Raw genomic sequence first — 288358 nt, forward strand, 5'->3', positions numbered from 1 at the left:
GCAAAGAGTCCTGTGGCACCTTATAGACTAACAGACTTATTGGAGCATGAGCTTTCATGGGTGAGGACCCAATTCGTTGGATGCATGCATCTGATGAATTGGGTACTCCCCCACGAAAGCTCATGCTCCAATATGTCTGTTAATCTATAAGGTGTCACAGGACACTCTGCTGCTTTTACAGATCCAGACTAACATGGCTACCTCTCTAATACTTGATTATTGATGTCAGTGGAGTTACATGGAGGTGTAGGATGGCCGTGGTGAGCTCTTTGTTGGATGGGAAATGTGTGTAATTCAGTTGCTATCTTGCATGACCAATTACTGGGATGCTAAAGGATACACGTAGCCTGTTACTTCAGTAAATTATTATTAAACAAGAAAAAGAAAACCCCAGACCCTGCATTTTAAAATGTGTCTTTTCGTATATAGGGATGTTTATGGACTGAAAGTTATGGCTGAAGGTTGGAAGCCAGATGTTTCCTTTAGCAGTCAGAGCTTGACAAATCAAAGCACATGTAAAGAATTTAACAGCCATATTCACTGACAATGTAGAAATTCAAGTCTTGGTATTATATCTTACACTGTATTTCTTTCAAGGTGTTAGTAAAGAGAAGGCAAGTATAGTTCATTTTTTATTTTTATAGTCATATCAGAACTAGTGCTTCATTTCTTGGGCTGGAGTACTTGTGGCACCTTAGAAACTAACAAATTTATTTGTGCATAAGCTTTTGTGGGCTACAGCCACCATCAGATGCATAGAATGGAAAATATAGTGAGGAGATGTGCATATATACACAGAGAATATGAAAAGGTGGGAGTTTCCCTACCAAGTCTAAGAGGCTAATTAATTAAGATGAGCTATTGTCAGCAGGAGAAAAAAAACTTTTGTAGTGATAATCAAGATGGCCCATTTAAAGATACTTACCCTGGCGAAATAGATTCAATGTGTGTAATGTCTCAGCCATTCCCAGTTTCTATTTAAGCCTAAATTGATAGTATCTAGTTTGCATATTATTTCAAATTCAGCAGTTTCTCATTGGAGTCTGTTTTTGAAGCTTTTCTGTTGCAAAATTGCCACCTTTAAATCTGTTACTGAGTGGCCAGAGAGGCTGAAGTGTTCTCCTACTGGTTTTTGAATGTTATGATTCCTGATGTCAGATTTGTGTCATTTATTCTTTTGCGTAGAGTAAAAGTACTCCTGTTCGTTTTTGTGATATAGACTAACACAGCTGTGACTCTGAAACATTTTTTGGGCTGTAGCCCCAAGTCTCAGCTGTCTCATCTCAAAATGTGTTGCATTTTGTAGTTCCTTTTGGATTTCATTCAGCACTTCTGCTTCCATATAGAGATTATTAATTGCTTAACATCCCTGCTAGTCAGAACCACAGAAAAGAGGTGACATTATGGGAACACTTTATGCTGTAGTTTTTGCAATAATTTTGTAACATTTCTTTAACATGCTGTGTAATTTTGGAGTACATTTCTGCCTGCTGCATGGAGAACTTGGGTCCTGTCTACGTTAAGAAAATTGGCACAACCTGGTGTAATTACATTGATCTGTTAATCTGGTTACATACAAAAATAAACTGCGCCAATATACGCCCTACTTGGCACTGGGGCAGCATGCCTTCATTAAAGATTTTCACTGGTATAACTACATCAATGTAGCTACACTAGCGTGAATTTTCTGTGTGTGGATAGGACCTAGATATGTAGTTCTTATTCACAATAAGGGTTGTATATCTAATTCCTTAAAGACCTGCACTTAAGATACCCTTTTAATAAGCACATTTTCTTTATGCTTTTACAGTTATGAAAATACACTTGAAAATGACAGTGAGTGCATAGAAGACTGAACAGAAAACGTGAGTAGACATTGGATGTGGATGAAAGAAAGGGGGACACATTCTGGTATTGAAAAAGGCTGTGAGAACAAGTTTATGACTTAATAGTACTGTTTTCCAAAATGCAAGGACATTTCTCCTACTTTGCCTTGAAATGTATAATTGTAAAACAAACACAATTCAACTGTGGCTTACAACTTGTCAGTGCCTGTAGGAAAGTTCACAAAAAGTGTTACATAGTTCTAATCATGCAATAAAACACCATATCGGAACAAAGGCTTTGGAAATGTCAAAGATTCCAGCAAAGAAGCCTGTTGTTAATAGCTTTAATGAGACAGAAAAATACTAAATGCCATTCCAAAGGTCCTGGGGACAAACTCACCAAAATTACCAATGAAACCGTGGTCTAACTCCCTCTTTTTATCCTCAACATAAAGTTGTCATGGAGCCAGTCAGGCAAACCACCCACTGACTTGTTGCTGTATTAAAGACTCATTTGGCCAAACTAATCCTTGGTGTAATTCTACTGACTTTGTTGTGTTTACATTAGGAGTGCATATGGACAGTGTTTACAAGATCACCCACTAATTTTTGAGGTGACAAAGAACTATATCAATTGTATCTACCTGTATTGAGGTGAGGGAAGTACTGAGATTCAGCCTGTAGTATGGCACAGTTGTCTTTGCTGGGATTAACCCAGATCTATTACCCTATTCTAGCACAGGTGGAGTTTTAAAACATTTTCATTAGGGACATATTTTGCTTTTAAATACAAGTTTATAACTCCCCACAAAGTCAGCGGAGGAAGCATGTTAAGATCAAAAAGATCTTCTCTGTCCAGAAAGCCAAAAGGAATCCTAATCGTCCCATTCCCTAGCTTCTTCAGACAATAGGACAGATCCATATTTGCTTCTTGGCAGCTGATCCATCTTGGAATTCTGTTTGTTCCTTTCTGATGCACATGGCCTGATTCTCAACGTTTATAACTAAGGGTTATAACTCCATAGAGGTTACCACTGTTAAAAATGAAATTCGCCTATTAGTAAATAGTTACTTTGACTATGGTTCTAGGTAGGGCAGAGGTAATAGCCTGTCAGCCTGCTTCTGATATGGAGGCTGTAGCCAAGGACTTCAATGGGCTCCATTTACCATGAATAAATCATGGCTATCCTATTTAGTTTTTTTTCCCTGTTTGCCTCTGAACAATATACTTGACACTAAGATTATTTCTTTATTAAAATGCAAACTCAAAATAAAGCACTAAGAATCCACCCCCTCCCACAACCCCAAGGGAGCTTAGTAAAAGCACATCTTTTCTACTCTGCTTGCTTCTGTAATCTCTCTGCTGCCTGCCTAGAGCATTTTTGCTTGACTGTTATCATCATGGGACATGTCTAACGAAAAGATACTCTCACATTCACAGTGCTTTTATCAACAAAAGCCTAGTACACTGCAGGTTCACTGATGCTAAACTATTCATAAATGTCTCAGCAAAGAATATAGGCCTGTGGTTTCTTCATTTGCTTGAAAAGAATTGTTGCATGCTTTATTTTAATTATTTTTAATGGCATGTTTAGTTTTCCTGAATAGTGCCAAGTGCAGCCTGGAAGATGAGCTTTCTGTCTCTAGCCACAGGATAAAGAATGCACTGGTTGCCTCAATACCAGGCTTCCCGCACTGTTTCACCAATTTCTTTTACACCTATTGTGGACAGATAACCTCTCAGGGGCAGAAGATAGCTTAATCTCTATGTTCATTTGCGCCTTGATTTCTCTGCTAGTTATCATAGTCCATCATAATGGACTATGATGGATTTATGAAGGACTGCTAACCAGAGATGGGGTCCACCTATCATGGAAGGGGAAGAGCATATTTGGCTACAGACTGGCTAACCAGGAGAGCATTAAACTAGGTTCTACAAGGGCAGGTGACCAAAGGTTTAAACTAGGTTCGATGGGGGCAGGTGATCAAAGCCCACAGGATAAGGACCAGAATCTGAGGGGAGCATGGGCTATTATAGCAGAAATAAGGCAAAGACAAGACAGAACTGAAGGGGGGGAAATCAAATCAGTATCTTAGATGTCTGTATACTAATGCGAGAAGTATGATGAATAAGCAGGAAGAACTTGAAATTCTAGTAAATAAACACAACTATGACATAGTTGGCATCATGGAGACTTGGTGGAATAATACTTGGTGGGATAAGACTGGAACATTGGTGCAGAAGGGTACAGTTTTCTCAGGAAGGACAGGCAGGGAGAAAAGAGTGGAGGTGTTGCCTTATATATTAAAAATGTATACCCTTGGATTGAGGTTTAGATAGAAATAAGAGACAAACTTCTTGAAAGTCTCTGGGTAAAGATAAAAGGGGTAAAAAAGAAGGGTGATGTCATGGGAGTGGTCTAATACAGACCACCTAACCAGGAAGAAGAGGTGGATGAGGTTTTTTTTTAAACAGCTAACAAAATCGTCCAAAGCACAGGACTTGGTGGTGATGGGGGATTTCAATTACCCAGACATCTGCTGAGAAAATAACACAGCAGGATACAGATTATCCAACAAGTTCTTGGAATGTATTGGAGACAGTTTATTTCAGAAGGTGGACAAAACTACTAGAAGGGAGGCTGTTATAGATTTGATTTTGACAAATAGGGAAGAACTGGATGAGAATTTGAAAGTGGAAGGTAACTTGGGTGAAAGTGATCATGAAATAGTAGAGTTCACAGTTCTAAGGAATGATAAGAGGGAGAACAGCAAAATAAAGACAATAGATTTCAAGGCGGCAGACTTTAGCAAACTCAGGGAGTTGGTAGGTAAAATCCCATGGGAAGCAAGTCTAAGGGGAAAAACAATTGAAGATAGTTGGCAGTTTTTCAAAGAGACGTTATTAAGGACACAAGAGCAAACTATCCCACTGCATGGGAAGTATGGCAAGAGACCACCCTGGCTTACTCAGGAGATCTTCAATGATCTAAAATTAAAAAAAAACAGTCCTACAAAACTTGGTCAAACTACAAAGGATGAATATAAACAAATAACATAAGTATGTAGGGACAAAATTAGAAAAGTGAAGGCACAAAATGAGATCAAAGTAGCTAGGGACATAAAAGGAAACAAGAAAACATTCTACAAACACGTTAGAAGCAAGAGGAAGACCAAGGACAGAGTAGGCCCATTACTCAACAAGGGGAAAAGACAACATAAAACATGGAAATGGCAGAGGTGCTTAGTGACTTCTTTGTTTTGGTTTTTACTAAGAAAGTTGGTGGCAATGGACTGTCTAAAATAGTGAATGCAAGTGAAAATGAGGTGCCTAAAACAGGGAAAGAGCAAGTCAAAAATTATTTAGACGACTTAGACGTTTTCAAATCACCAGGGCCTGATGAAATGCATCCTAGGATACTCAAGGAGCTGACTGAGGAGATATCTGAGCCATTAGCCATTATCTGTGAAAAGTCATGAAAGATTGGAGACATTCCAGAAGACTGGAAAAAGGCAAATATAGTGCCCATCTATAAAAAGTGAAATAAGGACAACCCAGGGAATTAAAGACCAGTCACCTTAACTTCTGTACCCTGAAAGATAATGGAGCAAACAATTAAGCCATCAATTTGCATAACATCTACAAGATAATGAGGTGATAAATAACAGTCAGAATGGATTTGTCAAGAACAAATTGTGTCAAACCAACGTGATAGCTTTCTTTGACAGGGTAACAAGCCTTGTGGGGAATCTCCTTGAGTAGATTTCTTCCTTCCAAAAAACTCTTCCCACAGGTTTTAACCAGGAGGAATTGATGTGGTCTTAAGCCTTTAAGCAGCCATATGTTCAATCTCATCATTAAATACAGTATGGCACTCACTTGGGTTTGGAGAAAAGGATCCGAGAGCAATTGCAGATGGTCACAGGTTGCTAACTCTCAAGAGATATTGGAATCATTTTCAAACAAGGTTATAAAAGAAAGGAAAGCATCATTATAAATTCAAATGTGGAAAAATGTCCATTCTAATATATCACTAATATTGCCTGGTTATCATTGCAGAGCTGAAAGGATTCAGTTTCAGCTTGCCTCTGGATCTTCATCAAATTCACCCTCCTCCCTGGTATTAGCAACTTTATTCTTCTACTTTAACCTCCAAAATATCTGGTTAATTGAATTAATGCCTCCAGTCCCAAAGAAAAAGACGTAAAAGGCCCATAATTGGAAAGGAGCAAGAAAAATGCATCCATGCCTTCATCCAACCACTGCTTTCCTGGGTAGAAATTCCTTTCCACTCTTTTTCATGACTGGACTCAAAGTCCAGAAAAACACATCTTTTCTTACTCTCACATAGTATGTCCTGTATCTTTAACCTTGTTGCCCTCAGAATCCAGTCTTGAAATCTGAGAGAGATGCTATAAATGGAGCTCTAGATTATCCAGCAGTAGCTCAATAGCGTTTTGTGTAAAGAACTCGGGTGCTCTTAAGGGTTCAGTTTTATTCCATACAAGCATGAGGGCTAAGAGCTTTGTACAGAGTGCCTGCCTCCTGCAGATATGGAATTGGTTCTCAAATTTCTTAACTTGAGTTCCCAGCAATAGGTTGAACTTCAGTGTTTTGCTATGAGAGGAATTTTCTTCAATGGGTGCTAAATGTTTGTGAACCCATTTCTCTGTCCTTGTTGCGGCTTCAGTACACCTGTGGGGAGCAATAAACTTGGAATATAGAGCTTGAGATAGTATGGCCTATCCTACCACTGTTGCTTGAAATAGATTTCTTCTGGCCACTATTAATCCCAACATGCCTTTCACTCATCTGTTCTGGTAAAAAAATGTCTCATGTTACATGTGGCTTGAAGTCCTGGCAATTGCCACACACCCGAAGCCATGAAAGCTTGTGGTTTAAAGAAGTTTTCTGTTCCAGCCTTATTTTTACTTTAATTTGACCAAATGATCACTGTTTGGATCTATGATCTCTCCCACACAAGAAGATTGCTCTTCTGAACAAATGATATTTGACAAAATATCCAAGTTTTAGATTAAAACCAGTGGGCTCTGGGAGCAAACAGAAAACAGAGCCTTCATGTATTCATTACAGCTGCAAACTTGGCAGCTTGTCCCAAGCAGCCCTGCAGCATAGGGTTTTGAATACGTTCTATGGGGTTTGTAGTTTAGTTGACGTGTGTTGCAGGTGTACTTTCCAGCATTTGGGTATTATTTATTATTATTATTATTTATTATTTGGTAACCAAATGCTGGAGAAAGAGAACACTACTTAATATCTAAACCCAGACAACAACATCATTTAGATATCGCCCCATGTGCATGTTTAGTCCTACCCAATTTGGGGTTGCGAGTGGTACATTGAACAGATCATATTACAGAAGAAGTGCTCAAGCCCTTTTTATGTGGAGCCATCCCTCCCCACATCAAGCGGATACACATCAGTGAATATGACTTTAACATTAGGATACAGAGTAGAGTTCAGGCTTATGACTATTCATAGGATTTTTCTAGCCTGTGTAAGAGTACGGGATCAGGTCCTTGTACAGAGATAAAATGGAATTGCTGTAGGCTCTGCAAAGAGGTGTTACCTTTGCTGTCAAACTAATGTTCCCTTGGCAAAGAGTCGTAGCAGCAAGTTTGAGAAAACTAACCAATCTTTTTTCTATATAAGGAGATATAAAACCTGAACCAGAAATTAATGAAGAGACATCTATCTTCTCAGAGGGAGGGCCAGCTAAGCCTAAAATTTATTAACTGAGAAATAAAATTTCAGCAACCTTCAATATCTTACTGTTTGAAGTGTCAAGGTTCTGATTTCCATTTCAATAGATCTTGTACTCACAAAATACTATGTACTGTATGCAGTTGCCTCACATTCCTTCCATTCTTTTTTCTGTGTGAGTCAGAGCACAGAGATTCTTGGAGAGACTGAAAAGAAAGAAAACTGTCTAATTTCCATGGGCCCATAGAGTACTAGCATCTGGACAGAGTTAGAGCGAGCAGAAATTATATGCACTATTCAAACATGGGCATGTGGATTCTCTTTTTCTTGACCATATGAGGCAATCACATCATTCTATAAGAGCAAAACATTAAAGTTCAACTTATTAAAAGGCGCTCCAGTGCAATTCTCACAAAAACTGAGAGAAGAATAAAGACTGAGGCTGACAACTAAAACATGTAATCAGTTCTATCAACGTCACCACTACACAGAGTTAAATTTACTGTGCCTGGGGTGAAGGGGTATGCCAAGATACTTATGCAAATACCAAGATGTGCACATAATATCAGAAATTTCTGCACTAGCTCTAGGGATTGTAGTGAAAGATACAGAGCATAATTTTGGTGACAAAATGAGAGAGATGGAAAACATTCTAAGTACGAGGATGTTAGCCAGATGTAGTTTGTGCATGTTAAATAATACCTTGGACATGGGAGGGATTTCCAGTACAAATGGAGACTGAAGATTCTGTAGGCCTTATGCACTTAAGACTCTCATTGATTTCACTGGGACTTCTGCCTGCATAGAAACTGCAAAACTGGGCCTAAAATGTGGATAAAGATACTACTGTATTAACACCAGTTAAACAAAAGAGAAGATGAATTCCTGTCTTCTGAAACACAGTGGAAGTCAATATCTAATTCAGCTGCATGTGGAAGAAAGATATGTAGATCAAAAAACAGAATGCTTTTGGTGAGATACGGGAGCTTTAGAAGCTCCACTGATACATAGTCATATGATAAGAAATAAGATCTTACCAATTATACGCTCTTTGCTTTGTCTGGGGAAGGAAGGGTTAGGTTAAAGTATTCTATAAACCAAATAGTGGCAGTGCAATGCACTGTCTTGTGGAGCCTCTAAATGTGAGGTTGGGTTCAGTCTTGCACTCCCACACTGGAAATGCTACAGGTAGGTATGTCAGTACAGAATTTGTTGCTGATATAGGGATTTATTTCAGTGGCAGCTGTTTAATAGCTCTGCATCACTGTAGAAGTGGAAGGTGGTGAGACTTCACCTAGAATGCCTTTGACATCCCAACAAGTTCCTTGGGAAAGCTGGTCATCTTTCAAAATCTCCTTTGACTCAGTTGTTCAGCAAATAGATGGATTTTTATTTTGGTTGGATTATCTTCCTTTTGGACTATACAGTTGTTCTCCATGGGCCTGGTCTCCTGTCCACTGAAGTTAATGGGATGCTTGCCATTGTCTTCAATAGGCTTTGGATTCGACCCAGTATAATTTATGTATTTTGTTTACCAATATTGACCTGTATAGTTTGTGTCACTGGGTAAAGTCTATCATGACTAGAATAGCCCACTGTTTCAAACTCTTCAGTATTTGATCATGAATTAGGATCAGCAGGCACTGGTGAGCTAACACACTCTGTCTACTCCAAAACTAACCTTTTCCTGAGTGGCCTTTTTATTTCCATTTCCAACTTCCTATAGTCCTGCAGGTCTATAAATGATTCCCCTTCAGTTTTTGCCTTTGTTCATCACAGCACTTCTGTATTGCCTAGTTTTTAAAAATGCCATGCAAGCTCTGGTAGCTTCAATCTAAATAGTTTGTATCTATCAGAAAGCATCCCAAAGCCCCATGAGTCTAAAGCCCTCCTATTTTCATTGTTGGCACATGCGTTCATTGATCTCCAATGTCAATGTTCTCTTTCGTGCAAGGACTACCAACTTTCCTCATGTATGCAACTGGTGGTGTTGCCTTTTTTTTTCCAGGATATTCTTTAAGCTTCTTGTCACATTACTTGTTCTGGCATTCAGGAAACTTCACCTTATCTTGTTTTCCATAAATATAAATATAGTTTCAGTCCAGGATGTGCTCAAAAGGGATGTCTGATGAATTAAGAAATTGCCTTTGATAGCTTGAACTCAGGACCCCTCTAGAATTAAATGATATCTTCTGGATGTTCTAACCACAAGCCAGTTATATGTCAGTGAGAATGCAACATACAAAAGAGAATCTTGGATTTCATGACCATAAAACAAGAGTAATTGCTGATGAAAAACACATTTCCTTTAGTAAAGTACGGAAGAATCACATGGAAATAAGTCAAATGATTTTTATGAATTGGACCAGCTGAAATAAACTCAGGAAGACTTTTGTATACAATGTGTTCTTAGTGAAAACACACAGTTGGAACTTAGAATAAACTGTCAAAGTGAGAGCCTACATACAGGAGTCACATAAGCTCTGTTTCATTTATGCAGCTCATTGCTCTGTTTATAATAATTTGTAAATAAAAAAAGTTTTGCTAGTATTTTATTGCAAACACATTAACTTTTTCAGCATGTGAAATTTAGTATAGGGACAAAGTTAACAGGAATATCGGGCTAGATTTCTAGTTTCACTTCAGCTCTTTTGCACTGGTCCAGTGCTTTGAAGATTCCCACTGTGTTGTGGATTCCTCAGCTGGCATAGAGCCATGCTCCTGTGCTTTCCCTTTCCAGCCTCTGACAAAGGGGATGTGACTGGGGTATGGCTAAGCCAACTAAGGATTCTACAACACAGCGGGAATCCTTAAGGAGCTGGTTAAACCAGCTGTAGAGATGCTTTGTACCAATGGAGTGGTGCAAAATAGCTGAACTGAAGCCAGGAATCTGGCTGGAATTGCTCCATGGGGCAGGTGTTACAAGTTAGAGCAGCCCTCAGTATCTTTAATGTGTGGTGGAGTCTAGGCATGCACACACTGGCTTCAAGATCAAAGGATCACAAAGGTGGATTAAAGGCATCTATATCCCACAATCAAGTTTTGCAATAAGCTCTCTTCAGCTGGATTGGCTGATTTCTCCCATTATAAAGAACACTACATGATAGAGTGAAGTCAGGTTGCAGTGACATTTGGCTTCACTTAAATTAGGAAAGAGGTATACATCACATTCAGGTATATTTGTGTTTGATTAGATTAGGCCAAGGGCAAGTTTCCTTGATTTTTTTTTTCAATTTATTTAGAGATCTCTAAAAGTGGAGTTGCTCTCAGACAGCCTCAGCCCTGTCACTTGCACAGCAATGAGACTTTTAGTTGACAAGCAGTATTTTCATTCTGGAAGCTGCTTCTGGCCCCTCTAGCTTTTTGAATGATGTTTTCTGTGCAGGGAAAGGGGAGATTTTCTGTAAGGATGTGCACCTCATTTATGTATGTGATTGGTAAAAATTTCAAGTAAGATGCTGAAGAGCATTTATGTTGACGCTGGAAGCTTGAGTAATCAAGCCTTGTGGATATTAAAATCTTCAAGTCCTCCCACCCTACTCCAATCCTCAGGTTTGTTTTTCAGTGAACTGAAATTTGGTTTCCAAATGTTGTAGCACCTTTCAAAAGTGGGTATTCTCAGCACTTCAGTCCACATTGTTCCAAATCAATGTAAAACCATGTGTCATTTGTCATCCTATTTCCACAATTTCTTTTTTCTCTCTGAGCTGTCATTGTAACAACTTGTCACTATCCTTTTCATGAAATCTTTCCCACCTCCCCGACCAGAACTGAACTTAAAAACTGAACAATGTTTGTAGTCAGGGGACACATTCCAGTGCCCTTAGGCTTTTACCGTTACAGCCACCATACTAGGGTCCCAGGTCCAGGACATTTTACTTCGCCATGTTCTATGTTGTATGTAATAATGTGCTTTAATTGCATTTCTACTGTTCTATATAACCACGTAAATCCAGATGTGCGTGCACAAACATAATGCTATTTTATTTGCAGAGATTCTAGTAGAATGCATGCTGAATACACTCACATTCTTCATTAGCCTACATTCATAGATTTTTAAGCACAGAAGGTCCCATTAGATCAGTGTTTCTCAAACTGGGGTTGCTGCTTGTGTAGGGGAAGCCCCTGGCGAGCTGGATTGGTTTGTTCACCTGCCCCATCTGCAGGTCCGGCCAATCGCAACTCCCACTGGCCGCGGTTCAGTGCTCCAGGTCAATGGGAGCTGCTGGAAGCGGTGCAAGCCGAGGCCAGTGGGGGCCACAATCAGCCGGATCTGCAGACTGGGCAGGTGAATGAACCGGCCTGGCCCTCCAGGGGCTTTCCCTACACAAGCAGCGACCCCGGTTTGAGAAACACTGCGTTAGATCCTCTACTCTGGCCTTCTGTTTAACAGAGGCCAGAGAATCTCACTGAGTTACTCATGTATTGAGCCCAATAACTTGTTTGACTAAAATGTGCTTTCCAGAATGGCATCAAGAGATGGAGAATCCACTCTCATTCTTAAAAAATTGTGCCTTATTTCTAATTTGAATATTTCTGTTTTTAAATCCTAGCCATTGGTTCTTGCTATGTCTTTCTCTGCTAGATTAAACAGCTTTTTGATAGCTAGGATTTTCTCCCCATGAAGGTACTTATACCTTTTGATCTTTTTGATAAATTAAACAGATTAAGCCCCTTAAATCTTCATGGGAAGATGCCTTTTCTAGGTCTTAAATTATTTTTGTGGCTCTTCCTTGCACCCTCTTCAGTTTTTGAATGTCCTTTTACAAATTTGGACACCAGAACTATATGCAGTATTGATCTCACCAAAGTCATATATAGAGATAAAAATCACCTCCCTAATCCTATTCATTAAGACTCTGTTTATACATCCAAGGATCACATTACCCTTTCTTGCCCCTATGATTTTTAAATCCCTGTCAAAATCACTGTTTTCCAGGGTACAATTTGCCATTTTGTAAGTATGGCCTGCATTCTTTTTTCCTAGATGTCTGACCTTATATTCTGCCATATCATAATACGTTTTGTTTGAATGGGCCCAGCTTATCAAGCAATCCAGATCGCTCTGTATGACAACTCTGTCTTTAACATTATTTCCCACAATGTCAGTCTGTCTCATCGTCCTCTAATTTTATCAGCAAAGATTTTATTTTTACTTCCAGATCATTGATACAAATATTGAATAGTATCGGGCCTAGAACTGATCCCTGTGAAACCCCACTAGAAACATGCCCATTTAATAGTGATCCTTATTGACACCTACTTTTGGAGATTTGTCAGCTAGCCAGGTCTCGATCCATTTAATATGTGCTTTATTAATGTTGCATAGTGCTATTTTTAAAATCAGAATATTGTACAGTTCTAAGTCAAATGCCTTACAAAAATCTAAGGGCTTGTCTCTATGAACAATTAGTTCCTAGCAAGCTGGGATGTGAACCTACTGCACGTCAGCCACTTTGTTAATGCGCTTTGATCTAGTCCCATTTCAAAGAGGAATAGATCAAAGCACATTGAGGCACTGTGAATGTGTGTCAGCAGAGTCTGCAGAGACCGTCCCTGGCAGGCTAGTGTGGGGTAGATACACACCCAGCTTGCTGCACACTAAATGTTTATATAGACAAGCCCTAAGTATATTACATATAGGGATCACCTTTATCAGCCAAATTTGTAATCTCATCAAATAATAAAGTTAGTTTTTTCTAAAAAGACCTGTTTTCCATAAAACCCCATTGACTGGCACTTAATTATATATCTATCCTTTAATTCTTTATTGATTTAATCAGCAGGCCCAGCATATGCTATTCAAAGTGGTTATTTCTAATAGATATTTATTGCTAATGGAAAGGAAAATAGATCATCATCCTTGTGAACCTCTAGCAAGGGCATTTAGTCAACAAAAGTGACATACCATGACTAGGCTTAGGTTATGTTTCCATTTATTGTCATTTAAAATTTTATCGGATGATTATGTTGGCTAAATGTAACACTTTTTGCATGATTTCCCATGACACACTAGTATTCTTCTGGAGGTAAAGTCACAGTTTTGGGGAACCCTGCTCTTATACTCAGATAACACACAAAATCATTCACAAAATATATCTGCTATTTTATGACCTTGATCTTGTTAATCAGTTTTATCAGCAAAACATTTTCTCACAGAGAGGTGGTTAACATTTCTAGGAAACAGCTCATAAAACTTCTGGAAAGTATTGCTCAATTCTCCATCTTTAACATAGACATAGTGCAAATCATACAAAGAACACAGGAGATAAGAAACTAACTGCAAAGTCTTCCAAGAAAGTCAGCTGATGAAATGTGAGAATATAGTGGCAGAAGAATCTAACCATGGAATTCAAGATGTACAGTTCTGCAATAACCCTTTCTGTCCCTGCCTCAGTGAAATGTGACACCGTAAATAGTGACACTGAAAAACACTGGAGTAGAAATGTCTTTTGTTATTTATTATTCTTATAATGTTGATTTTGTTGTGCTATTTTTAAAAACATTTACATGGTGAGGGTCAGATAATCAGCTGGTGTAAATAAGCATAACTCATTGAAGACCTACACCAATTTACAGCAAGTGAGCATCTGGGCCAGAATATTTTATATTCTTCCTTGGCTCAGATTTGTCATGGCTAAGCGGTTCTGTAGTCTGTTATTTGACAAGGGCAGACATGAACATCTGTGGAGTTGAAAACTTATTATTGTATTATTATTTATTCGTGTTCTGGTAGTGCCTACAAACCTCAGGCCATCATATTAAAATAAACAAGAACTTTTCCTGGGCCTAAAAAAGGAGTTGTGGAGTTGTACCTCAGGGAAATTTGACCCAATCTTTTTTTAAAGCATACACCATTCATACTTTAAAAGTATTTACTGTACAAAATCTATCCTCAGGAAGATACCAGCTGTAGCAGTTGAAAAAGAAATAGAACTACCACACTGAAAGAGCTGAACTGTCTCATGAGTTTAAGAAATTAGATAGGCCAAGTGGATGATAAGATACACATTTTAGCCCAGTATATATTACTAGTGTGAAGCACTCCTTATGTCTGTTGGAGTTAAACTTTTGTACAGAATATGCTAAATAGCTCCTGAAATTAATCTTTACAAAAATGGAGGAGTACAACTGTTGTCATCTGTGTCAATATTAATGTTGTGCCCTGTTTAGTATGTACATATGAATGTATGTATATACAGTATGCAAATGTGTGCAAAAAGAAGACAATGTTAAATTTCTCTTGCTAAGACACGAAGGCAGTTCAAAGGTGTGGCCTAGGAATCCTGCCATTGAAGGGAAGGATTGTGCAGAGCCAATCAGTGCTACATGTTATACAACACCTTTTGCTCCTCTTCTCAGCAGGGGTAGTGCATGCACTGTAGGTACATAGGGTGCATTCAATTGTCAGCCCTGCAAGTTTCTGAAAACCTATGACAAATCTCTCCGGATCTCTGGCAGGAACCTGCTTCACGTCACAGTGTGGTAAGAAAGAGCTACCATATACTTTTGCCCTGTTTACACATCAGCTCACACTATGACAGGGCGTATTATCTCAAAGATACATTCTGGAAATGTTAAACTTCTCATATACAATGAGAATCTTTTGGGTGTTTCATTTGCTTCCTCACACCTACAGTCCTGTATGAGAGAGCTGTAGGGATGGATTTTCAGGGGTTTTATCTCTTACCGCAGCCATTGAAATCCACTAGAGTTGTGGATGCTCAGCACTTCTGAAATGAGGCCAGACGTGTCTGAAGTTGGCCATCCAATAACAGACACTTAAAAATGTTGGTTTATGTCTACATGCAAACAGCGTATCTATCAGCTAAAGGTAACCCGGACACAGGAAATTAAGTGTGTCATTTTTCAGGGAAATGATGTTTTGGGGGCAGGAGAAGGCAGGTTCCAGACGTGGGTTAGTCTGGAAATCAACACTCTTTGAAAGATAGGTTGTAAGTTAAGTAAAGAAGTTGCTGCCAGATCTTCAATCATTTATATCAATATCATGCTAAACACTTTAATATGTTGCATTGGAAGGCCAAATTTGGTCCTGGCTATTTGATTCCCTCTGTACATGGCAGCTGTAGCTTGGAGCCTGTTTTACAGCTGGGCAGAACTGTCCTGTGCAGTAACTGAAAGCGGAAGATTGCACTTTCTACTGCCACTTCTGTTACTCTCTAAAGTCTCTGCTATGTCTTTTATGTAACTCTGTAGGGTTGCAGATTTTTTTAATTTCAGTCTGGCTTCCAAACAAGAGTTTACAAGCCTTAAAAGTTTGGAAGCTGCAGCATAGAAGCTAAAGAAAGCTTTGTTTAATCTTAGGTAAGTTTCACTCACATATGGCCTTTCCCTCCCAAAAATCAGCTTCATCTCCAGCAAACTTTGTTCTTTACCTTTTATTATAAAATTCAGCCCTCATACTGTATCTTTAAAAATATTTGTATATACTACAACAACAGAGATTCTCTTTTCAAATCTGCTAAGTCTAACACCTTCACTAATCATCAGAGGGGTAGCCGTGTTAGTCTGGATCTGTAGAAGCAGCAAAGAATCCTGTGGCACCTCATAGACTAACAGACGTTTTGGAGCATGAGCTTTCGTGGGTGAATACCCACTTCATCAGATGCATGCATGGGTGAATATCCACATCTGACGAAGTGGATATTCACCCGCGAAAGCTCATGCTCCAAAACATCTGTTAGTCTATAAGGTGCCACAGGATTCTTTGCTGCTTTTACCTTCACTAATGTCAGTTCTATCACATCTTCACAAATGAGGTAATATCTTAATGATATGCATTGCTACAAATGTAAATTATGACATCATAACCAAAGAGTCAGGATTCCAAAATATAATTGTGAGGTATTATAGAAATATAGTCATTCTAATCACTAGAAGCAGCAAAGAATTCTGTGGCGCCTTATAGACTAACAGACATTTTGGAGCATGAGCTTTCGCGGGTGAATACCCACTTCGTTGGATGCATGTAGTGGAAATTTCCAGGGGCAGGTATATATGTGCAAGTAAGAAGCAAGCTAGAGATAACAAAGTTAGTTCAATCAGGGAGGATGAGGCCCTGTTCTAGCAGTTGAGGTGTGAAAACCAAGGGAGGAGAAACTGGTTTTGTAGTTGGCAAGCCATTCACAGTCTTTGTTTAATCCTGAGAAGATGGTGTCAAATTTGCAGATGAACTGCAGCTCAGCAGTTTCTCTTTGAAGTCTAGTCCTGAAGTTTTTTTGCTGCAGTATGGCCACCTTAAGATCTGCTATTGTGTGGCCAGGAAAGTTGAAGTGTTCTCCTCAGGTTTTTGTATATTGCCATTCCTAATATCTGATTTGTGTCCATTTATCCTTTTCCGTAGAGACTGTCCAGTTTGGCCGATGTACATAGCAGAGGGGCATTGCTGGCATGTGATGGCATATATTACATTGGTGAACATGCAGGTGAATGAACCGGTGATGGTGTGGCTGATCTGGTTAGGTCCTGTGATGGTGTCCCTGGTGTAGATATGTGGGCAGAGTTGGCATCGAAGTTTGTTGCATGGATTGGTTCCTGAGCTAGAGTTACTATGGTGCAGTGTGCAGTTACTGGTGAGAAAATGTTTCAGGTTGGCAGGTTGTCTGTGGGTGAGGACTGGCCTGCCACCCAAGGCCTGTGAAAGTGTGGGATCATTGTCCAGGATGGGTTGTAGATCCCTGATGATGCGTTGGGGGGGTTTTAGCTGGGGACTGTATGTGATGGCCAGTGGAGTCCTGTTGGTTTCTTTCTTGGGTTTGTCTTGCAGTAGGAGGCTTCTGGGTACACGTCTAACTCTGTTGATCTGTTTCCTTATTTCTTCGTGTGGGTATTGTAGTTTTGAGAATGCTTGGTGGAGATTTTGCAGGTGTTGGTCTCTGTCTGAGGGGTTAGAGCAGATGTGGTTGTACCTTAGCGCTTGGCTGTAGACAATGGATCGTGTGGTGTGCCCGGGATGGAAGCTGGAGGCATGAAGGTAGGCATAGCAGTCAGTATGTTTTCAGTATAGGGTGGTGTTAATGTGACCATCACTTATTTGCACCGTGGTGTCTAGGAAGTGGACCTCCCGTGTAGATTGGTCCAGGCTGAGGTTGATGGTGGGGTGGAAGCTGTTGAAATCGTGGTGGAATTTTTCCAGAGTCTCCTTCCCATGGGTCCAGATGATGAAGATAATCACTAGAACAATTTTGAATTCTGAAAGAGCTAAATAAGAAATAGCTATTTCATTTACTGTGAAAATCAAAACAAATGGCAGTAAAATGCATTAAACACCTTCTGAAGTTAGTGACAAAATTCGTATTCAATGAGAAAAAATTAGCCCCTCTGTAAACAATCAAGTAAAAAAAAAATCCCTTATTTTCCTCTTTTTGCAATTGTCATGTACTTTCCTCAGGAAATAAATAGCAGAATATTGATTGTGAGCTATAAACTAGACTTTATCTACATGCAAACCATGGGCAACATGTTATGGCCTCATGGGTTTAATGTTGCTGTCTTTATTCATAGGGAACTGGGTTGACACCCTGCAATTCAGCCAAAGTATGAGGCAGCCTGTGGCAGTGCTGTCCAAGTATCAAGGCAGAAATCATATTGTGACTCTGATCCCTGCTTCCTCCATGTGAGAGGTAACTTGCACCATCCTTCTTCCTTGCAAAGCTCACTTCGCTCCTCCATTCTGGCTCAGCTGTAATAGCTGGGGCACTGAAGGAGGGGGATAAGACAGAGCCCCCTACCTACTCTTGCTTCCCACTGGTGCAGATTGGGGAGTATCAGCCCAATGACTGAGTTCCGTACCGCACAGGGTCTGGGTAATGCAGGTAGTCCACACAGGGGAGTAAAGGGGCTCCTTATTGCCTTACTCCCCTACACATGTGCACAGCTAGGCTCAAACGAAAACCCATAAGTTCTACTAAGGCCTACTAAGTACACAGGGCTACTTGTTGGACCCTACAGTTAATGGTATGTTTTTGGAATTTGGACACTATTTCAGTGAGTGTTCAAGTTTCATTTCTCCTGGAACAAGGGAGGAGAACAGTTGAAGGATCTTTGAGGTCTGGGCAAACATTGGAAGAACTGTGCTAACTCTTTCCTTTCTCACAGGCAGGTGGTTAAGGTACAATCCCCTTCTAATAACCCAACAGGTTCCAGGGGAACAGGTTTAGGACTATGTATTTTCAGATGAGTGGGATAAAGCCCCAAGCTCCCCTGTATATTTTCCTCTGTGCTTTCTAGATCCAGAGTGTACACAGGTATATCAGCTAAATGGAAAGACAACCAGGCATTAACAAATAGGGATATTCTCTGATTGACACAAAATATACTTGCCACAGGAGACATTTCAGAAAGGGAATGATCAAAGTGTTACTTAAAACAATAAAGCATTGTAGATGTTTGTCTGGCTTTATTATATGTATTTAAAATAACAAAGTATATACCTGATAACCACACCACTCTGTTTAGGTGAATCTGCAAACATTGTACCTTAATAAAATTCTTTGTTGAGTGATGTATGTTATGGGATTCTCTCTGTATGGGACAGTATTTTAACAGGAATGGAATATAAGGAAAGGGCTAATGCATTAACTAAGACTGACAGTTTTCAGTACAAGACAAATTTATGTGTTCAGAGTTGTTTACTTTGAAGAAGAAACTTCAGAAAAAACGTATTGACATAGGCCCAAATCCAGCAAAGCACTTAAGCACATGCTTATTTTTAAGCACCTGTCACATATGCTTGCTGGGTTGGGGCTGACAAACATGAAACCCACAAATTACTTCCGACATTGTACAAAGAATTCACTCTTGATATGCATTAATATGAAAAGGAAGGAAGTTTAAATGTTATCTCAGGAAAGAACAACAAAGACAATACCACATATAATATCCAAAAAAGCTTGACCAGAATCTGAGGATGAATCATCAAAAACATAATATATTATCTTCTTTCAGTCTGAATAATATAACACTGACATCTTAAATACCACCAGAGATAATATTCAAGAAGCCCAATGAAGCAGAAAGAGAATATGAAAGTGACTCATTAGAAACCTCTACAATATCTCCATTCTGCGGTTTGGGTGTTTTGTTTTTTTTGGTAGCAAATGGATAACTCAAAACTGCATAATCTGAAAGTTAAATTACATATAATTTGTCTTATTTTAGGAGATTTTGCAGCACTGGGAACATATGCATTTTTATCACAAAATTTAAATCATCTATCTCCAAGTTTCTCTCATGACATTTTCTTTATCAAGCAGAGATGCAAAGGTCATGATAAAAGTTGAACAGAGCTGCTAAGAGTTGTATGAAACTGTGACGAAGCAAAATGAAGGGCCTGAGAAAAGATTGGGGGGGAAAAAAAGCTGAAATATAATAGAATATGTAAAGGTGGTTCAAATGTCTGACCTGTTTTTTCCTAAGACTTAAGAAAAGTTATTGAAGGGCCAGTTTCTACTACCCTTGCTCAAATTGATCAGCACTATACTATAGTCCCAGTCCTTTAAATGACTCCACATAAGCTGGTCTTTGTGCCAGTACAGCCTCCCACCAAACCCATTAGGCCTTTGCACGGCTACAGGCTCTGTGCAGACCTGAGGGCCTTAATGACTAATCCCCTTCATGGCAATACTCATATAGTGACATACTGCTGAATATGAGCAAGGGCAGCAGAACCAGGGCCTAAATGAGTCAGGGCTGTCAACATTTTCTGGCAGGCCCAATATCCTAACATTGCATGATTGAATAATGTTTCTCCAGAGTTTTTGTTTTAGGGTGGCCTCAAACAATTACTTTGTAAGAACTCTAGTAAGAGATTTTTCATTTTCACCATCATATAGCAAATATTTATCTTACCATCCATTCTTCTCAAACATCAATTTTGATAGTTATTAAAGCTTGCTTTAGCTCAGATAAGTCGCTGTGCCTCCGTTCCCATAAGTAAAATGGGATAATAATACTTCCCTATTTCACAGGGGCATTTGTGTTGATAAATACGTTAAAGCTTGTGAATGACTAATATAAAGAGCTATATAGGAGCTAGGTAGTGTTATAAGTGAGTGTGAATGAAGGGCCTGAAATGGAGGCAGTATTGTCTCAGGTAGGCTGTGAAACATCGTTAGCAAGGATGAAGCAAATAGAGTTTTTTTTCCCCCACCAAAATAGTAGCATTGTGAATAGCAAAAGGAAATGAGGGATTGGGGAGAGGTAGGAGACAGACCAATAAGAGCCACTTAGTGCTCTCCTCCTTTAGAAATCTTAGAAGTGAAATACTTGACTGTATCTAACTGTTTTTATATAAAGATTAATTCTCTGAAAATAGTAGAAAAGGAATAAGGCATAAAAGCATTGTCCAGCAGAAGCTCACAACGAGTGTTCCAAACTCTCACAATATTTGGTGTTATTTTGAAAACCCCAGCTCCTAGAGTCATGTGATTACTTGGGAATCTCAACTTATATTTAAATCAGAGTAAGTTTCTAGCCCTTGTGAAGCTTGAAAATGTGACCCCCAATGACTCAAAACAAAGAGGGCAAATAAAAAAGTACTTTTTAAAAAAAAACTTCTTTTATCCAATATTATAAGCCTTTTGGTGGTGGGATGGGGGGAGGCTGACTCATGATTTTTGAAAATGTGGGGTTAGCAATATTGAATGTCTAAAGAATACTAGGCATTGGTGGAGATAAATGATGGCTTGCTATGCTGTGAACTGCCTCACAGAAGGATAAAAATCCATTTAACTTACAGCATGTGTAGAACTAGCACAATTATCCGCTCTAGCGTTTTACTTCTAAAAGTGACATATGACATTCAAAGTGACATTAAAAATTTAGCTTCTCAATCCCTCTCCCCTTGCCCACTTAGCTGCTGCCTAATCCTGCAGCTACTTAAATTCACAAGGTACCTAAATTTCTCCCAGTGGGCATGCCCAAAGCTGCCTAAATTCTGATACCACCAAACTGCTCTGAACCTAAATGTCTGTGGTATGTTCAAATTAGGCATTTCCCTTCCTATCTTGCCTGATGCACTAGGTGTTCTCAGAGGCTGCCTAAAATGGAAGGTGGTACCATTCCTTTATGCTACTAGTTTGAACACTCACCTAGCATATAGGAAACAGATGTTTGAGTCCCTAGTATCAGGGGGTAGCTGTATTAGACTATATCCACAAAAACAACAAGGAGTCCAGTGGCACCTTAAAGACTAACAGATTTATTTGGGCATAAGCTTTTATGGGTAAAAAACCTGCAACATCTGAAGAAGTGAGGTTTTTTACTCATGAAAGCTTATGCCCAAACAACCGGACTCCTTGTTGTTTTTGTTTGAGTCCTTGCTCTGCCTGATTAAAGCAGTGACTTGAAGCCAGGTCTCCCACTTCCCAGATAAGTGCCCTAACCACTGGGCTATATGGTATTCTGAGGCAAGGTCCTCTCAATCTCTCCTGTAGAAGCTGCTCTGTTTTGTGTACTTAAATATTCAGTGGGCCAGCAAGAGAGAGGGAGTGGCTCTCTAGTCTAGCATTTAGTGCATTCACCTGGGATCCTATTCTTAGCCTCTAGCTCTCAGCATGCATTGTATAAGGAGTCTGTGTGCCTAACTCAGGTTCTGAGGATTGGACTGGACATTGAGATGCCTAAAGTTAGGCCTTGCAATGCTGAACCCCATTCCCTTTGTGAATCTAGCCCATGGTGAGGAAACAGATATGCTAAGGCTCAGAGAGGTGCAGCTCCAGGAGGTGGAGGGGTTAACCCCGAGGGTGAGTGGATCCCTGGGAGATGGGCTGTCTCACTGAAAGGGGCATCCCCCACAGACCACACAAGGCCAAGAGTGGTCATGACTTGTGAGTCCGTGACATAGGGCCAGGATTGTAACTGGTTTTTTTCATCCATGAAGCCATGTTGCCGATAAATCTATCAACAGAGATGCCAGCTTTTGTGATATTTATTAAATCTCATCATTTTAGGTGTGCCTTTGTTCAAACCATTCACGATAGCAGGGAAAGTTTGGATTGCTCATAATTTTTGCCCTTACTAAAAAATGGACAACTTCTCCTATTTTTTTCAAAAGGACTTTCTTTGCCTGGGAATTAAAGAAGACTGTTGGAAAATTAAATTAAATTGTCCTTGATTAAGCATGAAGTGGTGGAAATATATCCTGATGATGATAAATCTTATCTATCTCAAGATGCTCTTCTAGAAATGCAGCACAAGACTTTAGAGCTTCCCAACTGAAATTAAGCCGTTATCAGTGGAAAATGACAGAAAACGTAGAGCAGCTAATAAATTTTAAAAAAGCATGATTACAGTTTCTGTTTGCAGTACTACAGCATACTCCCAGGCGATCTTCCAAGAAGCGCAATAACAGAGCTTCTAAACCAATGTAATATAGTGTAAATATTGCAGTCCATTAATTGATTCTAAAACTCATCCACATTGCAATATGAGCTGTATATTATGGGCCCCGTCTCACTGAATTGATGTTTCCTCAGTTTTGTAGTCCCATCAGTCCTTTATGGGAGGCTGTCTAAACTGTGTTTGAGAGTAATATATATAGTTGTTGTACCAAGCAGGGACACTATGAACCCTATTTGGCTTTTAATTTGTTCCCATGTTTTAAAGACTTAAGGTAAAATCCTGAGCCCCATTGACTTCTGTAGGGCCAGGATTTCACCTTTAGTTTCAACATTTATGGTGAAGTAAAACTAGACGGCTTCTTTTAAAATCATATGCTAGTTACCCTTTAAAAAAATCTGCTTTCTTTTAGGAGAGGGATAGCTCAGTGGTTTGAGCATTGGCCTGTTAAACCCAAGGTTGTGAGTTCAATCTTTGAGGGGGTCATTTTAGGGATCTGGGGCAAAAATCTGTCTGGGGATTAGTCCTGCTCTGAGCAAGGGGTTGGACTAGATGACTTCCTGAGGTCCCTTCCAACCCTGATATTCTAGGATTCTACTTGCAGTATGGCAGCTACAGTAGCAAGCTGATGCAGCGGGGATGAGATGTTAGTAAATAGGGCTCTAGTCCTGCAATCAGATCTGCTAGAGTGGACCCCTCAGAGCAGGCACAGTCCTAATGACTTCAGCAGGGCTCTTCAGAAGGACAGGGCTCTGAACTGGTAGATTCAGTTGCAGGATTGGGGCTTTAGGACATAAGAGAAACCATAGCTCAGATCTTATGTGATGCAAACACAAAGCCCATGCACTTTTCTGTGGCTGGTGGCTTAAACCAGACTCAGTATATTCTGGGCAATGTCCTCTGCAAGATCCATTAGGGCAGCAGGTTCTCCATCTATAATATGAGCATTCAGCATTGCCAGCTCTGACTGTATCATGTCTCTCGCAGTTCCTGGTGCTTTGGCCCTAAGGCCCAGGTCCTGGAATCAGGTGAGTGTGTGAGAATTTGCGGGGTTTTTCTAAAGTGAATGTCTAACCCTCACAGTTGCAGAGAAGCAAACATGAATCTGCAGGCTCAGAAACCAGAAGACAAGCAAAGAAGAAGTCACCAATTTATTATTTTTGAAATCTCATGATTTTTGAATTCCTGGACTTGGCAATACTGATTCTTCCACTTTAGGGGCTGCTGGAAGGCTAACCTAATTACCGTTGGTGAAGTGCTCAGATATTATGCTGATGGGGCTGACAGAGCCCCTTTAAGAAAGAAGGTCTCAGAGCTCCCGTGACTGAACAGGTGCACTCTGGTTAGGGGTGGGGTAGCACCTGGGTTCAGGAGATAATGAAGCTTGGGAATCAGGAAGGAGGAATGTTACTTAGCCCAAACTGAGACACCTGGAGCTGGGGTAAATTTCCAGGGGTGGGGGGCTTAAAAGGAAGAGCCCTGCTCAGTTAGAGCAAAACTGTGTAAAGTTTTGTAGTGCCTTCCTAGGAGAGGAGAGAGGTCTGACTAGCTGGAAGTGGAAATGCTGGATCCAGAGGAAGGCCTGTATGCATACCCTTATGATCCCTGTCCTGAGTAACTGGCAGGGAGCTGGCAGGAACCCAGGAGGCCTCTGAGACTCTTATTAAGCCTAGGGTAGGTGGCTGGCCATTGTTTATGTTGTTGCTTCTCAAGTTTTGAAGTCTAGTGGGGGACTGTGGAGGGAAGCTTGAGAGCGCTCCAATGTGAAGGAAGATTGAGACTAATGGGGAAGCGGCACTCACAGAAGCTGGTGGAGCTAGAACCTTTTGAGTTATGGTATTTAACACTTGTGATTCAAAGTATCCATATTAACAAGTATCTCTGTGCTATGGATATTAGCCTATGAGAGTGTTGGAGAAATATTTGTGAGGAGCCCTGAGAAAGGGAACTGAAGGTGGGCTGCATTACAGGGCCATTCTTTGCATGAGGAAGTGTTCCAAGATGGTGATGGTAGGCTAGAGACCATGTAAATCCCAAGGTTTTACAAATTAAAAAAAACCTACCTCACTGAGTCATGGTATATTTCTTTTGGAAGGTTTAGGAAACAAGCCAAAGCCTGTGCATATGGTTCTAGCCTGATACCCTGAAGAAAAGTCACTAATGTGAGCATTTTGGACCAGGGGCTAGTTACTCAAGAGCTCAGTACCCACTTCCCATTTTACGCACTCAAATTACACATTTGTCCCCAACCTGGCTACTCTGAGGCATGGAAAGACTTTTCTGTAGGCCCTCTACTATGTGAATCACAGAGGAGCATTATTGGGTCTGGAAAGGGGTTAGGAGTATGGTTTTATGTCAATATACCCTCTCCATGAGGTGGTGCTGCATAAATGATTTCCTAATATTAACAAGAACAGGATGTACAGGGGGTGGGGAAGAGGTGCTGGCCAGGCATGGAGATGTTTAAAAGTCAGAACAAAAATACAGGTTCATACTGCTTCTGCAGTGTATAGATTTCCTTACAAAGGTGCTTTATACCACTTCCTCCTCCTATGCCCTTTCATAGACTCATAGACTCATAGGTGAGAAGGGACCAATAAGATCATCTAGTCTGACCTCCTGCACAAGGCAGGCCACAGAACCCTACCCATCCACTTTTATAACAACCCCTAACCCAGGACTGAGTTATTGAAATCCTCAAAATTGGTTTGAAGACCTCAAGCTGCAGAGAATCCACCAGCAAGCGACCCATGCCCCACGCTGCAGGGGAAGGCGAAAAACCTCCAAGGCCCTTGCCAATCTGCCCAGGAGGAAAATTCCTTCCCGACCCCAAATATGGCGATCAGCTAAACCCTGAGCATGTGGGCAAGACTCAGCAGCCAGCACCCAAGAAGGAATTCTCTGCAGTAACTCAGTTCCCATCCCATCCAACATCTCCCCGCAGACCATTGAGCAGACTTATCTAGTGATAATCCAAGATCAATTGCCCAAATTAAACTATCCTATCATAACATCCCCTCCATATACTTATCAAGCTTAGTCTTAAAGCCAGAAAAGTCTTTTGCCCCCACTACTTCCCTCGGAAGGCTGTTCTAGAACTTCACTCTCCTAATGGTTAGAAACCTTCGTCTAATTTCAAGTCTAAACTTCCTTATATCCAGTTTGTACCCATTCGTCCTCGTGCCTACATTAGTAGTAAACTTAAATAATTCCTCTCCCTCCCTAACATTAACCCCCCTGATATATTTATATAGAGCAAGCATATCCCCTTGCAGCCTTCTTTTGGCCAGGCTAAACAAGCCAAGCTCTTTGAGTCTCCTTTCATAAGGCAGGTTTTCCATTCCTCGGATCATCCTAGTAGCCCGTCTCTGGACCTGTTCCAGTTTGAATTCATCCTTCTTGAACATGGGACACCAGAGCTGCACACAATATTCCAGATGGGGTCTCACCAGCGCCTTATATAACGGTACTAACACCTCCTTATCCTTGCTGGAAATACCTCGCCTGATGCATCCCAAAATCGCATTTGCTTTTTTAACAGCCGTATCACATTGGCGGCTCATAGTCATCCTGCTATCAACCAATACCCCAAGGTCCTTCTCCTCCTCTGTCGCTTCCAACTGATGCGCCCCCAACGTATATCTAAAATTCTTATTATTAATCCCTAAGTGCATGACCTTGCACTTTTCACTATTGTATTTCATCCTATTACTATTACTCCAGTTTACAAGGTGGTCCAGATCTTCCTGAATAGTATCCCTGTCCTTCTCCGTGTTAGCAATACCCCCCAGCTTTGTGTCATCCGCAAACTTTATTAGCACATTTCCGCTCTTTGTGCCAAGGTCAGTAATAAAAAGGTTAAATAAGATCGGTCCCAAAACCGATCCTTGAGGGACTCCACTGGTGACCTCCTTCCAGCCTGACAGTTCACCCTTCAGTACGACCCGCTGGAGTCTCCCCTTTAACCAGTTCCTTATCCACCTTACAACTTTCATATTCATCCCCATCTTTTCCAATTTAACTAACAGTTCCCCATGCGGAACCGTGTCAAATGCCTTACTGAAATCTAGGTAAATTATATCTACCGCATTTCCTTTATCTAAGTAATCTGTCACCTTCTCAAAGAAGGAGATCAGATTGGTTTGGCACGATCTACCTTTAGTAAATCCATGTTGCAATTCGTCCCAATTACCATTGACCTCTATGTCCTTAACTACTTTCTCCCTTAAAATTTTTTCCAAGACCTTACATACTACAGACGTTAAGCTAACAGGCCTATAATTACCCGGATCACTTTTATTCCCTTTCTTAAAAATAGGAACTACGTTAGCAATCTTCCAGTCGTACGGCACAACCCCCGAGTTTATCGATTGCTTAAAAATTCTCGCTAATGGGCTCGCAATTTCACGCACCAGTTCCTTTAATATCCTCGGATGGAGATTGTCCGGGCCCTCCGATTTTGTCCCATGAAGCTGTTCAAGTTTGGCCTCTACCTCAGTTGCGGTAATATCCACCTCCCTATCCACATTCCCGTTTATCATCCCTCCATCATCGCTAAACTCCTCACTAGTCTTATTAAAAACTGAGGCAAAGTACTTATTTAGATATTGGGCCATGCCTAGGTTATCCTTAACCTCCATTCCATCCTCAGTGTATAGCGGCCCCACTTCTTCTTTCTTTGTTTTCTTCTTATTTATGTGGCTGTAAAACCTTTTACTATTGGTTTTGATTCCCTTTGCAAGGTCCAGTTCAATGCGGCTTTTAGCCTTCCTCACTTTATCCCTACATGTTCTGACCTCACCAAGGTAGCTTCCCTTGCTAATCCCGCCTTTCTTCCACTCCCTGTAAGCTTTCTGCTTTTTTCTAATCCCCTCTCTGAGTTGCTTGCTCATCCAGCTTGGCCTACAACTCCTGCCCATGTTTTTTTTCCCCTTTCATGGGATGCAGGCTTCCGACAATTTCCGCAGCTGCGACTTAAAGTAATTCCAGGCCTCCTCCGCATTTAAATCCACAAGTTCCTCCGTCCAATCCACTTCCCTAACTAATTTCCTTAACTCTTTAAAATTAGCCCTCGAGAAGTCGAAAACCCTAATCCCAGATCTACATTTGTTTATCCTTCCATCTAGTTTGAACTGAATCAGCTCATGATCACTCGAACCAAGGTTATCCCCTACCACCATTTCTTCTACGAGGTCCTCACTGCTCACCAAAACCAAATCTAAAATGGCATCCCCTCTCGTAGGTACTTCAACTACTTGATGAAGAAATCCATCCGCTATCACATCCAGAAAAATCTGACCCCTATTATTCTTGCAAGCACTCGTCCTCCAGTCTATATCCGGGAAGTTGAAGTCTTCCATAATCACACATTTCCCCTTTGTGTTTACTTCATTAAAGACATTAAAGAGGTCTCTATCCATATCCCAATCAGATCCCGGCGGTCTATAGCACACCCCAAGCACTATCTCAGGGGAAGCTCTAGTTGCTTTTTTACCCAGTGTGATTTTTGCCCAAACAGACTCTGTCTTATCCATTCCATCGCTTCTTATTTCATTACAGTTAATCTCATGATTGATATACAAGGCTACTCCACCACCTTTGCCTTTCTTCCTGTCTTTTCTAAACAGCACATAGCCTTCAATACCTGTACTCCAGTCATGAGTACTATTCCACCAGGTTTTGGTTATCCCTATAATATCCAGTTTCATTTCCTGCACCAGTAGCTCCAGTTCCTCCATCTTGTTACCTAGGCTCCTCGCATTAGTGTACAGACATTTTAATTTTTGGCATTTGGCGTCAGTGACATTCTTTCCCCTGTCGTGCACAGACCTTCTACCACCAGCATCACCCGTTACTCTGGTTTCTACTCCACTATTCCTCCTTGGATCAATTCTTTGGTCCGCAAGGGTATCCCCTCTCACTTTGTTTACTTCCCTTTCCAGGTTATATTCCGGCGTGGAGATCTCCTGAACATCTCCCAACCATCTCCCCCAACTTCCTAGTTTAAAGCTCTCTTGATGAGGTCGGCGAGCCTCCATCCTAGAATTCTATTTCCCTCCTTACTTAGATGAAGTCCATCCTGAGCGAACAGTCATCTATCCGTAAACGCTTCCCAATGACCGTACATCCCAAAGCCCTCCTTATAATACCAATGCCTGAGCCATCTGTTGATCGCCATAATCTTGTCACTCCTTCGTCGCCCTGCTCTAGGAACCGGCAGAATCCCACTGAAGATCACCTGAGCCTCGATTTCTTTGAGCGTCTTCCCCAGTCTGGCATAGTCCTCCTTGATACAGTCCAGCGAGTAACTAGCCGTATCATTCGTTCCCACATGAAGGACAATCAACGGATTCTTTCCCGCTCCCGCTAGGATCCTATTCAGCCTCAGGTCCACATCCTGTATCTTAGCCCCTGGCAGACAGCACACCCTTCTGTTCTCCTGATCAGGTCTAGTTACAGGCCTGTCTATTCTTCTCAGTATAGAGTCTCCAATCACGTAGACTTGCCTTTTCCTGGCGACAGTGTGATTCACCGGTCTATCCCTCACACCAGCTGGTCACAATTCCTCTCGATTTGTATTCGCCCTTACAATCCTCCTAGGGCTCATACTTGGTGTCGCCTCCATTGACTCCTCCTCTCCTTCTGCAGGACTAGCTGCTTGTCTCTTTTTCCTTGCCCTCTCTCCTTCAGCAGCCTGCTGTGCTCCATCTTCATTTTCCAACTCAGCAAACCTGTTCCTGAGTTCTATTTCTCCATCGCTGGCCCGTCTTTTCCTCTGTCTGGTTCTCCGAGTCACATGCTTCCACCGTCCACTTTCCTCACCCAGCAGCTCCTCCTCAGAGTTCTTTGGTCCTGCTTCTATCCGCTCGTCTGAGCTTATCCCCTGTGTCTCATCATGTCTGTGTTCCATCATCTGCTCAAACCCCCTTCTAAACTCAGCCAGAGTTTCCACCTGCATCTCCAGTCCTCTTATCTTTTCCTCCAGCAGCTCTATCAGGCGGCACTTCATGCAGACGAAACTCCTGTCAGGTGCCCCCTCCAGGACCATATACATGCCACAGCTACCGCATCTGGTCATCCTCAGTGCGTCTGTACCTGCTGCCTCTGCCTCCATCATACCCTTCCACCTCTGTGCCTGGCAATCCACGCCTCACACCGCACCGCAGGCCACCAACAAGCGCTGGGCTGCTGGTAGACCCCTGATTCTTCCCTTGTCTGGCTTCCTGGTTTCTCTGCCTTGGTCTCCCCTGTAACCTCCCCACTGAAACTCCCCTGTTAGCAGCTCTGTTTGCTGGCTCCTGTGCCGCTGCAGCTGTCTGTGCCTGGCTTCTTATATAGGACCCCTAATCAGGTAAGCCCTGCCCCCCTCAACCCCAAAAAACCCTGAATAATTCATGCTACTGTGGTAGCACTTAGAAGCACACCATGGCAGGGCTACATTCTGCTAAGCACTCTACAAACAAGTAAGAGAGAGACAAACCCTGCCCCGCAAAGATTACAATGTTGTAATTATTTTATGTAATAGTTTAAACCCTTACATTTCAGCAGCTAAACAAATTGTTCTAGTAAGCAGTCATTTTAACACTTGGCCATTAATAAAAATAAAGTGGACATTTTGGTTCATTTAAAGTCAATGGCATAACTCCCACTGATTGAGAGGGATAGGATTTTGCTCTCTAAGAATGTGCTTCTTAAGCTTCTGTGTTTTCAGGTAACCTTCAAAAAGAGAGAGCCAAACTTTAGCCTGGAGGGGAAAAAGAAAAAATGTTCAGTGATGAAACTAGGCTTCTGTAGCCCATATACAAGCCCTACTTGCTTTAAACTATTTCACTATAATACTATTGATGAAACTCAAAGTTCAGAGTGGGACAGGTTGAAAACTGGGTAAGTGAAACTCTTGTAAACAGAAGAAGGCCTTGAATAAATAACACATTCACAAATATTTTTTCCAATCACTGAGCTGAAAAACCTGAGGTGACAGCCTAAATAGCAAACAGCTGAAACAGTAGTAATCTACAAGCTGAAATTTGCTCACATAAAAATGTGTTAAATAATTCTGAATACTGAACAAATGTGTAAATCATGACCTATCTGCTGATGATTCTCTACAGAAAAGGATTCTGTTTGTTGAATAAATTGCTTACTGAAAATGGCCTGTCTAGCTCCAGTGCAGAGCTAACATCCAAACCTATTTGTCTAGAAATAGTTGTAAATCTTGTGGTGGTAGTCTCTTGCATGATATCTGAGTATGGCTGCTGCCTGTCCCTGCTGAACCCAGAGAGTATAGAGACGTATGAAGTTTTAAAAATGAAAGCTGAAAACATTTTCAAACCTCAAAAGTTCAGGTTTGGTTCAAGTTTTGTGCTAGATCTTATTTTATCCAAACATGTTCACACATTTCTAATACACAACAAAAATAGTTTCTGCACTGTACTTTAAAGTTTTAACTGGGTTTTTATTGCTGCCAATGTAAATATATATTGGGCTACATTCTCCAATCTGCTAAGGCCACTCTGTATCACTGAAGTAGCTTAAAATGGCCTTAAAGCTTCTGGTGAGAGCCAGTAGAGAATTTCTCTTGTATGTTTTGCCAGAACCACCTGTTTCCTCACTCCAGAGTGTAAGGATAAGGAGTGGGGTATGTTGGGGGTGTTCTAGAACGGGTGTGGGTGGGATAGGGAGGTGAGGGGATGTGGTGCGGAGCTAAGTTAAATCTCTAGGGGACCTTTTGACAAGGCTGCACAGGGGCATCCCTCACCTATGCTATTAACTTGTACCAGGCTCAGGCAGCCCTGAATGAGGGACCAGAAACAGATCCCAGCACTGCCATGCTCTACTGTGTTTGAGCAATCAGGGCCTATGCTACTATGCTAAGCTACTGTTCCACTCTCAAACTTCCACCTATTCAAAGGAGAAAATGTTAATATATCCAGTAGCTCTAACTGTATAGAGATTTGTTCCGCTGTACATTTTCACTCTTTCTAATCATTTTTATGAGCCTGTGACATCTGTAGCTGCTCTGACTGGAAGCTAGCTTCAATGTGAATGTTCCGTTTATTCTGAAAATTGCTTTTCCTCATCCATAAATACAATGCTTTTGCTGAAATTAGAACTCGAGAGAACACCATACACCTAAAATATTTCTAAAGGAAATAATTAGACAGCCAGGCAAAATTATTGGGAGGGTTTCTGCCTAACTCCACTATCTTGAAAGCCCCAGGCTCAGCTCCTCAGAGGTATTTAGGCACCTAACTCTTATTGAGGAAATCCCTTCCTCAGAATATTTTGGGATTTTAAAAAATTTACATTTGACTCCTACATCAAGTAACACATTTGACTCCTACAGCAATTGGGCCATGAGTGGGGCTCCTAGGCACCCTGATGATGTGCAGAGAACCCAGCATGCACTGTGCTGCACATCACAAAGATTCAGTGAAATCTGTGAGAACAAGGAAGAGTTTTGTAAAATACATAAAATATATCCCAGGTCAGCTCCCAGACAGAAGCTAACTCTCACAGTTGGGGCATCTTAGCAGATGGCCAGGAAGATGGAAGGAGGGATGTTAATCACATGCTAATAAATTGAGTAGGTTGGCTTGTTATCTGAACCAGATTCCTGGAGAGAATTCATTCTTTAGAAGGCTTATGAAATGGGCTGCTCCAGAAAACTACTAGTAGAGCTCTGCACTGCCTTCCAGGAGGCCTGAGTTTGCTTCCTCATCATTTACATTTGCTACCTGGATGGCTGTTTTCTGTCCCCTGCCTTCTCTCTTTTCTCCATTCATTTTTCTCCCCTACAGATCAATCCATTTCTCCCTTCTACCCTTACTTTTCCTTTCTGACCTCTCTCCCTTGCCTTTCATTCTCTGACTCCTGCTTCCCCAACACCACAACACACACACCATATACTTACTAAGCCTTTCCTGAACTACTCTATGCACACACAGCACTCTGATCTGCCCCTGAGGCTGATGTGGGAGTGTGCTGGGGAAGAAGGAGCAGCCTGGCCTGCCTGCTTCAGAAGGGGATGGGGAGCTGCCATGGGCATGGACGGGTGAAGCAACAGAGATGGCTCAGGGCTGAGCTGCTCTCCAATTCAATCTGTTTACAAAGATCAAAGGGTTACTTTATTCCAAGAGCTCTGCAATGTTGTTAGTAGCTGAGGAGAAGGTCCAGTCTTCATTTTCCAAGCCTGTTGAATCTTAGAACTGGCCAGCTTTTGTTAAGCATCCTTTATGCCACTTGGTCTCCTGTTTGCTTAATTTATCAGTGGATTCCCTCTGTGACATTGCACTCCATATGCTTTATGAAAATATGCTTATGAATGCGAATATAATGTAACTGGAGCATGCTTTATGCAAAAGGTCTCTTGTAAGGTGTCATTACAAAGCTTATAATCTACTGAGTGTGTTCATCCTATTTTTATGCGTGTATCATTCTTGTATCTGAAGCTTGAAATATGAAGTATAACTCTGAGGGCCTATTGTAATTATGCAAAGTGTGGGCCATTAATGGTGGTTTAGAGTCTTGATGGCTCCCATTGACTAGGACCATTGGTTGTAAATGGTTTATTTACCTGCAAGCCTTCCTGTATACATGTGGGCCAGCCCATGGGTAATGAAGAATGAGGTCCCACAGGGACATGTGACCATGTCACCTGGTAATGAAATCTATCTTAAATCTGGTACTTTTCCATTCAGAAGGAGGGGTGGAGACCCGGAGAGACAAAATATTCCCACCTTGTGCCAAAGCTATAAAAGGGAGTGGAGCAGGTCAAAGAGGGATTCCAGTCATGAGAAGCCCCTGCTTACCACCTAAGTTGTCTTCTGGAACTAAGAAGGGCTGTACCAGGGGAAAGGATTGGGTCTAGACTAGGAAGGAGTCTAGTCTGTGAAAGAAGCTTCTTGGAACATCTCTGAGGGTGAGATGTTACCTGTAATCAGTTTCATAGGATCATAGAGTATCAGGGTTGGAAGGGACATCAGGAGGTCATCTAGTCCGACCCCCTGCTCAAAGCAGGACCAATCCCCAACGAAATCATCCCAGCCAGGGCTTTGTCAAGCCTGACCTTAAAAACCTCTAAGGAAGGAGATTCCACCTAAGGAACCCATTCCAGTGCTTCACCACCTTCTTAGTGAAAAAGTTTTTCCTAATATCCAACCTAAACCTCCCCCACTGCAACTTGAGACCTTACTCCTTGTTCTGTCATCTGCTACCACTGAGAACAGTCTAGGTCCATCCTCTTTGGAACCCCCTTTCAGGTAGTTGAAAGCAGCTATCAAATCCCCCCATCATTCTTCTCTTTTGCAGACTAAATAATCCCAGTTCCCTCAATGTCTCCTCATAAGTCATGTGCTCCAGCCCCCTAATCATTTTTGTTGCCCTCTGCTGGACTTTTTCCAGTTTTTCCACCTCCTTCTTGTAGTGTGGGGCCCAAAACTGGACACAGTACTCCAGATGAGGCCTCACCAATGTCGAATAGAGAGGAATGATCACAACCCTCAATCTGTTGGCAATGCCCCTACTTATACAAGTCTTAATGTATCAGGCTTAGACTTGCGTGTTTTTTTCTTTATTTTGCTTGGTGATGTACTTGGTTTGGTCTGTTATTACTTGATACTACTTAAATCCTACTTTTTATACTTCATAAAAACACTTTTGTTAATGAACCCAGAGTAAGTGATTAATACTGGGGGACCAAACAGCTGTGCATATCTCTGTGTTATAGAGGGCAGACAATTTGAGTTTACCCTGTATAAGTTTATACAGGGGAAAACAGATTTATTTGGGACTTGCTTCCCACTGGGAACTGGGTGTTTGGGTGCTGGAGAGGTAACCTGCAAAGCTCTTTTCAGTTAAGTCTGCAGCTTTGGGAGTGTGGACCAGACCTGGGTCTGGGTTGCAGAAAACTAGCATATCTGGCTCAACAAGGCAGGGTTCTGGAGTCCCAAACTGGCAGGGAAAATGGGCTCAGAGGTAATTCCAACATGTCAGGTGACAGTCCCAAGGGGGTCTCTGACCGAACCCGTCACAACCTCCATCTCCATCTCAAGGCTGGACTCAACAGCCTGGTCAATACTAGCATTTTTCTCACCATTCTGCTGGTGCCAGACAAACACAGTGGGTAAAAATGCCACTGTAGGTGCCCTTGAAGTATGTGAGTTACTTCAGCATTGTTGTTACTTTAGCTGAAACTCCTCCCTGGAACCTCATAGTCAGCGCTAGCAGCAACTAAAGCAACAGCTCACCTAAGTGAGCCAAGGTCATGAAGTTGTGCTAAACTTATTTTTGCTGGAAGTTGCTCTTTTCATATCAATATATGAAGAGAAGACATTGCAAGGGAGTGTTTTCTCTCAATATCTTCTGGATGTTTGAGGAACCTCACTTCCTCTTTGAGTTCATAAGGCCTGGATGACTCAAGTCCTGTGTTTGTTCGCTTCTCAACCAGGTACCATTTTCCCCTGCTGAAGATATTTTGTTTTCTTAACTCAAGTTACAACAAATATAAACAGGTATAGAGTTATAACTACAGGCTCAGCAATGATTATTTTGAACTTAGTTTCCATTGACAACAGGAAAGTAAATTTCTGGAGAGACTTAACACTAACTTCATTCAGGACTATTCAAGGACATGAGAGAAACACAGTCAGATTTAAAGCTAGTGAAACTGGCAGTCACACTACAAACTGATGACAATTTGGAAATGATTGTATCTTGTGAAAGTGTCCCTGCATTTACCTTATGTGTAGATAAGAATTTGATTACAACTTCTCTACCCAAAGTTATGGAATCGGAAAATTAGGAAAAGTAATGTTAGCCATATAAAATTATATGTAAAGTTAACTTAAAACACATTTCTTCCCTCCTGATTTAAGTGTATGTTATGGGTCAGACTTTCAACTGAGCTCAGCAACCAACAGCTCCCATTTAGGAATGTAAATAATGGGCTAGACTTTCAGAAGAGCCCAGCTCCTGGGCAGGCGCTGAAACAAAGTATCCTGAGTTTCAAAATGCTCTGCTTCTAGCATTGACTCAATGGAAGCTGCTAATTGTGGACACTCTTGAAAACCTGGCCACTTATTTTGTTGCTGAAATGGGAGCTGAGCACTTTTGACAAGCTGGCCCCATGGTTTTCCAAGATTTCAAGTAAAAATAATGATGTTTGCAAGTTAGTCCATCAGTTTATTCATGGTTAAGTAACACAGTATCAGCATTGTGAGAGAGTATTGGGCTGGATTCCGAACTGCCCTCAGCCCTACCCCAACATGTTCCCACAGCAGGGTGTGGCATAAGGCTGTTAGTCTACCATGGGAACTGTTTTGTACCATAAGAATTCCCTGCTGGGGAAGCTGCCTGGGTTTTGGACCATTTATACCACTGGAATTGCATAAAGAGCCTGGACTGAATTGCACAATCAGAATCACTATCTCAGTTTTAACTTGCTATGATTGTTTGGGCTTTACTAATGCACTGGAATCATATCCCAAGGATCAGTGTGTAGACCCCCCATTTTGATCATTCTAGCCAGATGATCAATCTATGCAGAGCCACAAAACAATGAAACCCTTTCTAACTATAAGGGTAGATAAGTACTGGATTAGGCTTCCAAGGGAGGTTGTGGAATCCCATCATTTGAGCTTTTAAAGAACAGGTTAGACAAATACCTGCCAGAGACGTTTTAAGTTGACTTGGTCCTGCCTCATCTGGCATACGTGACCTCTTGAGGTCCCTTCCAGCCCTACATTTCTATGATTCTATAAATTTCTTAAGAAAAGGAGCAAAACTTCTATCTTGCCAGGACAAAATGAGATCATCGAGAAATTGTAGTGCCATAACCAATAAATCAAATTATAATGGACAGTGACTAGCATTCATCCATATAATGTATTCTTTAGAACCAAATGGGATTCTGAAAGGTTGAAGATGCACTTCTGATTTAGAAAGAAAAGCCAAGATCATCCTAATGCTGCAGAGACTTATGCATGTGTTGTCCTTTAAGAACGTGAGTAGTCCTGTTGGAGTTAGATGTGATTTCTCATATGTTGAAAGTTTATTCATGATGTAAACCTTTGCAAGATGGGGCCCAAATCCTCACTGTGAATGAGTGGGCAAATACATCAGCACCAAAAGGAAAATGGCTTTAAGAAAACCAGACTACAACTCTGGATTGAGAAATCATCTGGGCTCCATAGAGGAACAGTGATCTGATATGGGAATTTGCAATGCAAGATTGGAGCCTAATATTTGGTCCATATAGAGAAATGAGAAAAGATGATCATTAAAACTGAATCCCACTGTACTTATCCTCCAAAGAACTGGAATAGAATTAGATTAAATTATGATTGTTTGTTTCTCAAATCTGACCTATTCTCTGAATGACTTCAATAGACAATACTGAAAAATTCCAGTGAACTCTTAAAAAGAGAAATAATTTCAGTCCAAAAGTATGTTTAAAAAAACAAACCCCTTCCTCCCTCCCCTCAAAAAACTGGTAATTGACAGTTTTACAACAGAGATTAAAAGGTAAGACAGTGCCTATATAAACATATAAAGGCAGCCGCAGATCTGGTCATTAACACTATCTTATTCATAACTGCAATTATTTTGTAACTGTTCTGGGTTCTGTTAACCACAAAAGTCTTTTGCCTAGTGTATTGTGTAAACTCACAGAAGGCTGTGGTCCTGGCTTCTGCTCCCCATCAAGCTGAGCAGCCGCCAGTTTGTCTCTATATTTTAGGACCACTTTCACCCAGTTCTGTAAGTGAGATGTGGACAATCATGAGTGGGTTGGAGAATTAATGGGTTGGGGGGGAGAATTGGATCTATGTTCCAGCATAATGAAATTTTGGAGGCTGAACCAAAGACTCCCAAGCTGAACATATGTCCTTGTCTAGATGACTGCAAAATACTCCTTAAAAACAAACAAAATCATTGGCATTATCCAAGTGTGGGACAATGAAACCTCTCCTCTGTTCTAATTCAACAATCCTCGGTTGAAGTTTGCTTTTGTAACAATCGGTGCTGTTTTAACTTTCTGCCTGACCAACAAATCGGAGACTTTGAAGTGTTCTCCCGCCATTTGGTGAAAGTCCGAATTTTTGCATTTCACAATTTTTTCCCAGTGTGTGAAGTGCAATTTTCATTGACTGTCACACATGATCCAGAAACTGCAATTCTCTCCCCTCCGCCACCCCTCCCCATGCACGCACACTGTTTCAGTAGCAGGGAACAACTTTTTTGTTCGGTTTGTACAGAGCCTAGCGCAATGGTATTCTGATTCATGCCTGGTGCCCTTAGGAACAATGGTAATAAAAATAACAATTAATTGCATGGTAAAAATGTTGACATTCCAAACATAACTCCATTCCTTTTGTCAGCTAGAAAAGCAAAAACTACACTGAGACGAGGCTTAATAGTTCAGACCTAGGTGCACAAAACCTAAGTTGGAAAAGCCTTTTTTGGATTCTACCTTGTCAATGAATCTCTGGTCTAGTGGAGTGAAAGACAATATTTTTTGTGGAATAAGATCCAAGCTGGGAGTGCAACTGTAATATGTTTGGTATATATGTGCAAATCCAGTGCAGGAATTTTCATAAGGGGAAATAGATTGGGGACATCACGGCAGGAGATGCCTTCCATTTGTGCAGTCCTGTCTTGCAAAGGCTTCTTGTTTGGCCACCTGTAGTGAGGCAGATATGCAGAGAGGCAGGGCAGGAGGAGCTCCTTTTCTGAGGATCATCTGATCTCTTCCCCACTCTGGAAGCTACTCTAACCTTAGCCTGGAGTAATAGACATTGAATGGCCTGCTGCTATTCCAACACCTGCAGGGAGAGTGCAGAATTTCCCAGCGTCCAGTGGAGTTACTTGTGCTGGAAGCTGGAGACAGGATTTGTGCTTTAGTAAAAGTGGCGAAAGGTTGTGTTTTTTTAATCTCTTCTTTCCCCCTCCCCCAACCAATTTTTATATATGGTAGGCATTTTTTTGCACAGCTTTATTCTCCTGAGATTATTGGGGCAGGAGGAATTAGAGGATCAGTCTAAGCAATAAAGGAGAAGAAGGAATAGCTTAGAGATGTTATTTGGTAGACATGGTATAGCCAAGGGGCAATTCTGCCTTTGGAATCAGGAGTAGGTTCAGTGGGAGGGAAGGGATTATTTTCCATCACCACTTGCTGAAAGTTTGATCTGGGGAAAATTGAGCCCTAAAACTTCATTATCTAAATTAGCCAATCTGAATGGGTCATATTGTCTCTCACTTACACCTTAGCCATCCTACTGAAACCTGTCAATAGGACTGCACTCCGAGTTCTCAAAATGCAGGAATTTGTTGTCTTTTCAATGCTTCACTGATCAGTGTCTCTTAAATGAATTAAGCCAAATGTAACATCATGTCAGAATCATCTTCAGTGCTTGACAAGAAAACTTGGGTAATGGTTTGGACAATAAGGATCAAATTCTGACCTAACACATGATACTCATATTGTTTTATCCACTGCTGAAAGACACATTGATGTATGCAGTATAGAAACTGAATAGACTAGTACAGAAAAGATGTAGACCCACTGAAACCACATTAATGGTCCTAGGTGTTTTTAATGGAAGCTTTGTAGAGCTTTCTGCTGCAGTGCTCACAAATGCACACTTGGCATCAGCCAGCAAGAGACAGAAGTCAGAGTATCATGAAAGGGGGGCAGCGCATGCTTCCAAAATGGGTTGAATTGGAATGAAAAAAGTGAGATTCTTTCAAGTCCCAGCCCTAAAATAAACTCTGCCCATCTGAAAGTGAAATGCTGCTGCCTGTAGCTTAGCTTCCCTGGGTGGGACTCAAATACACCTGGCACTCCCCTAGGCTCCTGGAATTAGGATCACCTTGACTAACAAAACTAAGTATCAGTATCTTCGAGAGGTAGGCAAGAAACAGTTTCCTCATTCCAGGAAATTTTTTGAGATTTTTGTAAATCTTTTTTCCCCATTCTGAATTTGGTCAAAAACTGAACATGTTCATGAACCAGCAGTCAAAAAAGACATTTCAGTTCAGACAAACCAAATGTGTCATTTCAATTTTTTTAAACAGTTTTTTCATTTTGGCCTTTTTATTTATTTATTTATTTTTACTATAATTTGCTTACATTTTGAAGCAAACTCATTTCCAAATTGGTGGGGGGAAGGAGGGGCCAGAATTTTTCATGTGGAAAATGTCAAAACAGAACATTTCAACCATTTAAAAAAAATTCCAAACTTTTAAAACCAAATATCTTGTGGAAACTGACCCTTTCTTGTGAACAGTTTAGTTTTGACAAATTAGGATGTTCCGGGGGAAGGGGGGGAAGTTTGTCTAAAGATTCCCCAGCTACAGTATCTAATAACTGCTACTGACTAGTGACAGCAAAATGAGACACCACTCATTGAAAACTACAAATCTGCGACCCTCCTGCTGCTTTCATACATGAAGAATAAAATAATTAACAATGTTGACATTTAAATGATAATCACTGGGCATCTGAGTTAACCCTCAGCTGAGCTGTGTATATATAGGGCGGTTTACACCTCTGAGTTATTGTTCCAGACTCAGGCAGTCACTTTGTTAACCTCAAAAAATGTGATGCAAGTTTCTTCTCGAGAGTTGATTTAAAAAAAAAAAAAAAAAAAGAAAAGAAAGTTGAGATTCTAGTAAAGAAGACAGCAATTTTAGAGACATACTGGCTCAATCTGAGCCAGGTTTTAAAATAAAAACAGTTGCTAAAATTTCATTTGTAATGAGAGAGAGAGGCTAGTGAGATCTAAAAATGACACACAGTTACATTCAGAGCCAATTCACAGCACTAGATATGGATAATGGGACAGATTCTGTGCTTTGCTTTACTTTACTCACTTTGCTACAAATGTCTCGACTCAGCACAATGTTTAGTTTCAGTATATTAGTATCCTACACTTAATGTAAATTGCCTGAGAAACAGCAGGAAAATTATATATTTTGTGGAATCTCTAAAAATAAAAAATTAAAAAGAAAACATACAGAATCTGTACTAGAAAAATACATATACATGTGCGTATAAATCAAGGGAAGCTTTTCATATCTGACAATGTCAGAATGATCTTTTTCAGTGACTGATGAAAAGTCACAATCCTTCCAGAGGCAGAGCTGGTGCGATTTTCATGTTCAGAGAATGATACATCTTCTGGGGAATTTAATCAGAGACGTAACAATAGTTAAGCTGGTTGTAGACGCACATTTTTTGGGAGGTCATTGGGGACCCAGAGAACTTTCTTTTCATGGAATCCTTAATCCTTAATATTAGGAATGGGTCCAAAGTCCCCATTCCTTTAGGAAGTTAGATCTGGATACAAACTTTCTGGCTTGAGCACTTGTTGGCTGGAAGACAGTGTTTTACTAAAATATCTACCAACTATATTTCTGGCTTAGAGTTTTTACTTGGGTGTTCTTGGTTACCTTTAAATAAGTTATTGAATAATGGAATGACTGCACGGTCTGGTGTACCATTACTGATATTAGCTATGGCTGAGCAGAGACCAAGTAAAGTTCATGTTACTTTTGAGATTTTTGTTGATCTTTCCTTCTGGGCTCAATGGAAACCTAGACCACACTCACTAAAGACAAACCATGATTTATTTAATCCACATGAATTTGCATTCTGCTGACAAGGTTTTCTCATCTCAGGAACATATTCCGATCTCTTCAAAGAGCACATCATCTGCATGTAAAACCTTTGTGTTCCTTTATTGTGTCTTTATGATGTGAACCGTTACCTGCTATGAAAAAGAGAGCTTGGAAAACCATTGGATGTGTGCTGTGGTTAGTAATACACAAAATTTAGGAGTTCAGGATTGTTTATTTCCTAACCCTTTATGTTCAATTAATATTTTATATTTTGCTTTTTTGTACCAACACAATCATCTTCAAGTATTTGCTATGTCTCATTAACTGTAGAGCTGTGCAAAAGTTTCAAGGATCTGTTTATTTACTTATGTAATCTCTGGAAGACACTTAGGGACAGATTTTTGAACCTATTTAGGTGCCTAACGATGCAGATAAGAGCCAAGTGGCTTTTTTCAAAAGCACACACTAATGGGAGTTGTACAGCTAAGCACATTTGAAAATTCCATAAGGTACCTATCTGCATGTTTAGATGCTTAAATACCTTTAAAAATCTCGCTCGTAGAGTGATGTGTGTGGTAGAAATACCTAGGCAGATAAAGAAAGCTGGAATCCCTGAGAGTGTGGTTTCCCCAGTAGCCCACTGGCAGCTTTGCAGTAACACTGTTTTATAGCGTAGCAGAGTGCAGCAGGACTGGAAAAGCTTTTGTGGCAGTCTCCCCAGGAAGATTTAAGGAGGGGGGGCAGCTTACTTCCTCCATGTGAGGAAGAAGGCTGAGGGAAGTGAGTCAAATGGCTGCTTTGTGAAGAGCTGATGGAGAGGAAGTAGGGGTGCCAAGCTGTTAACCCTAAAGATCCTGGAAGGCAGAAGGTGTAGAATGCAAACAAGTGTAATGTCCTCCAGAAGGCAACTGAAGGCTAGTGGGGAGCTGGCCTGTTTTTATTTGGTTACGTTTAGAAGAGAAGGGCTGGTTGGAGGAAGGCAGCAGCAAAACTTGATTTCTCAGTGAAACCATCCATTGAATTAGATTTGCTTTACGTCATTTCTGTGCTCTGGGTTTAGAGCAAACCCAGATTTAGCATGAACTTCCTTATGAGTGAAAAGGGAATATGCTGAGAAGGTTTGCAGAAATCTGAGTGAATTTAAACCAGCAGATTTTGCAGGAGCTCTTCCCCTTCCTCCTCCTGCTATTAGGGGGGCCTAAGGGAACTGGCTCCCACAGCTCCTTGGAAGCAGCAGCTGGAATAAATGGCCAAGGGACATGTTTACTTGGCAGCACTTATCAGGGAGCCTATTAGGAGGCTCCTGAAAGGAGAAGAACCCTTATGAACACCAAAGTCTGTCTAACGTAAGTGCTGTGAGCCTCTGGGGGCCAGGCCTGGGTATGGGAGAAGTTGTTACTAGGTCAGGAACCTGGTTAACATAGCATGGCAGCCAACTGCCATGCAGGCCCAGGATAGCTTGCCTGTGGCTGGGACTTCCCACACTCGTGTACACAGAACATAGACAGGCACAGTGTTTGGGGTGAGTGACTCAACTGCAGGGGCCTTGTTCCAGCCATAGGAGAAGTGGACCCATTATTGCTGCAGATGGAAGGATGGCCAGGACCCACTGGTCTTTTGGTGGGTCACAGAACCATTTAGGAGGGAGGAATCTATCATGCATGGAGGCCAGGGGTGCCCCAGAAAGAAGCTGCATGTAATTATCAGGATCATTTAAAAACAGTTGGATAAGGGTATAACTAATGAGTCTCCCCGCTGAAGACACAGAATGAGCACCATCAATGTAAACAGCCCCTAAAGCTGGCATAACTAGCCCAGGGCAGATAACCCTGGCACTGGGATAATCTTCAGGTGCTGCTGAGGGGGCAGAGGGTTTCTTTTGCTTATCATTGTTGGTGGGGTGTGGCCAGGATACTTCTCCCCAAAACCTATCCCTGCTTATGTACCTCAAACTGCTGTAACCCAGTGCAGCAGGAACTGGGGAGTGCAAAGGTGAGCGTTACACCACATGTCAAATACACCCGACTTGCACTATGTGCAGACAAGTTCATAGCATTGCTCTGATTTTAACAGATCTATCCTATCCTTTAAATTCACATGACTTTCTCTTCTGCTTTTCAGATATACTTAGAATTGCCATCTTAAGTGCATCTAGAAGCCACAGAGTGTACATGTGAAACATTGCAATGGAGTATGTGGAAGCCATAGCTGATGTTTAAGGTGAGTCTGACATACACATTGGATACTTATGAGTGTACAGCTACAATTCTGCAAGAAAAATATTTTCAATAAATTGCCCTTTGGCTTCTATGAGTACAAAGTTTGGATACTTGTCCAACCTTATCTAAATTTCAATTGTCTGGAAATCTGGGCCCTCATGCAAGATTTCCATCCCTTCCTGGTTTCATCTGGACCAAAACCAACAAGAACAGTCCCTCTTGTGGGGCACCAGGAAATGCAGAGGTAAAAACAGTTGAGAGTTGCAGGTTTGGGGTTTGACTGGAATTTTGGGAAAAGGCTTAAATCATTTTTAATTTGATCTCAACCTGTTTTCATATTGCCAAGGATTTTATTACTTTCTTCTGTGGGATTTTTTCAGTGCAGTCCCCAATGCTTGGAACCCCTCATTGAACCAATATGCTGAGACTCTACCTTTTCTTCTTTCAAGTCTCTCCTTAAAACACAGCTTTTCCAAAAGCTTATGAACTCTAATTCCTTCTCCCAGAAAAGTATTGTGCTTGGTTCTCTGCTGCTTTGCATCATGGGTGGTTTAGATATGTGCAAAGCAGGTCCAAAAGTGAGTGAAGAATTCTCATCAATTAGCATTTTCAGTTCAGGGGTAAATAACTCCATGTTGTGTAAGTTAGTGGGGGGAAAACAGGCTCTTTTGTTCATAACTGATATAATATTTTCTAACTAATTAATAAAAATAATTATCATCAATTACCTTGGGGTCAAAGAGTGAGAAGTGCTATTTTCACTTTATAATCATCACTATGAACAAGATATAGAATCTATGTCTCAGTTCAATGTTCTAATCTAAACTATATGTAAGTAATCATTGGGACAAGTCATTAAAACTTTTAATTCCTGATATACTCTAAGAATTATGGCAGCTGGCCATACCACTTTGACCTTTCAGTATTTGCAAACTGGCTGGCTATTCTGTCCCTCCCCCTCAGGCTGGCACAGCTGTAAACACACACACAATAATAGAACAATTGTAATATTCTGTTTGTTTTCCAGTGAGAACCCCAGATCAGCACTGACATTAGGTGGCATGAGGATCTAGCTTGATGTTGTGTGACTCCCACAAATAGCATGATTTCTGGATTTTGGAAGCCTGTCCCTTTTCATTTTACTGTAAAGTTTCCTTTATGCTCCTTATAGGTATCAGAGAATATGGCCTACCACATATGGAAACAATTATTTACAAACTGTCAATGTGACCTTCAGAGCCCTAGTTCCCTTGTGTGTGTAAGAGAAATATGCTGCTAGAGCAGCATAGAAGAGAGCAGGGAATCAGTGCTGTGTGTGGCTCTTAGACTAGACCTAGGTTTGAGCCTAATAAAAAAAAAATCCCCAAATATTAGTAAATAGTAAAAGAAGCATTTCTGTATTTAATGATACTGCAGCTTCTATTTCTCTCAGCTTCAAACCATTTTTGCTATTAAAGACTAAACTCTGCTAATGTAGCAAGCATCAGTGGCTTTTATATGATAGGATGGGAACCAGTGGCTTATATTCTTTTCACTTGTGGTGGTGGTGGTGTACTTAGTTACTAATTTAAGCCTTTAAAATGATGTTCTCTTCTATGTCTTGTGTGTTTCAGAACATCATTCGATTATACACAGAGTAATCAAATGCCATTGTAGTGAGCCAAAACAGCTCTTCTTCCAAATACACTGTACCTAACTTCACTATTCCTAAATAAGGATAAGGTACTAAAACAGTTTCATCTGTTTCCCAGGTGGAATTGTTGCCCTTCTAGGTTTGGCAGGCTCATTGCACCAGGGAACCAAACCACTGATACTATAATGTGTAGTGGGCTGAGTTAATCCCATAAAGTTTTTTAAACAGTTCCTGATGTTTATCCTGTAGAAGCAGAACTAACCAGTGCCAGAGATGCTTGGGGACAAAGTCTGCTTTGTTACATTGGTGTGAATTTGGAAAAACTCCATTGCCTTCAATATAGATACTGAAGATAGACACTGGTGTAACTGAGAGCAGATGATAGCCCATAACGTACAAATCAGAAGAATATAAAAGTCCTCAATGCAAAATTCAGCTACTGCAAAGAAGTGTCTGGCTTCCACCCTCAAGTATTCCAGGATAAACAGAACTGGACTGTCACTCTGTTTACTTTATCAAAAAGAAGTTTGGGAGGTAACTCGGTTACAGTGTATATATACCTTCATGGGGAGAAAATAGTGCTTCATCTAGCAGAGAAAGCTGTAGTAAGAACCAATGAATGGAAGTTGAAGCCAGACAAATTCCATGGCCCATGTTAAGGGGAAAAGGGGATCATCTCATCAAAAGTGATTATGCAATACACATATTTTGCTGCATATTTTTAAATACAAAAACTGCCATTTTACCATTATTTCACATAATGGAAAATTTGTGGAGTAGGGTTGGGAGTTGGAGGAGAAAATCATGTCAAATAGAATGGTAAAAGTTTGTGTTAAATTATGTGAAACACCAACTTTGAATTTCATCCAGCTCTGAAATAAATAGCTGCATAGCTACTGAGGTGTTGTGTGCAATGACTGACTTCCCAGGTTGTCTCGCAGATGCTCACATAATTCGAGCACAGTTTAGCTAGCTCATGACACTAAAACCCTGCTGCTCACTGATGCCTTTGAAAGTCAGTCTAAGGGTCAGAGAGATAATGCTGTGAGATACAAGCAATCTGCTGATCCTGTCTGTCCATGACAATCATATGGGTGAACAAGTACAGAGAGGACATCTGAGGAAAAGGAAAAATGTCATTCCCACACAGCACGCATCAACTGCCAGCTGGTAAAGGCCTGATCAGAGCCCACCAAACCATAGGAGACTTTCTACTGACTTTAGTGGGCTTTGGATCAGGCAGCTCCTAATGAAAAAGCTGCATAGGTCCATTGACCACAAACTCTGTAACTGCCTGAAGAGCATGAGAGGCTGGGAGGGAGGAGTGGAGAATGTAGACCAAAAGCCCATGACTACTATGACAACACATTTGTTGCTGCTGCACATATGCCCCAGGCCCTGTCTGGGCTGAAGAAAACGATTTCATTTCTCCATGTCAGTGATTTTTCCCCTCCCAAAATCTCTTTACTTGGGCATTACCCAGAAGACATGCATGAAACCTAATGGCACAAAATAGCCTTAAATAAATAATGTGAGTAACGTATATTTATAGTACGTACAAATAGAAAACTAGCTCTTGACATACTGATAACTGATACAGGTAGAAAAAAATCTTTAAGATTAAAAAGACAATGGATTTTTGGTGTATAATTTAAAATCTCCCCGCTCCCTGCCTATCCCCCCTTTCCATCTGGATAGCATACTGATGTGCTGCTATTGTATAGTCTTACTCCTGACTGCTGGGTTGTTGGCATTTCATTTTCCAGGCGGCAGGGTGAAACATTGAAGTTATTTCCAGGATAAAGAATTATAGGTACTAAATAAAGAAACAGTACATCAAATATGGGTCCTAGTTCTCGTCATTCATCTCAGTATGCAAACTTACACTGTACATAATACATACATTCCCTATGCGTGTTACAGATAATATACATGCCCCCACTGATATGGAAACCCTTTGATGTCATAGCCAAAACTAGTAAGATATGTATAGTGTGTTCAGATGGAACATCCAAAATTACCTTAAAACAGCTGAAAAATGACCTAGTATCTAGACAGAAACTAGGATAACTAATAAGATTTCTTAGAGTAAATGAGTACCACCACTGGCTTTCACAGCTAGGTCCTATTCCCTCATTTTACCCTGTAGGCCCCAGAAACATTCTTGACTGAACAATTTTTAAACTTCTAGGACTTCTGAGTTGAGAGAAGTAGCTTATAAAAGCAGCCAAAAAAACTCTCTGTAGCTGCTTTAAAAAAAATCCTGCAATTGCCTTAAAAATGCTTTGCCAAGCCACAGGCGACCCATAGACCTAGCTGCACAGCAATCAGTGTGTCAGCCCCCGTTAGGAGTTTCATGGCTTTGGGTAGGTTTTGTTGCTCCTAGGTGTAATCAAATATAGTTTTGCGTATGTTAAGTTCCTTTGTTTTTTAACCACAGCACATACATAGCAAAATGTGTAGCATCTGAAGACTCAGTAGTGTCTAAGTGGTGATCATCAGCATAACAACACTGTTCACGTGGTTTTGTTATAGCAGTCTGTGTAACCATCTATCATCATACTGCTACTTGAGGTGGTAGTATATAAATTGCTATAATAAAATCTGTTTAAAATAACAGCAGAGGCCTCTCCCTCCATATCCCCAGATACATTTTCTGTGCCCAATCTGGAGAGCTCTTGGGTCTCTCTGAGATCCCTCATCTGCTTGCAGTGCCAAGTGTTGTGCCTCCATTGTCATAGCAGATACTGGGTTTAGTCTAAGTAATAGACATTATTCAGTCGTCTAGTGCCTTTTCAGTTTATATTGCTGGCTATGACCCAAACAGCCCTCACTTCTGCTGTGTAAATAACTATTGTATTAGTACCATTGTATAGTAATACTGTGGTAATTTAATTTCATAAAAAAAATTTCAATTATGTGAGCCACCAAAAGTTTGTAAAGTAACAAATGTCAGTATTTGTTCCTGACTTTATGTTGTGATAAACATGTTCTAATGTTTCTGAAAATATCAAATGCATTTCATTATGGGCAAAAATTGAAAAAAGCCCAATTTATCTAGTACATATCTCACTCCAACTAGACACATACTCATTGTCTTTACCTTGTATAGGCACTGATCCTGAAATTCTTACTTACAAAATTAGTGCCATTGAATTCCTGGGACTGTTTGCATAATTAAGTACTACCCATAGGAGTAAGCGTTGCAAGGATCAGATGGACCCTTAATGTCCACTCTGTGACACTTAACAACTCTTGTAAGTATTTTAGACCTACAAAGTGTTTTGCTGTGGGTGCTATATGTTAATTTCATTCAGCAGTGGGATGGAGTTATAGCTAGTAGATGACCAGACTCTGAATATGCTCACTCCCATCCGTCTCAACCACCGGCTTCAGAAATTTGGGGACTTAGGAGAGCTAATGAGGAATATATCAGCAACCCTAAACCTTATCATGAGGTTAAATCTATATCTGAGATTGTCTTCTGGCACCATGAGTTACAAAGATCAATGTGATTAAAGCACAGAGTAATATTTATCTAAAATATTTTACCAGGCAGTCCACTAAGGCAAACATCTTGTTTGCAAAGACAACCTAGTGAGCTGAGGCATTTTTGCTGCCAGTTAGAGGGGGTTTTGCAGAACCCATCAAATATGAATTTAACCTCTGATTTTTTGAACACAGGCCATGGAATCAGGTTTTCTATAAATCACTTATAATCAGCTCAGAGTATGTGTAAATCAGTTTGAGAGAGAGAGAAGTGCTATTTGCAGATAAGCGGCTCTATCTCATTCAAACTCTTGTGCTTAACCCTCTCTTCTCCCTCTCCATCATTTCATTTAATCAAAGTTCAGGGGAGAACATTTGAAAGGAGCCAGAAAAATCAGAGCTCAGAAGGGAAAAGTTTATTCACTAAAGATGGATTGTTATCAATAATTTTCAGCAATCACTTCACTCAGACCTTTCAGGTTAATTCATACAGAAAAGAAAAATTGCCCAAGGAAATTCCTAGTTCAGTCTCATTTACGCTTCTGTGGCTGTGAGTTAGGAGTTAAAAAACAAAAAGAGGATTATGCTGTTAATACACTATATATTAGTCAAATATTCACCACCTTTTGTAAAATAGAGCTTTTGCTTTCATTCACCAAATGGAAATAATAAAACTTGAGGGTGCTGTAGCAGGGTGGATCCCTGCTCTTGCCCTGCAGGGGTTAAAAGCAGCCCTGGGAAGAGGACTGGGGCCTGAAGCCTGGGCTGATTGGGGAAAGTGGGCTCAGCTGAGCCCACTTTCCCCCATCAGGCCCAGCAGACCCCTATAAGAGGCAGTGAAGCCAGAAGACCAGGACAGTCTCTCTCTGACTGGAGAGGGAGATAGGCCTGGCTGCTCGGGAACTCATTTAGGGGACCTAGAGGAAGGCAGGGCTCGGGAAAGGCCTTAGGAGCCGGGAAGCCCTAGGCCAGCAACTCCCCAGGCTGCAGGGCCTAATTCTAGGCCTCTGAGGTACTGGGCTTGCAGAGGGGCAGCCGGAGGGTGGGTAAAGGCAGCCAGGCCAAAACTCCTTTGCCTATGATGAGTGGCTGATACTGCAGTCTGCCCGAGGGTGTAGGGGCTAGACCATGACTGGGCAGTAGCCAATACTGAGGCAAAGTGGGGATAGTGGGGTGGGGGTTTTCCTGGGGGGGAGACCCAGTTAAAGGGGCACCGGGGTCCAGGGAGGGACACAGGGGGCCAGCAGAGGACAGGTGGATCACCGGCCTGCAGAGGGCGCTCCAGGCTGGGACCAAGCTAATTCCCAGAAGTCACCAGCAGGAGGCGCCGCAGGGGTGAGTCCGCTTGTCTACAGGTGCATTTTAATAAGGTGTATAAATAGTAACCACCAATCTATTATACCTGTAAGGCTGAAGTATATCTAATAAAAATATGCTAAAGCATGGATGAACTCTGCATCTTCTGCTAGTAATGGTCAACTGGGAATAAGAGTTACTTCTCTGTAGCAGATGTGTAGCTCAAAGTTCACCATAAGTGCATTCACATAGAGAGCACAGCATGTATTGTTCTGTAAGAAGACCGAGCTTGGCCCTTCAAGTGACTACGGAACAACTAATTTCATTATTCTAAAAAAAGAAAAAGAAAAAAAAAAAGGAGGAGGGCGGGGGATAACATTAACCCTGTGTGAGCATTCCTTGTAGGGATTTCTTTTTGTCCTCTTGGTATTTAAATGTGTACTATTTTCATCAGAAGAAACAGTGTTGTATGCACATGGCCATGCAAGAAAGCTGCATGCGTGTAATACACAGTATTGCTCTCCAGCTTTTGTGATCGGTGTAGACACTCATTTTAAACAATGTCCCTTTCTAAAATTACTGGTTTTACTAGGCACAAACTTGGCTGGCTAAAATGGAGTCCTTTGAGTTGACAGTAAATCTGTGAATGCCACTTCAGGTTTTTGTCTGTAAACAATTAACACCAAAGAAATTCAGCTCTCTAGAACATACAGCATGCAACAGAATATAAAAAGTTTATTGGCTTTTCTCTTACTCTGTGGACTAAGAGGGAACCACCAGTTGCAGAAGAACAAGGGAGGAATGGATGGATAAATCCTATAAGAAAGCTCTTTTCCCCAGTTGCTTTTAGATGATACTGAGTAGATGCCTCAGAGAAAACTCAAGGTTTGCATTTATACATAGTCCAAGTTTATGACTATAAAGAAGCTTTGGTTGGTGGACCTTTGCATACAGTACTTACTCATTCAACTCCATGGTACCTGAGCTTCATTTACAGGCCTGAAACATGAGGATGGACCAAAAGGGTGTTGAACATAACAGTATTCAAAAGTCAAAGCTAATGGTTCTGGAAAATCTACTCATCTTTTCAACCTCTTCTCCCTTCAACAATCTCTGTTACGTTGTGCACTTTATCAATCAATTAGAGCCATGCAAAAAATGTACTCCACACCTAACATTCTTATGGAGAATAAAACACCACCCACCCTCCATGAACTATGCTTTATTTCTGTTACAGGAAAAATATAAAATATTATGAGTGAAATGCCTGCTCTTTTGAAGTCAATGACAAAACTCCTATTGATATCAGTGAGGCCAAGACTTCACTCTCTGAGTGTTGCTAATGTTTCTTTCTCACATGCCCTACAATATTGCTTAAGTAAAAGTTTCAATAAGGTTTATTTTCAATATAAAGAACAAAACTTTAGTGAAATTGGTCTTACAAACTTCAGTCTCAAAGACCAGCATAACTTGTTATGACTGAGTCATAGCAGCAGGGACTTAGGCCCACACCCTCAAAGGTATTGTTAGTCACTAAGTCCCCTTGCTTTCAGAGGGGTTTAAGCACCTAAATACCTTTGAGAATCTGAGCCTTAGAGCCTTACAGGACTATATTGTCATCCTATACTAGTAGGGCAGTCCAGCAGTTGAGAGTACAGTGAAGTAGAAGATATTGGGAAAGATGGCAAAAGAGCTCCAAAGGGGTTTAGAAATGCTCCCCAAGACAAATCAAGGTTCTTAGCTTATGGGTAGTTTGTGTTTGGCCTTCCATGGGTGGTTGAGAGGATGCAAGGTGGACTACTGCCCGTTTCCCACTATGCACAGTGTCTAGAAACCATCCCACTGGGGAATGCAAGATCTGCTCTTGACTAGGCCTGTTGGTGGCATTAAGTTAACCTTTTGGGAAGAAGGAAAGACAGCTGGAGCAACAGTTGGGCTATGATCTTATTCCTTCTCCATAGACCCTGATTGAGTTTGCCTGGTATGGTAGGGAGTACACATGGGACCATTTCCAAAAGCAAATAAAATCACAGAAGGGTGGCATGCTCCTGCAGGAGGAATTCTGACTGAGTCAGCAGCAGGAATCCTTCCTGGGGCTTCTGTTGCAGCATGCCTCCAGCTTATCCCTCTGGTGCCAGCTGTGGCTAAAAAGCTACGAGCTGGTCTTTCATGTCTCCCAGTTTTTTAACAGTATGAATTGGGACTAAATTCCCTTTGCTTGATTTTACACTGTGAGTGAAATGGCTCAGAATTTGTCAAAAATATCCTAACTTTGTATTTAAAAAATTGTGCCTAGTGGAATTCAGAAGGTTGGCTTAGCTCTAAATACAGACATCTTAGCAGGCAGAAGCAATTTCTTAAGTAGTCTAAGCATCAGAATCAAAAAGAAAAGACAAGTGGTGCTGGCATCCAGAGGAGAACGGGCTATAACCCCATACACAGAAAAGGGCACATTTTGCTATTATTTGTATTACTGTAGCACCTAGCGTCCCACTGTACTAGGTGTTGTAGAAACAGAACAAAGAGACAGTCATTGAGAGCTCACATTCTTGTATGTGTGCACCAGGCCCATGAAGCCATCCAGCCAAGAATAGTATTTGGCTCTAGAATTTCATCACTCAGTGATTTTTGTTTAAAGTCTTCAAGACAGGAGGAAGCAGTCTGGGGGCTGGGACTGCCATTTATTATGTGTGCATAGTCCAATGCGATGGGACTCTAACCTGGTCACAGCCCTTAGATACTACAGCAATATACATGTTAAATACTACGACTACAACCATAACATGGGCAATTAAAGTAGAGATTAGGGAGTCAGGCTATACTGAGCTATACTCCTGGGTCTACCATAGGCTTGTTATGTAATTTTGTTAATATCTCTGCCTCCATTTCCCCATCTGCCAAAAGAGAATAATAGTACTTACCTCACAGGGATGCTGTGAGCTGTCATTTATTAATGTTTGGGGCATCTGCAGTTAGAAGGCCTGGTGGGAGCATTATTACTTAAGTATTAAGAGGTACATATTTAACTTTATTCAGAGTGTTAGTAGGTAACTCCTGAAATGGGGGTATTCCTAGAGCTACCTAGTGAGTTCCATATCAGAACAGTTTGAGTCAAGAAAATGTCAGCAGTAATAGCAGAACAGGAGAGCTTCAGAGCACCAGAGAATATAGATTTAGGCTAATACAGGTTTGCCAGCTGTATAAAAGGTTTAACAAATAGCTGTAGACAGTTTTTAATGTCTTATCAATAATATTCTTTGTTGAGATTCTTTGTTGACCTTTTACATGTAAGAAAAGAGCCAGCTGGCTGTCAAGTACTTGTAATAAGCCACAGACAGTCTCTTTCTGGTTGGCTTGGTTGAGGAGCTGCTTCTCCTTAGAGTATGGCCCTGCTCTGTAAAGGATCTGGAAATGGTCTCATGAGTGTCTTTATTTCCCTCAGTGACTTCCAAAGTGAATTTCAGGATGTTGGGCCTGAGTCTCCATTTCTTCTTTATGCTGCTCCAGTAATGTAAAAGGGCTGAAACAAGACCTCTAGCATAGGCACTTCCTTGGAGCATGTGAAGCTAGCATCCTTGGCTCTATGCTAAACACCTTGTAACCACCAGAATAAGAGGCATGTCAAGGCATGGCTGTGGGGAGAGAGGCATCTTAGGGGTGGCTACTGCAACAGCCTCTACAGACCAGTGCCAGTCCTTAGGCTGCATTAACTTATGCCAGGGGCGAGGTGGAACCCAGAATGACCACACAGTAGGAAGAGGGGCAAAGTAAACCCAGCTTGTATCTGCATTCCTTTCCTTTGCTGACTGTAGCTTGGCTGGAATAGAAAATAAGGGCTCATTATGGGATGCGATAGTCTATGGGGTGTGCTCATGCATCATAATAAAGGTGTCATAACAAATCTAGGTGTCCAACTCTGCCCTCAGTTATACTTGTGAAAAGTCCTTGTTTGTAGGTAGAAGCTGGCCCTGGAACTTAACGTACAAGTTTGTCAACAGTGTGAGAGCCAGAAAGTACTCCAGCTCACTCTCCCAGGGTTATTTCAGTCTGTAATGCTAAACTGGAGGAAAAAGAAGCAACAATGTACTTTTGTCACTAAAGTAAGCAGAAATGATCCTGAATACACCGTGAAAAGTAGATCTATTGAGTAAGAAGGTGCCATTTTTATATAGCCCTTTGTCAGCATAGAGCTGCTCTCTAAGGATCTTACAAATCAACTAGATAAATTAATACTTTGACATAAAGCATTTTAAAATCAAATCAGTGAGGCATAATAGCTCTCCAAGCTCATTAATATTTGGTATAAAATACTTTTGCCATATATAAAACTAAAAGGGGAAAAAAAGAATTGCTAAATTAGTGTCAGAAGGTTACTTTTTTTAAGTCTCTGTGGCCTCCTGAAATCTTTTCATATCTGTTCATTATGAATCTGTTCCCCAAATGGCCAGCACATGTTGAATCTTGCTGTCCTCTGAGCTACAGGAAAAGGCCTCTGATGGGTTAACCACAGTAGAACTAAAATCTTTTCAAGTCACTTGAGAAAAATTTTCTGCCCTACAGTGGATACTGTCATTGTCACTGAAGCAGCAGGCAATCTCTTCTGACTAATAAAGGGATCTAGTCTCATCCTCCTTTGCCCTGGCTGTTTTCATAACTCTGTACTTCTATTCTAAACTGAATAAAATGTAGACTTTAGTGTAAACACTGCAGCAGAATTACATAACACAGATCTGAAGGAGCTCCTAAAATTGCAGCTGTAGAGCAGACATCTCGGCAGTACACTCTGCTCCTGCGTGTATTACTCCAACTGCAGTTGGGTGATGTCATCCCTTCTCTTAGCCCTCTCAATTATTGCTATTCTTGTTGTTTTCATAATGTCTGGAAAGTTCTCTCTTACTCAAGTTAAGCATTAGCTTTCTGTGAATTCCCACCACTTTCTGAGCAATTCACTGTACTGTTGATGCACTCCATTTATAGCCAGGTTTGCTCCTTCTTCTTTAGACAGGAATTGGACTGTTTCTTCCATTGCAAGGACAATGAAGGCAAAGCTTTCACTGGAGAGAGATGACTATTCCCCCTTTTCCTCTGCAGAAGGAAAAACAGCTCCTCTACTCTCCATGTTTTCCCACCACACTGAAGAATACCCAGAGCGCATTATAAACTCAGAGTATAAACCCGTCTGAAAAAGACTCCCGTTTGCTGCAATGCAAAAGAACAATTTGTTCATACACCTGCTTTTTTTAATCTGACCTTTCATGTGCAGAAAATAATTTACTTATATGCTGTTCAAAGGAGGCAAGTTTTATGTAACTAATCTGTACACCTAGGGCAAACTTCAGAGGTGATGGATATGGCAGTATGTATTAAGCTTCCTGACATCTACCTGCACCCACTTACTAATGTGCAAGTAATGCCAGCTTGTAAGTAACATGTCAGTAAATGGGTGCTGTCTGAGCAACATAAAGGTAGATTATTAAAACGTTCTCCGCTGGCTACAGAGGGAGCCCTGTGGCATAGGAGAATCCTTGGCTGGCATACAGCTGGGATAGGCAACTGGCTCCAATGTAGGAAGTGTGTTGGGGACATGCCCATGGAGAAGGAGCATGACTGGAATGCCCTTGCACTCTGGTTATCTCTTGCAGTGGACTGTTGCCTTTGGGGCCATATCAGCAAAATCCAGTATAGAACAGCCCTGTGTCTGCTCTCCAGGGAGTGGAATGGCTCTCAGCTGGCCCCAGATCAGTGAGAGGGAGGTGGACAATCCCTACCTTCTCTGTGTGTGGTGGATGGGGGAATTAATTTCATAGGGGCAGGCAGGTGGGTATTTGCACTGCTCCCATCCTTGAGTGTTCTCTTTGGGAGAGTAGCTTTAAAGGATAACAAAGCACAGGTGCCTTTCCAATGGCTGCTGTCTAGTGGTGTGCAGATAACAAGTGCATCACTTAGATGCTTGAGCTATGCCTTCTCCCCAGCCAGCACCAACCATTCACAACCAACTCTCCAAAGGAGACATTAAGCTACTGAAAATCATTTCCATGTGTAATTTCTTCTACCAGGGTCCTCAGCTATGGGTTATACTAGTGGAATCTGTGATATCCAAGGGCTGCATGAATCCCAGTTTGGGACAAGTGGTAGTTTGTTTCTCATGAGAGAGGACCATAGAAGTGCCCTAATGCTCATGGAATGAAATACTGTGTATTTGGCTCCTCCCACTTAGGAAAGAAGACAGAGCTGGGCAAATGCAAGGAAACTTTCAATTCAAACTTAAAAATGAAACACAATTCATTGTTCTTATAGGACACACTAGCTTAGGGGTCAGCAACCTTTCAGAAGTGGTGTGCTGAGTCTTCATTTATTCACTCTAATTTAAGGCTTTGCGTGCCAGTCATACATTTTAATATTTTTAGAAGGTCTCTTTCTATGAGTCTATAATATATAACTAAACTATTGTTGTATGTAAAGTAAATAAGGTTTTTAAAATTTTTAAGAAGTGTCATTTAAAATTAAATTAAAATGCAGAGCTCCCTGGACGGGTGGCCAGGACCCAGCCAGTGTGAGTGCCACTGATGATCAGCTTGCGTGCTGCATTCGGCACGCGTGCCATAGGCTGCCTACCCCTGCCCTAGCTATTGAACTACAGTGCTAAAGGAACACAAAGCAGGCTGGTCAGTTTAGTTTTCTGTTTCACTTTCTGGTTCCAACTCACTACCCAAGCCCTGTCAGGGTGGGGTCGGAAACACCATGGGGAAAACAAATGATTTTGACTGACAAAATACCCTGAAAATATTTCCATTCCTATTAAGTTTTATAAAACCTGTGTGTTTTTGTTTTGGAAGGGGTGGGGTGGGAGTATCATGCTTACTTAACTTTTGCTAAACCCAGTACTGCCAAGAGCAGGTATCAAAAAAAATCCTGACTCAGGCTTCCCAAAGATGAGAGAGTGGCTTAAAAATCAAGAGATTAAAAATGTAATCAATTTGTGATTCTTTTTATTTGCCTTCTGGTTTTTGAGCCTGTAGGGTGTATGTTTCAAGTCTTTCTCCCAAATCATGAGGACTGAAAATTTCCTAAAAAAGAAAGAGAGCTGATATTTGCACATAACAACATGACTCCAGGAACTGGGACTTTAAAGAAAGCACTAAATAGAAAATGGCAAAAGTTGTCAATACTGAAAACCTGAGTTTTGAACTTAAACTGCCACACAGTGTCCCAATAAAGAGGTGGTAATTTTACAAGGCCAGTAGCTATTACGGTAACACATCACTAACCTGCTGGAAAAAGAACATCTGCAGGTCCATCTCTTTGTATCTGAACTGTTCAGTAATTGAAAGTCATTTGTTTTCTCCAATGATCTGAGACAGCTACACACATTATCCACTCACTTCAGTAGTGGAATCAAGTGTTAAGGAAAAGTCATTGCCTATAGCAAAAATAATTGGCAGCTGTGTTCTGCCTTGCATGCTGACTGTCAGCCTGCTGGCCTGGCTGCAGGACTGAGGCATTTTATTTAGCTTGGTGACTGAGGAAAAAGGTCAAGAAAGTTGGGGAATCTAAATTAAATGTGCTAAACAGAAAATGATGAAGAATTATCCTCTCTCCTTCTATCTTATTGTTTTCCCTTCCTAATCTGTCCCTGTCCCCTTTTTAGTTGTCTCTCTCTTTGAGCTAAAAAAATGTGCTGGGAATAGGCTGTGACCCAAGTGACCCATGCTTGCTTGTAGTAGAGGCCAGTAAAAGCTGACCTATAATCTAGTGACATGCACTAGAATTGAGCAGTGTCAGTGCATTATTGGCCAGAGCCCTTTCCAGCCAGACTGGAAATTGAAGGGTACAGCCAGCTGTGTGCACTGGGCCCCTAGATGGCCAACATTTCAGTACTCTGGAGCGGGGTGTATGAAGCACTACCGGGGCAATGCTGTAAGGCAGCTCACAAGGGGGTTAGAACCCTCTGGATAAAACTCAGCAACAATGTATATATATTCCCTAACAGAAGGAAGGTAAGAAACAAGGTGGCATTTGTTTACAGTAGAAACTCAGAGTTACAAAGACCTTGGGAATAGAGGTTTTTTGTAACTCTGAAATGTTCGTGACTCTGAACAAAAATTATGGTTCTTTCAAAAGTTAACAGCTGAACATTTACTTAATACAGCATTGAAACATCATTATGCAGAAGGAAAAATGCTGTTTTCACTTTATTTTTTAAGTAGTTTATGTTTAACACAATACTGTACTGTATTAGCTATTTCCCGCCCCATCTCTGCTGCTGCCTGATTGCATACTGTTGGTTCCAAATGAGGTGTGTGGTTGACTGGTCAGTTTGTAACTCTGGTGCTCATAACTCTGAGGATCTACTGTACTTACAATGGTTTCCTCCCAGATTTTCACTTTAAGTACATATGTCTGCCCTTACTTAAGCATAAAGTAAGATACTATAACTGTCAAAGGGTGTTACAACAGCAGGAATATTGTATATACACAGTCTTGCTTGATCTCTCTTCTGGGGAACATTCAAAAGATGTTTGTTTTGGCTTGCGGGTTCCTTAATGCTTCCATACATCACATTTTAAAATCAAGCTCAAATTGCAAAATGAGTGCCATGTGTACTTTTTTCCAACACTCTTTAAATGTCTTTTGCCTATTTTGGGCAAAATTCTGGCACCCTTACTCATGCTGAATTGCACTTAATCACACAGGTAGTCCCAGTGGGCTGCAGAATTTGGCTCTTAAAGATTGATTCATTTTGCTTTTAAAGATTTTGAAATGCACAATCTCTATCAATACAGATTTGAGCAAAAGATTGAGTTTAAGAAAGGAAGGGCTTTTCAGCTGAAGAGCAGGTGATGCAGGAGGTGCCATCCAATTCGACAGGAACTGTGTTCTAAAAAAGATAATTTCAAGTTGAGCTGTGGTTTACCACAATGTTCTCGTGATCAGCTGAGCGGTCAGATGTCAGGGGTGACTGAAAAAAAGTTCATTTTCCCACAGTAGAGAGACACTCACACAAACCCTGTGCATAAAGAAGGAAATCACGTTTACATTTCAGATCTTGGCTGCAACAAAGCTTAGAATTTTTTTCTCACCCTTGTGACTTATACCTCAACAGACATGTTGAAAAACACTGTGTTTAATTTCATTGGCATAACTCTTTCTCTCATTCTATTTTTTTATAACCATATGCAGCCCTTTAGTATGTTCATTCTATGCACACTCCCATAGAGCAGTAAGGCACACGAGCTTTAAACGCTCTCCTTACCGCCACAAAGCTGGGCTCAGAGAAAAAGAAAGGTCCCGCAGAACGCAAGGATATTCACATACTTGTCACTTAATGCTCTGTGCTCCCTAGATATTTAACACTCCTCAACGGGTCCATCATTTGACTTTTGACTGACCTACGCTGTATTTCAGTGGAAACAACAGGGCAGCGATAAAAGGCTTAGCATGATGTGTGGAACTGAAAGGGTTAAAGCGTCATCTGTGATGGCAGAAATAGCTTTTACCACTAATTCTTCCTGTGCTGGGGTGGGTAAGTAGTTTTAATACACTTCAGTTCTCTTTTATGATTAAGTAGACTTCATTTCTAACTGAGTGAGATCACTGTGTATCAAATGGGACGTTAACTCTCTCTTTATGTTTTTAGATGATAAATATAGTTAAATACAGAAATGAAGTCAAGACCAAGAAAAGCACATCATTAGAAGGTTTCACTGAAATATTTTACAAAAGGCATAAGACAGACTGCACCAATCCTCCTGTAAAAAGCCATGCCGAGAGCTCCACTTTACTGATACATTTTCCTGAAAATTGACACTGACGTCTTGTTTTTAGTGCTGTGCGTTTTTCATAACAGCCCAGTCTCAGGAAGCTTCAGTCACGTTTCAAAATGGTGCAGTTATATCATTTCTGATCCATGTTGTTTTGGCTGAAACCGTAACCCAAATGATAGAATTAACAAAATTATAACAGAGCTGATACTGAGTCTGTGCAGTAGCATATATAGAACAGCAGCAGAAGGTGACATCATTGATATTTCAGGATTTCAGCTGCAGTACAAAGCAGCTTACAAACTGAACATCAGAGTCAGAACCTGGATTAAAGACAAAAACAACCCTCACTTCTCATAAATATCTTCTCAGTGTCTCAAAATATTCAGAGTGCAACAGCTCAGAAATATTCCTTCTTCCCTTAGAGATCATTTGAATTGCCAAACCCAATCTCAAACTCTTAATAACATGTTATGAGCCTCACAGCTCATTATTTCACTTCAAAGTCATTTAGTATACGTTAAATCCTGAAAAAAAAAATGTTGCTCAGTGATGTGATGCTTAAAAATAATTGCACAGTTCATGCTATGTCGATTCAGCTACTATTTCTGCATTTTTCAAACAGGAACTTGTCTGTCACAGTGATTTGCAATTTTGGTGCAATTGCTCAGAAATGTGTGTGTGTCTTCAAACTGTTGCTCTATCATTTATAACAGAAGCATGGAGGTATAAACTAACTCTCTCTCTCAGCTGATGCAGCAGATCCACACACTGGAAAAAGACAAACTTAACAGTTTGGCCCACTGAACTGACATTTGTGGTTTTCATCACAGAATTGTCTTTCTACAGGGAATCAAACGCATAGAATCACTGAAATGCAGCTCTAAAACTGATCTTGTGCAATTAGGAATAACAATGGCAGAGAATTTTTGCTCATTAATGAAGAAAGGCATTAGTGAAGAAAGATGGGAGAGGAAAATTAGGGGGTTGAATGCCCTCCAGGATGTTTTAGGTCTTCACCAGAGGGCTTCTTGTAACATATATGACATGTAACTAGCACCATTAGAATAAATGGGAGAGTACAACTATGGAGAGATTTTGTAAAGCAACTAGAATACATATGGAAACAGTTAACGGGAAAGGCTACCAGACGAAGAGTGGAGACATTCTTTAATAACATGCAAAGTTATTCCATTCTAGAGACTGATATAGTTGACATAGGGACTGGTCCTAAGAGGTGCCGAACACCCTCTTTTCCTAATATTGGGCCCCAGATGTTTGATCCAAGCAATATTTAATTTCAATCCAACTCTAGGAAGCTAAAGGGAACAGAGACTGGGAAGCAAGCACGTTCAGAATTATAGAATCATAGAATATCAGAGTTAGAAGGGCTCTCAGGAGATCACCTAGTCCACCCCCATGCACAAAGCATGACCAATCCCCAACTAAATCATCCCAGCTAGGGCTTTGTCAAGCCTGACCTTAAAAACCTCTAAGAAAGGAGATTCCACCACCTCCCTAGGTAACCCATTCCAGTGCTTCACCACCTTCCTAGTGAAAAAGTTTTTCCTAATATCCAACCTAAACCTCCCCCACTGCAACTTGAGACCATTGCTCCTTGTTCTGTCATCTGCCACCACTGAGAACAGCCTAGCTCCATCCTCTCTGGAACCTCCCTTCAGGTAGTTGGAGGCTGCTATCAAATCCTCCCCCACTTCTGCAGACTAAATAATCCCAGTTCCCCCAGTCTCTTCTCATAAGTCATGTGTTCCAGCCTCCTAATCATTTTTGTTGCCCTCTGTTGGACTCTTTCCAATTTTTTCAACATCCCTCTTGTATTGTGAGGCCCAAAACAGGACACACTACTCCAGATGAGGCTTCACCAATGCTGAATAAAGAGGAATGATCATGTCCCTCAATCTGCTGGCAATGCTCCTACTTATACAGCCAAAAATGCTGTTAGCCTTCTTGGCAACAAGGGCACACTGTTGACTCACATCCAGCTTCTCGTCCTTTTCTGCAGAACTGCTGCCTAGCCACTCAGTCCCTAGTCTGTAACAGTGCATGGAATTCTTCTGGCCTAAGTGCAGGACTCTGCACTTGTCCTTGTTGAACCTCATCAGGTTTCTTTTGGCCCAATCCTCTAATTTGTCTAGGTCCCTCTGTATCCTATCCCTACCTCCCAGAGTATTTGCCACTCCTTCCAGCTTAGTGTCATCTGCAAACTTGCTGAGGGTGCAATCCATGCCCTCCTCCAGATCATTAATGAAGATATTGAACAAAACTGGGCCCAGGACCGACCCTTGGGGAACTCCACTTGATACCGGCTGCCAACTAGACATGGAGCCATTGCTCACTATCTGTTGAGCCCAATGATCTAGCCAGCTTTCTATCCACCTTATTCATCCAGTCCATACTACTTTAATTTGCTGGCAAGAATACTGTGGGACACCGTATCAAAAGCTTTACTAAAGTCAAGGAATAACAAGTCCACTGCTTTCCCCTCATCCACTGAGCCAGTTATCTCATCATAGAAGGCAATTAGGTTAGTCAGGCATGACTTGCCCTTGGTGAATCCATGCTGAGTGTTCCTAATCACTTTCCTCTTCTCAAAGTGCTTCAAAATTGATTCCTTGAGGACCTGCTCCATGATTTTTCCAGGGACTGAGGTGAGTCTGACTGGTCTGTAGTTCCCTGGCTGCTCCTCCTTCCCTAGCCAGAGACTGTTCTTCCTTTGTAGTTATTTTGTTGTTGTTGTTTCTGTTTTAAAATAGCTTAAATTCAATCTGGCTAAGAGGGAAATTAATCTGATTGGCAGGGTGGGGCAGGTGAAGGAAGGCCCAAAGGCTGTGTCTGCCCCTCAGCTGAAATATATGTCCAGTTTTTACCATAATGAGTTCCACTGGATCCACTGCTGCTCCTTGATTCAAATAGTAGTAGAGGTCCATAGTACCTGTCGTCATTCTTGTCTAATGCAGGTACTGTAAAGGTACCTCACCTTTGTCACCTTTCACTCATCTGCCGTAAGGTGAGCTAGAAGCTCCAGCAGGCCCAGAGTGTGGCTACATGCCTCCCGAGTGGGTGAGCTGCTGTGAACCAAAATCAGCTATGTTCAAGTCTCCCAGCCCAGGGCAATTAGAAATACCTACCAGCTATGTGAGAGCGATTTCAGACAGACAAGGCCAGGGCAAAGCAATCCAGATCTCTATGCATACCTCACATGGAAACCTTTGTGGTACTGCTCCAGCACTGCAGCCTCACACTGCACTAAGGCCCTGCCTCTGCTTGGGTTGGAGGTGACAGGGCCTCCTTGTGACATTTCACTCCATATTCTTTATGAAAATATGCTTATGATATGGATATGACATAATGGAGATATGCTTTTTGCAAGATGGCTCATGTAAGATATCATTGGAAAGGTTATGATTTACTGAATGTGATTATCCAATCTGTATGCCTGTACCATTTCTGTATTTGAAGTTAGGAATATTGACTATGTATCTGTATTTAAAATGTGTTACTTTGGGTGTCACCCCCAACTAGCCCTTCAGGTACGACAGTGGAAAATCCAGACAGGGCTAATGGCCCATTAGCAAAGACAATGGACCATGAAAGAGGTTAATCTTCCTGTGGGTGTTCCAGACAGCCTACAAGTAATGGCTGCCCCAGCCTGACAGAGACATGGGTCTGCGTCACCTGGTACTGGCCCCACCTTTTGGAATGCCAGTGTTCTTCCACTGGGAGACAAAGGGTTCCCGCCTTACACAAGAGTTATATAAGACATGGGAGTGACATCATTGTGCTTCTCCTCTGCCTTCCTGCCCAAAGGGACATTGGAAAACACCTGGGAGCAAGAACTGAACTGAGGGGAGAAGAGTTGAACCCAGGCTGGGAGGGCATCCAGTCTAAGAGTGGAAATACCTGGAGTCTCAAGCTGCAGGCCAGTGCAGCTGCCTTTCAAGACTTCTGTAATCGACCTGTGACAATATTTAGGGTGAGAAATTACTATTTGTAACCAATTTCTTTAGTGAAACAAACTTAGTTTGTGTATTTTGTTTTATTTGCTCAGTAATCTGCTTTGTTCTGTTTGTGACCCCTTTAACCACTTAAAATTCACCTTTTGTAGTTTGTTAAATTTTATTTCTTGTTTATAATATAACCCCATTTGTGCAATTCACAATTCGGAGTTGGAGGTAAAGAGGCTGCGCATACCTTCCTCCACATTGAGGAAGGAGGCGCATTTCATAATATATGTTTGGGTCTCCACTCCGAGGGAAGTGGACATCTGAGTGCTGGGGCAAGTCCCTTAAACTGAGGCTTCCCAGAGCTAATCTCAGTGTCTGTGTTGTTCTGCAGTTGTGTGTGTGCTGGAGGAGGCTTAATAGCCTGGCTCATCAAGCCAGGTAAAAAGGGGGCCCTGGATGGCACAACAGGCAAGCTCAGTGGTATCTCAGCACATCAGGTGCACCTTAGGGGGTCCAACCTATCACACTCCCCACAAGAGCTACCAGCTGAAACACAGGAATAGACAGACTGGATCAGGCCAGTGGTCGGTCTAGACCAGTATTTTTTCTCTGACAGCAGCCAGTAAGAGATTCTTCAGAGGAAGGTGCAAAAAGCTCTGCAGAAGGCATTTATAGAATAATTTGCCCTCAGGGCAGTTTTTTCAACCCCACATTAATTGGAGTCTTAAACCCTGAAGCCCGAGTGTTTATATCTCTTCCAAAACTCTTGTATTTTCAGTCCTTACTATTGTAACTCTGTATGTTATTGTCTCAGTCATGGGCTGTGCTCATGGGAGCTGCCCTACCACTCCTGTTTGGGTAGGCTAAGGGCTCCCCTTTCTTCACGACATTGCTCCCTGCCTTCCTTTGGGGTGGGGTCTAGCCTAGAAAACTTCACCCGCCTGACGCAGGGTTCTATGTTTGGGACACTTCTGCTGACTACCCCGTGATGGAGTGGCATCAGCAAGGATCTTTCCCACAGAGTCCTCTGTGGTGCTGTTATTTGGGGTATCCTCAGAGAGCAACCAGTCTCAGAGTTAACCGCCCAATAACCATGGTGTATGCTTTATTTTCGCACTGATGTAACTGTATTGGTTCTAAACCAACATTATTGAATTGGTGCAACCCCTTAGTGTGGACACAGTTTGATAGAAAAGTGCTTAGATCAGTGTAGCTTGTTTAGCTCAGTAAATGGGTTTAGAAATATAGTTCAATTGTAGGAAATACTGTATGTAAACAAGTCCTGAGATAGACGGAGCAGTTCATGCCACTCAGACTTATTGTTCTAGGCTGTCCTCAGACTCGGGAAGACACTACTGACTCAATCACTGGGCTAGGCCTGGGGACACTGGAAAGAAGGTCTGAGGCAGGAGTAAAATAAATGGGCGGGCTCTGAGAGGGACAGATGAGATACGGGCAGGTCCTTTTGATCTTTGATCATCTCTGGGATGCTACTAAAGTGGGATGTTTGTGTAATAAGGCATATTTAAGCTTTGCCATGTCATTGTGCTGATCTCAGCAGAATGGGCAGAGTTTTCCTTTGCATAAACTGAGTCCTATTGTAGCAAAATTAACATTAACCAAATTCCTATGTCTCTGTCTGGTTGATATATTAGTTTATGGATCCATAGTCCTCCAGGGAGCATAACAAATCCACATGATGTTTCTGAGTGCTATGCTTTGCACTGGGTCACTGACTCAGCTGATGGATGTATAAATACACTTGTAACCAAGCAGTCCACTAGTGACTAAACAGATGTAGATGCCGAAGAGTGCAAGTTATTTCAGATAAGGTTGACATTAAGTTGAACTGAACATTTTCTCCTCAGATCTGCCTCTTTTTCAATTTGTATTTAGTGCTGCCTGCTCAAACCACATCCCCTTCTTGGGGGAGTAGGGACGATCTGCCAGCTCACACTAAGTAGACATGCAGATCTGCCCTTTTGGAGCTACAGGTCTTCAAGTGGGTGTCGAAGAAGCTGTGAACTCTTTAAACACATCATTAAAGCCACATTTTGGAGACAGGCATTGTGGCTCTGATGAAATCCTATAGGCCCAAATTATTAAGCTTCGTATTAAACTTTAAAAAAGCAACACATCTAAATTCTTTTATTTGAATGAGCTTTTGGACAAGCACAGTGATCTGCTAACAATGCCCCCATCAAATGCCGGAGCCAGGGACAGCACAAGCAGCACTACTGCAGTCATCCCTCACACACAACCAGTGTGGCACAGCCCAGAGCTGGAGAGGAACCTCCTCGTGGGAAGAGTGCTGCGCAGTCTCCCAGGAGCTCAAACCCATGAAAGAACTAGTTGTGATGGTGGAAAGTTGCTTATTAGGAATAGGTGTAAGCATGAAAGGCCTTTCATGCTTATGTGGGATACAGCAATTTACAACAAAATTGCCATCTGATGGGAACAATTTCTGGTTGCTTTTGACCCCAACTGGAATCAAACTGGTGATTTGCCATGCAGGTGACTGATCCCCGATTACATGGGGGTGGAGATAGGCACATACAGAAGGCCCTCTCTATATGTGTACCCTGGTGGGGAGAGGCTCTGCCAATTAATTTACCTTGGCACTGTCCTTTTAAGAACTGGTCTATTTGTTGTACATCACTTTTATTCAAACTGCCTATCAGCAGGGTCGGCTCCAGGCACCAGCTAAGGAAGCAGGTGCTTGGGGCGGCCAATACAAAGAGGCGGCCCTCCAGCCGCTATTGGGGCAGCGGGTCCCTCTCTTCCTCTTTGAGCTGCTGCCGAAGTGCCGCCAAAGAGGAAGAGAGAGAGCGAAGAACCCGCCGCCGAAGAATGGAGCGGCGCGATTGAGCTACCGCTGATGGGCGTGTTTTGGGTTTTTTTTCGCCACTTGGGGCAGCAGAAAACTTGGAGCCGGCCCTATCAGTTCATCCTTTAACCCCTTTGATGCTGGGCAGTGGCCATTATGCTCCTCTTTGCCCAGAATGAGATGAGCACCAGCATACCCTAACTTGCTGTCCAGGAGACTACAGTGATTTGGTCCTTCTGAGGGAATGGTGTGGGGGGAGTTCTCTTCAATGTGATTAAAAAGAACCAAGTTAATCAGCTGCCACTCTCCTGTGAATTTGTGGGAACCTGGTGTAACCCATGCCTGCTTGGTATGGTGCTTTTAGCTCATGCAGCCGAGGCTCGTGCATTTAGCTCCGGGGTTCCATGTTTGAGTCTGCCAGCCAACAACTGAGGTCTGTCAGTGTTACCACTGGCACGTTTGCAGCAGCAAGCAATTGACTTTTCAGCTCTAGCACTGATATATAGTGCTTGATCCTATAGGCTGGGCCATAGAGAGGTGTTGACACTGATTTTGTGTCTGGTTTTGAGATCGCTGGTGGAACTTGGCTGACTTCAGCAGCGCTATACCAGATTTGCTTTAGTGTGAATGAGATCAGAATAAGGTTCCATATTTTGGCAAGGTCATATGTTCTGGTTGCCTCATAGCAGCTGAACAGTATGGAAGGGGGTTGTGGGAGAAGACATTAGAGAAAAATTAAGTGTGAAAGATGGATGCTAAAGGAAGGAGCACACTTTCCAATGAGTGAGCCGTTAAGTGTTGTCTCCAAAAATACCTCTCCTGCTTTTCTGGCAAAACTAAGGCCTTTTCCCCTTCCTGGTTAGCACAGCATGATGGATGCACACAAAGTCCCTGAGTACTTTGTGTGCAAGTTCCTCTCTCTAATTTTGTTTCTTTTAAAACCAGGTTTATAGAACAGAAGTTAGTCCCCACAAAGAAAAATATGATTTGTCTCCTTTTTGCCTTTATTTTATCATCAATGGCGTAGTTTAAAGTCTGGTCTTTTTTCCCCTTCTCCCCGCTCTCCTCCTTGCCAGTTTTTGCTTCTTCCCCCGATCCCTGAACATTTCTTATGGATGAGCAGATTTATGGTGACATGTTGATGCAACGCTGATACAAAATTTAGAAGCATTACTTTAAAGACCTAAGGCGTGTTTTTTAAACCCATCTGAAAACATTATGATGTATTTAGCCTTTAATAGAAAAATTGTGCAGCCTATAAATTTCAGAAATGGTACCTGTCCACTGAACAGCGACTCAACTCAGTCTAAGATCTGGTCTTAGGGTTGGTTTGTTTTTTTTAAGTAAAGTGAAAAAGCATGCACAAGACCATGTTGCTGAAATTTTACAAGCAGACAATGAGTGTAATGAAGGGATGGGCAAAGTTTTTGGCCTGAAGGCCACATCTAGGTATGGAAATTGTATGGTGGGCCATGAATGTTCACAAAATTAACAATTCAGAGACATTCAAATATTATTTTTTAAGAGATACATTTTAGTGGAAATAAACATTCAACCTTTCTTCTTATAAATATACATATATACGTACATAACATATTACAATAATTACACCAAACTTACCCTCTTTGATTAACGTAAACAGTGCCGCTGGCACTCCCTGGCTGACTACTCTTTGTTTTATCCTCAACAATGGAAAATTAACTCTGCTAAAACAGCAGTCACCTAAGCCAACAAGTAGCAGGCATGTGAGCTTGCACATTCCAGGCTCTCATGGCGTGTAAGGCACATTTGGGTTGTGCAGCCGCAGTAACATGCATGTTGTCACACAGGTCCTGAAGACATGGGAGCACTGGAGTGGGGCAAGCCCCAAGTCTCGCTCCTCGGGGGCCAGATTAAAAGGTCTGAGGGGCTGGATGCGGTCTGCGGGCCGTAGTTTGCCCACCCCTGGTATAGTGAGTAGGGGTTGTAAGATGTAGAAATTAACCTCCAAGATCTACCAGATGATATGAGCTTCAGCAAATTTAGAGGGTGTGTATGGACTAGAAGCAGATTGATTGAGTTCACGCCTTGGTGCTAAGTTACAATCACATGCCACTCCCCAGTGAAAACTCCTAACCATTCTCCTCTCCAAATTTTCCCTCACCTCCATATCATGGCCTCAAGCCATTCCCCCTTACAAGGAAGATATCTGACCCCATTCCTGGCAGGCAACCAACTAATCTTCTTTCCTTCTACTCTAGCCAGTGCAGGTAGACACCCACTCCATTGTCCCCATCTGTCTATGTACAGTACTTACGTGGCACCATTGCCTAGTATCTGAGCAACTCACAAACACCAGAGAGTTTATGCTGAGAGAGTATTATTCCCAATTAAGCAGTGGGTGCTGAGGTACAAATAGATTAAGTGACTTATCTCAGGTCACATAGCTAGTCTGAGGTAGAACCAGCAGCTGAACCCACATCTCCTGATTTCCCAGCCCATGTCCTGACACTGAGCCATTTTTCTCATGCCTTAAGTACTGTTTTTGAGAGCTCAGTGTGAGTGTTGGTTGTGCTCCTCTTCCTATGTGAGGAGACTGGTAGAGGTGGTTGTTGTTGGGTTGGGGGTGCTGATACTTCAAAGAGGAAGTAGCTATTCACTGTCAAAGTAGGTGGCTGTAGCTGAGAGGAGAATGGGGAATTCTCAGAGGGAACATAAGCTTGTCTGTTATGTAGCCTGTACTTTTGCCTAGCTTATCAGCTAGTCACAAGTTTTTATTTATGACTCAGACCAGGAAGCTTTCAGCATCCACAGGTTCCTGATCAGGATGCCCTGATACTGGTGCACACAGTGATCAGAAAGAAATAAGTGGAGTATAACCCTGCAGCAGGCAGGAAGGGGTTAAAGAGTTGCTATGGGCTTGAGTGGTCCTGCGCCACCACACCGGCAGGCATGTCAGGACTGGAGGAAGAGTTCAAAGGGGGGAGATGCCCAACCCACCAGTGGGTAGCTCTGAGAGGACAGTAAATTTCTGATCATTCCAGCTCATGAGGGAGGGTATGGAGAGAGGGTAGAGTCTGCTGCCATGCCTATGGGCTGTCTGAGCTCCCTCAGAGGAAGGTGAGCTGCACTATAAACAACTACCACCAGATGCTCCCTAATGATTGATGAGAGAATGTTAAGCTGGAATGTGGCTTGCCCTGGGCTCCCTGGAAGGAAAAATGAAGTCTTTAAGACTTTTTGTTGTTGTTACCTCTTAACTCTGGAGAAGATAACCCCCCAAGAAACTCAGCTGAAAAGCTGCATTTCTGATCTTAGGCTGATAACGCTAACTTCCCAAACCTGGATCGCTGTGGCCTGAGTAAGTACATAGCCCTGCCATGACCTGAGGGGGTGCCACAGAGGGACTAGGCCCTTGACATGTTTACCCATACTCTATCTGTGATGCCAAAAAGAGACATTGCTCAGAGTAGATTGTGAAGATGTTCATAATGTGATCATCCTCCTAACAATGATAATATTTAAATCAGCACCATTGGGTTCCAGAGTCGTCATGCTGTGAGATTAAATGGGTCAGTACACTCGTCTCTGAGCTATCATTTCAGGATGTCTGCAGACTAGGCAGACATCACTTCTTCTGAAGGTTTTTTTTGCAGGCATAAGGACCTTTAAAGTGAAAGGTTATATTCTGGAGCACAAAATGGCAGACTCCAGGAAAAAGTACCTGCCTATCAGGCAAGTGTGATGTCACCCAATCCAGCTCCTGAGCTCACACAGCTATCTAACCAAATGGTATGCTAGGCCCACTCTGAATGCCATGATCTTGTGCTAACAATACAGAGTAATATCTGTTTCTTAAGTCTCTAAGTCCTCTGGAGTTTCTGCATTGGAGGCATATGTTGTTGGGGGAAGGGGGAGATGCAAAGGCTGCATCTTAACTGCTGCATTTAGTGAGGAAGAGTAGCCTTGAGGTACCATAATGGGAGCCAGGAGATACAGGTTATACCTGATTTACCTGTCTCATGAACTGAAGGTTATGCCTAACCAGGCAAAAGTGCAGGAAATTTATCTGACTAGTTTCTTTAGCACCTTTTAAAGACCCTGCCACTCTCCTTTCAACTACAGCTAGTGGCCTCTGAAGTATCAGCACCAACTACTGGCCTTCCTGTGGGGAAATCAATCTCTTTGTGACTCGTTTTTTCTCCTCTGTAGAGTGAGGATAATAATGATGTGAGACTAGAGTACAAAATATTGAGGATTCAAATCCTGTCATGTCCCTCTCAGCTACAGACAATCTAGGAAGCAAAGAAAAAAGAAGAACCCTTCAGAAAGGTTTCCAATTTCCTCTAAACTTAATGGTTAAATTGATCAAAGGAGACTGAGTCTTGGTGTTTGGTTTATTTGAGAGACAAGGTGGGTGAGATAATATCTTTTATGGGACCTTTTGTCTCAAGGAATAATGAGTTAAAATATTAAAAAGATGTATTAAATATTTTGTCCACTTTTCCATTCCTGTGACTTCATTTTTTGTGTTAAAAAAAATGGATTTATTCCAGTTCTAGAGTGGGCATTTGCTGGTGAACAGTCATGAGATTGCAAGTCAGAACATGGGACCAGTCATGACGCAAGGTCAGACTAGATGATTAGAATAATCCCTTCTGGCCTTAAAAAATCTGTCTTTTATATTATCAGATATTTTGAGGTCTAACAATGACATAGTCATTGGATTGCTGGAAGGATGGGGTCATACTCATTTCCCCTTATCTGTCTTTGGCTTGCAGTATTCTAGTCTGTCTCTGATACAAGGCATTGCTACCACAATTAGTAATCTTAATCTTAATTATTTACTCTTTATAGTTGAGATTTTCAAAATACTAGGTCTCACTCTCACAAAGGAAAAACCACAGTAGTTGCAGTCAGAGCTGTATTATCTTCTCAGTTTCTGGTTTCCAGGATTTTGTACAAAATGTTCTGCATTTAACCATTTCAGATTTGGCTTTAGTTGTAGTTTCAATGAGATGGCTCTTTTCCAATCAAAAATAAATGAAAAAGCAAATGCTAGCCTGTCTCTTCAAATCCATTCTCACTTGGACAAAGGGTCCCATTTGTAAAAGGAAGCACTTCCCTTTTTGCTAAGAAATGTGCCTATCATAGCAAAATTTTCCACCAAAATAAGCCTGTTTTACAGTTCTTAACAACATGCAAAAATGTTGAGTTTCAGGATTTTCAATTTTATTGAAAAGATTTTGCACCCTGCCACTCATACCTTTGAGTCCCTGAAGTCAACAGGAGTTGTGAATGGTTGTATGACATCAGAATTTGGTTTTTAGCTTCTTAAAAATGTATTTACTAAATGATAGCCATCTGCTCCTCTCCATTGCAGAGTGGGGATGGAAGCAGACATCATCAGAAAGGGGCTAAGGGTTACAAAGAGGAGAGAGACAACTATGTGGTAGTATCCTTCCCCTATAGTGTAGCCACACTTACTCTTTGTGGTACAATTGTTGTGGGTGCAATGTACCCACAACAATAGCTGCATTATTGTGGGTACATTGCAAGAAACAAGGTAGAGGTGTCTAAGCAACATGTGACTTTACATGGTATTCCCTACATGCAGCAGTAAAACTTACCATGTAAGAAGGCATGGTCAACCAATGGCTATGTAGCAGAGACAAGAAATAAGAAGCAAGTGCAGTCAGTGTAGGATCTAGAGAGGAGGGAAGTGCAGACAGGTCCAGCTGTCTGAATTGCCCCTGATGTTCCTGCCAATCTCAGCCTTCTATTAGAAGTATCTCTCATGATGCCTGGCTGTTCTGCTTCGGCACTGGCCCTGTCTCCCAAAGAGGCCAAAAACAATGACTCGGAAAGGGGAGAGCAGTTTTGTGGCTCTGTGCTTCCTCAGTTTTACATGTGCAGAGGAGTACAAGATTCAAAGACATGCTGTATATTCAAAATTCATGTTCAGGACTGTTTTCAGGTTGTGATTGTTTTCAATATGCCTGTAACAGTACATGTTGTTGACTCTTGGTAAGAGCAACCATCTTACTGCAATGTGGTATGATCATGTAATTTGAGACACCACTAAGCAGATGCTGCAATACAGACTACTTGAACAGCCTGAGTGGTAACATAGGTCACAGTCCCATGAAGACCTGTACGTGTGACTAGATTCACTGATGTCTACACACATGTAAAGTTAAGCATGTATGTCTCTGCATGATTGAGACTTTGATTTACACATTGTGATAAAAGCTACCTGAGCTTTAGGATCTTAGATGGGCCAAAGACTTCAAATTTCATTAACTGACTAGAATGAACACTACCATTAATGACAATTATCTATAGATACAACTACTTTGTTTCTTTTTGTTTATACATAAAAATAAAAAATACCTTTCCCCACCAAAATAGACTTCCCCCCCTCTCCAAAACTATGACAACTACACTTTATCCAGTCCCGGAAGTATGTGGCCTTGTCATACAACACACTAGAGGTATGCAGTTATCAGAGTTCAACCCAACCCTCACCATGCATCATTGCTTACCTGGCAATTCCACACAATATTATTGTCTGAGGACAGTCCTGTTCTCTGCACTTTCTCTGTGGCTTAATTTCTAAGAACAGCTTTACACAGCAACCATCTTCCTTCAACAGTGCAAAATTTTTGCTTGCCAGCTACATGTAACTGATATATGTACAGCTGATCCTAGTCAGAAGTGACTGCTGAGTCTCACAAGAATTCTAGGGCAAACAATTTTATAAAGGAAGGGAAAATACCTACATTTGTTCATGGTGATACAAAGTAAATATAGCGCTCTCTCTCTATTTCTTCCAAGCATCAGAGCCTGGATTTTGGTATTTTACTGGAGATTTAATGACACAGCTGGTTCTAAATATATAAATGTATAAATGTGGTTTACTCAATCAAATTCTGAGTAACTGCATTCACTCCATAACATTCTTCACAAAGATTCCTTTAAAAAGGGGCTTGCCTAAAATGAAATTGAAAGGACAGCATAGTTGAGTGAGAACAGGCTTACAGGTACATGAGGCATCCTGCATTCTTTGCTCACTCAAGCCTCTTATAAATTCAACTGGGTGCTCAAGGAACACAGAGTGGGGCACTTACTTTTCCTGTATTCCTTTTACTACTATGAAAGATGTGCTTTCTAATTAGGGCATTTCCCCTTGCAGGCTGGTTTTTCTTTCTGCTTGAATCTGCAGTGAAGTCATTATCTTGTGTTTATGACTCCGTGGTCTGTTGCAGAGGAAACTATTGACAGGTCACAAATTCAGCATTATGTGGCTTCAATACAGGATGAGAAAGGAGATGGGCTGTGAGGGATAAAAGCCCTTGTTAAAACAAATGGCTTTGGTAATTAAAGTTGATATGACAAATTATGTTTAAAAAAAAGTGAAGGGTGAATGGATTTATATTCCTCCTTGAGATAGTGATTTTCTTCCTCAGTTAAAACCATCCAATTCAAAATCTCTCCGCTTTTAAAGAAATTGGACTTCAAATAAGCCATTCATATAGTTCAATCAAAGTCAATTTTAACAACCATGTTATATTGCTCTTGATTTCTAGTGATATCATAGTCTAATGGAGAAAATAAATTCTAAGGAATTCCTGTTCTGAAGAGAGAATGTACCCTGACTGAATTGCAGAACAGTATTTCCAGGCTGGGATCATTGCCCTGCAGGGCATAGTTGCTTGTCACAGTATTTGCCCCATGAGAAGGACAAAGAACTGGAAGGGTGTAAATTACAGAAATCTGAATCACAGCTCTGAGAGACTTTGTTCCAGGCAAGTCTGCAGAAAGACACCCCATTAAGTTTGTGAATTCTCAGAAGTCAATATGAGGAGCATGGATGAATGAAGTAAGAATACTGATTTTTGTGTCTTTTTCTGATTCACTGAATCCATGGCTGTTGAATTGCAGCTTTTATTCTGACAAGAGGCAGCTGTTTAAGTTGAAAGTCTACCACTAACTCCAACAGACAGAATGTGAAGCCTGGCTGCACTGTTCATAAGAGACAGCAGGACAGATTTTGATATGAGAAACATGAGCGTAAATCTTGAGTCAATTTAATTGATTTTGATATCCCCCATTGCATTTAGTTAAGTTAATCTGGATTTACACTGAGGTATCAGAATAAGGATCAGTAGTATCTCAATGATGAACTATTTTTCAGTAGACACAATATATTGGTAAAATTCTTCCTATTTTTTCCAAGACTTCTTTCTCCCTTCAGAAATATCAAAGGTAAAATATACTACTCAATTACTATGATTTGTCATCCTCTGCCCCTGAGCAGGACCTGTGAGGAGATGGTTTATTAATAAAGCTTCTTCAATGCTGCATCACAAAGGTTCATTTCAACTAAGACTGTGCTTATTAGCCAGTGTGTATTAAATCAAGCAACAACTAAATCCATTTCTCACTTGAATACATTTTATTTCAAACGTGATCAGTGTTTTGCAGCTGCTCTGATTATTTTTTTTTATGGTTCTTGTTTGGAATTGGAAGAATTGTGTCCATGCATTGCTCCTCCAAGAGTGACATGGGTACATTTATAACACTTTCCACTATTCCCGGCAATGGTTTTACTAGGAGAGTTCCACAGCTTGGTCTCAATGGTCTTTTAAGCAACATGGACCATTTGAAGTCTGGCTTCCTTTGTGATTTGTACAGTGCTGCACGTGTTTGTTTAAATAGATATACAGAATAGAAAGGATTTGACATTAAAAGCAGAAGTGCTATGACGCATACTTAGGTACTTCATAAAAGCTAACGTTTAAGAAAATGTTTGTTTAGTGTAACTTCAAATGTAACATTAATAATGGACATCGTTGTATTAGATTTTGGCTTCTTGTCAGAGCTTTCAGATACCCCCAAAAGATGCAGGGTTTTATTAAAAAGCAGTCTGAATGGTAGTAACTTCTTGGACACATGGCTAATATGTGAGATATGTAATATCTGAGGGCAGGTCTACACCTAAAACACAGCAGTGGCACAGCTGTGCCTGTGCTGCTGCAGTGCTTCAGTGTAGACACTACTACGCTGATGGGAGAGCTGCTTCTGTCGGTGTAGATAATCCACCTCTCTGAGAGGCAGTAGCTAGGTCAACAGCAGAAGACCTCCTGTTGACATAGCACTGTCTACACCTGGCTTTAGGTCAGTATAACTGTGTCACTCAGAGATGTGGAGTTTTCACACCCTGAGCAACATCATTATACTGATGTAAATTTATATTATAGTATAGGCTTGGCTTGAGAGTATGCAGTGCAACTGTAGTGGTGTCAGGCCCAGGATATTTGAGAGACAAGGTGCGTGAGGTAATAACAGTAGGAAGAGTGGCCTCTTAAAATATATACTAACTACTCATATATAGATGTGCACTCTCCATCCCCCAACTGTTCTATGACTGCAGAGGTGTTAAAAGGCCACTCTACTTTGAATTGTCCCTTACAATATGCTAAACAATCTATTCCACTTTGCCGTGACACTGGGAGTGCCTTTCCTAGACTTGAAGAAGAGCTCTATGTGGCTCAAAAACTTGTCTGTATCACCAACAGAAGTTGGTGCAGTAAACGATATTACCTCACCCACTTTGTCTGCTCTGAGAGTGACATTTTTTTCCTGGCTGCAAACCAGAAGAATACCTAATACTTCCAAATTGCTAAATATGACTTATGCTATATCTACACTGCGCACCTTACAGCCCAAACCACTCCCACCAAGAGGTGGTAACTTTGTCAGCAGGACAGTGTCAAGTGCTCTAGCTATCTTAAGAAATCTCACATTGGTACCTTCTTTGCATTTTGTCAAATCTGCAGTGAAAGCGTTCTTAAAACGAACAACGTGCTGGGTCATCATCAAAGACTGTTATAACATGAAATATATTGCAGAATGTGGGTAAAACAGAGATGGGGACATACAATTCTCCCCCATGGAGTTCAATCACAAATGTAATTAATTAACGCATAATTTTTTTAACGAGCATCATCAGCATGGAAGCATTTCCTCTGAAATGGTGGCTGAAGCATGAAGGGGCATATGAATGTTTAGAATATCTGGCACGTAAATATCTTGCAATGCCTGCTACAAAAGTGCCATGCAAATACCTGTTCTCACTTTCTGGTAACATTGTAAATAAGAAGAGGGCAGCTGCATCTTCTGCAAATGTAAACAAACGTGTTTGTCTGAGTGATTGGCTGAACAAGAAGTATGACTGAGTGGACTTTCAGGTTCTAAAACAGGGGCGGGCAAACTTTTTGACTTGAGGGCCACATCAGGTTTTGGAAGTTGTATGGAGGGTTGGTTAGGGGAGGGGGGTGTGGCCCGCCCCCGCCATCTGCTCCCCCCCGCTTCTAGCCCCCTGATGGCCCACCCCTGGGACTCCTGTCCCATCCAAACCTCCCTGTTCCCTGACGGTCCCCCGGGACCGCTGCCCCATCCACCCCCCCCACTCCCTGTCCCTTGACCGCCCCCAGAAGCCCTGCCTCTGACTGCCCCCCACCACCCCATCCAACTCCCCCTACTTCCTGGGACCCTTGCTGCCATTCAACTCCCCTGTTCCCTGCCCTATGACTGCCCAGGGCTGGCTCCAGGCGCCAGCATTCCAAGCTGGTGCTTGGGGCAGCAGTCCCTGTTGTTTTGCCCCCAGCAGCACGCCAATTTGCTGCCGCAGGCGGCGGGGGCAGTCCGTGTGCCCTTAGGGTGGCACGTGCGTTTCCGTAGTGGCGGCAATTCGGCAGCAGCTTCTATATTTAGCTGTCTGCAGTGGCTTCAGCTAAATATAGAAGTTGCCACTGAATTGCCGCCGCTGCGTAAACGTGCCTGCCGCCCTAAAGGCACACGGACTGCCCCCGCCGCCCGCTGCGGCAATTCAGTGTGTTGCTTGGGGCAGAGAAAACTGTAGAGCCAGTCCTGTGACCGCCCTGACCCCTATCGATACCACCACCCCGAAATTCCGTTCCCCCTTACTGTGCTGCCTGGAGCACCGGCGGCTGGTGGTGCTACAGCCATGCACTGCGCTGCACAGACCACCGGGTCAGGCCGGGCACTGCCCCAGGAGCTCGCAGCCCTGCCGCCCTGAGCATCGCTTTGGTGGCGGGGCAAGCTGAGGCTGCGGGGGAGGGCGAACCGCAGGGGAGGGGCTGGGGGCTAGCCTCCCAGGCCAGGTGCGCAGGAGGGTCCTGCGAGCCATATGTAGTTTGCCCACCTCTGCTCTAAAATATTACATTGTTTTATTTTTGAATGCAGGTTTTTTTTTTTTACATAATTCTACATTTGTAAGTTCAACTTTCATGATAAAGAGATTTCACTACAGTATTAGGTGAATTGAAAAATACAATTTCTTTTGTTTTTTTACAGTTCAAATACTTGTAATCAAAAATAAATATAAAGCGAGCACTGTACACTTTGTATTCTGTAATTGAAATCAATATATTTGAAAATGTAGAAAACATCCAAAAATATTTAAATAAATGGTATTCTATTATTGTTTAAAAGAGCAATGCATCACATGATTAATTTTTTAATCGTGCAATTAATCGCGATTAATTTTTTTAATCGCTTGACAGCCCTAGATTTAATGTTTTTGGTCTAGCTACTGTAAATCTGAACCTGGAAAGCCATCACAGTTTTATTCCTGTTATTCCACTGTTATGTAATTATGCTCATGTGAAGTCCTTTTATACACTTTTTCTTTGCATTTGTTATCCACTAAAGCAATGGCAAATTCTTCTAGAGTTGCTTCTCCTGTACCTTTTCTATAGTCACTAGAGTGCACCCTGTTTAAGAGGTGAAGGATCAATTTCTCTTCAGGCAGCAAAGGGTCAAAGAACTGAGGCATGATGCATTATTCGCTGAACCACTAATCTGGTAAATATTGAACTATTTTAAGTGCATCTATTTTCTGGTCCAGCAATGGGATAGGTGTGTTAGTTAAATTCACTGATGTTAACTTTGTGTTACAACTCAGTGTTACAGCCCAGATGCAAAAGTATATATTAGAAAATACTATGAGATAACAAATCTAGTGACATGAGAAATATACATTCGTATGTCCACCTATTCTTTCTAGCACTCTCTCTTCTTTCTTCCTTTCAGAGGTACAGGCTGTTTATTTCTGGTTGCACCACTTTTAGGATAGACAACACATTTTATTGGTACTTCAGCTCTAGAAGCAAATAAATAAATCTTTCTCTGAGCTTGCAGAAAGCTGTCAGTAACATCTTCTGAATTTAAAGCCAGTGTTACTTGACTAGTAATAAAGATAAATATACCTCCTAAGAAACACAAAAAACAGATAACCCCAGAGCACAGATTATGATCTAATTAAGTAAATAATGTTACCAGTCATCTTGCACTGTATATTGGATTTTCTATTACATTTGGGCCCAACCCTGTGCTGCACAAGTGTGGTAGTGAGGGGAGAGGGAGCCACTGTTTGCTTGCATGGTAGGACTGCAACGTAAGACAGTGTGGGGGACAGGGACGGGAACAGTGGTGGGGACGTGCAGGCAGTAACTATCCTGGCTGGCACACTGTAGCCCCACAGACGTGATCTTTTGCCTTGGAGACGCAGTCAGACCCTCGACTAGCCCAGTGGGTAATGCAGCTGGCTCTGGGCAGTGAGTACATTCTGCTGCTTTTTAGAAAAGCAGTAAGATGTGTCCCACCCCACGTTCTCCAGAGCCCCAATGATCAACCTTACCCACTCTGCACCAGGAGGACCTATCAAATGTATGTTGGATGGTTTGGGGCAGTGCTGGGTGAACAAACTTCGGGGCCCTATGCAGTATGGCAACTGGAGCTGTGTGTGTTCCCCCAGTGGGGTGTGGGATGTCAGGTCCTGCCCCTAGGGGTGTTGGAGAGTGAGCCTCCTCCATGTTCACCCCACAGCAGCTCCTGTCCTGCAGGGCTGGCCTGGGTCCCAATCTAATGTGTTGGCTCTTGCCACAGCATGCAGGCCGGGCCATCCCCCCGTGATGCCCCACCAGCTTCTTGGTGCTGGATGGTTTGTAATTGTTGTTGTAGGGTGTGTGTTCCCTCCCTCCCCTGATGGTGGTAGGGTCCCTCTGAGAGGTGGGGGAGGGGGCCTGGTTCACATTAGTTAATCTGGGGGACATACTAGGTGGTGATATTACTCTATTCTGTCATCTCCATGATCTCAGAGAGTAAGGACAGGATTTTACTCTGAATATGTACTATATAGCTCCTGAAGAACTTGATGTAGGCCAAGATTTTCAAACACGGGTGCCTAAAGTTAGGCTCCCAAGACAGCTTAGGCACTTAAATAAATGGTCTGATTTTTCAAAAATACTAAGCATCTAGGAGTCTTGCTGACTTCACTGGGGGCTGCTGGGTACTCAGTACCTCTGGGGAAAAAGGACACTTATTTAGGTATCTAATTATGGATTTAACAGGCCAACTTTTGGCAACCACATCTGAAAAGTGTACTTGTAACTGTTACAGCCACTTATTATACTGGTTCTGTGTGTTGGGTTCCCAGTGAGAGGGGTGCTGGAACAATTTCTATAGAGGGGGTGCTGAGAGCCACTGGACCAAATTGTAAACCCTGTTTATAATGGAAATCATGTCATGCCAGGGGTTCTGCAGCACCCCCAGTTCCAGCACCTGTGCTCACGGGTCTCATTGAGAGTTTTGGGCAAAGATCAAGAGCTGACAATAGTGTGCATTCCTAGGGTAAAATTCCTAGGGGACTTCTTAAAGGTACTGCATTGCCCAATATGACATTTCAAAAGCATCTTTTACCCTTTCAGCTTGTAATACCAGATGAAATCAATGGGCAAAAAGATAGTGGAATCAGGCCATCAGAAGAGTTTCCTTTATAGTAGAACAGCAAAATACGCACCAGGGTCCTCAAAATTTATTTCCATTCAAACAGATATAAGCAATTTTTGATGTTTTTTTTCTAATGCAAAATGTAGGCCAATCAGGTCAACAATACACTGAAATTTAACATCATGGTAAAATTCACCATAGAACTAAAACTATATGTAGACCGCTTTATAAATTAGTCTTTAAAGCCTCGACAATACATATGGCAGAATCTATGCACCCGTCAAAGTTGGAATGAGTAAATCCATCGCCCCCACACACCAGGAGAGGTTTGATGTGAAGAGTCATTTGTCCTGGACAACTGGGGATGGCTTTTGTAACCTGCAAAAGAAAAATATATGGGAAGAAGGATAAGCAAATATTTATTACTCTGCATGCTGTATCAGTTTCTGGCAACAAGGCCCAAAATATCACATAAAATGTCGACATTTTGATTTTGCTCATGAAAATACTTTATAGCCAAACTATAAGATCACCTTACTCTCATAAGTAGTGCCACTGACCATTTGGCCCTTAGGAAGCACTTAGCTATGACCTTAGGTCATTCACATACACCTCCCCACATTATAATAATATTAATGATTTATGGTTATGCTTATTATGTGCTATGGGGTTTCCAAATAATCAAGAGGGATGGTCCCGGCTCAGAGGAGCTCAAAGGACAGAGACAATTAGAGACAAGTTAGGGTTATGACAGTGAGCAATTTACATAGATGTCAACTTGAGTCACTGTTAGGAAGTGCAGCTGAAGTGGGTCTACAAGAGGGATTTAAATATGGACAGGCTAGAGGCCTTGTGCATGATCCAGGGAGGCTGTATCATGTATGAAAAAGACAAATAATTGATTGTCAGAAACAAACAAACTACATTTTCTCTTCAACTACAAAAATCGACCATTTCTTTGTAAAGCGCTTTGAGATCTACAAGTGAAAAACAAGAGCTAAGGATTGTTATGATTTGTAGACTAATGGGTAAATATGCTAAAGATTATTCTGTAATTTGACTCCAAAAGGCATAAACATTCACTTAATTTTTTTAAAGTAAGAGATTCTTACAGGCCTCTTTAAAAAAGAAAAATAAAAAGAGAGTAAACTGTATATTTCAAAACCCATAAACAATTCCACTCTAATTAGGCTGAATCCTTGCAGGCTAGTTTCCTACTTGCAGCAAATTTTCATGGCCACTTACTCACACCACTACAAATAGAAATTGGACTTTTGTGTCCTCAGCATGAGCAGGTACTGCTATAATTCCATACAAGCCCTTTATTTAGAAAATGCCAATGTACTTTCAGCCAAATAAATACTATACTTAGGAGGGTGCGTGTGTGTGTCTGTGGTCCTCAAAAACAGAACTGCACTAAGTATCAAAAATAGAAATATCTCGCTCTTCAAAGAACTGTAAAATCAATTCAAGAGAAAAGGAAGACCTTCTGAATTGTACAGACTAATTTTCTGAAAACTGCAAAGAGAATACTAGGCAACTAGTTAGATGTGTGCGTAATTTGAGGCTGAGCAAGTTTTTAAATAAACAAGGAATAAAATTTTAAGAAAAAAACTATTTACTTTGCTTCATTGGCTTCCTAGTCTTTTGCTGTCCTTTTTAATTCAGTAGGACAATACACATACTGGGCCAGGCTCACTGGTTTGTTCTGGCTGCTTTCCCCTGCTCCAGAAATGCAAAGCAGCCATAAGCCTCATATAACTAGTCAGTTAAACTCAGTTTACAGCTGCTTCACCTTACTAAACCAGCGCAAAGAAGCTGGAGTGTGACAGAGTTTTGTATCTGTAATCTTCTATATTTTAAAACAAAATGATTTCTTCATAGCTCTAAAAGAATACAAAAGAATTAAAGCATCTTTTTGCTATTTGTATAGCACGTCAAAGAGTCTAATCACATTTCTAAAACCTAAGGTCAGAATTGCCCTTTGGGAAGAACGAATGTTTGTGGTATAAGCCATTTCAGCACCGGGGCTGATGTAGGCTTCTTTACACACTGCCAACCCAGAACCTACCAATTTGACATAAATGGGCAAAATACTCTATGTCAGAGACAAGCATGAATCTCCCTTTAACTCCCCATGTGTATCCGAGATATAAAATTGGTTCCATAGTTGTGTACTTTAACCTGGGCAAGTCAGGATGGACCTAAGAACTTTGTATATAGTGAGGAGTCATGTGCATGTAATGTAGGGTGGAATGTGGCTCACATGTGTTTCTAACTTGTTCATTGTGTGTTCTTTTTTGGGAAAAGGCTGCTCTATGGAATTCCCAAGGTACTTATTTTAGCATCTATAGCCTGTTTACAGAAACACAGAGTAAGAGAAACAAACAGAGCAGAGATCGGCACAAACACAGATGCAAATGGCAATAATTGTTTACATGTTTATAGATATGGAATTTGTCCAGTCTCTTGAAAAGGCTAGAACCACAGATCTATGTCAACAGTTCAAACATTCTGTCTGGCATTGAACAAACTTCCAGCACAGATAAAAGAAACAACACTGAATTATTAAAAGGGCATCTTCATCTCACTTTCTCATGTCCAACTAGTTTACTTTTTCTGCCTCAGAAACCTTAGACATGCTTATGTACAATCTTTATCTGCATCATTAAGTGTTGTGCATTTTTATGGTACTGAGCAATAAATAATAATATAAATGAGGATCTCCATGGCACTTTCAACTTTTTTACGTCCCTCATCTGCATTGGACTAAACTCTCTTCTAACTGAGGAGAGTTGGATGCAAACTCCTTCTGGAGTATACAAAACCATTCCTGAGGTAAGCAGAGATGTCACTTATAAGTGACAGCAGCTTCAAACAACCATGAAGTTGTACTGTACATAATGTAAACCACAGACTGCTATTCTGGCAACAGGTGAAAAATGGGATACCAGACAAGGATGCTTTTGGGAAAACATACAGATCTCATAGGACACAGTTTTCTTAACATCCGTTACAGATGAAGATACTACTTATCACTTGTGATGCTGCATTATTTTATATTTTCTTATCACAAAGACTGGCAAAGATTAAAAAAACCTCTACACCTATGTTTGTAAAAAATGTATGTAATATGACAGATTAAGAATTAATACCAGCATTTGTATCATATATGTAAAAATGATGCACAACTGAAGTGTCACACATTGGAAAATACTGGGGATGAAGTAGTGGGGGAGGGGAATGCCCTGAGTACAGATAGATTCCATCCTCTCCTTATTTTCTGACTATGAAAATTTGTTTCAATTTTTCACTGAAATTTTTTTTTCATCACAATTTTCTGATCAATGCTATCCATGAGAGAGATGGCACATTCCTTCATAATGATCCATCTGATATTTGCATGTCTGATACAGCAATGTAATTCTAATTTAAGAATGACACTTCTATATACACTTTCCGGCAAAATTAGAGAGCAGTAGTTTTGCATATTAAAAGAAATGCATCAGTGACAAAAAACTGAATAAGCTTTATAGATCTCTCTATCACACTGAATATATTTTACTATAATTCATAATGCTTCAAAATAATGTTAACATATGGCATTGTTTTTACCTGTTTTATAGAATTTGCTCTCAATTCCCATCTCCCACGTTCCTTCTCTTTTTGTTTGCACGCGCCTCAATCATCACAATTTGTAAAAATGTCATATTACAATCCTGCACAGGATTCTAAATGTTCAATGTCTTGTCATAGACAGTGAATGTTGTTCTTTTTTGTCTATATAGTGTCTCTGTCTCTCTCTCTCTCTCTCTCTCTCTCTCTAGTGTTTCATTACCTTTAAATATTTTTTATTATAAAACTGGTGGTGGTGGGGGAATGATCATTTGCAGTATAGGCACATGGACACAAAGTATTGGTAATAGTTATTTGCTGTGAAAATGCCTGTGAAGTCTGTAGGCCTGAGTCAAAGCCCATTGAAATCTATGGGAATCTTTCAATGGGATTAGGATCAAGCCCTATAATAGTATTTGTCTCCTACATGTGTTGGACAGTAAAATACGTACGGAGGAGTGATTGATTGGATGGATCAGAGATAATAGGGGGTGGCTGTAAGGAAAGCTGGGTTGAGGTGCTAATGGGAGCTGCATACAGGAGTACTAATCTCTCTCCCTGTGTTCTGGTTGGAGAGGTAGCACTATTTAAGGATGGTGTGGAGCCAACTAATTATGTGCATCAGCTTCTCTGGTGCCCAGGCAGCCTATACTATCCTTAAATGGTACCTGAAGCCTGCTCTCTTCCTGGAGCTCCTCATGGCATGGATTGGGAGGAGTGATGAGAGCAGCAGTAGGAGGAGGGTGTGATTTTTCACATTCCATGTCTCTCAGCATAATATGAAGCAGCCTGACATTTGTTTTAAACTTGAGAATTTTGACTGGAATCCCTTGCCAGATTCTAGTAATCCACCTTGTAATGGTGACCCACAGCTGAGAACTGGTGATGTGGTAAATTGATGAATTCTCAGTAGGGCTTTCTTCTGCATTAGTATGGGTTATTTTCCTTTCATGGGCTATGGTTCAAACAAACCATGGTGTACAGTACACTACAAATCACTTACAGAATATGGGCCATGCAGCAGCTTTAGCTTTGTAATAATGGAAGGAATCTGCTTTTATGAAAGCGTTTTAAGCCACAACATCCTGCAGCCAGTTGATTTCACTCCATTCCATCTCTTAACCAACCCCCTCAACCTACAGAAAACAAGCCCATATAAAAGTAGCCTCTCTGGATGGCAAAGAATACAGCAGATAATGAATCATGCACTGTATTATAGTGACATCTGCTACTGCCAGTGTAGTTAGGGATCTGTAAGACTGTTAAAAAAACCCATCTTGATGGGCTAACTTGGTTGAAAAAAATTGCTTTGCCCTGAACCGTAATGTAAGGCCAGATTGTTGCTTTTAAAGCCACAGCTGCTCAAGGGATATGCAGAGGAGTGCTGCATTAATGACAGTCTCTGCAGGCAGAGAAGCAGAATGTTCCCAGGGATGCTGGGGACTGCACACAAGGTGCCGTGGGTTGCACTCCCATAATAATAATCACCAAGCTAAGTTATTCCCTCCTCTGGTCTGCACAGTGCATCTTTCCTTCCTTGTGTTTGTATTTCAGATGCACAGCATACCAGGACAGCAATGGTCTTTAGCTTTGTGCCCTGTTCAGTGCTGAGCATGTTGCCAGGATTAAGTAAATAAAAAGTCTGTGCCCAGACCACCAGTCAGCGCAGAAAGCCTGCCTCACCTGTACCTTTTTGGGTTGCCTCCACCAATCAATGCATCAACATTTTTCTCCTTTAGTCCAGCAATTTCTCCGGCAATACAAGGTGTGGGATTTACGGAGTGTGAAGATAGGGTGGGCTCACCTAGTCTCTTCTCTACAGTCCCTGCTTTATGTATCCCATGAGTGGCTAGAATCTGTCACCATTTTGAGAAAGAAAATTATGATTTTGTGCTCATATATGTAATACTTTCAATTCAGAACTGTGGCCTGGGGCCCTATCTGGGACATATTATAAAATCCTTCTTGTTGCCATTATCAATAGGATGGCATCTACCCAAATGGGCTGAGTCAGGTTTGTTTGCAGTCCCCTGAGAGCAAAGATGGGAGCTGGACTCCTAGGAACCACTCGTGTTCCCACAGAATCTCTCCTTTCTCTGTTCAGTCCTTCCTCGTTTTTAGTCCCTCTCTCAGAAACTGTGCATTACAATAGCCAATCCTCTCATGGAACAGGGCTAGGCATGGCTTCTTCCATTAGCAAGAAGGGTCACTCTCACACAGTTGGATGTCTGATAGGCATATTATTCAGGAAAAATGACTTGCTTGCAATCTCTTTAATATATAGCCCAGTACAGCAGATTATGACAGCATGGCAGCCTTAATTCTTCATTGCCTGAGGTTTAGAGGGCAGATCCTTAATAAATGTCCGGTGTATGTTTTTGTCATGTGCTTTAGAATATATCTGAATTACCTTTCTCATTTCCCATAGTACACTGCAAATCAAATGAGACACTTCTATGAAGTTTCATCTCTGCTGCCTGCAGTCTTGGAGTCCAAGCATATTCTTGAACCTAGGTTTCCTAAATTGCATCTCACTGTATCACCCCACACCAATAAGATGGCTCCATGCTTGTCATTCTATTGGAGCATTTCTACATATAATAGTTTCTGTTGGCATTATAGTACTGTTCCTAAAGCTCTGTGTACTCTTATCAATATCTTCTTACAAAAAGTAGATTAATGAACCTGCTCAGTCTCCCACTAGGCAAATATTAAACTAAAATAAGCCGAACTGTTATTTTCACCGAGCAGGTTCGGTTAACTGTCATTGAGGAAAGAGGAGCAAGAAAGAGAGATTGTTAATTATATATTTATAATCCACATGATGGGCTCCAATCTGTTGGAAGTCCACTCTAGGTAGAGATATTAGATGCAGATTTTCCACTATCCCTATAGAGTGCCTGCAACAATCTTTACCATCTGTCACTATACTGTATTCATCACACTGGGGACTCATGACTGACAATGCTGGTACTATGTATTGTTTTTAATTAAAAATTAATAAAAATGTAAACTTCAACAAATACCATAAGGCAAAACAAGCCACAAACTACTGCAGCACACTTAAATGCTTTAAAATAAGGATCATGCCAGGTTATGCAAACAAAGAAGGATAAAATCTCATCTATGTCCTAATAACCTGTCTCCTCTCACAAAGCAGAAATCCAAAATAGAATATAAATTCCAGAAGATATTTATATATATATGGTAACCATCTATCACTGGAACATATGGTAACTTTCTCTAGCCGAGAGGTACTGAAGGTCTTCAGGATAATAGGAAAAGAACAATATAAGGAGTGAAGAGGTCAAGGAAACTGACAGAATTTATATGTAATAAATATAATAATATGTAGCTCATATGCAGTACTTTTCATCAGTAGGTCTCAAAGACCTTTACAAAGGAGTGCAGTGTCATTATCCCATTTTATAGATGGGAAAACTGAGGCAACCCAAGGTGATGTGACTTGCCTATAGTTACTCAGCAGCACTAGGAATAGAACTCAAGTCACCTGAGTCCCAGTCTAATCCTCTAGTCACACAGATCATTCCTAGCCATATAAAAGTGGCTTGTTACAATTTATTTTGATTAGCAACTGCTTTGAAGGGTAAATAACTGTCCATACAAAGGATCCATACACTTTTTGCATTGATTTAACTAAATCAGTAAAATACCTGCATTTGTTAAATAGGTGCAACCTCCTAGTGAGGGCAGTTATATCAGCATAAAGATGTTTATGCCGGTATAGTGTGTCTTGGTACAGTTATCAAAGTAAGGAGGGAAAATTCTGACACAAAAGGGCTTCTGAAAGCTTTATTCGTAAAGCCACAATTTCAGCCCCTTAATTTACTGTCCATGAAATAAGTATAGCTTCGCTAGTGGAAATTGTGGTTCTACTCTGAAAAGTGACTATAAAAATGGCATTATGAGATTCCAGATTCATTGTGTCTCAGTGACTTTCAGCTCAAATAAAAAGATGGTTTTTTTTCTAAATACCAAATTTTGCCTACTCAATCTGCAGTCTTTAAATCTAGATTGGCTTATTTGTTTTTTTTTTTTTTTTTAAAGCATCCTTTTATAGTAAAACACATCTGCCTTCTTTAACACTGGGATGACTACTTTTTTCTAAATGTGTATTACAGTACTTCTGTCATTTAACTATCAGAACATTATTAAAAGAGCACATACTTAATTGCAGAAGTGAATGCTTTGGTAAAAAAATCATCTAATAAGTTTCTCACTAAAGCCCCAATTCTACCTGTCTGTGCAGAACTACAACTCCCTTTGATTTCAGTGTCTCAGCATACCACCATGCTGATGTACAAAAGGCTAGGAATTGTAGGGATCAATTCTGCCCTTACATACACAGGTTACTCCAGTTAATTCTAGTGGAAATTCTAGTACATGGAGAGAAGAGTAGGCATCTTAGTTTCTTCTATAATGAAAACACAAGGAAGAAGACATAACTATTCACTGAGATGCAGTAGAGTATATTCAAGGGAGCAGTTTAAAAAAAAATTCCCATGCATAGCCAATACTCTCAGCTTTTAAAAAGGTTCCAATAGCACAAATGTTTAAATGATGTCAGTGATACCACAAAATGTCTTTGGGGAAAACTTTCAAAGGCACAAAGGGCAGTGAGGTGTCCAATTCCCATTCCGTATAGACTATAGTTAGTACCCATAGGCATCTAAACATCCGTATACTTCTCCCAAGGCTTCACTGTAGAAGATAAGAGGAAATCCCTTCAAAAGATGAGATGCGGTGCATGATGGGAGATGTGCCACAAAAAGCATTAACTAAAAAATGACTTAATCAGTCTTCACATAAACGTACTATAACATTTAAGTGTTCATGTGGCAAATCTTGCGAAACAGGAAATGTCTGTAATGTTGAAACCCCAAATAGGGTGCAGCTGCAGAGCATTGGTTCAATCACTGCCCAGTTTCCTCCACTGATAATATCATATCTATGCAGCTGCTCCTCAGTATCCTAGTAATAGAAACCTATAAACCTCTTGACCCAATCCTATATAATATACCAATTGTTAAAAAAATAACTCAATAGAATTTTTTGGGAGTTTAAAATTGGCAACCTTGCAGAGAAAATCCAATTTAAAATTAACATCTCAATGGGAGAATCCAGATGATGCCAACCCTTAAAATGTTTTTAAAATTTCATTTAGTCAGTGTCTATTAGTTTCAAGGTACTTGGAATTCATGTGGGGTGGGGAGGGTTTATTTTTGGTAATGTGTTTTATGCTAGGAAAACCTGACTAATGGTATTAGTGTGTTAAACAACATAGTAAAAGACCATGAGGGTTTTTTAACCATGCTTCACATTTTCACATCTTGTTCTAACACATTTCCACTGTATGTGACAAGATTGAATGTCCGTATTGTATGAAATCATTACTTCTCAAAGCAGCTGATAGCAGTTATTCAGCACTGTAAAAGCTAATGCAGGAGTGGCAGCGTGGACTTAAAATAAGTGAAATCAAGCCAGAGGAGACGGGAGAGGGGATAAAGAAGGTAAGAACTATGTTGGAAGTTGATGACAGAAACAGACAGAGGAGGAGCGTGGGAAAAAAAGTAGCCAGAGAAAGGAGGGAGGGAAGGAAAAATAAGACTGGAAAACTTGAAAAAGAAAATAATCCAGAGACAGAAAAATAAAATAAAAACAAAGAACAATAGAGGTTTGGGAGAGAACAGGGTAGAAATGAGGAAAATAATGCTGGAGATTAAGGAGAAAAAAAATTGAAGATGCAATTTTCCCCTCCATCATTCCTTGACTGTCTAGACTCTCTTGGATCAAAAATGTGTTTTGGCTGATCCAGGGTACCTTGGAGTACAATTGTAAGCTCCAGTCTATTAGTGAAATCCTGGCCCCACTGAAATCAATGGGATCTTGCTCTTTGACTGCAGTGTGACCAGAACCTCACCCCTTATGTTTTTTTATTTGCCACTAACAACAGAAGGTCATATATACTAGCTCAGTAATTAACAGGAAGAGAAATGACTACTCTGCAGAAAATAATTTTCATTGGACATGTCTTAACTGAGCAAACAGAAAAAGGGGGAGGGGAGAGAAAATGTACATAGTAATTACGCCTATGTAGAATGGTATGGGTCAAATTAAGGATCAAAGTTGGATGACCAAATTATGGGCTTCCTGGGGACCAACAATATTAAGTAATATCAACAGTATTAACATGCCCTTAACACAAAAAGAATATAAAAGTAAAATATCTAAACAATTAAAAAAAGTAAAGATCATCTCACTATTGGGTAACCTTTTTTCCCCCATTGCAACCAAGGCTGCATCACTTTTACACTTTTGACCAGTCAGGAGCTATTTAAGAAAGCACTAACAAGCTCAATCATTCATAGATACTGAAAAGAATATGATGATGGGTATGGGCTGCATTTAGAATGCATCCATCCGACACTGTGTTATCTAAACACCTTATGGCATAGAATACCTCCAGTATTTTTCAGTCTGGACCAACTACAAAAGAAAACCCCATCCTTTTGTGTTTTACATTATTAGCAGGTTAGAAATGCACCTTCCTCTCAGGAGGCAACTCTTTGAGGGGAATTTGCAGCAAATTATAATCCATCATCTAATATTAAACACGAGAAATAATTTAGTCTATCAATGTACTGTATATCCTGCCAGAGATCATACTTCTATTCAGGTCAGTAGACAATTTATTTCTAAGTTTTTCTTATTGGTCAATGTCATTGAGCTTAAACAATGGAGGAAGGGCTAGTAGGGGAACTGTCTTTGTATGTTGCTCATTCAATCTTTCATTTTCCCCTTCTGAATTTTTTTAGACTTATCAGCAGTTTACAGTATCATTAGTGAGCAGTCAACCTTAAATATGACTTTGCATTGATCAAATGAGACAAGATCATGTTTGAATCTGTATATTTTAATCAAAACAGTGTATTTGAGGTCCATATTTGTAAGCCACCCCATTCTGCATGTAACAATGGGGAGTCAATACTGGACCTTTCTAGTCTTTTTTAAAAGATACTGCCCAGAAAGTAGTCATCAAAGCCATCCTCTAGCCATACTGCCTAGGCTAGTGGTTCCCATTGGCCCAGAGCAGCGAACCGTGGCCACTGGGAGCCGCGATTGGCCGAACCTGCTGACGCAGCAGATACACAAACCGGCCCGGCCCACCAGGGGCTTTCCCTCCACAAGCCGTGGAACAAGTTTGAGAACCACTGGCCTAGGCTATTCTCCCCGCCCCCATCATATAAAGCAACTCTATCAAAGAGACATCCTGGATAGAGAAGTCTTTGATTCTAGATGCTAATATAGTCTTATCATAATTAAACCATGGGATACAGAAGCGCAGCTGTGTTGCGAAGTAGTATCAGTCAAAGTTTGGAAGCACTAATCCCTCATCCTCTATGGGTAATTGTAATGTCTTCACTTTAATCCTGGATTGTATTTGGCCCATATAAAAGACATAACTGCTATATTTAATTAACAACCAGTACAAATCCTGCCTGAAAGAGTCAGGGGGAAGACCCATACATCTTTCTATTTCCTTTTGCTTAGGTGCCAACAGCTTATCATAATTTAAAATAAAGATAATTTTAAGGGAATTAGTGAGTTCTGTACTCAGGTATTTAATTTGGGTAGTGCTTATTTGTGTGGGGCCCTCCTTCTGATATAGGTATGGATCTTTATCAAGATAATAGCTGAGTTTTATGCCAACATTATTTTCAAATCGGAGAGTTCTCTACATTCTCCTAGTATGTTAAAGTCTAATGATAATTCTTCCTGTGGAATGACTGTTGAAATAAATGAGTTTGGTACTGGTCCTGTTTATATCTTCTCTGAAACTTATCTTGAGTATTTCAGTTGCCAAGGTCAAAAGCATGCCTGAAAGTGGGTATGCTTGATATAGTCCTTTAGTTTTAATGACATAACTTTTGTTTTATAGAAGATTAAAATGCTGGTCTCATCCAGAAGATCCAACCCAGTGAGCTTTTTTCATTTAAAAAAATTATTTTTGTCACTCTGCAGAATTTACAAGAACAAAACATGTACACCTCTACCTTGATATTACACTGTCCTTGGGAGCCAAAAAATCTTACTGCGCTATAGGTGAAACCGTGTTATACTGAACTTGCTTTGATCCACCGGAGTGTGCAGCCCCTCCCCTCCCGAGCACTGCTTTACCGCGTTATACCCAAATTCGTGTTATATCGGGTGGCGTTATATCGAGGTAGCGATGTATTTTAAAAAAAATTGATACCAGCAACACTAGGCTCCAATTTCAGCATAAGAATGCAAACTTAACTATTCTAGAAAGCTAAAGGAGAAGTCATGAGAATATCAGAGTTCTTGTTATATCTATTAAACTTACAGGGAAACAATACAAAAATTATTGAACTGTATAAAATGAGAAAGGGAATGGCTGAAATCATTGGTGACTGGAGAGAAGGCTGTGGCTACTGAGTGAAACCATCTGTCACTGGATGTTGAGAGGGGAGTGGGTAGAGCTGTAAATTGTTTAGGGACTTGGTATCTTAGAATCTAGCAACTTCTAAAAAAAATGGGCAGAGCATTCAGTAGCATATATATTGCGCTTTAATTTTGTAATTACTGAAGAATGGACAATTTCCAGGACATAGTAAAGATAATGGCAAAATACAGTATTTTAGAAAGATGAAAAAAATAACCTATTATGCAACATAAGGTCTATTATTATAAAGTAACAGTTATTGTTTCATTCTATTTAAAATATTTATTGATGTGCATGGATTTACCAATAAAATAAATAAATAAAAAATTCTGACCATCAGGGAAAACTCATTTTGCAAGGGCTCACAAGGTATAAATTATCTTGGAGAATGTACTTTAATTCTATTCAGTACCATGAAATTAACTGCCTTTTTAAAGTCCTTTAATTAATACACATTCTCATAGTGAAATAAACCAAAATTATACCATATACAATACATATGGATCTATACCACCAACAGCCCCATGATAAAACTCCATCATATAGCAGTTAAATGGAATACTAGAGCACTGTGATGTATAAACACAATTAAATGAAGTTTGCAAAATATGCTCCACTAGCATTCTATTGTAATAATGCAATGGAAGATGGATTTATTTTGTTTAGCTCAACAGCTGGTTTTGTTTTGTGAGCTCTTCCTTGATCCAGTCACCATGTCTCCACCTGCCTCTCTTTAAAGCAACCTAATCTAAATAGTCCCCCAAACCATACCCCTCCACTTGAAGTGTGAACTAGATAGACATCAGATAATGTAGAAGAGAAGAATCTAAATAAAATTAGATTATTAAAATGTTATCTAATTTATTATACTTATCTAAAATAAATTATTAATTATATTAAGGATTATCGCGGACAAGCAACTCAATGTGAGCTCCCAGTGTGATGCTATGGGGAAAATGCTAATGAGGATGTATAAACAGGAGAAGAGGACATAGGAGCATGGAGATGATTTTACCTCTGTGTACAGCATTTGTGAGACCGATGCTGGAATACTGTACCCAGTTCTTGTGTTTATATTTTAAAAAAGATGTTGAAAACTGGAGAGAGTGAAGAAAAGAGCCCAAAAAATGATTCCAGGGCTTAAGAAAATGCCTTAGAGAGAGAGACTTAAAGAGCTTAATCTTTATCAAAAAGACGATGGAAAGGGAACAATGAAAATCTATAAGTATCATCACGGGGAGAAAATACCAGGCAGTAGAAAGCTATTTAATCTAGCAGAGAAAGGCTGAACAAGAACCAATGGCTGGACATTAAAGCTAGACAAATTCAATTGAGAAATAAGGCATGAATTTTAACTGTGAGGGTGACTAGCCATTGGCCAAAACTACCAAGAGAAGTGGTAGATTCTCCGTGTCTTGATGTTTTCAAATCAAGACTGGATGTCTTTCTGGAGTTAGTCAAACAAAAGTTACTCGACTCAATGCAGGGACAAAGGAGTGAAACCGAATGGCCCATGTTATACAAGAGGTCAGACTAGATGCTCTAATAGTCCCTTTTGTCTTAAAAATCTATGAATCTATTAACAACACAAGTGCTAAAGTCAGTCCTCAAGCCCTGTTTTTAGTGCCTCTGTCCAGGCACTCTCTCTTCTGGTCTTGATTCTGTAGTGGGATTCATATGAGCAGGATCCAGAAGCCTGCACTGTGCTTACTGCACAATCAAGGTCTCTCTGGGACAGGGATCCTGCTTCTGACTTAGAGCATGTAGCACGCTATTGGCATGTTGGGTGCTATTGTAATAGGAATGATCAACTATAAGAATAAACATGGTGTTACCTTGTAATTAAATTACTTAGCTGCCATAATGACAGGCTCTATGGGAATTAATAAAATAATATTAAATTATTATTAATCAAAGAATTACATGAGTATTTTCAGTGTAAATGGTTTTTCAGGAATTTGAATCCATGTAACAAAGATTTTCCTAGGGTTTGGATATCCTGAATGTTTTTATTTAAAAAATATCGAGAGATTTTTATTAACACAAAAAAGCAAACAAAAAGGAATAAAATACGTTTCTAAATAAAAATAACAAATGATTTTCAAGTAAAATATGAAACTATGTTAAGTTCCTAGTTACAAAATTTATTTTTAAAAATACTGTGAACTGGGAGCTGATTTGGAAAATATATATATATGTATATATTGCTTAAAGCAAATGAAAAGACTTTACCAACTAGGCTAGATTCTTAAACTTGGTTGTAAGCCAATGGAACATGAACAGAATTTACAACCAATCCTTTACAGTCACTTTTGCAGATTTAAAAAACAACAACAAGAAACAAACAAAAAATCCTTTGAAGTGACTAACTACTTTAAGTAAACATTTTGCATGAATGTCCATGTTTAATTTTGCCAATGTAATTTAACTTAAGAGGTTCTGAGTAAACATCAACATATATTTCAGTGCTTTAGGAAATAACTAACCATTTCCTTTGATTTTTTTTGAGACATTTAAAATATCCAAATTTTGCTGTGATTTCCCCTAGGGTAACTTACTTTAAGTTTAATTTTCATGTACTGGCAAACGGAACTGGGCCAAATACACTGAGAACAATCAGTATCTCTGACTATGGGAGTATTTGCTTCTCAGCAGTAGGTTGGGAATTTTGCTAATACTATCACCTATTCACCAACACCTGGAAAAGGCAGGTTGAGTTACTATATTAAATAGTATCAGAGGTGTAGCCGTGTTAGTCTGGATCTGTAAAAGCAGCAAAGAGTCCTGTGGCACCTTATAGACTAACAGACATATTGGAGCATGAGCTTTTGTGGGTGAATACCCACTTTGTTGGATGCATATATTAAATAATACAGCAAAAATCTTGTTGAAATGCATGGATCCATGAGAAAAGGGCTGCTGAATTATTTCCTTGCTGTACCCCTTACAACACGCCCTACTTTCAAGTATAGCGAAATCTGGGTAACTTTTATTCTTTGTACAAAAGGGATAAAAAATGCTAAAAATGTTCAATAGTTCACCCACCCACAGCTAGTGAAAATTATTTTGTTGTATTCTTTACGTAGAAGTTTAACTAGGGATGAATGCATTATAGATACAGATTATCCTTCATAATCAGATTTTCACTTACTTATTGTCTGTAAACCTGTGGATAGTTGATAATACACTTAGCTTTCTGCGTCCTGCATACATTGGATATAGTATACCTGTAAAATGGCTCTGCCTATATATCCATATAGTAGCTTTCATCCAGACTGACTGATTGTAAAGCATTCTACAAATTGATTGTACAGATATACAAGAGCTCAATATTATTACACTGTTTTCTTCAGAGTAAGCTGTAATATGATGGCCTCTCTATTACTCAGAGATCATTGTTTTTTGATAGATAATTACCTGAGAGTATCTCCACTTCTGGCACTTGATGCTAGTTGGTTTAGGCAGACCTGGCATAATATTTTCCAGATGATCCAGGATTATCGGCTGCACCTTTTCCTTATCCCATTCTAGATGTGCAGTTCCAAATGGTACACTGGTGTGTACAACAACAGATGGCCCAAATTCGGAAGACTCTGTGTGGGTGACATAGAAGGAAAGACAACTGCTTTCAAAAATAACCCCCAAACTTTCACTGAATCAACTGAACTAAGGATTGGTTATGCTGCTCCTAAATTTAAAAACTTAGTTGTGGAAATTGATAGTGGATGTCACAGATGTCAGTCTGCCTTAAATGAAACTAAACAGAATACCTTACAGGTACCAGCCATCATCCTTACTATTAAAAGTTACTCAGTGTATTTTAGGAGAGATGCAGACACGTAAGGCTACATTTTCAAAATGATTTCGGTTGTTCCCTCAAGTTATTGGATGCACTCTCTTGTTCACACAAGGTTTTTTGTGACCCCCTGCAAAGATTTTGTGACTATATTGAGCAGATATACGTAGGTAAAGTACCATTTATGATGTAGATATCCATTTACTACAGAGTGAATTGAAACAGAGCTCTTTATGTTAAGCGGACCATGTACTAAATCAGGACAGCAATACTAACAACTTCACTACTTAGTGCAGAATGTTCTTCTTTATTAGGGTTTAACACCATGGCTTAGTTTGACATATATACAATTTGAGCCTGGGTTCTTATCTCTGCAGCAATGTTAAGTTATTTGCTGCTCATTCTGAATTACGCACAAATGTGTATCAGAAAATGAAAAATGGATGTGAGTAAATAAGAAGTTGGATGTTTTGTTCTACAGGAGAATGTGAAGCTCTTGGGGAACCTATCACATTCCATAGTGGATGTAATTTGGGACTGGCTAATTTCCAGGGATTTGATCAGGCCCCTTAGAGATTGCTGTTGTGGGGAGGAAGGAGGATGGGAGCCCACTGGGAGGGAGGAGTGGGTCAGGAATCCTACATGCAGTGAATCTTGACTGAGTCCAACTCCCCTGCCCAGCAATACCCCTCTCCCTTGCAAGACTACTCACTGAGATCAGCTTTCCACTGATGCTGGGTCTTATTTTATTTCAGCCTAAGAAATAATAGGAGAGAGGCAGCAAGTGTCTGCAATAGAGGTTGATGGTAGGGCCTGTAACAACCTGCTACAGTCCTGCTCCCTTGACAGATACCAGCCTGTTGAGATCTGGGTCTCACAGGTGTATTGCCCCAAGTGCAGAACCATGTCTGACATCACTCTTGGCTACAGTTTGCCTGGTCCACAGAATCAGTGTCACAGAGCTCCTGAGGCCCCCAGTTGCTTGGACACATCCCTTCAGAGTCCCCATAGCTGGAGAGTTCTGGTTCCCCTAGTTACAGCAGTCAGGGTCCATGTGGCAGTAAAGCAAGGAAAACATAGGCTTAGCAAATGAATTTACACACACACACACACTTTACTCTTGAAAAGCACAAGAGCATTACAGATCTATGTAAAACAAAACAAATCTCTTGAATGAACTATCCCTCCCCCCGTCTACTTCCCTTCTCCCCTTTGTGAATCCCTGGATTTGGTTCCAATCCACAGAAGCAGTGCTGCCCCTGAGCTGTGGGCCCTGGGGTCCCTGCCTCAGAGATGGGTGGCTTGGTGGGCTGCCCCAGAGCCATAGACCCTGGAAGCCAGGGATCCGCACCTCAGAGGCTGTCTGGCAGGCAGCTGCCATAAAATCATGCAGAAAAACTAGAAGGAAATCAGAGAGGATTCTTTCAGAACACAGATATGTTCCCTAACTGTCACCGTGACTTCCTTGTATGGAGCATATTTGTGGGAGGACAGCCCTTTTCATAAGACTTTAAAAGCAGAAACTGGGAAGCTAGAGGAGGATTTATTGTATAAAGGGAACGAAAAGGGATGGAACTGTGCTATAAAGGAGAGCATGCCACATTTTGGGGACATGAGAAGCAAGTTGCCTGAGAAGCATACGCACCCTCAGCACAGCATAGTAAATATACTCACCTTAGGTGCTAAGAGTTGAGTGGTATGGGCTTTGAGGCAGCCTATTTCCAGCGATCTATGTGTTTACACTGACCACCAAATACAAAGAATAAATCATGAAGCTTCTGAGGCAGAAAAGGAGAATAATAAAAAGGGAAAGGCTCCTATTAGCTAAAGTGAGAAGACTGAGCATGTCACTGTATCACAAAGCAATGAGGAACAGCAATGAGGAGATGTGTTATTGTTGGGAACAGCAGAAGAGAACTTCCTGTAATTTTGGCTGAAACCTGAACAGCCATAAACTTAAAACAGTGGTTATTGGATGAAGGGCATTTTTTAAAATTAAGGGTTTTTCTTGGATGCTAAAGTTCAAAAACACAAACAGAGCAAATCAGAGTCTTAAAAAATGGCCAAGATCTTGGCCAACTTCATTGTAGTTCTGTAAACACAGTAGTGTGGTAGAGCATGTTAGCTCGCAAAAGTAAAATTATAATCTCAGATAAGTTTGTCTGTTACAGCTCTTCCAGTATGTGTTGGATCCAGTGCTGCTTTTTTGCTCAAGTTAACTTTAGCTGATTGCAATCACACAATTCATTTTTCACTATGAAATTTCAAATTTGCCTATGTTCTAGCTCCACTCTGCTGCCAAAATATAAACAAGTACCAACCATTTGGCATGACCCCACATTTATTCTGTATGACTATTCTAATGTTCTGGAGGGCAGGTCATAGTAAAATATAAAACACACTGGCCTACTGTAGCTCAAGGGGATTGTGATTATCTGTCAACATCCAGAACTCCTATTGCCGCTTTCATCGTTTTAGAACTCTCTGAAACACAGCAGCAAATGCCAAGTGTAATTTAAACAAATAACATCCAAAACTGACACAGACAAGCAGCCACATACAAAACTGACACAGACAAGCAGCCACACCCATGACAGCTAGAGTATGAAAGTATGAGTCAACAGGAGGAAGCACTTCCTCTTTCAGATCTGAACTGTTAAAGAACTGCATGATGTATAACCACAAGTGATGTGATGTGATGTACTACCAAGTGTTCTAAAAGCCTGAGGATCATAACTAATTTGTTTACATATTTATATAAATATATATATGAATTTCTGTCAATTTATATTCACCCTTTGGTGCATTTAAAAACACAACCTACAAACCTTAAAATTGACTTTTTTTCTTTTTCATCTTTTTCATTCTCTCATGTTACTGTCCTTTTCTCATACAACTTTCTCTCTCTTCCTTTCATGATGTTCTCTTTCCTCTTCCTGTTTCTACCACAGACTATTTTCTTCTCTGGTTTGCCTTCCTCTCCCTTCATTTCACCTGCTGCCCTTTTCCTCTTCCCATGTCCAGCAGTGGGTAGTGAGTCAGAGAAAGGGGGACTGGGAAGGAGGTGCTGTTAGTTGGCAAAGGATGGAGAGGTGTAGGAGCTGCTGGCAAGTGGAAGGGAAAGGGAAGTGTTGCTTGTGACTGGGTGGGAGAGAAGTGCCATGGCCTTCCAGGGAAGCACACAGCCTGCACCTGCTGTTCGATGTTCAGAGACTGGGGAAGATGTCACTCAGCTGGGCTGCATGTGTTATTGTGCAAAATTCCGTTCTGTCGGCAGGCATTTCATTTCCACAGCCGCTCCTTTACGGTTATGAACTGCTAACCAAAGGTCTGAAACTCCATCTTGCGATGGGATGTGTCTGCTGCAGGTTTAGTTTTATTATAACCTATCTTTCCTCTTATACATCTTGCAATGCAAATTGATATATGTCATGTCCCAAGACATAAAGAGAAAACAAACACAGAAATTGCAAACATGTATACTGATAACATCAGAACCAATGTAAAAGTTCAAGGAGTGGCACAGAGTTTTCTATAAAAATTAATCATAGACACATGTAGGTTTAGGTACACACAAGAAATAATCCTTCATAAACAACAGAAAATTCTACCTGGCACACAGCAATCATATTTCAGGTTGCTCCAAAAGAACAACCTCTGGAGCAATATGAGACTTGAATTATCACAAGAATAGTAAGAATCAGAAAATTAATTTTAAGGTAAATATAATTTTCAGACCAAAACCTGTTTTTTTTGTTTGGGTTTTATTAAATTATCTTTGGAATAACTCAATTGATCTTCATAGTTTTGACTGACCATACACTTGGCATCCAAATATTATTTGCATAGTTGAAGTGCTGGAATAAAGCAAATACTTAAATTCTCTTTGCTTTAATAATATAATGATACAAAAAGCAGATGTAGTTAGTGGGATAAAGCACTCCTGCCTGGGAATTCATCTCTTATAAAATGCATGTTCTTAACAAGCAGTATCACCTCTCTCTTGTCTGGGTTGAGTCTCAGCCAGCTCAATTCCATCCATCCCAACCCCTATCCCATCTATAAAATGGCATATTAGACCAATTGAGATGAAACGACTTAGAAGTGTGTGCCATCCAAATGCTGATGGCAGCACAGCACAGCACAGCACAGCCCGTTGCACTTATCATCTCACTATCTCCCCCCAGTGGCTTTTTACATATATGTTGAACAGAAGTGGCATTAGCATACAGCCGTGTTGGATCAGACAAGAGATCCTTTGAGGCACCCCTTGGATTCTCCTGTTCTGAAAAAACTGAATGAATAAAATTGAACTAGTCTGCCCAAGCCCAGGTCCACACCTGAGCCACCAAAAGCTCATGATCAATGATACTGTAAACTGCTGATAAGTCTAAAAAAATTGCCATGGACATGGAGAAGGAAAGAGTGAAGAGGAGAAAGTCCCAGCAGGAAAATGAGAGAGAGAGGCAGCAGGCCCAAATGGTTCAGACCCTGCTTGACTGAAGGTCCAAAAATTCTGGACTCCCCACTCTCTGCAGTCCTTTGAGAACTCCATGGTAGCAACTCTCTATGTCCTGCAACGTACTATGTGGCATCATGGGCCACATCCTTACCCCTACCATTCCACGCCAGAAGACAGCAAGGAAAACCACAGCTGATGTATGTGTAGCCACAACGAACTACATTTGTACACTGAAATGGACAGAAATGTGTAGTGCCTTTCCAATTTTAACTTTTAATCTATATTAAAATATTCTATTGCATTGCCTAGCTTTTTGCACACTAATTTTCTGCACTGTTTTTGTCACTCAGAAAATTTCTATATTTTTGAAAATAAAATATATTTACTATTTCACAACACATATTGCAGGCAGCATAGCCGTACTCAAAGAATCCAGTGCTTGTAAATGTACAGCATTACAGAACTCATAGGTTCAGGAAAAGTCTCATATTTATAAATATTCAGCAAGCCTGACACAATTCCTAACAACTCTCAAAGCTCTAGGCCCCCAGAAAACATTCCAGCACAGAGCACTACTATGGCTGACTTTTGGGGTGCTCTTTCAAAGCCTCTCTCAACCACATAGCTCCATGCCGAGCTCTTGTAACGGCCCTTGTGCCTGGCTCTACAGTGTCAGTAGACAGCTACTCCACCTCCACCTTGGCGGCAGCTTTTCCCCCTTTCCCTCACAGATATTATGCAGGACACAAGAGGCAGCTATAGCCATTGGGATATTTTTCTCACTGAGATCCAGTTTGGTGAGTAAACATCACCAGCGTCCCTTCAATCTACCAAAAGCACACTTTGCTGTCATTCTGCATGTGCAGAGCTGGTAGTTGAATCTTTACTTTGGGCTGAGCTGGAGGCGGGAAAGGGATAGACTTAGTCCCCCAGAATCACTACTGACATTTCTATATTGCCAGTGGTAATCCACTGGTTGTGAAAGAAACCGGGTCTGCAAATACAGGAGAATCATGCAGCCTGTATTTGCAATGTTCATGAGAATAGTGCAGAGCTCTGTGGGCTCGATACTTCTGTCAGAGATGGCAGATGTTGAAAAGTGTCAAGTGGGCTTGTGGGATTTAAAAAAACATGAAAATTATGGGATAGGGATGGCATTATGGTATGGAGAAAGCTGCATTCTGAGAATTTGACCTTTAACTTCCAGAGATCCCTGAGTGACTCACTTCTATCCCATAACACATTGCAAAAATTCCCCAAAGGCATTGCCCTTGACAGCCATGCATAGCACACTGGGATACCTACTCTTGGTGGGCCACACTTTGCATCAACACAAGAACTCCTGGTGAGTACATGCAGTGCTGATGCAAACAGCTAAGCATGCATGCGCCTGAGCACTATACAAACTTTGTTGGCTGTGCACCGAGGTAACTTGTGTTGACCAAAGTTTGTAGTGTAGACATGGTCTTAGAGTGAGTGGCAGGGTAAGTGTCTATTTGTATTAATGAAAAAGTTTCTCTCTCTCTCAAAGAAGTTCACAGGTAGTACTTGAGATTCTTGGTCACATCTGGATTCTTGTATCATGTCAGTACCCAGTCATCTGTCTGGTTAATGCCTGTAATCTTTTTTCTCAGATGTGGACCAGGCCACCAATGAGCTAGTGCAGAATTATGGCTGCCAGTGAATGAAAAGTACTACTGTTAGACAGCATATTGCCCCTGCAATAGAACCTCAGAATTATGAAGACCTTGGGAATGGAGGTTGTTCATAAGTTTGACATGTTATAACTCTAAACAAAATGTTATGGTTCTTTCAAAAGTTTACAACTGAATATTGACTTAATACAGCTTTTAAACCTTACTATGCAGAAGAAAAATGCTTTTAACCATCTTAATTTAAATGAAACAAGCACAGAAAATGTCCTTACCTTGTTAAATCTTTTTTCAAACTTTCCCTTTTTTAGTAGTTTATGTTTAACATAGTACTGTGCTTTACAGTATTTGCTTATTTTGCCTGATTGCATACTTTTGGTTCTAAATGAAGTGTGTGGTTGGCCAGTCAGTTTATAACTCTGGTGTTCGTAACTTTGAGGTTCTACTATATTTCTAAAGTCTGCGGTAGCTTCCAGTTTGCTCTCTATTGCAATTCAAGATGTTGATTTTGATCTAGAATGCTTGATTGACTTGGGACCCAGGTAACTAAAAGACCACCTTTTCCCCTGAGCTTGAACTGAGGTTAGCCATATAGATTTTGCTCACAGTTCCCCAAAATATCTGGGGGACTAGGGACAGGGTTTTGCCAATGGCTTTTCCTCTTGATTTGACAGAGACTTCATTTGTCAACCTTTGGAGTTTGCCTGTTTTCTTAGGGCTCAGTTATGGCTTAATACTCCCAAGCCCCTGGGTGTGCTACACCCATTTCACCAACATTTAGGAGGATGCAGCATGCTCCCCTCTGCACATCAACTAGCTCTACTGGCCAGTAAGGAGTCAGAGCCTAGCATGTCGTCCTCACTTTGGGGTTGATCATGCATGTTGGGACACAAGCAATGCACTGTCCCTGCACCAGAGGCACAAAGGGGAAAGACTCCTTTTGCTTTCCCCATCAGCACAGTAGTCATTCATAAGCTGACTTTTGCTTGGGGGTGGGGGCTATAAGAAGAATTTTTTTTAAAAGTGGAAGAATATTTTTGTTACTTTGGGTTTTGTTGTTGCATGTATCATATCTTTACAAATTCTTGCACATGCATACAGAGAGGGGGCTTAGCTGAAAGATCACTAAATATTTTAATGAAATAAATATTCCTAACCTGCTGTGACTTGTTGCTGTGCTTAGTAGCCAGAGATTTTGAGATTGGGGCTGGTTTACAATCTCTCATCTCCTCTATAGCATGTACATACCAAACTTCAGAAAACAGTCAGTTGAGTTTTCAATTCCTCCTGCATACTACTCAGTCTGGAGATTTTCCAGAGTCTATTGAGTCAGAGTCTTGTAGTTTTGAAATATGCAAACTGTAAGGATCCAGTTTAGCCTCAAGCCTTTACTCCACAGAAGTACTGGCCAAGAGAATAGTTCTAGAGAGATTTTCCCAAAAGCTCTAGGGGGCGGTGGGGAGGAATAGCTCAGCCACCACACCTAACTACCTTAACGCTGATGCAAGGGGGTATGAGTGACAGCTCAGTTGTCATGGAAGTAATACTTGCAGTTTCCTCTCCCAATTTGCTTAGATCAGACTAGAGCATCTAATCCAAGTAGCAGTGCTTCTTGTCATAGGACTTTCTTTTTTTTTGGTGGTGGTGTGATGCAACCAACCAACCAACACACACAGCACTGTGAGAGACTATAGAAAAGTCAGTTAAAGAACTTAGTAATGGACAGTAATGTAAGGGACAGCATATTTAGACAAGTAGAAATAGAATGAAAGCATGAGTCTGCTCACAATTCCCCTCTCCATCCCTGAACCTGTGCGTTTAATGAATCCAAACAACGGACACAACCATGGTGAAAGTCATAGGTAAATTGGTGGATGACAGTTGGTTACAGCTATGACTACTTTAATGGGTAAGCAGCTGCTTTGACTGTTAACGCACATTGCCAGAATTCTTAGCATTCAGCACTCAGCTATTATTCTGGCAGGTGCACACTCACCTAAGAAAGACTTTTCTGCACCTGGATTTTCTTTCAGGTTTCCAGGCTTGCAGCAAACAAGGAAGTCCCATTTGCCATCATGACTAGAGACAGAAGAACAAAACATGCTCCAATGCTTTGCAGGTATCAGGAAGTTAAGTCTGGAGCTGGTTTTACTAGTTATAGGGTATGCCTACTCTGCAGTGTAAACCCTAGCTCAAACTCAAGCTCAAGCCCAAATCCCGCTTCCATCCTTACAGAATCTGTCTGACTCGGGCCAGTAAGCCCTCAAGATCCAGGCAGTAAGACCTGGCAAAGGGGTGGATCTGAGCCTGAGTCCCACTGGGACTCGCATCTAAACTACATAATTTTGCAGTGTGGGTGCAGATCAGGCCCATGTCCCCGGACTCGTGTCCTGAGAGTTCACCAACTTTATCCCACAATCCCTTGGGCCAGTGTTCCTTGGACTTTCTATCCCAATACTAGCCAATGGACTCCTAGGAAATGAAAGTAAACTTTCCTGTTTCAAATATAGCTGCTTGATGTTAAACCCTTCCATTTTACTCTGGCTGCTGAATTGCCAATACAGTGAACTGTCTCCTGAATTAACGGCCACAAGCATGATGAAGTCCTCTGCCAAGTGCACTGCTACCTGGTCACGGCACCTCACTGGGACTGTTAAATTTGTGGTGCCATGCAAGCAAGGCATTCAACTTCAGTAAGAGAAATGTCCCAAGAAATTAAAGACAAGCTGGCAGTGTTGGGGATTAAGCAGACCAGGGAGCAGATGAAGCCGCTCAAGAGTGACAACTGGAAATCCAGGGATGAGAACTGCACCTCTGGAAACTTGCTGTTATCCTGCCTCTTTTATGAAGACTTTGACTGGCTGCTGAGCACTGTGCCAAGCACTGAGTCCCCAGCAGTTCATGACAGCCTGGTCAGCTGGGAGGGTGATCTTCTGATCCCCGAATCTAGTATAGGATCCGAAGGGAGCCAGCAGCCGCTGGATGAGGCTAGTGAAGTAACTCTGGCGCTCACACCTGTCCCCAGGGAGGCTTTGCTGCCAGAGCAGCTGAAGTGTATCTTAGATCCATACTTGGTTGAGCGGTTTGGCGACTCCCTGGAGGAGCAGCCCGCCATGGAACTGGCTGCAGAAACAGAAGAGGCAGAAGTAGCCGGAGCCTGGCAAATGTTTGATTCCATGTTTATTGTTGGTAATACATGAATGGGAAGGATTTCAGGTTTCTGACTCAATGCAGTTTTTGTTACAAGTTGTGGGTCACAGGGTGCATCCACTAATGGCAGAATGCATGTGAGCATCTTGGCATCACCCCACCTACACCACGTGGAATTCAAAATGGAGACTGGGAAGTGCAGCATAACAATTTCGCATTTAACATCAAATTGTTACCAGATACTCCCACGCTCTTACAACAATGTGCTGGGGGTGTCGAAAGTAAAAAGCCTGTGTTGCCTTCCCATTTAGTATGCCACACCGTACAAATTAGCCATGCCACAGTCTGTAAACAGTACACTGTGTCGGGGAGGGAGAGAGTAAAATGGAAATATAGTGCATCCCTCTCTTCCATTAGTCCATGCAAGTCAATAACGTAGGTGCACAAAGCATCCCTGATTTTTGTTGCCCGTAAGCACCTATAACAGGTACACTTTCTGGCTGAGTGTACCTGTGCATGGGTGACAAATTCACTGTCCAAAATACACAATTTTTAATGCAGTCCAGAAATATACCAGGGAAATGGGAGGGGTGCAGTTCTTTGAGAACCCATACTACCATGCATGTCTGCATGTAGCCAATTGGTAGATGTGTTCTATAGCAGGCTGTTTCATAAGCCATAAGGAGGTAGTAATCCACATGGCTGCTAATGCAGCGTCTTATTGATTGCACCCATGAATTTTGACCTAATCATAGGTGCTGATAACTGCAAACTATTTCCATAGTCGGAATAGCAGAGAGGGAGTCAAATTTCAGGAAACGTAATATTTTCTGGGTCCTCCTCTATAAGACAGCAGCTCACTCCACTCATAGATACATTGCTTAGTCACCATAAGCTTGGAAACCTATGAGGTATCTGCAGCTGGTTTGCCACCAGTAGCTTGGAACAGAATGTTCCTTTGCCATTTAAGAATCTCCAGCATCGTTATGTCCTCCAGAATGTGGAAAGTTTGTAAGGATTGTAGTAAACCACGGCACTCTACTCTTCAAGGCCATTATGATTTGCAATTTTTAAACATACAGCACTGTAAATTTCACCTTAACATTCCGAATGCAGACCTTTCACTCTGATTAATTCTGTGTCCACAGAGCATCTGGGAACTTAAATGTTCTTCTGAGAATACAGAAAAGGTGAGTTTTACCAAGTATCAGTTTTGGCCTTATGATTCCAGAGGCACGTTTGTCTGAGGATGCGCTGATCCTTTTGAAATACTGAGAAAATAATGTACTGTTTGATAGCTGTTTTCAGGCCCTCCCAGCTCTGTAGCCCAGCCACAGCACAGTAGGAACCCGGGATTTTAAACTGTCATGGAGTGGTCAAAGAGGCAGTGTGTCAGTGACGAACTTACGAAGGACATCCTGGTCAGAGCCAGCAAGCAGGTACAATATCAAAGGGAAAAATTCATGGCAAGTGGGAAGGCACAGACAGACTACAGAGCATAAGGAGAGAATTGCAGCATGAGAGGAGAGACTTGCAGTGCAGTTTCTGGAGACGCAATGTCACTTGAGGGAGGAAAACTAACTGCAACAGAAAGATTTGTTTGAGAGGCTTCTTGGGCTAATGGCCATGAAAGTTCAGGCTCAGTTTCCACCTGCACCATGTCCCGATTCCCATTCATAGTAGTAAGTCCTGCAGACCAGGGATGCATTGGACAATAATATGGCTGGGTGGCCTAGGCAATGGGACTGAACACTTAGTTGCACAGGACAAATGTACTTCCTGCAGTCCTCTAGTCCTCCACTCCCATGCAGCAGTGCCATGTGTATGCTAACCACACTAGAAAGGGAAAAGAGAACAGGAGGAAAGGGGACAGGCAGAAGTAGGAGATTTATTTCTTTGCACTGGTTTCATCATTTTGCATTGTTCAACATTTGCGTTATGCACTTCATTTTATGACTGTTTTGGTGTTTTAATAAATGGCAGCTGGCTTGCCTGACAATTCTAAACTATTGTGGTTTTTTTGTAATACAGCCATGTTAACAAATAGAGGCTTTTATTTCCTTAAGAAAGTTTATTACCATCATGGTATCACATCATATAATAAGTGGATTTTGAAGAAGGCACAACTAGAAAGTTGTATCCAAATACAATTTCTCAATACATCTTTTCAGTTCAGTCCATAATGAAAAGCCACAGTTCCTGCCACACAACCACTGTTCCCATCCTCACTTTGTATAAGGAGTCATTTCATTATTAAATAGAAATTCATGACAATCACATCACCCATCCCATTGTTAGAATACAGCGATAATACTTTATTTACTGTTAACATTGTTTTACAAATACATGCAAAAACTAACTATTCCCTCTCTTCCATTGGTCCATGTAAGCCCATAATGTGGGTGAACAAAGCATCTCTGATTTCTGTTGCCCATGTGCATCTATGACAGGTCCACTTTCTGATCCACTCAGGCAAAGGGCTCACCTTTGGATTACAAAGATTGCAAAGAGCACAGCAGCAAGCCACAATAATGCTGACAGCAGATGACACTGGAATTCAAATGAGTCTGGGTGACCGAGTGCAGGGTAACAGCACTTGAGTCAGCACTCTGGTCACTGCAACTCTAATTAATTACTCCAGAGCAGACCTCATTAAGAAGAGCTGTACCTAACTCATGGGCTGAGGAGAACTTAAGAGGCTAATTAGGCTTTTAGAGAGGTGATACAAAAGGCACAGGAAGGAAGTGGGAAAGGGGGAAGCAGAAAGAGACAGGGAGAAAGAGATTTCTCTTTCTTTCTTGTCTCAGGAGCTGAAGGCTCCCTAGGACTGTAGGAGTGAGGCAAGATAGCGTATAAGGGTGAGGGAAACTAATACTGTAAACCAATTGCTCAGAGTGTTTTACCAGCAAAAAGGTCTCTGAGCTGTCTGTGGACTTGAGCAGAGGCAGGGGCAAGTAGATCCTGCCACAGTCTGAAATCCTGCTGGTGCTGTTTACCATCTGCCAAATGCACATTCAGCCACCATCCTACACCTACTGAAAGTCTAATTAAACACAGTTTCATAGCCGAAGGCAAAAGGGAGCATGTAGGGTCCTCTAGAGAATAACAGTGGAGAGTAACTCTATTTATGACAATGTCATTTGATGGGAATGACATCCTGGTCTGTCCAGGAAGGTAGACAGGCTCCTTATTGTTGCAAACTAAGGCATCCTGAACTTTTCCTATGCAGCCCACATTGGTATCCACAAATCAGCCTCTGTGGTTGACAAGAGCCTGCAAAACAATGAAGTAGTACCCTTTGCAATTTATGTACTCACCTGCTCCCCGAGAAGGGCAAACTATGGGTGCATGAGTTTGGAAACCCTATTCTCTCAAGCCAGCAGTTACTGCAGGGACATTGTTTAAGCCAACTGCCTCTGGGTAAATCACATGCCTGATTGCCTCAAAAAGTTCTGCCACGACAGCCCCCATAGATGACTTTCCAACACCAAACTGTTCAGCAACGGACCTGTACAGGTTGAGCTAGCCAGCTTCCAGATGGTTATAGCAACCTGCTTCTTGTCAGGGATGGCAGCCCTCATGAATGTGATTGATGGTGGAGGGTTGGAGCAAGCTTCTTGCAAATCTCCAGAAATGCAGCTTTCTTCATGCAAAAGTTCTGGAGCCATTGCTGGTCTTCCCAGCTCTGCATGGCTATGTGATCCCACCAGTCTGTGCTTTTGGTCCTGCTCTAGAAGCACCAATCTACACTACATAGCATCAGTAACTACATTGAGCACTGTGAGCAGCATCAGCCAGTTTGAGTCTGCCATGTCTGTATTGTCGTCGTCCTCTTCCAAAAGTGCCTTCGGTAGATCAGAAAATGCCACTGAAATGTCCACCAGATGCCCTGCCCATTTCCTGACACAGGCATGAAACTGCAAGCAAGGCAAGTTCTTCAAATGGTAACTCCTCCATGTTGCCAGGAGCATGTACCCCAAAAGACTGCTCGGCAGGAAGTGCTGGCAGGCTGCAACAAGTTCCTGTAAAGTGCCTTGGGATGAACAGTAAAGTTTTCCCACAGTGCACCACAAACTAAGGACTAGAGCTGCTACAGCTGGGGAGGATGCTAGGAAGCCTGGGAAAGTCTGGTTTGGCTCAGCTCTGTATAGTGCAGTATAGATGCATGAGCGACGATGTGAGACGTGGGTCCAGAAATTCTAAACTCAGGGTTAATATTCAGTGTGGCTGCTCAAACCTGGGCTTATAAACACCATGCGTGTGGGCTCGAGTCCCACAGAGCTGGATTTACACTGCTATGTAGATATACCCAGAGCCATTTAACCCACATAAGCAGGCCTCAGTCTCTTGACTTTCTTTTAGGTAATTCAGCTGTGACTAGTGCAAGGGAAGTAACTTCTTCCTGCATTTTTCTTCTTGATTTTCAGTCTCCTTTGACTTCAGGATCTACAGCAAATATACTGTTTTGAAGGTGGATTCTGTCCTTTAGCCTCTGGGCATCTTTATCAAGCTCCTAACATTGGTAGCTCCTCTCAAACCCACTGGCTCAATGCCAATAATTCAGTTTAACATCTGGCTATTCAGATCACAAGGGACAAGTGAGAAATGATCCTTGAAAAATATTGGACCTATTGACAGACATGTGTGTTAACAAGAATTCACTAAAAGGCATGTCCGAAACAGGTGTTTTTCTTCAGCTGATCAATCTCTTTATTTTCAGTAACACCACCAATAATGCAAAGGCAAAAAACTAACTTAATATAAGTTCATACACTGAGTTTCTTATGAATTATGAAGGACATAGTCATAAATTGATTTGTTTTTCTTGTTTTACCATGTTACAAAATATTGACAAAAGGCAATACTTGATTAAAGGTGAACAATTCAGAGATTAAATCCATCCCTTTGAGGCTTCATTTTACTTTCAGGTATACAGAAGAGAATAATATATTATGTTGTGTTTGGAGTATTATTTCAATGGATTCTTTTCCAAAACCTGCAAACAAGCAGAAAAGGAAAGTGGTCTTTTCATGCATTTATATCTTGCAAAACACACAATTTGGCAGGGAAGAGAATCAGAAAATGAGATTATGAGATTCTGAATGGGAGAGCTTCATGAAATGTACTTATTTGTATTTGACTTGGATGGCATTCACTTTCATTAATTTTGTGGTTTAAAGCACTTAAGCAAATTATTATTGTTCACTCCTTTTTAATGCCCTTCAGAAATTCCTGACTTTTCTATAAGCTGTTTTTCCAGGAAACTCAGTTGTATTCACTCAAGTTTGACAGGTATATTTTAAACTTTTAGCTCAAAAGAATCTTAATTAAAGATACAATTCCATATCCACGATGAAGCAATTCATCAAGTCTCTAGCACCAGAGTCTTAGCTGAAAAATGACTTCTGTGTTTAAATAGGGAATAAAATTTGAAAAAATATTTTGAGCTCTTTGTGTCAGTTCTGTTCTCTTTGCTTTGCACTACTGAACAGGCACAAGGTGAACAGATTCTGGCTGGAGCTGGTCCGCAGAAAATTCCCTTTGTGCAGGGGAAATCTCTGCAGGCGTGTGGATGGTAAAGGTGGATGCTGTGGCAGCCACCCCCTAACCTTTGGTGAAGGGAAAGGAATGAGGCATGCTAAGATCAGGAAGTGGTTGTATCAGCAGAGCTCCACTACACCTATCTTCCACTGGCATAAGTTAGAGCAGGCTCTTAACTGCTCCAATTTCTGTAAGGGCTAACTGGCACGTGATTAGGGAGCTGCAACTGGCTCAATATTGCCTCCACCCAGCATCCTAGCAGAGCTTGGCCACGGTGGACAATTGAGTTCTTTCATTTTTCAATTTGTTTTAGTGCTGTATTCTGACAACTCTTGTTGTGTAATACTTTACTCTTCAAGTACTGCTACTGATTTCAGTGAGGCTACTTACAGAATGAGGTACTACTCAAACCAAGGGAAAGGTGTCAGAATGTAGCGCTTAAGGTTTTAAAGAAACTTTGGTATAATATAGCACACAATATTAACAGCTTAAAAACTCGATCACTTCTTTAGTCAAGTATATAGCTGTGCAAGGCTCATTAGTGGCTCTGCATATAAAATAATGAAATCTCAGCTAAATAAAGACACTTCTAAAGTTCCACTAAAGAGAAGGCAAAAAGTGAGGTTTTGTTTGCTTAGTCATCTCCACTAGTTTGAAAGGGGGAAGGAGACTTTGAATGGATCAAACTGAACCACACAGGCTCTCATGCAGAGAATACAGTGGTTCATTTGTTCATAAGTATTTTCTCTCTTGTAGCTTGTAAAAGCTTCTGTTAACTTTAAAAATAAAACAAAGAATGTTGGTCCAGAAATTCTATCAAGTTGGCTGTGTAATCATTCAATTTAGAAGAAAATTTAGAGCTTTCAACATAGCATCAATCTGTGATCAGTGTGGTGATGTTTGTTACCAGATGTGCCCGAAAACGTCTGTGTAATTGATGTAAACAATGAGACGCTTCTGGCAAACTGTATCGTTAGCTCAGCTAAAAAGCTGAGTTCAGGAATATTCAAAGTTTAGTGCTCCATTGGCAGATGGTAAATCATCTGACTACGTTACAATGTTGCTTAGCACAGGGTCACTCTCTATATATTTTGTGACCTGAGAATTTAGCTCTGATTCTGCGATGCCTGGCATCCCTCAGTCTTGGGATCAGTGAAGCTGAAAACTATACCTTTATGAAGAGAAGGAAGAAATGGAAAATAGTAGATTTAAAAAGCAGCAGCAGGTTCAGAAGACAAAGGCCTAAAAACAGTGAGAGATTCTAGTCTGTGAGCTGTTTTAATTATATAAGAGACTATTTGGTGAACATCTTGCATCCCTTTCCTCTCTATTCTGAATCTTGATCAGGTTAGTGCTGTGTTTCCATGCAAAAGAATAAGGAACATCTGTACTCTTTAGTCCTGTGTAAGACAAGGTCAGAATTTGGCCCTGTGTGAAGGACCCTATAGTTTTTCAAATAGCTTTTGCAGTGAATATTGGGCAGTCCTCACAGAGAAAAGGGCAAAGTTTCTGAAAAAATAAAATAAAAGTCAGCTGTATTTGTCCAAAGATAATTATACACCCTAAGAGAATATTATGTGCTTGGCCTGAACTGCTGATCACTATTCAGTTCCTATGCTAAAAAGATCCGACACCGACAAGACATTACCACATTAACACCCTTGTTCTGCCTCCACAGAGGCGCCAAGGACTGAATGTACAGAGAATGAACATCCTCACTCTTAGAAGTGGTTGCGCTGGCTCCTGACTGAAGCACGTTTGTGGGGAGTGTGAGAAAACTTGTACAACAGCCTGTATTTGCTGTATCTGCTTTATGGTTTAGAGAGAAGACTCAGTAACTTTCGACAAAACAAAAGCCACTGTGAACTCTGAAACAACTAACAGCCACACCCTAGTTTCTGGCTTTAGCAAAACAGGAAAAATTACTTCCATGTAATCACTAAAGGTGTCCAACAATACGGAAGTCCAGAAAAATATTCCCACTGGGTCTAACACTAGTTCGGCTGAATAATAGTACAGCTAGAAGGAACAATGTTCCTGGGGAACAACAGCCTGGGGGGTGAGGCCCATTTTCACCACTTGTTTGGTTATACAGTGCCTGCTTCCCAACAGGTTTAATAAATCAGAGGCAAAAACTGTTCTGGTCACCAGAGTACTGTCTATATTGGGAATCCCACCATCATCAACAGGGGTTGCTGGGAATTTTTTAGTGAGTCTCTCCCTCACATCAGTAGCTAAAGGGACTAATTAAGCTAAGTTTGCAACTCAATTTGCAAATGGAGCATATTTATTTATAAGGCTGCCATAAGAACAGTGTCATCTTTCACAGAGGAAAATCCACCATGTTTTTTTCCCCTCATGTTCCTGGGAAGTGGAGGATACCAGTGTCACAAAACCTGGAATTAGAAGAGAGAGATTTAAAAAGGAAAGATATTGTTTCCCGGTGGGTAGATTTTGATGGCAGTTAATGTGAGGCATGGGATACTTCCTTACATTATCCAAAAAAATCCAATTTGATTGTGAAGAGTTGGGGGCGGAATTCTGCTTTCTGTTAGGCAAAATAAACTATTAAAACTAAGCAGGCAACTGACAAAAGAGAGCATAAATGCCACTCTGCACCAATAGCAGCAGAGAATCTGGGGCCAAAGGGGAAAGGCCTCACTTGTTCCTGAAACCTTGTGGATAAGGCCGAACTACCTCACTATTTGCAGGAAAGGAAGAACGGTCCAATTCCTCAGACTAGAAGAGAGGTCAGGATCTAGGTTTAATAAAATTACATCTGAACTAAAAATAACTAATAAAATTCTAGACCCTAGAAAGAAACAGGAAAAATACAAAGCATTTCCTCCAGAATGTCAGTATTAATGGAATCTATTTTATAGGTTGGTAAAAGAACAGACTGATCTTGAATGTCTCTTAAAAATTCCCATGGTTTGCAGAAGTTCTTTTATTCTGCATGGTATCACTTTAATATATGTACAATGTCTTAACAGGGGTCGGCAACCTTTCAGAAGTGGTCTGCCAAGTCTTCATTTATTCACTCTAATTGAAGGTTTCGCGTGCCAGTAATACATGTTAACGTTTTTAGAAGGTCTCCTTCTATAAGTCTCTATAATATATAACTAAACTATTGTTGTATGTAAAGTAAATAAGGTTTTTAAAATGTTTAAGAAGCATCATATAAAATTAAAATAAAATGCAAAGTCCCACGGACCGGTGGCCAGGACCCAGGCAGTGTGAGTGCCACTGAAAATCAGCTCGCGTGCCGCCTTCGGCACCCATGCCGTAGGTTGCCTACCCCTGTCTTAGAAGAACTCAAGTAAGGGGAGTATGAGCAGCATTAAATTTTTTATCTAATATTTCTTTATCCTCATGGATAGTTTCTGATTGGCTTCATAACAAACAGGCAGACTAGGCATGAGATTATCAAGGAAATCCACATGTAATAAGCTGTAGACACTCTTCCATGAGACAAAGCTTTAGCTGTTGCCTATTCCTAAAACTGCTCCATCAGTACTAAGGGATAAAGACGTCTCCCCTTTACAATGTAAAAAGGATACTTAAGAATTATGCTGAGCCTGAAAACATGAAAATGTGTCTTCTCTTGCTTTTAAATTATATAATGACATAGCTGAGGATAAGAGAATAAATAAGAAAAGAGAACTTGCTACCTTTTTGTATGTCATCTGTCTTTATTCCTATAGAATGTCAAGATTCTGCAGTCTTACAAATATGATTTTTGGAATAATTTTGCTGAAGAATTCCCACTGTCCTTTATAAATATTGATGGGATTTTTAAAACAGCCTTTTGTCTAACTCTTTAATATACATACATACTATGCAGAGAAGTTAATATACAATAGAAGTAGGATCTTTTCAAGAACACTACATCTGCAGGTGCAAGCCTCATTAAAAAACAATGGGTCCACTCCTCATCTGGTGTATATAGGTGTGACTCCATTGAGGTTACTGGCTAAGCATACTCCATGTAGATACTAGGAATGGTGCAATCAACGAATAATCTTTACTATTGATTTTTCTGTTTTATAATATACATCAGGAAGGTGAGACAGCTGAAGTAACTGATACTGTGGTTGTTCAGGAGCTAGAATCCTCAGATGAGAGTGAGGATATATAACAGTTGCATTTTAAAACCCTGTACAGATTTTACTAATGCAGGGCTTGGTACAGCCCTGCAGGTGCCACAGGATTTAGTTTGCAACCTCTGAGTCCCTAGGGCCTTTATGGTGGAGGCTGCCCATGGAAGCCATAGAATCAGTGCACCACTTGGATGCCATGGCCTACCCACTCCTCTCTGACTCAGCCCATTGTGGGGTGTGCTTGCCATCTTTGGACCCACCACAGTAGGAGCTGGAGTCAGCTTGTGTTGATGTATCCTCCATCAGAGCAGACTTGCTATTACTAGGCCACAGGGTTCCTCTAGGCCAACACTGAAAACTGCACAGAATAATTTACCATCACAGAAATCCAGAGCCTTTTGTTTTGCTCCTGAATCAGAGTATTCAAACTATATCAGTTAGTCTCTATTTACACAGCTAAGTTCTGCCCTCACCTATGCACTGGCACAACTAACTGATGCCAACAAAGTTGCATGGCTGTGAGATCAAGTTTGGTCTATAGTAGCTGTGTGTAGTAGATTCATAGGACAGTGGTTGGAATTTCTCTCTCAATGACATACTGTAAGTGTGATAGGACAGACTCTGCTCCCTCCTCTTTGTTTGCAGATCCCCCTACCCTTTAGGAATAGGGATTTGGGAAACCAAAGCAAGAGCAGCTCTCCTTTGCAGAGAGGGAATACATTAACTATTGAGTTTATTACAACCTCTGGGCGACTGTAGCGGCTTCAGAGCTGCTCCAGTGGAGGATTCCTTCCCCACCTATCCCCTGTGAAGATCAACGGGGACTCTTGAGCACCTCTCAGGATATCAAGGTGCAGTTATAAGGATACTGTACATTTTCTTATACAGCTAATGGGTTTCCTAGCAATGATACACTTTAATGGTTTGCATCTTCTGTACAGTAAATACAACATAAAAGATTTGTTTACCTGATCAATAGAGAGAGGTAAGCAATGCCTATGTGAAAGCACAGTAATGCGATAAGTGATCATAGTCCTTAAAAGTAACAAAATTACTATTCCTGTATTATTTCTTCGCTTACGTCTCATCTGCCAATCTGAGACAACTGACTACCTTTGATAACAAACTGCATCCTATCATGATTTTAGTAACAGTAAATTGTTCACTTTTATTTGGAAATCTCACCAGTAAAAAGTCAAACCACCACTATAAAGTGCTATTTATTTCTTGTTCCTTATCTTCTGTCATTTGCTAAATGAGTCAAAATGATAATTACCAAGTCTTGTGTAAACAACAAAAAAAGTTGGTACTTCTGTAAAGAGCAATAGAATGTAACAGCTATTAATAATCTTGTCTTTGTGCAGACAGTGTATGCATATATCTATTTTAGCAACATCTATTACTTTGAAAAATAACTGAAGGCTGTAGTGCTCTTCAAGGCTGCAGTTCTACGTTGTTTGCCAATAAGTTTTCATCAGCAGTGTGAAACCAAGATAATATAAAATCTTTGCTTAACTTATTGTGTATACATTATTGTACATAAAAGTAGTGGGGCACTGTTCCTCCCACTATGTTTTGTGCATGCATCCGATGAAGTGGGTAGATGAAGTGGGTATTCACCCATGAAAGCTCATGCTCCAATATGTCTCAGTCTATAAGCTGCCACAGGACTCTTTGCTGCTTTTACAGATCCAGACTATCATGGCTGCACCTCTGATACTTGACATGTTTTGTTTGTATCTTAATATTTGCCACTTTTTGTGTGTGTGTGTGCATAAACAACTATTTCTTACTTAAACACAATGTACACCTATCAAGGGTGCACTAAGAGAAAAATGAAAGTGTAAACTATTTATATATATACTAAAACAAATCAAAGAAAACTTTGTAAAACAATGTTTCAGTTACTATACCGCTAATATAAGTAAACGACAGATTGAATGCTACTTGTGTGTGTGTGTGTATTCCCGTAACATTAGGAGTTGTGTATAAAGAAATGAGAATCTCTCCTTGACAGTTTACGTGTGCTATTCAGATGTTTATATTTTTATTTATTAAAATATCCTTAATAAACAGAGCAAGGGCATGTCTTTCAAACCTCCCAAGCTATGCACGAGCACCCACCATCAGAAATATTTCCCTTTCCTTGATAACATGCATTATTCTCCCACTCCACTACTAGTTTTCTTGGAACAAAGTTGAAATTTCTATAATTCAAGTTAACAAGGAACAGAGTACAAAAGAGATGGCTGGCTGGCTGTTTATATGTTGTAATGAGGCCTTGTGGGAGGCAGTTCATCTGCAATTGCTGGTCCTCAACTTGTTCAAACCCTGCAACTGCTAGACAGTTCATTCCTCTTGAGAAATTGCACTTTTCTAAAGAATTTATCATCATGATATTTTGGAGCCTACACTACTAGGTGGGAAGTGTGTGTCATCTGGAATATATACATTTTCATAATCTTTAGTAGCATATTAATATGTCCAAAACACTTGCTACACAGCTCGTTAATTGTGCCATCAGTAAACATCACCATCAGTCAGTATGCCTGGGGTAGTACGAGTCACTGGCTAAAACAAAACCTGAAAAAGACGCCAGGTGATTTTGGTCAGAAAAGTGAAATACTTAGAAACAATGGCCCAAACTACATCATCACCCTCAGTTTGGGGACAGGCAACCTCTGAACATCAAGGTGATGCAACAGTAACAAGAAATGCCTGTGATCATCCCCAGTGGCCAAGTGGGGACCTGGCCACATCAATACAGAAGTTTCTCACCTCCAATTCTGACTACCACAATTAGCTACTGTAAATGTGAGGATGGAAGAGAAAAGCAGGAAGTTTGAGCATGCAACAGCAGCACAGCGAGACTTAAGCATATCACTTTGGAACTTATGTTACACTGGCTCCTTGTTCATGACTGGATTCAGGTCAAGGTCCAGATGGTGATCTTTAATGACCTCACATGAGCTGCCCTTGGGAGATCTCAGGAATGGCCTCTCTCTCTGAGACCGACTTGACAGCTGTATTATTTGGGGACGCTGGAGTTAGAAAACAGGGTGAAAACTATATAAGCAGGAGGCAAGCCTTTCCGGGCAGCTGGCCCATAGCTGTACCCTTACACCAGTAAGTGAAACAACCTCAGGTTTTCTTGCTGCCTGAGGGAAATATGAGAATATCTAATTGCCACAGCTTTCCCACAATAATAATGCTAAAGAATGGCTTGCCTTACTTCCTAAAAATGGTAACTAATACAATAATAGTTTTAAAATTCCATGTATTTGGCATTGTGAAAGTAGAATGAATTATATTGTAAAAATAAGAATGAATTAAAGAAATGTTGTATGTACCTTTAAGCAGAAATAAGAAATGTTGAAATACAGGTGCCAGGAAAAGAAACATTAGGCATAAACAATGGTGCTAATGGCGAAACATTAACAGAAGATCGGTAATAGTTAGTAAGGAAATAAGATATGCATGTCTAGCCCAGGTAAACTCATCAGATTCTGCTTCCTTTGTTATCTTGTTAATTTATCGCTCTTTTATCTGTATAAATAAGATAGTTTGTGTCTTGCATGGTGCTCACATTATCTGGGTGTTATTAGCAGAGCGCTGTGCTAATAAAACAGAGTGGTCTGACAAACTGTGAGTCCCGAGTCTAACTTTGACAGCATAATACAAGGAAAAATGCATTCAGTCTTTCCAATATGATTGCTTTATATAATTTTGTTGATGTTTGGGAAACCCTAGAGATGGGCACACCTGAGTACTTTCATAGATAGATGCTGATCAGTGCATATACAAAGTATGAATTTAAACTCAATCAGTCCAGACTGAACAAAATAGATTAAAAAGAAATATTTCTAGGTTCATCTGCTTGCATATAAAACCATGCTTCAGTTTGGTTAATTAATACTACCTTGTATTCATATAGAGCCTGATTCTGAAAATCCTTACTCGCTCATGTTGTTCAGTAGTTCACATCACATTTTAGCACAAATCTCCATGTGTTTTGCAAAAATGGATAGATTATTATTCCCATTTCACAGATGAAGTAACAGAAGTTAACTGACTTGTCAAGGTCACAGTGAGTCAGTGGCAGAGCTGGTAAGAGAAATTCAGATCTCCTTATTCCTAGCCCCATGCTCAATCCATTAGACTATAGAGGTCCCAGTTAGATTTTTGAAATAGTTGTGTAGTTGGGACGTTCTAAGAAATGCCACCAAATATAAGTGCAAGAGATTTAACAAAGGTAGTTAGAACTTCAATTCACTACAATTTAGTGATAACAAATTTATGCCAATTTTTATTTTCCAAGAATTTCAGCAATATAGGATTCACATTCTGCCCTCCCCACCAATAAAAAAACAAAACAAAAACCCCAAACTCAGCACTTCCCTTGCACCCCAAAAAAGATTAACGGTTCACAAAAAATTCACATTAGAAAGTTGCCTATAGTTACTTTTAACATGATCCAAGAGTTGTAGTTTTCCCATGGGATTCTTGCTAATGATGGTTACTAAGTACAGTATAATATCTGTTTTTATGACCATCTTCAACAAAGAGATGAGACGTGTAAGACTCACAAAATGCTTGCTAAGCTCTTAACCAGCATTCTGCAGAGTAGTCAGGTGAAGTAATACTGTACATACTGTAATATGAAAGATTTTCCATGATGAAAAAATAAACTAGTTAACACTGAATTAGACTGATCAGTCTTGATTATATAATTCATTAACAGTTCCAAGAATTCTCAATGGAAAGATCAAGAGTTGTAAAATAATAGATGATGGTAGATAAACTGGCATGTGCATGAATTAATGTTTAAATAATAGAATGAAGACTATTTCTTGGAATAGTAACATTTTGATGTTTTAAATTCTCTGACACTGTTTTCATAAACTCAGTAATACAGACCATGTGCTGGGTGATAATTCTCTGAAAACTTCCCTGGTTTCATAGTGCATTTTTATTACAGGCCAAATGTGACATTAAATTTTATCCCCTGTGGCTTGGAGTTAAATACTTGCTCTGTTCAGAATAGCAACACTCAATTAAACAGCATTTTTCATGATCTACACCCTTTATTGTTACTGTGTTTAAGGGAAATAATAGGAGCACTGACCTATATTGCGCTTCTTATTATCGATGGAGATGAAGCGTATGCAGGGATTATTGGTGATGTACTGTGCAGCCCAGGGGACATCAATCCATGTGCCAGCTTCATAAAAGAGTCCCAGAGCATAACGAGAGGAGTAGCTCACAGATTCCAATTGCTGCTTTTGACTTTCCTTAATTACTGTAGAAAAAAATATTAGACAATCACTTTTCTCTCAGAGCATTAAATTTATGCATACGATAGCTAAGCTGATTAATTTTTTCCTAAAACAGGACTAGGATACTCAAAGTCTGTTTATCATTTAATATTAAAAGCTTAAAGCTTCTTATTACTTTCTGCGTGATTTATCCAAACATTTTAGAGGTATGGTATTAAGTGCCTCCAAGATACACTCAGTTTTCGTTAGTGGTTTATATCCTATTTATCCAGTAGCAGACACTGATTTAAAGCTTTTATGAGAGGAGCCCTTAGTCCTGGTGTACTCAGTGGGACTGCTCATGTGAGAAAATTAAAGTAGCCAATACACTATTGGTTATGTGATTGCCTAAACAAAATGGTTGCGCATATCAACAAACTCTTTATCTAGGGACCCTTGAAACTTGGAAAAAAAATTGTGATTTAGGTCCTGATTTTGTAGTCTATCCCATTTCAACAAAGCAATTAAGTTTAGGATTAATTTTAGGGATTGGCTTACATCCTACTGATATCAGTGTTAATTAATACTGACTTAAATGGGATTTAAAGCATACGCTTAAAATTAAGCATGTGCTTAAGTGCTTTACTGAATTAGGCTTTAAGGCTCAGTTTTATAGGGGGTAGATGAAAAGTACACTGAACCACTGACAGAGCTACTGAGCATAGCGCTTTGTTATTTATGACCCATAAAGTGAAATAAATTGAGAAGAATGGCTACTGCCAGGTGAACAGCAAGAACACTGGGTCCAGCACACAGCATGAAGCACTGTTCTTCACTGGCTGAGGAAGATTATGTTTCAGGGGAACAGTGGGAAGCATTTTTGTCAGTGCATGGTGCTCACGGATGCCAATGCTTTATCTCTTCCAAGTGCATAAGAACATAAGAGCGGCCGTACTGGGTCAGACCAAAGGTCCAACAAGCCCAGTATCCTGTCTACCGACAATGGCCAATGCCAGGTGTCCCAGAGGGAGTGAACTAACAGGTAATGATCAAGTGATCTCTCTCCTGCTATCCATCTCCACCCTCTGACAAACAGAGGCTAAGGACACCAAAGTACACTCAAGCACCACAATTCATGATGAGCAATAGGAAGAACTGCAAACTCTAAAACAAAGGAATTGCTCTTAATCCATCTAGTTCCGTGTCTTCTGTTCTTGTCCTATTTTAACTCTTTATTATAATCTTGAACTCTATTCAAGCAGACAAATGATAAACAACTTGAGGAGCAAGGGAGAATAAAGAGAAACAACTGAAATAGTTTTTTACTATTTAGCAGTAAGTGTTCTTTGTGCAAAAGTCAAGATTTAAGCTACCACCACCATAGAAAGGCTAGAGAAAAATATCCAAAGGAATTTAAAATAAAATGTGATTCTTTTAGCTGCCTGTATTTTAAGCTTATTTAGAAGCTTTTAGACCAGTTCTAAATATTTTTTTCCTGTTATTAACTCTTTTCTCTTTTTTTTCATCTTTATTAATTTTGATTGATTTTCATAATTTTGTAATCTTTATAAAATGGAGAAAATTTTGTAGCAGCAGATGACAAACTTCAAAAATTATTGCTTCATCTGAGCAAACAGCAACAGTTACACTATTTTCCGCGACAAAGGCAGGGTACAGATTTTTGTACCACTAAAGTACATTGTTAACAAGGTCTCTGAGACCTGAAGTTAGTAGATAATAAAGATGAAGTTCAATTATAGGCTATCAGAGGTCTCCTGTCATATATGAAGTTTCTCCTTCCATTATCATGTTTTACACATTCAGTATCATAAAACAGACAAGAAACCAGTCTAGGAGAGACAAAAGACCAACAATCAAAACACCTAGCTTTACACTGAATTACATCAAATGCAAAATGATTAGCAATCTTTATTAAGGAATTATTAGGTATACTGAATACTTGTATCCAAGTATAGTTCTTATGGTATAACACATACCTAAGCAGCAGCATAGCAACTGGATAATTAGTGACATTTCAGCAAGAGGGAATAGATTGATTTTATTCCGTTCTTGTTAGTGTCATACTACTACCAAAGCAATCTTCCTCCTGTAGTAATTAACATACATCAAATGGAAAAATGATGGTGTGGCTGGCCCTGCCACTTGTGAGTAATGGTGCTGTCCCAAACTCCTAGCAATAAAAAATTTATAACACACCAGACCACCACATACTCTCTCTATGAACTGACACTTTATTGGGATGAGGCAACACTGTAGGATCCAGGATTATAAATCAGGATTTGCAAATCTGGTGATTTCATTCAGGAACTCTTGAATCAGGAAATGTCTGTCAGGAGCTGGAATCCGATAATGTCAGGACAGAATTTCAGAAGCTGATGCACATTCTAAACTTGCTCAGCTTGGTCTCCCCTCTATGTATAACAATTCCTAATGTGTACAATTCTTACTAAATAAACCCCTGAAACCTGCAAATTATGCACATTACCAGTCCAGGTTACCGTGTGTTTCCATTACTGTTACCCTCATCATCTTCTCCCTCTTGCCTGTTCACTCTGTCCACTCTTATGTCCACTCTGTAATTAGGTTATAACTCTTTGGGGCAAGGATTATCTTTTAGAACTTTATATGTCTGTATAGCAACAAACCCACTGGGACCTTGGATACTGACTGGAACCTTGTGGTGCTACCATTATACTACTAATAATAATAATTAATAATACAATATAGTAGTAGTAAGTCTGTGAATTTTTAAGATAGTTGTGTCAAGTACCTTTTCTTTCTAGGCTCAAAAGATAAAGGTGGGCAAAGCAGACATCAGTATAAGATGTCATCTTTTCCCTAAAGAGACAGCTGGGAGTTATTCCAACAAACCACTATGCTTAAAACCACTGCAATTTGTGTGGTCTCTGTAGGGTACGCAGCTTGTACAAACCTGCTTGCACAAAGTATCAATGTTTTCAGAAACCATTGTTACCAGAACCATTTCTAGCAGCTGTTCATTCAGCACCTGGTTGGAACAAAGATAGAGCAGCTTCTGCTAAATGCTCGCTCCAGAACAAAAAGAGATTACACTTGTCCAGCATTGCCATTGTTGTTATTGTTGTTAGTCTTCGCAATGAGATACCCCTACTCAAGCACCCTCAGGACCCAGAGCTGGGACCCAGGCAGTGTCTACCCTCCCAATACCACCATGTGGCCTTGGGGAAAGAAACAATGAGGAGGAGCCAGTCGCAGACCAAAGCTGGCAGGAGCAGCTGCGGAAGCAGCTTGCACAGGGACCAACAGATGCTGCTGCCTCAGAGTATTTTCTACATTTTTTTTACTGGACATTTTCTGACCAGTGTAGATTTGCTGTTAGCTCCAACCCTCTGGCTCCCACTCCCTTCCAATCTGTTCACCTCAGACACATTTCACAGCTTCCCTTCATATTCCTCCTTCCTCTTCTTACCTGCTTTGGCCCTCTCATTGCTCTGCTTTCCTTTGTCTTTCCATTTAGCTAATCCTCTCCTAACAAAAACAAGCTCATGGAACTAACATCACATTTGCTATCATCACCTTGTTCACCCTGCTTGTGTATTCTATCACTCCTCAGGGCAGGGACTGTCTACCACTCTGAAGTAGTCTACACTTGCAATCAGGAGTGTTATTCACAGCTCGCATTGACATACTTATGACAGCTGTCACTGAATTAGCGCATGAAAAATTGTGTAGTGGAGCCAGGCAACGGTGAGCAGCAGCATGGGCTAGCTGTACTGAGTACATAGCCACGAGCTTGGACTCAGCATAGCTAACTTATGCCACCATTGCCTGTGCTACCCTGGCTATGCTACTATTTTTGGTGTGTTAGCTCAATGACGCTAGCGTATGTCTACAAGAGCTGGGAATCTCATCCCCTCCCAACTGAATGTGAAGCCATTCTCTCTCTTTGTACTGAGCTTAACACAATAGGGCTCCATTCTTGGCTGGTCCCTAGGAAGTAATATAAAAACCCCCTATGAATAATAATGTTATGAGCCCTGTGGCCTGACGCCCTAGCCTAGACTGTACAATGGTTACTACTGACGCATGTTGGTGAAACAGGACTTCGGCTCACAGCTGCTTGAGAACTCCAGATGTGAAATCTCTGCTGGCATCTGCTGGTGAACAGGGGGAAATGACTCAATGGGCTGGGCCTCATTTGCATTTTGGTTAAGCAACAGTTTGGGGTATTCTGGTTAAGTTTTGAGCCCAGGGGCAATAAAATGCTATTGACTCTGTTGGGAAATGGAAAAAAACCCTGACTGACACTAACTGTGCCTGTGGCCACCATGACCGACACTACAGTCAGGCACAGTTGGATATGGGACCCTGAATCCCTGTAAACAGTGACTATGAAGGGAAAAACAACAGAGAGTCCTTATGGCACCTTAGAGACTAACAAATTTATTTGGCATAAGCTTTCGTGGGCTAGATCCCACTTCATCAGATGCATGAAGTGGAAAATACAGGAGCAGGTATAAATACATGAAAGGATGGGAGTTGCCTTAGCAAGTGTGAGGTCAGTCTAACGAGACAATTCACTTAACAGCAGGATACCAAGGGAGGTAAGTGGTAAGTGACTCTGATTTTCTGCTGGGAGTTCTTCTCTGAAAAGAAGAATTTTGTGAAGGGTTTTGGATACCACTGAGCACTGTCTAAAGAGCTGAGTTGGAACAGCTACAAAACAGTGAAAGGCACAGAGTTGAGATAGCTTTAAGATGATTCATGAGCTGAAACTGCAGAAATATCAGCAGCCTATCCAATGGACTCTGGTGTGGGCCTCCCTAGCCAGCAACTGAAGCTGAAATCACTTTAGCTGGGTGAGGCATAAGCCCAAAGCAGTCCAGGAAGCACTGACCTGCCAGAATCCTGGGATATCTCTGGCCCAGAACAACGAACTGTGAGTGGGGAACTAGGGAGGAGGAAAGTGGCTAGAATGCATTAGCTACTCAGAAATGCAGGTGGAAGTCTGAGGCTGGAATGTTGTGAAGACACTCTAAGGCCGGGAGTCTTAACACACAGAATTTGTTAATTTATTAATTGCTGGTTTTCCCATGACTATTCTTTGTGTCCCCTCCACATGCAGGTGCCTCACCCGTAGAAAGCTCTCTTTGTCTAGCAAAGACCGGGGGGATCAGTGGCGTAGTTAGCTTGATAACTGTGATACTCTCATAAGGGAAGTTTCTTCTGTAGCCCTAGATGTGAGAGGTTGGCAGATGTCCTGAAGCATAAGAGTATAGGTCCCTCCCAATTGTTTTAATTCTATCTAACATAACTGTGGATGTCTTCAATATCCATATAGATGTTCAATCCTATTTTGAATCCCACTGATGCAGCTGCAATGTGTTCTAACTGTGCATTGTTGAAAAATATTTCCTTTTATCATTTTTAAATTTGTTGCTTTTCAGTTTAATTGAATGTCTTCTTTTTCTTGCATTATGATAAAGGGTAAATGAGTCCAATTCACCTTCTTTGTTCCATTTATTTGTATCTCTGTTATCCTGACTCTAATTTTTAAATCTAAATTCTTAAATTGCTATCAGAGGTACTAAACTATAAACCTTCCATATAAGGGCTTGTGGCAAGCAAAGAAAAAAATTCACAAATTAGATACCTTCCTTGTAAAACAAACTTTGTATAACAGGCAGGAATCTATATTGCAGCAAAGTTACTTTACAAAGCTTTTCATAGCTTACAATAAAGTACGCAAGTGAAGTCACGTTAAGTGATACATTTTTGTCTTGAAACACCAAAAGACAAACCTATGTACCATACGTGAAGATAATGGTATGGTGTGAAATATACAGAAAAAGTACATTCAGAGTTAAGGCTTTTACTCTGTATTTAACTTATCCAATTTAACATAGTTATTGCAAGGATCTCATAAAAGTGTCTGGTTTTATGTGTCATAGAGTACACCTCTACCTCGATATAACACGACCCGATATAACATGAATTCAGATATAATGCAGTAAAGCAGTGCTCCGGAGGGGCAGGGCTGCGCACTCTGGTGGATCAAAGCAAATTCGATATAATGCAGTTTCACCTATAATGCGGTAAGACTTTTTGGCTCCCGAGACACAGCGTTATATTGAGGTAGAGGTGTATGTTCTTTTATATTGAGGACAACAGATTGAACTAAGGACAGGATAAGCTTTGAATTTCCTTACTTATGCTGGTTTAAATCAGAACCGGATTGTTGTCTTAATGTTGTTTCTGAAACCATAACATAACTAATAATGTTCCCATTCTAACAAAATGGTTAAGATGATTTTAATAACATTTTGAAAAAAAAAAAACACCCTTGCTTTCAGACCATGACCTTGTACAGGGTACAAGATTCAGCTTCTAGAGATTTTTTTTAAAAGCAACTTTTATTAAGTCCTGGAAATCAAGATTTGCAATGGAAAATACTACAAGACCTTAACTACAGCAACACTAGTGGATGCCATTATAATCAATATACTCTAGTAATTAAATTACATCAAAGCAAGGAAGTATGTGCACTCCATTTGTTTCTTCACCAGACTCTGACAGAGGCCTGGTTTATTACTTATTTATAACATTCAGTAAATACATGGGCTTTTTATTTGCTGTTCCAATGCTGTAATGTTCATCTCACTCCCTCTGTGGTGTTGCGGGTGGGGGACAAGAATCTAGGGATCTCACCAGGGCCAAAAGAAAATCAGGAAAGCCAAGTATGCAGCTGTCAGTCGAGGATCTCAGGAGTGAGCCCAGTTACCATCTTAGAAATCAGGGAAGCAAAAAGGGAGGTCAAGAGTCAGTCTGGACGTTTAGCTTCTATCCAAAGAGACCGGGAGGCCAGAATCCCAGCCACAGGCTATAGAGATTACCTGGAATCTCAGCTGCCCATAAGCAGGAGCCAGGAAGCTGTGCAGCTCAGCCATTAGCCTGGCACAGAGTTCAGGCACTGTGGCAGGATTAGGATTTGCAATTTTGAGTGTGTGGAGAAGTAAAGAGGTCCCTCTGAAATTGTATGTGGAGCCCATCTGCTATACTGTTCTGTAGCATGTTTTTAAAAGAGACACAGAGAAGGGATACACTCTGCCTGTCTGAGGGGCCAGCAACAGAAATATTACTTGAACATAAGAGATTCAAGGGATCTTAGCTGTTCTTCAGTCTGACTGGGACTAAGAACAGTGCTAAGAACAACTTCACTTTCCAGAAAGGACTGAGCAGACAACACCTCTGTTGTGGATACTACAGTGTTGCATAAGAATATTCAGCTAAGTAGTAGTGAAATAAAAAAAAAGCTAATGGTGTACTAGGCAGTTAGAAGAAAGGAGCGGAATGCTGCAAAGGCTAGACTAGAAATCTCCAAAATGACAGGATGGGTAAAAGACACAGGACCCCATACAGACTGTCCTACTATCATAAATTTCTGCCACAGTGTAACATGAGCCTCCTTATACATCATTTTGTAAATCTACAAGTATTCATCAGGGCTAGGGGAAGTAAGAAAAGACCATGTTTAGATAGCAAGGAAAAAAGGTGCTGAGATAAAATAGTACTTTTTGTGGAAAGTTTTGTGGCCCCTAATTTTGCGCTTGTAAAAATTGTGTGACTTTCTGTCTGCATAGCAAATCTGCACACAATCTACCCAGTCTGTGTGTGCAAATGCAGTTCTTTGCATGTGCAGAAAAATATATCGGCAAATTTGTGTGAAGATGTTAATCTGAGGTCAGCTGAAAATTTGTTCCTTTCCAGGGGTGAGTGGGAAAGTATTACAGTTTTGTTTGACTGGCATGTGTGAGAGTCAGATGTTTTCCAAGCTGTTGGGCATATTATCTCTAGTGCTGACTTTAATGGAATTGAAAATATAAGAATACACTGGATAATAGCTCTATGGAAATATCAGATATGTATATATTATAGTTTGTGTTATAATTACAGCAAAGAATCCTGTGGCACCTTATAGACTAACAGAGGTTTTGGAGCATGAGCTTTCGTGGGTGAATACCCACTTCCTCAGATGCATGTAATGGAAATATCCAGGGGCAGGTATATATATGTGTGCTAGCAAGCAAGCTAGAGATAACGAGGTCAGTTCAATCAGGGAGGATGAGGCCCTGTTCTAGCAGTTGAGGTGTGAAAACCAAGAGAGGAGAAACTGGTTCTGTAATTGGCAAGCCATTCACAGTCTTTCTTCAATCCTGAGCTGATGGTGTCAAATTTGCAGATGAACTGAAGCTCAGCAGTTTCTCTTTGAAGTCTGGTCCTGAAGTTTTTTTGCTGCAGGATGGCCACCTTAAGGTCTGCTATAGTGTGGCCAGGGAGGTTGAAGTGCTCTCCTACAGGTTTTTGTATATTGGCAATATACAAAAACCTGTAGGAGAGCACTTCAACCTCCCTGGCCACACTATAGCAGACCTTAAGGTGGCCATCCTGCAGCAAAAAAACTTCAGGACCAGACTTCAAAGAGAAACTGCTGAGCTTCAGTTCATCTGCAAATTTGACACCATCAGCTCAGGATTGAAGAAAGACTGTGAATGGCTTGCCAATTACAGAACCAGTTTCTCCTCTCTTGGTTTTCACACCTCAACTGCTAGAACAGGGCCTCATCCTCCCTGATTGAACTGACCTCGTTATCTCTAGCTTGCTTGCTAGCACACATATATATACCTGCCCCTGGATATTTCCATTACATGCATCTGAGGAAGTGGGTATTCACCCACGAAAGCTCATGCTCCAAAACCTCTGTTAGTCTATAAGGTGCCACAGGATTCTTTGCTGCTTTTACAGATCCAGACTAACACGGCTACCCTCTGATACTTGTTATAATTACAGTGACAATTGCTGTACAGTAACTCCTTACTTAACGTCGTAGTTATGTTCCTGAAAAATGCAACTTTAAGTGAAACAACGTTAAACGAATCAAATTTTCCCATAAGATTTAATGTAAATGTGGGGGGTTAGGTTCCAAGGAAATTTTTTTGGGGCAGACAAATGGCATTATATACTGTACAGTACTGTACTGTACTGTGGTGGGGAGGTGGCTTCTCTCCAGCTGGCTTTGAAGGGGAAAGCGCCACTTCTCTCTGGCCACTGGCTGCGCAGCTGCTCCAGCTCCCCCTGAGTCCTCTGGCCCATGCTCACAGGGCCGCATTCCAAAAGAGGCTTTACAGCTGCAGGCCAGGGCCCTGGGACCCCCTTAGCCCAGGGTCCTGCAGCTCTGCGTTCTGGGTAGCCCTGCCTGCTGGGGGGGTGGGTAGGGGGCAGCTTCCGTGCTCACTTGCTCCCTCTCAGAAAGTCCTAAGCGCCGCCAAACAGCTGTTTGGCAGTGGGGGTAGCGCTGGGAGGGAGAGAGGAAGGAGCCAATTTGAATGAACTCAAATCAGCAGGACTGGATACTATTCATCTGAGGGCACTGATGGAATTAGCTGAAGAAATCTCCGAGGTTCCAGAAGACTGAAGAGAGCTAATGTAGTGCTCAGCTTTAAAAGGGAGGAAAAGGAGGAGCAGTGGGCCGTGCCTACGGATGGGTAACGTAAACAAAATGTCTCGCGGTCCACCAGCAGATTGCTCTGATGGGCCGAGTGTTGAACGTTGCCAACCTCTGGTTTAGACACAACAAATCCTGCATCTTGGCAGAGGATTAGATTAGATTAGGGGTTCTCAACCTTTTTTCTTTCTGAGACCTCCTGCCCCTCAAAATGCTATAAAAATTCCATGGCCCACTTGTGCCACAACTGTTTTTCTGCATATCCAGTAGATTAAAAGCTATATTATATGGACAGTTACACACACACACACACACACACACACACACACACACACACACACACACACACACAGAGAAGATAATATAGATACAAATATAAAAAACTTGATTTATTTTTTTTAATTCAGTGTGAAACTTCTTGCTGGTGCTGATCAACAATTCTGTCAAGATGTGGGGGTATGTTTGACAAGCACATATGCATGTCATGGTTAGTGTTCATCCTGGTTCAGCACTTTGTTTTCAGTGATGTCATGGCTGAAAAGCCAGCTTCGCATAAGTAGGTGGTACTAAAGGGGATCAAAACTTTCAGTGCTGCAGAAGAAGCAGTAATGTATTCCTTTGAACACTCACACCAGAATGTCTCCAGCTGAACCTGATTCCAAGGGATCTGTCTGATGAATGTCAATGAGCTCTTCTAACAGTTTTGATGGGACATTGGGTGGACATTTAGCTTCAATTTTCTCACTAAAGGGGTTTGTAGTCCACATGTGTGTAGCAGCTTGTTCTGTTGAGAGTTTGGGAAAATAACTATTAAATTTGTTAAACAGACCACACAGATGCGCTGCTAGCTGAGGTTTCATTATGTCAAAGTCAATGTTTCATTCCTGAATGAAAGAATGTAAGAGCTCAAATATATCAGTAGCGCTCCTACAGAACTTTCCAGAGCTGTAGTTTTATTTTGAATGCCACAATTCTTTCATGCTGGGCAATAAAATTAGTATTCCCACTTTGCACAGTTTTATTCGCCTTTTTCATTTACCTGAATATGTCTGTGAGTTTTGTCAACCACACATCATCTTTCAGCACTTTGGCAAGGTCAGGTTTCTTATCAGCTAAGAAAGTACATAACTCTTCCTTGAGATGAAATGTACGGGCAAGCATTCTGCTTCAAGACAGCCATCTCACCTTTGTATGTATGAACAAGAAATGGTGCTCTGCACCAACTTCCTCACAAGGTGCAGCAAAACACCTGGAGTTTGTTGCTCTGGATTTAATAAAATTAACAAATGTTACCGCTGTGTTCAGAACACTGTAAAGACCTGGTTCAGTATCTTTTGCAGCAAGCACCTCTTGGTGTAAAAAAAGCAGTGTGTCCAAATAGTGAGAGGTGCAACAGCTTTTATTTTTTGCACACCAGAATGCTTTCCAGTCATTGCTGCAGCTCCAGCAGTCCAGACCCCGATGCAATTAGCCCAGCTGATTTCTTCTGAAATCATAAAATCATCAAACAGTTCGAAAATGTCATGACTTTGTTGTTGTCTCGAGCTCTCTTAAAAATCAAAAACTCCTCCTTCGTTTCATTATTTCATACATACCAAACTTAGGCAAGTAAATGGGACATTTTCAAAATGTCTGTGGATTCATCTAGTTGTATAGCAAAATCATTGTTATGCAGCCAATCAATACACTCTGAAATTATGTCTTCTGACATAGAAGTGATCCGTCGTTTGACAGTGTCATTTGATATCAGTATTTTTGTCAGTACCTTGGCCTTCTCCTTTCCAAACACTTCCTTTGTTATTTTAATAGCACACGGCATTATAAAGTCTCAGCAATTCTATGCAATTTTTTTGTTTTAGCAATTTTCTGTGCCACTATGTAGGATGAACTCAAAAACTTTTTATCGGCAGTAGTTGTGGATTTCATTACCGCTTTAGTACCAAGCAGTTCCTCGGCCTTTCACTCAAAAATATAAATGGTGCTTATCCTTATAGATTTCATGCTTGTAATTGAATGTTTCTGTAATTAGGAGGGTTTCAAATGTTCATTGGACAGCACTTGTACGCAATTACACACTGCATTTGAGGTATATCTCCACTTCCAGAACAAATGAAGCCAAAATTCAAATTGCTGTCTTCATATTTCCGAAATTTTGACAGGTTAATCAGGGCTTTGTTCCTTACTCACATCACCTTCTTGGTGTTCTTCAGCCCTTACGGTGGTTGAACTTGAAGGAAGTTTGGTATCATTGCTCTGTGGGCTTTTTGTTTTGAAGCTGATGGTCAAATTAAAAAGTTATCTATGATATTTATTGTTTATGCTTACAACAGTTTTCTCTGTGCTGTGTAAGTTGTTCTGCTCCCACTGAAATAGCTCCTTTATATCCAGTAAGCTATCGAGCTATGTAACCTGCAAGGCTAGTGTTAGACTCACTGGGACCAGGGCAGAAACCAGGAGTGAGCCCTCGTATGCGAGGTTTCTGGGGGGCACAGCCAGGGCTGGGCTGGAAGGCATTGAGACTGACCGACACGTTGAGTGGCCCCCCACCTGAGGGGCTCACCTGTAAGCCTGAGCCCCACCTCTTGGGAAAGAAACTGGGGCATGGGCTTGGGCTTCAGCCCTGCTGGGTGGTGGAGCTTCTGTCTGTGGGAGGTGCCAGGACTCAAGGCTTCAGTCCCCTGCTCCTAGCTTCAGCACTGCGGCTCCCTGCTTTAGCCCTGTGAAGATACCAAGGCTCATGGCTTTAACCCCACAGCTACAGCGGGGCTCGTGGCTCCAGGCTTCAGCCCCATAGCTCCTGGCTTTAGCCACGCAGAGGGCATCTGTGCTTGTGACTCTGGGATTCAGCTATGCAGCTCCCGGTTTCAGCCCCCCGGGGTTTGCCAGGGCTCCGAGATTCAGACCTGCAGGTCCCAGTTTCAGCCTCACGGGGGTACTGGGGCTCGGGGTTTCAGTGCAGAGGCTCCCAGCTTTAGCCCTGAGGGGGTGCCGGGGCTCAGGCTTCCAGGCTTCAGCTGGAGGGCACTATGGATCCCCAGCGGTCCCCCTGGTTGAGAACTGCTTGACTAGATGAGCCCTGAGATCCTGTCTAACTCCATGATTCTAAGTTATACGACAATTTTGAGTAGTGATATGGTGTTAGGATACTGGTTCTTTTTTATATCTAGAGGGAGTTGTTATGAAAATATCACTCTTCTCAATTTGTATCTGTTTCTACTGGATGCTTTGCACTCAGTGACTATCTGATTTAATTGCTGTTAGATACTGGCCTTGCTTGGGACCCTTGGTGCTGCTTTGGCAGTGCCAAAACTACCCCAATGGAGCAGCTGCGGATTCTCCTAGCATGGAGTGAAAGCCTAGATGGTACTATGCCAGTTCTAAGCCACCCCTTCCTTGCTGATGTTACCTAAGTATGTTGGAGACATGGCCAGTGTGTGCTCAGGTGATCGCTGGTCAGCATAGCAGCTCCAGGAGCTGTTATAAGTAGATGGAAGTTAGAGCATCCCGAGGTCTGCTCTAAGTTATATCTGGGGATAAGACAATCCCTGACAGCCCCAATGATCCCTCAAGCTGCACTGAGCAGAATTCTGATGCAGCTGAGGATTTGCCCATGATTTCTAATGTGGCTTCTTTAGCATGTCTGTATTAATTCTCCCCTCAAACTATTCAGAAAAGAAATTGAAACTGTTATCTCTTAGAAACCTCAGTTAGAAACTGAGCAAGGCTGTTTGGAGATGAATTTATTCTGAAGGAGGAAATGGGACAGCATGGGCCACCCCGAGCCAGAGAGCAATCTGATGTCGTTTTGTCACATATCAGAGCAGCGTTTCCTAATTTTTTGACTCCTCGGCTCCTCCTTCAAGAAAATGAAACCAATTATGCTCATCTTTGATCCCACTACGTTTGCAGGGCAGTGGGAGGAAACTTGCAGTGTTATTGTTCTGTGCTGCCCTCCCCTAGCTAGTCCTTCACAACTAGTCCCCGAGGGGCATTTGGGAAATGCTGTTATAGACCTGGGATTAGGAAAATGTGTCCAGTTTTTAACTGATTTTAATGTGATGTTGCATGTCCTGCATTTGGATGGGCTAATCAGTAATGTAAAAAAGTAATTGATGTGCCTTAGTGCTAATTACAGTTCCCAAACAGTGGATTAGGATATCCCATTAAGGAGCACAGGTTTGAACGAATGAGAGCTGAAATGTAATGTTTTATTTTTGAAGCTGTATGCTTTCCTGATGTTTATTCAGCCAACAAAACATGCAGATTTTTTGTTTTTCTTCAACAGATTTATTTAAGAAGATTTTATTTGCAGTGTCTGACTTAACTGTACAGTGGCAATGAATCTAAACTAGACAATTAGACACAAATTGCCTGGCCTAGTGGCAATATTTTTAAGCTGCTGCTGATTGCTATTTTAATTTCAAAAGGAAACTCTGTGGTTAAACCGTAACATAGGTATTTTTAGCATGAGGATCATGTTAACAGATTTGAACAAAATAGAACCAGTGGTATATGCAGCTCTGCTTAGTACTTGGACATGCCATATATAGTCTTACATTTCCTCACGGTACCTTTATTTGGGACATCAGTTATTCAAAATGGCACACTGAGACATCCATACAATGAAGTCAGTTTGGATGATGACAATTTCTTTCTTTGTGAGTTTTTAAAGGCATTTTATATTTCTCTACAGAACAATTAAAAGCTAGTTTTTAAGAGGCCACTAGTTCGGTGGTCATAAAGGACAACAACCCATTTGTTAATCATTAAGGTTTTTTAAGCTGACGCTGCGAAATGATGCTGGCCTCCTGCCACTGCACTGACCATTTCAAGCTGCAGACTGTTTTACTGTTTCTCTACTTGCGTAGGTGGTAGCAAAGGTTATGAGAAAGACACCATTTGCTAGTTATATTTCCTTATCAAATGTCTTCAGGGTTTGAAAGGCAGCACTGTAGTTAAATGCAGCTGCATTAATGTTTCCAAAGTAATGGCAATTTAAAATATTATATGCCCCAATACAGGCATATTTTTAATATGCAGAATTTCCATTTGGGTAATATATTTAAGACTGCAACATAACATTTAGATACAGGATGACAATTTACTATTAGTTAGTGGAATTTCTAAATCACTGCAGCCCAAAATGGCTTGCTATAAACTTTATTACCTAAAGTTTGCAATACGTGCAAGATTTGAAAAAGGCGCATTTATTAAGTTATACACTCAAATAGGGGGAAAAGATATTAAAAAGAATGCCAATACAATGAGTTTTATGATGATCCTAGTGGGTTTTGACAGGTACTAGGTTTGTATACACATTCCATACATCCTATTGACAAATTTAATACATGTTCACTCTGTTATTATAAGACACTCCAGTACTTTTTCATAAAAGAATTTACATTACCTGGCTACAACATAACATGATCTGCTATAGTGAATCTTTACTGTAAAAGAGATGAAACTGCTACACTTTTAAAAATGTTTTGTTTCTGTTTGGCAGAAAGGGAAACCTTACACTGAAAACTCCGCAGACTGAAAATATGCCATACTGCCTCCTCCTGGAGGAAGGGCAGGTGATAGCCTGGAAGAGATCGGAAGAGGGTCTGTCAATCCCATAGGCTGGAGATCCATGGGGAACTATGGCCTGAATCTAATAGATCTTTGCCTTACACAGAAAGTGCTCCCCATACTGTTTCCCAACATGGGCAATATAGTTTGCTCAGTACCGATGTTGCTAGTAGCCCTTCTGGTGGCTTTTATACAATTCTGTCCCATCTGATGGAGGATGAAGCTGTAGAGCCTGTTACTGTTGACCCTGCTAATAGAAACTTAAGCAGCTGTTTCCCACTAAGTGAAAATGGGTTTCTGTTGGATCATGTGCCCCCGAGACTCCACTCTCTAGGCCAGGTCCTTCCCCCCTCCCCAAAATTCAGCTGGAACTCTGCTCGCATTTTTTGTTGTTGCAGAGAGGCAGCTGGCAGCTATGAGAGTGAGGAAGCATACTGCCTTTTTCTCCCATTCTCTGCCCCACCCTAATTGTAAAGCTAACGAAGAATTGCTGCTCCCTATCACACCATACAGGGAAATATATAGCACTTACTTCCTCCAATAATGAGATGAACATGTCTTCAGCTTTTCTGTCTTTTTAAAGAAATAACTTTTGGAGATTTTTTTTGTTTGAATTTCACAAACACTTACAAAATTTCAAAACAGTATTTTATAGTTGCATTCTGTGTGATGCAAAGTTGAGAGATACTATTCCAGTCTTGTCAGTCTGGGTATATAGCCAGTATTTAATCTTTGTAGGGCTATTGTCCACACTTATATTAGATACAGAAATCTGGTACTCATTTAGGTGAGAACAATCGTGTCCTTGGCTAACTTGAAAGTGCTTTTTTAGCAGCAATGCAATATAATATTACACCCTGATTTCAAATTTGGTTTATGTCTCATTACAAAATGCCTTTACGAGTTTCTTTTTTAAAGATTTTTCATAAAAAGTCTGCTCATTCACATAATTGTAGCCTTCCCATGTGTATATCCTAAATCCTTTAAGCCATTCTATAATGTTAAAATGTCTAACAACAATTTTTTCTTTAATCAAAACTGAATATGCTTTCAGTATTTGGCTTTAATATATGCTGCATAAATCAGCATGTAGCTTTGCTGTTCAGTGGAAATTATTTTAGTTCTTGGCATGTTATTGAGGAAGTAGAACAAGGACTTTAGGTGTTAGATTTCATTTTTAAAGGCAGGGTTTTATTTAAAGACTTAACTCACTTTTGTTAAATCTTAATAAAAATATGGCTGGATGATATTTGAATTAACATTGTAATATTTAGTCAGGTTAATTGGTATCTGTGTATTTTAAATGAATCTAAATCAGATTGGTCATAGTGTTTGAGAGTCATATTCTGTTTTATAGGTGCTGAAAACCCAAAAGGAATAGAACCACACCATGACTGGCACACTCACTGTGGATTACTGCTTTGACGGTGAAATTCAGTCCAGTGCAAAGGTCTCAGAGACAAAGGCAGGAGTCAGCACCACCATGCTGTGCAACAGATACTTGACAAAATTACAGTACTTAGTGATGAACATGTGTGTGGAGGAGGGGGTTATGTCATACAGTCGTTCAATGTTTTTTTAAAAATTACCACAGACCTCAAAATTTTTACTTTGGACATGTTGCTAACCCCTGCACAAAGGAGGAGATCCTTGGGTCATGTCAACTATCCATAGTTCCATTAGTCAATGGAGCTATAATAGTTAAGAGCTGAGGATCTGTGCCAGAGCCTTCTACACAATTTTAGGTACACTGTATTTTATGTGAGTTAGGTACACTGTAATGTACCATATTCTGAAGGAGAATTTAACTGTAGTTTAGCACATCTGCAGGTTTATGCTCTTTTTGGAGATCCATCCCCTGTAGTCCAGTCCCAGTTTTTGGCAGTTGGAGATTAGGAATACCTGGAGCAAGAGGTTGCATTCCTAATCATTTTGGCTAACAGCTATTGATGGACCTATCCTCCATGAATTTCTCTAATTCTTTTTTGAACCTAGTTGTAGAAATAATAATAGGAGATATATCTGTCTTCTAGAGCTAGAAGGGACCTTGAAAGGTCATTGAGTCTAGCCCCTTGCCTTCAGTAGCAGGACCAAGTACTGATTTTTGCCCCAGATCCCTAAGTGCCCCCCCTCAAGAATTGAGCTCACAACCCTGCGTTTAGCAGACCAATGCTCAAACCACTGAGCTATCCCTCCCTACATTTGGCCTTTAAAACATCCCATGGCAATGTTTCCAGGTTGACTCTGTGTTGTGTGAGGAACTGCCTTATATCTGTTTTAAACCTACTGCCTATTAACTTCACTGGGTGAAGAATCTAGTTCTTGTGTTATGTCAAAGGGATAAATAATGCTTTCTTATTCACTTCCTCCATACCATTCATGATTTTATAGACCCCTATCATATCACCCCTTACTTGTCTCTCTTCTAAATTGAACTGTCCCCGGTAATGAGTGTATGCAAATGTTATCAAACAGGATTAATTTGATTTAATCTGGTTTAAGACCCCTGTATAGACAAGCCCCTAAAGGCCAAGAGGGCAGTCCTTGGGAAATGAAATCTGTCCCCCCCCCCCCCCGACACACTTTGATTGGTAAAGCAAGCTATCCAGTATAGGTCTATGTGATCGAGCATCTGCCCCACACTAGTGGAGAAAGGATTAAAAGCAGCCCTTACGAGGCGGTGCAGAAGACAGCCAATCAGAGAGGGGCTGCAATCAGCAGCCAATCAGAGCAGAGCAAGCCCATATATATATATATATAAAGAGAGCTGCAGGACAGAGGTGGTAGTTTCCTCTTGGGAGCTGAGGGAGAAAGGACTGGGTTCCTGAAGGGCTGAGGGAACCACCAGCATCCTCGACAGAGCAGTGCTGGGCTGGGTCAGGGAAGTGAGAGGGAGTCCACCCTGACTGGCTGGAACACTGAAGTCCTGACACAGGAGCAGAGAAGGTGCTAGGAAATGGATGGCAGGGGTTGAAGGAGATGTAATGCATGGCTACCACCTAAAGGGTCCCTGAGTCCCCCTGCCCCTCATCCCATTTGCTACTGAAGGAAGTGGCCAGTGAAGGGCTGTAGTTTGCTGCTGAGGCAAGTGGCTAGAACCTTGGGCTACAGTTGGCCATGGAGGTGAGTGGCTGGACAGAGGACTGCTGTTCCCCTGGAAGTGGAGGGAGACCAGAATGGGGCATGGCTGGAGGGTTGTGTCCTGAAGAGGATGCTGTGATCCTTGAGGTGATGTGGGTCTGGAGCAGAAGTGATGGTGGTGAGACACCACCAGAGTGGAGTGCCCTGTGAAAAGACTGAGCTAATTCCTAGAATGACCAGCAGGAGGCACCACAGTGGTGAGTTGGAACTGTTACAGTCTGATGGAATAATTGGTGCTAGGCAAGGGAAATATCTGGGATCAGATGGAAGCATTACATGACATGTTATTTTGGAGCCTTTATCTGACTTTATTGCCTAAGTAATCATGTTTATTCTGTTTATAACTGGCACAAGCTAGTTCTTTCTGATGCCAACATTTGCTATGAAACAATGTTAAGCAAATCCAATTTCCCCGTAAGAATGAATGTAAATGGGTGGGGGGGGGGCTAGGTTCCAGGGAAATTTGTTTTTGCCATACAGTATAGTACTATAGTTGGGAGGTGCCCCCACCCTACCTCACACAGGCACAGCCCACTGGCACTAGAGACATGAGGCAGGCAAAGAGGCTGAAGGTGCTGTAGGCTAAGAGAAGCACGTTGCGCAGCAGCAGTGGCAGCTTCCCCTGCTCTGCAAGCACCAAGGGCTGGTGGCTCAACATACACAGATTGCCAGCTCTGCAGTGTAAGCAGTACCCAGGCACCCATTCCACCCCTCCCCTCAAGCCCCCACTTAACCTTCCTCTTTTTCTCTCTCCCCTCCTCCCCCTTTACTCTGCATGCCGTGTCCTCACTTCTCTCCCCTGCCTCCTGCCCACGGCAGTCGGCTGGCTTGTGATGTTCAGGAGGGAGGGGGGAGGAGTGAGGACTCGGTGCACAGGCTCCCCCCTCCTCCCCTGCCTCCTGTCCACGGCAATCAGCTGGTTTGCAGAGTTTGGGAGGCAGGGGAGGGAGAAGCCTGCGTGCTAAGTCCTTGTTCTTCCCCCCACACACACACCCCGAATGCTGCAAGCCAGCTGATTGCTGTGGGGGGAGGAAGGGGAAGGTGCTGATTTGTGGGGTCTGTGGGTGGGAGGTGCTGGGGGAGGCGTAAGGGAGCTGCCAGCTGTGGACAAAGCAGGCAGCCAAACAATGTTATAGCAAAGCATTGCACAACTTTAAACGGAGCATGTTCTTTAATCAAGCAAGATTGAGACAACGTTAAGTGAGAGGATGTTAAGTGGAGTTACTGTAGGTGTTTTTATTAAAGTAGTCACAGGTATGGTCAACAACTCCTAGAACATTAAAGCAGAGGACCTAGTCAGGGAGAGGTTTCCACCTTCCTTGTTCATGTAGTAAAACAGCTATAAATTAGATCTATATTTTACTCACGACGTGAAATCATGTTAAATGGATGCTGGTTCACTGCATAATGATAGGAATATTAGTAGGTTGCTTCAGCCATCCAAGAAGAATAGGCCATTCTCTTAAGCAACTTGAGACTACTGCTCCTTGTTCTGTCATCTCCCACCACTGAGAACAGCCTAGCTCCATCCTCTTTGGAACCCCTCTTCAGATAGTTGAAGGCTGCTATCAAATCCCCCCTCACTCTTCTCTTCTGCAGAATAAATAAGCCCAGTTCCCATAGCCTCTCCTCATAAGTCATATGCCCCAGCCCCCTAGTCATTTTCATTGCCCTCCACAGGACTCTCGCCAATTTGTCCATCCTTTCTGTAGTGGGGGCCCCATAACTGGACACAGTACTCCAGCTGTGGCCTTACCTGTGCCAAATAGTGGGGAATAATCACTTCCCTCAATCTGCTGGTAATGCTCCTAGTAATGCAGCCCAGCATGCCGTTAGCCTTCTTACCATCAAGGGCACACTGATTTATATAGTAATTCCTCACTTAAAGTTGTCCCGGTTAATATTTTGTTATATTGCTGACCAATTAGGGAACATGCTCATTTAAAGTTGTGCATGTGTCAGGTTGGATCATAGAACCCCCCATTGGGTGCTGCCACCTGATGTGCCTAGACTACCTCACTCCTGTTTTCCCTGCCAGCTCAGGATTCCAGCACCCTGTCTTGCTGAGCCACACACTCCTGTCTGCTCCAACAAAGACCTAGGGTCTGAATTATTTTCCCCAAAACTGCAGGCTTACCTGAAAGCAGCTAACAGAAGTGTGCTCGTCTTTAACACCCAGATGCCCAACTCCCAATGGGATCTAAACCCAAATAAATCCATTTTACCCTGTATAAAGCTTATGCAGGGTAAACTCAAATTGTTCACCCTCTATAACACTGATAGAGACAGATACACAGCTGTTTGCTCACAGAGGTATTAATAGGTACTGAGTTAATTAATAAGTAAAAAGCAATTTTATTAAATATAGAAAGTAGGATTTAAGTGGTTCCAAGTAGTAACAGACAGAACAAAGTAAGTCACCAAGCAAAATAAAATGTGCAAATCTATGTCTAATCAAACTGAATACAGATAATCTCACTCTCAGAAATGCTTCAGTAAGTGTTTGGTTTCTTTTTCTTCCCTCAGACTGGACACCTTCCAGGCCTGGGCACAATTCTTTCCCCTGGTACAGCTCTTGCTCCAGCTCAGGTGGTAGCTAGGGGATTCTTCATGATGGCCTACTTATATTGTTTGCATAAGGCAGGAGTCCCTCTGGGTTTCCACCTACCTTAACTGGAAAAGCACCAGGTTTAAGATGGATTCTAGTTCATGTGACATGATCACATGTCACTGTAAGACCCCAAGCCTTCATTCCTCCCAGCCTGACTCACAGGAAGACCTGCCTGCAAACAGCCATCCAGTCAATTGCCCTGTGGATGGGAGCCATTAAGATTCCAAACCACCATTAATGGCTCACACTTTGTATAATTACAATAGGCCCTCAGTTATATTTCATATTTCTAGTTTCAGATACAAGAATGATACCTTTATACAAATAGGATGACCACAATCAGTAGACAATAAGCTTTGTAATGACACTTTACAAGAGACCTTTTGCATGAAGCATATTTCAGTTACATTATATTCACTCATCATATTTTTATAAAATCGTATAGACTGCAACATCACAGTGCAATGCTCCCTTCTAACCTCATTCGGACAAAGCAGGCAGCTGCCACTGCTTGCAGGCAGAGCAGCCCGTTGCAGCTAGCTGGTGGGGGCTTGGAACCAGGGTGGACTGGCAGCCCCCCTATCAGCTCCCTGCTCCCCTAAGTTCCCTGTGCAGCAGCCACCCAGCAGGCTATCAATTGCTGACAGTCCACCTGTCCCTCCCCCCACTGCCATGTGCTGCTCTTGCCCTCTGTCTTGGAGCTGCTCCCTGAGACTCCTGTTTGCTATGCAGGGGGTAGGAGATGGAGGGGGGAACTGTCAGGGTGTCCCCCTCCCCCCTGTTCCTGCACCCCACTTATCCCATCTTCCCTAGAACAGGGGACACACACGACAGGGCGCAGGATGCAGGGAGCTTGCTGGCAGTAGCTGTGGTCTCAGCAAGTTGATCTAATTAACAAGTATCAAAGGGGTAGCCGTTTTAGTCTGGATCTGTAAAAGCAGCAAAGAGTCCTGTGGCACCTTATAGACTAACAGACGTATTGGAGCATGAGCTTTCGTGGGTGAATTAGGCAATTAGGCTGGTCAGACATGTCTAGCCCTTGGTGAATCCATGTTGACTGTTCCTGATCACCTTCCTCTCCTCCAAGTGCTCCAAAAGGGATTCCTTGAGGATCTGCTCCATGACTTTTCCAGGGACGGAGGTGAGGCTGACCAGTCTGTAGTTCCCAAGATTGTCGTCCTTCCCTTTTTTAAGGATGGGCACTATATTTGCTTTTTTTTTTTTTTTGTCTCATGCTCCCTATGTATATTGTGTATTTCCAGCTCCAAATGAGGTGTGGTTGACCATCAGTTTAACTCTGAAGTTCTACTGTACTGACACCCCAGATGTAGGCACAACTGCCCAAACCAGCAAAACACAGGTCAACTCAACTTTGGTCAAATTAATCCAAGAATATTTATGCCCTCTGGATATAAGGGATAAAGTTTAGGGGCTGAGTCAACTATATTCAAAGAGAGATGATGTGAGGGCTCTTGAAGCTCAGAGAAATCCTCTTCTGACTACTCCACACAATTCAATTCACAACCAGCTGAAAGCTGTCTTTCAGAAGGACAAAACAGATGTCACAGAGAACTGTTTCACTAATATCTCTGTCACAAGGTCCCTGTGAGCAGAGCTGGGCCCAGCTTCCCCGAGTCAGAGCAAGAGAGCCCAATCCAGTAAATTAAAGGGAGCAGGGCTAAAACTGGGAAGCTGCCAGGAGCAGGGGGTCCAGATAACTCTCCTGATGCCTGAGACAAAGGAGTGAGTTAAAAGACAGTTTTTCTGTTTCTTTACTTGCCTGTTTTAAGAAAATACACTGCCTTAAAGGAGACTGGGCCTGGCAGTGTATGCTTGGAAATGGCAGGCAGGGGCTTGCCCTGCCCCATGACAATCCCCATCCCCGCCCCCAAAGAAAGAGCATCAGAAGCTGCACTTAAACTTATCTACAAAGTTATCAACATGCTAAGTAGTGAGGAAACAATGGAAGTTTTAAAAGATAGACAGGAAGAGAGTAAGATAGAAAGTGTGAAATAACTACAGTCAGAAAAGTGCAGACAGTATAAAGTGAAGAGGTTCTGAATTTCGCACCTGATTCCAGCAGGAAACAACCAACCGCCAGTGTGAGTCAACAAGAGTCAGGCATTATCTTTATATGCACTATCTCAGCATAGCAGAGAGAACTGCCCCTGAACCCAAAGGAGCTTTGCAAGTCTTTAATTCCCAAAGAAGCCAGTCTGGAACCTGATGATATTTATGGCCAGACTGAGGGAGGGCAGACCCCAGAATTAAGAAAGAACAAGAGCTGACTTCCTCCCTCTGTCTTCAGGCCATTTATACAATTTTGGTATCCTGATGACTAGTATACACAGATTGCCAGCTCTGCAGTGTAAGCACTACCCAGGCACTTCAATAAAATGCTAGTTAGCCTTAAAACGTAGGTATATTACCTAACTTCTAGCTAAAAAGTAAATGCCTGCTTCTAACACTCACACAAAATCTGGAACTTGATCTCACCTCTATAAATGGCTGTAGAGGGAGAGAGAGACACATGAACATTTACACAGTTATTGTGCAGAGCAAATGTGTAGGAATGGAAAGACAACAAAACCCTAAGTTATCTGGATTTCCCAGTTTTTATTTGATCTTTGGGATAGGATCTCTTTATTTTTGTACACTAACTAGACAGTGTCAAGTACATAGGGACTAAATAAACAGCAAATAACAATTAGTGACAGTAACTCCAAGCTTCTTAACTAATAAAACAGACTTTACCTACTTTACGTAAATCTCTGAATTCTCCTCTTCAAAAATTATAACCACTATTAGAATTGATTTATTAATACTGATTTCATTATACTGTATAATGTAAGTTATAGGATGCATTTTGGCTGATTTTCTTGCATTTCAGTGCTTGTAACAACTTATCAGCATTGACGTGTATTTCCCTCTTTTAAAAATTCACTTCAACATGTGTATAGAAACTGAACATCCTAAACCCAATAATAAAATAGTATAATAATGTTATCTAATGAAAGCATGCGTTCCTTTACTTTCTGAAACTAGTATCTTCCCCTCAAATTATAATAAAAACAAATACATACCAATTTATAGATCCACTATAATAAATAGAAGAAATGCTTATCTTTGGGGCAATAAACAGTATAGCATTGTTGTACAATAGTAAAATATTTGGTAAAAAGTACACCACAAAATACTGCTTCAGCAGACAATACATGATAAACCCAGTGGTGATGTGCGAAGTAGAAGAAATAACTATGTGAACACACTGATAGAGGTGCAGCAGGAGCAGCTGGGTGGCAGAAAGTGCTAAGAGGCTTCCCAGTGAACCTGGGGAAGAGGCCACGGGAGAGAGATGCCAATGGACAGTGAGCCCAGGAGGTTTTGGGTTCTCAGTGAGCAAGGTGGTGTTGAAACCCCACTGAAACAAGGGGTAAAGACTACTGACTCCAGAGGCAGGCTGAAGACCCAATGTGAGGCATTGGAACATGGTCTGCTGGACTTTTGGTTTACCTTGGAAGTTATGGGACTGTGTGACCCTGTCAGAGGTCCAAGTCACAAGGACAAGTGGACCACCAGCAGGACTAAACAACTGTTTGACAGAGATGGCTGAGGGGAAAACCCACCAATGCTCTGTGTAGTCATGAGAGGGTGGTTGGAGAGTGTTACTCTTACAATATACTACATATGATCCTGTTTTGTTTGTTTGGGGAATCACTACGTATCAATTTATAGAAGTATTTCTTGATTAGATGCCTTCCTTTTCTATGTATTGCCTAATTAATATCCAAAGATTTCTGAGGCCTGATTGTGTTTCACAAGGAACATATTTCCTTTCTGCTATTGTTGTAGTACTCTTTTTGTTAGTCTTGTTTCAATATGCCCTACTGAAAAAAACTATTTACAAGGATGGAAAAAAAATGTGATCCAGATTTTGGATATGAGGTTGCATACATATCTATTGAACACTCCTATTCATACTCATCTTTCTGAAGCATTCTTTTCACATGTAATATCCCATAATGCCTGTTACTGGTAACTGTTTAATTTGATTTCCAACTAAAAAATGGAACAATCATAATTTTACTTAGCCTTCTAGAAAAAAAAATGGAACTTTATGGAACTCTGTTTATAATCTGTAGTGTCCAGTGATAAAATCTATCTACTTTGTAATGTGTGATTTAAGAGTTTAGGGTGCGTAGTTTCAAGAATGCAAATACTGATATAAATTTGCATAATATTGAAATGTTATAACTTATTGATGAGGCACACTACTAAATAATAGAGGTGATGCTCTCAGCAGTTACAAAGCTAATATATAATTTACAAAACCAGACTTGGGTGAAAATCGCTGTTTCGTCCTCACAATGTACTGTACATACTATTTTTTTTTTTTTAAAAAAAGCTTTGTTTTTATTTGAGAAGCATTTAAGGGCTTTGACATCTGATTCAAATCTTTTATAGTTAGTTTTTCTTTTACGCTCTATCTGGCTAAAACAGTCCTTTGTATTACATATTGTTATATTTACAAAAAGCTTGAAGGAGGAAGACTTCACACTTACTTCACTGGACAAACAGACAATTTTTGCACAGGGAGAAGTGAAAATGTCATTTGACAAACATTTTTATTCACACACAGAACTACATAAGTTTTTCAGAGCTATATTTTCAATGGCTGAAACATGCAAGAAAAAATGCTTTAATCAATTAGAATATAGCTAGATTTCCTTTTTGAAGTGGCTGAATCGGGTACAGTCTCAATGGTATTTTCCCCTAGCTGCCTCAACAAGCACAGAGGTGAGAACTGTAACTGACAGTCTATAAAATGTATAAGAAAGCTACTACTCTTATTTTCCCACTGAGCATCTTTGAATTATATGCATGCTGCTGCCACTCAAAGAGAAGAAAAAATACCCTTTCACTGACTTTACAGTTATTTCAGATTTACACAAGGTAACAATCTGATTATAACAAATAACATAATTTGATCCAGAGCGGTGAGGGAAGAGGACAAGGACTAGGGAGAGGGATCAATTTGGGACAGACAATGGACTGCAGAGGGGAGAACATGGTGGGGGCGGGGAGAGATGGACAGATCAGAAAGAAGAAACAAGGTGGCAGAGACAACAGTAGGGGAGCAAGAGACATGAGGCAATAAAGAGCAAGGAAGGAATTAGGAACAGGATACAGAATGATGATTTTTAAAAGAGAGAGTGGAAGGAAAAGAGATGCTTTTCAGAGACAGATACTAAAGGATGAGACCAAGGAGAGAGAATTCCCTAGACAGAAAAGAAAATGGAATACAAATGATAACAGATATGGGGCTAAAGAGAGAAAGAAACAGAATAATTTAGAGATGCCAAAAGAGAGACATTTTATCTTCCTATACTTCTGTGCATTTCCATTGCAGACATTCCATCTCCCTAAGTCATGGGGAGGTGATGGGATGAAGCCTTTTGTCATGGCAGTATTGGTGGGTATCTAGATGCTGTGGTTAAATAATTAGGGTTAGCCTAGATCATATTTTAATATTTCCAGAGTGGCCATTGTTGCCTGTGTGACTACAGATTTGTGTAGGATTATTTTGTCTCAAAAATTTGTCACCTTCTCTGTCCTCATTTTCTACATGTTTTAGGGCAAAAGCCAAGTTGAGGGTCTGCTTATTTTCTTCAATCCTGGACTTATTCCAGGCAGGGATACAGGCTCTTCCTTCTGCTGTGGCTTCATGCTATATTATAAAGCATTAAAATGGAAATGGGGGATGAAGGGGATTTTTTTGGCATTTGGTGTAGTAAATAGTCTTCTCTGGACACTGTTAACACATCTCCAGCTTTTAAAGATACTTCCGAAGAGCAATTGTTTTATAACTGGAATATATCAGATAGGAGCAGATATTTTAGAAAGGTTCTCAGACAAGGATGCCACAGCCCCTTAAAGAGCATAGCTTCCACCCAACTTCTTCAAATGACTCTGTTTAAACACTGAGCTCTGTTTCCAATATACTCAGTATAACCCTAAGAAATGAAGTGCTGTATTAAGCATTCCATCAAGTGCACTTAACATAAGCTTGTTTGGCAAACAGTCCTGCCCTTCTCCTTTTAAACAGTTACTGCTGACTGCAATTTTTATGAGAAAATAAATTCATTTCCCAGCCTCTCACCTCTGACTACCCAATCATGCATGTGCATCTTTTGTATAAAAGGTTAATTGCTAAATCCAAGTGTCGCTCATTTCATACTGAAAATATTGAAGTCGGAATTTTCTATGGTCATATAAATTTTGTCTGTTTTCCTTGTTACTTATCTTTGAGTGGAGATTTGGCTTTTTTCCCTGCATCTTGCTAGTTTGTTTCACATTGTGATGACTCAGACCCCAGTCGACTAGGGGGGAGAGAGTCAGGGCTGGGAATCAGACCCATCTTTCACATAGTAAAATTCATGCCAATGCACAGGGCCAGGACAAAGACTATGCAGCACTCTAGTCATAGACCGTGTAGTGGCCCTCTAACACAGGGGAGCATTCACCCACAGCATGCTAACCACAAGGTCACAAGTCCAGCCTGGGTTACTCAACTGATTGACACTTGCTATGGTCTTTAAAATGTAGGGTTACAGTGGTGGTAATTGTCTTAGCTTCTGCAAAGTGCTGGCTTCCTGTGGTGGAGCTGTGAGTATTCTAGAGAAACATAAACTATGAGTAACAAATATGTCACTTTAGTATCATGTTAAGATATTAAAGGACTCTACTTATATCCAAATATCTGGTATTAATAAAGTGGCAGAGAAGGAAGTGTGAATGAAACTATTGAAGAAATTCTGCAGGTTTTAGGAAATCTCCAGCAGATTTTACCAAAATTTTCTGACTATTTCCATTGTAACTGAACATGTGAAAATCCTGAATTACCTTTCTCCTGAGAGAGCATAAAACTAAGCAATCTTTTATTGGAAACTGTGGAACCAAGGCCAAGAAGTAGAATTCTCAACCACTTAGCGCAATTTGTTGTTCACTGTACTGAACAGAGACAGCAGTGGCATCACCACCACTACTCTGTGCACCTTTTGGCTAAGGACAATAAGAAGTTTTCAAAAGCACATTAGGAACAAAAGAAATCCTCATAATGGCATAGTCCCACTATTACTTAGATGGTAAAACTTAATGATGATGCAGAAGAGTCACTAGTGTTTAACAAATATTTCTGGTCTGCATTTATGTGACAATTAGGGTGCAGACACCCGGGAGAGAATAGGGGCCTGAAATCCAAAGAATGAGCAAGTGAATCAACTGATTGTATGCTATATTATTGTACTATAAAATACTGTTGTATTGAGTGAGGTCTTTTACAAAACATACTGGTGATTAATATCATTGTGATATGTATGTATAAACACTATAAGAGCAACTATGGATAATTACTAATAGTATGCTTTAAAGACAAAGGGAGACAGGAAAGAAGGTTCTGATCCATACTTCTGAATCTATTAGTAATGAAGGAGGTATGAGTAATATATATGAGGTATGAATAATTTGAAATCAGCAGGCCAAGATAATGTTGAACCCAACAGTCCTAAAGCAGTTGGCTGACAAGACATCTGGCCTGCTGATAATTTTTAATAAATCCTGGAATACTGGGGAAATTCCAGAAGACTGGAAGAGTGGTAGTGTTGTGATAATCTAAAAGGGCACGTGGGGTGACCCAGGTAACTAGAGGCTGGCTAGCCTGAGATCAATTCCAAGCAAAATAGTGGAAAAACTGATAAAGAATTGAAGCATAGGAATATAATGCCAATCAACATGTCTTATGGAAAATGGCTTATCAAACAAACCTGATTTTATTCTTTGAAAATACAGGTTTGGTTGATAAAGATAACTGCAGATGCAATATACCATACATACTCGTTCATTAGCCTGTTCATTTATAAGCCCCCTCCACCCCCAAAAATTGATAGGTAAAAATAGCAAAAACTGTATGATCCTTTCATAAGCCAACCCTATATTTCAGGGATCGGAAAACTTTGGCTCCCGGCCTGTCAGGGTAAGCCGCTGGCAGGTTGGGACATTTTGTTTACTTGGAGCGTCTGCAGGCATGGAGCCCCTCAGCTCCCTGTGGCCACGACAGTTCTGAGGGATCAGTACTAGGTGCATACTATTAAATGTTTTATCAATTATTCTGGTAGTAAGTATAAATTCACTGCTGATAAAATTTGCAGAAGACATGAAGATTGGAGTGGTAAATAATGATGAGGTCACATAGACAAATCTGGTGTGCTTCTTAAGCTGTGTCTATTCAAACAATGCATTTTTAACATAGCCAAATGCAAAATTATACATCTAGGACCAAGGAATGCAGGTTATACCTACAGAATAAGGGACTATATCCTGGAAAGCACTGACTCTGCAAAGAATTTAGGGATGATAGTGGACAAGCAACTGAACATGAGTGTGATGATGTGGCAAAAAAGACTAATGTGATCCTTTGATGAATGAATAAATAAAGGGAGGGGTGAGTAGAGGTGATTTAACCTCTGCACGCAGTGTTGGTGAGACTGATGCTGGATACAGTTCTAGTTTCCACATTTTAAAAAAGGATGTTGGAGACTGTGTATTTAAGAGTTACAAAACTGATTTGAAAACTGGAGAAAATGCCTTACAGAGAAAAGAGACTTAGCTCCATGTATTTAGTTCATCCACGAGTTAGAGGTGGTGTAACTACATATGAAGAGAACATGCTGGGTACTAAAGGGCTCTTCAACCTTGCAGAGAAAGGCATAACAAGAACCAATAGCTGGAAACTGAAGTCAGACAAATTCAAACTGGAAATAAGGCATACATTTTTAATAGGGAAAATAAATTGGATGCCCTTCTGGAAGATCTGCTTTAGGAAAACAGAAGCTATGCTATAGTCAGACACAAGTTATCAGGCTCAATACAGGGGTAACTATATGGAATTTAATGGCCTATGATATGTTAGGAGGTCAGATTAGATTATTTTAGAGCTTGTCAACATGATCATTTAGTCTGTGGCAAGCTTCTGTTTCAATAGTGGGGGTAGTTCAAAGCACAAGGCCTGGTCTACACTACTTGTTTAAACCGAATTTAGCAGTGTTAAACTGATTTAACCCTGCACCCGTCCACACAACGAGGCCCTTCCTATCGATATAAAGGGCTCTTTAAACCGATTTTCTGTACTCCTCCCCAATGAGAGGAGTAGCGCTGAAATCGGTATGACCATGTCGGATTAGGGTTAGTGTGGCCGCAAATCAACCGTATTGGCCTCCAGGCGGTATCCCACAGTGCACCATTGTGACCGCTCTGGAAAGCCATCTGAACTCAGATGCACTGGCCAGGTAGACAGGAAAAGCCCCGCAAACTTTTGAATTTCATTTCCTGTTTGCCCAGTGTGGAGCTCTGATCAGCACGGGTGGCGATGCAGTCCCAAATCCAAAAAGAACTCCAACATGGACCGTACGGGAGATACTGGATCTGATCACTGTATGGGGAGATAAATCTGTTCTATCAGAGCTCCGTTACAGAAGATGAAATGCCAAAGCATTTGAAAAAATCTCCAGGCTATGACAGAGGCAACAGCACAGTACTGTGTTACAAGCGTAACGGAACGCCAAAGAATCACATGGGCGCTCATGGAGGGAGGGAGGGGGTACTGAGGACTCCAGCTATTCCACAGTCCCCGAAAAGCATTTGCATTCTTGGCTGAGCTCCCAATGCCTGAAGGGTCAAAAACATTTTCCCGGGTGTTTCAGGGTATATGTTGTCAATTTACACCCTCTCCCCAGCCCCCTGAAAGAAAAGGGGGGGGGAAATATTTCTCATCTTTTTTCAATGTCACCCTATGTCTACTGCATGCTGCTGGTAGACGAGGTGCTGCAGCGCTGAACACCAGCATCCCCTTCCCGGTGGCAGACAGTACAATATGACTGCTATCCATCGTCCATCATCAGCCCACGAGTGCTCCTGGCTGGCCTTGGTGAGGTCGGCCGGGGGCACCTGGGTAAAAATGGGAATGACTCCCGGTCATTCCCGGCAGATGGTACAGAACCGCTGGTAACCGTCTTCATCATAGCAACTGGAGGCTGAGCTCCATCAGCCCCCCCTCGCTTTCATGTCTAAAGAAAAGTTTCTGTACTGCCTGAACTATCATAGCAGCGGGAGGCTGGGCTCTTCTCCCCCGTCACCCTTCAGTGTCCTGCCTGGACTATTATAGCAGCTGGAGGCTTCCTCCCCCTTATTTTATCTTACTAAAAAGTCAGTGTTTCGTATTCCTGCATTCTTTATTACTTCATCACACAAATGGGGGGACACTGCCACAGTAGCCCAGGAGAGTTGGGGGAGGAGGGAAGCAACGAGTGGGGTTGTTGCAGGGGCATCCCCTAGAATGGCGTGCAGCTCATTATTTCTGTGGGATCTCTGGGGCTCTGACACAAAGCGGCTGTGCTCTCTGGTTCTCTAGTACACTTGCCCCATATTCTAGTCAGGACTGACTCTATTTTTAGACAAAACATAAAGAAGGGAATGACTCGGGAAGTCATTCCCATTTTTGTCCATGCACCCCCGGCCGAACTCAGCGAGGCCAGCCAGGAGCACCCATGATAGCAGCAGACGGTACAGAACGACTGATAACCGTCATCTCATCGCCAATTTACAATGGCATGGCCAACGGTGCAATAGGGTTGGTAACCATCTTTGCTACCTTGCAAAGGCAAATGAATGCTGCTGTGTAGCACTGCAGCACTGCGTCTGTCAGCAGCATGCAGTACACATATGGTGACAGTGACAAAAGGCAAAATGGGCTCCATGGTTGCCATGCTATGGCGTCTGCCAGGGCAATCCAGGGAAAAAGGGCGCGAAATGATTGTCTGCTGTTGCTTTCACAGAGGAAGGACTGAGTGATGACATTTACCCAGAATCACCCGCGACACTGTTTTTGCATTGGGATCTCAACCCAGAATTCCAATGGGCGGGGGAGATAGCAGGAACTATGGGATAGCTACCTACAGTGCAACGCTCTGGAAATCGACGCTAGCCTTGGTACATGGACACATACCGCCGAATTAATGTGCTTAGTGCGGCCGCTCAACTTTAAACAATCTGTTTTACAAAACCGGTTTATGTAAAATCAGAATAATCCCGTAGTGTAGACATACCCTAAAGAATGGTTAGCACATCAGTGGGGTTTACACGGATACTTAGTGCATGGCAGGCTAGTGCAGGGTAGACTTATACACCAGCTTGCCATGAATTAAATGGTAGTGTGGACAAGCCCTAATAGTCTTGTCTTAAACTTCATGAATGCTGCACATTTGACTAACCAATTTTAGAATAAATACTCTGATACCACTGTGCAGTCTAAAAATTTCAGTGATAGCTGAAAAAGAAAATCTGTGGTCCCTGTTTATCTAGATGTTCCTTTTCTGCTTATCTAGGGGAAAAAAGAAACTTATGGGAGATCTATTCATACTTTTTCCTTCCTTCCATAAGGATTATTTTATTAGGTTGGGGTTACGAACACCCACTTACTTTAGGTACACTGGCTAAAATATACCCTGTGTGGTGTGTTTGTGTGTGTGTGTGTTTGTTTGTTTGCAAGCAGTGGGAATCCATATCTAATGAATCTGGGCCAGAGGCGATGCAGAGGTGTCTTGCTGCACTGACTCTTGAGCACACTAATGCTGCTTTAAGGGTGCATCATGAGAAATCCATGTGGATTAGGAGTGGTTAGGCCAATCTCTATAGTTCCTACTGCTTTAGTTGAGTGTGAGTTACACAGAGCAAGTCGGCCTTTTGTTTTCCCTGTGTGCTGGGTCATACAGCCCTCTGTCCTGCATTTTGCAGGCAAAATACAAATAGTCAAACCTCGCAATAACGTGCCCCGCCATAATGCAAAATCGCATATAACGCGATCATAAGTTGGCTCCCCTTTAAGGCGTAATACTAGTGGTCCCCAACACCATGGCAGGGGGGAGAAGCCGTGGCCCCGCGCCTGCCGAGGACAGAGAACTCCGAGGCTGTGGGCGCCGGTGCTCTCTATCTCCGGCAGGTGCGGGGCTGTGGCTTCTCTCGGGCTTCAAGAGGAGCCACGGTCCCGCGCCTGCCGGGGACAGAACTCCAAGGCTGCGGGCAATGATGTTCTCTGTCCCCGGCAGGCATGGGGTTGCGGCTTCTCTCCGGCCTGCCAGGGACAGAGAGCACTGGCGCTCGCAGCCCTGGAGTTCTGTCACCAGCAGGCGCAGGGCCGTGGCTCCTCTTGAAGCCAAAGAGAAGCCATGGCCCCGCGTCTGCCAGGGACAGAGAGCACAGGTGCCCACAGCCTCGGAGTTCTCTGTCCCTGGCAGGCATGGAGCCGCGACTTCTCTCCCATGCTGGGCACTAGGCAGCGCACATCAATGCACCGTGTTGGGGACCACTGACTTAAACTGAATGGCTTGAAACCCCGCTCTACTGCGACCCTGCATTTATCGCAATGGAATTTTCTGGACCCCAAACATCACGTTATAGCGGGGTTTCACTGTATATCTAAAAAACTAATGTTTTCTTGCATCATAGTGTTCTTGACTGAAGGAGGACTCTGGCTATTCATGCTGAGTGTGACTTGATATCAGAAAAAAGACTAAACTGTGTCACTGATTGGCAGCAAGCCCCCATAAATAAAGCTCCTGCTTAGGACAGCTAACAAGCAGGCGCCCAGTTTGAAGATAGCAACTGTCTGGATGGTTTTATTGGATAATCCATTTTAAGGGACAGCTGTCTCAAGAAGGCCTCTCATTTTGGCAACAGAGCCACAGTGACAAAGGGGTCATAAAAACAGAAGAATTAGTATCAATTACAGAAGAATTAAAGTATCCCAAATTGATTTGCAGCTGGTAAGAGGAAAAAAAATGAAAATAAAACAGAATATGGAAGTTCTTTCTTGGTGTCAACCCAGGCTGTGAAGAGACAAAGTGAAAATAAACTGGCCTCTTGTTTGCTGTGAGCTTCCCCCTGCAACTCAGCCTGAAAGTAGTGTTCCCACCCTTCCAACCAAAACTATTTGCAAGGTGGTTCTTCTAGCTTGTGGCCAAGTTTACTTGGATGACAGGCTAAGGGGACTATAAAAACACACAGAAATGGCATCACTTGCATTTGAAACACAGGATGTCTGGATTTGTTCAGAGGGACATGCCCATTCATGAAATGATGATAGCACTGCCACCTGGTGCACTAGAATGGAACAGCAGTAAAAAGAATGAGAAGTGTTTTTACAGCTTCTATTATATTGTATGAACAGTGATGAGACAGAAACAGCTCTGAAAGACAAACAACTTTTAAGACTACTTTATATGAATGTAGTATTTCCAAATCCAACCATTCAAAAATCATGAGTCAGGTCTCCAAAAACTCATGACTTATAAAAAGAACCCAAAGATTACTTTTTTTTCCTACTAGTTTTTGAGCCTTCACAGTTTCATGTTTTAAAGCTTCTCTCTACAACCATCCAGCCTACAAACTTCATTTTTAAAAATGAAAAGTAAGATTCTCTGATAATCATAACTCAAGGAACCAGAGCTTTAAGAAAACACTAAATATTGTGAGACTTGCAGTAAACTGTGAAATGACCACACTTTAGATGCAACCCTATTACATATACTGTACACATGTATACAAAACCTGTATATATCTCAGACTAGCTACTTAAAAGTGCACCACTGACCTTTCAAAATCTCTTACAAGGTCTCAGATACGTTTCTTTTGATACTCTTCATGGTTTTCATCAGTGAGGCTGTCTGACAGACCTAAGTCCCTCAGAAAAAGAGAATGTGAGGAAAAACTGATGCAGAACTTATGATACAGAATTAGAGAACATCTCTACCTCAACAGAATTAAACTCATACTGTAGAGAGGGTAGAATTACATTTTAAATTAGGTGCATGGCTCAGGGTTGGCACTATAAAGTAGGGACTATCAATCATCTTTCATCAACAGTGGAAATCCCACTGATGACAACAGAAAGTTAGTTTGTTTGTTTGAAGTTGGGGAATAAAACATGGTCCAAGCAAACCTGTGGATAGTGGAGTTATCATTCAGTATCACTCAGATGGAAAAGATGATCGTAAGGATTTCTAGGATAACAGTTAATTCAGCCCTTTGATTACTTTCCCTTTTGTGCGCACAGTTATCTGGACTGAACTGTATCACTACCAGTGTATGCCTGAATTATCTGAAGCCTTGGTTGTTAAGATGGTAACTTTAGATTTCATAGTTAACGCTACGTTGAGGTGAATAGCTCAGTCACAGCAGGAAGAGTAACTTTGAACCATAACAATGGGACAGTGCAGAACAAATGTTTTGAAAATTATCAGTACCTGCACAGGGAGCTTGATACTTCTGCTCTATTACTAATTTATGTATACAGGACAGCTGTGCTGGTAATTAATACCATAATCAGCAGCTCAAGGAGGTTTGGGAAATTGTATATAATACACATAGCTGGGATAGTTATGCATTTCTACTGAAATGAACTCCCAGTAACAGTAAAAACCTCTTAAGGCAATAAAAACCCAGTACAGCCTGGTTGTAAGCTTGGACCACTCCGCCTTTTTTACCCAAGACCCCTAGAGGCTACACAGAGCCCTTCCTTAAACAAGTTTTTTCAAACAAGATGTCAAAAAGAAAAATATAATCTTAAGGTATGCACCAAGTTTCCACTAATCTGCATTGGCTACTGAGAAGCAGTAGAGCCATTTTACACCTGAGAAAAGGAAATACAAAATAAATTCCTTGCGACCATTGTTTTTCATGAAAGCACACACAGAAGTCTAATACTGAGTAATGTACTAGAGAACTCCCAAGGCCAGACGCACACATTCCAATTTTTTGCTGAAAGGAGTTCCAGCTTTCTGTCAATCTTCATCAAAAGCACTGTTGAGAAAGGAAGCCTTTCTTATTGCAGTTGCAACACTAGGCTTTAAATTGTCTCTCCTACAGCAGAGTAATTCATCAAATAACATAGAAACTCATCTAGCTAACCAGGAGGCCAACCCCCCAAAAAATCTGCCAAAGAAAAAAGGCCAGTAAATGAAGCACAAACAGGTCACAAAGCTTAACAGATGTTCTACCTTCTACCAGCTCACGCATAAACCTGCCTCCACACTAAAATTTAATTTCCTATCTCTGCTGCAATGGAAAAAAACACTATATGTAACCAACAGAGTTGTCTGCGTGTCACCATACATATTAGCTTATGGGTTACATTTCTATCTTTTCCCTTCTGTTTGATTATACACCCTCCAGCACATGGACTGTCCCTTTCCTATGTTTGTAGGGCATGGAGTACTAGGGGACACCAAACCCCACTGAGGCCTTTGGTGTTACCATAATATAAATATTTTAAATAGTAATAATACTGTAAATACTGAAACTAAAATTGAAATTGTGTAACAATTTAATATGCACATTTCACTATCAGCTGTGTCCTAAGTTAAACATTTGATGTTGGCCTTTTTTAAATTCACCCCACTTGTTTACAAGTGAGTAGAACACTTTTTTTTTCTCTTTTCATAATAAAAGCTGTTTTAGTTGCACAGCTGCAGAACAGTGTCTTTGAAACTATACTTGGGTAACTTAATGCTAATTTATTTTTCAAAATTTAAGAAAATGCTTTTATGCTGAGACTTTCTATGATCAAGTCTCAGCCTGGAGCACATTTTTACAGTTGAGCAATAAACCTCTTAAAACATAGTTTATAATGGAAATACTGTCAGAGCCTTAATTAAAGTAGGCGCCACTACAGTACAGCCATTACACAAGAAGTGGATTTTGCAAAGAACACTGGGCATCCTCTGAATTAAATGCTTTTTTTACCACTAGATTCCCATCACTGCATCCCATCATTCCGAACAAAAATAGCCAGTAAGGTTCCCCGAATCAGATCATTTGTTTATTTCACTGTGTGACCTATGGCACAGTAGACAGAGATGAAGAAAATGATTAAACGGTGGCTAACATCAATGAAAGCAATTTTAAACCATGAACGCAAACGGCTACTTTTACAAAACATGGGTATGGAAACTTTTTAATGTCCACACAAAGCAAAAGAAACCTTGGATTGCTCTCTCTGAGCTGCAGGTTCAGTTCTAAGCAGCAACTTTGGATCATCTACGAAGTATTGATTATATAAATTATGTATTAAAAACAATCAGACCAGTTCAAACATGATAGAGAGGATAGTCTCTATGGGTCTCTATCAGACCCATAGATACAAACTTTTCATACTGCTAAAACTAAAAAACTATTCTTCAGCTCAACTTGGGGGTGGGGGGTCGATGTTTTTGGAGCAGAATGGCCTGAATTGTACCTTCAATGCCACATGGGCAGGCATGCTTTAGGAAGTGACCATACTGTCATTTTCTGATTCTCAGTATGTAATGTAGTTCTCCACGAAGCAGAAGTAACCATCACAGTTGATTCCCTTGTTGTCGGCCTCAGTAAACAGGCCAAGGACTGAATGGGCCATGGAAATTACTATAAGGACACAGAGCAGGCCCTTTTAGGTAAGGGTTTCTGGACAGCACAGAGAACCTTGTATTCCTACTGTCTGAATTATACCTATTCTTTGGTTTCTGTAAAGTGTTTAAAAAGCGGGCATAATTTTATAGTATGTTAAAGCCACCAGTTCATTCTTGGAAATCACTTCATAATTTAATATCCTTTCTTCCCACCGATTAGTCAAGTAAATAACGAGACTACCATTTTCATTCACACTCTGCCATTTCAAAAGGGGAACATCCAAAAATAAAACAGTGCATACTTTATACCTTCCACTATGCTGCTGCCAATCACAACAGCATGCAAAATGGTTCACAATTCCTGATACCTGCTCAACTCAACACTTTGGGAAATCACCTTCAGTACAGGAAAGAGTAGCCTACATGAAAGATGTCATTTCATTTTTCCAGACACTCATATGCATAAATGGGCACAGCCTATCCTTGTAGGTTACTCGGCAACTGTTCCCACTCTATTAGAGAGACAAGGTGCATGAGGTAGTATCTTTTATAGGACCAACTTCTGTGGGTGAGAGACAAGCTTTCGAGCCACACAGAACTCTGTGTTGCTTACTTAAGTAATATTTAAAGCCCCAAGACATTATCTGCTTAGGCATCACAGAAGTGAAAAGTATTATTGCCAAATTCTACACTCTTCTCCAGCAAACCAGAAATATGAAATGATGCACATCTTTTATTACTTTATATTATGTAAGTAAGCGGTTAATGCAAAATTAAGTATTAGCAATTAAACAAGTTATAAGACCAAGTACTCAAGAACTCAACAATTTCAACATTTAAGGTTTTTCTACTAAAATTAACAGCCAGGCTATACACCTTATGTTTTCATGAGACGCTGCAATATAAACAATACCTTAAAGTTTACATTTAATGAGAAACGAGAATAGAATGTAGTATATGAAGTGATCCCTATGTAGTATTGTTGGAGCAATCTGGAATTTCCTGGCTTTAGTGTTTGGTATTTTAAGTTTCACTAGAGAACACTTTTTTTCCCCATTTATTCATACATACATACAACTTGCAATGCCCAAGCTGCTAAGATATGAGATATAGTAAGCTTCTATTCTAAATATAAGGGTTTTTTTCCTATCCGGGTGAGCCTATTCCAGACATAGCATTTGTAAAGACTATTACTCATCCAAAAGTATAATGTGCTCAGAACTCTGTCTGAAAAACAGATATTTAGTAAAACTAGATCATGATGGCCTAGTTCTCATTCCATTTTCCTTGCTCACTGACGGATTCATGAATCACTCTTAAAGTTTAAATCTTGTTTCTTGAAATAGTGTTAGGTGCTGTAGGTGAAATTCTGGGTCTATTGAAATCAATGGCAAAACTCCCACTGGCTTGGGTGGTGGGGGCAGGAATTCAGGATTTCATTCAGTAGTTCAAAGTGTTAGTTATAATCTAAATAGGCTACATGGTTTAGGTTTGATAATTAGTTTGTCTACTTTAGGGGAAACTTCTTTTTGTTATCCATGATTGATTTGTTCAAATCTAGATAATAAGGTGATAAGTAATAACAAACATAGATTTGTCAAGAACAAATCATGTCCATTTCTAGTTTATTCTATCTACATTCTTATATAGTGCTCCTCACTGTAGTATTTGAGCACCTTTCAGTAGTGCATTAAGCAATGTGACTATATATCTGTAGCATGATTTTTTTTTGGTTTTGTTTCTGCATCGTCTCCCCAGAAACGGATGCATATGCAGTGGAGAGTTGTGTTTTGGTGGGGATATACACCTGTTCCCTTTACTAACAAACACATAGCAAGGTGAAAGAAATGTCTTGCAATTGGAGAGAAAAGTGGTGTGGAATGTGATGACCTGTAGCTCTTGCATGAGTTCAATCCACAGCCTGATGGTACCCACAGAAAGTTCTGTCTCTCACATAGATGAGATTTCCTCTTATTGTGCCAGAGGAGCATGGGTTGAGATTGGCTGACAACTAATCTTATCTCCTTCTTTGACAGGGTAACTGGCCAAGTGGATAAGAGGGAAGAAGTAGACATGATATATCTGGACTTTAATAAGGCTTTTGATGCAGTGCCACATGGTATTCTCGTAAGCAAACTAGGGCAATAGAGTCGAGTAATTTCATCTATAAGGTAGATGTATAACTTGTTGAAAGACCATTTTCAAAGAGTAGTTATCAAGGATTTGGTGTCAAACTGGAAGGACTTATCAAGTGGGGTCCTGAAGAGGTCTGTTCTAAGTCTGGTACTATTCAATATTTTCATTAACTACATGGATGATGGAGTGGAGAGCACGCTTGCAAAATTTGCAGGTGATACCCAGCTTGGAAGGGCTGCAAGCACTTTGGAAGACAGGATTAGAATTCAAAATGATTTTGATAAATTGGAGAACTGGTCTCAAATCAACAAGATGAAATTCAATTAAAAAAAATCAAATGCCCAAATACAAAATGGGGAATAGTTAGCTAGGCAGTACTACTGCTTAAAAGGATCCGGGGATTATAGTGGATCACAACCTGAATATGAGCCAACAGTGTTCAGTACTGAAAAATGCTAATATCATTTGGTGGTGTGTTAACAGGAGTGGTGTAAGTGTTGTGAGACACTGGAGGTAATTGTCCCGCTTTACTGAGCACTGATGAGGCCTCACCTGGAGCACTGTGTCCAGTTCTGGGTGCCAGGCTTTAGCAAAGATGTGGACAAATTGGATAGAGTCCCAGAGAAGAGCAACAAGAATGATAAGGGCTTTGGAAAACACAACTTATGAGGAAAGGCTGGAAAAATTTGTCATGTTTAACATACAGAAGAGCTGAAGGGGGATACAAGTCTTCATTGTCCTCTTTAAAACAACCATTACATATTTGATCAATTGTTCTCCACGTCCACCGAGGACAAGACAAGAAGTTAATTTGTAGCAAGGGGAAATTCAGATTAGACGTTAGCAAAAAATTTCTAACCACAGGGATAGTTAAGCACTGCAACAGGTTACCGAGGGAGGTTGTGGAATCCCTGTCATTTTAAGAACAGGTTAAACAAACACCTGTTAGAGATGATCTGTATATACTTAATCCTGCCTCAGCATGAGGAAGGGTATGGGTTTGTGAACTACATGATCTCTTGAGGTCCCTTCCAGCCCTATAATTCTATAGTTCTCTGATGCCACAGATCAGCTAACACTTATTTATTGGCATTCCCAGGATATACACACTATGGATTGGAAATAAAGTAAAAATCCATGCAGCTGATGTTCTATTAAAATCTGTTTTCTTACTTTCTACCCACAATGTGAGAAACATGACAACAGTTGTTTCATTCTTATTCATTAAGTTTGGCTGGGATAGTACAGGAAGACTGTCTGTGCCACCTGCTGGGGGAAGGCTAATATATATAATTTAAATATAATATATATATGTAATATACAGTAATTCATGCTATTAACACAGGTGACATGGTAACAGGCATGTAAAGGAGTCAAAGATATATTTTTGAAAGATTTATCATAAAATGTTTAAATAAATCTGTTAAAGTTATTGTCATGTTTGAAATTTTAAAGATGGCTCTTTCTTCCACCCACTATATAGTATGTTTATTTCATTTTCATAGGTCCTCAATTATAAAAAGAAATACATTAGCATTTTTCATAACAAGGGCTGCAAATCCGCTAAAAGCCCACCTGATGATCTGGGATAAAACACAAATCCAAAGTACTGGGTTTACTGACACAGATAAGAGCAAACATGACATAAAAAATACAGGCTTCACTTTCTCTCTGACAACTCCATTTTCGTGAGTAAAATGAGATGTAGATTGAAATTGATGAGAAACATGCATTTAAAGTTGCATTTTACTTTGTAGCTTCATTAGAATGGAAATAGTTGGGGAGTGTGTACACGACGCCAGCATTACAACCGGTTTGTGATCTCAACAAACTCCTGGGTTTGGTTTATCAAAGGTGATTTTAGATTTTTTTTGCACCTTCATTTTGGAAAATTAAAAAAATCCCTCTGATACAAACACACACATTTTTTGAGGAGGGTCCAAATATTGGATCATCAACTATGAGAGTATCTTTCTAACTCTCCAAGATTTCCTGATGATAAATTCTTTAGTTGCTCAAAAAGAATGTCTTCAATGAGAGGAAAAACGTTTAATTGAACTGAAAAATTGTCAGTTCAACAGAAAACTGTATAAAAAAGAAATGGGCAAATTCATTTGTAAAACTATTCATTTAAAAAATAAGGAATGGAGGGTGTGAATATTTGGCTGTTTTCCCAGATCTCCTGCAGGGAAAAAAAAAGTTGTAAAATATTTTTAGTTGTATATTTCAGTGTCCTTAAAATATATTGTTTAAAGATGAGTAATACTTTTTTTTTTTTACAATGTGTAATAATTTAATTTTTCATTTTCTGAAAGTAAATTAAATGTTTTGTAATGTTGTAAAATCAGCATTCTCCCACTTTTTTTTTAAATGGTGATAGGGAGATCTGTTTGTTAAATATCGAACAACCAATTCTCATACTACAAAAGTTGCTCATATAATTACATTACATTTTGGACAGGAAGACATTCTTTTAATTTGGTGATATATGAACTTTATAAGAATGAGTGAGAGCTCCTTTAAAATGAACATGAATGAACAATGCCCACACAAGTACATTAACAGCCAAAGAAACAATAAATAACTGAATGAGATCAGATTGATAGTACAGCAAATACTTGTTTTAATATTCTTTAAAGTTCAAAGGTCCCATTTATTTTTTAACACACAGAAAACCTATATCCTGTGCCAGTCATACTTTTAAGCTTTCAGAGGAATAGCCCGACAGAGTGCAACTGCAATAAATGCCTATCTCTAAGATGTCTCTTGCATATTTCTGCATTTGGGCTTTAAGACTCACACAGCTCTTAGATCATATGATAATTCCCACTCTTTGCTCATTCTTTCTGGGATTCTCATAAGCTACAAACTTCCTTTTAACATAAGAACTATTAAGGTTAAAGAGCTGAACTAAAAACAAAATATGCCGGTCATTTCTCCCACAAGATACATTTGAACCTCAAAGTAAAATCAAAAGCATTAATTCACTGCAATGTCCTCTTTTTCCACAGTAATTTCTCCTCATTTGGGTAAGCACAGTAGGAACTGAGAAAAATTCTGACTTTTCTGTGGAGGGATCACATTGCAGTTGGTAAATTTCCACAACTCTTGTAATATAGTTATGGTTTAAGAGCTCTGATTGCACCAAATTTCAGCTACACTAGTTCTCAGTAAATCAGAAGTCCCAACTCAAGTAATTCCCCACTGGGGGGAGGAAAAAAAAGGATGATTCATAACATGATTCACAGATTCCCAGGCAAGAACGAACTGCAGTGATCATCTAGTCTGACCTCCTGTAAAACACAGGCCATAGAACTTCCCCAAAATAATTCTCTGAGCAGATCTTGTAGAAAAATACCCAAACTTGATTTCAATAGTGTCAGTAATGGAGAATCCACCATGCCCCTCGGTAAATTGTTCAAATGGTTAATTACTCTGTTAAAATTTATGCCTTATTTCCAGTCTGAATTTATCTAGCTTTAACCTCCAGCCATTGGATTGTGGTATACCACTCACGGCTAGATGGAAGAGGCCATTGTCAAATAGGTGTTACCCATGTAGGTTCTTACAGACTGTAATCCAATTACCCCTTCACAGTCTCTTTAAGCTAAATAAATTCAGCTCCTTCAGTATATCACTACAAGGCAGTGGTGCCCAAACTTTTCCTGTTGTACCCACCCTTACCAGTAATAGAATCCATCCACACACCCCTTCCCCCCCTCCCCCCGCTGCCCAGGCTTCCTCAGCAGAAGTGCTTAGGTTGAAGGCAGAGCTGGGGGCAGAACTGTGGCTGGAGAAGGAGCAGGGGCTGGAGGTGGAGCTGGACCTGGGGGCAGAGAGGGAATGAGGGCAAAGCTGCGGCTGGGGCCAGAGCTGGCTGGGGATACAGTGGGGCTAGGTGTCGCTCCCTCCCCACTCCCCGTGGGGGCTGTCTTGGACCACACTGCATGTCCTGCCACCCCACAATTTTCCTCCACAAAATAGTGTGAAGACCACTGCTATAAGGCATGATTTTCTAATCTTTTAATCATTCTTCTCTGAATCTTCTCCAATTTATCAACATCCTTCTTAAATTGGGGACACCAGAACTGGAGACAGGATTCCAGCAGTGGTCACATTATTGCCAAAAACAGAGGTTATTTAACCTTTTTACTCCTACTCACGGATTCCCTATTTATGCATCAAAGGACTGCATTAGTCCTTTTGGCCACAGCATCATACTGGGAGGTCTTGAAACCTGTGCCTACAAACCAGCTCTGGGACCACCACCATCCTGTTTCTGGCAGTCTGGCTGCAAAGGAACTTCTCTGCCAGGAAATGATATCCTGGAAACATCCCCAGAGGGTAGGGGTTCAACAGTTAGCATAGCCTAGACTGAAAAGTTGATGATTAACTTTTAAGAGGATTCCCTGCTGGTTGCCAGAGGAAGACTTCTCAGCCTAGGCACTTATATTACACTCACATTTGTGGTATCTAAGAACGATGTACAAAGCATCATTCTTCTCCTGGTCCCATCTCACACCATTTGACTCCCTCCTTTCTGTGTAATTGCTGGTTCTGTATATCACTCTTTTTGGGGGTAGGGGGCATTTAGAAGTGGCGGAATGCTAAACAGGCTGCTTCCTCCCCAAAACTTGCCAAGGAAGAGAGAGGTCCAGGCACAGTGTCCCCTCCATTTGCAGAACCCAAGGGGATGGGAAAGAAAAGGGATGAAGCAGAAGCTAATGTAGGGTCCAATTCTGCAACTTTTTACTCATACCTTGCATAGATGACTCACATGTATGCCTGGGCCCATATCCAGTGAAAATAGTGAGTTTCTTTTCTGTGCTTCCAGAAATATCAAGATTAGAAATACTTTTTAATATACAATATAATCATCAAAACACTTGAGCATGTTCTTAATGAAAAAGGCTACAAAGCATGCAGGAACACCTATGAATCTGAGCTCTTAAGGATTACACTTACGGTTACCATTTCTCAGATGAAATGTATAAATTCCCAAAGGAGAAAACAGAAACTAGTTAAATTTTATAAATTATCCACTAAAAACAATTTTACTACTTTTAAAGTGCTGAAAATTCTCTAGGGCAAGCAATAAAATAGAAAAGAGTCAATGTACTGCCACTATTAAGACACATGGCTTGGACACATCCCATTTTCCTGGACTATGGTATCCTAGTGATGGCTGCCTCCTTATCACAAACTGTCCATTAGCCTGTTTCCTTTTTAGACGACAACATCTTACTCGGTCATTGAGCTTTAATTTAGCAACTCTTCTTGCAATATTAGAGAACTGGCTGTAAAAGTAGTGTCTACACTTTTTTATTTGAGTAAGGCTGTGCCAGTACTGTCCCCTCCCCAAACCCCTCTAGGACTCATTAGCTTCTGCAGCAAGAGTCCTAGTCTGGTAGACCTGCTAAAGCTCATCTGAATGGGTCTTCCCTATGACAAGCCACAGGCTCATCAGAGGGAAAACTGCCTATGTAGCAGAGCTGCTACCCTCAATGATGTCTTGTGGCAGTGAGTTCCACACCTTATGTAGGTTCTACATTAAAATATTTGTATCAGTTATGTTCCTGTCTTTCAATACAGCTGAATGCCCACTTTTTTCTTTTACTATGAGAAAAAGTAACCAGGAGCAGCCGATTGACTCTATCTCTACCAAATCCCCTCTTATTTGACTGCTTTCTAAGCAAAGCAGTTTGATTTTTTTTTTCAGTTTCTCGTAAAGGGGAATATTTAAGTTAGCCTGTAAAAAATATACGAGTGACCAACCAGACTGAACAATCTGAGTTTAATTAAATATTCAGTTTTGAGGGTGCGTTTTAAATTGTACTGGCTTTACATTTGGCCGACCAGCTGACAGTCTGGACACAATTTTAATAATTTTGTCATTTTTACATTTAGGATGCTTGAAAAAGAATTCTTTGTTTCCTATGTACTTATGTAAACTTATAGCCAAAGGAAGACTTACTTCTGGCAAATAAACAGGCAGATAGCTCTTAAAGCAGACTAATTCTTTGTGATTTCTGAAACAAGGTTTTGTAATGGCTCAATTTAAGACACTATTTTGTGGTTTCCACAGAACAGACACTGAACAGGACTGTACAAGTTAAAAAAACTGACTATGAACTAGGAAGCTGATTCAGGTTACTTGAAATACCCCCACAGGCTTCTTCAAACAGTGCTTTGCCTACATTTGATGCTATTTTAACTAACAGAAAATGAAGTTTAAGGGTTCTATTCCCATGTGTCATGGCTGTACCTCAACTTCTGGTATAATTTAAACCAAAAAATACATTCATTTGAATCCGGTGAAACTGGTAGTGTGTTATATGAAAGATCATATGCATCACAGGCAGCTTTTGAGTTGGTAAGGACGTGCACACTTATAACCCAGGGGACAGTCAAAAGGGTTTTTTACTTGCCTAAACAAGTACAATGTATTTCAAGGCTACATGAATCCTAATCTATATAGTGTGGTTTGTTCTTTCTGAACTCAGATTATCCCTTCTCTGTCCTGATGAGATCTGATCGCTGAATTGTTCATCCAGTTCTAATGGATTCTCTCCAAAATCTCAAGCTCTCTACTGAACATTAGCCATGTTAGAACTTGCTGTAATCACATTTAATTTCCATTCTAACTTGGATTCATATTCACTAGCTCAAGTAAAACAACAATAAAACTAAAAACCCAACCCCAAACTGAAATCGCTAGCTAATATTACCTGCACAGTGCTAAGTCAAATTCTTCTCTTTGTTTGCTCTGTGCTAGCCCAGCTGAGGTCACCAGGGTTGCTCCTGTGTAATGGAAGGTAGATTTTAGGTAAGACTTTACCTGGGTATTTTGATCAGGGTTGCAATATCCAATATCTATTTTACCTGCATTACAGAAAATCAACTCAAAGGCATTTTAACAAAAACAGCTCCTTTTATTTGAAGGCAAAAAAATGTAAAGCCACAGTCACAAAAAAGATATAAACAGGCCACATATTAAACAAGGGAAGAAATGGCCTCAAATGAGTTCTGGAATATGGGATCAGCACTGTCCAACTCTTCACTATAAAATGTTCCACATAATCGGACTTCATTTAGAAAAAAACCAAACAATGTTCCAACTGATCTTGATTTCTGCTGTGACTAAAGCCTAGGTTGCTTTAATTGTCCCTTCACAAGGTTAAACTCTTCCTGATAACTCTCTCTCTTTTATATCCTGGAGACATTTCCCATTATGTCTTGCTCTTAATGGTTTCCTTTGATCCTTCCTCAACAACGTTCACCTGCTTTTTTCCTCTCAGCAGAATCACTGAAAAGGTGAAAGAGAGTAGAATCGATTGAAGCAGACTAAAAACACAATGGCTAACATTTTCATAGATAAGGAAATGGGAGAAGAAATGATTGCATAAGATGGCCAGTCAGAAACCTATAAGAAGTAATGAACTATTATGAGTTTTCAGGATAGGATTCCAATTAAAAAATTTAGTTATGAATACAAAATTCTAACACTGTGTAATTAGTGGATAAACCCCGAATATGACACACATGTAGGCAAGCGCTGGGAAATTCACCATTAACTGGATTATTCTGGACATGTATTTGGAAAAATTAACTAAAAATTGTAAGTTTAAAAATCTATCAAAATCGAAAGGCAAGAGTTTGGGAAGAATGGCGGATGTGTTGTGATCGGTACAGTCTTAATGACAGCTAAAGACCAGGTGATCCACGTGACATCAAAATACAAGATTCATCATAATGCACAAAGTAAAGTAAAAAGGTTAGGACAAGGGGAGGGGAAGTGACATATCTATCTATCTTCTGGGTCTATGTTAATCACAGACCTTTAAAACATCGCTCCAAATTGGTTAGAATTTTTCAGGCATTCCCTTTCTGTTCAATGCCGGTCATTCGTTAGCTGCGAGATCAGCCATGTCACTGAGCCAAGCATCAATATTTGGTGGTATTAATGGATGGCTCAAGGCAACAAATATTTTGTAGTCTAGAAGGGGTCTTTAGAGTCTCCTGAAGTATGGACAAAGTAACCAGGTTCAACCACATTCATTCAGTACACTCCCCACTCAGTCTTGGGGTTCAGGCCTGGCACTTGAGAAACAGCACAGTCTGCTCTGCTAATCAGCTGACTCACAGTACTTTCTGTGGAAGGCAGAACTATAGGAGACATACAGGGTTCCCTCTTAAAAACCAGTTTTTTCTGTCTTGCTATCATTGCTACTAATGCTCTGTTTTCCTGGCTGCCAACACCATAAACAGCAAACCTCAGGAAGCAAAAGCTTCATGGAGCACCTTTCTACCTACACAGTGGAGAAGTTTATCATTCTTATTAAGGGGGCTCAAGGAATGTCTAAAATGGCTAGGATGATACTAGCAAAGCCCTTTGTGTGCTGATTTGATGTATCACAATAGCCTTCCTCCGTTTCTCTGTAGCTCCTGGCGGCAGTCATCTGATATAAACATTATGCTTTGATGACACAAATGCACCACAACTATAAATGACTATAAAAATGAGCATATGGCTGAGAAACTACAAACAAGAAATTTAAGTTTGCACTTGTTTCCAGCCTCTTGCTGAAGACCATAGAGTGTGTTTCTTAATTCTGAACATACTTAAAGAGTTAATAATATCATCAACCACAAGCTTTTAAAGTCTTGGCTAAGATTCATAATCCTAACAAAACTGATGAATCATGACTTGCAGTCTCAGCAGGGGAAATTACTGCTATCAAAATCACTGCCAATGGCTAAGTTGCATGGAAGAATAATTATGCAAGTTTACTGTTAGCTATCAGTCAAGATCCTGAAGGTATGAGATAGTAAATCAAACGGAAAGTGTATGGACTGGCAGTATTCTCTAACTTAGAAAATACAAACACATCCACATCCTAAAGATTTGTTTCTGTCAGTAGTTTACTAATGTGAATCCAAGAGGAGGTATCCAGTCTTCTGCACAAAGAATCAATAAAAGAAACACTTGAATAATAAACTGAGAATTAAAAACTTTCATTTTATAATGACTTGGTCTGGAGAAATCCCTGCTATCTGCAGGAAAATACAGGCTCCTTTATTTCGAGCATATGATTTACAGCAGCCTTTCTTATCGGCTTTTATGAAAAGACATTTTTAGCTGTCCCATGTGAGTTGCTAACATCTGCACCGATGAACGAATTGTAAGAAGTGCATCTCAAAGGATTACAACTATCAGATATTTTTTCAAAAGATAAGTTGTATATTTTAAGTTGATGTGCTGATAGTTTTTGAAGTATAGTCCAATATAAGCTTCTAAAGATAATGAATATTTAATTACTGTGCAACTGATTAAACAAAAAATTCAAAATTAAGGACTGTTAGACTATATATAGCCACTTAATAGTAAACTGCCTGTTTTGTACGTGTGGAGTACCACTTTGCTTTTTTATAAAATGTCTCACTCTGTTCTTGAATACAGACAGGTTGTGAAACCTGCATACACATCGAGAGCCACTTTGGAGGGCACTGGAAGACCTCCGTGGTGGTAATGGTTTGAAGCTAGCATCTGTGCCGCCCATACCCAGTCCTCCTTCATGACAAATATTCCATCCTTCTATCCCGTTCCCACTGCCAGATTTCAAAATTCTTTCTCTTCACCTTGAGTTCCTGAATTTTGTTGCTTGCAACAGAGGGATGCTGGATAGAAACCTGATTTTTTGAAGCGTAAATAGATAGAACTTTACAGACAGTCCCATCATCCCCAGCAGCACTGGGGAGCCAAGTGCTCACCCAGTGCTGCATTAAGCAAGAAAATGCAGATTATTCCAAGGACTCTGGAGATCTTCACAGATCTCACTGGGATGTTCAACCTGTCCTTCTTTTACTTCCTCAAAGGGTGCTGTATTACCCACTTCTTTTTCACACAGGGCCTATTGGACAGGGGCTACTTAGGATTTGGCTGACAATTGTGGGAGCAGCCCACACTATAAGGGTGGCCTTATTTTGCAGTAGCACCTACAGGCTTCAATAAGATTGAGACCTCGTTATGCTAGGCACTGTAAAGACACAGTAAATGATGTCATAAATTCTTCTGTACTTTGCTTTCTGCTCATGGGTGTTTAAAGTAGTTTTAAATAACTGCTGCAGACATCTTTGATTAATAGGCTCTACTTCAGTCTACCTCCACTCTTATTTTCTTGGTCAGTCCGGCCTCACCTTAAAATATGCTTTTAAAGAGTGAAAAATGAATAAACGTCCAACAACTGCTTTTTCCACTATGACCATCATAAAACAACCTCTGAATGGTGTCTTCAGTTTTCAAGGATTGTCTATAAAGCATTGTATGTTTGATTGGCATGTCGATTAGGGTATACTCACTGATGGAAAAAATCACTAATACAGAGTTAAAGACTGCTCAGTGGTATCTTATACCCTTCCGGAAGGTCAAGTTCAGCAAAACTCAAACCTCTGAAAACCATGAACTACAGAGTTATGGCACATCTCAACAATTACCTCTGCCCCACTCGAGCTGGCAATTGCCACTGATAATTAGCTGCATGCCCGCTGCATTCATTGTCTTACGTGTAGTTGTACTAACTGGTGGAGGGATTAGTTGGAGAAGCTTGGTGCAGTTGTGATATGAGGCAATCTGGAGGGCCCCACTCCTTGGGAATGGGTCTCAGCCCCTCCCTCTTGCCTATCCCCATGTATGATCATGCGTATCTTCAGAGATCCAATATGTTTCATTTCTGTACTGAGTTCTGTAGATTGTCAGTAGGGGTGCATGGCAGAGTCTTGTCATGTGAATTGTCAGGTGGGAGATGAGAAGTTTGTGGGTTTAATAAAGGGTAAACGAAAATACAGTATTATGTGGAATCTTGTGTGGTAATGTGATGAAGTTGTAAAATTTAGAAAGCATTGGGTTGTTTCTTTGGAGTAGGATCAGTGTTTGAGTGTATAGCAGGACCATTAAATTTCTCCCCATAAAAGTTATTGGCATTGTCAATGGCTTATTTTGTAGTGGAGGTTTTCTATTTTTATGCCTTATAGTACTTTTAAACTTAGCCGTATTAGACTAAATTTCTAACATGAGAAAAGATCCAAAATCCTCCTAAACTATAGCTCTGTAGTGCCGTGTTTTAACCCCAGCACTACATCAGCTGTGTCTCAATGAAATGCAGAGAAATCCACAGCAAAACGCAATATAAACAACGTCCATTGTGTATAATCCTACCCATTTCTCCTTCCTTTTTCCAGATCTTTCTGACAAGCAACGTGAATGTTAGATACATCATTAGACCAAATAATGCCTGGATTTTATTTCAAATGAAGATGGCAACTGTATCTTCTCTACCAATATATCCCTCCTGTATCTACAGTTCCAAAGAACCGAGCTGGGGCCTACATGGTTAATTTTCCGAACAGACTATAAAATCACTAAGCTGAGAACAGTGAAAGCTGTTGATCAGAGAGATAACCTTTGAAAGCATTACTCCTTTCACGAATATGGTTGTTAGTTAAACATGAACATCTGGGAAACCATTCTGAATTCATTGTGCATAAACCTGTTGACCTGTACATACAGCTCCATTTTATTACAAACAGACTAAACATAATATGGGGGGAAAAAACATTTTTTAAAAGTACTCTTATTTGCTACACTATTCATGACAAAATTCAGCAAAATCCTTGGATATCTGTACCAATTCTGTTTAAGCCTTGCATGAGCCTCTCTGTTTTAGTTTCACATGCAATTTTGACAAAAGTAAGTTTTTACAGAAAATATGTTTATTCTACTAGATATACTATTTATGCTGCTCTCAGAAATAGAATTTTTAATTCAGATGTTAAGGCCTCACGGGCTTCTGTGTTCCCACACAGACATAAAGGGAACTCTCATCCTAAAACTTTTGCCAACTGTGGCAAGAGAACAAAGCTTTTAATAATATGGGAACCTCAAGAATTGGTATAACAAACATGGAAAAGTGTTAATCTGTAACAGAGCTCTTGTACCTCTCATTGCTAGGAGAAAGTTTGTTTTTCTGCCCATGTCTTTTTTTGTTTTTCTTTTTTTCCTTGTGGCAGTGGAGATGTAATAGAGATGTGTAGCCCTACTATGTCCGTGAAGTTAGTGGTACCTTCACACAGGTATTTCACTTATCCAGGAGATATTGTAATGGCAAACTGTATCATGGTATTAGGGTCTCCATTTTGGTAAGATTTAGTTTGTAGCCTAATTGGCCAAAGTTTTCAATTGTAGTTAAATGTTTGAAGACTGCCTGTTTAACTCATATAACAGAAACCACAGAGCAAAAAGTGCGATTTTGGCCTACTTGGAGATTTTTAAACATTGGCTAGTTCCTAATTGCCTCTGCCAAAAATCTACTCTAATGTCAAATAATAACTAGGACGAAGAGTACCCTGCTCTTGGATTCCACGGGACTTGAAAAAGTGAGAGGAAACCTCAGCATGGTTTGTGGAATCACGTGGCATGTCTTTATCTAGGTATCAAAATGTTCATCTGGCCCAAAGATAGCTATGAGTGGGACTAAAACAGGCCACTCTACACAAAGGACTTATCAAAATATACAGAGGTGATCTGTAGGGAGGTGATCAGCATATTCAAAATGCTTTTGCAAATTACCAATAACTTGCAGTTTAGGATAAGTTGGTTTGGTTTGAGTTAATGAGTTTTAGAAGGAATTCATTTAGTATGGAGACAAAGATGTGTGTCAGAATTTTTGTGTCATTTGATCAGGGAAACTGCCCTGTGGGAAGCAAAGATTTATAAACCTTTCCAGGGTCTTGAAATGACTATATTTTTCTTCATCCTTGGACTTTCTTAAATATCAAATGTCTTGATAAAAGTTTTAGAGAAATTAAGGTCCTAGGTACCACACTTTCCAATTGGTTGCTCAATTTCCTCTTCTGTGATAAATCCCTCAATTTTCAGTGAATCCACAACTATCAGCGGTTTGATATTTGCTAAATATTCTTTAATTAAATATTTATAATTTATTGGGATTCTGATCAACTATGGATCATTTGTACACGTCAATGCAGAATTTCTTGAATTCACTTATTCTTTTAGTCTAAGAACCTGAGACTCCATAGGAGTATTTGATTATAACAACAAGAGGTTTATTTTCGAAAAGTTGCTGCACATTCTTATTTTTATACCAGTTTTTGTAATATTTCATATATACAGTAGGTTATTTGGGATTTTACTGTAAGGTATTAAAAGATTCTCTGATTTTAGTAAGCAGCCTGAGTTTTGGTGGATATGTTTTGGTTTTGGTAGAGGTTACGGCAATCAATTTACAGCTGTGCTACATTTTTTGCTACTTTCATCTGGGTTGCTAAAATGGTTTTTTTCTTCTTCTCTGCACAGAAGTTTGTCCTTTCAGAACAGTTATAAGACTGCACCAATAGATACCTCTGTGAGGTCCTCTTAACAGTGCAGGTATTTGTTAGTCAGAAGTGGGAGGTGATCATCTTAGCAAGTGATTACTAAATCTCTAAGGTTAGTCACGGTTGGGACAGCATAGAATCATAGCGTTTAAGGCCAGAAGAGACCAGCAGTTTATCTAGTCTGATCTTCTGTACATCACAGGCCATTAAATAACACCCAGGCATCCTCATATCATGCCAACAACCAGAATTAGACCAAAGTATTACAGCTCTTGGGAGACTAATCTAGTAAATACGTGAAAGGCTGAGAACAGGAGTGACCAAGGTGCACCATTGCTCGAGGCCCCTGAAACAACAAGAACCGATTAAGTGAGAGATACACAGATGGTTCTAGCAAGTGACCTCCACCTCATGCTGCAGAGGAAGGTAAAAATCCACACAGTCACTACCAATCTGACCTGAGGGAAAATTCCTTCCTGACCCCAAATGTGGAGATCAGTTAGTATGTGAGCACAATGCACTTGAAAGAGAATTCCCAAGACCATCAGCACAATCCAACAAGGTAGTAATGCTTATTGAGGTGGTGGAAGAACTAGGTAGGCAATTATCAAGAAGCAGTCAATTCAGCATTTGATTTAATTTTATGGCTAAGACCTGAAGTCGAAATGCCTGTCACCGGAGTGGAGGTATGACTCGTCAGACCAATCTTCCTCTGAAATAACTTTGGTTTAGGGCTCTTGTCTACTTGTGTCAAGGAGGTGTAATCTTTTATACTGGTGAAGTTATTGGAATACCCAACCCATATTTTATTCTGTATGAGATTTCCAATTGTCTGTGCTATATAAGGGTGTTTCACACTACCATCTTTTGTGATGTACAGCATATAAACGTTAGCCAGGGTAATAAGGGTTTCATTTGTACATAGTTCTCCCTACATAGCAACCCATTTTTCTGTAAGGCAGGAATGCATTTCTTAATGTTTCTAATCAAGGAGTCTGATTCAAATGCACATCATAAATCACAACTTCATTCTTGGGAAATGAGACATCACACCTAGTCTCATTTTTAATTTTGTTTGTTCTGGCTACAAAATATAGCAGAGATTTTCAAAACTACCTAGGGAGTTTAGACACAAACTTCCATAATAAACGAGGTGTCTAAATCCCCTAGATTGCTTTGCTTTGAAAATCTCAACCACATTTATTCAGTCAGATCACAAACAAAACCAAAAACAGTCTTTAAACTGTAATTTATTGATTTTTTTTACCCTCTCTTCCCCCCCCCCCACCCAAGAGAACAATCTTTTTATTTCCCCCTCTACAAAAGATTTATTTATACTCTTCATATTCTCAGGCAGCGATGAATGGAGTTATTTCCTTACTTAGCAGCAAAGAGTCCTGTGGCACCTTATAGACTAACAGACGTTTTGGAGCATGAGCTTCCGTGGGTGAATACCCACTTCATCGGATGCATGTAGTGGAAATTTCCAGGGGCAGGTATATATATGCAAGTAAGAAGCAGGCTAGAGATAACAAAGTTAGTTCAATCAGGGAGGATGAGGTCCTCCTATCAGCAGCTGAGGTGTGAAAACCAAAGGAGGAGAAACTAGTTTTGTAGCTGGCAAGCCATTCATAGTCTTTGTTTAATCCTGAGCTGATGGTGTCAAATTTGCAGATGAACTGAAGCTCAGCAGTTTCTCTTTGAGGTCTGGTCCTGAAGTTTTTTTGCTGCAGGATGGTCATCTTAAGATCTGCTATTGTGTGGCCAGGGAGGTTGAAATGTTCTCCTCAGGTTTTTGTATATTGCCATTCCTAATATCTGATTTGTGTCCATTTATCCTTTTCCGTAGAGACTGTCCAGTTTGGCCGATGTACATAGCAGAGGGGCATTGCTGGCATATGATGGCGCATATTACATTGGTGGACGTGCAGGTGAATGAACCAGTGATGGTGTGGCTGATCTGGTTAGGTTCTGTGATGGTGTCGCTGGTGTAGATATGTGGGCAGAGTTGGCATCGAGGTTTGTTGCATGGATTGGTTCCTGAGTTAGAGTTACTACGGTGCAGTGTGCAGTTACTGGTGAGAGTATGCTTCAGGTTGGCAGGTTGTCTGTGGGCGAGGACTGGCCTGCCACCCAAGGCCTGTGAAAGTGTGGGATCATTGTCCAGGATGGGTTGTAGATCCCTGATGATGCGTTGGAAGGGTTTTAGCTGGGGACTGTATGTGATGATGATGATGTTGGTTTCTTTCTTGGGTTTGTCTTGCAGTAGGAGGCTTCTGGGTACACGTCTGGCTCTGTTGATCAGTTTCCTTATTTCCTCGTGCGGGTATAGTAGTTTTGAGAATGCTTGGTGGAGATTTTATAGGTCTTGGTCTCTGTTTAAGGGGTTAGAGCAGATGCGGTTGTACCTCAGTGCTTGGCTGTAGACAATGGATCGTGTGGTGTGCCCAGGATGGAAGCTGGAGGCATGAAGGTAGGCATAGCGGTCAGTAGGTTTTCGGTATAGGGTGGTGTTAATGTGACCATCACTTATTTGCACTGTGGTGTCTAGGAAGTGGACCTCCTGTGTAGATTGTGGGCTGAGGTTAATGGTGGGGTGGAAGCTGTTGAAATCGTGGTGGAATTTCTCTAGAGTCTCCTTCCCATGGGTCCAGATGATGAAGATGTCATCAATGTAGAGTAGGTAGAGAAGGGGCATCAGTGGACGAGAGCTGAGGAAGCGTTGTTCCAGGTCAGCCATAAAAATGATGGCATGCTGTGGGGTCATGTGGGTGCCCATAGTGGTGCTACTGATCTGGAGGTATATATTGTCATCAAATTTGAAATAGTTGCATGTGAGGATAAAGGTAAAGAGCTCAGCAACCAGTTGTGCTGCAGCATCATCAGGGATAGTGTTCCTGACAGCTTGTATTCCATCTGTGTGTGGGATGTTTGTGTAGAGAGCCTCTACATCCATGGTGGCTAGGATGGTGTTTTCTGGAAGGTCACCAATGCATTGTAGTTTCCTCAGGAAATCAGTGGTGTCACGGAGATAGCCGGGAGTGCTGGTGGCATAGGGTCTGAGTAGAGAGTCCACATATCCAGACAGTCCTTCAGTGAGAGTGCCAATGCCCGAGATGATGGGGCGTCCAGGATTTCTGGGTTTGTGGATCTTGGGTAGTAGATAGAATAACCCTGTTCGGGGCTCTAAGGGTATGTTGATTTGTTCCGGTGTTAGTGTAGGGAATGTCCTGAGTAGATGGTGCAGTTTCTTAGTGTATTCCTCAGTGGGATCTGAGGGAAGTGGCCTGTAGAATTTGGTATTGGAGAGTTGTCTGGTGGCCTCCTTTTGGTAGTCAGACCTGTTCATGATGACAACAGCACCTCCTTTATCAGCCTCTTTGATTTCTGAGGTTGTGGATGGCATTGCGTTCTGCACGACTTAGGTTATGAGGTAAGCGATGCTGTTTTTCCACAATTTCTGCCAGTGCACGTTGGCAGAAGCATTCTATGTATAGGTTCAGACTGTCATTTCGAGCTTCAGGAGGAGCCCATGTGGAGTTCCTTACTTAGAAAATTCATGTCTTCGCTTTTGGCTCCTCATCAACTTGTCCTGGAAAAAGAATTGGCAACTGTGTTCTTCAGGGTCTCTTGTGGTTTTTGATGCTTGCAAAGGGCTCTATTAGAGTGAAATTTTGGCCCCAATAAAATAAATGGGAGTTTTGCCATTAACTTAAAATAAGTCAGGATTTCACCCTTAGTCCTTAAAATTGTGGAGCCCAACATAAATGCCCTTGTTGCTGCTGAATCTGTGGCAGTTCTATGTTAACTGTAAATTTCAACTTCCATTTGCACCTTTTCAAGAACCCATTTTTTGAAAACCCATGATCAGACACTTGTCCCCTCCACTCTCGAGTAAGCCCCTGCTTTTCCAGAGCTGCAACCTTTTTCAGATAGTTTTATAACTGGAGTTTCTTCTGCTGCCCACTTCTCATTTCTTCTTTTCATTCTTGAGGTCAGAGATTATGTGCTGCAATTCCTCTTTTCCTGCAGACAGTTCCTCAATCTTGTCACTCATTTTCTGAACCCACTCTTCAATCACCTCAAACCACAAACTCATGGTTATTCCAGCAATGACCTTTCTCACCAATGTGATCTTTACAGCCTCTCTCACCAATGACGCAGCACATACTCTCTTTTCTTTTTTAAAAAATTGTTTTGGCCAAAACCAATGGCATCTACCCACATTTCAGATAAAGGAGTAATTTCACAATTTAATGGTGCATTTCTTCAGTAAAGTACGTGCTATAAAGAGTATGGAAGTGGTAAATTGGAAGCAGAAGTTCAAAATCCCTTCTCGCATGCACGCACACCTTTATTCCTCCATTGGTTTTATATGATACTCTTTTTTCTTTTAATTCTCAGGGTTTAGAAGAGCAGTAACATAACAGTTTGTGTTTCTGTAATGAACTTGAAGAAACAACTCTTGGGACAACAATATTAAAATTTTCTTAGATTTGGCCAAGTTATTGCATATAGTAGCCATTAACAATCTTAATAGTAACCAAACCAAAAAAAAAAAAGGCAAAGGTTCCAAACAGTAGGGAGTAAAACATTCAAGATTCCCTATGGGAATAAGGGTATGGGACTAACTTGCAGTGTTGATCAATTTCACTCAAATTGGACTATATTCAGACAAGACCTAATTTGGATTTTCACTTCATTACATGCTACTACATTTTCCTCTACGTTAAAGCTATTCATGGGAAGCCCTTTCTCCTGACACTTGTTTAAAAAATGCAAGGACATAGGGAATAACTGTTTCCTCTGGAATAATATTCTGCCATGGATACCATCAGCAAAACAGTATGTCTTTCAAAGATGTTGCCATGAGATGTCATTTGCACTTTTAAAATGAGTTGAATGAACAGTTATAATTAGAGGTGAGGGGCCTAAATACAGAATAAGTACAAACTACTATTACTGTTCCTCTTTGAACATGTTATGTTCTGAACTTATGAAAACTGACATGAGCAGATTTTGATTACTGTCCCTTTTCTCAGAATAGTCTGAAGAAATGTAGAGAAACCCGGCAAGCTGCAGATGGTTAACAATATTACTGCAAAAGAAAAGGGAGAACTGAGATAATAGAGCTCAGAGAAAATGTGCAAGGCTGTATATGCTAAATCATACAGTTACTTTTATTTATTTAAAGAAAAAAGAGAAGCACATATAAGGAAGGAACTTCAATTCAAAATCTAAATTGGAGTTGGACACAAAATCCAAACTTTCCGATAGCTATCTATTCTTCAAGGATATTACTTAGCAAAACAAAGGCTGTTGTCTTCACTTAGAAGTTCTACAAGATATCTATTATGTATCGTTCAAAGTCCATATTGCACAGAAAGTAGTCAATTCTACTCTGAGGTATAAGGACAAAATTCCATGGATTATAAATGGGAGCCAGGGAAAACTTGGTCCATGGTATTGACTAATCATATACATGGGAAAAAAATCACACAAAGAATGTAAGCATGATCTGTCATAATAAATCATAAAAGATCAAGAATTGAGTAAATGACATGCATTTTTAAAAAACTGAGTAGGTATTTATACATTAGTCCCTCAAGTAAATGGAATTTATTTTTTCCTATCAGTTTCCCTAATGTGAGTTTGTGATTGATTTCAACGGGAACAGATCAGGCCATAAGTCTCACCACGTCTGCTGAGAGACTGCATGTATTAAATCCACTCTACAGAGCGCATACAGAGATGTTAAGTGACTTGCCCAAGATCAAACATGCTGGAATTTTCATGGTACATAGGGGGATTTTTTGGTATCACTATTTAAGTATGAAAATAGAGAATTTTCTGACACACAGGGTGTATGCCTTCACTACTGATTAGCAACATAACTGATAGTGTATGATATGCACTGCAATCAGCATGGACAATGTTAGCAAAATGCATGTATTGATCTCGGAGAAGACTTTGCAACAATATTTGAAATGTTGTTTGTATTAAACGATTCCTTCTTTTGGCCATACATGCCATACACACAAATTCTGGAGATGGCCCAGGGTGGGAGTTGTGGGACCCTAGAATCAAAACAGGATTTTAAAGTAGTTTTAGGAGTACGATGGGATTAGATGAATTGCTTGGATACAGTCAGGCCAGGAGACTGCAGGAAATTCTTAGACGCTTATGAAAGATCAAAGCTAAATCTGAGGTTGAGCAGAAAACCACACATTTCATTTCAGTATCTCACTCTAGATCAGATTCAGATATCCTTTCTCATGGTAGGTAGCACTTTACTTCCCAAGTAGTCCCAATGGGGCTACTGATACAGTACAATAATATTCTGCATAAGGGAAGCCATGAGTAATTACTTCAGGTGAAAAAATAATTTTAAAATATCTTATTTAAAATTGCTTGTCATCGGAGTGAACAAAAACATCCAGACCATACAGAAAGTGAGGTCCCAAATCCATGTCTACTTTCATTCTTACGAGTACATATGTGCAAGTGAACTTTTTTGCATGTGCCTATACAATCACATACACACAGAGGTCTCCAGTTTGTGTGTGTGTGTGCGCATGGGCGTGCACACACACACACGTACAGGCTTGAAACCCAAACTTTATTCCAACTGTTGGTTTGAGTCAGGGCCAAAAACAACCCAACCCTCTTGACCTTGAGTTGGGTCAGATCATCTCTGATTACCACCTCCTACTTGTGGGGTTTGAGCAGCAGTGGCACCTCTCACACAGCGAAGCAAGACCAGCTGTCAGAAGCAGGAAATGCAGCTGCCACATGGGCAGAAAGCGGCCAGAGGTGGATTGCAGGCATAAAAAGCAGGAAACCCCCACCAGACCTAGTGTCAAGGATGAGATGGGGGCAATGACACAGGTTCATGGGGAAATGTTAAGTCTGGACCAGGTCTGAAAAAGACCTGGGTTCAGGTCGGATGTGTCCAGGTCAAGTTTGGGATGGGCCTTTAAAATTAGGCCCGAGTAGACCGCTACAGACAAGTGGTTTGTATGTGTGGAAGCGAAGGTACACAAGTCAGCACCTGTTTATAAATTACAGACATTTTATTGTGAAAAGTTTTAAATAAAGCTTGCCCCTCCCATTCTTGGTATATTTCATGAGAGAATATACGGAGAGGCATGAAGGGAATGATAATGTATGAGTAGACTGAGTTGTGGGGAAAAAATGGTTTATATTGCTAAATAATAAAATAATTTATTTAGCAATGTCCAAAGTAACTGCACAGCATATCATGCTAACATTTATTATACAAACCATTTTCCTCTCCAACTTCCTGAGTTTAACAGTGGTGAATTGGTGTAAATTGCTCATTTGGGATTGGTCTTGCTGTTTGTTTGTTTGTTTGTTTAAGTTGGCTGGCCCTTTTAAGAGTTTATGAGGTGCCTATTCCTTGGCACTGTATACCAGATGTTGAGTCCTTTGTATACTAAAAACAACCCATGTGAGTTAATACCAATTCATTTAACTTGGATGGAGAAATTCCACAACTTTACATTTAAATTAAAAATTTAACTGATGTGGAGCATAATCTTCCTCAGAATTACTACTAAACTTTTTTATAAAATAGTCTTGTAAATAATTTGTAAAACATGCTGCTGACATGTGACAATAGTCATCACTTTAATGCCAGTTGAGTAACAAATCAGCTTTCCTTTAAATGAAACCATATTTTCTTTCCTTATTTTCTACTTTTAAAAATGCTTTGATAATAAGGGAAAGAGATGAATGTGGAGGATGTAAAAGAAAGCTAAAATGTCTCAGTTCTCTGTCATGACTTTATTTGGTGGTCTGGAATGCACCAGCCGAGAAGTGCCGGTAATTCTTTCAATAAGGATGTGTAATTTCCAGTACTAAGCATGTGGTGATCTCTTCTCTGAGCAAACACTGGAGATTTCCCTGGCCTCGGGTGGATGTGTGTGTGTGTGCGTGCAGGCTATATACCCATATATCACCCCAATACAATTCCTTGTATTTCACAACTCTACCTTCTGTTAGATCTGCCTCTGCAAGATTAAAGATCAGTTTAAAAGAAGTCACTTTTTGCCCCCATAAATCAAAGCCCTTATACAATACAATCTAATTTTGTCACGCATTGTTTGAACAGCACAGCTACTGCACCAAAGGTAAAGTTATATTAAGAAAGTGAGTTAGTTGGTGTCGGTGACAGAAGCTGAGGAGCCAACATGACTGCATTAGAATGGTGAACTGGTTCACTGTGTATTGTAGGCAATGTAAGGGGTGTATTACTGTAGTACTTCAGTTCACATTATAAGTCTAAAATAAAACAAATTATATATAGCCTCACAGATTTTGTAAGAACAAATATATTAAACATTGTGAAGTACTTTTGAGATCTAGTGATGGAAAGCACTATATCAGAGTTAGGTATTCTTCACAGTCATAGTATACTACTAAATATTTCTCAGTTACCTAGCACTGTACAGACAGAGAGGTGGACATGATTCTGAGAGGTGAAGAGTATTAGAATCAGAAATTTTAGTCTATTCATAATCAAGTCCTACCCAATTTATTCTCATAGCATACCTGTGTTGTAGGTATAATCCCCATTTTTAGCAACTGAGAAGCTGAGGCAGAAAAGTTAAGTGCCTTCCCTAAAGTCACAGAAGATTATGTGAGAACCACAATTACAATTCAGGAGTTTCTTGCTCCCAGTGCTATGCTCTCAGAGGACACCACTTGCTGTTAACATAAAAGACAGATAAAACCAAAAATCCTTTCCCCAGAGTATTTCTTTATTCTTTAACTGATAGCATGCAAAAAGTTGTGTGTCGAATGATGATCCCAATGAGCAGTACTTCTTGTAGCGTGGGTTCCCAAGATCCGTATCCCCACAGTTCAATAGCACTCTAGAATTAACCCAGAGATATAAATAGCAATGTGAAGTGAGTATACCAGCAGAGAATTCACTGTTGTGTGCCCCCATCTCAAATATCTATATATCCAAGGTAAAATATAGCCATTAACAGAAAGCACAGATTGAGAGATCTATTTTAAGGAGAAAAAATAGACAACTCATGAAGTTAGTGAATGATTTCATATTGCCTCAACAATATCACATATCGGGGATCTCTCTCCTATCATCCTTGCATTTATTCTTCATTTTGTAACGTCTCTCTCTTTCGGTGACCTCTCTCCAACCCGATTTTTCCAAAGAGATTAGGTATGCAACTGTTTATGCACATCACTGTGCATATTAATCAGGTAATCACACTCAAGTAGCCATCTGTGTACAAAATTATCCAGTTTTCATAGGCAATTTGAATAACAGTGTGTTCAAATTAGGCTTGAAACTGTACACACACTTTTTGGGCATTTAATTGTGTGCCTAAACTGAAAATCTGGTTCTCAATGTCCCACTATACTTGGACTCAGGAGAGCCACAAATACTGCACTGGAAAGGTCTGGGAGGTGTCAGAGCATTACAGACATAGGAATTTTTAAAACTTGTACTTTGCTGCTGACCTGCCAATAGATGAGAGTATGAGAGGAACCAGACAGAATAGAAACAAACATCACCTCCTGTCAATACACTGTAACAAATGTTGCTGCTCATAAGACAATGTTACTCTTTGGTATGTTTTTCCTGAGGGTACATGTGGTAGCTGCTCACTACCGCAGAACTTCAGAGTTCCAAACACCTCAGGAATGGGGGTTGTTCATAGCGCTGAACAAAACATTATGGTTGTTCTTTCAAAAGTTTACAGCTGAACAGTCATTAACTTAATACAGCTTTGGAACTTTACTATGCAGAAGAAAAATGCTGCTTTTAACCATCTTAATTTAAATGAAACAAGTACAGAAACAGTTTCTTTAGCTTGTCAATTTTTTTAAGCTCCCCCCTCCTTTTTTTTTTTTAATAGCTTATGTTTGAGACAGTAATGTACTGTACTGGCTCTTATATATATATATATATATATATATATATATATATATATATATATATATATATTTTTTTTTTTTGGTCATTTCTGCTGCCTGACTGCGTACTTCCTGTTCCAAATGAGGTGTGTGGTTGACTGGTCTGTTCGTAACTTTGGTGTTTGTAACTCTAAGGTTCTACTGTACATAAAATGAAATCATAAGCAGCAGAAACCTGACCTCATGAAGCGATGATCAGTAGACTGCTTATCTGCTTTAAAAACTCCATATGCTTCCATGGATGTATGCTGCACAGAGTAAAGAAAAACACAGGCACCTGCTACAACTCAGCCTCAGAAATCAATATCTGATACATGGCATGGCATGATGCCACACTGAATTACAACAAAATATTGGTATCATCCCAATGACCCTCAAAAGCAAAACACCACCACTTATGATTTGCTGACACATGGGGGTAAATGAGAGAAAAACCCAAATTGCCATGTATCTTGTAGTTTGTAGCCATGTGCACCTTAGTGATATATATTTAACCTGAGAGAGGATTTGGGAGTAATTTTAAAATGGTTTTGATATGTGGCCTGGGTAAATTGCCTAGAAATGCTTGTTACATAGTTTCCAATGTCCTAGCATACTGTAACATGTGCAAGCACATGCATAAGAGCTGAGTGCTATTCATCATCACCAATAAGATAGCCACAAATCGTGGAGCTTGCAAATGAGTTTTCTCAGCCATGCTCTCTGTAGTTTGGTACAACATGGTTTCCACAAAAAACAGATGGTCTGCATAGTATCAATTTACTATGCTTCCGTTTCATGAATCTTATGGCACACTTTTGCTCCTCCCAAGCTACCTTCTGTGAAAAAAAAGAATGTGTGACCAAAATGAAGGGTGCTGTGATCAATTTCAAAAGGGAGAGTCAAGAAAAAACTGTGGTTCAACAGAATAAAGGGGTAAAAATCCTTAGGACCTCCAGTTTCTCTATCATTGTCTAACCTGTTCTTAATACTCTCCAATGATAAGAATTCCACAATCTCCCTTGGAAGCCTATTCCAGAGTTTAACTATCCTTATAGTTAGAAGGTTTTCCTAATATCTAACTTAAAATCTCCCTTGCTGTGGATTAAGCCAATTAGTTCTTGTTCTACCTCCAGTAAATTCCTTACTCCTAGTAGCAATCAAATAACTTATTTTCTTCTGCGTGACCTGTTGATTTCTATGGGAATTTGGCCGTTCATTTCAGTCAGAACAGGATCAGGTCATTGATACTTATATCTTTCAATACTTCTGTTTTTTAAAGTCTTTCCTTAAATATCAATTCTTCTGATCACTTAATTCTGTTCTTTGAATATCTTCCTGTTTGTTAATCTTTACCAATTTGGTTTTAGTTCTCATTTAGAGTATAAGTTTGTTTTATTCCTAACTTTTAACAATGTTCAAAAATATGAACAAGTAATTTAGCTTTTTCTACATTAAACCAAACCTCACTCTGGCATCTTTACAATAATTATAGGCATTTCTTCTAGCTGATAAGAGCTAAAGTTCTTCTAATCAACATGCAAGTTATTGAGGCAGAGTCAACTCATTTGTAAAATATTAATAATTGTAACCAAGGGTGTCACTCTTCTTCTTATAATGAAGCATCCAAAAAAAAAAAAGCAATATGCCTGGTGCATCCCAATCCTGTATGACTACCTTGCTCTGGGATAGGACATCTCTGTAAACTGCAGTGACATTTTATGCTGCCATATTCCCTTGCAAACTCATGTCAAATTTGCTTTCCATTATCTTAATTAATTTTAAACATTTTAATGTAAAAAGCCATGGATAGTGCAGCATGTTTGCAAATACTGAAGGTCTCTAGCTTCCTGTTTTAGCCTTAGTGTCTGTCTAGCTATGTAATTTCTTATGTGCTAGCATATCATCATACCATCTGGTAGCACTGGAACAGGTGTTGTAGAGCGTATCCTCAGACCTATTCTTTATGAGAGAGAGTTATTCCTGTATTTTAATAAGATTAACATCTCACATACTCTTGGAAGTTATGATACTGAGTGAAACCCGGACCCTACTGAAGTCAATGGGAGTTTGCATTTGACATCAATAGAGCCAGGATTTCACTGTAGATCTAAAGCAAATGTTGCCTTCTTTCTTTACCCAAATTCCATTCCTTAGTCTACACAATTATTCTCGGGAAGTGGAGAGTGATGGAAGATGAGCTTTACAAAGACAAACTTCAGTTACAGCAGCGTGTATAGTTAACCTCTTTTTAATGATGGATATAAAATCTTAACCAAGAACTGTTTGAGTTAAAGGTCCAGTTTAACATATACATGCCACATAAAATAAAATTTTTGACCTTTGTCTGATATTGCTGGTAAAATCTTTAAAAGTAATTGATCAGTGTTAATAGTTTGTGAATCTGGATCAGAATTTTAAAGCAGGTTTTCAAATGTATCCTTTTAAAAGCAATAGAATGAATGTGATTTCACCATAGGAATGTAGTTAAGCTTACATTTTATTTCAGCCTATTTTTTAAATCCCACAACTCATCCTACGGTCAACTGCACATAAGTTGTATGGGGGAAAACATCTTTTTCAAGGAAGTTTTACAATTCTTCAGCAAAAAGGTATAATATAAAATTAGTAAAGACAAATGTTATTAATGGGGGATGGGGTGTAGGAAGGAGGCTAAAATGTAGATTATTGGTATTTCTGAGGTCAGACATTAAGGTATTTCTGCATCCAGAGGCTGAAAGGTCAAGTTTAGCACCATGATCTAGAAGTTTTACTGTAAAACAAACACCCATCACTGCTTCCAAGCCTTCCAGGCTATATGGAAAGCATATTGCTCAGTAAACATTTGTCCCAAGAGGGAGCAAATTTCAGAATTATTCAGCTTCTTTATGTTTTTTGGGAAGGTACATATGTTAAATCCAATGTTAAGCCTCCCTAAGGCCCATCTCCATCAATCAAAATCTGATGTATAGAAAAAGATTGTTTGTTTGCTTTTGGAAGGGAAAGGGGGAACAGACTGCTGGGATAATGGAAATGTATCTGTTTAGTAGTAAGATGAGCAAAACTGAAAATTTATTTGGTATGCTTTGCTCTACTGAGGCTAATATTTCTATGTTTAAATACTATATTTGAATACAGATATTGTCTGCCAATAAATCTCCTACATCACCTGAAAACATGAGACCCAAACTTAGCAGGCCTGAATACAGTTCTCTGTCCCGAGAGGGCCCCTCTTTGCTACTCCAACAGCACAAAAGGGCTTTACAACAGATGGATCTGGCTAGCTGGGAGTTATCCTGCATCGAGGGCATCCTCAGGTCATGGAGAAACTCTGTTCCACCAACCTTCACAGCACTTAATGTAGAGAGTGTGGCTGGAGTATGTCTATGCTTCAGCAATTCTGGGTTGCCAAAATGGCCCCAAGCAAGATGTGCTTGCCTGAACAGAAAAGTTGTACCAGAAACCAGAAAATATTAATGCCAGATGTGATTTTTAAATTGATTTAGTTAAACTGGTACAAAAATCTGTGTGGACTTGTTTTGGTAATATATTATTGTTATTAAATAAATATATTGTTGTGTATTTCTGTTAGAAAAGGCAAGGTGAAAGAAACGTGCCTTGCACTTGGGGTGGCAAGTGGTGAGGTTTGTGATGGTCTATAGTTCCTGGGAGTTCATTCCAGTCTCAGACCACACCTGGAGAAGGTTCTGGCTCCTGCACTGATGAACTTCTCTCCTATCATTGATAGTTCCTTCATGCCAAAGGAGCTTAGTTGTTAACCATGGTCTTTGTCCTTGTGCTTCAGATGTTCTTTTGGGTATCCTGGGCCCACGTCCCAGAGTGCTTTGAAGATAATGACTATTTTGAACTCAGTTCAAAAAATTATATGGGAGGTCAGTGTAGATAACACAGGATAGGTGTCATCTGGGTGGGAGTGGCAGGGCCGCCCAGAGGGGGGGGGGCAAGAGGGCCAATTTGCCCCAGGCCACGGGCTCCGCAGGGCGGGGTCCTTCACTCACTCAGGGGCCCCAGAAAACTCTTGCGGGGCCGGGCCCCGGAGCTTCTTCCGCTCCCGGTCTTCGCTGGCGGGGGAGTCCTTCCGCTCCGGGGTGAAAGGACCCCCCGCCATCGCATTACCGCCGAAGCGGGACCTGCTGCCGAAGTGCAACCCGGTCTTCGGCGGTAATTCTGCGGCGGGGGGCCCCCGCCACGGGTCTTCGGGGCACTTCAGCGGAGGGTCCCAGAATGGAAGGCCCCCCCGCCGCCGAAGAGGGTTGGCTCTAGACATTTCGCCGCGTGGGGGCAGGGCCGCCCAGAGGATTCCAGGGACCTGGGGCCAGCGGCGGCAGGCGGCTTCAGTGGACCTCCCGCAGGCGTGCCTGTGGAGGGTCCGCTGGTTCCGCGGCTCCGGTGGAGCATCTGCAGGCAGGCCTGCGGGACGTCCACTGGAGCCGCGGGACCAGTGGACCCTCCGCAGCCACGCCTGCGGGAGGTCCACCGGAGCCGTGGGACCGGCAACCGGCAGGGGGCCCCCTGCACGGCGAAATGTCTAGAGCCGACCCTGTTCGGCGGTGGGGGGGCCTTCTGTTCTGGGACCTGCCGCTGAAGCGCCCTGAAGACCCGCGGCGGGGGCCCCCCGCCCGCGAATTATCGCCGAAGCGGGACCTGCCGCCGAACTGCAGCCCGCTCTTCGGCAGTAATTCGGTGGCGGGGGGTTCCCGCCGCGGGGCTTTGGGGCACTTCAGCGGCGGGTCCCTGAACGGAAGGGCCCCCCGCCACCGAATTACCGCCAAAGACCGGGTTGCACTTCGGTGGCAGGTCCCGCTTCGGCGGTAATGTGATAGCGGGGGGTCTTTCTGCCCCGGAGCGGAAGGACTCCCCTGCCAGCGAAGATCGGGAGCGGAAGAAGCTCCGGGGCCCGGCCCTGCAAGAGTTTTCTGGGGCCCCCGAGCGAGTGAAGGATCCCGCTCCAGAGGCCCCGAAAAACTCTTGTGGGGGCCCCTGCGGAGCCCGGGGCCTGGGGAAAATTGCCCTCTTGCCCCCCCCCCCAGGCGGCCCTGCGCGGGGGGCCCCCTGCCACTTGCCGGTCCCATGGCTCCGGTGAACCTCCCGCAGGCATGGCTGCGGAGGGTCCGCTGGTCCCATGGCTCAGGTGGACCTCCCGCAGGCGTGCCTGCGGATGCTCCACCGGAGCTGTGGGACCAGCGGACCCTCAGCAGGCACGCCTGCGGGAGGTCCACCGGAGCCGCCTGCTGCCGATGGCCCCAGGCCCCCGGAATCGTCCGGACGGCCCTGGGGAGTGGTGTGGTCTGTAGGTCATGAAGGACAGGTAGAGCTCTGTGTGGCACTTGAAACCATCTTGCTTGACCAGTTCAGCTAGTGGTTGCATGCAGATGCTGAAAAGGACCAGAGAGAGAATCGATCCCTTTGAAAGCCCCACAAATAAGCCTCTAGTCTTGTACTTCTCCATATAGCCAAATATGTACATGTGAGACACTATTATAATTTCCAGTTTTGTGTCTATCTTGTAATGTTTCAGTCTGGCTAAAAACTCAGAGAACTATCGTGACAGAGACTCTTGTTTTTCAGCTGACAAGGGTAGGCAGTATTTGGAATTAGGTCCAAATACAAACTGGATCAAATTTCCTGCACGTATCCTATTTTATTCTCCTGATATTTTGTATACACATACACTCACACAGCTGGCTTGATCTTCTAGCCCTTACTCATATGAAAAGTCCCATTGAAGTCAAATGTGACTACTCATATGACTTTGACAGGACTTCTCACATGCTTAATTAATAGCTATAGGAGCAGGCCCAAAATAAGCATACTAGGTAAGCAGACATAGGAAAAAAAAGATCCAGAAGGGTCAAACACAGTTTGCCAGCCAAATATATCCTACTTGTTGTATGTATGTATGTGTCCTGTATGATTATGTTCCAAATGTTCAGAATTTAAGTTATTAAATAACAAGCAGTAACTTCCTAGCTCTCACGGTGGTGAAGAAAATCAAACATGAAACAAAGGTAAACCCCTCCCAGAGAGCCTGAAACAATGACTGAGTTATGAACACCATTGCCTCCTATTAACCTAATCAGCATGTCAGTTTTAAAGTTCATTTAAATATCAGCATTAAGTACTTCACTGCTGACCATCTTAGCAAATAGAAGAGGGTGGAAATTAGAAGTTGCTACAGCAAAGGAAATGCAGAGGGAAGAAAAAAGGTGACACACACAAAGACAAGGAGCCACATTCTGTTAACTCTGATCTTTGTGCAAAATTCCCTTTGACATCACTAGGGGTCTTGCTCTGAATTGAGAGATATCTATATTTATACCCTGGCCTACCAGCCACACTTATAATTAGAATTTGGCCCTCTCTGAATGTTTGTCACCCCTATTAGAGTCTACGAGTGGTTCTGGTGACATCAGTTCAAGTGGTTTATTCTCAAAACATCAAATATTTATTATTAGAATGCATCTATCTAAAATATTCATTTGCACTTCATGTTTTGAAAATGCCATATTGATATCAACAATTTGTCACATTAAAGCTAATAACCGTTAAATGTTTGCATGTAGTTTTAAAAAAGCACAAACAATAAGCCATACGGTATTATATCATAACACTTAGCACTTGACAACCAGCTGAAACTGCAGTATTGTCCCTGCCTACAGTACACTTTTCAGTCATATTATGTAATATGAGTGAACCTGATTCTTAATTTAAATTTGGACAAGCCCTGCTGTGCCTTCCTGGAATATGATCAAATATAAACATTCTATCTTTCTATAAAAATATATGCAATAATGTTAGACAAAGACTTGGGGACTGGTGAAAAGACATGACCTTTGCTCTTATGATTTATATTGCCATGTCTCCTTGCTTAATTATACTAATTATATTCATATAGCATGTGAAAAATCAGTATGTAAGGGGAAATAAAAATAAAAATTCTATTAATAGATTACTCAATTCAAAAGTGTAACTTCTGACTTGAAGCAAAATGACTCCTTTAATATTTTAACAAATGAAACTTATCCAAATTTGTTGCATTAATCATTTACTAAATGTTTCAGATTTACAATGTAAAAATTGCTTATTCTCTAAAACAGACTTGAAAGGCAAAAGCTTATCAAACCTGTAAATACAAAAAATGAGTAGTTGCTTGATAATCTCACTCAAATGTATATTCATACCTATAATTCTTCAAAAAATATTGATTTCAATAGAGATTCGAGATGTTAAGCATCTCTAAAATATTCATTACATAATGTATGTTTTGTAGAGCTGAATCCTTTAATTTACAATTCCTGTTGATTTTTATTTTTATTTTTCTGCACTTATGAGAGACCTTGTAAAATAAGAAAGGTGCCAATTATTTTCCTTATGCTATTCTGCAGAATTTCAGGAATTGCTAACGAAAGATACAAAGCCCAAATACAACCACAGGCTACAGTTAATATCTATGCACAAACCTCCTTGAAATTGTTTAGGCCTACAGATTTAGCTGTTACAAATATTATTTAACCACTGCCATCTACTGTTCTTTTAAAGATGTTGCAACAAACTAAACAATTTCCTAATGTGCCACAAGACAATTCCAGTACTGAATTCAGAATCCTTCCAGGTTCAGAAAGCTTCTAACCCTTCAACTGCCAAAGGCTTTTCAATGAGAAAAATATGAGTCTATTTTTATTCACTTTTTTGGTAACTCCACTCTAGCTGAAAGGAAATACTGTATTCATAGAATTTATTTGTGAATACCAGCTAAAGCAAAGACACTGAAGGATAATTTCAAGAGAAATCAGTATAATTGGTTACATAAGAACTGCTTTTCCATTCACACTATTAAAAATGTAATAGAGATCAACATCTTATGGGATCCATTAGTGTTGATGATTCCTTTTTCCTCAGCTACTACAACAAAACAAGTATAGAAGTTCAGTTACATACCCTTCCATACCCTGTTCTTCTGGACTCTTCAAGGAAGAAAAGATGACAAAATGTCTCACCCAAAGGACACAGCTAAATGGAAATAGTGCCAATTGTCTAGAATGACCTTTGAAGCAGGCCCCAAAAGAGGAGCAACTCTGGAGCAGCCAGCCATAACACCAACCATCACAAATAACAGTTCTGGAATGGAAGCCAAGAAGCAGCTAATTTATGGCCATCTCCTTCCTTTGCGCCCTCCTCCCCGTGCCCCAATGCACACGAAGGGGTCTAAAGTCTCACTTTAGTCTATCTCTGGAATTGTTATTAAATATCAATTGAGAGTGCAGCGGCCAGAAAGACAGAATATGTCCCAGTGTAATAGAGGTCTTACAGCTCTTTAGTGTGGTTTGTTAGTTCACTTTGTTGAGATTCAAGTTTTTCAGATCAATTTGCTTGGGTAAAGGTTTTCAACTTTTTTTCTCAAATGTCTCTCACTGTTGTATAGTCTATTGTTTTAGTCTGAAAGTTTGGTAAGAAAATGTACATTGTTTTAAAACAAAGAGCTTCAAACTGGCCGGCTGACAGACACCTCACTTCCACTGAGGCGAGAGGGGAAATAAACAAATGGGTCAGTCCATAAAAGAGAAGTCTCTGGCCCTCTTCTAATTGATAAGCCTGATTTTATTAATCTGTCAAACTTGCATATTAAACTCCAAAATTATCTCTAAGGAAACAGGTCAACATTTCCAAGCCTAAAGTTAGGTTTCTTAATTGATATTTAGGCACTTAATTGAAGGCTGCCTAATTAACAGAAGTCCTGAGTGCCCACAAACCCTAACACAGTTACTGGGATTAGCATGTGTTAGTCATGTTGAATAAAATCTGGTCACTTTTATTCAGGTACCTAAACATAGATGCTGGAGCCTCAGAGAAACAACTCTGAAAATGTTGGGTCAAATTTTCCAGTTAATCTGTTTTTAAAAAGATACGTTATATGTTTAGTGGTTTTCAGTCATAAATAATATGGAATAAGGAATTAAAGTACAATATTCAGGCAGTTAGCTATTCTAAATTAGGGAAAAAGTACAGTAAGAACAAAATTTCCATATTAAAGGAGACAGAAGGAACAAGTCAGATTAGTGCTGAAAGGAATGACTTGTCTGATACATCTGATTAGCAATTTGCTGCTTTCAAGATCAATGAACACTTTAATAGCTTCTTAACTTTTGATGTAAACACTAGCACACACTAACGGATCTAAACCTCCAAGGTCTCTAGCACCCCTTTCGTTTCACAATCCTCACCTACAGGTTTGTACAAACAATATCTTACCAAAAGCCATTCAGTAGGGTGATGGCCACAAACATGTTTAAACAGCTGGGTCTAGTATAATTTACACAGTTGGTATGGATAGGAATTCTTGCAGCAGTGCTAGAGACTCACTGTTTGTGAGCAAAGGTTTTCAGAACAAAATTCTGGCCAAGAAAGGAAAACCATTGCTAGCACTGCAGGGAGGACCTAACTGAGGATCTTTAGGCCAGAGTGACAGCAGAGAGGGAGAACACAGCACCTGGTGAAAGGCCAGCAGCTGGGCAGTCAGTCTAGAGCCATATATATTTTAATTTAATTAAGAGTTTGTCAAAAGATGGATGATGATACATCAGAAGGCAAAGGAATGTATTGCTGAATGTGGGAGCTAACAGCATGATTAGGGCTCTCTGTGGATTTGAGGACAGGTGACTTATCTCCCTTTAATGCCACACCTCTCCTTCCCTCATTGCAGTTATCACACATTTCTTCTTTAAGTAGTTCTATATTTATCATGGTAACAATGTTATAATGCCACTGAGCCTTCTCTTTGTATCTTTGCTTCAGTTTCTGACTTGTGGTGTATCAAAGTCCTGAGATGTAAGCAATTAAACTAAGGGCATCTCAAGCCTTAGTTCTAAACCATTCCTTTTCTTCAAAACATCCTGCCTCGCACTTACACAATTATACAACTTAAATCCACTAAAAGAAAAAGCTTCACTGAAACCAGTTAATACTTGGGTACATAAACCACCAGCATAGCCCTAAATATCTTAGCAACACACTAGGTACATCTAAGCTCTTCTCTTGCAATTCACAACTATGATTTCACTTCCTCTGTTACCTCTTCCACAACCACTGCTGACACACACACATGCCCCCACTCCACGCAAAACATGCAATCTCAGTTCTAATAACAGATACCTAGACTGCAATGTCTTTGGGGAAGCAACTGTCTTTTGTTCTGTTTGTACATCACTTAGCACAATGGGTTACTGATCCTGGACCAGAGCTCCTAGGCACTACATTACTAGAAATAATAAATATCAATTGTTGAAAAAAAAAACATATTGGAAAATTCACTTGTACTATTAAGAATTATTGTACCAAATGCAGAGACTAAGCTCAGAGAAATGTGGCATAGGGATTTTAGTCCTGTTTTAAATACAACAAAACCTTGACCATGGAGTCACCAGATACACCCATAACTTAAAATCCAAATGGAACTTCCAGTCACACAACTGATTGAGGGGTTTATTGTCAAAGGCACAAAGTGCTCTTAGATGCCCAACTCCCACTGTAAGTCAATGGGAGTTGAGAATCTACCTCCCATTTGTGCCTTTGAAAATCTCCCTTAAATTCAGCATCCCTATACATTCTCTTCCCCCATCTGTATACAAAACACTAGAAAGATTAACAGTAGAACAATGAAGAATATGAATGTTACAAGTCCTAGGAGAATACATGAGATAAGAAATGAGCAATGTTGGTTTAAATTAGCTATTAATGAGGAATTACCTATTGGCTAAAAACTGGGTTAAGTGGGCAATGAAACAAGTTTAACTTGTAAGTCAACACAGAGCTCTAAAAAGGAGCAAGGAAACCCCTTACAAAGTTCCCTCAGATAATGTTAATCCTGCAAAGATAACGAGGATTAAGCCATGTCTACACTAGGAGTGCATTAGAATTGGAGTGCAGTAGAATACCAGAACAGCACTCCTACAATGGACACAGCTATTCTGGCAAAGCTGTTTTGTTCCAGTATAGTAAAACCACTCCCCACAAGTGAAACAAGTTATACCCATAAAGGCACAGCTGAAGCTGTACTGGTGAAGCTGTACTGTAGGCTTCTTCCACCACAGCTATGTCGGTCAGGGATCACACCTTGTCATACCCTACATCTTGCTGTGCCAGACGACATTCTAATGTAGTCCTGGCTTTAGAGACCAATGATGAGAACAACAAAAAATCACCTGAAGCTCAGCCAGACAGAAGTCTCAATATTTTAGGAGCAAGTGAAATGGTCTGCTAAGGCAAAGCAGATTCCCCTTATCAAGACCTGACAAAATTGTGGTTCCTGGTTAGTGAAACACTCTCCAAACCTAGAGATGGTAATCCTTTCAAAATAGGGTTGAGGTGCATGGCTTTATACATAAATAGGGCTCTTCAGTGTCCTATGGTGTCTATCTGATATGCTTTATGAGCACTGATATTTGTTTTTTCAGATTTTTTTCTCTTTTTTTTTAAACATAAACAGATATTATACTTTGATGACAAAGACAAAATAATGTCTCTCGCTACCCCATCCCATCCCAAAAAACAAAAACAAAAAACCCCACCTCATTCGCACAATTGTGCAGGGAAAAATGGGTAATTCAGCACAATGCCGCCACATATACCACCGCAATTGAACTAATTGTCATAGCTGGTGAACCAGACGGTGGCCTCAAAAGAGACTGCTAACCTTGAGTGAGGTGGGCCTCCATTCACTTCTGCCTCTCTCAAGGACACCTACAGCTGCACATTTATTTCTGCTGCAGTAAAAGCACTGCAAGAGCAAACCAGCCTCAGTTGACGGTGCTAGATTTTACTTTTCTTCAGCTACTCAGGCAGATTTGGTGCAGCCATAGCTGCCCTGACATTGGTTTGGCTCAACTAATCGCTGCAAGAACAAGTACAAAGTGCCTCCTTCTGCTGATTAGAGAGAAAACCAAGGTCATGCTGAGGTCATTAAACATATTGTTGAATCCACCCCAAACACACATTCACTTGTACTCAGACTGTGAATTGGACATTTACAACTCATCCAACTAAGAGACATGAGTCTAGTGTCCTATCCAGTTGGACGAGCCTACATAAACGACTTGTGTGTTAGTACAGAAAATGGACTTTGATTCTTTATTTTTATATTCTTTAACCAGATATTCTGTCCATGTAAAATTGAATACCAACACAATTTACTTTGTAAAACCATTTCAACTATAACCAGTAGATGGCAGTCATTGCTTAACTGCTACTTAATGCCCATGAACCCTGGTTCATCACCCAGCACTCTTCAAACCCAATGTTAAACCAGTATTGGATTGCATGCCCAGTCCTGATAAATATATACTAGCGCTGTTCATATTTATCTTACACCCCCTTTCTGCTCCCCTTTATTTCACTCCACCTGAGATATTCCTTCAGTTAAAAAAAAATAACTTGACTTATTGTGAGAACACTGTTTCCAAATACAGCCAGCAGTTTGACAGCAGAACTGTTTTTGGCCATATATCAGTTCATCCACTACAGATGATTGACAATCTTCACACACACTTTCCACTACTCTTTCTTCTTAATTACGCAGAAAATGCCATGACTTGGAGCATTCTCTTGGGAATTCTGGCCTCCCAATCAATTTACTCCAAATTTTTGATATCTCACCTTTTCTTTCTCTCTAGTCAAAGAGTCACTTTACTGTATTTCTCTATTACTAGTGATATTATTATATAGACAAAGTCCTTCTTCCTCTCACTGATCCACTCCAAATTATTAAAATATCACTGTACTCTTTTCAGTAAACTAAAGTCCAGGGCTAGGTTAGTGATTAGTCTTAGGTTTTTTGTTGTTGTTTTAACTACCATCAGTATACCTTTGTATTAAAAAACAACAACATTCAAACCTAAATATTCAAACAAAACAACTGTATTTAATAAAACAAGAGGTCTATATGTGGGCTACAAACATTATTACAAGTATGATGTTGTTTATGGTGACAATAGAAAGTGATTTCTTCCAAATAAGGAGAGTTAAAGAGATTGGCATTATTTAGTATGGTAAAAGGGAATTATGTATGGTAAAAGGAATTATGAGAAAGTATATAAAGTCATGAATGGCAGAGAAGGGCACTGAGGGGTACATAGACCCCACACTGACCAAAAAGGGTTAATAACGAGAGCCTGTGAGCCCAATCAGCCCCACCCCATTACACCTGTGTAAGGCATCAAGCCTGGAGAGAGACGATAAAGAGGAAAGGCTCAGCTCAGTAAAATGTGACTAGCAGAGGGAATGCAGTTCTTGAGTTAGGCTTGTGAAGGAAGGCCTGGCTAAGATCAATGCCTCTTTGGGGTAGCTACCCCCCTTGGACCTTTTGATCATTATAACTAGTTTGGTTCCCATCTGGGGGGATCTGAAGAAGAGATTAAAATGATAGGACTAGTAAAAAGCAGACCAGAGATATAGCAGAGGATCTGAGCAAACAGACCTTATTTGCATCATACAGGATCCCTGAGCTGGAACCCAGAGTACAGGGTGGGCCTGAGTTCTGTAATGACACACCCTATGGAATGGTGTGAAGTTGCTAGAGCCAAGGGCTGTAAGGCCCACAAATCCCAAAGTTGTGCTAAAGTTCTGATTCAATGCAGCCAGACTATTGGTGTGTTGGACTTCCTTTACTCTAGAAGGGGTAGGATTAAAAGTGACCTATCTGGAGTGCCAAGTCAAAGGAAGAGGCACGCTGTTACAGTATTGGAGTGGCTGTTGGCAGAAGGTACCAAAGACGAGGCTTCTATGCCACCTGGCTATGAGGGACACTCTTATGGTGAGTAGACTCTTCCACAGTCACTAAGGCACTATTTGTCTCATAGCAAAGGAATGGCACTTGAAATTAGATTGGAATGAAAATCTTTTCCTTTGCCTCCAGTCATCAGACATGGACTCTGCTTTTGTTATCCCAGACATGGTGCTTATACTTGAGATTTTGTTCTTCACTCTCTCCTTATCTTCCTCTCCTCTTTGTTCATTAGCTTCTGTTATTGTGGAGAAGCTTTATATAGGACTTTGAAAACAGTCAGACTAGAGCTCATGCTAATATTCTCTGACAGGATATTCCACAGTAGAGCTGAGCAAACAGTTGATTTATTTCAGTTTGGTGGCCAAACCGAAAAATAGTTGTTGGCTTCAAACCTAAACTGACCTTTTTTTGTTCTGTTCACTTACTGAAATAGGTTTTTGGGGTTTTGAAAATGTTGAATTGATTTGACTTTTCTCATTTAGAAATGCATTTTTTTAAATGATCTGTTTAAACATTTCTGACAGTCTTGTTTTCTTTTGAGCCAAAGCTATTCATTGAATTCAACACATGAAACCAGCAAAAGGTTTCAGTGCATCGAAAAATGCATTTTTTTTCTTCTTCAGGAAATTTATTATTTGCCAAAAATTTCTGCCCTGCTCTATTCCACAGCCTAACAGTAGCTGCACCCTTTGCTCCTACTGTTTCACCCTGGAGACAGGTGGATTATGTCTCTGATATTCACTGTTCTGTAGGCGGTGAAAGGAGAGGCAGTCTCTAAGGTCGCCTGGTCCCAGTCATCTATGTGTATTAAAGATCAGCATACAATAGTGATCAGGGAGTCAACTGAGGACTTACAATATTTAGGCAATATGCCCTCAGTGGCTAGTCCTGGTCAATCAATAGGTCACCATTGGTTGTGATTTCAAGTCTCTGAAGGTATGTCTGCACTGCAATTAAACATCCGTGGCTAGCCGGTGTCAGTTAACTTGGGCTTGGAGGATCCCAAAGCCTGAATGTCTGTCCTGAAATGAGACCGCCCTATAGCCCTAGCCTGAGTCAGCTAACATGGGCCATCTGCAGTTGTTTAATTGCAGCATAAATTTTTCCTGAAACTGCAGATGTTACTAAAATTGTATTAATTGCTCTCCCCAACAAGCTTCTCAGTTAGAAGACCTGCTCATTTACTCCTGTAACCAGAGGCATTGAAGGAGACAGTAAGCCAGTAAACAGCCACTTGGGGGACTGCTGAGGGACTATTTATATTTTGGGATCTAATAATCTCCCCTTTTCCCTGGGCCAAACAAAAACATCTAGTTACTACAGATCTAGCCCAGTTTTTACTATGAATATAAAAATTACAGATCAGAATTCCGTTTTTTTTGGAAAAATGAGATTTTCTCTTCTGAAAATTGGATTTCAGTTAAGATATTGCCTGTATAAAACATAATCTGATGGTTATTGGACAATGCACACCTACTTGATTTACAGCATCCACAAAATATTTCCTCCTTTCTGCAAATGAGAACTGGTCACAAACTCAGAGGTTCTTTGCTATAGTATACTATAAATTATTATTCTGCATTTAAATACTTATTGAAGGAAGACTTACTGTTCACAATGTCACCTTGAAGTTGAAGAATCTGTGGAACAGGTATTGTGAGAACAACTATGTCAAACTGTTCTGGTGATCCTGTTTTCTTGCAGACCTCCCATTTCCCCCCTCTGAGGTAGATCTGTGTTACATGGTGTTCATAGAGGACATCTGCACCTGCTTAAAAAAAGAATGGTTTAATACATACAATTCTGTATCAGACAGTAGAGAACATGCATAATATCAGAATAACTTCCGTTAGTAATCAAAACGAAGGTCCTGATCCTGCAAACAGTTAAGCATGTGCTTAACTTTAAGACCCTAATCTGTCCCATTTCCATCAGTGGAACTACTCACGTGATTAAAATACATGCCTAATGGTTAGCAGGACTGGGGCATACAAACTGAATGAATTATAATCACAATAATAACAGACTTGCAACATCAACAGCTGAAAAAACACAAGTGTTAATATTAACAACTACCTCAGCATGAAGAGGTACAACAAACACTAAATACTGTAACAAAACACTCAAATTCCACTGCTTTTAAAAGAAAAACAGCACTGCTGCTATGACAGTTTACACCAACTTGGTTATCTGCTCCTTAGTCTTTTGTAAATAACTCTAAATATAGTATGGCTTTATATCACAGGTACATGTTGTTGTGAAACTGTTCATAACGGTTAATAAATCTTTCTTTTCAGCACCATGCTTCCCAGCCAGTTGATAGATTCCCAGATCATCAAATAAACATTGTTTAAACCAATACTAGATATTAGTTTAAAAATTGCAAATTCTGGTCAGATGCAGTTACTCAAGATTTATGTGACTCAAATTACCCCCAAACCTCTATTCACTCAAGGTATGATCCTACTCGCACGGACTTAAATGGCAAAATTATCATTATCCTAAAGGATCTGGACTATATATATCTGCACTCTCTGCTTTACCATAACATTGGCCTCTGATCCTGCAAACACCTAAACATATGCATAAATGTACACATGCCAGCAGTCCCATTGAAATTAACAGGATTGCTCACTCAGCTGAAGTTACTTGTGTGCAAATGCTTACAAGACTAGGGCCTTGGTTTTTACATTTTTGCAAATTAGACATGTTACCCTATGGTGGGGTGGTCCCCCCCACTCCTGCCCGGAAGGGCTTAAAGCAGCTGGGCCATGCTCCAATCAGGTCACAGCTGGCCTATATAAAAAGGCTGTGACCCAGAAGCCCAGGAGAAATGTCCCCTTTCCCCCTCCGACTGGGAGAGAGCAGGGCTTGGTTGCCTGCAGAAAGGGTAGTGCAGTGAGGCAGGGCTGGGGAAAGGCCAGAGGAGCAAGGGAGCTCCAGGCTGCCAACTCCCCAGGCTGCAGGGCCTGGTCCTAGGCCCACAGAGGTACTGGGAGGCACAAGAAGGCAGCAGGTCCAAACCCCCTTGCCTATGATGAGTGGCTTTTACACTGCAGTCTGCCCCAGGGAGCTGGGGGTTGGTGATGACTGGCAGTAGCCCAGACTGAGGCAAGGTGGGGATAGAGGGTTGGGGGTTTCCCTGGGTGAGGAGACCCTGAAATGGGGAAGTGGGGGTATTGCCAGGGGGCAGCACCTGAGAGACAAGGAGCACCCTGGGAGGGACATGGGGGCCAGCGGCAGCAGGACATCGGTGCCCTGGAGCTGGAAAAAGCTAATTCCCAGGACACCAACAGGAGGCGCTGCAGGGGTGAGTCCCACACTGTTTACATACCCATTTAAACATCTTCAAGATGTCAGCATGAAACATTTTTTATGAAAAAGAATCTAGTTTTTTTCAGCTTCAAACAGACTGTATCAAGCCATATCCATTCAAAATGCTACTGTGCCATGACAGATTTATAGATTCTAAGGCCAGAAGGGACAACTGTGATAATCTAGTCTGCATAACTCAAGCCACAGAACTCCCTCCAAATAAGCCCTGTTTGAACTAAACCATATCTTTTAGAAAAACATCCAATTTTTCAAAATTGCCAGTGTTAAGAGAATCCACCAAAACCTTGGACACTGTTCCAATGGTTAGTTACCTTCACTACTTTTGTTTCCCATCTGAATTTGTCTAGCTTCAACTTCCAGCTGCTGGCTCTTGTTATAAAGAACCCATTGTCAAATACTTGTTTCCTCTGTAGGTCCTTGTAGACTGATCAAGTCACCCTTTAATCTTCACTTAGTTAAGCTAAACAGATAGAGATGGACTCCAGGAACTCCATGAGGCATGCTCTCCAATACATCATGCGAGGTCTCACATGAACAAATCCTACACTCAACTACCAAGCTTCCTTGGCCAAAGGGCATGGGAGCAGTGCGGTGTCACTGCATTCAGACCCTTTTCTAGAAGGTATATTGAGCCTGAGTGACAGTATATAGCTTTCAAGTGACAGTTTCAAAAGGTGGGTGGGAGCCTGGGTCACTTTTTGTTGATCAAAGGAAGGATCATTATCAGAGAGTTGTTAATTGCAAAAGATGTCTAAAGAGTACCTGACTCTGTTAAATAATGCTTGACAATTGAAGAGATTCCCTGAGATGTCACAAAATTGTGAGATCCTTCTTCCATCACCATTCCTTCGACAGGGGCAGTCAACGGCTTCAACACACCATGGGCCAAAAGTTCCTCGTAGAAGCTAAAAAAAACAACAAAATATACATGCTAACTATCTGCAAGAACAGTAACAGCAGCATTAATTGTTAACCATAGCAATTAAAGACTGGTATAACACACAAATTATATAACTCTTATCTTCTATAACATACTCAACTGGAGTTTAAAGCTGAACTATATATGTTTAGTATTAATGTATTCCTAATAATTACACAAATAAAAATGACCTTTATGTTTACTTTTTCATTACACCATAAGGATTGGTCTCTTACAAGGGAAAGACAATATAACCACCTAGCTCTCCCCACTGCAATCCTGTTGGAAAGTTTCACATTAGCTGGAAATTCTGACTTACTATGGCAGGAAGATAAATGGTGTCTGGAGCTAGAAGTATTTAACTGACTGACCACTTTTATTTTCTTGTGAAAGCTCTAGATAACGTCAGAGCTGGGCTTTGAGTATCTTCTAACAGGTGCAACTTTGCTTCCTCTGGTATTTACAAAAGAGGTCCTGTATAGTTTATCATCAATTATCTATCAGTACATTGTCATCCCACTAACCCAGCTCCTAAGCATTTATTGTAATATTCCAAACCAATGAGCAGCTTCAAACAGTCACCCCTATTTTAAAAAAGTTATTGCATGTTTCCTTCCCCTCTCCAAAATCTCACCCTGGCCCAATGAAAACTTTTTTTTTAAGCTGTAAAGGCATCATATCTTTAAAGTCTGATATTTCACAGTTCCATAAGTCAAGAAATAAAAAGTTTCATGCCACTGGAAATCAATGAAGGTGGAAATCCACCTTTCCAACTGGACCCAGCCTCTATCTGCCTTAGTTTTCCACAGCATCTATCACTGTAATATCTAAGTACTTCCCAGGTACATTAGGTCTGCATGGCAGGTTCCTAGTAGACTTTGAGACTTCTGTTCTTCGCCCTGCCTGGTAGTCAGCTCTGTTTTGGGATAGACATTTGTGTGTGGTTTTCCCCTTTCACCTCTAAATCTTGTTAGAGGTTTTGCAGGGTGCGCTAAAATCAGACAACCTGTAGGGAGGAGGGATAGCTCAGTGGTTTGAGCATTCCCCTGCTAAATCCAGGGTTATGAGTTCAATCCTTGAGGGGGCCATTTAGGGAACTGGGGTAAAAATCTGTCTCAGCATTGGTCCTGCTTTGAGCAGGGGGTTGGACTAGATGACCTCCTAAGGTCCCTTCCAACCCTATGATACTCTGAATTAGCCTAACCTCTTCTGGAAGCTTGCTCTGCAGCTGCTCCCCTGTTACTTTTCCTAATCCTTTTACAACTACATCAGCTTTTCAGTTACTTTCTCACCTTTGATGCTTTTCGGCATAGGCGGGTCTAAGCGTTATGTACTGTGCGCCCAGATCCGCAGTACAGCGAGGGTTATGCGGACTCCTGCTTGTAGTCATTCTTCCTCCTGGGAACACGGAACTGTGACTAAAAGACGGCCAGGCTCTTCCCCCATATACCGTCCCCGGACAAAGTCAGCGCCTAACATGTGGGGGTTGCAAAAATGACTTTCCAGCGGGAGGTTTGTCTGTCTGGTTCTGGCGCCCGGGGGCGGTCAGCGCCCCGGTTCTCGAGTCCCCCAGGCGAAGCCACCGCAGCCCTTGGCTGGCCTTCTTCCTGCACAGCTGTTCGCTCTCGCTCGGGCACATGCTGGCGCCCCAGCCCCGCTCACTAGCCCGGGGAGGAGAGTCCCTCTATCCGCTCCTGTTGTCAGGCCCTGCTGCAGCTTTGCTCCCCACCACGTCCGGAAGGCTGCGCTGTGCAGTGTCTCCATGGGGCACTGCCCACGCCCCCATACGGCATGCAAACAGCCGGGCCGTGCCTGGCTCCCAGCCGGGGTGCCATCCCCTCCCCCAGACCCGGTGCTTGTTGTGCGCCCATGCCCGGGGCTGACCCCTGCCGCCCGTGCTCCGCTGTCCCCGTGCATGGGCTGGGGCGGGGGATGTTGTAAGTCCCAGCACAGGCCGCTCTGCCCGCGGCAGGGCCTCACCGGCTCCCCGGGCTTTGTCCCACAGCACGATGCGCAGCGGGCGCTGCGGCAGCTCTCTCCGCAGCAGCGCAGCGCACAGGCTGCCGGTGGGCCCGGCGCCCACGATCAGCACCCGCGCCATGGCGGCGGTGATTGGCCTGCACGGAGCTGTGACTAAAAGCCCGGCTCTCCCACATCGCCTGTCCCCGGACACCGCCCGGGCTCCTCCCGCTGCTGCCGCGGGCCTAACCAGCGCCTTGCCCGGCGGAGCCTGCCCCTGCCCCTGCCCCGCTCGCCTGCAGGGGGAGCAGCCGGGCCACTGGCCCGCAGTGACAGCCCGGCCCCGGGCGCCCCCTGGCGGAGCCGCCTCCCGGAGCGCCGCGCAGTAGCTGCCCGGGCTCAGGTGGGGGACGAGTTTTCACAATGGGGGGTGGGGGCGGGACTCCGGCTGCTTTGTATCCATGGCAGAGCAGAGCTCTGTCTGTCACGCGCACACGAGCGACAGGGACACGCACAAATCACGCGTACTCCGCACGCGACCGTACAAAAACAAATTACTGCCCGGCACGATCCGTACGCACTCCGCATGCATATCTTCCTCCCCCGTCTCCCCTCCCTATACAGCAGGCAAACGACAGCTCAGGTAATTGAATGCCCAATCCTGCAAGTGACTCTGCAAGAAGAAACTCCCCATGCAGGGATGGGTCCACCGTTGGGGGCATCACTTGCAGGACTGGGATCTAACTGGGTACTCCCAACAGCAATCTACAATTTTCAACATTTAAATGAAATTCAGAATTTAGAGCTACACAAGGTCAGATATTTAATTTCTCCCTTAGAAGAAGGCCACCAATAATTATTATAATAAAATTCTTTTCAATTGCATAAACTCAGGAAACACAGTCTCCATTTATATATGCATTTCAATGAACTTTTTTAATTGCCTTAAAATATTTCTCCTCAAATTAATTTCTGTACTATTAAAATGATGTTAAAAGGTTGTTAAAGTTGAATGATTAAGCACATTAATGTTAGGAAATGCAAATGTACTATAGAATATCATACAATTGTTTCATACAACATTGTAAGTCACATCTTGTGACCTATAGTGAGGCCTTAGTCCTGCAAAGCACTTCAGCAAGAATTTAACCTTTAGTGTACGTATAGTCTCATTGATTTCAGTGGAACTAATCACATGATTGAGATTATGCACATGCTGAAATGCTTTGCTGGATTGGAGCCTGATGGAGATGGGGTTAACCTGCTTAACTGTGCAACCTTAAATGTTGTTATATATATAAAAATTAATTCGCTTCTTTCTTTTCCCCAGGAAAAAAGTCAAAAGTCAGACCTCATGAGAGCATCCAGTCTTATATGTCTTACTAGGTTAGTAGGGGGAGCTTGTTTGAATATTTGTGCACTGCAAGGTACACACAAACTGCTTGATGCGCCTTACAAATGAGGTGAGCTGCTATGAGCTCTGTCTCATTCAATACACAGCAGATGGAAATTTGTATCTTGCACATGTGCAAGATACAAATTTCCTGGACAGCTGAATTTTTTTCTTAGGCATGTAACTTTCCATTTTATTATGATCAATCCTTTATATTAGAGACATGCAAGTAAATATCTGTATCTGTTTTGCAAGACTGAATTCTTAAAAGATGAACAGGGATGAGGCAGGTTTCAGAGTAGAAGCCATGTTAGTCTGTATCTGCAAAAAGAATAGGAGTACTTGTGGCACCTTAGAGACTAACAAATTTATTGTAACATAAGCTTTCGTGGGCTACAGCTCACTTCATTGGATGCATGTAGTGGAGAATACAGAAGGAAGATATATACACACAGGGAACATGAAACAATAGGTGTTACCATACACATTATAAGGAGAGTGATCAGTTAAGGTGAGCTGTTATCAGCAGGAGAGAAAAATAACTGTTTGTAGTGGTAATGAAAATGGCCCATTTCCAGCACTTGACAAGGAGATATAAGGATATAAGGGATGAGGCAGGGCTTGATGAACTGCATAAAAGATCTAAAAGAAGCACTGAGAGTAAGTCCTACAATACAGCCAATCTTTGCTTTCAGCACTGCAAATATACATAAATAATCCTACAAACTGAACTGCAGATTTACGATGTACACTGTTCCATCACTTATAATTCAGTCAAATCAAAACCAGTTTTCACCAGAGCAATTGAAAGTCCTTTTCCTCCCCAAGACCCTTTCCCTGCCAAATATCAACTTCCTACCCCCACTGCTAAAGCTGTGTAAAATTTTAATTAAAATTCTATTTAAATTAGTAACATCAAGCGCATTATACTTCCTCATGCAGTTTCCATTTGTAATACTTGTCATTTGTATATTATGTGTACTTATTATTATCTGTCTATCTGATTGTGCTGAACAGAGTACATTGGTAAGTAATGTTATTTAGCCTACAAATATGAATAAGACTGTAATTACAATCTGGCATGGCTTCTTAGGATATGATATATTGCGTTGTATCTTCATGAGTGTTATGTGCCAAGCTTCCCTTCAAGAAGTCCAACAGAAAGATCATTATTTAGGGATTCCTCAGAACCACTGTAAGCCTCATGGATTTAAGAGGTTGTAGTGCCTTTATTAGCTTAAACTAACACTCTCTATAGCAGGGGTGGGAAAACTTTTTGGCCCAAGAGCCACATTTGGGTGGGGAAATTGCATGCAGGAGGGAGTGCGTGTGGTGTGCAGGAAGGGGCTCAGGGCAAGGGGTTGGGGCACAGGGTGCAGCAGGGGGCTCAGGGCAGGGGGTTGGGTGCAGGCAGAGTGCAACAGGGAGCTCAGGGCAGGGAGTTGGGGTGCAGGAGGGGTTCAGGGTGCAGACTCTGGCCCGGCACTGCTTACCTGGAGTAGCTCCAGGGTGGCACCGGCACCCACTGGGCCCAGGGCAGGATCCCTGCCTGCCCTAACCCTGCACCGCTCCCGGAAGTGGCCAGCACCATGTCCCTGTGGCCCCTGGGGTAGGGAGGGGAGAGGGCTATGCACACTGCCCTCACCTGTGGGTACCTCCCCTAAAGCTCCCATTGGCTGTGGTTTCACATTCCTGGCCAATGGTAGCTGAAGGGGGTGGTTCCTGCAGGTGAGGGCAGCGTGTGGAGCCTTCTGCCCCCCCTCCTTCCCCAGGGGCTGCAGGGAAGTGGCACCAGCCGCTTCTAGGAGTGGCACAGGATCCACAATACCGCAATCTCGTGGGCCAGATCCAAAGCCCTGATGGGCAGGATCTGGCTAGTGGACCATTGTTTGCAAACCTGTGCTCTATAGGAATAAGAGGGATTACTAAAGACAAAATATAAACACTGAAGTATGCAGAAAGCCTTCCCCCGACTACAACAGGCTATGCAGTATTATATACACATATGTGCAGCTAATTTTGGCACAAAGGCCTGAATCTGATGTCAGATGCATGATCACAGATTCCCCAATTATCACATAACTCGTGCTGATATTTGACCAGACCCATCTAGGTTAATAATAATCTTGCAGTGTCCTCCATTCAAGTTTGTTATACAGGTAAAATCAGGGGCCTCATTCATGGATAGTAGTGACTGTATTATCCACTGAATTTGCTGTTAACAGCGTATAACAGAGAACTGGGTTTCTGCCAGTCAAGACAAGGCTCCCTAATGATGGTGAGTCCGGAGTGACTGATGTTAAACACTGTGAATCTAGTCTCTGCATTCTGTCTCATCTACACCTGCTCACTGTGCCGGGGTAAAGGGGCCCAGTTTAAGCTCCATTAATTTTGCACAATGATGTAACTTGCACGCTACTATTCTAACCACTGTGTACTCACTACTGTTCCTGACAATTATCTCCACAAATGTATCATCATATGAGCGCTTCAGATTGTGCCTCAGCCATGTTTTAGATGCCCTCCTTTTTGTGTTAGCAGGCAATAGCTATGTTTTTAAACATCAGTTAGCAGTGTGCACACCTTTAAAACATGCTGGTTAATCATGGTCAAGACTAGGTCCCCCATCTGCTGGGTAGACAAGACCAAAAATGAGAATGTATAGCTATTTGCAAGAGCAAAATGATATTATTTATTACAAACTGTAACCACTGACATATCCAGGTGTGCGCAATTTACAATACACTCTTGCTTCAGAATGTTTGAACAGTCGACAACATAACCCCAACAGTAAATGCCCCAGTCACAGCGATGGGTGCTATCAGTGCATGCAGTGGTTGGGGAACTGCTCTCCTATTCACTTCTGAAAAAAATAATGGTGAAAGCATGTAGTGCATTCTGCCTTTTTTTTCTCTCTCTCCTTTATAGCCATCTGAGCCATCATGTTTCAGGCTTATTCCATTTTGAATATAACTCTCACAACGTAATTTGTAGTTTTCTACATGGCTGGGCTAACATCTAAATGACAGCAAAGGTCTGAATAATCCCCCCAAAAACATTAGTTTTAACTCCCAATTGTGACAGTTTAAACAGTAAAGTTGTTATAGGCGGTGCTGGTAGTTCCGTCTATATTTAAGGTTGCCTGATGCTTCCTAATACAGCTCTGTTTTCAGTTACTTATACCACTGTCAAATTGTAACAGGGCTGAAATTTGCCATGCCAGGTGCAGGGTTTCAGCAAAAATCATTTGGTTGTTTCCAAAAATGAGATTTAGAGAGAAATATATTGTTTTTGCCCATGCTAAAAAAATTCTTACAACCTTTTGTTTGGGAAACTCTTGTTCCTCCATGCTTTGGAGCAGAGACTTGAATTTTGGCAGAAAGACTTTGCCTATTGCTGTTGGAGGGAGAGGAGAGGAGAGGAGAGGAGAAGGCCTAAACTTGGCAACTTATAAGCCTTTGAAAAATCTGTTTTTCATGTGCTCAGTAGAGACTTGTTAGGACTTGGCAGCTAAAGCTGGAAGAGGAAACTGAGACAGGGAAAAAACAGGTTGGAGGGATGGAGAAGAAAGTGTCAGGTTTGGGGGAAATGAGCAGAAGGGTCTGTGCCCACGAGAGTATACTCCGTTCCAGAACAAAGAATGGAACCCATGATTCCCAAGTCTCAGCATTCCTTTGCTGTCTGCAAATAGTTGTGAAACCCACAAGCAAAGTGTATGTCTCATCCCTCTCTAGTGCTGGTCCATATAGAGTATGACTACCTATTATTGCAAGCAGTTACTCATTAGCTCTTGTGACAGATATCTGTGCAGTGGATCTAAAGTTCCAACCCTGTTTATGAAAAATGTGGGTGTCAAAATGATTCCACCTAATGCAATTTCTGTTTTTTCTGTTTCCGTTTTTAAAAACCAAGGAAATTACACATAAAACAGCCATATTAAGAAATGTTAGAATTAAGGTACCCATGCAAACTTGATTAAGTCCCCTTGTGCATATGCATTGTGATACAACTGTTAATTGCATTATCACACATTTTTCCACAAGACCCCTGCCTCATTCAGTGCCCAGGATGAACCAGCTCTGAGGATGAATCAAGGTATGCAGTGAGAGAGGCGTTGTCTACACAACCTTGCCTCATTTGTTGCAGAAGTTGGAAAGTGTATAGTAAATGAGGCAGAGAACTACAGGGATTTTGAATGTCCAACTTCAGACACTGGAGCCTAGTGTCTGAAGTGCTAAGCATTCACAGTTGCAAATGAGGTTCTTTGAACATATAAAGTACTATGAAAAATCAGGCCCTAGCCATCTCAAATTGGGCACCCAAATTAATGGTCACTTTTGACCTTTATTTCCTCTATGCTTTAGTTGCCCATTTGCAAAATAGGGATAAGACCACTGCCAAGCTGTCTGGAGTGGCTCATGACTATGAGTGTTAAACTCAGGGCAGACTGCTACAAATCAGAGCACAAACCCCAAATTGGTTGTGTGCTCTGTAATTAGATTTCACCAGCCAAATATCAAATGTGAACTCCTCAAGCACTATAACAGCCTTAACATGGAGTCACCCTTGGGTCCCCATGGGCACTCCAGTCTATCCAGGCAAGCCTGCCTTGTGATCAAGGTTGGCTCCAGGCACCAGCCGAGCAAGCTTGTGCTTGGGGCAGCAGATTCCCAGAGGTGACATTCCCGCAGGGTTTTTTTTCCCCTTCGCTGCTCCGGCTGCCCTGCAGGTTTGTTTCTCCCCCAGCCCCTCCTTCGCCACTCTTTTTTTTTTTTTTTTTTTTTTTTTGCTTGGGGCGGCAAAAGAGCCAGAGCCAGCCCTGCTTGTGATAGATTGTCCCTTATACCAAAAATCACACTTAACACGGCTACCCCTCTGATACTTAACAATATTTAGATTACTCCCAATCCCAAAGGGCCAGTCATTTACCCCAGGTCAGTTTCACCTTCGATCGTTCACTAAAGGCAAAGTTTATATAGGATTGGCTTAAGCGAAAACAAATGTATTAACTAGGGAAAGGAAATAAGAGTTATTTACAAGGTTAAAGTGGGTAAACATACACACACAAATGAGTTACAGTTGGTAACAGAAGCTGCTGTATTATGCAAGCTCTGTATGCCCTTTGGGACTAAGCAGCTTTGGGATCCCTTGCTTAAGTTTAAGAAATATTGCCCTCTCCAAATTCCGAGCAGCATAATGATAGAATTCATTCTGGTCAGGGATGTTTATCCCCTTCCCCCAGGGTTCCAACTTCAATGGGACAGTTCAAACCGTGATGGGTTTGTGCATGTCCCCTTTTCATGGGTGTGGGGGAGCAATCAACAAAGTCTTTTGTCCACTGATGTTCCACAGTGGTTCGTCTGGTGTCTATCGGCCTTCTTTTGTTGGGCAGGAGGTGACACCTCTTGTAATAAACTAGTATTTCACTCTTGGCAATACTTCTTTATTGGATACAGGTGTTGTTATAAGTGATATTGATACACGCAGCAACTCTCAAGCATTACATGACATCTAAACACATCTCTATAAATCTAATATCTATTTTAACAAAACTAACACAGAGACGAGACAGACTGATTTTCAGCAATGTCATTGTTCGGTGAGACCTATGGGCCTTGGCATGAACTGGGACCTAAACTGCCAGCATCACAACCACCACCTCACTTCACAAGGATGTTGTGAAAATAAATATATTCGTGTTTGTGAAGCATGCTGACAGTATGCTGTTGAACCTCATAGAAGCACCTAGGAAGCAATTAATAATTCTGTATTAAAAGCAAGGTTTGAATACTATGCAGTAAATAAGGCCTGGGGCCACACACTGAACAATGAGGATAAAACAAAATATTGAATAATACCATCCATCCTATGCTGGATGAAGCAGAATCTGAATGAGGCAGGGGGTCTGTGATTTTCCACTATTTTTTCCCCCATTTTTAACACATTTGTGTGTGTGTGTGTTCTTATGTACAGCGGAGGAAGAAAAACACTCAATTGTATCTAAAGCACTTAAGAAAATACTGTCTTTCTGTCCTTCCCCATATTCTTTCAGGAAGGACTTTCAAGCTATACCACATATTGCAACATAGCTCCTAAACAGCCAGCAGCATTTTAAACTCTGAACCCTCTAACTCTTGTAAATCTTTTAAATACTAGCATCAGAAACAGGCAAAGGGGATTTATTTTATTTTCCTCTTTCACCGGTGGCAAAAAAAAGAGAGAGAACAAACACTGAACAAGGGGTGGGACGATCATGCCCTCCCCCTCACACACTTTTTCCTTTCTGTGCATTTAGATTAAAACAAAATATGAAGTGCTTCATCACAAAGAATTCTGCACTTCGAATACAGTATTAATGACATTTTCTAGAGAATAATGTCAGTACCTTCTGCAAGCATCACTGTGACTAGCATTTCAGATTCTCCATGTCTGTGACTCACTCCATAGACAAGGGGTCCCCACCATGCCTATTCTGTGTCTTCCCCTTTAATTTTCTCATTCCTCCCAGCCCCCACATTTCTCCTCCTTACTGGCTACCTTTATTCCAGTCTCATCTGAAACCTGTAACTCTGAATGTCTCTCTCTTCCTTTGCTGTTTTAATTATTTCACTCTATAAAGTATTGCAGTCTTCCTTTTTTTTTTTTTAATAGCAACTACACAGTTATGGCTTTCTTCCAGTACAGAGGCTGGGCACATGCCTCTTTTGCTATTTGTATGTGGCACTTTGTATGGCAATGTCTATGTTTTAATCAAGAGTGAGCAAAACACCACTGTAATGTGTGACCAGACATAGGCCAGCAGATAGGAAACCCAAGGTCAAGTCTAAGGTTAAATATCAGTTTTTCTATATGATGTTTTATTAGGAAATGACAGTCAACGGTTATGCCAACTGTTGCAGAAATTGGGAAGTGGGTTAGAAATAACCACCACCACAAAAAAAGTCACTGTGTGGAAAGGTGGAAAATTTCCTGTAGTTCATGCTGTTAACTTTCACTGTTTCCAATGTCCTTGCTGTAATATTATTATTCAATAGGTGTTCTAAAGAGCCTTTATCAACATATATTTCAATGTTTTATTTGATAACCTATATCTCATTAGACCAAATTCTGGCCTCAGTTGAGGATCGTGTACCTTAGGCCTGGTCTACACCGTGGGGGGTCGATGTAAGATACGCAACTTCAGCTACAGGAATAGTGTAGCTGAAGTCGACATATCTTATTTCGACTTACCTCCCGTCCTCATGGCGTGGGATCAATGGCCACAGCTCCCCCGTCGACTCCGCTTCTGCCGCTCACCCTGGTGGAATTCCGGAGTTGACAGGAGCACATTCAGGGATCGATATATCATGTCTAGATGAGACGCGATATATCGATCCCCGATAGATCAATCGCTACCCGCCGATCCAGCAGGTAGTCTGGACATACCCTCATTTATTTTGGGTGTGTCAGCTTCTGGGTACCAATCTGAGGCACCAAGGGCCAGATTCCCAAGGTATTTAGGCTCCTAAAGTCATAATGATCTAAATGTCCACAGCTATGAAGACTCTAAAGTTTAGATTTATTAAGCTAGTTAGCAGCAGGTTGAACAGATTTTTCTCTTCTGACTGCAACATACCATTTATTACAGGGTTATAGGAGGCTGGTAAGAGGATGGAATATGAGGTATTAAGTTACTAAATACTTTTGAGGATCTGGACCTTAAAGCCTGATTTTTCAGAGATACCAAGGACTTGAAGCTCCTGTGGGTTACTTTTGAGAAGTTTGTAATCTTTATCTGGTTCCAAGATTTTGAGCACTGTTAAAGTAGTGGGTATTTTTAGTATACTTTTTCTATTCTTTGTCTTTCTTTTAGTTCATCCTTCTTCTAGGGACGAGAAAACCCATTACTTCAAAACTATTCCATTCCCTGCCCAGCCGCCTATAACTCCTTTAATAAATGGTTTGTCAAATTCAGAATAGAAAAATCTGTTCAACCTGCTGTTAACTAGCTTAATAAATGTAACCTTTTGCGACTTTATATCTGTGGGCATTATACCAAAACATGTATTTTGAAAATATACTTAGTATGGTCACCATATTTATCATTTTCCTTTACAGTGTTTCCAAAACTTCTGAAAACTGAACCCCCTTAGGAAAATGAAATCAATTGCATCCCTTGCAATCCCACCATGAATTGTTAATGGCTTGTCGACCTTAATGTATACATCTTCCACATTGTCCTGGCTGCTTCGGCATATACCAAAGTTTGGGAAATTTTCAATAATTTGTCTATGATAACATCCACAATGTACTGGACACCTTCCAGAGATTCCAAAAGAGACAGCCCTTGTTCCAAACATCTCACAGTGTGCTGTGCTGTTTTTAAATGAATTGTATGAATCTTAATGCAACAATTTACATCTTATCTAGTGGTGAATTAAAGCTCACTGTGGACTGTATCCAGTCCAACCAAAGGGCCCTGAACTACAAATCATGCCATATCTGGCTCCCTGTCCTGACAGTTCTAGTTCTTTTTTCTAAGGTCATGTCTACGCTATCATTTATGTCAACAATACTTATGTATTTATATCTGTGGGCATTATACTAATTTAGCCGGCATAAGTGGTGGTGTGGACAACACTATGTTGTCAGCAGAGCTTCTCTCACTGACATAGCAACCGCTGTTTGTTGGGAGTGGATTAATTATGTAGACTGGAGAGCTCTCTTCTGTCAGCATAGAGCTGCTATCCTAGAGATCTTACAGTGCACAGCTGCATCAGTAGTACAGCTGTGCTGCTCTAAGGTCTCTAGTGTCGACATAACTCAGTCCCTTGTAGATTGCAACACTCTAGTATTTCCAGTGTTTGCTGCTGGCAAAATCCTACCTATCATACTATAAAAAGTGATCAGGCTAAAATGAGGGGCTATTGAAACCACATACGTTTTCAGTAGAAAATGTTTTTATCAGTTGGAAACTGAGCTCATTACCAAGTTTGAGGCAAATTATAGAGATCTAGATTATTTTCTTAACTGGGGTAGATAATGGCTTTACTTCTGAATACAGTTATCTGATTTTAGAAAAATGTAAAGGCTTCTTATATATCTCTATTAACTAGCTGGAATTCTCATATTCAAGAAAACTTGAGCTTGAATTGGCAACAGGCCAGTAACACTTCTATTTGTAACAGAGATGGTACCATTTGTAAAGGTGTTGTCTCACATCTCCAGTTAAGACATTCCATGCATTACAGTGACTGGGGCTCAATGCAGTTTAAAGTGATTTCTTTTCTGTTTTGAATCCCGTTTTACAGTTGCCTTTTCAGGCCCCATAGAAGTTAATTTTGCAATGAGTTGAGTAGTGTTCTATTGCTAGATTTACCTTTTCCTTTATGAATCATAACTTTTCATGTCACTGAATTGTTTGTTTGTTTGTTTTTGGGAATGGTTTATTTTACCAAAGAGTTTGGTGTATGTTTAATAAATGTGCTATGCCTACTATTCATCAGTATAATTTATAGAGAAACATGGTTGGTTCTCCTGGGACTGGTAGATTTTCCTTGGTGAGCTATTCTAGTTAAAATCAAGTAGAAGTGGGTCAGCTGGAAAATGCGGTTCTGAGTTTAGAGGTAGGCATCTAAAGCAGTCAGAAAGCTATGAGTACAAGTGAAATCTCAGAAGAAAATAAGACTGGTATATAGAGTCCCTGTTGGTGTTTTTACAGAAGGTGAGTTTGTTAAATTGAATACAGATATCAGTGAGAGTTTGGAAACACAAGATTTACAGTTAGAAGGAAAATCTTTCTATGTTCAGCTGGTAAGTCAGTCACCAAGGCTGCTTGGAAAGAGGGAGACAGGAGTGCCCTCAGAAAGAACTACATGAGGTATGAGTTAGGCCCTTTATTTTCATTCTTTTTTTTTTTTATTTTCCAGGAATTTATCAAGTTTAATTGAAATATTTAAAAAAATGGGACGGTATCACTAAAAATTAAAAGGAAGTCAACAAGTGAGGGAGGGGTCCCCATACTCACAAGGAGTGAGGGGGAGGGATGCCTGGTACTCTTAGGGCTTGTCTACATCAGAAAGTTGCAGCGCTGGTGAGGGAGTTACAGCGCTGCAACTTTGAAGGTGTACACATCTGCAGGGCATCACCAGCGCTGCAACTCCCTGTTTGCAGCGCTGGCCGTACTCCCGTTTTGTCTCGGGTGTAGAGGATCCAGCGCTGGTGATCCAGCGCTGGTAATGCAATGTAGACACTTACCAGCGGTTTTCTTGACCTCCGTGGAATAAGCAGGTATCCCAGCATACCTGAGGATACCTCTCTGGTAATCAAGAAAACTCCTCTGCCCTGTGCTCACCTGACCCCTCCTTTAAATCCCCCGGGAAATTTAAAAAAATCACCTTCCTGTTTGCTCAGTCAGGCGTGGAGTGCAATTAATCAATCAATCATTCAGCGACCATGCCTCCACGCAACAAACGAGCCCCAGCATGGACCAATGCAGAGCTGCAGGATCTAATTAGTGTGTGGGGAGATGAGGCTGTTCAAACACAGCTGCGCTCCAGAAGGAGAAACTATGATACCTATAGTCAGATATCGCAGTCCATGCTGAGAAGGGGCCACGAACGGGACGCCTTGCAATGCAGAGTAAAAATTAAGGAGATGAGGAGTGCATACTGCAAAGCCCGTGAGGGAAACCGACGCTCAGGAGCAGCCCCCACAACCTGCAGGTTTTACAAGGAGCTGGATGCCATACTTGGGTGTGACCCCACCGTGAATCCTAGGAGCACGATGGAGAGTTCAGAGCAGGGAGAAGTGGGGGATGGTGTAGAGGATGAATACAGTGATGCTACTGGCGTTGAGGGGGACACCCCAGAGTCTCAGGACACAGGCAGCCAGGAGCTCTTCTCCAGCCCTGAGGAGACTAGCCAGTCACAGCAGCTGGAAGCGGACGTTGATGAGGAAGCTGAGGATCGTGCTCGTGGTAAGTAGATTGCAATGCTCTGTCCGTCCCCCACCCCCCCTTCCAAGCGGGAACTGTGTCCTGCGGGGTGCTTCTTCCTCACCGATCCCCCCTTCCAAGCGTGAAACCTGCCCTGCGGTGTGCTCTGTCCGTCCCCCACCCCCACTTCCAAGCGGGAAACCTGCCCTGCGGTGTGCTTCTTCCTCACCGATCCCCCCTTCCAAGCGTGAAACCTGCCCTGCGGTGTGCTCTGTCCGTCCCCCACCCCCCCTTCCAAGCGGGAACCGTGTCCTGCGGGGTGCTTCTTCCTCACCGATCCCCCCTTCCAAGCGTGAAACCTGCCCTGCGGTGTGCTCTGTCCGTCCCCCACCCCCCCTTCCAAGCGGGAAACCTGCCCTGCGGTGTGCTCTGTCCGTCCCCCACCCCCCCTTCCAAGCGGGAAACCTGCCCTGCGGTGTGCTCTGTCCGTCCCCCACCCCCCCTTCCAAGCGGGAACCGTGTCCTGCGGGGTGCTTCTTCCTCACCGATCCCCCCTTCCAAGCGTGAAACCTGCCCTGCGGTGTGCTCTGTCCGTCCCCCACCCCCCCTTCCAAGCGGGAAACCTGCCCTGCGGTGTGCTCTGTCCGTCCCCCACCCCCCCTTCCAAGCGGGAACCGTGTCCTGCGGGGTGCTTCTTCCTCACCGATCCCCCCTTCCAAGCAGGAACCAAGGCATCCCACTAACATGGGAGAATTTTAAGCAAAAGTACTCACCCCATTGCTAGACATGTCTTAGCTTTCTTGAACTCTACAGTGTTATGTGAGGTATGTGAGAGGGATGCTACCTACAGTTTCCAATGTCCTTCAAAAGTTGATAATAAACAATGATGCCCCTGTGTATTACATGTCTCTATCTCTATTTTTTCTAGACAACTCGAGTAATGCGGCTGTGTCACCGGCCTCACGTAGATTGCAGAATTTGAGGCGCAATCCTAGGAAATCAAAAGAGGAGCTGATCAAGACCGTTCTGAACCACTACAACAGGGAAAGTAGGAAGACTGAGGAGTGGAGAAAAAGTGTACAGGAATGGAGGCTGACTGAAAGCAGGAGACAGGAATTGTCTGCCAAAAGAATAGCCAGGCAGATGATGAGACTCCTGTCTCGCCAAACCAAGTCTTTTGAGTCTCTTGTAGCCATGCAGGCAAATATATACCGTGATAACCCACAGGCTTCCAAAAGCAATGTTCCTTGTCCCCCTGTGTATCCTCAAAATAGCTTTATGCAGCACCCAGTTCCTTATTATCATCAGCTGCCCCCAACACCTATAACATCACCTAGTAACCAAGATATGTTTAATTCTTACCCAGTGCACTCCACCCCCATCATTCTGCAGCAAAGTAATGGTGAGTTGCATCAGACGGTTACAATTGAGTAAAATAGGAAATAGTAAAACCTCTGAATGTACTGTGAACCACCCATACCCCCTTACCTGTTTTTTACTGTATGACAAATAAAAGGTTTTGGTTTGTATTTCTTTCCATATGTTTTATTGGTGATAGAAATGGCTAATTATACACAGCAAGGTAAAGCAAAGCACAACACATGCACCAAACATTACTGCTGGCTCTCAGCATCAAATTGCTCCCTTATAGCATCCCTAATCCTTGAAGCCCTTTCCTGGGCCTCCCTATTAGCCCTGCTCTCTGGCTGAGCAAACTCATTCTCCAAACGTATAACCTCGGAGGTCCATTCCTCACTGAACCTTTCACCCTTCCCTTCACAAATATTATGGAGGGTGCAGCACGCGGATATAACTGCGGTAATGCTGCTTTCCATCAAATCTAGCTTCCCGAACAGACTGCGCCAGCGAGCTTTCAAACGGCCAAAATCACGCTCCACAGTCATTCTACAGCGGCTCAACCTGTAGTTGAAACGTTCCTTGCTCCTGTCAAGCTTCCCAGTATATGGTTTCATGAGCCATGGCATTAATGGGTAAGCGGGGTCTCCCAGAATCACGATGGGCATTTCCACGTCCCCTACTGTTATATTGTGATCTGGGAAAAAGGTCCCGGCCCTAAGCCTCCTGAACAGGGCACTGTTCCTAAATATGCGTGCATCGTGCACCTTTCCAGGCCATCCAGAGTAAATGTCAGTGAAATGCCCACGGTGATCCACAAGCGCTTGCAGAACCACAGAGAAGTACCCCTTGCGATTAATATACTCCGATGCCAGGTGGGGTGGAGAGATAATAGGAATATGCGTCCCATCTACTGCCCCTCCACAGTTAGGGAAGCCCATTTCTGCAAAGCCATCTAAAATGTCCTGCACGTTACCAAGAGTCACGGTTCTTCTTGTCAGTGTTCGATTAATGGCCCTGCAAACTTGCATCAGCACCATTCCAACGGTGGACTTTCCCACTCCGAACTGGTTCGCCACAGATCGGAAACAGTCTGGAGTTGCCAGCTTCCAGATTGCAATAGCCACCCGCTTCTCCACAGAAAGGGCATCTCTAAATCTCGTGTTCATGCGCCGCAGGTTGGGGGCGAGATCATCACAAAGTCCCATGAAAGTGGCTTTCCTCATACGAAAGTTCTGCAGCCACTGCTCGTCATCCCATGATTGCAGGACGATGTGATCCCACCACTCAGTGCTGGTTTCCCGAGCCGAAACGCGCCGGTCCACGGAGCAGAGCACGTCTGTTATTGCCACTAGCATTGTACTGTCTGCATATTGATGCGATTCAGTACCATCGTCCGACTCCTCAATGTCAGTCACACGCACATTTAGCAGCCTAAGGATTAGATCCACAGTAAGGCGAGATGTGCTGGCAATAGTCATTAGTAAGGTATTCAGTACCTGAGGATCCATTCTTGAAAGATAATGCAGAAAAACCGCTTTAGAGTCACAATGCTGCCACAGTGCTCCGCATGTGTACCAAAGCAACGCTGGCCGTTGGAACAGGAACAGGAAGCAGAAGGACAATCACACTTCCTTCCCCTTCCCACAAGCCCCAGCGCCGCTGTGGGACGAGGTGCCCTGTGGGATAGCCGCCCACAATGCATCACTCCCAACAGCGCTGCAGTGTGGCCACATCTAACAGCACTTACAGCGCTGCTAGCAGTAAGTGTGGACACTCTGCAGCGCTGGCCCTATACAGCTGTCCTAATACAGCTATAACAACCAGCGCTGCAAAGTTTTAGATGTAGACATGGCCTTAGAGGGTACTCACCATGTGCCAGTTGAAGAAGCCTTCCACTCCCTGCAGTGGTGGGCAGTCTCGGCTGCTGGAACCTGGCTCCTCACCCATTTTGCTCCCTGCACATTGTGGGGAAGCAAACTGGGCTGCACTGAAGGATCACGAGATCAGTGGGAGGCTGCAACCCATGTGTACTGGTCCCCATGCTGGGCAGAGCCCCCTTCTGATCCTAGCCCTTTAGTATGGCCCCATCCAATTGCCCTGTGAAAGATTTCCAGGTCCCCCCAAAGCCAAAATTCAGGTGAAAATCAATAAAAACACGCATACTGGCTTTTTCAAAAACCTGGGAATTTTTCGGGAACAATCAGTAAATGTTGATAATGAAGGACTTCAGATATGAGACAGTTCTTGGCAACAAGAGCTGTAACCACTCCAGAGTAGAGTCTATTGCTAAAGTGTGCACCAAGGAGCAGAAGACCTAGGGAAACCTCTGTGTGAAGGGGTGATAGGACACTAGTTAAGTAGCAAGTAACCCAGGGGCTCAATACTGAGCTCTTTATTCACAGCTACTGCCAGTTTTCTAGCTAGAGCATTTAGACCTTAGTGAAGGCACCCAAGATAGTGATACTTTCGTGATAGCTGGGATAGCTCCCTTACCCTTACAAGTGCCATAAATTCTTTAGTGACCATAAATACTCAGAATCTCAATTTCAAATTTAACCCAAAAGGACATTGCCCTTAACACTGCGCCAAGATGTTGGTTCGATACTGCCACCAAATGAAGTGTCAGCTGAATTACTACAACCATTTGCTGTAACACTTTGATGTTCCTTTGAGGTCTGCCATCCAAATACTGATCCATCTTCAATATCTTTAGAGCATAAAAGCTGACAAACTTGTAGTGTACAATGGTATGACTGCTGCATACTCTAAGGTTGCATTATGGTAGGTATCATGTTCACTAATGTATATTAATTTTCAGTACTTATTCCTATCTAGGGGTATTCTTAATATTTGAGTACTCTCATCTCATTAGGTCTCCTATTACGATGTATGTGCATATGGATGTGATGAAGGTGATATACACAATAGAGAAGCAATCCCTTCTTTGGTGTTTTCCTGCTCCCTACTCACTTTCCTCAGTGCAGGGATCCCCAATTCTTGAATATATTTTTCTCAGTGTGCTTTTCTGGGACTGGCCCTATTAAACTGCGGCAGAGCCAAATAGCTACACATCTGAAGTGCCCATTTTGTAACTGACTGAAGCTTGTTGCATCTGTCTCACACACACAACACACATTTGAGAAATATCTGTTGTACTTCCACTGTTGTATTAATGTAGATGGAATATATGGGCCAAAGGTGTTAACATAATCCAGTCACTGTCCAACATTAAACAAGTTTCAGGATTAGGTATACAAAGACCTGAGCCTGCTTAGTACCATGGTAAACACGTGATTAAAAGGTCTAAAAGATTTTTTAAAGAAATGAAGGAAAATCAGTTAAAGCATTTGAAACGTAAAGTATTAAATTATGCTTTCATTTTAACATCCCTTATTCCTTTTTCCTTTAGCTGTAGAGTTTTTAATAGTAACCTTCCCCCACTTGTTTGACAGTGTCTTAGATGGTATCAGAGATGGTCAAAAGTGTGTTTTAAGGGAAAGAGAAGTTACTTGAGGTGGCCTAGAACTACTGTTAGTCAAATTCCATTTCATCCAGGTGATGTTTCGGATTCAGCTGGAGCCAGTAGAGGTGGTAATGTCACCTAGGTCCCTTTCTCTGGCCTGGTCTGGTCAGAACATTTCTCAGGATCAGGATGATGAAGGCCCAGGGTCCCAGGAGATGGGGTGGTGGCAGCCACAATGGTGAAACTTGCTTCAGTAGCATATTTTTCTCCCTAGAGTCTTTCTTTAAGGACCCACAAAGGGAATGGTGGGTGGAAAAGTCTATCCCTTCTTTATTTTGGCCACCAGTTAGGACTAGTTTCTGACACTCATGGAGGATGGGTATGGTCCCAAAGAACTGGAGAAAGGCAAACATAGTACCGTTCAACAAGAACAAATAGGACCTGGAGAATTATAGGTCAATCAGCCTAACTTTGATACCTGGAAAAATACTGGAACAAATTATGAAACAATCAGTTTCTAAGCACCTGGAGGATAATAGGGTTATAAGGAATAACCAATGTGGATTTATCAAGAACAACCTAATTTCCTTCTTTGACAGGGATATTAGCCTAATGGATAGGAGGAAGCTATAGATGTGATGTATCTTGATTTTGTAAGGCTTTTGACAGATTCCCACGTGCTGTTCTCAAAAGCAAACTAAGGAAATGTGGTCTAGATAAAATTACTATAAGGTGGATGCACAGTTGGTTGAAAGACTGCACTCAGGGTAAATATTAATGGTTTACTGTCAAACTGGGGGAGATGACATGTATCTAGTGAGGTACTGCAAAGGTCTGTCTTGGGTCTGGTACTGTTCAATATTTTCATTAACTACTCAGATAACGGAGTGGAGAGTACTCTTATAAAATTTGCAGATGATACCAAGCTGGGAGGGCTTGCTAGCACTTTGCAGGGCAGGGTTACCATTCAAAATGACATTGATAAATGGAAGAATTGGTCAGAAATCAACAAGATGAAATTCAATAAAAACAAGTGGAAAGTACTACACGTTGGAAGGAAAAACATCAAACGTACAACTACAAAATGGGGAACAACTGGCTAAAGCTGAAAATGATCTGAAGGTTGTAGTGGACCATAAATTGAATCAGTCAATAATATTATGCAGTTGTGAAAAAGGCTAATATCATTCAAGGGGTGTATTAACAGGAGTTAAGACACAGGAGGTAATTATTCTGCTCTACTTGGTATTTGTGAGGCCTCAGCTGGAATACTGTATCCAGTTCTGGGTGCCACACTTTAAGACAGGTGTGGACAAATTGGAGAGGGTCCAGAGGGGAAGAACAAAAATAGGGCAGGTTTTCTAAAACTTTTATTCTGAGGAAAGGCTAAAAAAACCTGGGTGAGTTATGGTCAGTCTGCCATAGTATTCTGTCATAAAATGTTGGCATTCAGAATAAATTATCAGTCTGGATGGCATTGCCACATTGAAAGAAATAATCTTCTCTTAATTGTGCTTGTGCAGTGGCATGAAAATATCTTAAGTGCACAGCAAACTAATAGGACAGTACTACTAGTTTCTTTTTTCTCTCTCTCCCTTCTCTACATAAGGTGCCACTTAGCTCACATATTAGTACTGTATGCCAGTCCACACTCGGGATACATCAGAACATAGTACATTACATGTCCCTTTTTTGTCTTTGTACCAAACTGCTGCAAGGGAGTGGCAGAGTAGATATGTTGTAAACCTTATTTATTATTTATACTCTCTGCTTGTGACTAGCATGTCTGTTTAGAGAGACCACAAATTCACCATCAGAAGGAGTCCAGAGGAGAGTAGCAAGAATCATAAAAGATTTAGAAAACTTAACCTGGGAGGAAAGGTTAAAAAAAACTGGGCATGTTTAGTTTTGCAGAAAGAATATCAAGGTGGGACCGGATAAGAGTCTTCCAGTATGCAAAGGCTATCATAAAGAGAATAGTGATCAGTTGTTCTCCTCCATGTCCACTGAAGGTAGGACAAGATATAACGAGTTTAAGCTGCAGCAAGGGAGATAGGTGTAGGTTAGATATTAGGAAAAACTTGCCAACTATAAGGGTAGTTAATCTCCCTTGGAAGCCTATACCAGAGCTTGTGGAATTCTCATCACTGGAGGTTTTTAAGAACAGGTTGGACAAACACCTGTCAGGAATGGTCTAGGTTTACTTGGCCCTGGCTCAGTGCTGGGGGCAGGACTAGATGATCTCCCATGGTCCCTGCCAGCCCTAGGTTTCTGTGATTTTTTTTTTAATTCATATTTTGGTGCTAAGGTTGGTTTTAATAACAAAGGAGATGTGTCCCAAGAGAAGAAATGCACCTTGTGCTGCACTGGTGTCCACACTGGCAGCAGTAGGGAAGAGGAAGGGGACACAACACTCCCCACCCCCCAGTCACCCTGGCAACCCTCCTCCAATGGAAAGAGGACAGACAACTGAAGTCACCAGCTGCCAGTTAGAGGGCACAAGACAGCCACCCAGCACCGCAAGCAGTTTCTGACCCTGGGCACATCCCCAGACGCCTGGGAAAGTAGGACTGAGGCTACAAATAGCTCTGCTTTCCTCCACATGGCAAGACTGGCCTGGGAGTGAAGCAGGGAGAAGGTCTTCCTATAGCCGGACAGCACAACACTGCCAGGCCCAGCAACTGACCTATCTGTAACCTCAGCCAGCAGAAAAGCCTCAGGAGGGTACAATCTGCTTCTCCTGCCCCCACCTGCCAGCAACAGAAGGAGACAGCCTGGCTTGCCTGCCACCACCTGCAGCCTGTTTGTCCTGCAGCCAGTCCATACTGGATCTGGGATTTTGGATCCTGAGACCTGACCTGCCTGCATCTGAACCTGCAGGTTCCAAGCTTTAAAGACTGTCAGCACCATTCCAAAAGGGTGAGGGTGTTTTTCAGTTCCTCTCCAGTAATCCACAGGAAGGACCTGCATGCCTGCACCAGTCTTCTAAGTGCTCAGCCAGAAAGGGAATCAAGTGAGTATCCTGTATTACAGCTAGATGTAGGTAGTTAAGGTTTAATCTTATACCATTAAGGCACATTCCATCTGTGAAAGGGCTTTAATCTGCCTAGATCATCAGGATCTGCACTACCAATTCCCAGTATAATAAAGTGTGTTTCTAAGAGCATCTCCTTATAGGCCTGCAGCATGCCTTCACATGTACCACACGGGTACCTGAAATGTGGGGAACTGAAGGAGGAGACACTTTTGATAGGAACATTAGGGTGTGTATAGTCACATGCTCTAGTGTACTTGCCAGCATAGCTATTAGTAATTAAAGAGCATTATTAATATTGCTAATCATTTCAATAATTTAATATTTTTATTGCTAGTATATATGTCTTTAATCAAATTGTTACATATAGTTTATAGGTTTCAGAGTGGTAGTCGTGTTAGTCTGTATCAGCAAAAACAATGAGGAGTCTTTGTGGCAATGTAGAGACTAACAAATTTATTTGGGCATAAGCTTTTGTGAGCTAAAACCCACTTTATCAGATGCATGGAGTGGAAAATACAATAGAGAGGTATAAATACACAGCATATGAAAAGATGGGAGTTGCCTTACCAAATGGGGGGTCAGTGCTAATGGGCCAGTTCAGTTAAGGTGGAAGTGGTCTATTCTCAACAGCTGACAAGGTACACTGGCCTCATTAGCACTACAAAAATGATTTCCAACCCTTCTTGTCAACTGTTGAGAATAGCCCACTTCCACCTTAATTGAATTGGCTCTGTATTGTACATTTCTACTGTATTTTCCACTCCATGCATCTGATGAAGTAGATTTTAGCCCACGAAAGCTTATGCCCAAATAAATTTGTTAGTCTCTAAGGTGCCACAAAGACACCTAGTGGTTTATACTCTTTATAGCAATTGTTTTTAACCTGTTTGGATTATTTTTTGGTTCAAGTGTGGTAGCCCCCTGCCTTAGGATTTCTCTACGCTAGAGGTTCTCTTGGTATAACTTATGTCTGTTGGTATAACTTCTACTATGTGAGTGATGTTGCTGTTTGTTTGAGGCTAGTGTCTTAGCAATTAGTGACCAGTATAATAACCACGCAGAAAGCAGGACTTTATAATATTTTTCCTAGAGTATAACACTGTAGAATAAACATGAATAATAATAAGCTACATTAAGTCATAACTGGTACGGTTTGTGTAAGTTACCCTTGATTCTGATGGCACTAACAGAGTATACATTTTTTTTCTAAGTGACCCAAGATGTGGCTGACTGTAGTTGTGACATGTTTGATCCATGAAACTGTGTCAACACAAGGACTTGTTGGTGATAACACACCTTTTAATCCTGAAACATTTATGAATATTGTAAGTAAAGTGTTCAAGTGTGGGGGAAAATCTCTGTGAAGCAATGTAATGTACATTGCTACTAGTTAAATATGTAAATCTGTGGATTAAACTTTCAGAGTCTACAATAGATAGTGCCTCACAGTTCAGTATTCCTTGAAATATGATCCCAGTAGAAACTCCTTCCTGTTAAAATCCTGAGTGCATACATGGCCGAGGAAAGCCTTTAAAAACTGAAAACCCATTGGCAGTCTAAGACCAAAGCCTTTGATTTTTCTTCCTACAGAGTGAGATCATCACCTACTGGGGATACCCCAGTGAAGAGTATGATGTTGTGACAGTGGATGGCTATATACTTAGTGTTAACAGAATACCGCATGGAAAAGTACATGCTGACAACGCAGGTAAAATTGATGTCAATATTAAACAAGACACTTGCTGTATTCTTTTGATTAAGTCAGGAAGCAATTTAACCTAGAACATAGACGTATGTTCAAGAGGCTTACAGGGGTCCCAGAAAATCCCATGAGTTTGGTTTTATGGAGTTTTCATCCAATAAAGGGAGATTTATAGAGAAGGCCCTTCCCTGTAGTGCCCTGAAAGGATTTTCCTCCCACAGCCTACTCTACCCTGCAGCTCTGCACCACTCCTAACCCCCACGATCCCCAACTGGCAGCACTTGCCCTTCAGAAGCCATGCTGCCATTGGCAGAATCCTTCTGTGGCTGTGTAGTAGGTCACACAGAGAGCAAAGTTATGTTCTAGTTCTGCTAGAGTTTCAGTAGTGGAGCTTCTGCAGGGTACTGACAGTGGGGGATAAGTATTACTGAACAGTCCCAACACCACCCCTGCGCTTGTACCCCAGGGGAGCCATTGGATCTCAGCCTTTCCCATGATAGTAGGAGCAAAGAGGGGTGGTCTGGGGCGTTGTTAGAGAAATGCTTATTTCCTGCTTTTTTTGTCAGTCAGTCTTCAGATGGGTAACCGGTCTCTCACTTAGTCATCTGTTTTATCTGTATGATTCCATGGCGTAAACTAAAGCATGTAGAACACATAACTGAATGTTAACCTACTTGTCTCATTTACTGCAGTTAGGGTTCTAATCTCTTGCATACTTTTAGTGTTTCAATACTGAATTTATGTGATCACTTGTTTCTTTAAAATTTATAAACCAAAACTTTTTTGTTATGGGGAAAATCAATATTTATATTGCCCATTTGACTCTAGGTGGGCTGTATGGTTGTCTAGTGGGAACTCTTTTGGAATAAGAGATTCCTCTCAACTGTTGCTTTTTCGAAGATAAATAACCAAATGCAGTGGCTCAAAAAAATTAATAAGAAAATGGTCAAGAGGAGAGAAGTCTTTATATGTAATGTTTGGATCTTAGGCTAAACTAAGCCTATCCACTCTGCATTTGCAAGCAACCTTGCAGGAGTTAAGCACTGTCCTTGCAAAGTATACAAATGCACAGGTAGTCTGTTTTCCCCCTGCTAATCCCTAGAGTATAGCTAAACAGGGCTAACTGTCTGTATAAAAATGGGAAGAAAATTCTGCAGTGAAGTGCAATTTAAAGGTCACGAAAGGACAGTGAAGCGTGTATGAGAAACTGAGACTAAAGATGCAGGTAAGGATCTCAGCATAGTGAGAGGACAAGGTAAGGAGTACTGAGTGAGGAGGGAGGCGAGGAGAGAGGAAGTGGGAGGGAAGAGGAAAAATACAAGCAAAATAATGGGGAATGGAGAGATGATGGGGAGGGAATAAACAAAATTGACAGACGAACTGAAGGTAGGAGAGGTGAAAGGTTTCTGCCAGTGGGTATGGAAAACTCAGTCTTGTTAGTATAAACCATGTTGGGCATGATAAAAACCAGGATGACAAGAGTGCCACTGCTGCAATCTAGATGTTGTGATATAAATCAGTTGCCCTGCAGAGAGCAACATTATTGCTTATCCAGAAGAATCAGCAGCCATAAACCTAAAACAGAGACCGCAGAGTTTTTTGTTTTGTTTTTGCTTAAGGGAAAATCTTTAGATCCTGGGAAGTATCATTGTGCAGGGCTAAGATGATCAAGAGATGCAAAGCAGTCTTAGTAGGTGTCTGTTGCGTTAGTGTAAAGTGATTATTTAATACTACTGTAAATGTATTTGTCATGTCATTGATGATGTTAGGGCATCTAGAGCCATGGCTGAACATCTCTTTATATTTTAAAATCTAAATACATGAATGTTACCAATGCGTATTTGTTTGCGGGGGGAGGTTGTTGTTTTTCCCATTGTATGCTGAGTGATGGCATGGCTAAATGAATCCATCAGGGGGAGCTATTGGTTTGAAAAAGAAGTTGTTATTGAGATGATATTCAGCAATGACAAGGGGGTGGGGAAGAAGTACAGAAAGTTTATGATAGGTTTCAGCAATCTATCAGTCATATAAAAGCTTCATAACAGTGTCTGAATTCAGTGCAAGTTTTGGTTATTGTTGTAGTTGAACACATGCCTATGTAATGTGAAAACCCATCACGACTGGGTGCCTGGGATGGGCCACACTGAGAATGCCACGGTTAGGGCAGATCCCAAGCATTGGGGCAGACAATCCTCCAAATGCTGGTGATTTATTCTATAATTATGTTCACCAAGCCAGTAACAAATAACTTCTGTATCACCACACTGGTTAACAAGAAGTCAAACACAGTCCCCTTTAGGCATTCCAGCCCTTGGTTTCCATACAAATTGGTCTAATAGAGTGAGTGGTTACTACTGAAAACACATTTCACCATATATGAGGTTCTTCTATTCCCAAGGGATCAGACACTTATCCCAAGTCAATATGTATCTCAGATCTTACTTGAAAACCACACAGTCAGCCAATCCTTAGTAAACTAACAAAAGACTTGTTGTTAAAAGAAAAGAAGAGTTAAAATGGTTAATAGATTGTATACATATAAATGATTGCCAAGTGCTTATGTCAGGTTTGAGTAGAGATGGAATAGTCTGCTAACTTGTTAAAAGCCTCTCTGGAATCACCCAAATAGATTGGGAGTCATTAGTCCTTGTTCAAAGCTTCCTTGATAGAAATTCAGTCTGGAGAAATGAAGCAGGAAATTAAGACAGAATGGAGTTGTTCCAACTGCAATTTATATCCTCTGTCATGTGCATGGAAATTCACTATCCCAAATAAAGCCCTATGCCCCTTTTGTATGGAAAGTTACTGGCCCAAGATGGAGTCCAGGGTCACATGGCAAACCATGCAAGGACATGTGATATGTTCATCAGCTTCTTGCTGTCTGAGGCACCTGCAGGAAGACCTACAGGGTGGGATGAGTTTCTTCCATGGCCCATTGTGAGCACTGAGTGTCCTTAATGGGCCATCAACACCAGTGATGCAAGTAGATTTTTAACTCTTACCAGTATGGCATCTTCCCTCCCTCACAAAAAATGTTCCATGACTAGAGCCCTGCAAGGATACAAATTTATATCCATGGATAGAAATTGGTATCCGTGGAACTGCAGGGCTCTTCTGGGAACTGCAGTGGCGAAAGGAGCAGAACATGGTGCCACAGTTCCCAGAAGCCAGCGTTCCACACCAACAGCTCCTCCGGCATGGTTGTACTGCCCCCAGTCCTGTCCCCTGATGCGACTGTACTGCCCCTAGCCAGGAGACGCAGCTGTGTGGAGGGGCTGGGGGGCAGTACAGCTGTGCCAGAGGAGCTGCCGGTGCAGGGTGATGGATCCTGGGACCGGTGGCCCCACGTTCTGCTCCTTTTGCCACTGTGGTTCCTGGGAGAGCCCTGTGGTTCTGTGGATACCCATTTTTTTATTCATGGATATCCACATCTGCAGGTATAAATTTGTATCCATGCAGGGCTCTACAATTCATTTTTTAAAATGTCTTTCCGGTACAGCGTACCAGCAATAAATGTTTTGATGGTATGGTGTACCTGACCATACTGGCTTACTTGCGCCACTGATCAACACATAGCTGGCTAGCCCTGAACTAAATTTATCTAGAGGAGGTTTCACCCAGGAATACAACACATGTTTAAGATACAAGTACATAGCCAACATTCATAACTTCAGATACAAAGATTATTCATGCATATAAACAGGATTATCATACATAACAGATTGTAAAATATCAGTGGAAAAGTTACATACTTTGTACAAGATTTAATGCAACTTTGTAACACTGGTGACTTTATTAGTGTAACTAGTCAGTTGTATACAGCATCACACCCATCTCTTCAGGTAATCAGCAGATAATGGTCCTCTCCTCAGGGCCTAGATTCAAAAGGCTTGATTTATACTAATGTTTGAATCTTAACACTTTTTGTCCCAAAAGTCCATTCTTGTTTTGCACATTCTTCAATATAGTCCTTTTGATCATCCAGATCTTGCATCATATCTTCCTCCTAGAGAGGTTACATATAATCCCAGACCACAATAATACATAAATTTTAATACAGTGGACCCCAAAAGATACTAAAAGGTAATTCAATAGGATTTTTTTCAAGGATATTGAAGGAAATTGCCATATCTGTCACACTGGCAATACAAAAACCAGGGGGAGGGTAAGATAATATCTTTTATTGGACTAATCTGTTGGTGAGAGAGACAAGCTTTCAAGCTGCCCAGATCTCTTCCTCAGGTCTGGGAAGTGTACTTAGAGTGTCACCGCTAAATACAGGATAGAACAGATAGTTTAGCGTAAGTAGGTAGCACATATTTCATGTGGTTACTTCACCTTGAGTGGTCCATTAGAATATGTAGTAATTACTTATGCTAAACTATCTCTTCAATCTGGTATTTAGCTGTGACACTCTAAGTACACTTCCCAGACCTGAGGAAGAGCTCTGGGTAGCTCAAAAACTTGTATCTCTCACCAACAGAAGTTGGTCCAATAAAAGGTATTATCTCACCCTCCTCGTCTCTCTAATATACTGGAACCAACATGGCTACAACAACACTGTGTCTGGGCACAATAAGAGTATTTTTAAAAAGGTTTTAAATCCTGGTTTTTGGCTTTTCTGATGATTGATGGTTCACTATATTTTAAATTTTGCATAAAACTTCTCCCCTTCCATCAATTTCATTTTTGCATACTAAATTTTGAATAACTGCCTTAATTTGCAAAGAAATCATTTAACTAGTGTCAATTGTAAATATACTTCCTCACTGTTTAGATCTCAGATCTTTAGTTGTAGATAATATATGTTAAGGACTTGAGCTATGTTTCTATTTTAACTGCTTTGTTGGAGTTCCGTGGGGTGGTTAAATGTTCCCATAAACAGTTGCAGTGGTGTTAGGGATGAGGAAGAAGAAGAGGTGGGCAACTGTGGAAGGATAGTAGGTTTAAAGACAGGAAGGTGAGTGGTGCTGGTCCCAGTTTGGTCAAGACTCTCTAGTGAAGGCAAAAAAAACCTCTTAGGTAGCATCATCCCCTTCAAGCAGTTCAAATCTCTGTGTTCTCTGGCACCACTTCCTGTGCAGTAAAACACATAGTCATTTCCTTGCTGGGCTCGAGCTGCCAGTTGTTTTCAGGAGGGGACAGGCAGGGCTCCTATACCTGCCAGTGTACTCTGGACACCAGGTCCCCAGGTCAAGTGATCACAACATAGATCAAACTTGAATTACTGCTAATTATGGTGTCCATAGGTGTAAGTGCAGTGAAAGGGATTCATGCTCTTTAAGGGAAAAAGGTCTGAAATGCAGTGGTATAAGATGCTCTGGCACTGACTTCATGACACTTTAAAAAGCCAGTTAATATTATAAGACTGGTTCCCAAACTTTTTTCCCCAAGGAACTCTTTGGCATCTCATGTGTCCTGTTCCCTTTTCATTTCTGGTACTACCGGAACGCCCCCTCCAGTATGACCAGGCATGCATAGTGTGTCAGAGGTCACACTTTGCAGAGGACACCATTTTGAGAAATGGCATCTTCCATGTGGCAAAAGAGCCAGAACGCTGTTCCAGTGTGTGCTGGTTCTGGCTCTGGGGACCGACCCCAGCAGAGTCCACGGCAGACCCGCAGAAATCTGGGGATCCCACTTTGGGAATCACAGTATTATAGCAATGATTAGGAGGGGTCTGAACATAGCCATATGATGGTGGGAGTAGATCGTGAGAAACTGCTGCACCAAGATACAGTATTATGGGAATTAGTGTGGACTGTGTGAAGAGGCTGAGAGAGGCTGTAGATCCAGTATTCAGGATGAAACTCACTAGCCTGATACATCTTTCCAGGCATGTACTGCTTGGAGCCTGAACTACACAACAAATATGTTTTCTGATAATCAAATATAATAGGACTAATATTGAAGTACACCTTCAGTATGCATTTAGCCATGGTAATTATAAGCCATTCCCTTAAATCTTCTCCTAAGTTTTCCATATTTAGTGATTATAGCATTTGAGAAACATAATTTTTCCATAAAATTGTTTGTTGTTTAACATTCAGCAGTACAAATGAGAGAATACTTCTATGTAGTTTTCCTGTTGTAAGAAGTGTCTTTAAGGAATTCCACATTACAGTCTCTGGCAATTCAATTTAATCCCTCTATGGCTAGAACTAGGTGTTGGAGTTAGGAGATTGGCTGGGGCATGAGTGTCATTTTATTATCAATGTCACAGAAGTTTTGGTTGTGTGGAATATGCAGTTTCTCTCTCTTTCTTTCTTTCAGGTCCGAAGCCTGTTGTGTTTCTGCAGCATGGTTTACTTACAGATGGCAGCACCTGGCTCACCAATATGGCTAAAAACAGCCTGGGCTTCATTCTGGCAGATGCAGGCTTTGATGTTTGGATAGGAAACAGCAGAGGGAACACCTGGTCTAGACGACATGTAACCCTTTCAGTGCACCAAGAGAAATTCTGGGCTTTCAGGTAGACTATAATTTGGGAAAAACAATGATGTGACCAAATTATTTTATTTTATAAAGTGGTGGTGTGAAAGCTTTCACTAATTCAGTGAGAAACTAATAAAGAATTAGGCTAAAACACTAAATGTGTCCAGTAATTCTGAATGTCCAATTTGACAATTACACCTGGATTATTTCAGAGGTGTTGAACACATCCAGTTCCATTCAAATCAGTTGCAGTTGTAGATGGTGAGCATCTCAGAAAATCAGGCACTCGTTATGTCAGACTGCACCCCCAGAATTAGTGGACAAATTTAAATATGTAGGTGTTGTTATTGTCTCTTTCTCTGTATCATGCTTGGAGTTCTTTAGGAATTACTAAATTTATTATGTGTACAGGATAAATTAAGTGAAATCAAATGTCTTTTAACCATAATATGAATTTACTAAAGGACAAAAAAGTTCAAAAGCCTTGCTACAGTATCTGACAATCATTGTCAGAAATTGCCATTAGAGACTCTGTTTAAACATAGTTGCAACTAAATGGATATGAGAGAGATGTATCTCAAACAAATATCTATATCTATATCTATATCTATATCTATATATAATATTTTAATACACAGTTTGGAACAGTGAATCATTCTGACTGATATAGTGGAAAAGGATTTAAACATGATTCCTTACCTCAGTTTCTGGCCCAGTGTGGATGGAGCCATAAACGTTCGAGGCACTTTGGGGAAACAATATGGAGAGGCTGGCAGTGTATGTGCTATGCCTATTCTATGGTTCAAAGACATTTTGTGTTTAAAAGTATATACCTAATTCTATTACACTTAAAGGTGGTACTTTTTTCCTTTGTAGCTTTGATGAAATGGCTAAATATGACCTTCCAGCAGTGATTGATTTTATTGTGCGGAAAACTAGACAAGAGCAGTTGTATTATGTTGGCCATTCACAAGGCACCACTGTAGGTAAGTTAAGGGGACTACTGTGTATCCTTAGTTACAGAAATAACTGTCCATTATAAGCTAGATCTCTCCCTCCTTTGCTACACACCCACCTCCCATGAACACATGCACCCTGTTTCCAATTCCCTTTGTTTGTGCTGCAAACACCACAGACAGCCAGAAGAGAATTTTTAGGGCAGCGTCATATCCTGGTAGCTCTGTCATCTGAAAGTCATGTTCTGTTCTTTTCAGACTCGCACATAATCATTCCATAACCCAGATGCAATTGGAGTGTGTAGTTAAGGTGCACACCATAAAGTACAGATTTTTATCTTGGGCCTGCCCACTTTAGGAAGAAAGTGTATTGCTATAACATGTGAGTTAACAACATGTTTCAACTAGCACATTATAAAATCGTAACAGAGAGCAGGAACATTGTATTTGAACACCTGTGGTTCACCTTGGCCAACTAACTTTTTAGAACACCATTGCCCTGTTTTCGCTAGGTTTTAGAATTGCATAATAACCGCCATATAGAAAAATACACCATTTTATACTAGGGTGGACTCAAAGAAATTCCGTTAACAATTCTTTTTATGTATGAACCACAGTAGGAGCCTGTTAGCATTACAATGGTTATTTGGGTTCTGCAGTGCTAACAAGAGTAATAAATATTTACTTCATTTGCTCCCATAAGTAAATCTGAGCCTGGCAATACAGAGGAAGGTCAGTAGGAGGTGCCATTCTGACAGTTGTTTTTCTGACTATAATCACACTTTATGGGAAATCTGACATGCACACTCAGGACTCTACTTTCAAATAGTCAAAACCTTGTTTTAACACAGCATTTCATTAAGCAAAGGCACTAAATTACATTCCAGCTGAATTCTCCTGAAGGAAAGTTTCAGACTGCAAGTGTCATCATCTCATCCTCAAACTTCAATGGGAACTTCCTAGTACTCGAGTCTTTTGAAAATTGCAACCTAGCACAGCACTTCAAAGTGTGGGCCACAAATGCAGCTAGAGAATGTTTACATTATAAACAGCCTCTGTTTTGAATTGACCCTTTGAAAATTCTCAACACTTCTGTTCTCTTTGCGGTTTGTAAAATAGTTTTTACAAAAACTAAATGTTGTGCCTGAACTCCACAATAGTAACGTGTACGTTTATTCCTTCATTTTCAGCTTTCATAGCATTTTCAACCATGCCCCAGCTGGCTCAGAGAATCAAAATGTACTTTGCCTTAGCTCCTGTAGCCACAGTGAAATATGCCAAATCCCCATTGATAAAGCTTGCATTACTTCCCAATTCAATTATCAAGGTATGCAATTCCTTCACACAGAATATCTATTGACCAAAGCTAGTGGGACCTCTTGTTGGGGATGCTAAAATGAGTTGAGACACTGTAGAATATCCAGTGATTTGTAGTGTGCAATCTGCACCACTGTTAAAGCTAGTGACATACATTGGTCCATAATCTGTGTTTACGGTGCCAAAATTTACCCTTAAAGTATGTTCTAGCAGAATTAGAAAACCGATTAGAGGCATGGGCAGACTTCCGTTTCATGGGAGAGTGGAAAAAATCTTGGATTATTCAGAGAGTGCATGAATTAAAGGGAAACACAAGAGGTGTATAAAATAGTAAATGGTGTAGAGGTGGTAACAAAGCATTGCCACTCTACCTTACCCTTTTTCTTAATACAAGAAAAGGGTAGCATTCCGTAAAACTGAAGGGCAACAAATCTAAAACTCTAAAAGGAAGAAGCTAGCAGGATTCAAAGGTGGGTTAGATATTTTTATGGGTAATTAGCATATTCAGCTGTACTATGTAGGATACAAAATACAGATATCAACCTTATTGCTTCAGGGTACAAACTAATTATGAACTGCCATGAGTTTGGAAGTTACTTCCTCCAACTGGCATGAATTTGCATTATGAGGATTTTAGTATCTTCCTCTGAAGCATGTGTTACTGCAGAGAGCAGTAACTGGACCACTAGCCTGATCTGGCATGGTAATGCCAATAACTTTTGCCAAGAGACTAAGTGATAGTTTAGTAGGCCCTGAAGGTTGCAAATACCAAAGAAAGAGAAGAATTATTTAGGACTATCCAAAGAGTAAAACTAGGAAGAATTAAAGATTAGAAAATAGTAATCGAGATCTAAAGGAAGAATTCTTAACAGTGAGATTTTTGGAATAGGGAGTTGACTTCCAAATGGTGGAACTGTCCTCACCTGAATTATTTAAAAATACATTGAACATAGACTGTCCCCTATATTACATCTGAGTTCTAGCATTAATAGAGGGAAGGGAAGGGAAGGGATGGGAAGGGAAGAATATCTGTAATTGTAATAAATATAAATCTTTGTAATTTTACAGATTTTATTTGGGAATAAAGATTTCTTACCCCACAATTACTTTGGTGAGGTGGCTGCTGTTGAATTTTGTAGCCAGGAGATATTATCAGAGATTTGTGGTAATATCCTGTTTGTGCTGTGTGGATTTAATGAGAAGAACTTAAATATGGTATGTATAAATCTACAGCCGTTCCTCAGGGGGAGTTTTTTTGTTTTTTTGTTTTTGTTTGAAAGACTGATTTATCCTTGAAATTGTCTTCATTGATTTGTGATAAATAAATGGAGCCACTTTCTGAATGAAACTTCTTGTGAAATCTAAATGTTTCTTTTCAGAGCCGAGTACATGTGTATACAGCACATGCCCCAGCGGGAACATCTGTACAAAATATGATTCATTGGAAACAGGTAGAATTTCTGAAACATAAAGTATCCTTCAATTATAATGTAACAATTATATGTGGTATTTTGAAAATTGATTTATGGCCAGTCTCCCATACTATTATGTCAGGAAATGTTGTCATTCAGAATAAATTATCAGTCCAGATGGCATTGCCTCATCAAAAAAATTAATTCTTCCTTAATGGCCTAGCATAGTATATTTTGCAAAACAGACCCTTGGCAGTGTCATGAAAATACCATAAATGCACAGAAATCTTATAAGGCAGCACTACTATTAAGGCCATTTCTACATTTACCAGAGATTGACACTGCTGTGATCAATGTGGCGGGGGGTCAATTTAGCAGGTCTGTTGAAGACTCGCTAAATCAACAGCAAAGCACTCTCTGGGTGACTCGGTACTCCACCGGAACAAGAAGTGTACGGTAGGTCAATGGGAGAGTGTCTCCCGTCGACACAGCATGGTGTAGACACTGCAGTAAGTCAACCTAAGCTATGTTGACTCCAGTTACGTTATTCACATAGCTGGAGTAGCGTAATTTAGGTTGACTTACCGTGGTAGTGTAGACAAAACCTTAAGTTTTTTTCCTAAGGTAAGACGTTAATTATCGTGCAGATTGATATTGATTGCCATCCACACCAGAATACATGGGAATGCAGTAAAAAACATATCTATTTTTTTCTGTCATGCTATTTAAATTATAGATAGCTATAGCAGAGTAAACATTGTGTAACCATATATTTTTAATACTTTCCACTTGTGGCCATATATCTGTTTAGAAGCACCAGACTTGCTCTGCTACATCCATTCCAGTTGCCTTGGGGTATTTATGACAACCCAGTTTTACTTCAACTGCTGTCTGCCTGTATTTCACTCCCTCAGGTTTTTAAGGCAGAGGGAATTATTAGCCTCTGCACGTGAAAATTCTGCAAATATATGAAGTAATGAATCTATCTTTTCCTCACAATGATCACAATTATGTTTACTAAAATATATATAAATTTGATTTTAATCTTTAATCTCTAGGCAATTGAAACTGGTAAACTTAAAGCTTATGACTGGGGAATCCTGTTCAACCATTTGCACTATAATCAGGTAAACCTCTCCAAATGGGGAAATATTTGTGTTTTTTTTCTTATTTTTTTTTTTAAAAGGTGAGGCGGAAAGGAGAAAGAGATAACAAAGGTTAGGAACCAAATTAAAAAATTATTTCAAAATAGAATCAGTTAGTTGATCTTTTCTTCCAGTTGGAATGTCTAACCTTGCATATTAAAATGTATGTTTCTGTTCTGCTGCTGTTTCTTTAAAGAAATTAGGAGAACTTAGTTCCAAAAATGATGCAGTGAATTTTCCGGTTGAAAATTCAAATGCGAACTGTCAGGAAATTCAAAATTTCTGATTCACAATTCTCTTGTCCTCAGTGCTATACTTTCCAGAACTACAATAAATCATTATGAAGTTGTTCTTTGTTTTAAATAATCCTCTAGTGACATGAAACTCTTTTTTTCTTTTATAAACCCCCTTTTTTAAAGGATACTCCTCCCTTATACAATGTGAAGCACATGCCAGTCCCAACTGCAATGTGGAGTGCTGGAAATGACTGGCTTGCTGACCCTAGGGATGTTGCCCTTTTGCGTCAACAAGTCACTAATCTGGTTTACCACAAGGCGATTCCTGAGTGGAACCATCTGGATTTCATCTGGGGCCTCGATGCACCTAAGCGGATGTATAATGAAATCCTTGACTTGATGAGGAAAAACCTATGAAAATAATGATCCGTGAAAATAATGTGGCTGTAGGATCAAGGATTTGATTAAATTTCTGTTTATATCTGTTTTTCTTGATTTTTTTAATGAACTACAAAACTATTTGCACATAATGGTCTATATTCACTATATTTACTTTAATAAGATTTTCTTTAATGATCTTAAACATTAGGTCAGCGACACATACATATCCACAAAAGTCATTGAATTAGCAAAGTACATTTTTAAAGCACCACACACAAGTTTTAAGTCTTCTGTTTTCTAAAGTATATGTCGTAAATTAAATACATCATGGATCGGAGAGTAGATCTGCTTCCAAGATGATTTTCTTAGCTGGTGTCTGGATGACCTTTTTCTATAAAGTGAATTGAATGCATGGGGCACAACTGATACATGTGGCTAGACTAGACACGCAATCACAATGCCCAAATTCAGAAAAGCACCCAAGCTGTTTCTTACTTTTAAATATGTAATTCCTTTGATGTCACTGGAACTACACTGATTGTAATGCAGCTGTGGATCTGGGCCAGACTTTATTTCTTGGTCGCAGTCACCCATTTAGGGTCAGGGTCAATACTCCTGTCACATCACCAAAAGGCATTCTGCACTAATCCCAGTGATTATCAATACAGACCATGAAGAGATCCAATAGGCATGTCTTTTTATTGTCCCCTTGAAGAAGAAGGTAGTGGAAAAAGGCTATGATAAGGAGATTGTTCTATATATGTATGAGCCAGGACCGGCTCCAGGTTCTTTGCCACCCCAAGCAAAAAAAAAAAAAAAAAAAAAAAAAAAAGCAGAAGTGTCGCCCCAAGCACATGCTTGGAATGCTGGTGTCTAGAGCCGGCCCTGGTATAAGCTGATGTGTGCCATTAACTAAAAATAAATCTCTAATTGTAATCTATCATCTCTATTTATATAGCTTTTGAATTCAATAAAAGTAAAGTTCTTTAAATGTTCTGATTCTGAAGTGTATTCTTTTGTTTCATAATTAGAGGATCAGAAAGGAAGAATCTGCTAGAACAATCTTGAATGATAAAGCTAATGTGATGGTTACAAGATTCTAATATCTAATGCTCCATTCAGTGAGAAAAGACACACTATTAACATGTAGCCGATTTTAACATTGAATCAATATTAGTTTTTTGTCAAAAACTTAATTCAAAGACATAAGTCTCTCTTACTTTATCACAACACCCAAAACAGACTGCAGAATCAAAAGGAGAATCCTGCTCATTATTGTTTAAACTGTGAACTTCTTGAGACTCTGTATCCTGGTTCTCATTAGTAAAAAAACTTTTTAGATAACTTCTGCAGTAGTTTTAAAGATATAAGTGTCTTAAATCATGCTTATTAAAACCAAAAGACTTGCTAAATTTGAACAAAACTGTCGGCCTTTTAAAGCAATCAGCACATTTGTACATGCATAGGGGTCTGAGAGCATTTCTCTCCTCCTATTGCCATGTACATACTGTGATAGACCCAGACCAGTTGGGAACAGCAGAGTAGTCGAAGGGAGATATACTGGCCACTAGATAAGCAGTTTTCTGTTCCCTGAGTGACCAGAGCAGGGGCTGCTCCAGGCTAATGAGAACACCTGACTCCAATTAACCTGCTAAGAGTCAGGTGAGGCTGTTAAGCACCTGACTCTAATTAAGACCCCTCTGATACAGGGCCGGCTCTAAGTTTTATGCCACCTCAAGCAAAATAAAATTTGGCTGCCCCCACCCCAGCCCTAGGCATCCCCCCACACACCTCCCAGCTGCCCCAGCCCTGGGCTCTCCCCTGCCACCTGCACCCCCTATTGCCCCAGCTCCGGGCCTCCCCCTTCCCGCACCCCCCTGCCGCCCCAGCCCTGGGCTCTCCCCCCTACCTGCACCCCCTGGCACCCCAGGCCTGGGCTCACACACACCCCATGCTGCACCAGCTCTGGGCACCCTTCTTCCCCCCCCCACCCTCCTCCTGTCCCAGCCCTAGGTCACTGGTGACTTGCTCCGAGGGCGGGTCATTCAGCAAGAATTTTGGATGTGTACAGGACACAGACAGGATTGGTTCCCATATGGTTACAGAACTGCAGTAAAGTGGAACAATTTCCAGCTTGTGTGATTGGAGGATATCTGGATGCATATTATAAGACTGTCCTCCATAAATGAGGAAAAGTCAAGGTGCCTTTATTATTCTTTTGTTCCACTCTTTGTTTCTATGGGTAATTTGCCAGTGCAATATCACTGTCTTCCTTTTAAACAACTAAAAAATATATGGCTGTTGAAAATAGCAATTCCTAAAAACCACTGGGAAGCATTTCTTGCTCAATTTTATCCTACTTTTTCTACAGCAAATTACAGTGGATCAGTATATTTGATTTGAGAGAAATGAAGTAACAGCTGCCCAAACTGAGCTTGAGCACTCCTGAAGTTTGAGGTATTCAAATCTGGAAGGCAGGTGCTAGATTCCCTTTCTGAACATTAGCAAAATCTGGAAAGGAAAAGTCAATTTCTGCTTCCATGGCTCAGAAGTGGAAATCCTCCTAAGTGCCTGGTACTGTATCTAAAGCTGCTAAAATCCTCTAGCAGACCCTCCCCTCCCTTACTTTTCATTTTAAATTCTAGTGGGATCCACGTACCTCCCTTGCTAGGCTTCAGATAGAGAGGGGCACTGTCCATTTAGTCCACCCAATTCCTTCTTTGGGGGGTTCAAGGTGAAGTCACACCAGTATCCCTAAGCCAGTCTGGGGATGTCTTCTGAAGGGGATATCTGGGCCAAAGCCTTCTGCTCCTTGGGCACATTTGTTCCCCATTCACAGTGCCATCCCGCTCTGTTAGTGAGCTCAAGCTGCAGCATGAGGTTTCAGCTACCACACTCCCTCCTCCGCCTTTCCTGTTGGTAGTGGCCAAGGGAATGCTGGGAAACATAGTTCTTTCCCTGCTCCAGGGCTGGTTCTATGGGCAGGGAGCTAACCAAGGAACTACAACTCCCAGGGCCCCCTGTTGGTTCTCAGCTCCCAGGCTCGATAGCTGCCAACCCTGCAAATGGGCTGCCCCAAACAGCTGCTTGCGTTGCTGGTGCCTAGAGCCGCCCCTGCTCTGATGCTATTGAAAGCGCTCGCTCCAGTCTGGCCAAAGGAAGCCAGGGAGCCAGAGGAGAGGAAGTGCGTGTGAGGGTAGGGTGACCAGACGTCCCGATTTTATCGGAACTGTCCCTATTTTTGCTTGTTTGTCCCGCGTCCCAAACAATGTTAGCTCGGGACACTGGACAAACAAACAAAGGCTCCGGAGCCCGGAAGGGCTCTCGCCCTCCCCTGCCCCGACTCCCCCACTCCCTCCCCCGTTGGATCCCTCCTCAATCCCCACCTCTTGCCAAGCATGCCATGCAGAGGAGCGCGGGGCCGGGGTGAGTGTGAGTCCGGCCTGGCCCCAAGCAGCCAGGACTCGGGTGCGGTACCTGGAGGAAGAGTAGGGGGGCAGCCCACGGGGCCAGGCAGCGGCTGTTCTCCACCCCTGGGCAGTGGGACTTGGAAGCAGCCGCTGCTGCAGCTCCCACTGCCACGGAGGGAGGAAGTGGCCAAGCACGTGGTGCTCGGCGGCTGTGGCTTTGGCGCCCGGGCTCGAACCCCCTGACCCCAGGCCTGCTGCAGGGACCCAGCAGCGCGCACGCTGCGCCCAGCCCCTGGCCAGTCGCTTCTGGGCTGGCTGCCCAGCTGGTGCAATCCCGCGGCGGAGGCATCGGCAGCCCAGCCCCGTTCATTCCCCTGCAGGACCCAAGTGGGATGATGGGGGCTGAGACCTGCTGCCCCCACTCCGGGGCCGCCAGCAGGATTGCACCAGTTGGGCAGCCAGCCCAGACGCAACTGGCCAGGGGCTGGGCATGCGCAGTGGGTCCCTGCAGCAGGCCCAGGCTCGGGGGGTTCCTGGGTGCCACAGCCGCAGCCACTGAGCTTGGCCAGCGGCCGCTTCCTCCCCCGCGGCAGTGGGAGCTGCAGCAGTGGCTGCTCCCGAGTCCTGCTGCCCAGGTGGGGAGAACAGCTGCCGCCTGGCCCCGCAGGCCACCTACTACTCTCCCTCCAGGTACCGCGCCTGAGTCCTGCCAGCTCTGGGCCAGGCCAGACTCACACTCACCCCGGCCCTGCGCTCCCCTGAGTCTCCCAGGCCTCCCTCCAGTGCTTGCAGAGGAAGGAGGAATCAGGAGTGGGGGATTTTTTTTTTTGGTCTGCCACCATTTTTTTCCTCTCTGCCCCCCCCTGCCCGCCCCCGCATCCCGATATTTGACCTGCGTGATCTGGTCACCCTATGTGAGGGACTGGGAGCAAGAGGCATGCAAGAAGCTGAGAGTGAGTAGGCATACTGCTGGAGGACTGAGAAGCACAAGCATTATCAGATATCAGGAGGAAGGTCTGGTGGTGAGGACAAAGAAGGTGTTGGGAGGAGGCCATGGGGATGTAGCCCAGGAAGTTGTAGCTGTCGCGCAACTGTACCAGGAGGCACTTTAGACAGCGGCAGTCCACAGGGCCATGGGCTGGAACCCGGAGTAGAGGAAGGGCCTGGGTTCCCCCCAAACCTGCCAACTCCTGATCAAACACAGGGGGAATTGACCTAGACTGTGGCTTCTACCAGAGGGGAAGGTCTCTTGGCTGTTTCCCGACCCACAGGGTGAATCTGTGAGGTGAGAAAATCCGCCAATAAGCGCAGGACCCACCAAGGTAGAGGAGGAACTTTGTCACAATACATAGAGCACTAAAAATGGTGTTTCTGAACTTGAAAACAAATTCTAGCACAAAACAAATGTGTCTGAGAGGTAGCAAGGGTTAAAAGCTACATTTCAGTCTTAGTTATATTGTTTACTACTGCTTACGTGAAGTCTCAGAGTAGAAAATATTTTAAATAGTAAAAACACTCTTCAATATCAAAAGCATCTTAGTGATGGCTGTAATATTAATTTTTAATTTTAAATTAGTTTCCAGTGTTTGCTGCTGGCAAACTCTGTAGCTGCTAATGAATGGAAGAGATGAAGGATGGGAATTGAAAATAAATTTTTCAAAGAGTAACAAGTGGTGATAAAAAAAAAATCTTTAAACATGTTATAGCTTTACCAGCCACCCTCAAATCCTTTAGACCAAACTCTTTTGATTGTGCATCCCATCAGGAAAATTTTTTTGAACATGCACCCCCAATATATGTATATTTATTTATGTATAAATTATATACATGTACTACTGTACTAATATATTATGTACAATATAAAACATACATAAAAGTAGAAATTAAAAAAAGGATGAGATAAAGATGACATAAACAATATTTTTAATTTGTTTTATTTTATTTTATTTATTAATGGTCCTCCTGCCACACCGCCCCTGTGCTCCAGCAGCGCTCCTCCTGCCATGCCCCCCAATGGATTGTTTTGCGCACTCTCTGGGGTGCGCACATCCCACTTTGGAGACCACTGCTTTAGACTATCCTAGATGATTTTAAAGAGAGGCTTACTGAAGTGGAGCAGAGAATGGGTAGCCTAAAGGATCACGAAAGTGTACAATGAATTTGCAATACTGCCCACTGGTGTAAGATAAGAGAGCCTGCCTACTAGCAGATCTTGAATCAACTGCCTGCTGGCAGAACTTAAATCAAATGAAGGAGTGACTAAAATCCTTAAAAGGGAGCCAGGAGAACAGCATGTTGACTTCCTTCTGACTAGCATATCATTGAAATTGAAGATACAGGATTTGATTTAGAGATAGGGCACATCACAGAATGTACTTCAAACCCTGTTAAGAGCATGCCCCCAGTACTAATAAAAGAACTTTTTGTCTCCAGCACCCAGAGGAAGATCTGAGGCTTGCTAGAGACTTGGACTGTATTTGGTAAGAATATTTCAAGATAAACAGCTTACAACTACGGATGTAGAAATGGAGTCTCAATGCTAGACATTCGTTTGTTAATGTAAACAAACATCTCCAGGAGAAAGGATTAAAGTTTTTTGCACTATGGTATCCAGCCAAAAAAGATTCTAAATGGTGAAAAAGCTAGATTTGTTAATGCTCCAGAAAAGGCGGATAATTATTTGGTTCCTATGAAGATGTGGATAATTTACAAAGAACTGCTGGAGGGACAGAGGAAGAAGATGGAAAGGACAATACAGAAGAGATTGTAGTGGAAAACTGTCTTTCTAAATTGCATTGTTGGTTATTTTCTTCTTTGCTAAAGGAACTGGCTTAATTAGAAGGGACTGGAAAATGTTTTTCTTTCTTACCCTGGAAAAATTGATTGAAGCTTTGCATCTAACTCCTATTTCCTTAATGGGTTGAGCTATTAATTTTGATTAATTATATTTGATTAATTTTGAATCTGAACTTCAAATATCAGACCCATCTCTAGTATCTGTAATGAACAGGATATTAAGGTCTAAAGTAATTATGGCTCTTTACACCACATCTACTGAGTCTCCGACACTGTGTGGTGCTGCTGTTTTCCAGAACTGAGATCAAATACAGCATAAACAGTGCAGCCTAGAGTTTCACATAGCCGGGGCTGAATATTTTGTACCCAACATAGTATATGACAACCAGTAAAATAAGCAACAGGAAAACAGGACTCAGTCCTGCATTATTCAGCTTATAAAAGTTATGTGTTAATGGACAAGATGGTGTTCAAGAATACGTAGTATAGTTCCTGAGTTTTGCAGGTCCAGTATAACTTGTTTTCTTAGGCAGACTATATGGAACATTAAGCTACTTGGTCATAACTGTTGAGCAGACTTTCTGCTTGGAAGAGTTAAGCATAATTCAGATAGCACTAATATGTAACATATATTATTCTAAGGGGCTGACCCAAGATGTGGCATTCTGTAGCTGTAACGTGTTTGATCCATGGAATTGAATCTCTGACAGCAAGTCAAATGACAATCCTGAAATGTATATGAATATTGTAAGTAATATATTAAAGAAAGAATTGGGTTGTGGAGAGGGGAATCTCTGAGAAACAATGAAATATGCATTATTAATTCACCTTATTTTGTGGAATAAACTGACAGAGGCTATAACAGATAATGCCCCCCAGATCAGATTCCTTGAAAATATCCCACCAGAAACTACTTCCAGTAAAACCTTCTAATAATAAATACATGGCTTAGGAAAGCCTTCAAAAATTGAAAACCTGTTGGCAGTCTGAGACCAAAGCCTTTGATTTTTTTTCTTTCTGCAGGGTGAAATAATTCAATACAGGGGATACCCCAGTGAGGAGTATGATGTTGTGACAGCAGACAGCTATTTCCTCAGTGTTAACAGAATTCCTCATGGGAAAGTAAATGCTGACAACGCGGGTAAAATGTGTGTCCATATTAAATAGGAAACTTGTTGTAACCTTATATTCCTTCCTGTCTTAAATATGACCTAGATTACAGCAATACATACAGGAGGTTTACAGGGGTCTTAGAAAATTCTGCAAATCTAAAGATGGAGTTCTACTATTGTTAGGGGGCACCAGTATTTTTCACTCTAGTTTTAGTTTTATGAGGATGTTTGTGGTGTATAATATATATTTTAATTTCTATAATATGCATGGAAGGAAGGATTTGTGGTTATAAAAATTAAGCCTGGAAGTTTTTGAATGTGTTTGCTGACAGACATACTAGTCTTCATTTCATGTCCATTTACTGACCATGACAATGAACAAAAGTTCCTTCTACATCAACTGAACCATCTTGTATTCCCATCCCTTATACTACTGTTCTTCCTAAGCATTTCAGCAGGCATTCTATCTGCTCTGCATGAATGTGCGTGACAATTTTGTACAGAATGGAGAAGAGTTTCCCCGAGTTACCTGAATGCTAGTTTTCCTGCAGTGACATTCCTGTCCTGGCCTCTGGCTGTGGAAAAGTTGATCTGTAGCTTCAGCCTTGCAGGAGTTAAACAGTGTCCCTGCAAGGACCCTCAAACATGCTCATACTCTGCTTCTCTCTTAGTCCCCATAGAGAACACATCACCAGTGCAAATTGTCTTTATGGTAGGTGGCAGAAAATGCTGTAGAGAAGCACTCTAAAAGCTGTTAAAGGACCATGAAGTGTATATGAGAATCTGGGAGAATAAAAATGCAGGTAAAGGTCTCCTAAAAGTCAGAGGACAAGGGAAGGAGCACTGGGTGGGTAGGGAGGACAAAAGGAAACATGGGAGTATTACATAGAAGACAGGAAAAGAGGAGGGAGTAAGCAAAATTTGGAGACAAACTCAAGGCTGATGTGATTAAAGGCTTTTACCTGTGTGGATGGAAAACTGAACCCTGGTAGTACGAACCTTTGTGGGTGTGAAAAAGAAGCTAGGATGACTGAAGTGCCACTGCTGCAATCTAAATGTTGAGGTCTAAGTCAGTTATTCTGCCTTGAGCAACATTGTCTCTTGTCCAAAAGATGCACCAGCCACAAATCTAAAACAGAGACCACTAGTCTGTAGGCTTTGTTGCTGTTCAGCATGGGCTCAAGGGGGAACCTTTATAATATGGGGACAGTAACTGTAGAAGTAATATATAAAGTATATTCAGTTCATGCTGATATTGTGTTTTTGTAAACTTCTGTTATCTCTCCAGTGAGACTGGTACTGAGTTTGCTGTCAGTTTTTATTAGTGCAGTCTGTCAAATTTATGATGATTTTGATTAACTCCTAATTGTCATTTATAAGTCTGAAAATACATAGTTTGGATTAAGGAAAATCTGTTTAGGTTTTTGCTTATTTTCTGTATCAATTTCAAAAGTAAAGCACTAAACCATCAGTATTATTATAGACACACATGAACATCATTCATATAAAAGCTTCATATGTTTGTCTGAATGCTGTGTAAATTTCAGTTACTGTTTTAGTTTAATGTTTGCCTAAATAGTATGAAAACTCATCTCTTCCTTGGCATCCACTGTTCATCCTCTTCATAGTGCTCTTCTGCGATAGTTTCTTTTGAAACAGTACAAAGCTTTTCCTGCTATCAATTTATTTTTTGCACACTTAATTTTGAGTCACTGCAGATGCAATTTTTTTTGTCAGAATTTGCCAACTGAATGATATTGAAATGTTCCATGGAGATGGTTCAATTTTAATGAAGATCCTCTGGAAACCAGCCAGGTTTCAGAACACTGCCTGGCAGGCAGGTTTCCAATGGACATACACTTAGTTTCCTGTCCTGTTGCCTACCTTGGCTCCCCTGAAGCCCAGGTTTCCAGGGCACACAGCTCCAGGGCAGCCTACCAGGTGGACTGTTCTGAAGCCAGGACTCCATTCCTTTTTGTGGATAAATTTGAAATTTTGGGGATTTGTTCAAATTGGAATGAAACCATCTTTCAAAACAGTGAAATCCTCAGCAAAATAGAATACCTTTCTGTGCCATCTATATTAATTTTCAAAAGAAATCATTTAACTAGCCTCAGTTGTAAATAGGCCCTTTGGCTGTTGGATCTATAGAGCTTTAATTTTGTATAGTAGACCATATGTATGCTAAGGACATGAACTATGTTGTCATCTTTAAACTGCTTGTAGAAGTACCATGGCTGGTGAAATGTTTCTATCACAGCAATTTGTGGTGGTGGGAAGACTGTGGCTGGTGGGTTTCAGAGCAGGAGCGAGTGGTTGTTTGGTTTGGAGGGGAAGAGGACTGAGAGTTTGGTGATCAACTTAGTCAAGACTTTGGTGAAGACTAGAAATGCTCTTTGATAGCAGCAGACCCTCCTAGCCATTCAAACACCCTTGGTCCCTGGAACCACTTTCTCTGCAGAGATTCCCTTTCTGGGCTTGGGCTGCTAGTTGCTTTCCTGAGGTGGAGGGGAAGCTTCTTTACCTACTAGTGTACTCCAAATACCAGCTCTTTGGGACAAGTGCTCACAACTGAGATCAAGCTGGGATGATTGGCAGATACTTATTTATTCTAGGTCTTTTACACAGAACTGTGCAGGGAGCGGGGCAAAAGTAATGACTCTGAAAAGGAAATGATCTGAAATACAGTGATATAAGGTGCACTGGCACTCACTACGTGACGCTTAAAACCAAATGTAATCAGAAGTTACTGAATGGGAAATAAACGTGGACACTGAGTGTGGAGGAGAGTAAGAGAAACTGACTCAGTGAGATACAGATATTGTGGGAACAGGTGTGGAGTACCTGAGGAAACTGAGTCCAATTGCTTGCATTCTCTCCAATAGACAATGAAATCCTGGATCCAATAATCAGAGTGATAATCACTAACCTAAGATACAACCAGACATGTACTGTTTGGAGCCTAAACTACATATCAAAATCAAATAATTTGAAAATCAAGTATAATAGGACTAATACTGAAAGACACTCTCTGTTTGCATGTTGCTTATGGTAATAATAACCCATTTCCTTAAATCTTCTCTAAAGATTTCTATATTTACTAGTGATGCATTTGAGAAAAACCATTTTCCCCTGACACTTTTCTTGGGTTTAGATCCACTTGCACAAAAAATGAAAGAAGGGTTCTATGCAGTCTTCCTACTGTGAGGACATATGTCTTTTTAAATTAAAATCCTTTAAAATACACTCCTTGGCAATTCAGCTAAATCTCTCTCCAGAAGTTAATGCTGGATTTAGGAATTTGACTATGAAGCATGAGCATTGTTTTATTATCAGTGTCACAGAAGTTTTGCTTGTGTGGAATATTCGGTGTCTTTCTCTTTCAGGTCCGAAACCTGTTGTGTTTCTGCAGCATGGTTTACTTGCAGATGGTTCCAAACTGCATGGGCTTCATTAGCAGATGCTGGCTATGATGTTTAGATAGGAAATAGCAGAGGGAACATTTGGTCCAGACGACACATAAACCTTTCAGTGCTCCAAGAGGAATTCTGGACTTTCAGGTAGACTATAATTTTGGGGAAAACTATGACATGAGCAGTTTATTTTGTTTTGTAAAGTGATGCTGGGAATCCATTGTCCTAATAAAGTAAAAGCACCAAAGAATCTTGTGGCACCTTATAGACTAACAGACGTTTTGGAGCATGAGCTTTCGTGGGTGAATACCCACTTCATCGGATGCAGCATGAGTGAATACCCACTTCGTCGGATGCAGCTGCATCCGACGAAGTGGGTATTCACCCACGAAAGCTCATGCTCCAAAACGTCTGTTTGTCTATAAGGTGCCACAGGATTCTTTGCTGCTTTTACAGATCCAGACTAATACGGCTACCCCTCTGATACTAATAAAGTAAGAAACACTAATTTCTAATTTCACAATTTATAGCTGGATTTTCAGAGGAGTTGAAATCTTCAGCTCCATTCAAGTCCATTGCAGTTGTAGTTGCTAAGCATCTAAAAAAAATCAGGCCTTGAGATGTCAGACTGCGCCTCCAGAATTAGTGGACACACAAAAACATGTAGGTCTTATTGTCTTTCTCTATCGATACAGTATTTGGAATTCTCTGGGGGTGAACACTACAAATATTATAGTACTTGATAAATCATTAAATCAAATAACTGACTGTATTGTGTGGATTTACCAAAGGAGTAAAACAGTTCTATACAACCTATATCTAAAACAATAGGTTCTTATTTTTAAACACAGTTAGTGCCTATGATCTATATTGATTGGTGTAGCTGGAACAGAGTTTAAATATAGTTCCTTATGTCAGTTCCTGGCCCAATGCAGAGGGGGCTAAAAACATTTGAGGTGCTTGAGGGAATAATATGGAAAAGCTTGTAGTGCTATGACTGTTTTTCAGTTCTAAGGCTTTTGGTGTTCAAATGCAGACAATTACACAGCTAACATAAAGGTGACCACCCTTCCTTTTGTACCTATGATGAAATGGCTAAATATGACCATCCAGCGGTGATAGATTTTATTGTGCAGAAAACTGGACCAGAGAAACTGTATTATGTTGGACATTCGCAAGGCACCATGACAGGTAAGTTTGAGGGGAATGCAGTGTCTGTTGTTAACAATGGAACTATTTATCCTTTGAAGTCTAGATCTCTCCCCTCCCCCCCCATACCAACCCCCCGAATCCCAATTTCTGCTGTGCTGGAGATATCACATGTGACCAGAGGGGAACTTTTTAGGGCATGTAAGGAGGCGCCCTGGCTCCCCGCCGCACCTGAGAGGGACGAGCCAGAGCAGGTGCCTCAGTGGGCGGAGTCAGCACGGCCTGTCCCCGCCCCCCGGAAGTCAAGGGGCGGGACAGGAAGTATAAAAGCCCGGCCCCAGCGCTCAGTTGGGCGCAGGCTGCCAGAGAGGACAGATGCTGGTGCCCGGGCTCCTTCCGGGCCGGACCTGCCCTGCGCCCACTACCCAGAGGAGCGCTGGCCTGACCTGCCTCATGCCCATTACCCAGAGGAGCGCTGGCCGGACCTGCCTCGCACCCACTACCCAGAGGAGCGCTGGCCGGACCTGCCTCGCGCCCATTACCCGGAGGAGCGCTGGCCAGACCTGCCTCGCGCCCATTACCCGGAGGAACGCTGGCCGGACCTGCCCCGCGCCCACTACCCAGAGGAGCGCTGGCTGGACTTGCCTCAGACCCGGTACCCGGAGGAACGTCGGCCTGACCTGCCGTGTGCCCGATACCCCGAGGAGTGGCCTGAGCTTCCCCACGACCGGTACCCGGAGGAACCCATGGTCTGGGACCCACCAGACGACGCTGGCAAGGACCAGGTACCCAGAGAGGGGGAGGTTGAAAGTAGCCCGGGGATAGCCGACCCTGGTTTGGCTCCTGAAGAGCCCGAACCCATGTCAGTGTGTTGCGGCCAGGATCCCCACTGACCGCAGCGGGTCTTGACCGCTGCTAGGGCCCCGGGCTGGAACGCAGTGGAGTGGGAGGGCCTGCGTTCCCCCAGCCACCCGCAACCGGGTGGCAGACTCCCCCTCTTCCCGCCTATTGCTGCTGCTCTGCACTGATCCAGAGGGCCAGAGCGAACTAGACTTGTGTTTGGTGCCCCACCCAAACCAAGGACTGGGCCCCTTTGACTTTACCACTGCTCTGTCCCTATCCAGAGGGCCAGAGCTAATTAGACTTGTGTTTGGTGCCACGCCCGAACCAAGGGCTGGGCCCCTTTGACTTTGCCACTGCGCTGCCCTGACCCAAAGGGCCAGAGCTAATTAGACTTGTGTTTGGTGCCCCGCCCGAACCAAGGGCTGGGCCCCTTTGACTTTGCCACTGCACTGCCCTGACCCAGAGGGCCAGAGCGAACTAGACTTGTGTTTGGTGCCCCGCCCGGGCCAAGGGCCTGGGCTGATACTGTGTTTGCTCAGCCCCTGCTAGAGGCCTGAGCCTGAACTATTACTGCCCGCCCTGTCCAAGGGCCTGGGCTGATACTGTGTTTGCTCAGCCCCTGCTAGAGGTCTGCGCTTGAACTTCTACTGCCTCGCCCTGCCAAGGGCCTGGGCTGATACTGTGTTTGCTCAGCCTCTGCTAGAGGCCTGAGCCTGGACTATTACTGCCCGCCCTGTCCAAGGGCTGGGCTTATCTACTTTGAGAGCCCCGACCCCGGCTAGAGGGCCGGGGCTCTACCTTGTTTACAGACCTTATACCCCGCTCAACACCTACCGAGGGGCTAAGCCTACCCGGACTGCAGTGCGTAAGGAGGCGCCCTGGCTCCCCGCCGCGCCTGAGGGGGACGAGCCCCGACACGACCGGCTTACAGGGCAATATCCTGTTCTGATAGCTGTGTCATCTGAATGTCATGTTCTGTTTTTTGACTTGCACATCACCATCACCAATAACGCTGATCCAACAGAAGTGTGTGGTTAGAGTGAAATTAAGGTGTACACCATGAAGTGCAGATTGTGCTCTTGGGCTTGTCCATACTAGTGTACATAGAAGGTGTATACTTAAAATATGTGAACTAACAGGTCCACAAGCAGATTACATTTTTAAAGTACCATTGCCCTGTCTTCATAGTAGCTGCCATGCAGTAAAATAAACCATTTTATCCTAGGGTGAACAGGCTCATAGAAATTCACTTAACAATTCTCTTGATGCATGAACCACAGTAGAAGCTCATTCAGCGTTGCAATAGTTATTTGGTTTCTGCGGTGCTAATGAGTAATAAATGCTTATTTCTTTTGCTCAGATAAGTAAATCTGGGTCTGGCACTACCAAGGAAGGACATCTGAGTAGGAGGTGCCGTTCTGACAGTTGTTTTTCTGACTATAATCACACTTTAAGGAAAACCTGAAGCCAGCAAAACCTTATTCCAAAAAAATGTTTTATTAAGCAAAGCAAAGGCACTAAATTCCATTCAAGTTACTTTCATTTGAAAGAAAGTTACAGACTGAAAGTATCGTCATCTCATCATCATACTTCAATGGGGTTTTTGCAGTGTGTGGACCGCAAATGCAGCTAGGTAATGTTTACATTATAAACAGCTTGTGTTTTCAACTGACCCGTGAAAAATTCTCAACATTTCTGTTCTCCTTACAGTTTGTAAAATAGTTTTCACAAAATCTAGACAATGTGCTAGAACAACTTGCAATAGTAACTTGCACGTCTCTTTCTTCATTTTCTTCTTTTGTAACATTTTCAGCCATGCGCCAGCTGGCTCAAAGAATCAAAATGTATTTTGCTTTAGCTCCTGTAGCCACTCTTAAATATGCCCAAAGTCTGTTGACAAACTTGCATTACTTCCCGATGCAGTGATCAAGGTATGTGTTTTTTTAGACAGAATATCTGTTAACCAAAGTTAGCTGGACTTTTTTGGTGGGGATTCTAAAACCAGTTAGGACAGAACAGTTAAAATGAAGTGAGACATTCTAGAATTTCCAGAGATTTTACTGTACAATTTGTATGATGTTAAAGCTAGTCACATACCTTAATCCATAATCTGTGTTCACTGTGCCAAAATTTACCCATAAAGTATGTTATAGCAGAATTAGGGAACCAATTAGAAGGATGGGCAGACTTCAATGTCACAGGGGAATGTAAAAGTCTTGGACTATTCAGAGAGCGTATGAATAAAAGGAGACATGAGAGGTTTATAAAATAGAAAATGGTGTCACAGTAATAACAAAGCATTGCCACTTAGCCCTTCCCCTAATACAAGAAAAGGGTTGCGTTCAGTAAAACTGAAGGGCAACAAATCTAAAACTCTAAAAGGAAAAAGCTTAGTAGGGTTCAAAGGAGGATTAGGCATTTATATGGTTAATGAGTACATCCAGCTATACTAAGTGAGGTACAAAACAAGAGATTTTTGCCTTATTGCTTCAGGATATAAAACAACCTTGAGCTGCCAGGGATTGGAGGTGTCTTCTCTGACTGGTGTGTTGTTCCATGATTCTCTGTTATAAGGATTCTAGTATTTCCCTCTGAAGTATGTGGTACTGCAGATACCAGTAATTGTACTGGTTGAGCCAGTGGCCTGATCTGGTATAGTAATGCCTATGTTCCTGTAGCTTAGCCAAAAGATGGAGGGAGAGTGTGGTAGTTTAGCTGTATCTGAAGGTTGTAAATACCAAGGAGGGAGAGGAATTACTCAAGTCTATCCAAGAGGTATAAGTAGAAGGAAATAATTAAGGTTTCGAAAATCTGAAGGAAAAATGCTTAACTGTGAGGACAATTGGAATAGTGAATAGTCTTCCACTTCCTAATCACCTGATTTATTTAAATGTGTATTGAACATAGAACTTGAATATACTTAGGAGACATTCTGTGATTGGCAGATAAAACCTGCCTTTTCTTCTATCTCCAATCTCTGTAATTTTATTAAATATGAATCTTTGTAATTTTACAGACTGTAGTTGGGGCAAAAGAATTTGTATGACAGAATTTTTTTACTGACTTGTTTGCTGCTGAATTTTGCGGCCAGGACATGTTATCAGAGTTTTGTGGCAACTTCATGTTTGAGCTGTGTGGATTTAATGAGAAAAACTTAAATATGGTATGTCTAAATCTACAATTGTTCCTCAGATATTTTTTGCAAAACAGATTTATCCTTGAACTTGCCTGCATTGATTTATGATAAATAAGTAGATCCATTTAGTGAGATAAAACTTATGAAATATAAATGTTTCCTTTTAGAGCCGAATATATGTCTATATAACACATGCCCCAGCTGGAACCTCTGTACAAAACATGATTCACTGGAAACAGGTAGATCTTCTGAAATATAAAGTGTTCTGCAATCATTATGTAACAATTGTACGTGATGTTTGAAAATTGATTTAGGGCCAGTATCCTATTTTATTGTCCTAATTTATTCTCAGTGCCAACAATTTAGCAATCAAGCTGGCATTGCCACAGTGAAAGAACTAATCTCCCCTTAATCATACTTGTGTGGCATGAACATAGCTCAATACAGAGCAACCTCACAGGGCAGCGCTGCTAGTTTCTTTTTCCCCTTTATAATGTACAAATTAGCTTGCAAGTTAGTACTCGGTGCCAGTCCCCACCCAGGATACATGGAAATATAATCAACAAAATACCCTTTTTTGTCTCTATAAAGGAATGGTAGAGTAGACATGCCATTGTCACAGTTCAGGGTAGCAGCACCGTATTCCCTCTCCGTGGTCCAGCAAGAGCACTCACTCTTAGGCTTTCAACTCACCAGCCATTGGCTTTCTTGAGTGGAAATCCACATTGTCACTTTCTTCTGACCTAGGTATGTCCAGGCTGCACAGTTCCCTGAATTCACTATTATTCCCAGCAGAGGTAGATTGCCCAAGGACACCTGCTTGCTTTCTCTTAAAAAATGGTTAACAGGTGTAATTGCTACAGTTATCAGGTACCACATAGCACTTCCTATGCAAGCCTACTTTAGTCTTAAGGTAAAAACACTACACAGAAAACCTGTTAAAACAATAAATGAACCTATACACATGCTAATAAACTTACCAAACATCACCCTAATGTGGATTCTGCAGGAGCAGTCCTTCAACTCCACCCAGGAGATTCCTTGTGGTCACAAATTCATTCAGTTTAAGCTCGGAACAAGCACTCAGTCTTTCGTGACCTCAGTAGGCCAAATCCTTCCAACACTCACCTAGGGATTGGGGCCTTCCATAGGCCAGCGATCCTGTTAATTTGTTGGATCAGGGAGAATGTCCTGAGTCAGTCTAATCCCAGTTTATTTATCCTAAAATCCTTTCTTTGTTGGACCCTGGAGAATCCAGTTTGAACTAGATTATGCAAACCTCTGCAGAAGCTAGTTTCAAAGGCTAACTTTGGAGGGGCAAATTCAGTAACTATTTTTTTCCTTGTTTTAGTTAAAACATGTACATTTTATTTTAATTTTTACTCTAGGTGATTAAAAGTGGTAAACTGAAAGCTTATGACTGGGGAGTACCATCTAACAAAGTCCACTATGATCAGGTAAGGTAATTCTGATGTGAAAACATTTCAGTATTTTCATTTTTTAAAAACTGTAAAAAAAAGCGAGTGGGCATCATACTATCCCATTTGGCAGCAAAAGAAATGGTAGCCAAGCAAAAGCTATACTTTAAAAATAAATTCCATATTAGAGGCCAAATTATGTTCTCATTTATACCAGTATAAATCCAGAGAAATTCCACTGAGTTTACTGACAGATCTATTTGGGCATAAGCTTTCGTGGGTAAAAACCCACTTCTTCAGATGCGTGGAGTGAAAATTACAGATGCAGACATTATTATACTGACACGTGAAGAGAAGAGAGTTACCTCACAAGTGGAGAACCAGTGCTGACAGGGCCAACTCAGTCAGGGTGGATGTGGTCCACTCCCAATATTTGATGAGAGGATGTCAATACCAGGAGAGGGAAAGTTGCTTCTATAGTGAGCCAGCCACTCCCAGTCCCTATTCAAGCCCAAATTAATGATGATAAATTTGCAAATGAATTTTAGTTCTGCAGTTTCTCTTTGAAGTCTGTTTCTGAAGGTGTTTTTTGTTCAAGTATGGCTACCCTTAAATCTGCTATCGAATATCCAGGAAGATTGAAGTGTTCTACTGGCTTTTGTATGTTATCATTCCTGATGTCCGATTTGTGTCCATTTATTCTTTTACATAGAGACTGTCTGGTTTAGCCAACATACATGGTAGAGGGGCATTGCTGGCACATGATGGCATATATCACATTAATAGATGTGCAGGTGAATGAGTCCCTAATGGTGTGGCTGATGTGGTTGGGTCCTCTGATGGTGTCGCTATAGTAGATATGTGGACAGAGAGTAGGCAACGATATGCAGACAGAGTAGGCAATGAGGTTTGTTACAAGGATTGGTTCCTGGGTTAGTGTTTCTGTGGTGTGGTGTGCTGTGTAGTTGCATGATGAGATTCAAAAGCAAATCTTTGGTTTCCACTAGCAAGAGGCATAAAACCTCTTCAGAGAGCTGAGTTTTTAACTGGAAGAAATGCAGTTGAGATGTTGCCTGGAAGTTCAGCAGTTTGCTTTGAAGACTCACCTGATGGAAAAATATTGTGATGATGAATCAATGTAGCCCTCCAGATACTTTAAATATATCTTACTTGAATATCTCATCCTTACTTCCAAACATTTTACAATCATAATAATAAGAGGTGTTCAGGTAAATTGTAAGGAAGGCTTGTCTATATGGAGCAGTAAAGTGGACTATGCAGGTGTGATTTCTAAACAGGGGCAGCTCCAGGCACCAGCATGCCAAGCGTATGCCTGGGGCAGCAAGCCACGGAGGCGCTCGGCTGGTCGCCGCGAGGGCGGCAGGCAGATTGCCTTCGGCAGCATACCTGCGGAGGGTCCGCTGGTCCTGCAGATTCGGCGGACCTCCCGCAGGCGTGCTGCGGAATCCACAGGACCGGGGACCTCCCACAGGCAAGCTGCCAAAGGCAGCCTGCCTGCCGTGCTTGGGGCGGCAAAATACCTAGAGCCGCCCCTGTTTCTAAAGCATGCAAACAAGTAGCAGATTAATTGGTCCATATAGATCCTGCTGGTGTGAACTAAAAGTTCTCAGTGCACTAGGGAACTTTTTAGTGCACATCAGCAGGGTCTACATGGACTAATTAATGAGCAACATGTTAGTGCACTTTTGAAATCATACTCTGAACATCTGCATTATTGCTATGTGTGTTTTTTTGTTTTGTTTTTGTCTTGTCTAAGTATCCTGATGTAAGCAGAGTCAGGATAAGCTCTACCCTGACATCTGGTGGAAAGAATGTGAGAGAGTGTATTTGCATAGGCACGCCCACCCTATCCCAGACTGCCAAGCTGTGGGACTGCTTGGTGACAAATTGCTCACCCTCAGTTGGGTGGTACTGGCTAGACATGGGACATGGGTTCCAAAACCCAGAGAACTGAGAGAGGCTGGGGACAGGTATTTGTGCCTGGTGGTGCAGTCTCCTTGTGGAGCCAGAAGCACCAGTTGCACCCCCTCCTCTCTCCACTGTGGAATGTCAGAGTTGATTTTTTATTCCCTTAAGAATTTAATTACAGGCTACTGAGCTGAAATCACTTTGGGCTAATGGTGCACTAGCACTGGGGCTCCCCTACTATGAGCTGGAATCACTAAGAGCTGAAAATCACTAAAAAGCTAAAATCACTGAGCTGAGAGCACTAAGTATGGTGCTAACTAGTGGGGAGCCCAAAGCTATACTGTGGAACAGAGCTGCTGGCGGAGTGGAGCAGTTTGTGGGGACGGCTGGAGCGGATCACGGGACAGCTGGTGGCAGCGGAGCGACTGGCAGAGCGGAGTAGCTGTGAGTGGCCCGCAGAGCTGAGCAGTTTGCAGGGACAACTGGAGCAGCTCACAGGACAGCTGGTGGAGCAGAGCAGCTGGCGGAGCGGAGCAGTTTCTGAGAACGGCTGGAGCAGCAGAGTGGAGCGGCTGGTAAAGCGGAGCAGTTCGTGGAGAAGGCGGGAGCAGAATCCACGGAGAGGCAGGGCAGTTGGCCCCGGATCACGTAAGGTGCCCCTTTCTACCAGGCTGGGGGGGGAGACCTGCAGATAGACTCTCGAACTTTGGGCTGCACTGACCCAGGACAGAGACTTTTGGGACTGTGGGTGATTTGGGGGTTGCTGGACTCAAGGGCCCAGGAAAGAGGACACAGCCCAATTTCCTGGGGTGGGTCTTTGCTCACGGTTTGGTCTATGAACTCTAGTAGAGGTGTTTTTCCCAATTTAGTGTTTGTTGTTTATCTCATGTATTAAATCTTTTCTGCTACACCGAGACTCTGTGCTTGCGAGAGGGGAAGCATTGCCTCTTTGAGGCGCCTAGGGGTGTGTGTAAGATTTTCCCAGGTCACTGGGTGGGGGCTCGAGCTGGTTTGGCATTGGGTTATTGAAACGGAACCTCTGGATACTGAACCCGGCCTTTGTTGCTGCCAACTTAGAGGGGCAGAAGGGTTACATTTTGGGGGCTCGTCCGGGATATCCTAGGTCAGTACCCCTCGCAAGCACATTTTGAGTGATCCATTGAATTGGGAAAACCCCTAATTACCTTGTTGTTTTGATCTGTTGTATTGGGAAAAGATTAGAGTTTGTATAATGGCTCTACACTTGTTAGAGGATTGGTGCAAGGGGATGAATATTGACCCCAGGAACTGTCTTCTGGTAACGGGGGTGCTGGAGGCAGTCGATGAGGGCTCAATAGAACCTATCTTAAGGTCATCCACTGAGTACTTGTGTAAGTGCAAAATGCGTGGGCGCATTTTTGTGAGGGAAGAGGGCGCTTTTGCTGTATTGTGTGAGCTGCCCTCGGCTGTGGACCCTCTACAGGTTCCAGGCACGATAGCAGTGGATGATGGTGAGTGGAAGGTAATAACCACTGGGAGCCAGCCCTCACCAGCCCCTACTGCTGATGTAGAGTTTTTAAAGAAAATGTCAGACTTTTTGGGGAAAGAGGGAAAAACTTTGGCTGATATGCCAGGTCTGTTGGGCCTTAAGCCGAGAGCCCCACAACAGGAGCCTGCTCCTTCACCTGATGAGTGGGTGAAGGCTTTGGGGCAAGCATTAGGGAAGGTCATGCCACCCCACCCCGAGTCAAGCCCCTATCGTAAACTGAGGTTGTTTTCTGGGGGTCCCACCCCAATACCTGGGGAGGAAGCATTTGAACCCTGGCTGGAGCACACCACAGAGATGCTGCAGGAGTGGGCGGTGCCTGAGGCTGAAAAGAGAAGGCGACTAGTAGAGTGTCTCAGGGGGCCAGCTCTAGATGTGATTCGCACCCTGAAACTCGGTAACCCTGGGGTCAAGGTGAGGGACTGCCTAGAGGCCCTGGACCATGCTTTTGGGAGAACTGAGGGTTCAGAGGATGTTTATTGCAAATTCCTCAATGCCAGGCAACGAAAGGGAGAGAAGGTTTCTGCCTATGTCCAAAGATTGGAGAAATTATTACAGAGAGCCATCATGAGGGGAGCAGTAGCCGTTGAGCAAATGGACCGGACTAGATTGGCTCAGATTGTGAGAGGAATTCAATATCAGAACCCAATCCTTCTCCACCTTCGATTAAGGGAACGGCAAGATAATCCACCAAGTTACTCTCGCCTGATAAAAGAGGTCCGAGAAGAAGAAGAGAGGCAGGCAGCTGGCGAGGTTTGGGAGGTGCAGCAACACCAAGCATCTGGCACAACATCCACACGGACACCCAAGGCACTAATGGTGAATCCTCAAGAGGAACTTACTCAGCGAGTGCAGGCCTTAACACAGAAAGTGACTGAACTAGAGAGTACTCTCGATTCAGCAAAGACTTCAAGGTGCAAGGAACCCTCTGCTACCATGGTCCAGAGGACTACGTTTAGAACATCTGCACCCCCTCGACAGCAAGGGAAAGGACAATCCTTCTTCTGCTACCGGTGTGGCCAGAGTGGGCACATTGCTGCAAGGTGTCAGAATGCAGAGAATCCCATGCTGGTATATCAAAAGCTGAGGACCACCTGGGGAAAGCCGGGAAACGGCCCCAGGGCCTGGGAAGGGAGCCGCCTAGGCCTGCAGGATGCGGAGGCTCCCCTGGAAGGAACCATGCGGCCCGAATCCCCCCAGGATTGATAGGACCCCGAGCGGAAGTCACTGTAAAGGTTGAAGGGACAGAATGTAGAGCAGTGCTTGACACTGGATCCCAGGTGACTATCATATTCCAGTCTTTCTACCAGCAGATGCTTGGGCATCTGCCTATACAGCCCCTGACAGGGCTTGGCCTATGTGGCCTCAGCATGGATGAATACCCTTATCAGGGCTATGTCATAGTACACCTGGAATTCCCAGAAGAGATTGCTGGGGTAAGACAGGAGGTGGACACTGCTGCTTTAATATGCCCTGACCCCAAAGGAGCCTCTGATGTGTCTGTGCTAATAGGGACCAACTCCAGCCTCTTTAGGATACTGGCCAATTACTGCAGACAGCAAGCAGGAGACCAATATCTGAACACCTTGGTGATACACACACACTGTGCCGCGGCTTACAGAAAAATTGAGGACACAAGAAAAGTGATGCCTGATTTGCCAGTAGGAGCACTGAGGTATGCGGGCCCGGTCCCTTTAGTGGTGCCTGCCATGTCAGAAAAGGAGGTGATTGTCAGGAGTACCTGCCTAAAAGGCAGTAAGGGAACATTAGCTGTGGTAGAGCAGCCAACCCAGGGAGGGCTCCCAGAAGGAGTGCTGGTTCTCAGTGGAGTCATAGCCCTACCTGCTGAAGCCCAGGAGGAGGTGACGATACTGGTTGCTAATGAAACACGCCGTGATGTGTTTGTAAAACCAGGGCAGAAGATTGCAGACATCTTTGAGCCTGAAAGCGTTGTGAGACCCCAGTGTGAAGCTGAAGTTCCAATGATAGATCCTGCGAAGTTTGACTTCGGGGACTCACCGCTGTCTGAGGAGTGGAAGGATCGCCTGAGGAAGAAGCTTTGCGAGAGATCCAAGGTGTTCTCACTACATGAGTGGGACGTGGGATGTGCAAAGGGAGTGGAACACCATATCAGGCTACAAGATCCCCGACCCTTCAGGGAGAGGTCTAGGAGGATTGCCCTCTCTGAGATGGAAGACGTGCGCCATCATCTTCAAGAGCTGATCGCGAATGGTATCATCACAGAGTCACGAAGCCCCTATGCCTCACCCATTGTGGTCGTTCGTAAGAAGAGTGGAAAAATCCGGATGTGTATTGACTACCGCACCCTAAACAGGCGCACTACAGTTGATCAATACACCATGCCTCGAGTACAAGATGCCTTGGACTGTTTGCTGGGTAGTCAGTGGTTCTCTGTGTTGGATCTTCGGAGTGGATACTACCAGATCCCTCTGGGAGAAGAGGATAAGGAGAAGACAGCCTTCATCTGCCCGTTAGGGTTCTACCAGTTCGAACGCATGCCACAAGGGATTTCGGGGGCCCCTGCCACATTTCAACGACTCATGGAAAAAGTCGTGGGAGACATGAATTTACTGCAGGTGTTAGTTTACTTGGATGACCTGATTGTGTTTGGAAGAACCCTGGAGGAACATGAAGAAAGACTTCTTAAAGTGCTTGATAGGTTGGAGGCATACGGTTTGAAGCTTTCAATTGATAAATGCCAGTTCTGCCAAACCTCAGTGAAGTATGTAGGTCACATCGTGTCCCAAGAGGGTGTGAGTACTGACCCCGATAAAATAGAAGCACTCACTACCTGGCCACGTCCCAGTAACTACAGAGAACTCAAGACGTTTCTTGGATTTAGTGGCTACTACCGCAGATTTGTGAAGAACTATGCTACGATTGTAAAACCTCTGAATGATCTTACCAGGGGATACCAGTCCAACAAGAACAAATCTAAGACCCAGAATAAGCGAAGGCCTCCAAAGACTCCTTTGCAGAGACACTATGGCCCCTTCGAACCATTTGGGCAGCGGTGGGATGAAAGATGTGAGAGAGCTTTTCGGGAAATCATTACTCGCTTAACTCATGCTCCCATCCTAGTCTTTGCTGACCCAAGCAAACCGTTTATCCTGCATACTGATGCCAGTTTGGAGGGTCTGGGAGCAGTACTGTATCAGGAAGTGGAAGGCAAACGCAAACCGGTAGCCTTTGCCAGCCGAGGACTGTCTGACAGTGAAACTCGCTACCCCATCCACAAGCTGGAGTTCTTGGCCTTGAAATGGGCCATCACTGAGAAATTTCGAGACTACTTGTACGGTGCTCAGTTCCAGGTGTGGACAGACAACAACCCACTGACCTATGTGTTAACAAGTGCTAAATTGGATGCTACAGGCCAGAGATGGGTGGCTGCCTTGGCTAGCTATGAGTTCAGCATTCAATACCGATCAGGGAGGAGCAATGTAGATGCAGATGCCTTGTCCAGATGTCCGCAGGCACCTGACGTTGCTGTGATACCCACGGATGGCGTGAGAGCTATCTGCAGTGTGAGTCGCCGAGAGCCAGAGGCCCCTGAGAGCCTTCATGGATGTGTTGCTGAAGCTTTGGGCCTGCCCCCTGAATGCGTGCCTTCTGCTTCAGTGAACTATATTGCTTTGGACCAATCTCCCTTGCCCATGCTCAATGCGGCTGACTGGCAGGAAGCCCAGCTGCAAGATATTGACATTTGTGATACACTACTTGCCAAAAGAGAGGGGCGAGGCCCAGCTGAGGTTGTCCCACCTACCCCAGAGGGTAAACTACTAATGAGAGAATGGACCAAACTGAAACTGATTCAGGGAGTGCTACACCGCGTGACCACAGACCCTCTACAAAAGCAACGGAATCAACTAGTGCTGCCAAAAGAGTACAGAGCCCTGGCCATGAGGGCCCTGCATGATGATTTTGGACATTTAGGGATGGAGAGGACCCTGGAACTTATCCGTAGTAGGTTCTATTGGCCTCGGATGGCCGAAGATGTTCGCAGAAAATGTGATACCTGTGCTCGATGTGTTCAAAGGAAAACTCTGCCCACAAGAGCCGCATATCTGAAGAACATCACCAGCAACAAACCTCTGGAGCTGGTTTGCATTGATTTCTTGTCCTTAGAAGTAGACAAGAGGAATATTGGGAACATTCTAGTAGTGACCGACCATTATACGCGATATGCGCAGGCATACCCCACACGTGATCAGAAGGCCACTACTGTCGCTCGAGTACTGTGGGAAAAATATTTCTCAGTTTATGGATTCCCAGCCCGGATACACTCGGATCAAGGACGAGACTTTGAGAGTCACCTTCTGAAGGAGGTGCTGAGGATAGCAGGAATTAAAAAGTCAAGGACAACGCCTTATCACCCACAGGGTGATCCGCAGCCAGAGAGGTTCAACCGAACCCTGTTAGATATGTTAGGGACTTTGCGGCCAGAGCAGAAGGCAACCTGGAGCCAACATGTCGCATTTCTAGTGCACGCCTACAACGCCACAAAGAACGACGCTACGGGAGTCACCCCATATCTCTTAATGTTTGGGCGAGAACCAAGATTACCCATAGACCTGTGCTTTGGTGTATCCGAGGATGGAGATAGCTATGACACTCACCAGCAATATCTATCCCGACTACGAGAAAAGCTGCGGGACGCTTATCACTTAGCTACATCTGCAGCTCAGAAGAATGCAGGCCGCAACAAACATCGATATGATGCTAGGGTACGTGTGCAAGAGCTCCAGCCAGGGGACAGAGTCCTACTGCGAAATTTGGGTATTGCTGGCAAACACAAGATAGCTGACAGGTGGAAGGCAATACCTTACCTAGTGATGGAAAAGCTAGGAGACCTGCCGGTTTATAAGATCAAACCTGAAGAGGGTACAGGGCAGACCAAGACCGTGCACAGAAACCTTTTGCTCCCTGTGGGGGAATTGGTAGGCAGCCCTTATGAGATTGGCCGCAACTGGGCAGAACAAAGGTGCTGTGCCAAAGCCGCCTTCCAACGTGGACAGCCGGCTCCCTGCAGCTAACCTACCCCTACTCAGCACATCTGAGAGTGAGTCTGAGGAGGAAGACACAACCATGGTGTATCCTGGGATGAAGACAAGATTTCAGTCTCGATCCGCTGAATCAGAAGAGAGCACATCCCCTTCCGCCCTAAACCCTATGGCAGAAGTATTTAGGCCCATTCCTGACATCCCTGAGCCACTGGTGGGACCCCCGTGTAATGACTTACACAGACTATTGGTCAGTGGTGACATACAGATGGAGGATGTCCAGAGCACCTGCGACCCTCCACTGTTAGAACTAGAAATGCAGGGGCCTATGCCAGTACCCGAGGGGAACTCACAGGAAACCTCCCCATCCATCACTCAAGAGGATGTCCCCTCTACCATAGCAACAGAGATTCTCAATAGGCGAGACAGGGTAATAAGACCAGTGAAACGGTTAACTTACGATGCACCTGGGGTGATTAGTGAGGAGCCTATACATTTAGCACACAGGTTTGTGAAAGCTAAAGTGGGCTATCTAATGCCTTTTGGAGGGGACCAATAAGTTGGTATAGTAGGGAATGTGATTTGTCGGGACGACAAATTCTTGGCTGGGGGGAGGATGTAAGCAGAGTCAGGATAAGCTCTACCCTGACATCTGGTGGAAAGAATGTGAGAGAGTGTATTTGCATAGGCACGCCCACCCTATCCCAGACTGCCAAGCTGTGGGACTGCTTGGTGACAAATTGCTCACCCTCAGTTGGGTGGTACTGGCTAGACATGGGACATGGGTTCCAAAACCCAGAGAACTGAGAGAGGCTGGGGACAGGTATTTGTGCCTGGTGGTGCAGTCTCCTTGTGGAGCCAGAAGCACCAGTTGCACCCCCTCCTCTCTCCACTGTGGAATGTCAGTTGATTTTTTATTCCCTTAAGAATTTAATTACAGGTTACTGAGCTGAAATCACTTTGGGCTAATGGTGCACTAGCACTGGGGCTCCCCTACTATGAGCTGGAATCACTAAGAGCTGAAAATCACTAAAAAGCTAAAATCACTGAGCTGAGAGCACTAAGTATGGTGCTAACTAGTGGGGAGCCCAAAGCTATACTGTGGAACAGAGCTGCTGGCGGAGTGGAGCAGTTTGTGGGGACGGCTGGAGCGGATCACGGGACAGCTGGTGGCAGCGGAGCGACTGGCAGAGCGGAGTAGCTGTGAGTGGCCCGCAGAGCTGAGCAGTTTGCAGGGACAACTGGAGCAGCTCACAGGACAGCTGGTGGAGCAGAGCAGCTGGCGGAGCGGAGCAGTTTCTGAGAACGGCTGGAGCAGCAGAGTGGAGCGGCTGGTAAAGCGGAGCAGTTCGTGGAGAAGGCGGGAGCAGAATCCACGGAGAGGCAGGGCAGTTGGCCCCGGATCACGTAAGGTGCCCCTTTCTACCAGGCTGGGGGGGGAGACCTGCAGATAGACTCTCGAACTTTGGGCTGCACTGACCCAGGACAGAGACTTTTGGGACTGTGGGTGATTTGGGGGTTGCTGGACTCAAGGGCCCAGGAAAGAGGACACAGCCCAATTTCCTGGGGTGGGTCTTTGCTCACGGTTTGGTCTATGAACTCTAGTAGAGGTGTTTTTCCCAATTTAGTGTTTGTTGTTTATCTCATGTATTAAATCTTTTCTGCTACACCGAGACTCTGTGCTTGCGAGAGGGGAAGCATTGCCTCTTTGAGGCGCCTAGGGGTGTGTGTAAGATTTTCCCAGGTCACTGGGTGGGGGCTCGAGCTGGTTTGGCATTGGGTTATTGAAACGGAACCTCTGGATACTGAACCCGGCCCTTGTTGCTGCCAACTTAGAGGGGCAGAAGGGTTACACTTAAATCTCTCACCTGCTATGAGTTTATATTTCTCAGACTAAACTCCCAGAAATCCAGGGTGGCAGACTTGCACTCTCTACAGGGAGGAACCTGCCAGTATTACTTTTCAGAGGGTCCTGGGCTGGGAGCTGGTGGACTGGGAGTGCATTGGTCCCCTTACCATACCCCACTTAAGGGCAAAAGCCCAGATGCAGGAGGAAGATCCTAACAGTCTCAGTCTGAGGTCAGAGGTCAGAGATCTGGCACCACTTCTGAAACACCATCTGCCTCTGAGAGAGAAAGAGACACAGAGTGGAGGACAGGCGGACTAACCACTACACTACCTAGCTCCCCGAGGACCCTATCACAATAGGCTAATGACCACTTAAGTTCGGTTTTGATAAGATCACAAAGAAACTTTCCTGAAGGCAGTTTGCGTGTTTAAAAACTCATTCTTCCAAGATACAACAAACTGGACACTCTTTGTAGGTGTATGTCAGTGAAACGAGGACAATCCATCCCACCATCAACCTCAGCCTGGACCAGTCCACACAAGAGATCCACTTCCTGGACACTACAGTACTAATACATGATGGCCACATAAACACCACCCTATACTGAAAACCTACTGACTACTATACTTACCTACATGCCTCCAACTTTCATCCTGACCACACCACTCAATCCATTGTCTACAAGCAAGCTCTACGACACCATCACATTTGCTCCAACCCCTCAGACAGAGACAAACACCTACAAGATCTCTATCAAATGTTCTTACAACTACAATACGCACCTGATGAAGTGAAGAAACAGATTGACAGAGCCAGAAGAGTACCCAGAAGTCACCTACTACAGGACAGGTCCAACAAAGAAAGTAACAGAATGCCACTAGTCATCACCTTCAGCCCCCAACTAAAACCTCTCCAGCGCATCATCAAGGATCTACAACCTATCCTGAAGGATGACCCATCATTCTCACAGATCTTGGGAGACAGGCCGGTCTTTACTTACAGACAACCCCCAAACCTGAAGCAAATACTCACCAGAAACCACACACCACACAACAAAAACACTAACTCAGGAACCTATCCTTGCAACAAAGCCCGTTGCCAACTCTGTCCACATATCTATTCAGGGGATACCATCATAGGACCTAATCACATCAGCCATGCCATCAGGGGCTTGTTCACTTGCACATCTACCAATGTGATATATGCCATCATGTGCCAGCAATGTCCCTCTGCCATGTACATTGGCCAAACTGGACAGTCTCTATGTAAAAGAATAAATGGACACATCAGATGTCAAAAATTATAACATTAAAAAACCAGTTGGAGAACACTTCAATCTTCCTGGACACTCGATTACAAACCTAGAAGTCACAATATTACAACAAAAAGCCCTTCAGAAACAGACTCCAATGAGAGACTGTTAAAATGGAATTAATTTTCAGATTGGACACCATCAAACTAGGCTTGAATAAAGACTGGGAGTGGATGGGCCATTACACAAAGTAAAACTATTTCCCCATGCTTATTCCCACCCCACCCCCAATACCTTACATCTCCTTGTCAATTGCTGGAAATGGGCCATTTTCATTACCACTACAAACAGTTCTTTTTCTCTCCTGCTGATAGCTCATCTTCACTGATCACTCTCCTTATAGTGTGTATGGTAACACCCATTGTTTCATGTTCTCAATGTGTGTGTGTGTATATATATATATATATCTTCCGACCGTATTTTCCACTACATGCATGTGATGAAGTGGGCTGTAGCCCACGAAAGCTTATGCTCAAATAAATGTGTTAAGCTTATGCTCAAATAAATAAGGTGCCACAAGTACTCCTGTTCTTTTTGCAGATTCAGACAAACACGGCTGCTACTCTGAAAAGAGGACAATCTTGACTCTGTGGGTGGAATTATGGCCTCACTGAAGTCAGTGGCAGTTTTACCATTGTCTACAATGCGGCCAGGTTTAAACCCTATATGTAGGAGTATATCAGTGAAATTGGCACAGAAAGCTCCTAGAAGTGATCTGAGATTGGTGATCAGTTGTTACTCCATCTCTATTTATGTGCCAGGTCAATCATGCCTTTCTGTAAAATTCTCTGTTGTCAAATGATTGTTTGCCACCACTTACTAACTACATGAGCTGAACATCTGGCTCTCGATGCCTCTATTTGGCCGGACACTTGGTAAAGTGATGTACATCTCTCGATGTATTTATAATTTGCATCTTAATTAACCTTAGAAATGTCAAATGCAGAAGAAGTAATACTGGTTTGTATTCAGCCACACATGGTAAGATATTTTCTTTGAAACTTTCAAAACAGAGCTTATAGCATTTCAGTAATGTTATTTTACAAACATTTGTTGCTTATTATATTACAGACACTAATACAAACGATGAGGAAGAGAAATTCTTTTTAGGTTCTGAAAACTCAGTTACCAGTAAATGGCTACTGTCAATACAAATTCAGTATTTTTAGCACTTGATGCTAGACTGGAAATCTGAGACACACAGTGTCTAACTGTATGGGTGTCACTTTGGATCATTAATCTGGCCACAAACAGCCTAGGCTTCATTCTAGCAAATGCTGGCTATGATGTTTCGATAGCAGAACAACAATATCATCTAGAAGATGTGACCCTTTCAGTGACCCAAGAGAAACACTGGGCTTTCAGGTATTGTTACTATTTATTTCTGTTATTGTAGTGCCCTGTAAATGCCAGTCAGGATCGGGGCTCCATTGTACTGGGTGCAGACACAGTAAAAGACAATGCCTGCCTCAAAGAATTTACTAGCTAAGGGTATGTCTACGCTACGGGATTTTTCCGATTTTACATAAACCGGTTTTATAAAACAGATTGTATAAAGTCGAGGGCATGCGGCCACACTAAGCACATTAATTCGGGGGTGTGCGTCCATGGTCCGAGGCTAGCGTCGATTTCCGGAGCGTTGCACTGTGGGTAGCTATTCCATAGCTATCCCATAGTTCCCGCAGTCTCCCCCGCCCCTTAGAATTCTGGGTTGAGAGCCCAGTGGCTGATGGGGCAAAAATCATTGTCACGGGTGGTTCTGGGTAAATGTCGTCAGTCATTCCTTCCTCTGGGAAAGCAATGGCAGACAATCATTTCGCGCCCTTTTCCCCTGGATTACCCTGCAGATGCCATAGCACGGCAACCATGGAGCCCGTTCAGCTTTTTTTTTTTTTTTTACACTCACTGTATGTGTACTGGATGCCGTGGACAGAGGCGATACTCCAGCACTACACAGCAGCATTCATTTGCTTTTGCATGCTAGCAGAGATGGTTACCAGTCATTCTGTACCATCTGCTGCCAGTGTAATTTGGCAATGAGATGACAGTTATCTGTCCTTCTGTGCTGTCTGCTGTAATCATGGGTGCCCCTGGCTGAGATCGGCCAGGGGTGCAAAAGCGAAACTGGGAATGACTCCCCGAGTCAATCCCTCCTTTATGGTTTCTAAAAATAGAGTCAGTCCTGCCTAGAATATGGGGCAAATGTACTAGAGAAGCAGTGTATCAGAGAGTACAGCTGCTCTGTGTCAGATCTTGCAGAAATGATGAGCTACATGCCATTCACGGGGGCTGCCCCTGCAACAACCCCACCCGTTGCTTCCCTTCTCCCCCAACCTTCCTGGGCTACCATGGCAGTGTCCCCCCCATTTGTGTCATGAAGTAATAAAGAATGCAGAAATAAGAAACACTGAGTTTTTAGTGACATAAAATGAGGGGGAGGCAGCCTCCTGGTGCTATGATAGTCTAGGCAGGACATTAAGCAGTGTGAAGGAGAGGAGCCCAGCATCCCACTGCTATGATAGTCCAGGCAGTACAGAATCTTTTCTTTTCACATGAAAGGGAGGGGGCTGGTTGAAGCTCAGCCCCCAGTTGCTATTATGAAGACGGTTACCAGCCGTTCTGTACCATCTACTGGGAATGACCGGGAGTCATTCCTATTTTCACCCAGGCTCCCCCGGCCAGCCTCACCTAAAGCCAGCCAGGAGCACTCACGGGTTGATAAGAAGGACGGTTACCAGTTCTACTGCACCGCCTGCCACTGGGGAGGGGAGAGGAGCGGATACTTCTCTTCACTGCTGCACCATCGCGTCTACCAGCAGCATTCAGTAGACATAGGGTGACATTGAAAGAAGTCAAGAAATGATTTCTTTCCCTTTTCTTTCACGGGGGCGGGGGGGGGGGCGTAAATTGATGAGCTATTCCCTGAACCACGCCGGACAATGTGTTTGAACCTACAGGCATTGGGAGCTCAGCCAAGAATGCAAATACTTTTCGGAGACTGCTGGGGACTGTGGGATAGCTGGAGTCCTCAGTACCCCCTCCTTCCCTCCATGAGTGTCCATTTGAGTCTCTGGCTTCCCGTTACGCTTGTCACGCAGCACTGTGTAGCCTGCAGATTTTTTTTCACATGCTTTGGCATTTCGTCTTCTGTAACGGAGCTTTGATAGAACAGATTTGTCTCCCCATACAGCAATCAGATTCAGTATCTCCCGTACGGTCCATGCTGGAGCTCTTTTTGGATTTGGGACTGCATTGCCACCCGTGCTGATCAGAGCTCCACGCTGGGCAAACAGGAAATGAAAATCAAAATTTTGCGGGGCTTTTCCTGTTTACCTGGCCACTGCATCTGAGCTGAGATTGCTGTCCAGAGCGGTCACAGTGGTGCACTGTGGGATACCGCCCGGTGGCCAATACTGTCGATTTGCGGCCACACTAACCCTAATCCGATATGGTAATACCGATTTTAGCGCTATTCCTCTCGTCGGGGAGGAGTACAGAAACCGATTTAAAGATCCCTTTATATCGATATAAAGGGCCTCTTAGTGTGGATGGGTACAGCATTAAATTGGCTTAACTCTGCTAAAATCAGTTTAAACGCGTAGTGTAGACCAGGCCTAAGTAAAGAAAAGACATAATAGGTGGGTGGATGAGCAGAGAAGGAAAGCAGAGTGTAACAGTAATAGGAATATCACATTATGTATATTTGCTATTTGCATAATTTTGCAGACTTCAAGGTTTTTTCAAAATATTAAGTAGTTAACAAGCAAATTGCCTAATCATTAGCATTAGACAGTGTATCAAAGACAACACGGTAAAGGTTCGTCTTGGGAAAGATTTGGAGGAGGACAGGATAATGGCTGAGCAAATTGATTTGCAGAGGGTGACTTGTAATAGGCAGCAGGAAAGAAAGGCCAAACATGTTTGTGGGAAAGGTGGACAGCTGTGCAACAAAGGGCAGCATTGTTGTGCAGCTGGGGGTGGGGAAGGGAACAGGGTAAAACTTCCTGAAATATGAGTGGATAAGAAAAGTGGAGCTGAGCTGCAAAGGGCCTTGAAGGTGAGCATCAACCATTTCTGTTTGATGTGATGAAGAAGGGGCATCCAGTGGAGGGAGTTGAATGTGCGGTGTATAGCACAGTCAAAGCAATGAATGAAGAAGACTGTTTTCACAGCAGCATTTTGAATGGACCTAAATGAGGTGAAACTGGAGTTGGGGAGTTCAGACAGTATGTTGCAATAGTCAGGAATAGAGATAAGGCTGTAGACTCTATTTCTGAAAAATTATGAGATGAACAGTTAATCTGTTGAAAGACAAACCAATTAGGGCCTGTGAAATCACTATCCCTATTCAGTGAAAAGATGAACCAAGAATAAAGAATTAGCATGTTTTTCATATTTTCTACACAATTGGAGTCAAACAGTTATGAGCACTTACACACAAACATAGATATGATGGGATACATATTTGACATCGGATGACTTACATTTGACTACATTATGTGAATTTGTGAAAAGGAGAAATAACACTGGTCTACAATTTATGAGAAGTTGTCTGCTTCAGAGATAAAATGTGATATTTATTATGTATTTTGATGTGCTGAATTCAAATATAACAATTAAAACAACTGATTGGCTACTGTTTCTAAGATATTTAAGTTTTTACATTTTATGTCTAGGTATATTGTGTAGATAGTAGAGTTTTAATCATTAATTGTCAACCTAGGTCTTTTCATGTGTTTATGGTTGCTTTACATGATAATATTTCACCTGTCCTGTTTATGTAACACTTTAAAAATCAGCAAAAGGGTTATATAACTAAAATTTGTTATGAAACAAAAGGCAAAAAACTATTATGTACATAGTTTAGTCCTATTCAGTGTCTACTCAGCGCTTCTTGGCTTGTCTCTTGTATTCATTAAATGGAGCATCTCTTGTCACTGTCCAGCAATAGTCTGCAAGCATTGATGGGCTCCATTTGCCCTGATAGCCTGCCAGGAGATTCCACTGCTGTAGTCTGGAGCCCAACAGCTCTGCCTTACTCTTGGGTAGTTCCAAATCCCTGACAAGGTCATTCAGTTCACCTTGTGTTATGAGGTGTGGTTCAGAGGAGGAGGATGGGAGAAAATGTGGGTCCTGTGACATTGATGGTTCAGGACCAGAAGTTTCATCCTTATCCTCTTCCTCTTCCTCGTCTGACTCAAGTGAGAATGATTCTGGTGGATCAGGAACCGGCAGTCCTTCTCCGTGGGGTACTGGGCATATAGCTGATGGAATGTTTGGATAATGCACAGTCCACTTTTTCTTCTTTGACACACCTTTCCCAACTGGAGGCACCATGCAGAAGTAACAATTGCTGGTATGATCTGTTAGCTCTCTCCAAATCATTGGCACTGCAAAAAGCATAGATTTCCTTTTCCTGTTCAACCACTGGCGAAGATTTGTTGCACAAGTGTTGCAGCATATGTGTGGGGCCCACCTCTTGTCCTGATCTCCAATTTTGCAGCCAAAAGAAAGGTGAAAGGCTTTCTTAACCAGAGTGGTTATACTGCGCTTTTGTGATGCAAAAGTCACTTCACCACAAACATAGCAGAAGTTATCTGCACTGTTCACACAAGTACGAGGCATCTCTGCTCACTTTGGCTAAACAGAAATGTGTCCCTTTGCAAAATCAAACACTGACAAATAAGAGAGCACCACACTGTATGATTTCTAGAGCTGATATAGGGCAATTTGTTCAGCAGAGTGATGTAAGCTTCGTTATGATTGCATCATCCATGACTTCTAGGAATAACATGATGCAATTCATATCATGTATGATGCAATACCAGCTTCAGATTGCATCATTCATTGTTTTGCCTAAAAAGCAAGTACTGTCCAAACCCAGTCATAGATTTATTCATAGATCCAGTCAAAGATGTATTTTAGACATTTCTGGTTTAAATTGAGATCCCTTCCCTTTAGAACTCACTTATCCTCTGCCATTCCCAAGTCAAGGGTCATATATACTGACCCAATAGCATATCTTGAAAACTAGAGTCAGTCAACAATTTTAAGCATCATTTTCGTTCTCAGTGACCCACAATTAGTAAAGTTGGACTACATTTATTTCAGAAGCATTTTGGCTGTAGAGCAGTGTAATTCAACACTTGTTACAGTTCTGTGCTGTCACCGGACATTATAACTGGTAGAGGCATTATTCAGAGTTGAAACTCGTTTTCAACGTAGTTGCAACTAAACCAATAACTGCCTGTTAGAATTGCTTAGACAGCAGTTGAATACAATTCTTTAACTCTTTTCCTGAATCAGTGTGAGTGGGGCAAAAACAGAACTGGTGAGACATGGAGAAGTCAGTAGTGATGTGGTGCATAGCATACGTGTTTTGCAGGCAGCAAGAGAACTCCACATTCAGTGTCAATGTCAATCCAGTGCTTTTCACAAATACCAAAAATTCATTTAACTGTTAACAAAAAATAAAAATATTGTGGATAGTGACAACATATCACAGTTTTAAAGCAATTGAGCAGTGGTTAGACAAGACCCCAAGTCACAGCTACTTAATTAATCACCCGAGTATTTCAGTTACTTCAGCTGCTAACTCTGGAACTCAACAGTGATACATTCAAATACATGCATTTAAATATAGAAATATAACTGTATTTTCATCCAATTAAAGATGACTTTCCATTTATAGCTTTGATGACATGGCTAAATATGACCTTCCAGCACGGAGACATTTTATTGTGCAGAAAAGTGGACAAGAGCGATTGTATTATGTTGCCCATTCACAGGGCACATCTACTGGTATGTTGATGAATACAGCTTGATGTAGGTTAAGGTTCCAATCCTGCCAGCACTCATGCACGTAAATAGCTTTATTTCAGTGGATTATACAGATATCAATAAAGTTACCCAAAGCCTTCCCAATCGAGCTTGTCAAATTCTTCATTGTCATTTAATTATCCAATGAATTGAGTTTTTGTTTAATCTATTTGTCAAGTAGTTTGTGCAGCCAAATTTCAATCTATAGTGAACTATTCACTTTGTTTTTGTGATACGTGACATGTCCTCTAAATTGCTAGATCTTGTTCAAGACTATATAGCGCATATTTTACTATAGTTTTAAAACCATTGAGTGACTCAAGCACAAAAAAATCTTAGTTGACCTTTCTTCAGCATATAATAGTTTGCACTATGGATTAGTCCCAAAATTGTACTTCAAGGTCCCAAACAAGAAACTTCTAGATCTTATTATGCCCTATTGAAGTCACTGGGAGTTGTGCTATGGAGCTTTATGGGGCTGGGATTTAATCCTCTTTGTTTCCCAATGCATAATCCGTAAATCTCTGCTTGCTTCCAATCCCTTCATTTCAGCTCTTTAGCCTCCAGTCAAAGTTCTCACTTCTTAAACTGGAAGAACAAACAGGATTTGTTAGAAAATTAGCTCTCATCAATGCAGCCTTCACATGTATCTGCCTGTCAGTGTTACACTCACAGACCAGGCATGGTTTTAAACCTGAAGGGTTTATTAAACAAGCAAACATAGCTTGCACAAGCCCCAGTGCTGCTGAGTCTCTCTGGAGCACACCAACCTCTCCCGGGACCACACCCTATTACCAGCTGTGTCCCCCTTGGCCTTTTCAGCAGACCTCCTTAAAGGGACAGGACACAAGTAACCATAACTCCGGCATTCTGTTATGACTGCAACATTAGCAGTTATTTACAGAGTGAGTCTGAGTTATCAGTTAGTTTCACTTGGAATAGTTAATTAAGCAAAAGAGCTGTTTTCAACCCAATCTAAGGAATTCTGAGAGAGGAAAGAGGTGTTCCTAAAACTCTTTTATTTGGGGTGCAAAGTGGATGTTCAGTTCTCGTGCAGTTTGGAGTCAAATACTGAGAGAAAATTTGTCTGTGTGTCACTGACATACATTGAAAGGAACTGGCCTCATCAGCCGTTCCCAGTTTCAGGCCCCAATCCCACAGAATAAGGGTCAACAATGTAATGCAGTTGTGAAACAGGCTAATATCATTCAGGGGTGTATTAACATGAGCGTCATATGTAAGACATGGAGGGTAATTGTCCCAGTCTGCTCAGCCTTGATGAGGCCTATGCTGGAGTACTGTTCCAATTCTGGGCACCGCACTTTAGGAAAGATGTGGACAAATTGGAGAGGGTCTGGAGGAGAGCAACATAACATGATGAAAGTTTTAGACAACCTGACCTCTGAAGAAAGTTTAATATAACTGGGCATGTTTAGTTTGGGAAAAGAAAATTGAGGGTGGATGACCTGATAACACTCTTCAGATATGTTAAGGGCTATTATAAAGAGGATAGTAATCAACTGAAGGGAGGGCAAGATGTAATGGGCTTAATCTGCAGCAAGGGAGATTTAAGAGAGAGGTTAGGAATAAACCTCTGGAATAGGCTTCCAAAGGAAGTTGTGGAATCCCCATTGGAAATATTTAAGAACAGGTTGGACAAATGTCTGTCAGGGATGGTCTAGGTTTAGTTTATCTTACCTTGGTACAAGGGGGCTGGACTTTGACATCCAAAGTTCCTTCCAGACCTACATTTCTGAGTCTATGATCCTGAATGGAGTTCATCCCGCACACTGAGCCCCATTGAGTTCAACTCACCTTCATGGAGCTTATTGCAGGATTGGGGCCTTAGTGCTCTGAGGACATCACTGGTGCTTAACAAGTAATAGACTTTCTGAGTCTGGACCAAGAAGAAAGCAACTAAGAAATTAAATAACTAGCTGCAATATGATGTATCAGAGTATCGAGTTGCCAGCATCCACCTGTTTCCTGGCCCATACCCCAAGCTAAAGGTACCTCTGTGTCATTATGCAATGCAGAGGCTGTTAGGAATACAAGAAACTGCTATTTTCATCCTGGATTGCTGGTCCCTCACCACAACTCCTAGACTTACAGTTCATCCTGTGCATTTGGGATGCAGAGGGCAATGCCTTCTGCGCAGGAGCTGGGTATAGGTTTCTTGGGCCACTGGAAATAACCCACCCCCATCTCTGTGGGGATCATTCTATGAGCACACTGATGAACCTTGCCTATTGCCTGATTCCTGCCACAGGAAGGAACTGCATCAAAGGGTTTCCAGGCAGGGATTTTTACCCTGACAGGACTATGTGGAAGCAATAAAGAACTCAAGGTTTTTGAAACAAGAGCTTAGTCAGTTCTTCATCAGGTGCTTGCTCATGTCGATTCCATTTTAGGTGCGTGTGTGCCCACATGCACAGTTGTCAGAGATTTTTATCTTAGCGGTATCCTTCGGATCGGCTTTTGTGCCCTCTGAGTAGCGTGCTCATGAGGTGGAATATCAGGTGCCACCAGCCCCAGGCCCTCTCAATTCCTTCTTACCACCTGTGATGGTTGGTTGGAGTACCTTGCCTTGTCTCGCAAGACCACTAGTCATTTCTTCATACCTTTTCTCATAGACTTCATTCTACTGGTTGTTGTATATAGTTCAGATTAGTTAGTTGATAGTGTTAAGTTAGTTATAGAGTCCTGGTTGGGACTTTGCCCCGAGTGAGGCATGCCTCTCTCTGCCAGCTTCAAGTCATGTTTGGCATGCAGCAGGCCGATGCCGATAAATGATCCGCGTGACTATTGTCTCAAGTGTCTGGGGGAAAGCCACAGAAAAGACTGGTGCTGCATCTGTAAAAACTTTCTCCCTCAGACTCAGAAGGAGCGCGATATTCCCTTGCTGGCCCTCCTAATGGAGGCTGCTCTTCATCTGGAGTTGGAGCCCTCCATCGTGGAACCCATGCCATATATCGGCCTTGGTCACAGTGCACCGCTGACACCGGACTTGGCCTGGCACTGCTTCCTTTCGCTGGTGCCATGGAAGCAGTAGAAGAAGCAGAGTCCCTCAGTACTGAAGGACAGAGGGCCCCCGGGCAAAGGACCTGTGTCAGGACATGCGCTTGCTTCGGGGCTTCATGGAGGTACCACAGAAGTCAGACCTCCCAGGCGGCTAGGGACCCAGTTTCCACTCTGGGCAGTGACAGGGGCTCCCAGCCTATTTTGGGGACTTCAGTACCTGATGCGGTCCTGGCGGCTAAGGAGCAGAGCTGGCCGGCTCCACAAGTGCCACGCCAGGTGGCTGAAGACAAGTGGTTCCACCTCCATCACTGAAGGGCATGCCCACTGGGGGGCAGCAGCATAGACTGGCTGAACTCCCTTGGTCGCCGGACCACAGGTGTCGGTCCCTGTTGCTGCGACCTTGGACCCTGACACCACACCCCAGCTCTGTGGCCAGGAAACCTAGATCGCCAGCGAGATCTCCACTTACTAGGCATGGGACTCCGGATTTGAGGCACCGTTCCCTATACCAACGGTAGTCTGACTGCAGACTGCTGAGGCACCGGTCACCTTCTCCCAGGCGGTCACCGAGATGCCAGCCGCTGTCCTGGAGGGGTCGTTCAGGATCTCTACATCGGTCTCATTTGCCCCAGTACTGTTCCTCGGGCAGGTGGCGCTACTCCTTCTCACCCTGCCGCTTGACAACCAGGGTTAGCAAACAGACCCAGGCCTCAATGGCCTGCAGTGGTCTCTGGAGGGACAGTGCTTGGGGATCGGACTGCGATTTCAGTCTGCTGTCAAGAAGAGAGACTGAGGTGGCACGGGTCCCCCCCACACTGGCCATAGTGGAACCCATGCGAGTTATCAGTGGTGCCTGTTCAATACTCGCAGCCCTCCCTGGCCGCATCAGACAAGCCAACTGCAGCATCACAATCAGAGCGCGGTACCGAAGGTGAGGCTGAGGTGGCGCACTGCACCCTGGCACTGAGGGAACCCTCCTCCATCAAAGAAGGGGACGACACCCTTCTGCAGGTGGTGCAGTCCTCTTCATCGCCCCCGAATGAGGCAGTGGCCGGGCCATCCACCCTAGTAGCCCCACGGACAACTTTAAGGAGCATCAGGCCCTCCTTAAATGGGTGGCTGAGAACTTTGGCCTGCAAACGGAGGAGGTTGCCGAGGAGGCTGACAACCTCTTCAACGTCATATTGGCCACTACCCCCGCATGGGTTGCATTGCCCATCCACCTGGGCATCCTCAAGATAGTCAAGGCTTTGTGGCAATCTCCCTCTTCTATTCCACTGATGTCCAAAAAGGTGGAAAAGAAATATTATGTCTCTGCAAAGGGCTTTGAGTATTTGTATACCCGTACCCCTGTGGCATCACTGGAGGTGTCTGCAGTGAATGGGAGACTGGTACGCTGCCCTTAATTTAAAGGACGTATATTTCCATTTTCCCGGGGCACCAGTGCTTCCTACATTTTATGTTGGGCCGGCGCCACTTCCAGTTCACGGTGATGCCCTTTGGCCTTTCATCGGCCTGGAGAGTATTCACAAAGTGTATAGTACTAGTATCAGAGGGGTAGCCATGTTAGTCTGGATCTGTAAAAGCAGCAAAGAATCCTGTGGCACCTTATAGACTAACAGACGTTTTGAAGCATGAGCTTTCGTGGGTGAATACCCACTTCATCACTTGACGAAGTGGGTATTCACCCACGAAAGCTCATGCTTCAAAATGTCTGTTAGTCTATAAGGTGCCACGGGATTCTTTGCTGCTTGTATAGTACTAGTGGCCGATTACCTAAGATGCTGGGGAGTTCAGATCTACCCATACTTCGATGAGTGGTTGATATAGGGCCAGCCCCTGAATCGGGTGAGAAGGCATCTCGAATTGGTCTGTTCTACCAGCTGTGACCTGGGGCTGATCATAAATGAGGAAAAAGTCAACCCTGACCCCAGCGCAATGCATAGAGTTCATTGGAGTGGTTCTCGACTCCTCGGGCCAGAGCCTTCCTCCTTGAGGCTTGGTTCCAAGCCATGGGGGACTTCATCTCAAGCCTGTGAGAGCATCCACTCACCAGCATCCATATGTGCTTGAGCCTGTTGGGTCACATGGTGGCATGCACTTACGTGGTCCGGCACACACAGCTCCACCTAAGGCCTCTACAGGCATGGCTGGCATCGGTCTTTGTTCCCATCCAGCACAGCATGCACGAGGTAGTCAGGATTCCGGACGAGGCTCTGTCATCCCTCACTTGGTGGCAGCATCCCACATCAGTGCTGGAAGGAGTTCTCTTTGCAACCCCAGCCTCGTCGGTTACACTTGGAACCTGGGATGGGGACCCCATCTGGGCAATCTCAGTACTCAAGGTGATTGATCCAGTCATGATCTTTCCCTGTATATTAATGTCAGGAAACTCAGGGTGGCCTGCTCAGCCTGTCAAGTCTTTCTACCTCATTTACAAGGCACGGTGGTTCAGGTCCTGATGGACAACACGGCTACAGTCTTCTATATGAACAGGCAGGGCAGAGCCAGGTGGTTTGCCCTATTCCAGGAAGCCCTCTGGCTCTGGAACAACTGTCTGCAGCACAATATCTACTTTGTTGCTGCTCACTTTTCAAAGACCAAGAACACTTTGGCGGATCGCCTCAGCAGGACATTCTCATCTCGCCATGAGTGGTCCCGTCATCCTGGGTGGTCAACTTCATGTTCCACAAGCAGAGAACTCCCAGGATGGACCTCTTTGCCTCCAGGCAGAACAGAAAAGTCACATTTTCTGCTTGATTTGGGGTATGGCGAGAGGATCCCTGTTGGACGCCTTTCTGCTCCCATGGACCGGGTGGGCCTGATGTACACCTTTCCTCTGATGCTGTTGTTGTTCAGGGTCCTGGTGAAGATCAAGCAGGACATGGTGAAGGTTATCCTCATAATGCTGGCCTGGCTGCAACAGCACTGGTTCAGCACTCTGCTGGATCTCTCAATGGCAACCCCATTCTGGTGACTGCGCAAGTCAGACCTGTTGTTCCAGAACTGTTGCAGTCTTCTGCACCAGAACCTGGCAGCATTATATCTGACAACTTGGCTGCTGCGTGACTGAATGCACAGGACCAGCGGTGTTTGGCCAAGGTTCAGTGAGTCCTGTTGGGGAGTAGAAAGCCCTCTACCAGAGTGAACTATATGGCTAAATGGAAGTGGTTCACCTGCTGGATTGCAAATAAGGGGGTCCATCCCAAGGGAGCTTCACTGCAGCTCATTTTAGTTTACCTCCTGCATCTCAAGCTCCAGGGCTTGTCCCTCTCTTCAATCAAGGTCCATCTTGTGGCCGTCTCAGCTTTCCACCTGCTGTTCTGCTACAGGTCGGTTTTCGCTCAGAATATCATGGGCAGATTCATTAAGAGCCTGGAGTGCCTCTGTCATAGTACATTTCCCCAATCTGAACCTTAGAGTCCAAAAAATTGGGGTACCAGCATGAATTCCTCTAAGCTTAATTACCTGCTTAGATCTGATATGCTGCCACCAACCAGGAATTCCAGTGCCTGGTACACTCAGGTCCCCCCAAAACCTTGCCTGGGGACCCCCAAGACCCAGACCCTCTGGATCTTAACCCAAGGAAAGTAAACCCTTTCCCTCACTGTTGCCTCTCCCAGGCTTCCCCTCCCTGGGTTACCCTGGAAGATTACTGTGATTCAAACTCCTTGAATCAGAACACAGAGAAATCAGGTTTGTTTCCCCCCCTTCTCTTCCCCTCCAAGTGTTCCCTCCCTGGGTTATCCTGGAGAGATAGACAGATTCAAGCTCCGTGAATCTGACAAAGGGATTCCCCCTTTCCTCCTCCCTCCTTTCTCCCTGTCTCCCACCAGTTTCCTGGTAAGTACAGACTCAGTTCCCTTGAGCCTTACCCAGGGGAAAAAATCAAACAGGTCTTAAAAAGCAAAACTTTTAATAAAAAGAAAGAAAGAAAAAAAAGTAAAAGTTGTATCTGTAATTTAGATGGTAAAAGTTACAGGGTCTTACAGCTTATAGACACTAGAGAGAAGCCCGCCACCCCAGCAAAATACCATTTAAAATACTTTCAGCAAACTACACATTTGCAAATACAGAAAACAATCAAAAGACTATAACCGCCTTTCCTACTTAATACTCACTATTCTGAATATATAAGAGACTGTAACAGGGAGATTGGCAAGAAACCTGGTTGCACGTCTAGTCCCTTTCAGGACCCAGAGAGAACAAAGCAAAACCCAAAAAACACAAACAAAGGCTTCCCTCCACCGAGGTGTTTTTGGTTCCCTGTTTGTTAACCCTTTACAGGTAGAAGAGACATTAACCCTTAACTATCTGTTTATGACAGCCTCCACCTGCATGTCGGGTATCCCATGCCTGTCATGGCCCCCTTTGAGCCTCTGGCTTCCTGATCTCTCCCTCTTCTCTCCTGGAAAGTCACATTTTTGGTAGTGGTGATGTTGGCCCACCAAGTGTCTGAAATTTGGGCTCTCATCTCAGAACCGCCTTACACGGTCTTCTACAGGGAAAAAGTCCGGCTAAGACCACACCTGGGCTTTCTCCCCAAGGTAGTCTCTCAGTTTCATTCGAGCCAAGACATTTACTCACATGTCTTCCCAAAGCTGCATAAGTCGGAGGGGGAGCACGGCATCGGAGGACGCCTTTGGCCTGCTACATTGACAGGACCAAGCAGTTTCGTAAGTCCATGCAGTTGTTTGTCGCTGTAGCTGACAGGATGAAGGGTTGTCCTGTATCTGCTCAAAGGATTTCCTCTTGGATCACAGCCTGCATTCGCTTCTGCTATGATCAAGCAAAGGTGTGACCTCTGGCGATTTTCACTGCCCACTCTACCAGGGCACAGACCTCTTTGGCAGCCTTTCTGGCCCAAGTGCCTATCCAGGACATCTGTAGGGCAGCCACTTGGTCATCCGTCCATACCTTTATGTCTCATTATGCATTTACTCAGCAAGCCCGGGACAATGCTGGCTTTCGTAGGGCAGTACAGCAACCTGCTAAAATGTGACCTCTGAGCCCACCTCCATAGATACTGCTTGAGTGTCACCTAAAATGGAATCAACATGAGCAAGCACTTGAAGAAGAAAAACGGTTACCTACCTTTTCATAACTGTTGTTCTTCGAGATGTGTTGCTTGTGTCTGTTCCATTACCCACCCTCCTGCCCCTCTGTTGGAGTTGCCGGCAAGAAGGAACTGAAAGGGCGTGGAGTGGTGGCGCCTGATATATCACTGCATGAGCGCACCACTCCAGAGGGCACCACAGCCAGCGCTACAGATACCGCTAAGGCAGAAAGCTCCAACAACTGTACACATGGGAACACACACACCTAAATTGGAACGGACATGAGCAACACATCTCGAAGATCAACAATTATGGAAGGTAAGTGACCATTTTTTTTATACCTGCTTGTCATGTAAAGGCTGTGATGAGGTAAGACTAATCGCTATGTAACAAAGATGAAAACTCCTGAGTGAACTAATTCTCTACAGTTGAGGCCTTAGGGTCTGACAATTAGCCAATTTCTGCAAATTGATTTGGAGGTTTGGGTGGCACAACTGGTTTATTTTTCATCTGACACAGCAAAAGCTTTTGACTTGGTCAGCTTTGTTTTTAGAAAAGGAACATCTTGTAGTGCCACCTATCATCTGTATTGTTTTCCTATGCATCTGAGTCTATGGACCAGCTAATCTGGAATAATCCAGGGGTGGAGTGACTCATAGGAAGGTTGAAATCACACTTCAAGATGATGGCATTGTGCTGTTCCTATCATCTCACCAACTCTCTGGGTATGGCTACACTTACATTTGTGCAGCGCTGGGAGTTGCAGCTGTCTGCGTACAGCTGTGTAGGGACAGCGCTGCAGTGTGGCCACACTGACAGCTACCAGCGCTGCAGTGTGGCCACATTTGCAGCATTTGCAGCGCTGTTGGGAGTGGTGCATTGTGGGCAGCTATCCCACAGAGCACCTCATCCCATTTTGGCACTGTGGGTTGTGGGAAGGGGATGGAAGGGTGCGGGTCATTCCGCTTCCTGTCCCAATGCCCCATGGTGCATCGCTACACATCCCAGCAGTTTGGCGCCATTGTGAGTCTGCAGCGCGATTTCTGTTATAAATAGAGCCTGAGCTGCTGAGGACTTTGCTGATGAATGTCGCCAGCACATCACGTTTGGCAGTTGAGCTATTCCTTCAGCTCCAAAGTGACAGTGAGGAGTCAGACAATTATATTGATTCACCTGACGCGCCAGACACTAAATTGCTTGTGGCAGTAATGGACGTGCTCAGCACCGTGGAATGCCGCCTTTGGGCTCGGGAAACAAGCACTGAGTGGTGGGATCACATCATCCTGCAAGTCTGGGATGACGAGCAGTGGCTGCAGAACTTTCGGATGAGAAAAGCCACTTTCATGGGACTGTGTGAGGATCTCGCCCCCACCCTGTGGCGCAAGGACATGAGATTGAGAGCTGTCCTTCCAGTGGAGAAGCAGGTGGCTATTGCAATCTGGAAGATGGAAACTCCAGACAGCTACCGATCGGTCGCGAACCAGTTTGGAGTGGGAAAGTCGACCGTTGGAATAGTGTTGATGCAAGTTTGCAGGGCCATTAATCACATCCTGCTAAGAAGAACTGTGACTCTGGGGAACGTGCAGGACATTGTGGATGGCTTTGCACAAATGGGTTTCCCTAACTGTGGAGGGGCGATAGATGGGACGCATATTCCTATTCTGGCACCATCCCACCTGGCATCCGAGTACATTAATCGGAAGGGGTATTTCTCTGTGGTTCTCCAAGCGCTTGTGGATCACCGTGGGCATTTCACTGACATTTACACAGGATGGCCTGGAAAGGTGCATGATGCACGCATCTTTCAGAACAGTGCCATGTTCAGGAAGCTGAGGGCCGGGACTTTTTTCCCAGACCGCAAGATCACAGTAGGGGACGTCGAAATGCCCATTGTGATCCTTGGAGACCACGCTTACCCGTTAATGCCATGGCTCATGAAACTGTATACAGGGAAGCTTGACAGGAGCAAGGACTGGTTCAACTACAGGCTGAGCCGGTGCAGAATGACTGTGGAGTGTGCTTTCGGCCATTTAAAGGGACGCTGGAGGTGTCTTTATGGGAAGCTAAACTTGGGGGAAAGCAGCATCCCCTCTGTTATATCCGCATGCTGTACCCTCCATAATATTTGTGAAGGGATGAGTGAAACATTCAGTGAGGAAAGGACCTCCGAGGTTCAACGCCTGGAGGCTGAATTTGCACAGCTAGAGAGCAGGGCTACTAGAGAGGCCCAGCACTGGGCTTCAAGGATTAGGGATGCCTTAAGGGAGCAATCTGAGGCTGAAAGCCAACAGTAATGTTTGGTGCCTTGCATGGGTGTGAAGTGCACTGGTTACAATGATTTTCTGTGCCTGTTTTTCCCTTGGGGTACAGTATTTTTCACTTTCTGCAATAATAAAAAATGTTTTAAAAGCCAAGAAATCATTTATTCAAAATACAGTACATAAAAGGGCAGGGGGGTACGGTGCTGAACTGTACATTCAGAGGTTTAAATATGTCCTGCCTGGAGTGCTGTGCAATGCCTGCTGCACTTCAGGATTAATATGCTGCATGGTGATGGGGGTTGAGTGCATAGGGTTAGGGTCGTAGTTCTCAGGGCTGGTAGGTGAATGTACAGGTGTTGGGGGCAGCTGGTGGTAGTAAGAACCAGGCTGCTGGAGAAAGCGGTTTTGAGCAAACACTGGGGCACAAGGGAGAGAGCTTTGTGGCTAGGGCTTAGCACGGTAGTGATCTGCCTGCATGGCTATGAGAGACTGCATACAGTCCGTTTGGCACGCCAGGAGGCTTATCAGCTGCTTTGTGCTTTTCTTGGTAGCCAATTCCTTTCTCCTGCTTTATGTTTCCTTCTACTGATGCATTTTCTCTCTCCAGTCCTGCAGCCTCTTATTCTCTCTGGCATACTGATTCATAACTGCTTTCACCAAATCTTCTTTGCTTTTCCTTGGTTTGCGCCTCAAGTTCTGTAGTCTTTCAGCAGGCTGTGATAGGGCCGGAGGATTCAAGGACACTTAAAAAAAACAGAAATAGAAACATTTAATACAGAGGCTGTATTGTTTATAATCACAGTGAAGGAGTTTGTAGACTATTTGTAGCATCATTTACACATAGCAAACATAACACAGAGAGGCCATAGCAGCGAAGACATGGTGAGTAATGGGGTGAGTGTTTCTGCTGCCACTCACCTGGGAAGGGGAGCTGCTTGAGTCAGGGCTCACTGGGGTTTCTGTGCATTGGGGAAAGCAGAGAGCAGCTGGGGGGGACCTGCACTGAACACCACCCCCACAATTGCCACAGCAGTTACTCCTCTGGGAAGGAGAGCTGCTTGAGTCAGGGCTCACTGGGGTTTCTGTGCATTGGGGAAAGCAGAGAGCAGCTGGGGGAGGACCTGCACTGAACACTATCCCTACATTTTCAACAGGATTTTCTACTGCCAGATATATCACTGCTGCGTGTTACCTGGGAAGAGCGGGAGGGTCTTCTACAGCAATGTGGATTCCGCCCTGGTCCCTATGCAGCTTGCCTGTGTGCAGCAATGGTCCCCCCACCCCTAGCGGCACAGTGGCGTGGACGCGTTAGCCTGACTGGGACAAGGACCACGGTGGCTCTCCCTATAAACTTGTGCAAGCGCATTGCCCACGCTCTGGCTGAAACTTTTGAAGAGATTACCGAGGCCGATTACCAAGACGTGATAGATCAAATCAATGGGCTATTCCACATCTAGGCATGCATGCAGCCAACCGCCCCCACCCCCTCCTCCTCCTCTCCCAAAACATTTCCATCCTTAAAATACAATCTGCTTACCAGGAACCCGCTCCTCTGCTTCTTCTTCACCAACAAGTTCCAGCTGCTGCGACTGGCTAGCTTCCTCCTGACTTGAGAAGAGCTCCTGGCTGCATGCCTCCTGGGACTCCGGGGTGTCTCCCTCCACCCCAGTAGCCTCACTCTCAGTTTCCTCTACACCCTCCCTCTCCTCTCCCTGCTCTGAACTCTCCATCGTGGTTCTCGGATTGGCAGTGGGGCCACACCCAAGTATGGCATCCAGCTCCTTGTAAAAACGGCAGGTCGTGGGGGCAGCTCCTGAGCGGCGGTTTCCCTCACGGGCTTTGCAATAGGCACTCCGCAGCTCCTTTACTTTAACCCTGCACTGCAATGTGTCCTGTTCATGGCCCCTTTGCAGCATGGACTTTCATATCTGGCCATAGGTATCATAATTCCTACGGCTGGAGCGCAGCTGCGACTGCACAGCTTCCTCACCCCAAACACTGATGAGGTCCTGCAGCTCGCAAGTGCGCCATGCTTGGGCTCGTTTAGGGCCTGGAGGCATGGTCAGTGATTGATTGATTGATTGATTGATTGCACTCCACACCTGGCTGAGCAAACAGGAAGGGGATTTTTAAAATTCCCGGGGCATTTAAAGGGCGGGTCACCTGAGCCCAGGGCAGTGCAGTGTGAAACAATGAGCAGAGTGGCTGAAAAGGTATGCTGGGATACCTCCTAATACCCTGGAGGTCAATAAAAGCGCTTTTCATGGCCACACTTGATGACCAGCGCTGCATCACCAGTGCTGGAATCGCTACACCCCAAGCAGACCAAGTGTACAGCCAGCGCTGCAGCCAGGGAGTTGCAGCGCTGGCTGTGCTTTGCAAGTGTGGACACAGAGTGAGTTGCAGCTCTGTAACCGCATCACCAGCGCGGCAACTCTCCAGTGTAGCCAAGCCCTCTATCTCCTTCTGAAGACCCTACAGGACTATGTTGGTTTTTCCAGATATAAAATTAATTCAGAAAAGTCATAGATTTTTTTCTGGTTTAATGTCCTCCATGTATACCATGTGACTTCTCTCTTTTGTCAAGTTGTATGAAAATTGTAGTGGCAAAAATGTGGAGTGCAGTCAAGATTCCGTGAATATCTTATTTCCAAATGATCTTGGAAGAAATTTCCAAACACTGGCTGATCATAAATGCATTCCAGGTTTTTTCATGAGTATATTGGCATTTGAGAATGTGCCTGCACCAGCAAATGTCCAGTGGGCAGTCAACCAAATTCTGCAAGGATGCAGCTTTACCACAGTATTCTGATGGATAGGTTGAGTGAGGAGGAGTGTTTGAAATAAATTCCTAGTATGTTAGTGAACAACTATTTGGGAGTAAAAGTGAAACTAACACATCAGAGGCTATCATCCAGGAGAACCTGAAGTCTCTACCAAAGTGTCTTTTTTGTGAACCCGTGATTCTGACAATGTTACTGGTGATAAGAATAGTTCAGCGTGGCAAGGGATTAATTTATCAAAGCCAAAGCTAATAGGTAATGAAAATGACAGTTAGTAATTTTAAATTGCACTTTCAGATTTCTACTGCCTCCCTGCAAAAATATGATTGAGATGTTATCTATCACCTGTGCACACACAGGCAGAACAAAGGAAAATATCATAGCCTAATAAATTATCAACCCAGCAAAGGATTAAACCATGCTATCTAATGTATTGTGTATTAATGTTATAGGCTAATGCCCTGTTATCAACAATTTAAGTTATTATATATGATCAATGAATACAGAATTTAGGTGAATATTTTATACTGAACTTGCTGACAACTCCTGACTTCAAGTCTACATTTTACTTTCAAGTTTAGGTGACTTTTTTTTTTAAGACAGCAGATTACAACCAGTAAGTATTATGTCTGTGTTAGTAAAGAGCAGAGATATAATTGCCATGCTTTCCTTTACTGTTAACGTAATTGCCAGAGTCCATCTACTTTGTGATATGTACCTTTAACTTTCCAGGGTGCCTAGAGCTTGGGACGGGTGCTTCTCTAAGGAAAGTATAAGTCCAAGTAAATATATCCAATGCTAAAAATCAGGCCAAAGAGAGAAGGAGGAGGGGTAGAATTAGTACATGACTCTTCAAGGATACTTCTGATTGGAGAGCAAGAGGTATGAGATATTCTGATGTGGCAGGTATCTGCCCCCTCATGCTGCTTTTTAATGCTGGGGCCATCAGACGTCTGAATCCACTTGGTGCAGCAGAAAGACTCCAGTGAGTAACTCTTTTTCTTAATTTAACTCTGACTGAGATTTGCATTTAACTACTTTTGTAATGAGATATTTTGGTTGCTTTTTCTCTGAGTGAGGAGGGTATACAGGAGATGTCTACTGAGGTTGAGCTTCCTGAAAATTATCAGAAAATCCATAATTATGGTCAGTACAAGATAGGTTAAACCTTTCACTGTTTTCAAAAGTGCATGGTCGGGGAGTGACTGTTTATAGAATATTAATTTGCTTGGAAGATCTGTGCAGATCAGGTACTTTGAACTGCTTTAGAGGAGAATCTTTCTGAAATGTATCTAATAAATCATTTCACATTAAGGTCTCTAGTTCAGCATTAAGCCAGATCCCATGTTATGGGGTGATGCAGAAACTATTGAAATGGGGGCCAGATTCATTGTTGTCATATGGGGTAGCAGGAGGACAGAAAACAAAGGGACACATCAAGGCATTTGCAGCACGGCTGTGAATTAGGGACCTCAGCAGGTAAAATAAATAAAGTTCTTAAGACGTGTATGCTTGAAGCAAAGGAAGTGTTCCTATGGGAGTTAAAATGAATCTTCTTATAAAGTGCACTTCACAATTCTCTAGCCACATTTCTAACACAAATGACATACTGCAGATTTTTTCTCTGGTCTCTCAAGTATTGTTTTACAGCATTTATTGCTGTGTAGAATCTCTGAAGCCACATCTCTGAAACTGACTAGAACTACAATCTCTGAGCGTATTAAATGTTACCTCCAAATAACTATATAAAAAAATTAGGTTGCAAAGTCAAGCATTTATAACTTTGGAAATACCAGACTTCAGGTTGCCTGTGCAACCTCAATTCAGCTCCATAGCATATATGTACTATACAGTCAAAAATTTACACATTCACATGATTTGTTCCATAAGAAAAATGAAATATGGACAAAGCTATTTTTCCTTAATCTCATTCTCAGGAATAGCTGGAGGGTTTTAGATGATACTTTCCAATACAATGCAACATGAGGTAGATGTGTGGCATGGTAAATTTAATTGGAGGCAGTTAAAGTTTGGCAGAGGCATACACAACTCAAAACAAGCTCTTAAAATGGAAAGTATCAGAGAACTTTAGCTACAGGCAGCATTATCAGCTCCATGTATAATACTGGGAATAACTTCAATTGTTTTTCTCGGGAAGCTTCAGATGATTCTAAATATTGTATTTTTGACCATCTTAAAAAAGACATTCGATAAGGAGGTGCCGTCCTGAAATTTTCATTACCTTCTATCTTAATCTATATGATTGGATTAGAGCAAAGAACTGGAGAGACTGAATATTGGAGTGGTTTAAAATATTTGCATTTCATCTTTGTGCCAAATCAATCCTGATTTACGCCTCACTGTCTTATCTA

At 42.0% G+C, this 288358-nt stretch overlaps 3 protein-coding genes across 6 annotated transcripts; 2 read left to right on the forward strand and 1 right to left on the reverse strand.

Annotated features, from left to right (window-relative positions):
• Positions 1-80586: 80586 nt before the first annotated feature.
• On the reverse strand, positions 80587-203637 carry RNLS (renalase, FAD dependent amine oxidase). Of its 3 annotated transcripts, none has more exons than XM_050959634.1 (7): positions 203403-203633; positions 202715-202820; positions 201266-201408; positions 198777-198938; positions 120443-120616; positions 96034-96209; positions 80587-80894 (listed from the first exon to the last, which is right to left on the reverse strand). In XM_050959634.1, exons 1-7 carry the CDS (start codon positions 203521-203523, stop codon positions 80742-80744), a joined length of 1035 nt encoding a protein of 344 aa, XP_050815591.1. In that variant the 5' UTR covers positions 203524-203633; the 3' UTR covers positions 80587-80741. The 3 variants fall into 3 exon arrangements, with proteins under 3 accessions (XP_050815591.1, XP_050815592.1, XP_050815593.1); XM_050959635.1 differs by having other exon boundaries at positions 198777-198935; positions 203403-203632; XM_050959636.1 differs by lacking the exon at positions 120443-120616 and having other exon boundaries at positions 203403-203637.
• A 5179-nt stretch (positions 203638-208816) lies between these two features.
• On the forward strand, positions 208817-238079 carry LOC127053996 (lysosomal acid lipase/cholesteryl ester hydrolase-like). 2 transcript variants are annotated; one of them, XM_050959589.1, is made up of 10 exons: positions 208817-208869; positions 224760-224873; positions 225139-225256; positions 231524-231722; positions 232562-232671; positions 233832-233968; positions 235027-235173; positions 235338-235409; positions 236429-236497; positions 236935-238079. In XM_050959589.1, the coding sequence occupies exons 2-10, from the start codon at positions 224769-224771 to the stop codon at positions 237166-237168; spliced, it is 1191 nt and encodes a 396-aa protein (XP_050815546.1). In that variant the 5' UTR covers positions 208817-208869; positions 224760-224768; the 3' UTR covers positions 237169-238079. The 2 variants fall into 2 exon arrangements, with proteins under 2 accessions (XP_050815546.1, XP_050815545.1); XM_050959588.1 differs by lacking the exon at positions 208817-208869 and adding an exon at positions 223041-223524.
• On the forward strand, positions 214813-217218 carry LOC127054018 (zinc finger and SCAN domain-containing protein 29-like). Its single transcript, XM_050959641.1, has 2 exons — positions 214813-215731; positions 216618-217218. The coding sequence occupies exons 1-2, from the start codon at positions 215209-215211 to the stop codon at positions 217121-217123; spliced, it is 1029 nt and encodes a 342-aa protein (XP_050815598.1). The 5' UTR covers positions 214813-215208; the 3' UTR covers positions 217124-217218.
• Positions 238080-288358: the final 50279 nt, after the last annotated feature.

Source organism: Gopherus flavomarginatus, chromosome 6 (assembly GCF_025201925.1).
Source record: "Gopherus flavomarginatus isolate rGopFla2 chromosome 6, rGopFla2.mat.asm, whole genome shotgun sequence".
NCBI classification, from domain to species: Eukaryota; Metazoa; Chordata; order Testudines; family Testudinidae; genus Gopherus; species Gopherus flavomarginatus.

Coding starts and splice junctions, on each gene's coding strand:
- RNLS (XM_050959634.1), bottom strand. CDS start 203,523: ATGGCGCGGGTGCTGATCGTGGGCGCCGGGCCCACCGGCAGCCTGTGC. Junction 198,939..201,265: donor GCATTATTTAACAGAGTCAG/GTACTCTTTAGA, acceptor TCTTTTTTTAAG/CAGGTGCAGATGTCCTCTAT. Junction 80,895..96,033: donor AGAAGTGGAGATACTCTCAG/GTAATTATCTAT, acceptor TTTCTTTTGCAG/GTTACAAAAGCCATCCCCAG.
- LOC127054018 (XM_050959641.1), top strand. CDS start 215,209: ATGCCTCCACGCAACAAACGAGCCCCAGCATGGACCAATGCAGAGCTG. Junction 215,732..216,617: donor AGCTGAGGATCGTGCTCGTG/GTAAGTAGATTG, acceptor TATTTTTTCTAG/ACAACTCGAGTAATGCGGCT.
- LOC127053996 (XM_050959589.1), top strand. CDS start 224,769: ATGTGGCTGACTGTAGTTGTGACATGTTTGATCCATGAAACTGTGTCA. Junction 225,257..231,523: donor AGTACATGCTGACAACGCAG/GTAAAATTGATG, acceptor TCTTTCTTTCAG/GTCCGAAGCCTGTTGTGTTT. Junction 231,723..232,561: donor GAGAAATTCTGGGCTTTCAG/GTAGACTATAAT, acceptor TTTCCTTTGTAG/CTTTGATGAAATGGCTAAAT.